Source organism: Protopterus annectens, chromosome 7.part0 (assembly GCF_019279795.1).
Source record: "Protopterus annectens isolate FY-2018-M chromosome 7.part0, PAN1.0, whole genome shotgun sequence".
NCBI classification, from domain to species: domain Eukaryota; kingdom Metazoa; phylum Chordata; order Ceratodontiformes; family Protopteridae; genus Protopterus; species Protopterus annectens.
Genome location: NC_056739.1, coordinates 1,211,438,507 through 1,211,726,864, shown reverse-complemented (window position 1 = coordinate 1,211,726,864; position 288,358 = coordinate 1,211,438,507).

Here is a 288,358-nt window from a genome sequence, read left to right as displayed (position 1 = left end):
GCCCACCCTCCCGGATGATCGGGTTGTCGTTCACTATATTTACTATGTGGAGATTTCGCGTCTTACTTATCTGTAAACCTGCATCCCTGGGTTCCATATTAACCTGTTGTACTTTATATCTGTGTACATATATTTCTACGTGTGTACTGATATCTATTTCCGTATCTGTGTATGCACATAAGTACATATGTGGTCGACTTGCGGCGACAGTGGCAGCATACGGCTATGCCGTCTGCTGTAGGACCGGCGTGCAGTTGAGGTGTTGGCGTTCCATGCTCTGCTGGCTATTGGGTGTGCAGTGTTTGGGTGGTGCCTTTGTTGGAGTCACACATAGGTCCGCCCATACGGTACACATTACGGACGGACATGTTTGTGTGGCGTCCATTTCATTGTGTGTGCAGGTAAGGAGGTGTCAGTCCATGGGGCCTACGCTGTCAAAGTATGTGCTATGCCCCTCTTTGCCAGGGCGTAGGCATATTGGGCACGCCACGCCTACCTACTGGGGCTGGCACAGTGTGTTCATGGCGCTGAACGCCCTGTGCCTGTGCTTGCCTTGGCAGTTGTGGCGGGCTTGGTGGCCCTTGACCATTATGTCCCTGCAGCAGCTGTTTCCGCAGAATCATATTGTGTAGCATACAACATACTATGAATATGTGGGCACATGTGCCTGGAGAGTACTGCAAGGCTCCACCGGATGTATCCAAGCACCGGAACCGTGATTTCAACATCCCAAACACACGCTCTATGATTATTCTGGTTTGTGCGTGTGCCTCATTATGGCATTCTTGCATGTGTGTGTGTGCATTTCTGATGGGTGTCATCATCCACGGCTCCAGTGCATAGCCAGCATCCCTCACAAGGTGACCTTGTGTGATGTCCCCCCTGGCGAATACCTGATACAGCTGTGAGGCATGCCAGATATGGGAGTCGTGGTAGCTTCCAGGGCTGCCAGCACACACATCCATGATAATGCCCTGCGCATTGCACATGACCTGGCAATTGATGGAGGGGTATCCCTTGCGGTTTATGTAACGTCTACCCTGCTCCCCGGCGGTGACTTGATTTCTATGTGCGTACAGTCTATCGCACCCAGTACCTCCGGTATTGTGCCACACGGTGGAAGTGGCGATATTGCTAGACAACTCCTCCTGAGATCTGGGGAAGTTTATATACTCATGGGCATGTAACATGGCATCCAGGAACTGGTGTAGTACCCTGGATGCTGATGCCTGTGAGATACCCATTATATCCCCGGTTGGCCTTTGAAAGGTACCTGTAGCCAGTATTCGCAAGCTCACACATACCTTTGTGTCCACTGGGATGGGCTCCCCTCTGTTGTCTCTTGTTCTCAGGCGCGGCACAGCTCCACTATTTGCTGTAACGTGTCCCTGTCCACCCTGTAGCGCTCTACTATCTCCAGGTCTTGCAGCCCCTGGTAGGTCACCCTTGGTCTGAACACTCTCCTTCTCCTATGAGGCCTACGGTATTTGTCGGCACCCTCCTCCACAACTCCGTCTGTCTCTGACACATACCTATGCATCACGGCCACGGCGGCACCCAACATATACATATTAAAAGTTCCCCGTGTGTTTACACCCTACGGTGCAGCGTTTGGGAAATCTCGCTGTGTGTTGTGTGCATTCACACTTTATACTGTTGTGCTGTATACCCGGTGATGTCATTGGGTGTGTCTGTGCAGCCGTATCTGTGGATTATCTTCGGAGTTTTACCGTTGCAACTGCAACGGTATTGCCTGTAGTGTTACATTACAGTTGCCTGCATTGGTTTAGCTTTGCATCTTACATTCCTGTTTCTGCACGTTGCACCTACTATTGCCTGCAGTGCATCCTGCAGGCACATGGCATATGATGCATTTTGTCTGCCGCCGCCGTTATGCTACCTCTGTACTTGGCTGTGCTATTTCGGTTCTTTGCTCTTTGCATTTCTACTACAGCCACTACTATCTTTGCATTCCTATGCCTCCCCTTTCCCGTTTTGCAGGAGTCTGCATGCAGAGTTGTCAGCTGCCGCTGTTTGCCCTTCCTGGATTGATTGGTGTTGATTGCTCATTACGGCTCCAATTACACTGCTTCCGCATTTCCTCATATTCTCCGCGTTACCTTCCTATATCCGTGGTTGTTGACGGGGAGGCCATCACATGACTGGGTTGGGGAACGTAGTCATCCTCGTGCACATGCATCTATGCGGGCATTATGTACTCTCAGCGCATCTATTTCCTCACACGCCAATCCTGCTGCTGTGATGTGCATTGTACACCCCATGTTTACTGGCCTCCAATGTGCTTCCTCCTACAGTGGCACACCCCTCTGCGATTGACATGTATCCCGTGTAGGCCACTCCTCGGTGTACTACCGCTGCATCGTTTGCTCCATCCTTACACCGGCGCCGGTTTTGCGATTCACTATTATCTGCCTCATTTGCATGGCATTGACTGCTAATACATGGTTATGGCGCCGAACACTGCCGCCACTCCTTGACAACCCTTGCGCTGGGGTTGAGGCTTTCCATACATACTATGGTGTGTGGTGGCTGTGCATCTGATGTGTATTATACTGCTCTTTTAGGACATTCTCATATTATTTCATTGTTTTGCACCTTCTGTGCACATATCCGGGGGTTCTGCTGTGGTTTCTGCGTACATAACATTTATGTCATTGTTTACAGTTTGTGCATGTTTTCTTTGGACATTCTCGGTGCCTTTCGCCATTGGCATATTGCACCTGTATGATACCTGACGTTGACAGCCTTCCGTTACTCCTTGGTCATGTTTGGCTAAATGTAAACCGTTTTTTTTTGGTTTACATTGCCGTGCCCTTACGCTACGCCTGCCCAACTTCGTGAATCGCTATTTGCCTTCATTTGCATGGTGCAATACCGCACACAGTGTGATTAGCATACCTACGCCGGGCGGCGAGAACCGCGACGCCGAGTGCACGTGGGATTGATTCATACCTGAATCGCTCGGTGGCCATATTTGGCTTTATAACGCCGACGCTATGCGGGCGCCTGGCGCAAGGTTCATGAATCCCGGGGACAGTTTATTTTCAGAAATATATACAAATATGTTACAGTTTCTCTTATCAAACCTATAGGTGCAGCTTATATACAGAGTATCTGCAAAGATGTTACAGTTTCTCTTTTCAAACCTTTTAGTGTAAGAGGTTAGTCGCTGTGAATAAAAAATTGCAGGGATATGGAAGTAGATGAGGCTTTAGTCAGGGTTAGAACAAGGACATAACCAGTGAGTTTTAAAATACTGGGTTAGATTTTTTTTAACTGATTAAGGGAGGGGTTCAGAGTACGATCAGATGGGAGCGGATTCCAGGTTGTGCCTACTGAATTTGCAAACAAAGATTCTCCAGATAGGTTGTTAGCTTTAACAGATTGAACCAAAGGTTTTGCATCATATCATATCATAGATTAGTACTAGGCTAATTGCCCTCGCAAGCCATTTTAAGCCTAGACAATTATCCCTTGTAAGACTCAAATCCTGCACCTTGTGTTTGTAAGGCAAACACCTTACCCATTAGGCCACTCTCCTAACCCTAGTGGAATGAAGTGGCCTAGCATTTTTGTAGGGATGGATAATGTTTTTAAGGGAGGGCATTTTTTCTGGATGGTTAATAACCTTGAATGCTACAATAAGTTGATTATATTGAATTAGCCTGGGGAGTTCTAGCCATCCTAAGAGGTTTAGGTTTTGACAATGGTGTGTCCTGTAAGGAGTTTCTGTGACAATCCTGGCAATTTAATTGTAGCAGCTAGAGAGTTTGCTGAGATCAGTTTTGTTCAAGTTAGTGAGTATTGGTGAAGCATAGAGTAGAGTTGAAAGCAGATGGGCATGGGCAATGGCAGTCTTAGATAGAGGGGAGAGAAAAGGTTTGTTTTTGTATAGGGAGTCAAGCTTTTATTAACAGTTTTAATAGTTTGATTTACGTGCATATCATATTTGAGGTTGTTGTCTATTATAACAACCAGGAGTTTGGTATACATATCTGGTGAGATTATGATCCCATTGTTAGGTGTTATAGTAAACAAAGGTTGAGAGGATTTGTGACTAGGGGAGAAGAGCAATAGCTTGGTTTTATTACGGTTTAATATCAGCTGTTGATTAGAGATCCAGTTTTCCATGGTATTAAAGGTTTTCTGGGTTAAACTAAGGAGATCTGTATGGGTAGAGGCTGAGCAAATCAGGGTGAAGTCATTAGCATATTGTATACAGGTTGCATCTGGGATTACAGTGTGGAAGTCATTGATAAAGAGTGAGAAAAGAAGGGGACCTAATATGGCGCCTTGAGGGGCACTAAGGGTAACAGGGAGAAGGGTGGAGAGTTTGTCCTGCCATAGGACAGCCTGCTGTCTTCCACTAAGATAAGATTGAAACCATTGTATGGCATAGTTGTTTAGGGATATTTTATTTAGGGTAAGTAAGAGTAGCTGGTGGTTAACCATGTTGAAGGCCTTGGAAAGATCAAGAAACATGGCAGAAGATAGTTTGTTGTTGTCACGGTTGGAATTTATGACATTAGAAAAGGAGAGGAGGGCTGAGGTGGTACTGTGCTGTGATCTAAATCCATGCTGGGAGTTGGCCAGAAGATTATGTTGAATAATGTAGTGTAAGAGTTGTTTATGGATACACTTTTCCATAATTTTAGCCAGAGGGGAAAGGATAGCTATTGGTCTATAGTTTGACAGCTCAATGGAGCTGCCTCCGTTGTGGAGTGGTATGATGTGATATTTTCCAGATAGAGAGGATAGAGGCTTCACTTATGCTTCTGTTTATCAAAATAGAGACAGGGTATACTATAACATCAACAGCTTGTTGCAGATAGTCTGCAGGAAGGAGGTCAGCTGAAGGGGTGGTTGGTTTGAGTTTTTTAATTAGGGCTCTAATGAGTGAAGTCAGAACTTTTTGGAAGCTAAAGAAGAGAATGTCACTGGGTTTAGGGGTTTCAGTGTTAGGACAATTGGGTTTAAGTTTGCTAGCAAGGGCCTGGTGGTTTCTGTAAAGAAACTGTTGAAGGTTTTGGCAATGGACTCTGGCGATTTTTGGGTTGGGGCTGAGAGGGTTGGAGTTGTGGATTGCACTGGGTGGAGGAGTTTGTTAAAATAATGGATTTTTTGTATCATTCCTATATTGTTGAAATTTGAGTTGATCTTTGGATGATATTTAGTTTGGTTTCTTTAGTGAGCCAGGGGGCAACTTTTGTTTTAATTCTAATAGAGCGTGCAGGTGCATGGTTGTTAAGGATGGGCAGGAATTTATTATTAAAGTGTGTTACTGCCTCATCTAGTGGTAGTTGTTTTAGAATTGACCAATTGCATAATTTATGTTCTTCTAAGAATTTATTAAGGTTGAAGTTTTTGTTATTTCTTATTGTTTTATAGCTGGGTAGATGTGGACATTTAACTTTATACCTAATAGTATACATTAAGAAATGATCACTTAGATCTTCAGATAGAGTACCTGATTTGTACATGTGATGGGGGCTATTAATTAATATCCAGTCTAGGATACTTTCTTTATTGTTAGGCTTGCTGATCCTAGTAGGGGAGGTTATAGTTTGTGTAAAACCATGTAGGTTTACGTGGGTGATAGGAGTCTCTTCAGTGCAGGTGTTCCAATCTATATTGAGGTCCCCTAGAACAATGATCTCTTGGGGGTAGGCATTGGATAGCCAATAGAGGATGCCTTCTAGGGTCCCTGAGTTATTATCTGGGGGAATATAGACAAATACTATGTTTATACATTTGTTGTTATTTATTTGTAGTTTGGAAATCATTATTTCTGCTTGTTAAATATAGGTGGTTGAAGGTTGTCTAGAGTAACATTTAGGGTGGTTTTATAGAGAAAGTACGGTTGTGTACACTTACCATTAATGCAGATGTTTGAGTGTATTCACTGTTGCAGTCATCACATTTGGGTTATCCCTGCCAGGGTAGCCCTTGGATGGCCCAAATACCAGAGGCTTAGTATTTCTGCGTCGGTTGCTGTCGCTTGAGGATTGATGTCAGGTTGTCAGCAGTATAAAGTAAGGCAGCCAATGCCATTACATCAGTTTTTCTTGCCCTAACCTGTCAGGACCCCCCAAAGTAGGAGGTCAGGTTCTGGTGGAAGAACCCCACCAGTGGAAAATAAATACCAAAAAGTCCCTTGTAAGAAAAGAAAGAGAGTAAAGGGGGATGGAGGGAGGGAAACCAGGAGTGCAACAGTGAATACACTCGAACATCTACATTTATGGTAAGTGTACACAACTGTACTATGTTCTTCGTGTTTCACTGTTGCAGTCATCACATTTTGGTAGATTCCCAAAGCTGAGGAAATGGGTGGAGGCAGTCAAGGAAACTAGGGGCTGGATAGGATGCCTTGCAAGACTGCAGAGGCAAAACCTGCCCCGGATTTGGAGAAGAGCAGCAGGTGGTAATGCTTGGTAAAAGTGTGAACAGATGTCCATGTGGCAGCCTCAAGGATGTCACTGGTGGGGACTCCTCTTAGGAAAGTTGCAGAGGTGGAGGCTGCTCTGGTGGAGTGTATCCTGACCCCCTTGGGGGGAGGCTTTCTATGTTGTTTGTAGCAGAAATCAATGGAGTGTGATATCCATTTGGAAATAGTTTGCTTGGAGATGGCTTTGCCTTCTGCCCCTGTAGCAAAGCTAACCAGCAATTGATCAGATTTTCTGAAGGATTTAGTCCTGTCCAGGTAGAATCTAAGCTGTCTGTGCATATCTAGAGAGTGAAGAATCCTTTCCCCCTTGTTCTGAGGATTAGGAAAGAAAGTGGGCAGATGAATGGATTGACTGAGAGCCACACTGGACACCACCTTGGCCATGAAGGATGGGTTAGTTCTGAGGGATACCCTGTCTGCATGGAAGATGATGAAGGGTTTCACAGCCATGAGTGCTTGTAGCTCAGATACTCTTCTGGCTGAAGTGATGGCCAGAAGGAAAGCTGTCTTCCAGGAGAGAAATTTTAGCTCTGCAGAAGAAGCTGGTTCAAAAGGACAGGGTGAGCTTTTCCAAGACAAAGTTAAGATCCCAAGCTGGTGTTGGTGCCCTTCTGGGGGGCCTCAAGTTGCTAGCCCCTCTGAGGAACTTTCTGATCAAAGAGTGTGAGAAAAGGGGCTGCTCAGTGGGAAAATTAGCAGAAATAGCAGAGGCATGAATTTTTATAGAGGAGAAAGAGAGACCACTGTGTAGTAGGTCAGCTAAGTGTTCCAGGATGAGAGGGATTGAGGGCTGTGCCATATTGGCTCCCTTAGCCTGGATCCAGGAGCAGAACTTTCTCCATTTATCTGCATAAGATTTTCTTGTGCTAGGACGTCTTGCCTCATGGATAACATCCAGAACCTGTTTACTTAGAGTGGCAGATTGGTTCAGGGTTAGGGAATAAGCCAAGCTGCCAGATTGAGTGTCTGCAATTTGGGATGCATGAATTCCCCCTCCCTCTAGGTCAAGAGGTTGGGAATTTGAGGAAGATGCCATGGAGGCAGTGAGGACAGAGTGCGCAGCAAGGGGTACCAGTGTTGTCAGGGCCAGTCTGGAGCTATAAGAATGGTCCTTGGTTTTTCCTCCCTTATTTTGAGCAGTACCCTGCGGATGAGAGGTAGGGGAGGAAAGGTATAAACTGATAGATTGACCCAGGGGAAGGACAGGGCATCCACTTTCCAAGCCATGCAGTGATGCTTCCTGGTGCAGAATGTTTTGAGCTGATGGTTGGTGTGGGTGGCAAAGAGGTTGACCTTCGGGGTTCCCCTTTTCTGAATTAATAGGGTGAATGTACTTCTGTTGAGTTGCCACTCATGTGGGTCCAGAAGGTTTCTGCTTAATTGGTCTGCCAGTGAGTTGAGAAGGCCTGGAAGGTATTGTGCTAACAGGTGTAGTTGCACGGACGAGGCTGTGAGCCAAAGGGTCATGGCCAGCCTGCATAGAGGATAGGAGTGAGTCCCTCCCTGCTTGTTGATGTATCACATCACAGTGGTGTTGTCTGTTTTGATCATTAGAACCCCTGGTGAGAGCAGGGGCTTGAAAGCTATCAAGGTGTGCTGTACAGCCATCATCTCTTTTTGACTGATGGGAAGAGGGATTTACTGAGGGCTCCATTGGCCCTGTATGCACCTGCTGTCCAGGTGGGTGTGCACCCCAAGCATAGTCTGAAGCATCTGTGGTGAGGGACTGGGTGGTGGGGGGTGGGGAGAAGGGCAGTCCCTTGTTGTAGGAGCATGCTGTTGCCCACTTTCTGAGGCAAGGATTTATAGGTAGAAGAGTTTCCAAGTATTGAGAGTGTTGACACCAAAGGCTCTTTAGGTACCACTGAAGTTTCCTCATATGCAGTCTGGCATATGGAATGAGCAGTATGCAAGATTCCATGAACCCCAGAGCTTGCAGGATCTTCCTTGCAGATAGCTGAGGCCTGTTGGCAAGTTGAGAGAAGTAGGTCATCAAGACAAATTGTTTCTCTGGTGTAAGGAATGCCATCTGGGATGCTGTGTCCAGACTTGCTCCCAGAAAGATTATCCTTTGGGTGGGCACCTGTTTGGATTTTTTTTTTTTGTTGATTGTGTATCCTAGGGAGATTAGTGGTGTCTGTACAAAGGCCAGGTGCTTGAGCAGCTTTTCCTGGCTGTCTGCCTGAATAAGGCAGTTGTCTACATATGGGTATATTTGAATATTTGTTTGTCTGCAAAAGGCAATGGCCAGAGCCAGGCATTTTGTAAAAACTCTAGGAGCAGTAGATAAGCCAAAGGAAAGCACAGAGAACTGAAAGTGCTGAGATCCTGCCCCCTGAAGCGGAGATATTTCCTACATGATTCCCTGGTAGAAATGTGGAGGTAGGCCTCTTTTAGATCCAGGGTTGCTAGCCAAGCATCCTTGGAAAGCATGGGTAACAGCTGCTGGAGGGCGAGCATTTTGAATTTTGGGATCACTAGGAAGGTGTTTAGAATAGATAGATTGAGTGTGGGGCACCAAGTGCCCTCTTTTCTGGGCACCAGAAAAAGCCTGGAGTAGAAGCCTTGGCCTATCTGTTCTGCAGAAAGGTGCTCTACTGCCCTCATAGAGAGAAGGGAAAGGATTTGCTTTTGAGCCTCTGCCCACTGATTTGGTGGTAGATCTGGGAACCCTTTTGGGCTTGGAAGGGTATGGAAGGAAAATTTGTATCCCTGAGACACAATGTTCAGTACCCATTAGTCCTTGGTTATGGTGGCCCAGGTGCTTGAGTGAAAAGAGAGTTTTCCTCCTGGGTGTAAGTGAAGGTGGGCAGAGGGGGGAGGAGGAGGAGGGGAGTCATAAGGGGGTGGCTTAGATCTCCCTGCTTTTGAAGTGGAGGTAATCCATTGCTTAGATCTCTGCATTCCCTGTGGCTGCTGTCTAGGGGGGGTCTGTTTCCATGCATGGGGCCTAGGCTGGGCTGGCTTACTCAGAGCAGGAAAGGACCAGTGCTTGGAGGGACAATGCCTGCTGAACCTATGGGGTTGGACTTGTAAGAAATCTTTAACTGTTTGCATAGATTTTGCTTTTTCTTCCATCTTTTTTAAGACCACTTCTGCCTTAGTGCCAAATAAGTTATCTTTGTGCAAGGGGGCATCCAACAATTTAGATTTGACATGGTCTGGCAGGGGTTGTTCCTTAAGCCATGCATCTCTTCTAATGACAGATCCAGTGACTGATGCCCTGCAAGAAGTTTCTAGGGCATCAAAACCACAGTGCAAAGTGTGTTTGGTTACTTGGCTTGCAGAATGCATTAAGTCTTGTAAAGCTTTAGATTCTGCCCAAGCAGGTAAGGAAGACATTTTTTGTTTAAGGAGTTCCAAGGTATGTTGCCAAAATTTCAGCATATGAAACTGACAATTTAGTGCCCTGATAGCAAGACTAGCTGAGGTGTATACTTTTTTACCCCATCTGTCCAATGCTCAGGAATCCCTGTCTGAGGGTGTGGGATTCTTAGCAGAGGTTGCTTTAATCCCTTTTAGCACATGAGAAATTACCTCAGGGTCAGCTGTTGGATTTTTAAACAGATATTTGTGTGAGTCAGGTACTCTATAGTACCTGTCTGGTTTTCTAGGAGCAGGAGGTAGGGCATCAGGAGTCAAGCTGGATTCAAGGAAAACATCATCCACAACATCCAGGACTGGGGGGATGGCCAAGAGTCTGTGTTGTGGAAGATCTAAGAATTCCCTGAGTCTTTTTTTAGACTGAGGGTAGTCCAGACTCTCCCATTGGAAATGATCCCTTAAAGTATGCAGGGTTTCCCCAAAAAAGGAAAAATCATCTGGGGGAGAGGCTGAAGGAATGGAGTCTTCTGCATCAGAATCTTCATTAGTGGAGAGAGGTTGCATGTCTTCATAGTCAGATGCATCACATTCATCTGACTCTTGTTCAGACAAAACTACAGTGGACAGATCTCTTTTCCTTTTGAAGGGGGTAGCTTGTCTTCCCCTGATCAGCATTATAAGGTCTTCCACCATTTTAAGCATTTGAGACTGAGGCAAAGTAGCAGGTGCCTGAGAGTGGGTCATCAATTTCTTGCATGTGGTTCGGACTCTGGGCCTAAGAAACTCAGTCATTTTTGAAAGAACGGTAGTCGTGAAAGAAGACTTTGGTTTGTGTCAAGATTCGGTAGTGCGAAGGCCTTCCTCAGAAGACGGTGCCTGCTCAGCGACTCCGGACTCATCCAAGGTAGAGACGACCGCAGGATCCTTAGTCTAAGAAGAGTTTTGAGGGATTGTGAATCAACAGAAGCAGGCATCAGGGGCTGCGAAAGTGCCTCACTGAGTACTGGTGGACTGATGACAAGCTTAATTGAAGCATTGTCGGAAGGTTTGGACCTTTGTGGTCTGTCTCTGTCTTTATCTTTATGTGTTTTTGCAAGACAATTGTTAACTTTTTCTAACATTAGTTAGTGCAAGAAAAAAGAATCCCCAACGGGGTACTTAACTTTAGAAGACTTTAACTTCAATTCGGAGATGAAAACTCAGGTAGTGGCTGACCGGCATTCATGCAAAATGTTTCTCTTCAGGCTCCATGGCAGGAAAGACTGATGTAATGATGTTGGCTGCCTTACTTTATACTACGGATGACCTGACGTCAGTTCTCAAGCGACAGCAATCGATGCAGAAATACTGAGCCTCTGGTATTCGGGCCAGTCGAGGGCTACCCTGGCAGGGATAACCCAAATGTGATGACTGCAACAGTGAAACACAAAGAACATCAGCAACCCCTCCCCTTTCCTGGTAGTAAGATCTAGCCTGAGTATATTATACCCTTGAGGTAGAACTTCATTATCTGGCGTAGTTGGTTTTAACCATGTTTCGGTAAGAAAAAATATGTCGGGGGAGTAGGTTGTCAGGAGGGCATGGAGGCTGTGGACCTTATTGTTGATACTTCTAATGTTTAAGTGGCAGGTCAGTAGTGAGTTGGGGTGTCTATTTAGGCTTTCTCTTATGTTTGGGCTGTTATGATTAGAGTTAGTGTTATCTGGGGATGGTGGCCCAGGGTTGGGGTGAATATCCCCATCAATAGTAAGAGTGTGGGGCAAACTAGCTATGACCTTTAGAAATGTATTTATCAGTTTTTGGTAGTATTTAGTTTTGGTGTTAACATATTTGGGTATAATATGGTGGGTGTTAGCAGGGGTAAAGGAGTTGACCTCGATAGACATGAATGAGTGAGCAGAATGGTTTGAGAGGATTGGGGTGGTAGCCAGGGTTTTGTGATGGTTGAATCCTATATAGGATTGGTTTTCATAGATGGTGAGAGAATAAAGGGTGATTAGTAAAGGTAGGGTGTAGAGTAGAGGTGGTATTTTAAAAGACTTGGTAAGTATTAGAGACATAATGGGGGGAATATACTCCTGGTAGGTAGGCAACCTAGGTATAATAGCAGGTGAGAGATAGTGGAAGGGGTGGGTTATAAATGAATTCCTGTTAATGGTTGGCGAAGGAGGAGGAGGGGGTGTGGCTGAGGGTTATAAATTCAGAGGTACTGGGAGTGGGTGGAAATAGGGGGCAGGGAGGGGCATGAAGCAAGCTTGGAGGGTGAGTGGAGCGGGGGTTAACCCCACCAGAGGAGTCCTCAGAGCCTGTAATTAAAGTAAGAGGCTTTTTTCTTGCTTTTGTACTTGCTTAATCTGTGCTCTGTTTTTAAACACAGACAGCACCTTTAACAGTACAATTTGGTGGAACGTTTTAGCATTAGGAGCCTTATTTAAGGGCTGGGAAGTTTGGTGCTGTTGACCCAGTACTGCTGAATTAAACATATTTATGTATGGGTGTATGACATTTGCATAAATGCTTAGTTCATCAAACAGACTGAGCTGTAGCACTAGTGATCAAATATTTATGTAATTTAATTACACAGTGCAGACATTCACTTGTTCAATATTGCACTACAGCAGGAATGGGGACTTTACCATTTTTGTCACTGTTGGGTGAGGTCAGCATTGGTATATATAAGTATCAGGGAGTTTTGGGAATGCAGGGTCAAGGATTGTATCCCTTGGGGGAAAAAACACTCTTATTCACATATTTTGATTTGCAACTTTACTTGTCAATAGTTTGTGTTTTGACTGCTTTTTACATAAACTTTTGTTCAAACCATCTCTGTTCATCCATTAATGGCAAGTTCAGTACAGGGGATTATGATCAGGTCTCCATTCATAGTCACCTTATGTATCCGAGAGGTAAATCTTGGCATGTATGTCAAGAACACGTAAAGCTGTTTACGATCAGAGACCAATCATGATTCTTTGTAGTGTGTGGAGCTTTAGTTACCCAATGTACTTTCAGTTATAGGAAAAATGTGTAGGAATACAAAATGTTTTCCTGGCTTTCAAAGGCACTTAGCCTTGTTAGAGAGCAGGCACAAACAAAGTATATCTCTGTCGAAATAATGACTTTAAAAGCTGTTAGATACTGCTTTCTGCTACACTTTTTGTTTAAAGTGGGGTAGAACATAGCACCTAACCACTTTCAAATGATGTTTTACCTGTTACTGCTATTTTTGTTACTGCATGGCACTATCAGCTGTCAGTTCCTGGAGTGAGACCCAATCTTTACAGTGCTTAGGTGTCCTTAACAAGCATTTGTTAAGCACTCTAAATCCTGTTAAGATCAAGTCTCATGCAAGTGACTTTTTTAACATGTTCTTGACTTTTCCTGACTATTTCAGTGATTAATTGTGGTTCTCCATGCAATATATATATATATATATATATATATATATATATATATATATATATATATATATATATATGGTTCCCATTCAGAAGCCTGAAACATCATAAGCCTGAAAATCAAAATCCTGAAACCAAAAGCCTGAAAATTCAGAATCCTGAAAACTCAAAATCCTGAAAGCCCAAAATCCTGAAAGACCAAAATCCTGAAACTCAAAATCCTGAAAACACAAATAATGCTAATATGTCACTATAAAGACACTAATATCTACCAACTGACCCTGACCCTAACCCTAACCCTAAGGTCCGTCACTATCGACACTCACCTGACCGCTTCTAAACCTAACTCACTTAAACCCCTAACCCCAATATTTGTCACTATTGCATACATGCCTAACCTGCCTAACCCTAACTCACTTAAACCACCCCTAACCCTAAAATAAAACCAACCGCACACTTACCTGACCCCAACGCATGACCTAACACCACAGGGCTAACAGTAGCAAAGCCACAATGACATCAGTATGTCTATTTTGTGTTTTCAGGATTTTGAGTTTCAGGATTTTGGTCTTTCAGGATTTTGGGCTTTCAGGATTTTGAGTTTTCAGGATTCTGAATTTTCAGGCTTTTGGTTTCAGGATTTTGATTTTCAGGCTTATGATGTTTCAGGCTTCTGAATGGGAACCATATATATATATATATATATATATATATATATATATATATATAAAATGTATTTATTTATTTATATTGTTAGATGTAAGTACATTAGTCATAACAGATGATGGATTTGTCATTATTCTTATCAAATATAACAAATTCAGAACTAGTCTACTCAGCTAAAGTAAAAAAATTGCCACAAGGAATCACTCAGCTGGATTCTTGTCTAAATTTAAATTAAAAACTCAGTAAAGATTAATATAGGAATAACCCATCTGTTACCTAACTAATCTTTCCATAATGGAAGAGTTCCTAGAAAGTACCTTTATCAAACAAATTAGGACTTTTAGGGGACTTTGGTGTAGATGTATTATGTCCAATGAAATATATAAGTTTCTATGCGTGTTACACAACATGGTCTCTCACAATTTATATGCTTGCCAACCAAATATAATCCAGGATCTAATAAGCACACTTTTATCAACCTACTAATAACAAATATTCCTCACAAGATACATAGAATAAATCTTCTACTAAAATCCCTCAGTGAACACTACCAATCACATGAGTCTTATCCTTCAAATCTCCTATCCACAGACTTCCAAAAAGCAAAAAAAGGAACTCCTATCTGAGCTACATTCTATAGGAAAATTTTATTTCTATCAAGAAAGTGACACTAATAAAACACTAGACCTATTTATGTAAACCTCACATCTCATACTCAACAAAATCTATCCCAACAAGAACAAAATTGTCAGTGAAAATAAGTGCCTCTGGATAACTATCATCCATTAGGCACACCTTTAAATCATTGATAAAATGGAACGTATCAGCCCAGGAGGTAGATTATCACAACTTCTTAACATAATGGAAAAAAAAAAAAAAGGTTAACTAATCGAAAATATTCTTCCTTTGAAATAGACAACTACTTATATCCTCTAAGACTCAGATCTTCTGTTTAAACCATAAAATAAATATATAATATTAATTCCAACATTCCTACAAAAAAGACACAAAATGGATAGAATAGTGTCACAACAATTAAAAAAAATTCATCCCAGATTCCACAATCAGGGCATACAGTAATCCCCCTCATTAACTCCTAAACCCTACTGATTACTCCATCCCAATATTTTATTTCAAACATATTTCTGAAAAATCAGTAAGAAATCTGCTATTAAGCTGGAAAATAAGCATGTGCCAAATCCTCTTTTTCTGCAGTATTACTTCCTGTAACTTGCGGCTAAGGTGACTGCTAAACCTCTTAACCACTTTTTTTCATCTGGCCCTTGCTATAAGAATTGTGATCACACAATTCAAACACTTGCAAGTAATAAAGACACATACCAGCTGGCCTTCAGAACTATAGATATATCTCAGTTCTCTGCTCTATAACAAAAAATTCTTTGAAAACACACCTTATGAAATAAATGCAAGACCACATCAAAAAGTGTAAACAACTCACAGACTCAGCATAGGTTTCAGGAAGGTCATAATACATTTACTGCACTATACACAGCAACTAATAACATTTACACATGTATGGGCAAAAGTCACCTATGTGCAGGTATGTTTACTGGGCTTTTAAAGAAGTTAACTTACTCTCACCATTTTACAAATGCTCCACATATTAAGCTTCAGCACAGAAGTTATTTCTTGCTTATCAAACTATCTTTCAAAATTCATCTTCAATATTCTAAACTGTATTCCATTCTCTACTGCTGGAACCTCTATAGCAGAGTTCCCCCAATGGTATGAACCTGGTCTAAAATAGTTCTCATTTTTTATTAATGATATTGCTACTTTAATCCCCTCCAAATATCTTGTTCTATACACTAGTTACAGTCTTCTCTATCATTCATCCATTACCTTAAAAAAAGTCAAAACAACTCTACAAAACAACTTCACATCCATCTGTGAATATTGTATACACAATAAACTTCAAATGAGTCCTGCAAAATCTGCAGTAACACTATTTAGAACCCATCAAAGCTGAAAGATAACCCCACAATAAACACACTGGACTCTAATATGAACAAAATGCCCATGAAGACCTTCTACTAATATCTTGACCTACATCTTCACCACTGATCAAACTTCACAAAAAACACTGAGTACATTATTGAGAAGGTCCTAAATCAACTAAAAACATACTGTTTGGTTTCAAAATCTCACATCTGACTCCAGGTCAGTAATAGCTAAAGGTGCACTTATTCTTCGACTAGAATGTGGCCTGCCTCATATGGCCCCAAATGCAGCCAACAATAAAACTTTTAAAGGTCAGTCACTACACAACCCTAAAAAGGCCAACTGGCTTCTAATAACAACAAGGGGTACCTTCCTTCAGTCATGCTTTGCTTTTAAATGGATCAAATGCATGTATCTCTCTCTCTCTCTCTCTCTCTCTCTCCAAAAAACTAATAGTAAACATGTCCCCATATGAGTGACAGCTGGGATATCTCTACATCTTACGTAGAAAATATTTAAAAAATCTGTTAGTGAAAAGGGCTTCCATAAGCTGATCCCAGTAAACTGGAACAATCTCCTAAGAGAACTTAAAAGTGAGATTGGCTACACACAAGTCAGGAAAGAAATCTAAAGAAAAAAGTACCTACAGGACAGTGATCAGTGTCACTGTCCTATAAACACCAGGTAATGGGTCCAACCATCCAAGCAAACTATTTAAAACTTAAATTTACAAATGAAAGCCAAAATACTCTGAGATCTAATCAAGAACTGTATATAATATAAACATTGTAGGTCAAACTAGCTTTCACCTACACTTACGTAAACTTCTGCCAGTTCTTACTTTTCTTCTTCTCCCAAATGCCTTCTCCTTAGAGAACTAACTTTCTGCTCCGTACTCATACCTGTGATACTTCACACCTTCTTCACCAATGTCTACTTGGGAACCATCCTTCACACTTAAAGGAACACCTTACGTCATATTAAACAAGCTTAGTGCTATCGTGGTAATGTTTGCTGTGTATTTCCTTTAGTTATACTGTCTTAGTACAAGTCAAGTTTATGTTAATCATTCTTGCATACTAGAAAGATATTATTTTTCATGTTTATATAATATTATTGTGTGATGCATATATGCCTGGGTTATAACTGAAATGGTCCACCCAACAAGTTAACAAATTCAAAATAAATAAATAAAAGAATTTACTAGTACCAAAACCTTATAGGATATTAATAATGAAGCTAGCCCATAGTCATATGTTTGGAAGTCACCTGAAGAGGACAAAAAAGGCAAGTGTATTATCCAGATTTTATTGGCCAGGCATAATGAAACAGATAGAAAAAAACTTCTCTTCTTTCCGGAATACCATAAAACTGCATCAATCCATTTATTTTTCAAAATATATTTTCAAAGATGTTTTGTGATAGGGTAGAGAATGGAGACAGGTCTATAGTTCTGAGGGACAGTTGGCAGGTAAGTCTTTACTAGTGGGACTATTAGCGAGTCATTAGATTGTTTGAAAACATTTCTATGGGCATTGTTGGGACCACAGGTAAAATCTAGCAATATCAGGACATATGAGTCATAACAGACATGTTTCCAGAAGCAGTGCCATTAGGTAATGCTAACGCTAAGGCTATTGCCAGAAATGGTACTGTTACTCTTCAGAGTGGATATCCTTAAAAAGGGATTTACTGACCAAGGTACTCCCTTTATGTCAAGAGTTCTATATTGGTTATGTCAGAGTACTGAAGTCAAACAGCTGAAGGGCAGTGACCTGCCATAAACAGACTGACACACTAGTAGAGAGATTTGATAAAACACTGAAATTCACGCTAAAGAAAGTTATAGCTGCAGATGAGAAAAACGTAGACCAGTTTTTTCCCTTCCTACTGATAGCAATTAGAGAAATGCCAAAAGCTTCAAATGAGTTTACTCCATTTGATTTTTTTTTTGTAAATCAGGCATCCAATAGTCTCCTTGACATTGCTAAGGACACTTGGGAAGAATAAATGGCATGATCTAAAAGTGTGACAGAATACTGTGTAAGACTGCAGGCTAGATTAAGGACAGTAATTCCCATAATAAGGCAACACATTCAGAAAACCCAGGAAATGCTGCAGCATGTTTACAATTTTAATGCTAACCAGCCAGAATTGAACACAGGAGATCAAGACCTCATGCTAGTGCTTTCCTTGGGAAATCCATTTCTAGCCTAGTTGCAAGGGACAGTTTATTCTCCCAGCCACTCAGTGTCATTCTGTCTCGCCATTACAGTGCCCAACATCCATTACTGAGTCTAGCTGCTTCTCCTTTTCCAGAACTTCTTTGAGTGAGCTTCGGCTAGCATGGATGTTAAGGGCATCCTGGGAAGATGATGCCAACAGCTACTTCAGTTTTCGGTGGGGGGGTATGACCTAGCATTATTTACCTGCCCACCACCTTTGCATTTATCAACATATCTGAGGGATATTCCACTCTGTGGACCATGCCTCCCCCTCTGGGAGCATTTCCATTGAATGCCATCCCTTCTGGATAGGCACCCCCATACCTGTCTGCCAGCACCTCAGACACCTGAGCTGCTAATTAAACCTGAGTCACTTGGGCCATAGTTAGGGCTTTATCTTTCTATGATACAGCATTGGCCAATGGCAGGGAACATTACAGCTGGTGGAAAAAATGAACACAGTCAGCTATAAGATTACTTATCCAGGAATGAGAAAGGCAGAGCAAATCCATCACATCTTGCAAACTAAAGGTTGTACAGGAGAGACCAGATAATGTCTACCTGAAGTGCAGTCAGAAGAATCATTGGCAAAAGTAAAATTTAGGAAACTAAGGGAATTTGCATTAAGCAATAAAGGAGTGTTTCTTGGAAATGCCTGGGAGAACTAAAGTAATAGGACATAATATGTATAAATACCTGGAGGGAAGGTTAGACCAAGACCTAAAAGCTAGAATCACACAAACAGTTAGAGATGAGATTCAATTTATACTCAGACTAGGTGTGAGAAAAGAGTCACAGAGTGAGTGTAGCAGCCTGGTAGTGCTAATTCCCAGGGCCAGTGTTAACATTTTGGGGACCCTCAGCGACCACAGGCTTTGCTGGTGCCTAAAGCTGGTTATGCTAATTCCTAAACCTGGTGAAAGTATTTGGGTCTGTGATGACATTAGAAAACTAAGATCTCAAAGTTTAATAGCTATCTCATGTCAAAAGTCAAAGAATTAACAGAGAATCTAGGAAAGGACAGATTTTTGTTAACACTAGACCTGACAAACTGATACTGACAGATAGATAGCACTTCCAAAAAAAATCAGGTTTTGTAATTCCTGAAAGTTTAATCTAGTACACAGTATTAATATTTAAATGTTTAGCATTATCACAGGGTCTATATTACCAACTTGAACAAAGTGAAACGTGAATACCATTTCATTGACACATATGTGTCGAACTCACAGGTAAGTGAATGGCCACATCACTGATTGTTTTCCTAGGGAAATAAAACCAGTTGGCCGTCATTGTGAATTTGCCATTTTCCCCACTGTGGTGTGATCTCAGGGTTAGTATATTTAGTTAAGGGGGTGTGGGGGGGGTAAAGCCCTCCAGTTTATAATGTTTGTACTGGTCTGTCATGTGCAGTTGGCCTACTGATTTTTTTCCCTAGGAAAAAAATCGGTTTTGTGGCCGTTCGCTTACCTGTGTGTTCGACACATACGTGTCGCTGAAATGGTATTCGTGTTTCAGTTGATTCAAGTTGGTAATACAGACTCTTATCACATTCCATGGGCATGCGTTTAAGAACAGCTTGCTGGCTATCATTAACAATGTGCCTGTCAGTAAATGAACAGAGTTTTGCTATGTGCCCTTTTCTAGAACATTTAAAACTAAAAATGGTATTTTTCCTTCATTGCAAACAAAGAAACATGCTCCGGCAAAGGCTTATTATTAGCTCTTAGTGCATGGAAGTCTGACTTAGCATTTGTAATTTCAGTTAACAAGACATTCTATTAAAATAAGTAGCTGTTCGGAAAACATAGGGTCATTATGAAATACCCAATGTCTTAAACTGTTAGGGAGTGTCCTTTAGAATTGCCAACTTTTCAAGTCAAAAAACTCCAGACATGTACGTGAAAGCAAAATACATGTAATTTTAGTACCAAACATGCAAAATTTTGCTTAATAATGTTTAGACTGAACAGAGACGATAATGCGATTATTATAGTAAAGTAATTTTTACAGTATCTATGTTACTGCATTGTACAGTATTTTGCCAAATATAAGGTTTGAACTAATTTTCTCACGTATAATAATTTAACAAATTCTTTAGCTATGTCTATAACCTCAAAGGCAATACACAATTGTGTGCAGAGCTCATTGTAAATGGAGCCACCTATACTGAGCCAGAAGATACAACAAACCTACTGGCCGATAAATTCAACTCCATCTTTACCCCTCTCTCCCCCCCTCAACCTTCCCTCAGGAAATACCATCAAATATAGCTCCCCCTGCTATCATTAAGAAACAGATCCTTAATGCTCTCTCTGAGGCCAAGAACACTGCATCAATGGGCCCAGACAATATCCCAGGATGCCTTCTAAATAGCATGAAATATGACCTATCAGTGCCTCTGGAATTCCTATTTAAATATAGCCTCCAAACATGCTTCATGTCGCATGAATGGAGAACAGCAACAGTCATCCCTCTCCACAAAGATAGGCCATCGACAGACCCTGGTAACTACAGAACCATAAGTTTCACTAGTCTTATATGAAAAGCCATGGAAAGAATTATCATGGAAATGATCAATAATGATATAGTAAACCTCCAGACACTGGACCCAACCCAGTCTGGTTTTGTCAAGTGCAGATCATGCCTACTCAAACTGGTGGACTTCTTTGAGAAGATTACCAAAGCAATGGATGAGGGAAAAATGGTTCACACTGCCCACCTCGACCTGGCCCAGGGATTTGACACAATACCTCACTAGGGTATCGTTGACAAACTCATGAGGTTAGGTACAAACTCGCATATCACCCAGTGAATAGCCAACTGGGTCACAGACAGGACCCAGGAACTTAGAATTGGGGAGCAACCTCTTCAAAGAGGCCATTCACAAGTGGAGTCCCTCAGGGATCAGTCCTTGGACCGCTCTTTTTTGATATTTACTTTTCTGAAGGCAAGGCCAATGTCAGTGGTCTCTGGCTGACTAAATTTGCAGATGACTACAAATTAGGAGCTGTCATTGAATCCACACTGACATAAATGCTCTCCAGGAGGGGCTGAAACAGACAAACAACTGGTGTCAGCACCATGGACTAAAACTAAATGCCAGGAAATGCATAATAGTATCCTTCAGGAAGTCATCCACCCCTGGTAACTGGTAACTATCCTATTAACAACATACCCCTTAGAGATGAGCCAGTAGTCAGGAACTTAGGGACACACATAAATAGTAATCTAGCCTTTGAGCATCATGTGTCTACAGTAGTAAGGAAATCCTTCTATGTTGCACAGCTTATAAACAAAGGTATGGCATCTAAGTCCAAGGAAGTAATTGTTCCACTGTATTCGGCATTCATCATTGAGTACAGTACCCCTTTGGTATGTACCTAACCAGGCATATCCAACAATTGGAATGTCCACAGAGATTCCTCACCAAAAGAATACAGGGCTTAAGTAAAATGTCCTATTTAGACTGCCTCAAGGCCCTATCCCTGTATTCTGTCTCTTACAGGCTTTTGAGGGGAGATCTATGCCTGACATGCAGGGCATTGTCAGACCCCATTCTGACAGACTTCCTGCATATCCACAAAACAAAGAGCACCAGAATTACCCATTCTAAAGACTTAAACCTTGCTGTGATATAAATAGAAAATACTGGAGAGACAGGTATGTATCCCAGAGATTACCCGGTCTCTGGAACAGGCTCCCCATTCATGTGAAGCAGAGTTCCTCCCTAACCCAATTCAAATGCAACCTGGACAATTGGATGGGGAACAGGAAATTCATCCCTGGTTTGGCACCTATGTCTCTAATGGACACAGGCAACCTGTAAATGGTTCACCTCCCAGGCCCTAGCTTGTAAATGTTTCATTTCCCAAGCCCCTGCTTACACTTATCAAGGGTATCAGAACTTGTCAGAGATTTGAGATGCATCGCTAGGCTTAAAAAGGCCCTTGTGGTCATTAGCCTAGTAAACACCTATGAAGGCTAGTAAATACCTTTTCCATACAGTGAATTCAAAGCTATTAATAACGAATAAATTACTGGATTGCTAGGTAGTCCATTAAGAGTATCATATCACTTCTTTAATCCCTTCATATTCGGCTTTCTGAATGTGCACATACAAACAGCAAAAAAAAAAAAAAAAAAAAAAAAAAAAAAAAAAAAAAAAAAAAACTACTGTTTTAGGCAACCAAACTGAAAGTTCTAATAATATACACGTAACAGTGTGAGGAATAAAAGTAGGATATAGAAAACAATATTATTATAGAAAATAACACAGTAAAAGGTGACACTCTTATGAACAAGTGTGAAGTGTCCAAGAGGGAGCAAACATTCCTTCTTAGGTTCATAGGTTCACAGGTTCATAGGTTCATACTAGGCTATCTGCCCTGGGGCAATTATAAGCCTAGCCTGATTCTGTATGGCTTATGCCACCCCTTGATTTGAGTATACTGTGCCCTTTTTAAGGTTTAGTTTACTGTGCCTCTGTCTAATAGTGACACGGGAGTAATCCCTGGGACAAACCTACGATCCCCCATCCACTTATCGAGATTCTTCTTGAAGAGATTCAGTGAGGTGCTCTGCCTCACATGAACTTGGATTCTATTCCAGAGCGAAGGGAGCCTCTGGGTTATGAACCTGTCCCTCCAGCAAGTTCTATTTATTTCTGTGCTGAGGTTCAAGTCCCTCGAGTGTGTGGCTCTAAGGGATTTAGATTTACTGAGGTGGAGCATGTCCATTAATTCTGGATTTGACATAGCTTTGTATGTCAGGCATAGATCGCCTCGAAGTAGGCAGTATGCAACTGAGTAGAGCTGGAGTTTTTAACCGAGCAGCATATGGCATCTGTTTGAGACCCTTGATCCTCTTGGTGAGATACTTTTGGGGTCTTTCTAATTGCTGCAGGTGTCGGGTAAGGTACATCCCAAAAGGGGCATTGTATTCTATGATGGGCCTGATGAGGGATGAATAAAGGGGCACGATTACCTCTCTTGATCTAGATGTGAAACCCTTCGTGATGAGGTGGGCTATGTAGAAGGTCTTTCTAACCACTTTGGCAATGTGGTTTTCAAAGGAGAGATTGCTATCAACTTGGGTCCCCAGGTCCCTAATAACTTTCTCTGTACTTAATGGGTTTCCGCCTATGTGGTAATTTGTGGGCACATTGTTTTTGCCAAAGAGTATGACTATACATTTTTTGGCATTTAGCTTTAAACCATGGCGCTGGCACCAGTTATCTGTCTCTGTGAGACCTTTTTGAAGGATGTTTGTGTCAGCTGGAGAGTTGATTATGGCGCCCAATTTGCAGTCGTCTGCGAACCTGGTGAGCCATAGTCCTCCCACGTTTGCCTGTACCTCGGAAAAGTATATACTGAACAAGAGTGGTCCCAGGACAGAACCCTGTGGGACACCACTTGTGACCAGTTTTGAGTCTGACATGGCTCCAGCAACTCTCACTCTGTGGGTTCTGTCTTTGAGCCAGTTTGCGACCCATCTTGTGACATAGGGGTTTATATTTAAGCTGGATAGCTTATCTATGATGCCCGAGTGAGGTATTGTGTCAAATGCCTTTGCAAGGTCCAGATAGGCTGTGTGGACTACCTTCCCTTCATCTATGGCTTTGGTGATTGTTTCAAAGAAGTCAACCAGGTTCAAAAGGCAAGATCTGCCCTTGACAAAGCCGAACTGGGTAGGATCTAGTGTCTGTAGTTCCCCAATGTCTTTGTTTATGAGCTCCATGATGATCCTCTCCATAGCCTTGCAGACTAAGCTAGTCAGGCTTATGGGGCGATAGTTTCCAGGGTCCATAGAGGCTCCACCTTTGTGGAGTGGGACCACTGTTGCTGTATGCCATTCTGTGGGCACATATCCTGTAGTGAGTCTGAGATTGTATAGCTGTTTTATTTGAGGGATTAGTTCCTCTTGTAGTTCATGTAGGATGCAACCTGGGACGCCATCTGGTCCCATGGAAGCAGTGTTTTTTGCTTTGGAGAGGGCAGCCTTCACCTGAGCATCTGAGGTGTTTGGGAGGCAGCCCTCTGCCGGGATAGATACTTGCTCTTTGGGGTGGAGAAGTTTGCACTGAACCTGTCTGCCAGGATATTGGCAATGTCTGTGGGTTCAGTGTATTTTTAGTCGTTTAGAATCAACTCAGAACAAGTCTGGGAGTTGCATCCCAGGTTCCTAACATAACTGAAAAAAGCCTTATGATTGTCTTTGGTGACCTGTGCAATTTTTCTCTCAAAGCTGGCCTTGGAGGATTTTATAAGGGATCGTAATTTTTGCTAGTACTGATCAGAGATGCCTTCCCTATTAGGGATTTTGCTCTATCATGTAGTAGCTTCCGCCTTCTGTTGTACAGTTTATTTATGGCAGGGGTCCACCAGACTGGACGCCTGCCTTTGGATGATTGGGTCTTGGTTTTGTTTGGGATAGCATGATCCATGCATTCCTGGAGATGTCCGTAGAATGCATTTATATAGGATTCTGCAGTTTGGGCTGTAGTTTCCACTGGCCCTGGGGCCTTGAAGGATTCCACTTCGGTTTTGAGAAGTGAGAAGTTCGCTTTTGAGAAGTTTTTCACTGTGGTTTTCTGGGCTGGGGGTGGGGTCGGGATGTGGACATCCAGTGAAATTAATTTATGGTCTGATCTTACCAATGAGGGATATACTTCTGGTGTGGATCATAGAGTCCCCATGTTGGTAATGATCAGGTCTAGTATGTTGTTCCCTCTTGTGGGAGTGGTGACTAGTTGTTCCATAGCATTTGAGTTTATAATTTCCAGGAATCTTTGGGCTAAGGTGCTGGGGCTTGAGTAGTGCTCCCAGTCAATGAAGATGTTAAAAGTATTTGAGTTTGGGTAGTTGAAGTCGCCCAATATAATGGTGTTCGGAGAGATCTTCATGTTCTCCAATGTTTTCAGGAAAGCCGAATGGGATTCCTGACTTTGAGAGGGTGGTCTGTAGGATGCTATAAACTGAAATGCAGTCTTGTCCACTGTTAGTTGCACATGGATGGTCTCCGATACTTTGTGCAATGCCACTAACCTGGAGGTGTGGATATCCTTGATAAATATGGAAACTCCCCCTCCTTTTGTGGTTCGGTCCGGGTTTTGGGGCCGAAAAGCATGATATGAGGTATAGTCTGGTAGTGCTGGGGTGCTCTCTGGAGCCTTGAACCAGGTTTCTGTCACTGCACAGATATCGATGTTCTCCATACTGAGGAGAGCTTCGAGTGCGTGCATCTTGAGGTTAAGACTTCTGGCGTTTAGCAGCATTACCCTTAGTTTCTTGTTCCTTGTGCTGTCTATGGGAGTGGGTTTGACTTTTGAGCCTTGCCTAAAAAAGGCACTATGGGGGTGGCAAGAGCCTTTGCCAATATCCGAAAGCCCAGTGGTGACATAAAGCGTGAGAAAGCCAGGATGAAACAGTCCCTTACAGCTGAGAAACAATGTAAGTAGGATGTTGCCCAATTAGAAGAGTTACCAATACTGATGTTCGAAAGAAAAGGATAACAGGTTGATGTACGCACGTGATGGACTTTCAGAGTTATGCAACTGTGTTCTTCTCCTCTGGCCACACAATCATATCTTCACTTGTATGTCTTTGATTTCATCTCTTAATTATCTCACTCTCTGTCACAGCAGAATGGCGCCCTACCTCAAATCAAATGACTTGTGCCCACCAACTCACAACACCGTTGAATGACTACAACAGTGAAGCCCATCCAAATCCTGAAAAGCCTGATACCACCCAGTTCATAACTCCACATCCAACATACAGCTAAATCCCACACAAATTTCCCCTGGTGTCATAAACACACAGGCAGAAACTAAGTTACCTATACAAGGGACTTTGCAGCATGTTGCCAGAGAGAAAGATTATTGCTACTTGAGTCATATTTTGTTTTGCCTGACAATAGGCTGTCCGGAAAAGGCAGTCTCTAGTGCCCTTATAAATATTTCTTCAATATTTCTAGAATTTTACTAACATTATTTTCATGTGTTTCTGGCCACAGTTTTAAAATATGTATTAAATCAATCAGTTATGACCTTTCTAGCTTGTACTTCTTGCAATACATTTTATGTAAAAAGAATAAAGAGAAAGTTACAGCAAATAATTCTGTATCAGATATATGATATTATAATTATAATGTTTGTATATTCACATCACTATGTGTGCAAATTTCAAGAAATGTTTTGTATATTATAAAAGCTGGTGTGTTTGAAAAAAGGCAAGATGTGGGACTACTATTAAATAGGAAAGAACTACATTGTAGTTTGGTGCAGATATTCCTCCAGGCTTCAATGAACTTCTGTGCATAACATTAAAGTTAAAAAATAAAAGGTTTTTAATTGATAAATACACCTGTTTATTGCTTAGAACATGCAGAAGAATTAGAATTTTAGAGAATACTTTTAACATCTTGAGAGTAGTTGCACTTCTTTTAGTGACGACATGGTCACTCTGAAAATCCTTGCTGCTTTGATTGCACTCTACTATTTTTATTAGTATTGATTTTACTCAGTATAATTGGATACCCTTGTAAGATCCTTAGAGTAGTTGACTGCTGGCAGCGTGGTTACCTTATAGACTGGACAGAAGAGGTACAGCTAGTGAAATTGTACCAGCCTTTCCCAGGAGTGACTGTGTGTGTGTGTGCGTGTGTGCACGAGTGTGTGTGCGTGTGTGTGTGCGCGTGTGTGTGTGTGTGTGTGTGTGTGTGTGTGTGTGTGTGTGTGTGTGTGTGTGTGTGTGTGTGTGTGTGTGTGAAAATCAAATACCCAGGTGTGGGTGTGTCAGCTGCTCCAAAGTGAGTCTTATTTGGGATCTGGAGAGACAGGGAGTCCAGTCCCAGGTCTGGAGGGTGTTTCCTGTGTGATCATGGGGGAAACTGTGCTTTATGCAGACAGCTGCATCTGAAAATACTGTACAAATCCATTTCTGTTTTTAGTGCCCATGTCTCATCAGTGTCAGTGGTGAGGATTGAGGCTTCTTGATTACTGGCCCAGGGTAGAGATGCCGTCAGATATTACACAGCCTATATTGTTAATGAGAAGCAGTAGATACTAAGACCCTAGTATATATGCATTAGTAATAGATGAAGCACTGTGTACTACTTCATGACAGACTGACCCTGAAGAAACTCCAGAGTTTGTTGACCTTACAGTAAGCCAGATAAACATTATTAAAGCACAATGGGAAGGAATTCATTTGAGCAGAACAAGAGAAAATATAGTTAGACCTGTAGGAGAAGAAGTTAAACAAAATGTTTCCACTTCTCCCCCATACTTAGAAATACAAAATGACTTACTGTACAGAGCAAACTATGACAGAAAGGAATTAGTATATCAAATATTACCTTTTAGAAACCTAGTGATGAGGTTAACCTATAGTCACAAATTAGCAGGGAACCTTCAAATGGACAAGACTAAAGCATCTATTCTAGCAAGGTTTTGTTATTTCAGTGCCTCACCTACCAGAAGGCAGCAGCTCATCGAGGCTTTAAACATCTTTTTGTTCCAAAGCCAATCATAGACGCACCATCAAAATGCATTATTTTGGACATTGTTGAGCAACTGGTGAAATCCAGCAATGGGTTATAATACATTATGGTTATTTTTGACTCTACAACTATGTAGAGTTAATCCTAAATCCACAGCAAGGGAATTGTCTTATTGTTTTCCAGAGAAGGGATACCTCCGGAAATTCTCACCAACCAGAAGACTCCATTTATGTCCAAAAAATGCACCAACTTTGCCAGTGATTAAGGCCAAGAAAGCAAACTCCTCAGTGTACCATTCCCAGGCAGATTCACTAGTGAAGCATTTTAACTGAACATTAAAGTCCATACTGAGAAAAGCTATTGAGGAAGATTGTAAAAACCGAGATCAGCTAATACCATAGTTCCTGTTTGCCATTAGAGAAGTACTACAGGTCTCCACGGTATTAGATCCTTTTGAGTTTTCATATGTCAGGCATTCTGGAAGAAGAGAAACATAGTTAAAAGTATCAGAAATCATTATATTAACTTACAAAAAAGGCTGAAAGTGGTAATATAGAGGAGCTTATGGAAAGAGCCCAGGCTACACTACATGAGTTGTAATAAGGAAATACAGCAACCAGGGAATTCAAAGCCGGAGATCAGATGTTTTGGTCTCACCATCACAGAAAAAAGAAGTCTAACTGGCAAGGTCCATTTGAAATAGTGGGAAAAAAATCAGATTACTTTAACTACTTGCTTAAAGACACTGTAAAGAGAAGACCACAACATTTGAAATATCTTACTAAGTTCTATAAACTTGAGAATAAGTGAAGACCTCTGTAGTTAATCATAGGAAATGATTGCTCTGTTGAAGAAAACTGACCTCTATACCTGCAGTTCAGGTAGATGGCACATCATAAACTAAGCCACAGAATACAAAAGATATAGATGAGTTTCTGTTAAGAAACAATGAAGTATTTTCAGAACTACCAGGCAGAACAGTTCAGATTTAACACCATACTGATATCATTCAAGGAGAAAAGATTAACTTAAAACCTTGCTGAGAACCACAGCTACATAGACTATGTAGGAGGAAGTACAAAAATTCTTAGGATAGGGAGAGACAGAGGAGTCAGAAATTGATTGGAACAGCCCCATAATATTACTCCCAAAGTCTGATAAACCAATCAGGTTTTATAATGATTTTCGGAAGTTGAACAGCATTTCACATTTGACAAGTACCAAATGCCGAGGGTTGATGAACTAACAGAAATGTTGGGGAGGGCAAGATTTGCGGCTACATTACACCTAACAAAGGGAAGCTGGTAGATCCTTCCAACAGCTTAAGCCAGAAAGACATCCTTTTCAATATCAGACAGCATATTCTGCCTTTTTGAGCTACATAATGTCTAAGTAACCTTTCAGAGATTACTAGACAGAGTCCTAAAGCCCCATATCAAATATGCTGCCACTCACCTTGATGACTGGAACTCTCATCTAGCTAAGGTATGAGCAGTATTATTGGATTCCCTGAGATACACCAGGTTAACGATTTTTGTTTTATCACCTTTACTTTATTATCACTTATGAGACAGGGAAACATATATTTATAGAAATGAAAACAAAAACCATGTTAGCATGTTCACAGTCACAAACATTATGCATCAGATATATACCCTGTTACCCTGTACAATTATCATCAGTCCAGCATTTCGTAAATTCTTCAATTTCTGTCATCTTTTAAACTTCACTCCTCCTCCAGCAAAACAAACAAAAAAAAAACTACTGCATTAAGCCGATTTAGTGATCAGCTTATTACCAAAGTTCTTCCATTGAAGACCAAAAAAATGCCATTCCTTCTACTGGCACACCATCCAGGTGGTCAGATTCATGACATCTCCCCCATCCCAGCCATTCAGGTCCCTGTGCAAACCTCTTTCTCCAGCACAGATTATTACAAAAAATCTTTTAATCTGTAACAAACTGCTTGCTACAAATGTAGCAAACACTTGCCACAGTTCACATCCTGCCTGCATGGAGTGCTAAGACACTCATGTATTAGGAAAAAAGTCTTCATACAGTTGATACAGTTTATACCTTGAATGCATGGAGCACTACAGTGCTCATGTTTTAGTTAAAATATATATATTTTTTGTTTTAAACTGTATTAAACTGCTTGCTACAAAAGTAGCAAACACTTGCTACAGTTTGGATCACACAGAGAGTGCTGCAGTGCTTAGGTTTGTCCATAAATGCAATACAGGCATTTAAAAGTGATTAATGTCTGATTGTGCCCACCCAGCACTTTGCACCAGGGGCCACTGCCCCTCATGCACTGACCTAGCAACACTTCTGCCTCCAAGAACAAGTTATGTATCACTGATGCAAAATATGTTGGATATGTAATAGGTAGCATAATTGTTAGGCCCAATGAAGTAAAGTGGGCACTAAAGGCAGACAATGTTTTAAGTAGGTAAAGTAAATATTGTGTTCAGAGCCTATTTTAGTATCTCTGTACTTTAATGACCCTTTTATAGTTGATAATGATGCATCAGAGATAGGCCTAAGGACAGTACTATCACATGCCTTTGCTGGGAAGGAGCATGGTATATGTTTTCTGAGCTATAGGGTAAGTAGGGCAGAAACCAAGTATACCACTATTAACAGGGAATTCTTGGCAAATGAGTGGGTGCTCTATCACTAAAATATTACCTCCTTGGTCAGGAGTTCACATTAGTGACAGACCATGCCCACCTGATGTGGACAAATCTGCAGCAAGATGGAAACATAAAGCTCTGGAGGTGGACACACTTCTTATAACTATTTAAACTCACAATACAGCATAGGTCATGCTTGATCCACCATGATGCAGGCAGTTTATCTAGGGCTTACAGTCCATACAGTTGGACAGAAATAGAGGATTTCAAACAGGAGGAGAGTCAATTTAAATGATGTTGTGGTTTTCATTGAGTGGCATACCTTCTTCTTCTTCTTTTGGCTTTTCCCTGTTAGGGGTCGCCACAGCAGAACTCCAGTCTGCTAATGATTGGCAGCAGATTTTTACAGTGTCATGTTGCCAGCCCCATGCCCAACCTTCAATGAAGGCACGTCCATTCAAGCATGTCTTTCGAACACCACTCGACCACGGGGAGGACATGCAAACTTCACACAAAAGGCGCTCCAGCCGAGAATCAAACAGGAGTACCTCTTGCTATGAGGCAACAATGCTACCGCTGCTACCAACATGAGTGAAACGTATATAATAGAATGTAAATAATGTCAGAAATATTGTCTATAAATTGTTGTGGCATTCTTTTACAAATACACCTGTCACTTTAAATAAAGATATGCCTTTGAGAAAGGCAAGAAAGTTGCTGCATTAGTAAGAGTAGGTTCTTAGAGGATGTTCTAGCAGTGGTGTCAATCAGTGGTGTATAAAAAGGATGACTGAAGTCAACAAGTTCTGAGTTGTTGGCCCATCCTGTAGGGGGATTTTATGCTCAGAGCAGTAGCTGTGGATGAAGCACTGCAGAGTAAACAAAGACCTACAGTAAGATATCAGATGGAACCTTAACATACTTCCTTTGTTCCTTCAGAAAACTATATAATAGCAAGCTGTTAAAATGTTCAGAGGCTTGTTAAGGGAGACTGCATCCCTGATGTATGTGTCTGTGCTTAAAAGGCACTTTATGTTGTTTAATCATTCAGTGTGATTATTTGGGAAGAAGTTAAATTTTTTTTGTTGGTATGCAATGAAACCACATTACTTTATAGACTGCTGGCCTCTGCTGCATTTTATATTCCACAATCTGTATTCATCTGTCTATATAGATAAACAAAAATGGATTTTACATAATGGATAGTTCTAAATTTAAAACGTGTTGCAACTGTCTGATTCACATATAAGTATACAATACTGGACTCACTCTTGAAGGTTATATATTTTAAAACTGAAAATGCATCAAAACATGTACATACAGTGGTACTACCTATTAAAAAGTTCATTATCAGCAAAAATAGACCATAATAAAAGTGAATAGAGGCCAGGAAATGTGCTAGGGAAGTGAATGAGAAAATTGTCAGCAACAAAGCATTTTTCTGTTATGTAAAAATGTGTAGAAACAGGCAACCTGATGTCCAAATAGTCAATACTAACCACAGGAAACAAAGTCCAAGTTTCTTCTTTAACGTAAAAGTATTTTATTTTTCAAAAAGACAACGTTTTCGCCGTGACCCCTGTCACAGCTTCCTCAGAAGAAGACAAGTAAAACAGCTAAACTGGTCTGTTCAAATACTCAGTTAACAGGAAGTGACAAATAATTGCACTTCCTGCACTAATTTGACTCAATAAAAATAATGAATAAAATCATGAATAATCATAAAACTCCATTGAATTATCTATAAATATTGTATGATAAAAGACAACATAAAAATGTTCTTACTAGTGCATTTACATTAACATTGTAAAAATTATGCATTAAACACACAAAATAATGTACATATAGGCATTACCTAAAGTAGCTCCTTAGTTTAAGAACACATGAAATGTTACAGTTCTCATTGAGGCCATCTAGCCTAAATGCATCTAAATTCAACTGCCATAAAAGTTCGACACACTCAAGAACTATCTGAAAGGGGCCTCCCCTATCGGTTAAAGGTACTTGATCAATACCCATAAAACAAAAAGAGTGGTCAGGGTTACTGCTAACATGTTTTGCTAAGGCATTCTCTAAAAGAGGTTTTTTTATGGCATAAAGGTGCTGGTATATTCTCTCTTTTAGTTTACGATTGGTTTTTCCTATGTAATGATTGATTCTATGATTGACAAGTTAGGTCAGCGCCCCTATGTAATTTACAGGAGAAGTAATAATTTGAAAGAACTTTTACAGCATACTTCTAACACTTATGGTCACATAAGACCTAGAGGTTCATTTAAATGTGGATGCTGCAACATGTGTAAAGTGATGAGAACTGGAAATTCCTTTATAGTTAGGAATAAAAAATACAACATTAAGCAGAGGATTACTTGTGATTCAAAGTCAGTGGTGTACATTGCTTTGTGTAATTCCTGCCCTTCCTTTTACATAGGAAAAACCAATCGTAAACTAAAAGAGAGAATATACCAGCACCTTTATGCCATAAAAACCTCTTTTAGAGAATGCCTTAGCAAAACATGTTAGCAGTAACCCTGACCACTCTTTTTGTTTTATGGGTATTGATCAAGTACCTTTAACCGATAGGGAGGCCCTTTCAGATAGTTCTTGAGTGTGTCGAACTTTTATGGCAGTTGAATTTAGATGCATTTAGGCTAGATGGCCTCAATGAGAACTGTAACATTTCATGTGTTCTTAAACTAAGGAGCTACTTTAGGTAATGCCTATATGTACATTATTTTGTGTGTTTAATGCATAATTTTTACAATGTTAATGTAAATGCACTAGTAAGAACATTTTTATGTTGTCTTTTATCATACAATATTTATAGATAATTCAATGGAGTTTTATGATTATTCATGATTTTATTCATTATTTTTATTGAGTCAAATTAGTGCAGGAAGTGCAATTATTTGTCACTTCCTGTTAACTGAGTATTTGAACAGACCAGTTTAGCTGTTTTACTTGTCTTCTTCTGAGGAAGCTGTGACAGGGTCACGCAAAACGTTGTCTTTTTGAAAAATAAAATACTTTTACGTTAAAGAAGAAACTTGGACTTTGTTTCCTGTGGTTAGTATTGACTATTTGGACATCAGGTTGCCTGTTTCTACACATTTTTACAAGTTTGTTTGCTCATTTTTGACTGATTTTTCTGTTATGTACTATAAGTAAGAACTATATTACAACAGAAAATTATATATATATATATATATATATATATATATATATATATATATATATATATATTTCCAAATAATAATAAAAATATTCAAAAAGATAAACCCCAGGATTCAATAAAATCCATGTAGGCACCGTGTAGAGCCTAGACGGAATGTATTTGTGTACACAGCCACAGTTCCCACTTGGCAGTGTGCCATACATATTAATCATGGCATGCTGCCAAGGGAGATCACAGTAACACAGATACTGAATCCATGCAAGCAACAGTGTAGAGGCTGTCCCATACTTGTGGACTGTCCAGAAAATGTCTGAACAGGTAGTAAGCACAGGACAGTTTTTTATGTGATGTTTGTGCAGTGCTTAGCGATGTCGAGCTGTGCTTATACATATATAGCAGACATCTGGTATATATATAAAAATAGAAACCGGATGTAATCAATTGTATTTTTTTTTTTGCCTCTCCCTGTTTGCATGGTACAGCATGGTGCTCAGCGATGCTGAGCTGCACTTATACATCTATAGCAGACTTCTGGTATATAGCTAAAAATAGAAACCAGGTGTATTTAATTGTTGTAGTTGTATTGTGCTTAGCAACACGCAAGCCAGTGCAATTTCGCTGCACAATGGTAACAGGCATCTTAGTAGTATATGTGAAGATATACTGCTTCCCTGTACTATACAAGTGGCTAGATAGGTTGAGTCATGACTGTAGTGTCATAGGTCCTGGTTTGCATCATGAGCAGTCATACATTTTACATATATTGTGAAAATGTGTCAGGTGACTGAAACATCTGTTTAATTTAAAATTAAAAATTGTTACATTTAGAAAAGCTGCATGATGCTAAGGACTGCTGAAACACAGTCAACATCTATATCATTTGCACTTTGCTAAACTATGCTTAAACATGGTCTATGTGATTTTGCATGATGCTCAGCTCCACTGAAATGATTTGTGTGAGTTTGAGCAATGCTAAGCATCAAGGTGATTTTTTTCAAACTTACAGTATTACATGTAATGATGGGAATGCAGGCTATATAAAGGCCAATAGGCGGGAATTTCACACCAGTCATTGGAGTCTTCACTTGGCTGTAGATATGCCAGGCAGTGTTGGAGAGGGAGCAAGCTTTCCAGTGCAGAGGTGGGGTGTGCAGGAGTCCAAAGTTTTTATTGGACCCCTGGTTAAGAACTATGAACCCCAGGTGCTACAGGTTGATTACCAGTGCTCAGATTGTAAGTCTGAGGCCTGGGATCGGTTGGCTAGGGAACTTACCAATGCTATTGGTAACCACCACACTGTTGAGCAGTGTCATCACCACTATGACCATCTGAAGTGTAGGAAGAGGGGAATCTTGGATACCTGGGTCCAAGAAGCTCAGGCTGGGCAGACCCCACAGATATGTAAGTATGTTTGGCAGTACTTAGAAATATGCAAGTTGAATCTGTGCAAAACTGGTATGTATAATGGTTTGCTTCTCTTACAACAGCTTCAGAAGAGAGGGCTCGCAATGTCCAGTCCTATGCAGGCTGCCTGGCCAGGATGAGGCAACAGTGTGGTAAGTAGGGAAACATGAAAGTAATAACTTACTGCATAATGTAATCTTATAATAAATTATTTACAGAGTTTGCAGTCTTAACAGTCAGGAATGACATCCTGGGACATGTAACATGTTTAGTAATGTGTCACTGCCTACCTGAAATGGTAAAGCAAGTGAAATCAAGTAAACATGCAGAACTGTGTAGTATAGTTACCAATATTAAGAGTCACTGTTCTGGTCTGCTCATTGTCTGAAATATGCTGTAGGTTGCGCTCAGTGGACAAGGTATACAGGTTATTTATTAGACTTCTTACACAGCTATCCATGATCTACATGCCAGACTTGAAGCAACATTAATCAATAAATTCTAAAGGGTGATAGTGCCCTGATATGTAATGTTTTCAAATAAAAAGTGTTCAATATTCCTGTATTCACTGCATGTGTGTTCTAATCTGACACCAGTCAACTGTTAAATGTCAATGAATAAAGAATGCAGCAAAAACTGTCTTAAATAATTGTAGTGCATTACCCAGAGTAAGGTTCAAGACTGTGTTCCACTCACTTTATCTGAAATAATGCTGTATATTCCACTCAGTGAATGAACATGGTATATGGGTAAGATAACTGAAGCCCTGGACTGCTAAGTGTCTAAATGGCATTATCATTATCAATATAGTTTAAATCAGGAGTGTGCTTTGATAAGTAATCTTTACTAATAATTGTTCATTATTCCTGTATTCACTGCATGTGTGTTCTAATCAGGCACCAGTCAACTGTTACATATTAACTAAGAAATAATGCATCATCTAATTGCAGATATGCATGTAGTGAAGTACCCAGAGTAAGTGTCAAGCCTCAGTTCAGATAATTTACCCCCAAATATAGGTTCATAGGTTCATAGGTTCATACTAGGCTATCTGCCCGAGGGCATTTATAAGCCTAGCCCATTGTTTTGTGGCTTACGCCACCCCTTTAGTATGGGGAACTATACCCATTATTTTGCTGTGCCTCTGTCAAGCAGTGACACTGAGGTAATTCCTGGGGTATATCTGCGATCTCCCATCCATTGGTCAAGATTTCTCTTGAACAAGGCCAGCGAGGTGCTCTGCCTCACATGTACCGGGATTTTGTTCCACAGCATAGGGAGTCTTTGGGTGATGAATCTATCTCTCCAGCACGTCCTATTAATAGCCGTGTCGAGGTTTAAGTCTCCCGCCCTTGTGGCTCTGATGGATCTAGATTTTTTGAGGTGAAGCATATTCATCAAATCTGGGTTTGACATGGCCTTGTATGTTAGGCAAAGGTCACCTCTGAGCAAGCGGTGGCGACTGAATAGAGCTGGAGTTCTTTCAGTCGGGCAGCATAGGACAGATTTTTGAGACCCTTTATCCTTTTGGTGAGGAACTTTGTGGCCTCTCCAGCTGCTGCAAGTGTCGGGTCAGATACATTCGAATGGGGCATTGTACTCAATCATTGGTCTGATGAGTGATGAGTAAAGGGAGACTATGACCTCCCTTGATCTAGATGAGAATCCCTTCATGATAAGGTGGGCAATGTAGAAGGACTTCCTAACTACTTTAGCTACATGGGTGTCGAATGACAGACTACTATCAACCTGGGTCCCCAGGTCCCTGATAACTTCTTCTGTGCTCAGTGGATTGCCACCTATTTGGTAGCTAGGGGTAACCTTGTTTTTCCCGAAGGGTATGACTATGCATTTTTGGCATTTAACTTTAGGCCGTGGCTCTGGCACCAGTTATCCATTTCTGTGAGACCCTTCTGAAGGATATCTGTGTCAGATGTGTTTTCTACTATGGCACCCAGTTTGCAGTCATCTGCAAACTTTGTCAGCCATAACCCTCCTGTGTTTGCTTGTACTTCGGAAAAGTAGATGCCAAACAAGAGTGGGCCCAGGACTGAGCCCTGTGGGACACCACTTGTGACAGGCTTTGAGTCTGACATGGCGCCAGCAACTCTGACCCTGTGGGTTCTGTCACTCAGCCAGTTTGCAACCCATCTTGTGATGTATGGGTTAACATTTAAGCTGATGAGTTTTTCAATGATACCCGAGTGGGGTATTGTATCGAAGGCCTTAGCCAGATCGAGATAGGCTGTATGGACTGCCTTTCCCTCATCAATGGCTTTGGTGACTGTTTCGAAAAAGTCAACCAAGTTTAAAAGGCATGATCTGCCTTTGACAAAGCCAAACTGGGTTGGATCCAAAGTCTGCAAATTCCCTATGTCTTTATTTATGAGGTCCATTATGATCCTCTCCATGGCTTTGCAGATAAGGCTTGTCAAGCTAATGGGCCGGTAATTTCCAGGGACTGTGGAGGCACCGCCTTTGTGAAGTGGGACCACAGTTGCAGTGCGCCACTCCTGGGTACGTATCCAGAGGTAAGACTTTGATTAAACAGCTGTCCTAGCTGTGGGTTTAATTCCTCATTGAGTTCGTGGAGCACACAGCCGGGGACACCATCGGGTCCCATGGATGCTGTGTTTTTGCTTTGGAGAGAGCAGTTCTCACTTGGGCTGGAGATGTTTGGGGGCTGCACTCATTTGGTATAGATATCTCTCCTTTTGGGGGGGAGGGGAGAAGTTTGCACAGAACCTGTCAGCCAGTATGTTGGCAATGTCTGTAGGATCAGTAATCTTCACATCATTTTGAACTAGTTCTGAGCATATCTGGGAGTTTCCTCCTAGGTTTCTAACATAGCTAAAGAAGGCCTTATGATTGTCTTTTGAGTCTTTAGCTATTTTTCTCTCGAAATTTGCTTTGGATGATTTTATGAGAGCTCTTAGTTTTTTACTTATAGTGATCAAGGGTGTCTTACCTTTTAAGGATTTTGCTCTATCTTGTAGTAGCTTCCTCCTTTTGTTGTAGAGTTTGTTTATGGCTGGGGTCCACCAGACTGGACGCTTGCCTTTGGTACAAAGAGTCTTTGTTTTGCTTGGGATTGCCTTATCCATGCAGTCCTGCAGGTGCTAGTAGAAGGCGTTTGTAAGTGATTCAGTGGCTTGAGTATTGTTTTCCGCCGGCTTGGGGGCCTGAAAGGAGACCACACTAGTCTTTAGAAGTGTGAAGTCGGCTTTTGAGAAGTTCTTTACTGTGGTCTTTTTTTTTCAGGTGGGGGTGGGATGAGGACCTCCAGCGAGATTAGTTTGTGATCTGATCTCACCAGTGAGGGGTATACTTCCGGTGTTGAACATTGTGCTCCCATGTTCGTGATGATGAGATCAAGTATGTTATCTCCTCTTGTGGGGATGGTGACTAGTTGTTCCATGGCATTTGAGTTTATGAATTCCAGGAACTTTTGGGCTAGGGTGTTTGGGCTTGAGTAGTGTTCCCAGTCTATATTAGGGTAATTGAAGTCACCTAGTATGATGGTGTTTGGTGATACATTTATCCCTCTAGTGTTTTCAGGAAGGCCATGTGAGTTTCCTGAGTTTGTGAGGGTGGCCTGTAACATGCTACAATTTGCAGAGCAGTCTTGCCTATGGTTAATTGCACCTGGATGGTCTCCGATGCATCGTGCGTTGCCACCAGTCTTGAGGTGTGGGTGTCCTTGATGAATATGGATACCCTCCTTTCTTGGTATTGTCCGGATTTTGGGGCCGGAACGCATGATATGAGGTAAAACCTGATAGCGCTGGGGTGCTCTCAGGAGCCTTGAACCAGGTTTCTGTCACAGCACAGACATCGATGTTCTCCATACTGAGAAGGGCCTCGAGTGCGTGCATTTTGAGATTTAGACTTCTGGCATTGAGCAGCATTACCCTTAGTTTTTTCCTTTTTGTGTTTTAGGGTGGTAGGTTTAGAATTTGAGCCTTGCCTAAAAAGGCACTATGGGGTGGCAAGAGCCTTTGCCAATATCCGAATCCCAGGGTGACAGGTGCAAGCCGCCTTGCGAAGCAGCGTGGCTTGTCCAGCATGTCATCCCAGGCAGACAGATACTGGATCCCCTTTGAATGACACCAGTGTTTAAGCCAATTGTTAAAGCTGATCATCTTATCTCTGTATTGTGGCATCATTCTTGGTGAAGGTAGGATACTGCTCAAGGTCAGGGTCATACCTGCCTGGGCTACATAATCAGAGAGCTCCTCAATGTCTCTTTTCATGTAGTCCAAGGAGGTACGTCTCAGGTCGTTTACACCAGCGTGGACAATGACTGAGTCATATTTGTACCTGCTGTTGAGAGACCTGAGTGCTTGCTATGTGGCGGATTCTAGCCCGACAGGCAGCTTACTGTGACCTTCTCCTTACTCAGTCTGGTGAGCGGGACATCAGTGTGTCTGACTATGGAGTCACCAATGACTAGTGTGTCTGGCATTGTGTTTGGCCTTAAGGGCTGTGACTGTTTGACACTCTGACTGTGAGGTCTATGTGTTGCGGGTGTTGTGTTCTGAGGTGGTGGTTGTTTGGGTGTCTGCTTTGGTGGCCTCTGCTGTTTTGGTAGATTTTTGAACAGAGCCTCGAGTATGTCTTTGTGTGTTTATGTGTATGATTTGAGGTTGTAATGGTACTATGTGAGACTGGGTCTATAGTGTGTGTGGTAACCTTCTCCTCCTGACTGGTCTTGCCAGTCCTATGTTGAGAGAGCTCAGCCTCCAGTTTGGCCGTATAGTTGCATCTCTCGCATGTATTTGTGTTTTGTGGGAGGAGGAAAGGGTTGTTCAGGTACATGAGGCAATTGAAACATTGCCTCAATATTCCCAGGTTCACCAGCTGAGCAGGAGAGGACACTAGCAACTGATCCCTCGACATGCTAGAAGGGTAGACGAAAAACTTTAAAAAGATTCCGGGGGACGTGGGTGACCGAGAAATGGGGGTTGCCTTTTGGGGTACTATCTATGACAAGAGTGCCGTATCAAGGTAATAAGTACTGTAGGAGCAAGTGCTAGGTTTAATAGATAGAGAATAGTCTACTTGGAGTCAAGTAGAGTTGATCTTTTAGTTATAGGATACGCTGATTTGATCAGTAGTATAGTTCGAGGAAGGTAGTTTTAAGGAAAATTTGAAGAGTGGACTTTAGGTAGCCGAATAGTTTAAACCTGCTTAACCGGCACTGCCCTAGTGTGCAACAGTGGCTGCTCTCTAAATCGCTTAAATCAAGGCTTAACGCGCTTAGCACGCTTTATACCAGGGGCTGGAAAAGCTAGAAACTGGCCCAAAACGACCAATAAACTACTAGTTACTGGCTGAAACCTCACAAAACTGGACAAAGGCAGCTCAATGCTTCCCACTCCCACTGGTAAGCAAGGTAGCTTCCCTTCCCCAAATAAGGCAAGGAAACAGTACACAGGAACTACAACCAAAGCCCAGGAATCAGCAACTCTGAAACTGGACAAAACTAGTAAAGCAGGAAAGCAAGGTAGCTTCCCTTGCCCCAAATAAGGCAAGGAAACCGTACTCAGGAACTACTACCATAGCCCAGCAATCAGCATCTCTGAAAGTGCACTAAACTTGGAAAGCATGAAAACAAGAGATTTTTTTTCTTTTTTTCTTTTTTTTCACAAAACAGGCAGAAACAGGTACAGCAAACACTTATAAATGCTATGAATCAGCTACTACAGCTTACACAGAAGAATTTGCTACAAATACAGTCAAATAGTAACAAACAAGGATTCCAAGTGCAATATTAAGTTAAATGCACTAAAACAGCTTCAATGTAACAGAAAGGCAGGCGAAATACAGTTGCTAGGTATTCAGATGTGGAAAGCAACAAAAAATATACTTAGTATCAAGAAAAGTCGCTTATTCAGCTCTCTGCAGCCTGGATTACTCTGCTGGCCCACGTGGAGTCTGTGCTGAGTAGGTACAAGCTGAAAGTTTTATACCAGGGGCTGGAAAAGCTAGAAACTGGCCCAAAACGACCAATAAACTACTAGTTACTGGCTGAAACCTCACAAAACTGGACAAAAGGCAGCTCAATGCTTCCCACTCCCACTGGTAAGCAAGGTAGCTTCCCTCCCCCCAAATAAGGCAAGGAAACAGTACACAGGAACTACAACCAAAGCCCAGGAATCAGCAACTCTGAAACTGGACTAAACTAGTAAAGCAGGAAAGCAAGGTAGCTTCCCTTCCCCCAAATAAGGCAAGGAAACAGTACACAGGAACTACAACCAAAGCCCAGGAATCAGCAACTCTGAAACTGGACTAAACTAGTAAAGCAGGAAAAACAAGAGATTTTTTTCTTTTTTTTCTTTTTTTTCACAAAACAGGCAGAAACAGGTACAGCAAACACTTATAAATGCTATGAATCAGCTACTACAGCTTACACAGAAGAATTTGCTACAAATACAGTCAAATAGTAACAAACAAGGATTCCAAGTGCAATATTAAGTTAAATGCAGTAAAAACAGCTTCAATGTAACAGAAAGGCAGGCGAAATACAGTTGCTAGGTATTCAGATGTGGAAAGCAACAAAAAATATACTTAGTATCAAGAAAAGTCGCTTATTCAGCTCTCTGCAGCCTGGATTACTCTGCTGGCGCACGTGGAGTCTGTGCTGAGTAGGTACAAGCTGAAAGTTTTATACCAGGGGGCTGCAAGAAGCTAGAAACTCGCCGAAAACGACCAATAAACTACTAGTTACTGGCTGAAACCTGACAATACTGCACAAAAGGCAGCTCAATGCTTCCCACTCCCACTGGTAAGCAAGGTAGCTTCCTTCCCCAAATAAGGCAAGGAAACAGTACACAGGAACTACAACCAAAGCCCAGGAATCAGCAACTCTGAAACTGGACTAAACTAGTAAAGCAGGAAAAACAAGAGATATTTTTTCTTTTTTTTTCTTTTTTCACAAAACAGGCAGAAACAGGTACAGCAAACACTTATAAATGCTATGAATCAGCTACTACAGCTTACACAGAAGAATTTGCTACAAATACAGTCAAATAGTAACAAACAAGGATTCCAAGTGCAATATTAAGTTAAATGCAGTAAAACAGCTTCAATGTAACAGAAAGGCAGGCGAAATACAGTTGCTAGGTATTCAGATGTGGAAAGCAACAAAAATATACTTAGTATCAAGAAAAGTCGCTTATTCAGCTCTCTGCAGCCTGGATTACTCTGCTGGCCCACGTGGAGTCTGTGCTGAGTAGGTACAAGCTGAAAGTTTTATACCAGGGGCTGGAAAAGCTAGAAACTGGCCCAAAACGACCAATAAACTACTAGTTACTGGCTGAAACCTCACAAAACTGGACAAAAGGCAGCTCAATGCTTCCCACTCCCACTGGTAAGCAAGGTAGCTTCCCTTCCCCAAATAAGGCAAGGAAACAGTACACAGGAACTACAACCAAAGCCCAGGAATCAGCAACTCTGAAACTGGACTAAACTAGTAAAGCAGGAAAGCAAGGTAGCTTCCTTCCCCAAATAAGGCAAGGAAACAGTACACAGGAACTACAACCAAAGCCCAGGAATCAGCAACTCTGAAACTGGACTAAACTAGTAAAGCAGGAAAAACAAGAGATATTTTTCTTTTTTTTTCTTTTTTTCACAAAACAGGCAGAAACAGGTACAGCAAACACTTATAAATGCTATGAATCAGCTACTACAGCTTACACAGAAGAATTTGCTACAAATACAGTCAAATAGTAACAAACAAGGATTCCAAGTGCAATATTAAGTTAAATGCAGTAAAAACAGCTTCAATGTAACAGAAAGGCAGGCGAAATACAGTTGCTAGGTATTCAGATGTGGAAAGCAACAAAAAATATACTTAGTATCAAGAAAAGTCGCTTATTCAGCTCTCTGCAGCCTGGATTACTTTGCTGGCCCACGTGGAGAGTAAATGAACAGGGTATATAGTTAGGTCAACAGATGACCTATACAGCCATACATGTGTGTAACTGCCAGATTTCATGTGACAGTAATCATTACAGTGCAAAAGGAGATGGTCCTTTGATTACTGTTTTCAACTAAAGTACTCATTATTCATGTATTCACTGCATTTGGTTTCCAATGTGATACCACATACAACTATGCATATGTGTAAATGTAATATTTCACAGAAAATGTTGTGATAAAAGTCTTAAAGGAGATGGTGTTTTGAGAATTCATTATATTGAAATAAAGTGCATACAATTCCTGCAGTCACTGCTTGTGGGTTCTACTCCAATGGCAGCCAGCTGTGAAATAACCAGCTGTCTAGTGCACTTAGTGTACGCAAACATACCTCTCAACTGTCACACTTTTGAAGAATGTAATGACTAGTGCCCCATACGAAAGGCCCTTGATTAGCAGATATGTAATATTACTTGAAATGCAATTTATTTACAAATTCATTTTCAGAGCACCTTGGTAGTAATGTATGAGCACACTATGTAAACAAGTTTCCTGTAATTGTGCCTGTGTACCAACATTCGTTAGTGCTTGCCCCATACTATCCCATGCTAACAGGTTGAGAGCTTTGTACGTGCAACATCATCTATACAAGAGTTGCAGTCACTTTACTCACAACTGAAATTGCACATCTGTAGAAGTATGTATTAGTAGTCTGTGTAGTAATATTACCTGCAAAGTTACTAATGGTATTTTTTCTCTCTCCCCACCCCTTATCTTCTTTAATGTATTAATATTATTTATTATTATGATTTGATACTAATATATTATTTGTAAGTGTTATGTTGGCCTTATGTATTATTTCATACTGGTTTGCTGTTAAAGTACTTTCCTTTATGTTCTTTATTGTTCTGTTCCTCATTATATTCCTTTATATGTGTTTTGATTAATCAGTATTATCTTGCATTATGTTAATACTAACATTTATTTTGGTTATGTTTATTGTTACCTTATGTTTGTATTTAATTTACTACAGTGCACCAAGGGAGGACAGTTCCTGGCGATCCACCTACATTGACTCTCCTGGCCATGGTATTGGGGCCCAGCATGTCTGGGCTGCAGCCTTGTGGTGCCTACTCTGCTGCCCCTGTACTACCTGTGGCATTGTTTACTTCTACCCCACAGACTGGGGGTGGGCCCCCCTCTGGAAGTGGAAGTGGAGGGGGTGATTTTTGTCACACATGAGAAACTATCAGGCATGGTGCGTAGGTTGTTGCGCCAAACTCGCGGTGCACACCTATGCCAGATGGAGAGCATGCAGTCCATCCTGGTGGGGCAGCCTCACCCAGGACACCAGCATTCACCACTGCTTCCACAGAAGCAGTGAAGGAGCAGAATTGATAGTCCCATGGGCGAGGACTTGAGTCGCACTGCTGCAGTGTGTCACGTTCGTGGGACTGGGATTCCACAACACCCTCCCCATCCAAGCTGTTCACCACCATCTTGTGTCACACACCAACCCTGTCTGCTGTTTTGTCTGTCTTGTCTGTCTGCAAAAGCTTCCACACCTTCCCAACTTACCTCCCCCATATGTACCTGTGTCCATTCCCCAACATTCCACTCTCAGCTTAAAAAAATGGACACCTGTCCCAAAAAAATCATCCCATACATAGCTCTCCATTTCACACACATGTCCACCGGACACACTTAATTTAGTTCAATTGGTTTGACAATGCACTTATTTGTCATCATCCCTCTCTAGAGGTGAAAGTCCAAATTCAACTACAAAATTTGTGAAAGTGAGCAGTTGTTGTTCAAGAAATAGATAGCTATGGTTCTTTCCTACACCCATCCTGCACATCCCTACCTGCCTTTCACTATGTTTTCCCCCTGCTTGTACCCCATTTCACCACTGTCTTCTCTCCACATTTTTCTTTTCTTTAAAGATTTTTTGCATGACATGGTGTGGTGCTCCTCGGCACTTAGCTATGCTAAATAGTACTACATTGATACAGTATAAGCTTTTGAAACAATATTAGTCATGTTCAAAAAGTATACCTATACCCTATTTCGAACTCAGGACCACCGCACCTGCAGAACACATGATGCAACCTGCCAAGACACACAGCAGCTAATTAACACAGATGTTTAATCAAAACACAGCAATTTTCATGTTCCCATCATTAAGAGTGTCTAAGTGAGGCTGTGCACCACCCCACACCACTCAAATCAGATAAGAGAGTAATAAAAAAATAGTACATTGGCACTCTATTAGAGAAATACATCACTATAAAGCCATACACATAAGATTAGACGTGAGGTATCTAATAGCAGGTAACCCTGCAATTATATGTACATTTAAGAATACACTTGCTAAAACATTAATGGAAAATAGGATTTTAACTGGGACTCTAGTATACAAATACAGCACTCTAAAGCCATACACATAATAATAGTTGTAAGTGATGTATGTAACAGCAGATAAATGTGGAATGATATCTACAACATGTAAAAATATACCGGCTATAACTTTGACTCTGTGGCTTAATCTGTAAAATGCATTGAAAACATTACTTTTTGGTACACATGGTCCTGGGTTCAGCTACAGCTGTGTCTAGCAATGAAAATACATGTATGTGGACATCAACATTATAAATTATGATATATATGTCTGTTGTATCACTTATTTATCCACCCAAAGCAGTACAGTTGGAATATCTGCATCTAAATAATAGAGGTTTAAGGCCTACAGTTAGGACCACTCTTAACAAAAGTGTGTATACAACACTAGAAAGTGGAGAGAATGTCAGGTCATGCATTATCCTGAATTCCCAGAGGATGTCGAAGTGTGTACTGAAATTGTGGCCCAGTATATCAGACTGCAGTCCACAATGATTTGCTAGTGATATCACAAACAACCACAGCTGCACAAGTTACATATATGGAGGTTGTGCTAGACACAAGGGTTGCCAGCACACACTTATTAGTGGACTGCCATGACATAACACATGACTTGGCAGTTTTCCAACTGCATGACATAATGGTTAATGTACCCCCTACCTTTTTCTAGGACACACCAAGCATTTTGCCTTTTTATTGTGTTACTGATACCATTGGCTGACATACTTACCTTAAACACATACCTTAATTTCCAGTTAGATGGGTACCCTCAGTCTGACTCTGCCTATACAACAAGGCTGCCACAGATCCCACACTTACTGTTAAAGCTTATTGTCCTGCAAAGTTTTCCCCCTCTTTGCCTATGCCTATTGCATGCAGCAGCTTCAGTTTCAGTCTGTAGCACACGTTTGTATGTAAAAAGTAGCTGCTACAGACATTCTCTCTCTCTGCAACGACATAGTATCTCTACCTCAGTAATTTCCACCCCATCATATGAGAAAGGGGTTGTAATCTACATTGAGGCCTTATATCTTCTTCAGTGGTTGCATGGGATTGGCTGATTATAATGCAAATCAGCTTTGTTGGTTGCAATTAGCATTTCAGAAGCACAGATTGGTTCAGATGCAATCACTTGCTAATGAGAACCATGTTAAAAAGGCAAACCACTAGCTAGGGGAACCATTGGGTACGAGAGTTACTTCACAGGGTGAAATCCTCAGCAAAACATTTATATATCTGTACCTTTCAACGTAGGAGTATTGTACTCCATCAGGTATGTAACCATTTTGTTTCCAACATGATGCATATGTTTCAATATACTTAGGAAGAATTGGGATTACATCATTAAGCTTTTCTTAGAACTGTACTGATGATGTGTCATTGATCTCCAGATGTGTTACACCTACAGAGGAACTAGAGTACAGCAGTGGTAGGATGTTTTTTGTTAATTAGGTACACCAGTCTCCTGGAAATTTCCCTTGATAGCAGTTGTAATACTACACTGCTATTTGTTTGGCACTGTTGCTTTTATGTATTATAAGAGGGGTTTACCCCTAGGGGCCACACTACAATGGACTCCTGTGTTGGGTGTGTGATGATACATCAGTATCTGTCATGGCACAAACAGGAATAGCTGCCTATTGGTGCTATCCTAGTTGTATCCACACCCTTACTATGTTTGCACAGTGTTGACTATGACATGTGTAATCAAGCAATGAATACTGGTAGCCATCCATTATTGCTATTTGTGTACATACTGTACTCCCACATATGTGATCCAGACATGTGTTCCCATTTTGTTCTCTTTTTAGGAAATATGTATCCCTGACACTCAAGCCCTTTTACGGACGCTGAAAATGATATCATCCTGGAGGCCTTGCATCAACACCATCAACTCCTACTGTCCAGGGGGAGGTCAAACAGAGAAGAGCGGGCAGCACCGTGGGATGACTTGGTCCACAATGTGAATGCTATCGGTCACCAGAGCGGGACATATTAGCAGGTGCAACACCTTGCCACCGATATGATCAAAACTGCATGCAGAAGAGCAGCAGACATGGCCAGGGATTGTGGTGTCACTGGTGGAGGGACTGCAGCAGTACAACCACTGTCAGCCACTGAGGAATTCCTGGCAAACCTAGGAACACAGGAGGATCTCCCAGGCATCCATCACATGGTATATCATGGATGTGGTTGCCACTGTTTCCACGCAAGAGGAGCATCCAGCTATACTTAGTTGGATCAGCATTGGAATACTGTACCATTCAGTGTCTTAGGGTGTACATAGTTTTATGTGGGTGTCAGGTGTTTTTTTGGGGGGGGGTGGAAATTAGCTGCAGTTTGAATCTCATGCTCAGATTGTGACCAACATACCAATTAACATAGTAGCTACTGTAAATGTGAGATATTTGGATGTATTACCTTGTTATAGTGCAACATGTGGTGCTGTTTACATTACCTCTCCCTCACATTTTCACAAGACCATCAGGGATCAGACAAGGTCATGCTCCTGCTCCTGGTAAGCACAACACTGGTTTGTTAGAGATGTAGATTTAGTGCAATGTATTTGCTAAGGTGTCATCCCAGGCCTGCTGGCTGGATTGATGTATTGCCTGCATGATTACCAACTGCACAGATATTTTCCAACTGTACACAGTTTAGCGTCATACCTATGCCTTGCATTTGTGACCACACTGATAGATTTGACAGTATTGTCAGGACATTACAGGTTGCCATATGTGTCAACTGTGCAGGGTTTTGCCAAATGTCAACACTGTATATCATTGCTGCTCATGAGATTATTGTGTGAAGAGCTTTTATTTACAAGTGACTACAGATGTTTGTTATAAAATAATGTCCTCATATCCTACTATATGAGGTTGGGAGTTAAGTAAGTCTGTAATAGTGACAGCACTGTATACAGCTTAACATATATTGCAAAACAGTACTGTAGTAGTGCAGGTAGAATATACTGCTTTTCCCTTTTTATCACAGGTGACCAGGGGGTTGGTCTCTGTCCCCTTCACAACCTGATGTCAATGTCTGTTTAAACTCTGATGATGGTAGCCAAAGTGAGGCACAGATGGGGGTCGCAGGGGCTCAATCTGTCAAAGAAGTTTACATCCCTCTTCTGCCCTCATTATCACTGTACACAGTCAGTATGCCTACACATACCTAATCCCCTGAGGCCACAGATACTGGACAGTTAGAAGGTGGAGACATTGAACAGGAAAGTGTGGCTCCTATGGCTGCAGTGAGTGTCAGTACTGGCCATAGCCAAGGAAATGGTGATGTTTCACATAGGCAGATTGAATGGGATGCTTGTAGGTGGCCTGCTGTACTTTCACCGCCCATTGCAGGTTTCTCGTCACTTGTCACTCAGCATATGTTTAGGGCCATCATGAGGGCACAGGCACTTTCCGAAAGGAGCTACAGATGAATGCTCATGGTTATGGATGCAGCATAGTCTAACATCTGTGACTGCCTCCACCGCATTGCTGATACCCTGGATCGGTTGACTGACACAGTGGAAAGAAGTTGGTCTGAGATAGATCCCAGACTATCTGTCTTGGAACACACATTGTCTGTGATGGAATGTCTGCTTGGAGTTGAGCTTTGGACTTATGGACATAGGTCAGCAACTACATCTTATGAGAGGCCACATGGCCGTGCACAATCACACTCCTGTAGTGGCAGTACATCCAGCACTCCAGAGGGGAGTGTGCTATCCACACCAAGACATGGCAGGCCATGAGCTCATTCTCCTAGGTGTTTCCATGGAGGACATGGTCCCAGCAGACAGCAGTCACACTCAGATAGTAGCCTCGCTTCTGAATTTGGGCATGGAAGTGCCAATGCAACAACTGGCAGAGCCAGTTCCCATGTTCAGGGGTAGAGACAGTGAACTGTCAGCTCTACCATGCATGGTTCAAAGCTGTCCAACATACAGACATATAGGGATAGCACTGAGCCTAACTGTATTCATGCAGACACACAGACCACTGTCACAATCAGGTCACCAACAGACACACATGGCACATTTTCATAATCCATCTTGCCTGCTTCCCTTCCTGACTCACACACACACTTGCCAACCAATTGGGTCAGCCTAGGCCTCCTGCAAACCCACACAACACACTGTTAGAATGATGATACCAGTGCCACATTCCTGTCATCCTTGTCATCAATGCAGGGAAATGAAGCTATGTGTCTAATGCACAAGGTGACTATCTAAATTACTATGTATTTGTTTCAACCATTGTTTCCTTTGATGTGCCACTTGTACTGGTCACTGACAGATATTGTATGCTGCCATTTGTAATGAGTAAACCACATTATTTTGTGTACATTACATTGGATGATGTAATGGCTGTATACTTACACAATGAAAGGTGTCTCGTGGAACTGTTTATGTTTCAGTTTCAGGATTGTGTAGGACACACCTGTGGGTACACAGCTACAGTATACCTATAACCATCAGAGCACAGGATGGAATGTCAGCACAGATGAAAAATGTGTTCAGAAAGGTAAAGCAGTATAGGTGCATGGCTCCATAGGTTCATATGTGTATAACAGGTAACAAGAACAATGGCTTTTTTTAGCCTACTCATGCAACCCTAATCTCTGACAAGGTCAATACCCTTGATAAGTCTAAGCAGGGATTTAGGAGCTGACACATCTACAGTCTGTGGCATGGGAGATGAACCATCTACAGTTTCCCTGTGTCCATTACATACATTTGTCGTAAAACAGTTATTGTTGTGTTGTTATACATCACATTCTGTAACTTGCACATGATGTGCATTACAGCAGAAGTGTGCTTCACATGGATGGGGAGCCTGTTACATATGGGGTACAGTGTCTGGGTTATATACCTCTGTCTCCAGCATGCCCTATTTATAACACAGCCAAGGTGTAGGTGTATAGAAAAGGTAACTCATGTGCTAGTCCTTTCTTGGATATGCAGAAGGTACACAGTGGGTGTGACATCTCCCTGAATGCCAGATGTACAACTTTCCTACAAAGCATGTAGGAGACAGAATACACAGTTATGGCCTTGACACAGTCTGCATAGGACATGTTATGTACACTATGTATTGGTTTGCTCTAGAACCTCTGTGGCTGTTACAGCTGTCGGATATGCTTGTGTAGTTACATACCAAAGGTGGTATTGCACTCAATGATAGGTGTGATGAATGCCAAATTCAGTGTAACAGTGACATTCTGGGATGTACATGCCATACCTTTCTCTATAGGTTGTGCAACATTGGATGAATCCCCACATTGTACTGATCAGTGAAAGTCAAAGGCTAGATCACTCTCTGTATCCATAAGTCCCTGACTAATGGGTCAGCTGTTGGAGGTATGCGCACAACACAATATTTTCCAGGGGTGGATGACTTCCAACAGAATAGTATTGTGCATTCCTTGGCATTTAGTATTTATCAATGGCTCTGACCACTACTGAATGTGTGTGTTAGCTCATCCTGGATAACTGTTGGTTCTGCGTGAGATTCAGTGACAGCTCCTAATTTGCAATCATCTGCAAATGTAGTCACTCTGAGGTCACTGACAGTGGCTGTGTCTACAGAAAAGGGAATGGACAGAAGGGGTAGTCCCATGAATGATTTGTGAGGGAAGTCCACTGGTTACTGTCCTTATTGTAGTGCTGGACTACCCAATGCTATCTTCCTGAATAATGACTGTCAGACACTTGACTATTCACCAGCTGACATACTAGTTTGTAAATAACCTCTTCATTTTTTCAACAATGCCTAATGGCCTAATATTGTCAAATGCCTTTTCAGGCCATGGTAGGTGGAGTGTGTAATTTTCCCCTCATCCATTGCATAGTTTGACACTCAATGAGGTCCACCAGTTAGGGTAGGCATGATCTGCCCTTGACCAAAACAAACTGGGTTTGGCCCACTGTCTGTAGGTGTACTACATTGTTACTGATCATTTTCATGATAGGTCTTTTCATGTCTTTAAATATCAGACTACTGAGACATCTGGGGACAGTGCTTGCACTGCATGGTACTTGTCCTGTGTGCAACTAAGTATTGCAGTTAATTCCATCATGGTTTCCAAGAAAATAGTCATCTAAGGTGTCTGTGTCTGTACAGAGCATAGGCAAACAATGGAGGGGAAAGTAATATGTACACCCTGTAAAGGTAAGGAGGGAGTTTCTACACAGTTATTCTGCAGTTGGACACTACTCAAGCAGTGTCTACTGAAATGACACAATTATCTTGTGAAGAATGCTGAAAAGAGGGGAGTCCCCTGAATTGCAGGTGCCTGGCTACTCCTACTGCTGCTCTCACCAGAACCACTCTCTCCTGGGATACCAAGCTCCTATACTTTTTCTCTTACCAGTAAAAAACATTAGTCCCAAGCTGAAGATGAGAAGCAGGCCACAGCCTGTTTGTCCATCCACATAGTTGTCCCACATCATGCAAGACTCTGTAGACTTGACATACCCTTTTCCAGGTAGATGTCTTGAATAGCAACCAGAGCAGTCATTTGAGTTTTGCATGCATTATGCCTTGTGTTCTGGGGTTGTTAGGATTTCACTAGGGTACTGACCAGATGGTGATTAGGAGCACAGCAGCAACGTCACAATATATCGTTCAATATCTGGTGACATAGACGTCCAAGGTTGCTCGAACAAGCACCACAGCAGCAGTGATCCCTGTTAGGTGACAGTTTCACAGCAATTCATGCAGCCTGACTTTCAACAGCCTAATGGTGGACATTTGCTTGGCATGGATCTGAGGTCTACTTTGGAGGAGTGGCCACCTTTGGCCAAAGTGTCTACCTCTCACATGTCCTAGGTATGTCATACTGTACATTTATGTAACCAGAACACGTCTGTGTTCCCACATCATGTCACATAACATCCAGTTTGCTGTCTGGTTACTTGACAGGCATTGAAGACTTGCAAGGCCAAAGTAATGACTGCACACTTGAACAAATTCTCCTTGCATGCATGTACAGCCACATCTTCACTGCAATGAGTACCTACATATATTGTGTTTGAGGCTGTCAACCCCAAGGGTGTAGCAGCATGACACTAACTTTGCTGGAGTTGTACATTGTCACATTTGTAGGTATGCTATTGTGACCATGTCTAATAATGGGATTATGGTTAATCCAAGGGCCACATGCCTTGCAAAGGATTTACTCACTCAACCATGTTATGGGACACTGCCAGGTGCTATTTTAATTTAGGAGAACTACATAAAGGTGAAAACATGTTACATTTCAGCATCTGTCAGGCCACTGCCTATCGATGGCCTGCTGTGACATACACACAAGCAAGACTTTATTGCTAATGGCATTATCAATGACTGCTGACTAGATGTGGAATGTGTCCCCACCCCTCTACTCCTATACCACACAAACACAACATCTGAGAGATGTGACTACATTACAAACCTTGATTCCATGCTGTCTCACACATCAGTCAGTACATATGACAATGAGCAGTTTGCTAACATGCACACCTCACCTCCTACTCCACCCATGCCCTTATCACACACACACCTGCATGTGTGGAGCTCCTTACCAGATACAGACACAAACAACAGACACCTCAGAAACCCAAATGCAAGCTCACTACACATAATCATACCTCAGCAGAATACAGTGCACATAATAGCACATGCACCACTGTGTCACCGGTCAAACACCTGAGGCAAAACATAATATCAAACCTATTACTCATGGGTGATTACATCATGAGACACACTGATGTCCCTCTCACCAGACTACATATGGGAAAGGTCACAGTTAGCTGTCTGTTAGGTGCCAGGATACGCCATAACACACATGCATGCATGTCTGTTAACATCAGGTAATATTATGACAACATCATAGTTCCTGTTCATGTGTACAACTTGAGACATACCTCACTGGACTGTATGCAGACACATGACTGAGCTTACAGACTGTGTCTCTGGCAGGTATGCTCATAGCCCTCAGCTGCATTCGACCTTCACCTAGGATGATGGCTCAATACACATGGAAAATGATTGAAGTCAATAACTGGCTTACCCTGTGGTGTCATTTTAAGAGGTCCACTACATGTCAGCCTGTGATGACTTGCGCAACAGACCTCGATGCTTTGCCAGAGATGGTCATCTGTCACCCATGGGATTTTGTGTACTGGCCAAGAATGCTGACACCCCCATAGTGCATCTTATCAGTGGTGTCTCAAGGGAAAACTTTCAAATGAGAAAACACCATCTTCAAACAACATCATGGTTATGCTGCTGCATGCTAGGAATGCCAACACTAAACTCCAATCACTGGAAGGTGTTCCCACCTTGGAGGATGCAGACATTTTTGCGGTGACATTCACCGGGTTCAAGGCTATGGACAGCCCCACAGACATACCAGGCTACACATCCTTCCACATGTTCAGATCTCAAACTGAAAGTGTGCACAGTAATGCAGATGGTGTATACATATTCATTAAAGATAGATACACATCCAGATTGCTTAAACAGTGTGATTCCCTGGAAATACTGCATCTGCTATTCACTGCTGGAAGGGCAGCCATTACCAACTAAAGGAGCAACTTCATGAATCAGGACACCCATTGTGCTTACTTAAATCTACTTGTGTCTATCAAGATACATCACAACACCATGTTTTGGAGGGTCTATATTATATCATTGAATATTTAGGTTGTCGAACATCTAAATGTTGACCCCTAAACCTCAAAAGCTACAAACTGCAAATGACCAATTACGCAAATTTTTTTACAGGGAAAAAATTTGCTTGGCCTTCATCAGGAGTTTGCCCTTTTCCCCGATGTAGACCAATCTCGGAGTTGGTATATTTAGTTAGGGGGTATGGGGGGGGTGAAGCTCCCCACTTGATTAAGGCTTGAAAGTATGCTTTTCACCATCCAAGCAAATTTTTGCATTTATATCACGCTATCGAAAGATGAAAATAGCGAACGCTATTTCATCGAACATAAAATATCTAAACCACATAATATCGAACATTCAGAACAGCAAATTTTTTCCTTGGGAAAAAATTTGCTATTCCAAAACACATACACACAACACAAGCACACTTAAAATACATCACTCCACACACATACACTTATAATTCTACAACTAACCCTACATTAAACTGTACATACACTACTATCTATCCACTTACCTTAACCCAAACCCTAACTCTAAGGTCCATCACTATCGCACACTCACCTAACCTATGCCCTAATCCTAAATCACTTAACCCACCCCTAACCCTAATTCACCTAACCCGCACCCTAACCAAAACTCACCTAACCCGCGCCCTAACCCTAACTCACCTGACCCATGCCCTAACCCTAACGACCACACAATTGTGCACTTACCTGAACCCAACCCGTAACTTTCCACTACAGTGCTGAAAATAGCGAAGCCACAGAACCGGCCAATGAATTTGGTGTTCTGCAGCTTCGCTATTTTTAGGGTTCGCTCAAAACGGGTCGATATTAGAACATTCGAAGTTTTAAAACTTCAAAGTTCTGATATGGACCCCAAGTTTTTACTCTGTAAAAAAATGTGCGTAATTGGCCAGTTGCGGTTTGTAGCTTTCAACATTTAGGGGTCAATGTTTAGGTGTTCAACAATGTAAACATTCGATGATATAATATAGACCCTTAACTACAATGCCCTGAACCAATGGTGTGACATCCCCACAAGGGGAGCTGAAGTACTGCATCAGGTCCTTATGAATATGGGTGACCACTGTGGCACCTCCACTGTGAGGTTCTTCCTGGTGAGATCTGACCACAAATCAGTCTCTTTAAACATAAGAATCATACCTGAACCTCCCTTGCAGCAAATACAGTAATAAACTTCAACAAAGAAAATTAGAACCTCCTATGGGATGATATAAAAAGCTTGACTGCACCTCCCCCTTCAGATGGGACAGGCAACTTTGCCGAGCTCTACACCAATGCTTTATGCAAGCACCTGTACAACTGCATAGACTTGGCTGTACCTGACAGGAGGAAAACAAGCTCCTCATGGCACAGCAAACCTGTCTGGTTGACAACTGCCATTAGCATGCTAGACAATAAGAGGTGGACATTGCTGTGTGGCAGTAGGAGTGAGGGAGAGCCCTAAAATGGAAGCACACCATCCTAAGCTAAAACAGATGAATAGTGTTGCTGTGACATCCTGCAAACAAAAGTATGTGACAAAATTATCCTCCTCCACAAAGGTTGACCACAAGGCATTGTGTAGTTACATGTGTAACCTAAGAGGAAAGGCGCAGATTGTAGGTGAACTAGTACTTAATGATACCACATATAATGAGCCTGTAGTCATAGCTAACCAGTTGTCTGACAGGTTTTTGTGATAACTTCACTCCCCTTTCCCCATCACATGTGCCACATGACATCCCTACAACCTGTCCCATACCTTCTATATCTACAAAGCAGGTTGTAAATGGCCTCTCTAAGGAGGAAACACAGCACCTATTGGACCTGCTAACATCCCAGGCTGTGTCCTACATGGGATCCCACAAGGATTACTACCACCATTGGGAACTCCTTACAATCATAGTGTAACTACTGGCTGCATCCCAGCTGACTGGAAAATGGCAACTAGTATCCCCTTGCACAGATGTGGTTCATCCACCATGGGAAATATAGACCTATTAGCCTGAGTAGCCATATCTGTAAGCCCATGGGGCAAATCATCATGGACTTAATCAGCAAACATATATGTAATCTACACACAGTTAATCCCACACAGTTTGGATGTCTGAAAGGAAGATCATTCCTGTTAAACCTGGTGAACACATATGAGGTGGTCACCAAGGAGCTGGATGAGGGGATATCTGTGCATACAACCCCCTGGACTTAACCAAAACATGTGACACTATCTCCCAGTCAGGCATCATTGACAAAATCACCCAAGTAGGCATCAACAGTATTATCATTAGAGGGGGCACTAAGTGGCTCACTGATAGAACTTATACTCAAAATAGGGGAATCCACCTCCAATAGCTGATTTAACTAGTGGTGTTCCAGAGGGCTCAGTCCTGGTTCCTCTACTGCTTGGATATATAACCAATATATAACTGCTTATATAACTGCTTGGGCATATAACCAAAGTACAAGCACATAATGAATGCCTGTGGCTGATAAGGTTTGCTGATGCATGCAAACTGGAAGAGGGCATACAATCTCCCAGTTATGTCAATCTCCTACAACATGCTCCTCATGAACAAATGCTTGTTGACATACTCATGGTCATAAACTCCATGCAAATATGCATGCAGTATCATTTCCATCAGTAACACCAGTGTTTCTGGTAAGTAGCACATCTGTAGCAGCACCTGATGTACATACTCAGAGGTGATAGACCTGGGCACACAGGCCTGGCCACACAGGTTTACACCTATTTTACCATAGATCACCATGTCTACACAGGGGTAAGAAGGGAATTATTTCATGCTCCTGTCATAACTGAGGGCACTGTCACCCAAAAATCATGTAGTTACAGCCTCTGTGTACTCTTCCCTCTGCATGCCAATATATGAGTGCAATGGCCATTTTGTCATGTACCTTTCCAAGCACCAGTGGCTATTGCACACAACACAAAGGCTCATCACAAGGGAACTTCAAATCTCCAGTATCTGTCCTATGGGGATCATCTGTAATAACTGTCATTGTAGCCTGTGTCATACAGACTACTCAGAAGTGATTTCTGCCTTGCATACAGGGCAATGTCTGACCATGCTTTATTGGAAATGCTGCATATCTGTAGGTGGAATTGCTACATGAAGTACTCGCTGTAAGGACATAACCTGGTATGTGACATTACATCTACATGTTGGTGGGGGAGATATGTCTGCCAGACTTTAACAAACCTTTGCAGCAGACTCCAATGTAATGGCAAACAGCACATCTCATTGGCCCTCTTTAGATGTAATCTGTATGATTAGCTGGATGACCATCATTTCACCACATGGCTTCTGCCTGTGTCCCTCATGGACAGGGGCAATATGTGCTGATCATGTAAATAAGGGTAAGAACTTGTCTATGATTGAAAGGGCCCTGGGGCCAATAGGCTAGTAAAGTCCAATGATCCTATGATCCTGTATGCTGATGTAAAAATGCTCTAACATCCACACACACACAAACCTGGCTACAGTAAGAACAGTACCACTACCAATTAATGTTTACTGAACACTGTACAGCACACACACACACACACACACACACACACACACACACACACACACACACACACACACACACACACACACACCAGGTTGGCTGCAATGACATTAGAACCCCTCCCACTCTAATGGTACACACTACAGATCAGAGTACTAAATGCACACAACACAGGTCAAGTCTGTTAGTAATATCTCTTTGGGTAATGTTTTGCTAAATGACATCATCAGGTCTTATGGTCAGGAGTTTGGAGGCCCACGTCATCTGCTACAACCAAAATACTGCAAAACCCTACCCTTCTTCTAAGTCAGTGTGGTGATCATATTTATTTTGTAGGGAAATGTGCACAGACACACACACACACACACACACACACACACACACACACACACACACACACACACACACACACACACACACACACACACACCAAGTGGCCTGGAGTGAGATTAGAACCCCTACTTACTTAGTCGTGCACACTTCAGATCACAGTACTTATCCCACATGCACGGCTGAAGTACTGATCGCACATGCCATAGCTGAAGTCTGACATTAGACTGCCAGTTGGTAGTCTTAAGGTACATAACATCAGCAGGCCTTGTGGAAAACAGGAGTTTGGAGGCTGGCATCAACTGCAAGGGCCAAAAAGTGCAGAACCACTGCAGTTCAGTAGTCAATGTGAGATTCTCAGTAGTTCTGCAGGGAAATGTACACACATATACAGAAACACACCAAGTGGCTTCGAGTGAGATTAGAACCTCTACCTATCTAGTCTTACATACTACAGATTACAGTATTTATCGCATGCACCACGGCTGGTTTGTTTACACATGACTGCAAGCAAATTACTTGTGGAGTACATAAACTAGGCTTGTGTTGAAAAGCATGTGTGGCCTGCAGAGTGACATTGCTTCTTCCTGTTATCTGTATCTAGTAGCCTAGCAGTCAGATAACTGTTTTTTATCCTAGCTATGTGGCTACAGTGACCACTTTGGCCATATGTGGCTGTTTGCATTTGGATGAGCAAGCATGTGGGCAAAAACAATGTGCCCTGTCAATGCGTGCGTAGATATTATAAATTACACCACCTGTTCACCTGTTGGTGTATGTGTGGTGACATCCAGCAGGCACAGAAAGCTGTAAGTAAGGGCATTATCTACTGGTGAGCCCTTACTTGTGGTCCTTTGAGTAACAGTATATATGTGTCATAGAGCAGCTTTAATCACCATTATCAGGGTATGTAGGACAATACACACACACACACACACACACACACACACACACACACACATACACACACATATAAACATATATATTTATGTATACAACAGAGACGTATATATAAAAGGTGTTTTTGTGTGTGTGTGTGTGTGTGTGTGTGTATGCTATATATATATATATATATATATATATGTGTGTGTGTGTGTGTGTGTGTGTGTGTGTTATGTAGATACATGGGGAGAGACACAGATGTATGTGTATATACATATAGAGATAGATATATATCTATGGTTCATAGGCTCATAGGAAGGTACTAGGCTATCTACCCGAGGGCATTTATAAGCCTAGTCAGAGTGTGTCGGCTTTCACCACCCCATTGATTAATTAACTGAGCCTCTGTCAAGCAAAGCCAATGAAGTAATCCCAGGGGTGTATTTTCTGTTACCCATCCACTCGTCAAGGTTTCTCTTGAAGAGTGTTAGTGAGGGGCTCTGCCTAAAGTAGTTAGGAATTTTGTTCCAAAGCATGGGGAGTCTCTGTGACAGGAATCTATCCCTCCAGCATGTTCTATTTATTGTTGTGTCGAGGTTTAGCTCACTAGAGCGCATGGCTCGCAGTAACTTGGATTTCTTTAGGTGGAGCATGCCCATTAATTTTGAGTTGGACATGGCTTTGTAAGTCAGGCAGAGATCACCTCTGAGTAAACGATATGCCACTGAGTACAGCCGGAGTTTTTTCAGTTGGTCTGCATGGGACATATGGTTGAGGCCAGTAATCCTCTCGGTGAGATACTTTTGTGGTCTTTCCAGCTGTTGGAAGTGACTTGTGAGGTACATCCCAAATGGGGCATTGTACTTTATGATGGGTCTGATGAGTAACGAGTAGAGGGGCACTATAACCTCTTTATTTCTAGATGTGAACCCGTTAGTAATTAGATGGGCCACATAGAAGGATTTCCTAACTACTTTGGCAATATGATTGTCAAAGGAGAGATTACTACCTGGGTCCTCAGATCTCTTATTACCTCTGCTGTATTAAGGGGGCTGTCACCTATGTGGTAATTTGTGGGTATTTTGTTTTTCCCAAATGGGATGACTATGCATTTTTTGGCATTTAGCTTGAGGCCATGACTTTGACACCAGGCGTCCATCTCAGTAAGGCCTTTTTGGAGGATGTCCATGTCAGATGGAGAGTAAATTATGGATCCCAGTTTGCAGACATCGGCGAACTTGGTTAGCCATAGTCCTTGTGTGTTTGCCTGAGAAATATATGCTGAACAGTAGGGGTCCCAGGACTGAGCCTTGTGGGACGCCACTTTTGACTGGTTTAGAGTTGGACCTGGAACCTGCTATTCTTACCACGTGAGTTCTGTCTGTAAGCCAGTTGGCAACCCATCTTGTGACGTAGGGATTTATGTTCAGGCTGGTGAGTTTTTCTGTAATACCCGAGTGGGGAATGGTGTCAAAAGCCTTGGCGAGGTCAAGGTAGGCTGTGTGAACCACCTTTCCCTCGTCTATGGCCTTGGTGACTGTCTCAAAGAAGTCAACCAGGTTTAGTAGGCATGATCTGACCTTAACAAAGCTGAACTGGGTCAGGTTAAGTGTTTGGAGGTTCCCAATGTCTTTGTTAATGAGTTCCATGATGATGCGCTCCATAGCCTTGCAGACCAGGCTAGTCAGGCTTATGGGATGATAGTTACCAGGGTCAGTTGTGGCCCCTCCTTTGTGGAGAGGAATAACCATTGCTGTGTGCCATTCTATGGGCACATAGCCTGTGGAGAGGCTGAGGTTGAACAGCATGTTTAGGTGGGGGGTTAGTTTGTTCTGTAGTTCATGCAAGACGCATCCTGGGACACCATCTGGCCCCACTGATGCTGTGTTTTTGGCTTTTGAAAGGGCTGTTTTCACCTGTGCGTCTGTGATTTCCAGGACGCTACACTTTTCTGGTATTGTTGTGGGCCATTTTGGAGGTGAGAGGGGGTTGAAGTTTGCACTGAATCTATCTGCCAAGATGTTGGCAATATCAGTAGGTTCAGTATATTTTGTGCTATTTTGCACTAGCTCAGAGCATATCTGCAGTTGCCACTTAGTGGTGAGTGAGAGATTGTGACAGACAGATATGTATACATATATTTATGTATCTACAGACATGTCTATATATAAAAAGTCATTTTGAGTGAGGAGCAACAGAATTGCATTCAGGTTAACTACGTGTATGAGCATGCCAGTGGGATTTTCGCTAGTTATAACATGACTTCAAAGCACATTTACCTGTACTCCAGTCAGGGATTTTGTGTGTTACACAAAATGACATTTGTCCCTGTTTCTGCACTGCTGCACTTTACTCACATTGGCTACGACTTTCTAAAGTTGTCTGATGTAATTAATATGTGACAAAGGTTAATAATATTACCCAACACATAAACTGACAAGCTGTGAAATGCAATGTTCTAATACCTCACACCCAAAAGAAGTGGATACTTCCAGATTAGAACCTTGAATACCATCACACTAGTTAATTGCCATAGTTCTTCGAGGCACAGAAGCTGCTTGACAGACAGGGGTCATTCATCACGCAATCAACTGCATAAATATTATTCCTGCATTAAGTAAGATATACAATGTATGATCCATTGCTATGTTACTGTCCTGAGACTGCCTGGAATGCTGATATACCTTTGATGAGTTACTGTTACAGCATTTACAAAGGAACACAGCTGTGTTGGAGGTTGGGGAACAACACCACATGTTCTGCTGAGATACACAATAATCTGACTATCATGTAACCCCACTGTTTAACATCTCCCTTGACTGATGTACCAGTAATCTGTTTTAATAGGACTGCATGACTATTCCATACATGAGGCCTAGTGAATAGTAATGGAAACATGATGGTGGAATGGGTATCTGTAGTCCCATATCAATGTTAGTTCTGTCCAAGTAGCCCCACTGTATTTACTTGCATAATGTACCAGATCCATACATACAATGCCATATCATAATAATCCTTATGAGTACTGTGTAGGTTATGGACTTACCTTGCAAATGCAGCAGGTGGCACAACTGTAGTTCAGGGCTGACTCTGTCAGATTCAAGCAGTACACAGCCAATACATGGCTAGGTACAGGATGCGTGGGTTGCCTGCCATCTATTTTAATTTCTGTATGTGAGTAGGAGTATGGTGTCAGTCCCTAGGTTGTCAGTGAATGTCCTATGCATTGTCTCTTAGTCATAGTTTTAGGTGACTCTATAGTCAGGCACACTGATGTCCCACTCACCAGGCTAAACAAGGAGAAGGTTACTGTCAGCTGCCTGTCGGGTGCCAGGATCCACCACATAACCCACACACTGAAGTCACTCTACAAGTACAAATATGACTCTGTCATTGTCCATGTTGGTGTGAACGACCTGAGATGTACCTCCCTGGACTACATGAAAAGAGATATGGAAGAGCTCTCCGATCTTGTAGCCCAGGCATGTATGACCCTAGCCCTGAGTAGCATCCTGCCATCGCCCAGAATGATACCGCAGTACAAGGACAAAATTATTGACTTCAATAATTGGCTAATCTTCTGGTGTCATTCTAAGGGGATCCAGTATCTGGCTGCCTGGGACAACATGGTTGACAGACAATGATGCTTTGCCAGAGATGGCCTGCCCCTGTTGCCCCTGGGATTCTGGATATTGGTTAAGGGTCTTCCCACCCCTCTAGTGCCTTTTTTAGGCAAGGTTCAAATGATGAATTCACCACCATAACAGGAACAGGCAAGCAAAAACTGAGGGTAATGCTACTCAATGCTGGAAGTCTAAATCTCAAAATGCACTCACTCGAGGCACTCCTTAAAATGGAGAACATTGATATCTGTGCAGTGACTGAGACCTGGTTCAAGGCTTTAGAGACCACCCCTGCATTACCAGGCTATAACTCATGCCACACTTTTCAACCATCTAACCTGGACCAGAACACCAAAGGCATCTGTGTGTCCATATTCATTAAGGATATCCACACCTCCAGGCTAGCTGTGCAGCATAATGCATCTGAGGTTATCCAAGTGCAACTAACTCTGGGCAAAACTGCAATCCAAACAGTAGCTTGCTACAGATCCCCCACCATGCCCCAGGATTCCCACTCCTCATTTCTTGATATACTGGAAAATATTAGGGTTCAACCAAACACCCTAATAATGGGTGATTTCAACTACCCCACCATTAACTGGGAAAACTACTCATGTACCAACTCCTTCGCTCAACACTTTCTGGAATTCATAAATTCCAATGCCCTGGATCAACTTGTCCACACCCCACCAGGGGCAACAATATCCTAGACTTAGTCATTGCCAACATGAGTGACTGGTGTTCCACACCTGAAGTCAATTCCTCGTTGATCAGATCTGACCATAAGCTAATCACCCTAGATATCCACATCCCACCCCCACCCGCCATTAAGGAAACCATAGTAAAAAATTTCTCCAAAGCTAACTTCATGCTTCTTAAGATAGAAGTGGCGAACTTCATGACACCCATGCAGATGGACAATACAGTTATGACTGCTGAATCCTACACAAATGCACTCTATAAGCACTTACACAAGTGCATGGATTGTGCTATCCCAAATAGAACCAAGATGCTATCCTCCAAAAAAAAGAAGCCAGTCTGGTGGTCCCCTGCCATAACAAACTCTACAACAGAAGGAAGAAACTGTTGCAAAAGAGAGCAAAATCCCATGAGTGGAGGAGATCCCTGGTCAGCCTCAGTAAGAAGCTGAGATCCCTTATAAGATCCTCCAAAGCTAGGTATGAAAACAAAATCACCATTGATTCTAAGGGCAACCACAAAGCATTATATAGCTATGTCAGGAATCTCAAAGGCAACACCCAGATCTGCTCTGAGTTACAGCACAATGGCACGAAAATTACAGAACCAACTGATATTGCCAACATCCTGGCAGATAGGTTCAGTGCTAACTTTACCCCCTCTCACCCCCTAAAGGGCCCATATCTATACAGGAAAAATGAAGAGTCCCTGTAATTACACCTATGCAGGTAAAAGCTGCACTCTCTAAAACCAAAAACACAACATCCATGGGACAGGACAACATCCCAGGCTGCATATTACATGAACTTCAAAATGATCTGGCTCCCCACCTAAGCACCATGTTCAATCATAGTCTCACATCAGGCTTTGTGCCAACTGAATGGTGCACAGCAACAGTTATCCCACTTCACAAAGGGGGAGCCACCACTGATCCTAGGAACTATCGCCCTATTAGCCCAATGAGCCTGGTCTGCAAGGCCATAGAACATATCATCATGGAACTTATAAACAAAGACATTGGTAACCTCCAAACTCTGGACGTCACCCAGTTCAGGTTTGTGAAAGGCAGATCATGCCTTCTAAACCTGATAGACTTCTTTGAGGCAGTCACCAAAGTCGTAGACGAGGGTAAGGTAGTTCACACAGCCTATCTGGACCTCGCCAAGGCTTTCAACACCATTCCCCATTCTGGAATTATAGCTAAACTCACTAAACTAGGTATAAATCCCTACTTCACAAGATGGGTTGCCAACTGGCTCACTAACAGAACCCATACTGAAAAAGTTGCAGACTCCAAATCTGACTTCAAACCAGTGACAAGTGGAGTACCACAGGGTTCAGTCCTGGGACCTCTCCTGTTTGGTATCTACTTCTCTGTAGTACAGCTAACACAGAAGGCCTCTGGCTAACAAAGTTCACAGATGACTGCAAACTAGGAGCCATAGTCAAGTCCATAAAATGATGTGGACATCCTACAGAAGGGCCTCACTGAGACAGATGCCTGGTGTCAGAGGCATGGCCTCAAGCTCAATGCCAAAAAGTGCATTGTCATCACCTTTGTTAAAAACTCTGTACCCATGAACTACCACATAAACGGCAGTCTACTTAATGCTGAATGTGTGATAAAAGGCCTTGTGACCCATGTGGACAGTAGTCTCTTCTTTGATAATCACACTGCCACAGTAGTCAGTAAATCCTTCTATGTGGCACACCTCATCACAAAAGGGTTCTCATCCAGGAAAAAAAAGGTCATTGTTCCCCTCTACTTGGCACTCATTAAACCCATTATAGAGTACAACACCCCTTTTGGAATGTACCTCACAAGATATCTGCAGCAGCTGGAAAGGCCACAGAAGTACCTCACAAAGAGGATTATTGGCCTCAAACAGATGCCCTACACTGACAGTCTCAAAAAACTCCAGTTTTACTCTGTAGCATATCACCTACTCTGAGGAGATCTCTGCCTAGCATATAAAGCTATGTTAAACCCAGAGCTGTTGGACATGCTACACCTAAAGAAATCCCAATCTCTCCAAGCTACATGCTCTAGGGACCTAAACCTTGTCACCACAATAAACAGAACATGCTGGAGGGATATATTCCTGTCCCAGAGACATCCTATACTCTGGAACAAGCTACCCATCTATGTCAAGCAAAGTTTCTCATTAGCACTCTTCAAGAAAAATCTTGATGAGTGGATGGGAAATAGGAAATACACTCCGGGGATCACTTCTGTGGCTCTGCTCGACAGGGGCACAGGAACTTAACTTTCTTGGGTGGCGTAAGCTAGGGAACCTTATTTGCTAGGCTTACTTAGGCCCTTGGGCCTATAGCCTAGTACCTTCCTATGAATCTATGAACCTAAGCCAAGGCATACTGAGCATGCCTACATCTGCCTTTAGGGACATCAGCAGGGTTTCCTCCTCTGAGTCCTCCTGTGACTGTGGCTGTGGTGACTTAGGCACTGGTAGGAGGCTGTGTATCTCTTCCCTTTGCTCGTCCTGCTGCAGCTGTTTCCACAGGGTCAGATTGTGTAGCATAGCACATACTGTGAATATATGTGCACATGTGGCTGGATAATACTGCAGGTCTCCACCAGATATATCTAGGCATAGGACCTCTGACTTCAGAAGCCCAAACACACTCTCTAGGATGTTCCTAGTTTGTGCATGTGCCTCATTATGGTGTTCTTCTGTGGGTGTGTGTGCATTTCTGATGGCTGTCATCATCCATGGTTCCAGGGTGTAGCCAGCATCCGCCAATAAATGGCCATGTGGGATGTCCCCCCAGCAAACATCTAATACAGCTGTGAAGTGTGCCAGATATGGGAGTTGTGATAACTGCCAGGGCTGCCAGCACACACATTCAGGATAATCCCCTGAGCATTGCACACAACTTGGCAGTTGGAGTGATACCCCTTGCGGTTAAAGTAGATTTTACCCTGCTCGCCAGGTGGTGCCTTGATGTGTACATGACTGCAATCTATGGCACCCAGTACCTCAGGGTACTATGCTACATGGTAGAACTTTTGCATATTGCTGGCCTTCACCTCAGGGGAGAGAGGAAAAGATATATGCTCACTTGCATGCGGTAGCATAGCATCCAGGAACTGGTGTAGTATCCTGAATTCAGATGCCTGTGACACCCCCATCATTTCCCCAGTTGGTCTTTGAAAAGTACCTGTAGCTAGTATCCTAAGGGCTACACATACTTTTGTTTCCACTGGGATGGGCTCCCCTCTGTTGGCTCTAGCTCGGAGTTGAAGATGGCAGAGCTCTGTGAGTTATTGTAATATGTCCCTATCTACCCTGTAGAAGTCTACAATCTCCAGTTTATATCGTTCCTGGAAGGTTACCCTGGGCCTGAATACTCTTCTCCTTCTCAGCCTAGACTTATTGTCAGCAGCACCAGCAGCATTGACTTCAGCATCTAGCACATACATATATAGCAGACTTGCAGCAGCCCCTAGCCTTATGTCAGTTAAAATTCCCAAGTTTGTACTCCGATGTTCCATAGCATTTAGGGAAAATCAGACTGTAGGGTGTATGCATACTTTATACAAGTCTGCTGTAGAACCAGCATGTGTGATTGGCTAATTATTATGTATTTCACCTGCCTAAAATGTAATTAACTTAATTTAATTGCCCTACTTTAGTACGCCGTGCAGCATAGCTTATACACAATAATAAATATTCACTGGCTATATCTCCCTTCCATTCATTGCTGCCTACATCATCACTGTCACGTGGGTAGTGTGCCACATGATCACAATGAGCTATGCAGCATTCCATGCAGCATAGCTTAGACAAAAGTCAAAATCAATGTTTTGTTTGTCTTTTCGGCTTTTCCCGGTTTGGGGTCGCCACAGCGGAGCTCCAGTCCGCTAATTATTGGCAGTCAATTTTTATGGTGCCGAGTTGCCAGCCTGACGCCCAACCTTCAGCGAAGGCACACCCATTCACGCATGTTTTTCGAATTCCACTCGACCACAGGGAGGACATGTACACTCCACACAGAAGGCACTCCAGCTGAGAATCGAACAGGAGAACCTCTTGCTGTGAGGCAACAATGCTACCGCTGCACCACTGTGGCTTCCTGAATATATACGGTTTTAATTATTTGCTGCCTACATCATCACTGTCGCCTGAGTGGTCTTTCCGTTTGAACATACTCAGCTATGTGGCACACAACGCAAACATGTGCACTGGGAATTAAAAAATGCTAAAAGTAATGGGACACACCCCCTGCTGGCATCCACATCCAGTGAAAGTATCAACATGGTGTGGGAGCCTAGAAGTGAATATGCGGACAAGCTTAATCCTTTTTGCTATTCAAGACATCCACCTCATTTGCATACATATCTGTGATGACAAACTACATGGTTCATAGCCATATGAACTGGGCAATAGCACCAATGCACTATTGTATGAACCCAATGCAATGTCCTATAAAACATTTCTGACATACATTATAAAATGCATTTTTTTTCCTCTTTTTTTTCTATTAAGCATGTTTGTGCACTGCAGAGCATGGTGCAAACATGCCCAGGTTATTAAAATCAAATTATGATTAATTTAACTTATTCCCTACTTCTTTCTGACATCCACAGTATTACTTTTGTATATATCTGTATGTGGTATAACATTTTCAGGGGAAGTATGTCTATATTTCTGGTGTTTTACATCCCCTTTTGTCTGTGTAGACTCCTGTACATGGAAAAATTCCACATACACTATGGACACTGACACGGAGTCTACACAGATGCCTTTCTGCTTGTTGGATTGCTCAACCTGCCTCATTTGCATAAGATTTGCTTACTTATCAGGTAATTTGCTTTCCTTGGAATTTTCCCTGTTTGCGCATGCGTGCATGCCACTAAGCGGCGCTTACTGAATCTAAAATTTTTCGCGTTTGTGTATGCATCGCGCCTTGATGCGTACACAAAAAAAAAATTTGTGTAGGCTTTACGCAGGATTTTTTTGAACTATAGTCCTAATGAACAGAAACATGATGGCAAGTAGGTAATCACATCTGTATATAATAACGTAAACTATTAATGAAATAAAATGGGCCATTTTACCTTGCCTGGACATGAGGAAATAGCAGAAATGCATGTAATAATTGAAACTTGGAAGCAGAAGACCATGGAAAATCATTTGAACTTTACAAAACATTTTATTTTAATAATGGAGGATATTACCTGCTCTCAAATACAGTTGTAGGAATATAATCAATGAAATGAAAGTGTTATTAAAAGATGTGACTACTAAAAAAAGTGTATTTTTTCCAGACCAGATCACAACACACCACATTTACCAAAAAAAATATATATGTTCTTATTTTAGATGATTTTGGAAGTTGGTTGTATGCGATAATACACTGATAAAAGGATATATCCTTTTTTGTATGCACACACAAAGTAGAATTATATGGGTTTACTGGATATGGCAGCGGATGATTCTGAATAGAACTGTTGCTCTTTCACATAAAGATAAGCCAAATGAGGCAATTCAGTTATCTTAATAAGGATGGCACCTGTCACAGTTCACAATTTTTTTGCTCAAGAATCAGGAACAAAGCCAAACATGGTTGGAGGTGGTAAAGGCCCAAAATATGGGAAAAAATTCCAATAATACTCTAATTTACTTAAAAACATAATAGAACATGCTTTGCATCAACATGTACTTTATGTAAAATAATTAGCATGAAAATCAAATTTCTGGCAGCACTGACTGTCTGTAATCCTCAGTGATTTACCAAGAAATAACTTTATCCGGGAAAGGATAAAAATATGAGGCAAAATCAAAGATGTTCTACAAAATCCTGGACTGCTGAGAGTTTGTTCCCTGGCTGCCTTTTGTTAGAGATGTTCCCAGATATGCCCCACAGGAGGAGGCCCTACAGCAGACTGAGAAGAACATGTTAGAAGAGCTGCATGTCTCAGCTCGTCTGGCATTTCTTGGGACCTCCAAGATGAACTGAAATTTGTGGATGGGGAAAATAAAGTTTAAGCTTCCATTTTATTGATTTGCTGCCAGTGATACCCATACTAGGAAAAGTTGAAAGAAATCAAAGTGAAAGTGATGAAACCGAGCTTCCGGTTTTTAAGGATTACCATACTTCAGCATTTATCTGTCAAGAATCATTAATCATTCTCACCAGTATGCCTTAGATATATCTCAAACTAAAAAGTTACTGCTTACATAAATATGAGATATAGAGGCAAAGATTATGAACCAAGTATTCACATGCTAAATCAATCTGAATCTGAGAATAAAAGATTGTTAGTCTCATTGTTTTTTCTCAGTACCAGTTGCTTCAGCTGGCTTTCTTAATGAAATTATCTGTACACTTATGACCAGTAGGTAGAAAATCATCTGAATGGTGCCAGTTTTTGTCCTGCTAGCAACAAAACCGCTTAAAGCATATAATGCTCTTATTACTTAAGCAACGATCGTAAAGCAGATCTGCATCAGAAGAAGTCTAGCTGTGAAGTGAATAATTTATTTGTTTGTACATCGGTTTATATTCTATGCTTTTCTTCAAAAAATGAGTATTAAGTTTGTGGCTTGTAGGGCTGTTCCAAACTACATACTGTGATATGTTTACTCTAACAGTGACTACTTAATGTTGTATGTGTTTATTCCACATATAGCTGTGCAGAAACTTCCAGCATAAGGCTTTTTCATTAGTAAAGAATCTGTTTTCACCAAACAAATAAAACTCCTATTAATATTATATATTCTAGACAGAAACCTACTCAAAAGTTCATAGCCAAATACTGTGAAGCAGAGAATGTTTCCTTGTTTCTTTAGCACCCTTTCATTTCAGACTGAGTTGTTTGTGTCATAGATATGAATATATTTGGCAGTATTTAGCTCAGAATGAATCACTAACCCTTTCAAAGTCAAAGCATCATGTCACTGAGGAGATCATATACAGATACTATTCAGATCTTTCTTTTGATGTCTCTTGCAGACATCTGTCTTAGACACATATGTCTTAGATGTAAGTGGTGTAAAGTGTAACAATAGTGGCATAATCAGAGAGTGCACTTTGGCACTTGATATTATGCAATGTCAGATACAGTCAAAACATTTAGTGAGACAAATTATTTTTCATTTCAGATTCATTTTTTTTAATAAATAATCAAAACTATATGTTCAGGATCCTATTATGGGAGTAGATATTATGGGTCTATATTACATTACCGAAATGCAATTCCGGCGAACACTTATCCATCGACCCCTAATCAGTGAAACAATTCACTGAATGTAATAAGGGCAAAGACACAGTTGGCCAACAACAGATCTTTGCCCTTTTCTCCACTGTAGTGCGATCTTAGAGTTGGTATATATAGTTGGGGGGGGGGGGGTGGAGGGAGAAGCCTACAACTTAGGTGGGTCCGATTTCACATAGATGTTGGTAAGTTGTGCTGCAGGCAAGTATTTCCTTGCCCTTATTAACTTCAGTGAATTGTTTCACTGAATAGGTGCCAATGGACAGGTGTTTGCCGGAACTGCATTTTGGCTATGTAATATAGGCCTGATATTACATGTGGATTTACTTCTACTTTAAATTTTGGATTTTCTTCATTAGTATCATTGTGGAAATCCCACACCTCCGGGCCTTGGATCGATGTGTGATGCAGCAGTGTAGTAGTAATGAAAACTGCCTCTGCATTATATTCCTGTCCCCTGTCAGATCTCCTTAAGGAGAGAACCGTGGAATAATGAAGGTGTGGTGATAAGTAATGAAGGTTGGAGTGCGGTCCCCAATCTATTTCCAAAGAGCATTGTAAAACATTTTTGTTCCAGCGTACCAAGCACATACTGGTTACTTTGTGATCTAGCCATTCATTATGAAACAGAATTAACCAGTAGAAACACTGTTATAATGCTTATGAGCCCGGTATATATAAAGATGGTGACAGCTTTGACTAAGTATGTAAGCCCCCCCCCCCCCCCATTCTGTAGTGTTAGCTGTGACAGATACATTCCGAGACTGTTCCTCTGGATCAGTGACAGTAGTGCTTTTAGGCAGACACAACTGCTGACACTTGTCAGTATGTATAGAATGCTGGGTAACTTACCTACATGCAATTGATAAACAGCAGCACTGATCCAGCCATGCTCCAAGCTGTCAATGGACTTACATCTGGTGGATGTGGGAGAGTGACCAGTCAAGCACTGATATGCCTACCTCTTACAGAATAGGAAAAATTAAGTGGAAGTTTCCTTGAGGTTAATACATAATAGAAGCTCTGCACTTTGCTGTAATAGCAATCCACATAAAATGTTGATTTGTGTGATTATGTTAGCATCTCACTCTTTCGCTTTACCTACTTGAGATTGAGAGAACCTATTAAGGTACAAAGAAATGAAGCTTACAAACATTTTACAGTGGATTAGATAATAAACAAGGAGTGACTTACTTCAATAGACCAATAGCTGGAAACAGAGTCTGTTGGCAGAAAAGGCCTGCATAACTCACTTACTTTATATTTATTGGGTAAGCTACAGGTCCTAGCTATTCCCCTCTCCATCCTCATAAGGATGGTGATATGCCTGAATGATTAATTCCTGAACTCAGTTATTTTCTAACACTTCTTCAGGAAGGAAGTTCCAAAACATCCACCACCCTTTCTGTGATATAAATATTTATCATGTCTTTGTCATGTCATTCCTAAGCCACACACCTCATATTCTAAAAGTCTGGTCTACTTGTCATATACATAAACATATATATACATATACCTATGTGTGTGTGTGTGTGTGTGTGTGTGTGTGTGTGTGTGTGTGTGTGTGTGTGTGTGTGTGTGTGTGTGTGTGTGTGTGTGTGTGTGTTGCCAAGCTCTGTAACACAGAAAGAAGGATTCCTGATACTGCCCCAACAATCCAAGTGAGTCTAGTGAGCCCATGTTCTGGAGCAACTGGCCATAAGCAAGGGGAGTGAGTTACATTAGCTTGTCCATCCAAGAAGTGGAAGACAGCTAGACTGAATATATGGGTGTCAAAGAGATTGGCTGGAATATGATGGAAGACTGACCTATTAGAAAGTTACTAGCTAGGCAATATGTACAACTGTAACCAGGATCTGGCGTCCAAGTACTACAGATTTTGCCTTATCAGGGGGCTTGCCATATGGAGGAGTTAGGGTATAAGAGAATACTTCAGCCAGGTGTATATGATGCTCATCTAGTCCATGACTCTTACACGTGTGCCTCCTTTGGTAGTTAGGAAGGGAAAAAGAAGGGGTCTACTGGGGGTCACAGATAACTAGATGGTGAAGGCTTGTGGAGAACCAAAATGATACAAAAAATATATTTCTCTCTTGTTGTCCCTTGGCCACCTTTTCTGAAGGCTATGTATTAAGCCCTTTCAGTCTTTTTCTTTCTGTGCATGTCCTCTGATGCAAAACTGCATCACTTTTACTGACCTCATCTTAACACTTCCTATGTTTGTATTAGCATGCTGATGAAATGCCCACAGCTGTGCACTGTACTCCAGATGAGGTCTTGACAGCTGTCTAGTAAAACTCTATTACAGTGCATTCCACCACCCTTCTTTATTGCCTTTGTGTGTTGTTTGCTGATTTTAGTTCATGTGATATGATAATCCATGCTCATTTCTTTCTGCTACTACACAGTCCATCTGTGTACTTTTGCATCATGCTTTGGTGCCCTAGATGCATTACTTTACATTTTAAATTGAATGTAAGCTTTCATGTTTTAGATCATTCACCTAATCTGTTCTTCCAAGCCTCCTTTCATCCTTACTGTACTTTATTTTGCACTGACCTTGTTACATAACAGAGTGAGATCAGCAGTTAAGACATTTTTTTTCCATCCAGGTTTTCTACAAGGTGACATGCAAACACTTAAAAGAACTAATCATTTAATAGCTCACTGGTTACTGTCTTTTCATCTGGTGGAATTAATTTTCAATAATCCTCTTTATCCTGCAGCCTAGCCAATATATTTACCTGTACTACAGTCCTATACTCCAAGCCTAACCTGATAACTAACCTTTTCAATAGTACCATGTAAAGTATCTTGCTTAAACTGAAGTAGGTTACATTCATCACCCCTTTCTGATTTGATGCTCTGGTTACCTTGCTAAAGAAGTCTATTACTTTTAGTTTCATCACTTTAAGGAAGACACCATGGAGTCTACAGATAACAGCTTCATAATCTATTCACATATATTATCTATGTCATATGCAAAATATCATGCTGATGACATTCTGCTAAAGTCTGATGGTGGCCTCCTTACAGGTGCCCTATTTATATACTTGACAAAGGCATTTGATCTCACTGACCACTGTCTTCTCCAAAACAAACCTATTTTGAACACCTCCCCTGGTTTAAAAACTTCCTCACTGACAGACACTTCAGAGTTAAACAGGATCCTCCCAATCACAATCTGTACCTACTACCAAATGTATACCAGAAGGATCCATTCTTGCTGCCCCTTCTCTTCTCAATATTCATTAACAAATTTCCTTGTGAACTCCCCCATCTCCCACTTATCCTCTATGCTGATGACAGTCATTTATTAATCAGGTCACTCTCACATCAACACCAACATTCAATGCCAACTGCAGTCAAACTCACATGAGCTCCACCAATGGTTTAAAAACAATAAACTACTTCTCAACCCTACCAAGACCAAAACTGTGCATTTTGGAACTCCACAGAAAAGTCACTAAACACCTGGCTCTTTAACTATCCTTGACCTACACAACCATGCCATAAAGACAATCTCCATCTTCAAACATATTGGGCTATGACTTCATCAATCACTAAACTTCCATTTCTACATAGACAAAGTAACAGCCAAAATAAAATCCCTCCTGTTCTCAGTGAAAAATAGCTCCCTTTTTCTATTCCAACCAGCTAGGAAAGCCATTGGCAAAGGAGTTCTCCTTTCTCAACTTGAATACATGATCCTAATTTTTGCTCCTGCTTACAAGAAAAACATTGCCACATTCCAGACTATCTCTTAATAGCAGTTGGTGATTCATTGCAAACTCGCCTTTCTGTGAGCTTTAGGGTATTACCCTAGAAAAAACAAATGGCTAAAGATCAAATCTACTTCTAGGATCCAAACTCTATAAACTGCTCAAGCTACACACATTTGTCCACTTTGCACCTAGAGTTTGCAAAAAAAAAACTCGTCATACAGCCTGAGAAACTACTCACAAGTAACAGCAGTTCTCATTATCCCTAGAACCAAACTCCTCAGCACTGCACATACTTTCTCCTCTCAGACACCTACTTTTTGGCAATGTCTCCTGGTCCACATTAAGGCAACTCAGAAAGCTCTTCTTCGCCCAAGTCAAATGCTCCTGCTTCAACACATGCCATATCACTTAACCTATTTCCTTCCCAAATCTCTCCTCCTCTCTCAAGATTCCAGGAATATTAACCCACTTTAGATACTAATGTCTATAATGTACAATACACTGCACTGTACTGGAATGTATATACACATTTTTTCCATGTAATTAGTCCGATCTATTCTGTTATTGCTTATATTTCTATACTTTTTCTTTATGAAATGTGTTGCATTTCACCTGGGTTGAGCCTGAAATTAGTGAATATTGATCAGTGCACTACCCAAGTATGTCTGTATATATATTTATATATATATATATATATATATATATATATATATATATATATATATGTGTGTGTGTGTTGTGTGTGTGTGTGTGTGTGTGTGTATATATATATATATATATATATATATATATATATATATGTGTGTGTGTGTGTGTGTGTGTGTGTGTGTGTGTGTGTGTGTGTGTGAGAGTGTGTGTATATATATATATATATATATATATATATATATATATATATATCAAAATAATACTATGTAGTTTACTTCAACACTTTGAACTATACTGTCTCTCAACATTGAGTAACAACTTAATTTCAGCTCTCCCAGTGTGAAAAGAGAAACTCAGACGAGAGGGCCAGTAAACTCATATTTTTGGGTACATTTCAGTAACTGGCTAGTAAGTACACTGCCTGGATGCCAGCCAAAAAGAAATTCAGAGAACCTGAAAGAAAATTAATCACAAAAGGTAAGGAGAAAACACTGACTGGGAAGAATTCTGCAGCTGTTCAGCAAAAAGGAGCGCAAGCTCCAGCTCTGGTGCAAGACATGACTTCCAGTATCCTAGAGGAAAAAATAAGTCAAATGTATGCAGAGCTGATTAAAGTAAACAAAACACTGATGGAATATATCAACTCAAATAACAAAAGGCTGGGAAAAAAAATGGATGAAGCCTTAAATGGATATTCAGACGAGGCAATAAACTGCAAAAAATCAGAGGTTGAAATGAAGAAAAGGCTAGCTGAATATGCAACTGCTCAAAAAGAGATGTTTCAAACAAGAACAGAATTAGAGGACAGAGAACGCAGAGAAAACCTGAGATTTTCTGTTGTACCAGAGAAGCTAGGAGGAAAAGATTGTATTCATTTTATGAAACCACAAATAAGCAACCAGATTGGTATTCCACAGCAGGAGTTGTTAATTGAAAGGGCACATCATACGTATGCTCCAAACCTGTCCATGAAATAGTAACCTACACCTTTAATAATAATACGCAATCCTGCTAGTGTTAGGAGTTGATTCTGACCAAACTGTGGCAGAAGGACAAAGTACTAAAAGTGGGAAACAGTAGAGTGTTTGTAGAAAATGATTACTTACTGTATACCAGGCAGAAGAGGAGTAAACATATTCCACTAATCAGGCAATGTCAAGAAGCAGTCAGAAGATTCAAGCTGCTGTACCCAGCTATTTTCAGAATATTTTTTCCTGGTGGGACAAAATCATTTTTTGTTGCAGAGCATGCTAAGGAGCAAATACATAAGTTTTTCCAACAAAAAGTGAGCTGTGAAACAGAAGAAGATTTTGCTTCTTGTTCTTCTGTTATTAAAGACCAAACAGAGACTGTGCCAGTGAAACCTTTTCCAATATTTTAAAGGAAAATGCTTGCGAGAAAAAAGCACAACACTGACTAGAAGAATAAGGAATACATTGGAAATGAAGCAGAGACTGGATTTGTGAGATGGAAATCAACAGGAATAAAACCAGCAACTTGGAAACTGACAAATAAATGTGGAATTACAAAGCATTAACTATATTTGTGAAACATGACATAAGAAAACCTGGAACTACTGGATTTTTTTGACTTTGTTAAACTTGTAGGCGACTTAAAGCATATGCCCTACTTCAAGTCATTAATGTTTGGAAGAACATCTAGGAGGGGAAAGATGACAGAAAAAATTCATTGTAAGTAAAAATGTTGTTCTTAACAGTAAATAGTATTTTTATAATGCATGATATAATCTGCATGCTATAAAGTTTTCTCAGTTATTTTTGAGTGTACTGAGGACACTAAAATAAATAAGTGCCCCAGTTATTTTTTTTTTCTTCTTTCTTTCTCCTTGTTCTTTTTTAAGAAATGTAGGCACTGCAATGTAAAAAAAGAAGAAAAGTCTGGTCAAAAGAGCATGAGGCAAAAAAAAAAATTGATGTACTTTTTCTCACTCTTGCTTAGAGGAATGACTGGATTAAGGTATTTGACTTGATCTTATAACAAGTCTTAAGAAAAAGCAAATAGATAAAAGAGAACATTGAATATAATAAAAAGTTTTTGTCAAGCAAATAAATAAGTGCTTGTAGAAGCAACTCTTTATCTGATTCTCATGTCTCCATGCAGATAATCTGATAAAGAGCAATACAAACAGAATACTTCATTTTTCAATGGCTGGTAGATAATGTTTACTGAAAGCATTCAAATGTTTCCCAATCTGGGAGAGTAATAGAAATAAGACAAAAAACAGACAGCACATAGTAGAAGCACAAGCTGCACTATACATCTTAGCATGGATAACCTTCCTTTTAGGTTAATCCAAGTTTGTAAGTGTGGCTGTCAGTCTGGGACAACTGTTCCTATTAGGAGGGTAAAACTTTAATATTTAAAGATGTACATAGTTTTATGTGTTAGTATTAAGTTAATAGGTTGTAGGGGTGTATTGGGGATGTGTTTGTTTTTTGTTTGAGGACTTTCAACAAAACAAAAAGTTTTGTAAGATGTAACATAGGCTTAAGTGAATATGACCAGAAATAAGTGTATAAAAGATTAACCTTTTTTTGAGCAATGACAAACTGACAAACCAACTAACATAGCAAAATCATCTCTACTGAACCTCAGTGTATTACTGCTCAATGCTAGGAGCCTAAATAGTAAACTACACTCCCTTAAAACCCTCCTCACGCTCAAAAATATAGATATCTATGCAGTTAGTAAGACATATTTTAAAATGCAGAGTTCCCCAGCAGTGTAAGATTTCAGTATCTTCCACACTTTTAGACCAGTAGCTGCACAGACAAGATATCTAGGTCCAGAGAGGTAATTTCAGTGTGCTTGACCTTCATCAGACCCATCATAAAATATAACACCCCTTTCAGTATGCACCTGACCAGACACATGCAGCAATTAGAACATCCACAAAGGTTCCTTACAAAAATAATACAGGATGTGACATCCCACTACTGGACCAGTAATCAAGGAGCCTCAATCCTCATCACTGGCAACAGTAGAGAACCAACACTGGGAGGATTACATGTATAGTATTTCCAGATGCAACTTTCTGCATCAATTGCAATTCCCCTTAAGAGCATACAGAGACCACAGTCAGTCCAGGGCTGGTTTCTGCCTCTTTCTCCAGATCCCCAGTAAGACTCCCCACTGGCACAGCTATAGAATTAAGACCTCAGCTGAGTGGCCAAGCCAAGACCTCCAGCACCCTCTCTGTCCAACCAGTGCTTCATGACCCTCCCCAAGTAGCTTACACACACACTCTTTGAAGTTTGATTTATACACACACACACACACACACGCACACACACTCACACACACACACACACACACACACACACACACACACACACACACACACACACACACACACACACACACACACACACTCTCACACACCTAGGAAAGGCTGGCACAGATTTACTAGGTATGCCTCCTTTTGCCCAGACTATAAGATAGTTATCACTGCCACCATTCAGCTCCTTATCAGAAACTTTAAGGCCCTTAACAAAGGGTGTCCAGGCTTACTGTGTAATGTTGCTATCAATACAAATGGTAGTTTTACCAAGAGCAAGGCTATTAGGAGTGGCCCACAGTGTCACCAAATAAATATGCAAGTATTCTCAGAACTTAAATATCTCTGCACAGGTCAGCCACAATGAAATATTTAAATATATTTAATAATAAATAATAAAAGAACAAGACAATACTAAATATATTTTGACAGTGACGCCACAGTTCAAAATCACAGGAAATATTTCAAACAACATTGAAGGACAGTCTCAAATTAATAAAGAAAAATATCTAAGCTAAGCTTTGCTATATTCCTGACTATATCTAAGAGAATTACTATACTCTAGTTAACTTACTTACAGTGCAAGGCAGACATGGCGAGTAGATCTTGATGTTGTCATGTCAAAGACAGAATACAGAATGTCGTCTCTCTCTAAGAGACTTCTTAAATTAATATCTCAAATATTACTGCTGGGATAGCTTGCAGAATCACATCATTTCTTGTCATCTGACTCTATCCCAGATGAAACCCCACTGGTAGAAGCTAGCAATATTTAGCATCTACCTGTGAAAATACATAGACCGCCGATATTTGGCAACTGCTGGAAGTCATAAAACAATAAAACACTTCCAAGACAATACAGAAAGTTTCTCAGCACAGACATTGTGTCTGTAGCTGCCATAAAGTAATTTAATTTCAGTTATTTTTCTGCAGCTTTGCTGGCTTGAAGTTAACTTCCTATGTTCCAGCTTCCACTGTTAATATATATACATTTAGACAGTCGCAACAGTGCATGTACATTTCTGTTCTCTTCGAGCAAGACATGCAGTAGTTACATTTTAAGTACAAACACTTTATAAAACATCTTTTCAACACACATCTTTAGAAACCTAGTTTAATATACGCATAACATACAGTTCTAATACAGTTGTAACACAAGCATATTATATTAATCATGTTGATATTCACAAATGACATATAATTATTTACAAAATTCCAGATAGCTGTGCTGGCAGTATCTCCCTTTATCACACTTTTATATAAATCATTTTGATATTCACAAATGACATAATTATTTACAAAATTCCAGCTAACTGTGCTGGCAGTACCTCCTTTCATCACACAGGGAATAAACACAATGCCCTACATTCATTCCCTCAAGGCCCTGTCTCTTTACTTGGTGTCATATGGGCTTCTCACAGGTGATCTTTGCTTGTTGTACAAGGCATCCCTGGACTCTGTCTTCATGAACCTTTCGCACATCTGTAAAACAAACAGCATCAGAACTACTAGATCAAAGGACCTAAATTTTGCTTGCAACATAAATCGGACATGCTGGAGAGATAGACATTTCTCAGAGAAATTCCATACTTTGGAGCAGGCTCCACAACCATATGAAGCAGAGTTCCTCCCTAACCCCATTTAAGTGCAACTTGGATCAATGGTTGGGTGTTCAGAAGTCATCCTCGGTCTGGTGCCTATGTCTGTGATGAACAGAGGTAGTCAGTAAATTCCCCCCTATATAAATCAAATTTGTGGGTCACATTTGGGTTGCACATCTAGGCTTATAAGGGCCCTAGTAGTCATTAGTCTAGCATACACCTATGAACATATGAATCTAAATGAATCATTCACGATAATGGCTTTCAAACCTGATAGTTTATTATTCAGGCTTCTAGTATTTGTCAGCAGACATTTCAAAACACTATTCTTAAATCTAGAATTTAGCTCTGAGCCTACCCTAAAAAAGATTTAATCAACTTAGAAGGTTCCCTACCACACCATTAACCTAATGTCCAAAATGCATTTTGTCCTTGCAAAAATAAAATTTTTACTATCCAGGAGTTCTCATAATAGTGCAACCTTCACAAACTTTTATTAAAGAATCCTTTCCAGCAAAATTAGTGAATGACTTAATCTGGACCTTCATCAAACTCATTACATGGGAGGCAGAAACAATATCACAAAACACCAGAAGAAAACCATTCATCTTACTCAAACTAGTAGTATCCCTCACAGTTAAAAAAAATCATTATTATTCCTGGACCCATCACTGCAATCTGCTAGCACAATGATGATACTGCACCTCAAACTCCCATTACATATATTCTTAATACTGTTTCTAATATCACTTATCTTGCAACCTCTCAAACATGAAACAATAACCATGTTTTTCTGAACTCTACAAAGAATATCCTTCAAACCTCTTAGCATTGAACCACCAACTATTAATATCAGATTGCAAACTTTAGCTGCAGTAGTAGAAGAGATGGTCAGCGAAGGGTGTATAAGCTTTTGTCTAGCACTGTTTTTATCTCTACAACTAATAACATTTCCTTCAAAGCTCTTGTGTGCTTTTTCTTAGCAATATGTAAATTCTCTCTTTCAATGTGTACTTCTTCAGTTTTACTCCAAAGCTGTTTATTACTCGAAAATGCATAATTTGTTTTAGAAGTGGTAGCTAAGCCTGATGATGTATTCAAGTCAAGAAGCAGGTTTATTATTGGAACCAATTGGTTTCCTTAGTTATGGTGTTAGAGGCTGTTATTACAAATTCCTGTGTTTGAGAAACATATTTGGGGTGACTTCTTTATCTCAGAAGGAAACCTTTCATCAATTGTTTGAATACCAATAGTATGTTATACTAAGTGCAACAAAGACGCTGAAATTTGCACACCAAGCTATACCAAATTTGATGCTTCACTTGATATTCATAGGTTCATAGGTATGTACTAGGCTAACAGTCACTGGGGTCTTTTTAGGCCTAGCCATGCATCCCAAATCTCTGACAAGTTCTGGTACCCTTGATAAGTATAAGCAAGGGATTGGGAGATGAAGCATTTACAGGTTGCCTGTGTCCATTAGAGACACAGGTGTCAAACCAGGGATGAATTTCACATTCCCCATCAGGCTATCCAAGTTACACTTGAATTTGGTTAGAGAGGATTTCTGCTTCACATGGATGGGGAGCCTGCTCCAGAGAAGGGGTAGGATTCAACAATGCCTTGTATGCCAGGCATAGCTCTCCCCTCAACAGCCTTTAGCAGACAGAATACAGTGATAGGACTTTGAGATAGTCTGCATAGGACATGTTACCTGTGCTCTGTATTGTTTTAGTGAGGAACCTCTTTGGTGCTCCCACTGTTGGATGTGCCTGGTAGGTACATACCAAAGTGAACAGTGTATTTAATGACAGGTCTGATGAATGCTGAATACAGTGGGTGGACCTAGAAGCCATACCCTTTGTTTATAAGTTGCACATCATAGAATGATTTCCTCACTATTGCAGATATTTGATGGTCAAAAGCTAGACAATTGTCTACATGTGTCCCCAAGTCCCTGACTACTGAGTTGAATCTATGGGGTGGGGTGTCAATATGATAGTTACTAGGGGAGGAAGACTTCCAAAAGGATACCCTTATACATTTCTTGGCATTTAGTTTTAGTCCATGGCTCTGACGCAAGTTATTTGTCTGTGTCATGCCTTTCTGGAGAACATTAGTATTATTAGGGGATTCTATGACTCTTCCTAATTTACAGTTGTCTGCTAATTTGGTCAGCCAGAGGCCCTTGATGTTGACCTTGGCTTTAAAGAAATAGATGCTAAAAAGTAGGGGTCCTAGAACCGATCCCCGAGGGTCTCCACTGGTGACTGGCCTCTTTGTAGAGATGGACTCCTGCGTTCTTACTTCCTTGGTCTTGTATGTGAACCACTTGGCAAACCACTGGATGACATAAGGGTTTATATCTAACTGCTTGAGTTTGTCAACAATACATTAATGGGGTATTATATCAAATTCCTTGGCCAGGTCAATGTACGCAGTGTGAACCATTTTGCCCTCATCCATTGCTTTTGTAACCTTCTCAAAGATGTCCACTTTGGTTGAGTAGGTATGACTTGCGCTTCACATAACCAAACTGGGTTGGGTCTAGTGCATACCTTAGATTTCCACAGAATGTCCAGATTTGTGGATCATATTTTTGGTCTGTTCCTCATAAAAATTTGTGCTTTTCCGACAAATCACTAGGATGATCTGAGGATTGAAGTCACTAAATAATGGCATACATTTGAGTTTCAGACTCTAAATCCTTCAGAAAATGTATGCTAGAACAAAACCCGTTACTCAAGCAACTTTATTAGTTTATAAGAGCAATATTTAACATATGTTCCTATTTTGGGGGCATGCCACCCCCCCTCCCATTTTCTCAGATTTTGTCCAGATTTCTTGCACTAAGAGGTTGAGAGATATGGTCCAGAGTCTAGAGGTTTTCTATGTCATTATTGATAATTTCTGTGATAATTCTTAACATGGCTTTGCATATGAAACTAGCGAGACTTATGGGTTTGTAGTTTTCAGGGTCTGTAGATGGCCCGGCTTTGTGCAGAGAAACGACGGTTAGTGTTTTCCATTTGTGAAGCATGAAGCCTGCTTTGAGGCTACAGTTAAATAGCAATTCTAGAGTGCCTGATAAGTTATGTTTCATGCCATTTAGAAGGCATCCCGAGCTATTGGCTGGGCCCTTTGATATAGTGAGAGCTATGAGGACCTGTTCCCTAGTGATAGTAGGGAGAGTTATACTTGATGATATTTCCTGAGGATAGACTGAAGGGAGAGGGGTTAATGTTAGAGGTGAATTTGTCTGCCAATAGATTTGCTATATATTCTGGCTCAGTAAAGGTGGTTCCATTAACAAAGTGTTCTGCACACAATTGTGTATTGTCTTTGAGGTTGCAGACATAGCTAAAGAATGTCTTTTGGTTGTCCTTGACCTTGGAAGCCAAATTTGGCTTTGGTAGACTTTATTTGTCCTCTGGCATTTTATTTATTTATTTATTTTACATTTGTTGACCAGGATAGTCTGACTGGATGCATGTCCATTTTCAGTGGAGGCCCGGGGAGAAAAGCTCCAAGGGTAAGAAGATACAGCATTACATAATACCAGCATTACATATTACAAACAGACTATTTACAGTGATTACATAAGTAAGCAAGTTAAACAAGTTCCACAGGTTAGAGTTAATCCCAAGCGTACGTCAGGATTAAATTAATTTACACAGTAAACTGGTTAACAGATTTTTACACATTCTAGAGAGAGTTAGCCAGGCTTGATACATTGACATAGCCAGTTAAGTGCTAAATGTTGTTTGAGTCTAGTTTAAAATTGACCTAAGGAAGAAAGTAAGGTAATATCAGCTGGAAGAGAGTTCCAGGGTCTACTTACAGAGTTTGCAAAGAGAGAGTCACCGGCTGTGTTATTAATTTGCTAGTCTGAATTAGTAGTTTGTTAGAGGATCGAAGCAGTTTAGGATTGTTATAGGGGGTGATAATATTTTTAAGTGCAGGAGTATTGTCCGGATTATAGAGGATTTTATAGGCCATAATCAGTTGGTTATACTGGATTAGGCTGGGTAGTTCAAGCCACCCAAGCTGATTTAGATTGATGCAATGATGTGTCCTAAAAGGCAGCCCAGTGGCAAACCTGGCAATGTGGTTGGAGCAAATTGAGAGTTTGTTAAGGACAGTCTTGTTTAAATTTGAGAGTAGAGGGGATGCATACAGAAGGGTTGAAAGAAGGTGAGAGAGAGCTATGGCAATTTTAGCTGGAGGGGTTAGGAAGGCTTTTATTCTGTTAAGTGACCCTAGTTATTTATTGATGGTTTTGCTAGTTTGGTTAACATGTAGGTCAAATTTTAGATTATTATCTATGATGACACCTAACAGTTTTGTAGAGGGGTCAGGGGAGATTATTGTGCCATCATTTGAATTTATGGTAAAGGTGAAAGCGGTAGACCTACGTGTTGGTGAAAATAACAGCATTTTAGTTTTTTTGGGATTTAGGATCAGACGATGTTCAGAAAGCCAGTTTTCTATTGTATTAAAGGTGGTCTGGGTAGCTGACCATAACTCTATTGAAGATGTGGCCGAGCAAATCAGAGTAGAGTCATCAGCATATTGAATACAGCTGACTTTTGGGATGACAGTATAAAAGTCATTAATGAAGATGGAGAACAGCAAGAGCCCTAGTATAGAGCCTTGTGGTACTCCAAGGGTTAGGTAGAAGATTAGAGAGTTTGTTCTGCCACAGGACAGCCTGCTGTCGACCATTCAGGTAGGACTGAAACCACTGAAGGGCTCTAGTATCTAGACAGAATGTTTGCAGTGTGTGGATTAAAAGTTGGTGATCAACCATATCGAATGCCTTGGAAAGATCCAAGAAGAGAGCTGAGGATATGTAATTATTGTTGTGATTATGGTTAATGGTGTTGGTAAAGGCTAGGAAGGTTGAAATAGTGTTGTGATGAGGATGGAAGCCATTCTGAGTGTCTGCCATAAGGTGATTCTGGATTAGTTGGTGCATGAGTTGTCTATGAATACATTTTTCCATAATCTTTGCAAGTGGAGAGAGTATAGCTATTGGCCTATAACTGGAGAATTCAGTAGAGCTGCCTCCTTTGTGAAGTGGGATTACATAGGATATTTTCCAGATGGTGGGAATTTTAGCTTCTACTATGGTTCAATTGATTAGTATTGAGACGGGGTAAGCAATAGCATCAGCTGATTTTTGTAGGTACTCGGCAGGGAGTTGATCAGCAGAAAGTGTAGTGGGTTTTAATTTTTTAATCAAGGTACGGATAAGTGAAGTGGCGACTGGTTGGAAGCTGAACGCGAGTAGGTTTCTAGGGGTGGTACTTGCAGGACCAGGGGAGCTAGGAGGTAGTTGGCTAGCTAGAGCTTTAATTGTCTCAGTAAAGAATCGGTTAAAACTGTCAGAAACATCTTCAGGGGTTTTATCAATAGTAGCAGCAGGGACTGGGGTTGAAGTTTGTCCAGGATGTAGTAGATTATTTAAACCTAACCAAAACTTCTGAGGGTTATTTTGATTTACTGCCTGTAAATTACAGTAGTATTGTTTTTTGTCTTGTAAAATGGATTTTTTTAGTTTCATTTCTAGATTGCCTGTATTTAATGTGATCTTGGGGGTCTTTAGAAGAATGCCATAAAGCCCATGCTTTGTTTCTAAGGGTAATTTTGAGTTTAGACTCTTTAGAAAGCCATGGCAAAGTTTTTGCCTTTGTTCTCTTTGAACGAACAGGTGCATGCAAATCAAGGATCTCAAGGAATTTATTAGTTTGATAAGATCACTTTTATCCTGCTGGGTGCTACACCTCTTGATTTGTTCCATGATTTTCATCCTTCAGTTACGCAGGCTAATGATGTTGTGATTCCAACAGGATGGCTTGTTTTTTGAGTTAGTTCTGTCTTATTCCTGTTCGATACAGCTGCCCCTCTGCAGCCATTAACATGCTTGCATAGGGTTTTTTTTGAAAAGTTACACATAGGCAACAGTGTTCTCAGGGTTTAAGGGGGCTTGAAAAGTTGCCAGTTTATCATGTAATAGTAGGAAATTGGTCTTAGAGTAGTTCTTGAGTAGTTTATGAACATTCCAGGGTTAGCTGGGGTCCCAGGTTTAATCTTTACTTCAAATGAGATTGTTTTGTGGTCTGGCATTACCAGGGAAGACGTTACAGTGGGGGGGGGGGGTGGGTGCACCACTCTCCTATATTAGTGATAGAATCTGTTTCAGAAGATATCGCTATATGTATAATTAACTTGGATAGCAGTATTCTTACTCACCTTAATGGTAGGATACAAATTACCCTCTATAACTCCATCTAACACCTGACAAGAGGACCTATGTGATTGTACATTTAAAAAGTTTTTACAATTCGCATTTTCAGGGTAAAAAAAAGTACAGTACCTATATCATACATGGTGCATAAGCAATATTCAATTAAATAACCTCTCGAAACAAAATCATTAAAACAGACATCATCCATATGTTCTGTTTCTAAATAACAAAAAAGAAATATAATAATGCAACACATAGAACTAATACAGATAAAAGCAAAAAAGATGCTGCTTTTAATAATAGTTAAACCCTATAAACCCTTTTTGTGACTGCTAGCTGGTTCACTGAAAAAAGCAGTATAATACCTGGTGTCAAAATTATCTGGATACATTCTATAAAGATTTCTTTCAGAAGTGATCCAATAGCCTTTGCCTTCTGTCCACCATGGTGATGAAAAATAATTTGCCTTATTCTAGTCTTTGTGTACCTTACCACATTCCTGTGACACTGAATTTTGACTCGTAAAATGGAGTGAGCCTACACCCCTCACCATTATTACAGATCTGCCACTGACTTAGTAGCATCATCAGTTCTCCTCTTACTTTAATCCACAAAAAAAGTACCTCAAGTTTGGAACCACACGAGGTGCTTTTTTCGTGAATTCTAGTTATCGTTGGTGCCTTTCTTCACTTCTTTCGAGTTCACCTCTTACTTTACTTTATTTCTATTTGTTGCCACAGATTGTTTCTTTTTCATATATGCTGTGTAATTCTCCACCTGCCAACAGTGGAGCCTCCACTATCAGATTTGAGCTCATTCATTCTCACTTACTGGGTATTAGAGGTATGGAAGTGACAGCTGAAAGGGGTCATCATCCAAGGGGCCATGGAGGTGGTTTGTGCTATCATCAGTACATCAGCAATAATAGCATTTCTGCAGAAACCTTAACCATGTCCCTGGCAGTGGATTTAGGAACCCATGTCATCATGGAGTGTCCTACTCCCTTACAGAGCATGTATGTGCTTATACACACTTAGATGCCCACACACACACACACACACACACACACACACACACACACACACACACACACACACACACACATCAATGAGGCTTCCCATCACCAGCGTTGGACTGTCAAGTCCACATCCTTGGCCCTAGCTATTTCAGTGCTGTGAATACCTCTGGTTGCATAGTAGTAATTAGCTGACTGAGGTCCTATGCAATCATCTGGTTGTATGGTGGTGCTTAGTAACAGAAAGCTTGCTCATCCTTCCCAAAATGAGCAAACTGACATCAACCACACACACACACACAAACGCACAGAAACACACACCATACACATACTGTCTGGTTCTTCCAGTGCCCAAGCTGATATTGAAATCAAGTCATTCGGGATACAGACAGGGATTTATCCCTCTTCGCCATGGTGCTGGGGCATGACTTTGATTTATTCAACAGAGACTTGGGAGGAAAGTTCCTGTTTATAAAAACATTACAACAAAATGTCAGACATACATTTTAGGGTCAGAGTATGCTTATAGGTTCATAGGTTCATAGGTTCATACTAGGCTATCTGCCCAAGGGCATTTATAAGCCTAGCCCATAGTTATGTGGCTTTGCCACCCTTTTAGTTTGAATAAAAACTATGCCTATCATTTTTCTGTGCCTCTGTCAAGCAGTGACACTGAAGTAATCCCTGGGGTATATCTGCGATCTCCCATCCATTGGTCAAGATTCCTCTTGAACAAGGCCAGTGAGGTGCTCTGCCTCACATGTACCGGGATTTTGTTCCACAGCATAGGGAGTCTCTGGGTGATGAATCTGTCCCTCCAGCACGTTCTATTTATAACCGTGTCAAGGTTTAAGTCTCCCGCCCTTGTGGTTCTGAGGGATCTAGATTTTTTGAGGTGAAGCATATTCATCAAATCTGGGTTTGACATGGCCTTATATGTCAGTCACAGGTCACCTCTGAGCAAGCGGTATGAGACTGAATAGAGCTGGAGTTCTTTCAGTCGGGCAGCATAAGACATATTTTGAGACCCTTTATCCTTTTGGTGAGGAACTTTTGGGGCCTTTCAAGCTGCAGCAGGTGTCTGGTCAGATACATTCGAACGGGCATTGTACTCAATCATAGGTCTAATGAGTGATGAGTACAGGGGGACGATGACCTCCCTTGATCTAGATGTGAATCCCTTCATGATCAGGTGGGCGATATAGAAGGTTTTCCTAACTACTTTAGCAACATGAGTGTCACACGAAGGCTACTGTCAACTTGGGTCCCCAGATCCCTGATGACTTTTCTGTGCTCAGTGGATTGCCACCTATATGGTAGCTAGGGGTAACCTTGTTTTTCCCAAAGGGTATGACTATGCATTTTTTGGCGTTTAACTTCAGGCCATGGCTCTGGCACCAGTTATCCGTTTCTGTGAGGCCCTTCTGGACGATATCTGTGTCAGATGTGTTTTCGACTATGGTGCCCAGTTTGCAGTCATCTGCAAACTTTGTCAGCCATAACCCTCCTGTGTTTGCTTGTACTTCAGAAAAGTAGATGCCGAACAAGAGTGGACCCAGGACTGAGCCCTGTGGGACACCACTTGTGACAGGCTTTGAGTCTGACATGGCTCCAGCAACTCTTACCCTGTGGGTTCTGTCACTTAGCCAGTTTGCAACCCATCTTGTGATGTATGGGTTTACATTCAAGCTGATGAGTTTTTCGATGATACCTGAGTGGGGTATTGTGTCGAAGGCCTTTGCCAGGTCGAGGTAGGCTGTATGGACTGCCTTTCCCTCATCAATGGCCTTGGTGACTGTCTCGAAAAAGTCAACCAAGTTTAAGAGGCAGGATCTGCCTTTGACAAAGCCAAACTGGGTTGGATCCAAAGTCTGCAAGTTCCCTATGTCTTTATTTATGAGTTCCATTATGATCCTCTCCATGGCTTTGCAGATAAGGCTTGTCAAGCTAATGGGGCGGTAATTTCCAGGGTCTGTGGAGGCACCGCCCTTATGAAGTGGGACCACAGTCGCCGTGCGCCACTCCTTGGGTACGTATCCTGAGGTGAGGCTAAGATTAAACAGCTGTCCTAACTGTGGGTTTAATTCCTCGTTGAGTTCATGAAGCACACATCCGGGGACACCATCCGGTCCCATGGATGCTGTGTTTTTTGCCTTAGTGAAGGCAGTTCCCACCTGGGCGTTGGAGATGTTTGGGGGGGCTACAATCCTCTGGAATAGATATCTCTCCTTTTGGGGGGGAGAAGTTTGCACTGAACCTGTCAGCCAGTATGTTAGCAATGTGTGTAGGTTCAGTAATTTTCACATCATTTTGAACTAATTCTGAGCATATCTGGGAGTTTCCTCCTAGGTTTCTAACATAGCTAAAGAAGGCCTTATGATTGTCTTTAGAGTCCTTGGCGATTTTTCTCTCAAAATTTGCCTTGGATGATTTTATGAGAGCTCTTAGTTTTTTACTTATAATGATCAAAGGTGTCTTACCTTTCAAGGATTTTGCTCTATCTTGTAGTAGCTTCCTCCTTTTGTTGTAGAGCTTGTTTATGGCTGGGGTCCACCAGACTGGATGCTTGCCTTTGGTACAGAGAGTCTTAGTTTTGTTTGGGATTGCCTGATCCATGCAGTCCTGTAGGTGCTAGTAGAAGGCATTTGTAAGTGATTTAGCGGTTTGAGTAATGTTTACCACTGGCTCAGGGGCCTTAAAGGAGACCACACTAGTTTTTAGAAGTGTGAAATCGGCTTTTGAGAAGTTTTTCACTGTGGTCTTTTTTGTTTCAGGTGGGGGCGGGATGAGGACCTCCAGCGAGATTAGTTTATGATCTGATCTCACCAGTGAGGGGTATACTTCCGGTGTTGAACATTTTGATCCCATGTTCGTGATGATGAGATCAAGTATGTTTTCTCCTCTTGTGGGGATGGTGACTAGTTGTTCCATGGCATTTGAGTTTATGAACTCCAGGAATCTTTGGGTTAGAGTGTTCGGGCTTGAGTAGTGTTCCCAGTCTATATTAGGGTAGTTGAAGTCACCTAGTATGATGGTGTTTGGAGATACATTTATCCTCCAATGTTTTCAGGAAGGCCATGTGAGGTTCCTGAGTTTGAGAGGGTGGCCTGTAACATGCTACAAATTGCAGAGCAGTCTTGCCTATGGTTAATTGCACCTGGATGGTCTCCGATGCATCGTGCGTTGCCACCAACTTTGAGGTGTGGGTGTCCTTTATGAATATGGACACCCCTTTCTTGGTGTTGTCTGGATTTTGGGGCCGGAACGCATGATATGAGGTGAAACCTGTTAGTGCTGGGGTGCTCTCAGGAGCCTTGAACCAGGTTTCTGTCACAGCACAGACATCGATGTTCTCCATATTGAGAAGGGCCTCGAGTGCGTGCATCTTGAGATTGAGACTTCTGGCATTGAGCAGCATTACCCTTAGTTTTTTCCTTTTTGGTGTTCTAGGGTGGTAGGTTTAGAATTTGAGCCTTCCCTAAAAAAGGCACTATGGGGGTGGCAAGAGCCTTTGCCAATATCCGGAAGCCCAGGGGTGACAGGTGCAAGCCGTCCCTTGAGCAGCGTGGCTTGTCCAGCATGTCATCCCAGGCAGACAGACATTGGATCCCCTTTGAATGACACCAGAATTTAAGCCAATTATTAAAGCTGATCATCTTATCACTGTATTGTGGCATCATTCTAGGTGAAGGTAGGATACTGCTCAAGGTCAGGGTCATACCTGCCTGGGCTACATAATCAGAGAGCTCCTCGATGTCCCTTTTCATGTAGTCCAAGGAGGTACGTCTCAGGTCGTTGACACCAGCGTGGACAATGACTGAGTCATACTTGTACCTGCTGTTGAGAGACCTGAGTGCTTGCGTTATGTGGCAGATTCTAGCGCCCGACAGGCAGCTTACTGTGACCTTCTCCTTACTCAGTCTGGTGAGTGGGACGTCAGTGTGTCTGACTATGGAATCACCAATGACAAGTGTGTCTGGCATTTTGTTTGGCCTTAAGGGCTGTGACTGTTTGACACTCTGACTGTGTGGTCTATGTGTTGCATGTGTTGGGTCGTGAGGTGGTAGTTGTTTGGGTGTCTGCTTTGGTGGCCTCTGCTGTTTTGGTAAATTTTTGATCAGAGCCTCCGAGTATGTCTTTGTGTGAGTATGTGTATGATTTGAAGTTGTGATGGTACCATGTGTGACTGGGTATGTATTGTGTGTGGTTACCTTCTCCTCCTGTCTGGTCTTGCCAGTCCTATGTTGAGAGAGCTCAGCCTCCAGTTTGGCCGTATAGTTGCATCTCTCGCATGTATTTGTGTTTTGTGGGAGAAGGAGAGGATTGTCTGTGTACATGAGGCAATTGTAACATTGCCTCAATATTCCCAGGTTCACCAGTTGAGCTGGAGAGGACACTAGCAACTGATCCCTCGACATACTAGAAGTAGTAGATAAAGAGTCTTTCAAAGGACTCCGGGGGAAGTGGGTTTTAGGCTGGTGGGGTACTATCTATAATAAGAGTGCTTTATCAAGGTGCAAGTACTGTAGGAGTAAGTGCTAGGCTTTACAGATAGAGAATAGTCTACTTGGGAATCAAGTAGAGATGAACTTTTCAGTTATAGGATATGCTGGTTAGATCAGCAGTGCAGCTCGAGGAAGGTAGTTCTAAGGGAAAATTTGAAGAGTGGAATTTAGATGTCCCGAATAGTTTAACCTAGTTTAACCGCCGCTGCTCTTGTGTGCAACAGTGGCAACTCAGCTAGCTGCGTTTAGCGTGTTTTATAGCAGGGGGCTGAAGGGAGCTAGGAATTGGCCCAAAACGACCAATGGACTACTAGTTTCTGGCTGAAACTTCACCAAATCGGACAAAAAGGCCGCTCAGTGCTTCCCACTCCCACTGGTAAGCAAAGAAACTTCCCTCTTCCTAATAAGGCAATGGATCAGTAACAGGAACTAAAAGGCTAAAAACTTGTAAGGCTAAAAACATTTCAAGCATGTAAACAGCTCCTGATCAGGACAATGTGCTGACAAACAACAGACAAAGTAATGTTACTCAAACATTCACACCATAGCATGTGCTGAAAAGTAGCACAAAGTCCCACACTTATCTAACATATAACTGTTTAGGTAATACAGGTACAGAGCATGCTAATTAAAATTGTGTACTCAAGTCTTGGCATTAGGATATTGTCCAATAGCAAGACAAACTACCAAGTTAATGAGATTGACTGTTGAAAAAATGCATTTTAATTGGCTCATGACTTTCACCACTATCTGTTATGTTTGTGCTGTAAAAGAAAAAAATCTAAACACACTGTTACTTCTTGTATTCAGTGTATTCAAGTTTGACCCCTAATGGATCCTGAATTCCATTGCTATTTTAATTAGAATGCCTTTATGTGATTTCAGAAAAAACAATACTGCAGATTTGCTCAAGTTAATAACTAATTTACAGTAAGAACAACTGTTCTGAAGTTCCACATGCAATTTTGTAGCAGAGGAAGCTTAATGACCATAATACCATATTATGTGTACACAATTTGAGACTATTTTTTGGTATGCCAAAAGGCTGATTTTTAATAAATAGTGAAAATTGGAGCGATCCAAGCAAAGCTGTAGATAAGGTGGGGCAAATGGGGTGGCTGTGAATGGCACTGTGGAGGTGGTGTCATTCGGTCCCTGCACATCAGTAGTGCAGTCACACGAGTGCTGCTACTTTAAAAGACTTAAAGACAGCCTTAAAGGTGTGCACTTGTATTAATAACTGAAGTAAGGTGCTAGCATAACATTTTTTGTGCTCCTCAGTAGCACCTGCTGGATGAATTGCCTGAGGTACTTGTTGCCTCAGCTACAGCTTCAAATCCAAAGAATAGAAGAATAAGTCTTGTGGAACTCCTGCCCTAAAGATTAAAAGACCCTGTCTTGAGACACATTAGAGCCTGAATACATCATGGAAGACCTACCAGTAAAACAGAATGAAAATCATTGTGTATCATTAAGGCTACAAGCAGACAACCTTCCTAACTACAGGCTATAGCCTACAGTTTCAAAGCCAGGTTAAGGAAGATGGCTTTAGCAATCAGGCCTTCCTCCATATTGCCATATGTCTGATTGGAAGTATAGTACAAGGCTGCTACTGAGCTAAAGACAGTCCTAAACCCACTCTGTTATAGGGGAAAGGGTGCAATACAGATCTATATATTCAAAAGCTGTATATAATCTACCTTTTCAATAGTTTCCCTATAGAGAACAAACAGACTCTAAAATTAGTCACACCTGCTGTTTTCTGAAGTATAATCGTTTTTGCCTAGTTAAATCTGTGAGGGACAATGTTTGTTCTAAAGGTTGAAATGTAAGTAGCTTGGCAGAAAAGCACATTCTACCCTCAAGAATGAGTTCTGGTCTGAAATGTATCCGCAGCAGCTCATTTTGTACCTTCGTTGAAGGTTGTGCGTCAGGGCCGGCAACTCGGCACGTAAAAATCAACTGCCAATCATGAGCAGACCAGAGTTCCGCTGTGGCAACCCCTAACCGGTAAAAGCCGAAAGACACAACATGATGGCTATTATATGGTAATAAAACATTCTGGATGCCAATGATAAACATTTGTCAGGGCAATAAAGTAGGCTATGTGTTTTGAGTAGGTGCTTTTTTAAGAAATGGTTGTCTTAAGTTTAGCCACTGAGTTTTTCTTAAGAGAGTGGCAGTGCTGTGTCCAAATAGTATACTCAATGGCAATTCTAGCTAATCTGTCATAAGTGTGCCGCAGTCGTGTAAGTAGAGTTTACGCTAGGAAATGAAGATGATGCAGACAGTAAGCTAGAGAAACATGAAGATCTAGCTGTGCTTAAACAAGTAAAATTAGTCCTAGATAGTTTAGCTCAGTATAGTTGTCCTAATATTTTAGTTTGTTTTAAGATCCACTGACTGAATGGGGAATGCACATTTTAAAATGGTGTCTGGAGTAACTCCTGTTAGTTGTCTTTACATGATTTGTTCTCTTTAGGATGGTCATTTCAGTAAAATCTGAGGGTGTTCAAACAGCATGACTTTTGTTTTCTTTATATTCACTTGGAGATCAAAGTTTTTAAGGCAGTATGATTGAGCTGGAAGCTATTTTGTAGATGATGATGGACTTGCTCAAAATGTGTGCTAGAAAAGAACTGTGAAGTTGTTACTATGTCATATTAGGCTTAAACTGCTGCAGCCCAAATACAAGTTAAGAATGAAGATAATGAATACAAATGCCAGTTTTTAATCCTTTAGGCACTCCATATTGATTTGGCAGAGAAGATAAAATCATCACTTCGGAGAGTGAGACAACTGAGATAGGTAGCTCTTTAATGAGGTGAAGGATTTATAATGATGTCTGCATTTGGAGAGGTATAGAAATATTGATTTTTAGTTTACTGTGTCAAATCCTTTCAAATGAGCTAAGAGGAGGGTGCCTACAGATTCACAATCATTAACTTTTCTTCTGAATTACTCAGTAAAAAGGAAAAGGGCTGACCCTGTACTATGTGTAATTTGGAAGTCTTGCTTGGAAAATGAAAGAATATTGTGTTTGCCTAAGTACTGGGTGAGTTGAAGATGGACTGACTTTTTGGAGGATTTTTAGGGAGTGTTAAAAGAATAGAAATAGCACAGAAAGTGTCATAAGATCATGAGACGAGTCCAGTATGAACAGGAATTAGTATGGCTCGTTTCATCATTAGTGGGACTTAAGAGGTAGCTACGAGTCAACTTGGTAAGCTACAAGTCACAGAAAATCAATAGGAAGGTTGCTAAGAGAAGATGAAGAAAGTCTGATTTTGTTGTAGATTACAGATGTAGCCAATTGACAGTGGTTAAAGTACTAGGGTGCTGACCATGAGTGGGCTGGCAAGGATGAAGCTTTGCACTGATGTGGATGTGCTCAAGAATCAGGATATATTGATAAAGAACTGACTTCATTTTGTTGCAGTATTTAGTGAAAGTTCTAGAGATAAGGGCATTGACGACTAGCACTACCTGGTGATGACTAGCACTACCTGGTGACCACTAGCAGTACTTGCTGACAGACTGCAGAAATTATTTTGGGTTACCCTTATATGAAAAAACTTTTGTTGAAAATAATCCTGTACTGTCAATTAATACCAACATAATTTATGTATTTATTTATTTAAGTTTGATGACTGGGGAAGTCCACTGGGCCATAAAGAGCCTGTTTTTCAATGGAGGCCTGGGGAGAAAAGCTCCAAGACATTACATTTTACATGTTACAATAGAAAAACAATAGTTCAAACAGAAAGGTTAAACATTAAGTTATAAGACCTTAGCAGATTAACATTTAAACATATAGTTACTAGCCCTCAGTAGGTAAGGTGAACCTTGTGCATGGAGGAAGTATATTTATTTGGAAAGTATAGTACATCAGATAGAAGAGAGAAGATCTGTCCCTGGTAGGGGAGAGATTGTCTTTGGTTGAGATATAAGCAATAGTAGATGGTAAATGGAGAAGATTACGCAGCAAGGTAGAAAACAGAGGGGGTTTGAAAGGGGTTATGTTGGAGTGTGACATGGGCATTCCCATTTGGAAGAAAGATGAGAGAATAGCTGAGATTTGAAATTGGTATGGTTAGGTAGGTTGCATAGGTGGGAGGGGGAGAGAGTTCCACTGTTTAGCTAAAGAGTAGGACAGTAGTAGTTGGCCAGGAGGGTGTGATGATTTGTGGACCTGAAGGAGATTTTGTTTTTTGGATCTGAGTGAGCGGTTGGGAATATAGGGTTTTAAGGACGTAGCAAGAGATGAGCAGTTGGTAGGATTAAAGATAAGCTTGTGGGCAATGGTGAGTTGTTAGTAACTGAGGTAGTTGTGTAGTTCAAGCCATTTGAGAGTGTGGAGGGAGTGGCAGTGGTGGGATGAGTTTTTCGAGTTGTTTGCAAATTTGCATATTTTGTGGTAGCAAGATTTGGGTTTTGATAGTAAGCCAAGATGGAGACTGGTGAACAGGGGGGCACCGTACATAACAGAGGGGAGAAGGAAGGTAGATGCAAGGGTTTGTCTGGTTGAGGGGGTGAGGAAGTGGTTGTGCCTGTAGAGGAGACCTAGTTTTTGGTGGGTTTTCTTGACTGAGGAGTGGATGTGAAATAATGTTATTTTAGCATTATCTGTATTTAATCTGTTTTCAGAAGCATTTAACTTTTTTCATGATCTGATGACAAAAAGGCATGCTTTTTCAAAATCTGATCATATAAGACCATGTTGGCTTTTATCTGTTTGTTTAAACCAAACAGATGTGTAGCCTTAGTTCTTTTAAGGCTACACATCTGTTTTGCATTCTCAGATGTGTAGACTTTGTTCTTTTAAAGCTTATTGGGAAAATGCTGTTAAGAATAAAAACAATGGTATGATATAAGTGATCAACAACAAAGATAAACTGAAAGTGATATAGTTAGGATCAGTTTAATTGGTTTAAGATGGATGGAAATGTAAACAGAAATAAATGTTTTGTACTTGTACTAAAGGATTAGCTGGTATGTGGTCACTGTGGGTGAGTTAAGATTAATCCTGAGTTTTACATGTTACTAGGGGAAGAGGACATTCCCAGCCAACTTCACTACCTTGTGGACATTTAGCTTTTTTAAGTTTATTCAAGTCCATTTCCACTGTTAAAGAAATGTGAACAACTCCTTATCTGATGGCCTGCTATTAGATGATTCTGGTATATGCCCTTTCTCTTCAGTTGCAGAAATGAGTCAATGTACTCATTTAACAATTTAACATTTACTATAGTGTTTTTTTCCTTAAACCACCCATTTTATCAAAGGCAGCATAGTGAAGTGCTTGGAAAATCCATCAAGAACATTCCACATCAAGCTCTGGAGTTGTTGAAAGAAGGAATATTAAGTGCAGATGGATAAGGTACGTGTGGGTTTGGGTTTGTGATTTTAATCCCCAAACTTTTACATATACAAAGGTTTTGGCATTATGGGGTGGGAGTGCTGTGCAAGAAATTGTAGGTTCAGGCCTAAAATAAGGGTTAAAGAAGAGGATAGATAGATTTAGTGGTGTATGTATGTGCTGTTGTATGTTGTGCATGTCTGAGTGTCTTGTGTAGTATTACAGAAAGGGTTTTTAGAAGGCAAGGTGTAGCAGTAGGATTTACTAATGCATGTGAACTTAAACCCTGCCCTTCCACCAACCCAGCTCTACAGCTTACCTTAGAAAAACCCTTTCCGTAATGCTATTGTCATACAAAGTATTCCTGAATTTAGTGGCTGAGTTTTGGCTAAAGAAATCCATTTAATTTCCCTTTGCAATTATTTATTTTTTATGTTTTGGGTTTTTTGGTAAGTAGATTTTTGAAAATGTTTTGATGCTTATACATTTTACATAAAGCAACACATACTCATATATATATTAGATATACATATACACACACACATATACACACATATACATATTATATATATATATATATATATATATATATATATATATATATATATATATATATATATATGATTAGATTATGTATGATCAAACTTACTTAACACTGAAAATAAAATACTGACACAAATAAAATTGAACATACGTAAAATCAAAATCCCTAAAAATTAAACCAACATAACATTGCAAAAGGAAAACAATTTCCTTTTGCAATATTTACAATAAAATCCTAATAATAGCATTTAATTTGTCTGAAGAGTGTTAGCATAAAAGTTTTTTAAGGTAAGGGGTAGCATGCATTGTTAAAGTTGGTGAGGGGGCAACATCATAACACTGCCATTGCATAAGACAGGCTCACACACAAACAGGCACAACACATACTCTCCAAACACTAAACCTGTCCTCATACATAACCCATACCCTAGCCCTAACCCAAGTACACTTGTGCACATACACACACACACACACACACACAGAAACATATACTCTCCAAACACTAAACCTATCCTCATAACTAACCCTTTACCCTAGCTCTAACCCAAGCACACTCACACACATCCACATGCCCCCCACACACACACACACATACACACTCGTGTGCGTGCACTAAAGCTTTACTTAGCTTAACCTTACTCTAACCCTAAACCAAGAATGCACACAAACAACACACCTTACTTAACCCTTACCCTAATCCCCAAACACACACAAAAAACACTCCAACCCCTATCCAAACCCCACTTACCTTCTTGATAAAACAAAAGTCTGGAATTCTGAATGTTTGACAAATGCAACATTTGCTCATTTCCACCACCTCTTGCAGTTATTGAACAAATGTATGTTCAATAAACCATAGCAGAACCAATGACAGATAGATATAGATACATAGGTATTAATATAGAGACAGATGTCTATATCTATATCTGTAGACAGATGTAGCTATAGATATAGCTATACAGATATATGATTTATGCTTCATCGGTGGTTCATGTTATTGTGGACAAAATTTGTGGTTAAAATCATCACTGGTACAGTTAATCAAATTGTGCTGTACTTGGTATAAGTCATCTACAGAATAACTAAATTATTTCACTTGCTCCATGTTTGTCTGACAATGGAGTTAGTATATATGAGTTACAGGGTTGTGGGGGATGAACCCAGTAGGAAGTATGGAGGGCAAAGTTCCCTAAATAAAAAAGTTAAACTTGAAATGTCTGAACAGGGTAGGGGGTTATGTGGTGCTTAGGGATGGTTTAATGTGCTTTTTTGTATTTATGGGAATGTGTTTTAATCTACTTGATCGTAAATGTAAAAGCATTGTTTATGTGTGTGATTAATGTATTTCACTGCTTCTGTTTTGTGACAATTGTATTGTAGATGAAATTGGTCAGTATATTGTGTATAGATCAATTTCATCTATGATCTTTCATAATAATATGTGTATGAGAGTGTGCATATATACACACACACACACACACACACACACACACACACACAGCAATATATATATATATATATATATATATATATATATATATATATATATATATATATAGAGAGAGAGAGAGAGAGAGAGGGGGGAGTGTGTATTTTTGTGTTTTTATTTATTTATCGTGTATATAAACAAAAACACACAAATATGCATAAAGCACAACACAGTAGATAATTAGTATGAACAATGGCTTTAGAATTGGTGGTTTGGTGACTGAAACATGAAGAGGCCACGAATTTGCAGATAGGTTCATCATAAGTTTCCATTAAACATGTATATAAATTGGCAATATTTTATACAAATGCCGCGGTGGTACGGCGGTAGCGTTGTTACCTCACAGCATGAGGTTCTCCCATTCGATTCTTGGCTGGGCTTGGGAGTGCCTTCTGTGTGGAGTCTGCATGTCCTCTCCGTGGTTGAGTAGCATTTGAAATACATGCGTGCGTAACTGGGCGTGCCTTCGTTGAAGGTTGGGCGTTGAGCTGGCACCTCAGCGTTTCGTAAAAATCTACTGGCAATCATTAGTGGACCAGAGTTCCGCTGTGGCGACTCCTTACCGGGAAAAGCCGAAAGACAAACAGCAACATTCTTTGGACCTAGAGCTCAGAATAGTTGCACAGTACTTAGGCATTGTACATAATGTGCTTTTCAATCCTTCAGAGGGAATAATATAAACTGAACAACTGCAGCAGCGATGCTTTTGTGTGTAAAGAAATTCAAGTTTTATGGAGCCAGAAATATACCTCTCAACCTTTCAGAGGAAGAAATCTGGACAAAGCCAAAAACAATGGGTGGACAAAGGCTCAAAAATAGGGACATATTTTAAATATTACTCCTATAACCTTAGAGAGTTGCTAGTTTTGCATTATTATGCATTTTCTGAAGGATATAAAGTCTGCAATTTGAATAACTGCCATTATATAATATTGTTTAGTAACTTCATTCCTGAATGATTTGCCAGAAAACCACATATTTTATGAGGAACTGACCAAAAATATGAGGCAAAGATCTGGACATTCTGTGGAAATCTGGACAGTTGAGAGAAATGGCCAGAAATAGTTTTTTGTGACAATAATTTCCACAGTTCTGAGATATACTTGTAAAAAAACACGTGATTGTTTAGGTAAACTTCTTCTGAATCTCTACAGTGAAACAAGAATAGTTTCTTAAATCTGACAAATGGTTAAGACATTTATATTATAGAAGCTGTTGTGTTTTTATAACAATATCTAACTCCATTTTTCAAAATATGAACATCAGAATTAATTTGCTGAAATGTCTGCAGTCACATTTATCTCTGAAGGAATTGTCAAGAACAATGGAAAAGAATCTGCAGGGAGTTAATGAAACATGAGGATTTCAAGTTACATGGTATTTGTGTCTGGCAGGCATCCTGGACCTTTTGTTATGCATTCTTACTATGTTGTTTAAAGGAGACCTTCTGGGTATGTCCCTTAACTGCTTACTGTATGTCAGAGAGGGCCTTGCAAAACTGTGCTGCTATATTACATGGGTGATAAGTGGGCAAGTACCCTGCAAATTTCAAACAATGAACTTTTAAGTTAATCAGCATCACATTCTGTGGTATGACAAGCTATCATCTATAGGAGGGGATAACATGTCAATTTAAAGCTTTGAACACTAACAGAAGCTTCCAATGCACTGAAATAAAGAGTTACTTGTCTGTTGTATGGTTGCAATATGGAACGCGTAGTTGAAATTTCATCAGATTTCTTGTTAATTGATAGATAATGACAACAGTGACTTAATAGGTAACACGTACAAGTTCATGCCAGAAATATCACAAGACTATGAGTTCTAGCCCCAAACCAGGTAGCTGTCTCTCTAGCTCAGTATTAACACTGCAATAAAGCATGAGGACTGTAGGGTGTTGCAGTCTTGACATGCTCTCATTCTGACAGGACTTGATGTTAACTGCAGGCTCATGTAAAGAAGAAAGTGGCATTTAGATAAATACAGGATAACAAGGAACCTAAACAGCTAAATCCAGTATAGTCTGTTAAGTGTTGGCAGAAAGGGAAGTACACCAGAACGAAGAGGCAGAAGGAAGGGCATACTAACGAAAGGCCAACAGCATCTGCAATGTGCATTCGAGTGTCTCTGAGTAAGAAGAGATAAATAAATGCTTAGAACAGAAGTAAGAAGGAAAGGAATATGCCTAATTACAGAGTATCTCTCCAACTGAGAAGCAGTCTATATCATGTAGAATGGAGCATCGACTGAGCAAGTTAGACTCAGGGACTAATGCAGGATGTGCTTAGTCTCAAAGTAAACACACACCATCTAATTAGCTATTACCAAAGTGTAATCATTATAGGCAGTAGAACACCAGGCAAGTAAACAATCAGTCAGGGAGATAGGCAACTAAAAGGAAATTGACAAGAAGGGGGTGGCAGCAGTGCTTTCTTCTTTACGAATTAGGTGGATAAGATAAAAAGGGAGGTGGCCACAGGGTCACAGAATATTGTGGTCTGGCTTAATCATGACTTTATGTATAGTTGTTGGATTCAGGTCACCAAACCATGGAGAAATTGTGCTCTGTTTCAAATTTCAAAACCTGTACCAGCAAAATCTCGACTTTAAATTGTACTCTACAGTCTAACAAATTGTGTGCATGTATATATATATATATATATATATATATATATATATATATATATATATATATATATGTAAATAGGGAACAAACTCCAAACTCAGCTTCTGAAACAAAACCTTGTATTTTTCCCTATGTTATGTAAAATATTGCCTTTCTCCTCCATGCATTATATTTTATGTGCCTTGATGTGATTAGCTAATTTAGGCCCAGAAATGAACATAGCCTACGACCTAGATTTAGCTAAATAAATATATATCATATTTTCCATTATGCAGAATAAAGTATTGCACTTTCCCATTACACCTTATATTGCATATGCCTCAGTAGTATGATCAACCAACGTGGTCCCCAAAGTAAACGTAGCATAAAACCCTGCATTATCTGCAGAAATAAATGCATGGCATTATCCCTTCTGCAGAACAAAACATCACATTTCCCTTTAGCCAGGGTAAACATACCACTGCACTCAAGATGGACTGCTGAAATGTAATATTTCATGTTCAGTTCTGCCAGATATTATAATCACACTCTTCCCTTTAGACTTAAAAACAGAGTCAGACCACAGAACAGCTACAGTGAGTTTAATAATAATTATAGACACAACAACAAAATAATATAATAATAGTAATAATAATAATAATAATAAAATAATAATAATAGTGATAGAATAAGGTTTCAGTAAAATTGTTGTCGTAGCTAGAGCAAATTATCAAAACTACACAAAATCATCAGTCTTCATGATGTGGGACGGTGGCACATAAAATGTCGGAGCCATAGTAGACACTAAAGTTTATACTTCGCAATCCCAGGTTGTTGTAAAAAGTCATTATTGTTTTAATACAAACAACTCTTTCATCCAGAAATAATTTAATAAACCTATCCATATACAGGGACAGGTTTCCAAAATAAAGCCTTACCTTGACACATTTAGTGGTGGATTCAGGTTTTTGTTTCTTTTCAAAAATACACATACAATAGGAGCAACTGAAAACTCCACTGTTAAATAAGAAAACAGTAGTTCAGGAAAAAAAAAAAGGAATTCATAAAGAACCCCATCGTTCACATTTAGGGCTGAGCTAAAAAGGCCCTGTTTCCATATTGAAGTACATTATCTGCAAAGAGGAAAGATTTCATTATCAGCTAATTTGCATGTCTATGAATTACCATTAATGACCACGAGTGCAGCTCAGCACTTCCTGTGGTGGTTAATAATGGAAGTGGCTGCATCATAGTACTGGCACCCGTCCTCATTCACTGTACTACACACAATCTGTATCCCATACCTGTGCCTGTGTTCTCAGACTGTTCCCGATGTCTTTCCTACCCTTATAACTCATGAACTATTTCAGACAGTAATGGCAGACAATAGAGTTTCACACTTTATATTTTTCAGTACCTCCAGGTAGTGTAAAAGCTGTTAGGCTAGCAACTTTCTAAGATTGTAAAAGACTTGCTTTCAATGCATTCCTAGTACTGTCCTGTCTCACACTACAATGTTGAGAGGTATGCCTACTGTTCACTAAGCCCCCATATATCCCAAACTCTTTCAGACACTGTATAACACCAGATATTCTCTCTCTCTCTCTCTCTCTCTCTCTCTCTCTCTCTCTCTATATATATATATATATATATATATTAATATAAATATAAATAAGTGTGTGTGTGTGTGTGTGTGTGTGTGTGTGTGTGTGTGTGTGTGTGTGTGTGTGTGTGTGTGTGTGTGTGTGTGTGTGTGTGTGTGTGTGAGTGTGTGTGTGTAAAAACCCTTGCTGTGCTAAATTTTCAGTTAGTGTAGCAGGTTAGTCCTGAGGTTTACTATGGCAGTGGTGTAGGGTTTGACTCCGTTTTAGTGTCTTTAAGGCAAGGCATGTAATATTATCCCTGGTGTCTAGTTGTTCCCTGTATCTGTTTTATTTTTTTTTAATTAAGTGTCTTTAAGGCATGGAATGTACAGTATCCCAAGTGTCAGGTGTTTCCCCTCCCAATATTGGTTATGGGTGTCCAGGTTTTATTTTTACTACAAAGGAGACCATTTTGTGGTCTGACCTTACCAGGGAAGGGATTACAGTAGGGGGTGTGCAGCAGTCTCCCATATTAGTGAGGACCAGATCCAGTATGGTTGCACCCCTGGTTGATCTGGTGCAGGTAGTTTGTGTTTACAAAATCCAGGAGTCTCTGTGCATGTATGTTAGTTGTTATATAGGATTCCCAGTTAATAGTGGGGTAAATAATGTCACCCATGGATATGATATTGGGTTGGATGGTTAGTGTTTTTAATAAATTTAAATACATAGTATGGGTTTTCTGGGTCATAGAGGGGGACCTATAGCTTGCAAGGAAGTGGTGTTGGATTTTAGCTATGGCGATTTGGACATGGAGCAGCTCAAGTGCATTGTCCTGTTTGACCAGGCTTGAAGTATACTTATTTTTGATGTAAATAGAGACACCTCCACCTTTAGTCCCTGCCTATGAAGTAGCTGGCCTAAACGTGTGGAAAGCATTATAACCTTGCACTGTTGGTGTGCCCTCCGCATCTATAAACCATGTCTCAGTGTCAGCACAGACGTCAGCATTCTCTAGGGTAAACAGAGCTTCTAGGGAGTGGAGTTTTTTGTTTAGACTCCTGGTATTGAGCAGTAATACCTTTAGATTTTCTTTGTTTTGATTTGCTATGTCAGAAGTCCTTTCAGTTTGGTGTTTCCTAAAAAAGGCACTATGGGGGGAAGACAATGTTTTAGCTAATATTCAGAAGCCTAGAGGGGACAGGTGCAGACCATCCCTGGAAAAGCAGCGTAGTCTGTTGACCATCTCCTTCCATGCTGACAAATATTGCACCCCCTTAGAATGACAACAGAAACTAATCTAATTATTAAAGTCAATCATCATTTGTTCATATTGTAGAATCATCCTTGGAGAAGTTAAAATGCTGCTCAATGCTAGGCTCATACCAGCCTGAGACACACATTCCGAGAGCTCCATGATGTTTCTCTTCATATACTCTAGGGAGGTATGTCTCAGGTAATTTACTCCCACATGGACTATGATTGAGTCATATTGGTAATTGCGGTCCAATGACCTGAGTGTGTGTGTAATGTGGTGGATCCTAGCTACTGATAAGCAACTGACAGTAACTTTCTCCTTACTCAGCCTGGTAAGAGGGACATCAGTGTGTCTCACAATGAAGTCTCCAATGGCTACAGTGTTGGACTATGTGGTGGCTTGCCTTATAGGCTTAGAGGCAGAGGGTCCATGAGATGTAGCTCTATGTGCTGATGTGGGTGTTGTTTTGAAAGATCTTATTTGGGGCTGCTGAGGGTATTTGTTATGTGTACTTCATCTAGGAGGTCTTTGTGGTTTAGGAAGTCTCCATTTAAGTGCCTCAGCATATGTTGGTCGATATGTTTGCTTTGAATTGTATGTGATGGGTGCAGTGTGTGTACTACTGACAACCTTATTGACATTAGGAGTACTTTCATGTGAGACCTTTGCCTCCAGTGACATTGTGTAAATACATCTCTCACATACCATATCAGTTTGTTTGAGAGTTAGCTGGTTGTCAGGAAACATGAGGTAATTTCTCCATTGCCTCAGGATGCCCATATCCACAAGCTGGTAATGGAGACAATAGGAAAGTTCATATCCATGGCAACAGACCCTTTTTTATTGATTAGATAGTTGGAGTGAGAATATTAGTCACTGTCAGGAGTATCCAGTTTGCAACTATGTGGACAGTAATTGTCTCTGCAAACTAGTTGTCCTGTGTGCAACTTGGTATTGGAGAAATTTCAGTTGTGCTTTTACAGGAAAACTGTCACTCAGGGTGTCTGAGTGTGCACAGAGCACTGCCAAACACTTGAGGGGAAAACAAACGTAGACCCTGAAAATTTAAGGATGAAATATTTGGGCGGATATTCTGAAGTTAGAAACAAATCAAGCAATACTTACTAAAAGCAAAGAATTAGCTTGTCAAGAATGATGAAAAGAGGGGAGTCGCATGAATGGCTACTGCCTGGCTACTACTAATGCTGGTCTCAGCACAGCTTCACTCTGCTGGGATACAATACTCCTTTGCTTCTTCTTTCACCAGAAGCAAAATGTTAGCACCAATCTCAAGAAGAGAAGCAGGCCACAGCCTCTTTGGTGGTCCACAGTCTTATCCCAGAAGATGCAATGGTCTGCAGGCTTTTGTAGCCTTTTTCTGGTAGATGCCTTGAATAGCAACCAGACCAGTCAGGAATGTTAAGCACAGACCCTCACTCTCCAACCAGAAATGGTCAGGAATCAATACACTCTGCTACTTCTCTCACCAGGACCAGAATATAAGCACAGATTCCAAGCTGTCATCTATAAAGCAGTTATTCGGCTTTCTGTTGATCAGCAGTCTCCAGGAAATAATGTCCCTGTACTCCTTCTCTCACCAGGAGAAAACAGAAGCACTAAACCCAAAATGACTGCTGAGAGGCAGAATGTGGGCTTTCCAATAACTGGTGGTCTTGCAATACATGTTTAAAGGTAAGATTAAAAAAATGGTTTATCCTAAACACTGCAGTGTGCACTAAGCAATTACATATGAAAGTGGGTAACTTATGTTTTAGCTGTCTAAGTGGAAAGCAACTATTTTTAAAAGCTCAAGATATATTGAAACTGGGTGGCTACTTTTGTATTCAGGTACTATGGAATACAGTGGGATGGCCAATAAATTTAAATAGTTGAAGGGAGGTGATTTCACAAAATAATTATGTGCTTACTCACACCAGCTAGTGAAAGGAGAGAGGGAAGGAGATATATGATCAAATTAACATAAGGGGTAGGAAACTAGAAAGATAGTGCTGTTTACGAACACAACAGTAACAGGATGGGAGGGTGGGAAAAAATTCTGTCTGACTCACAAGAGACACAGCTGTGGTCTCTTTTCAAGTTTTAATATGCAGTTAAAAGCAGAATACAAGTATTATATACAATATAAAATCAATAGCACATCACTAAGAGTAGACTCAGAGGTGAGAGATCTAGGTGCACAGACAGCAGTCCGAACTTTGATCACCATGTGTCCACAGTGGTGAGGAAGTCCCTTTATGTGGCACAACTTATAAGTAAACGTATGGCATCCAGATCCAAGGAAATTATAGTCCTGCAGTACTCAGCCCTCATTAGACCAATAATCGAGTGCAATGCGCCATTTGGCATGTACTTAACTAGGCACTTACAGCATCTGGGGCACCCTCAGGTGTTCCTCACAAGGAAAAGACAGGGTGTAAACAACATGAATTTTGCAGACCGACTAAAAGCCCTATCCCTTTACTCTGTCTCCTACCAACTATTAAGGAGTGACCTATGCCTGACCTACAAGGCACTCTGAAATCCAACCCTAATGGAGCTTCTTACACATCCACAAGTCAAACAGCATTAGAGTCATCCAATCTAGGGATCTAAACTTAGAAAGTGAATCAAACAAAACATGCTGGAGAGACAGATATGTGTCTCAGATATTGTCCTTTCTTTGGAACAGGTTTCCTTTTCACATTATAAAGAGCCCTTCCCTGGCCCTCTTCAAATGCAGTTTGGATCAATGGATGAGGAATCACATATTCACACCTTGGGTAGTGCCTATGTCTCTCATGGACAGGGGAAATCTGTAAGATACTCAATGCATAGGTACAAATCCATGCTATTCTCTTGTCTCTATTTGCCATATATTGGTTAAAATCAGGTTATATTGGCTAGGCTTGTAAGGGTCCTTAAGTCGTTAGCATAGTACTCTCCTATGAACAAAGCCAAACTGGGATGTGTCTAGCATCTGTAGGTTGCCAATGTCATTGTTGATCATTTCCGTGATAATTCATTACATGGCTTTGCATATTAGACTTTTTAGACTGATGGGTCTGTAGTTCCGGGATCAGTTAATGGTCCATGCTTATGAAGAGGGATAACCATTGTGGGTCTCCTTTCACCTGGCAAGTAACCTGTTTTGAGACTGCCATTGAAGAATGTCTCAAGTGGTCCTGCTAAGTCATGTTTTAGGCTATTTAGGAGGCAACTGGGGATAGTATTCTGGCCCATTTTAGCAGTGTTTTTGGCCTTAGTAGGCACATCCAGGACCCGCTTCCTCTTTACAGTTGGGGGAATATGCTAGAAGAGATTTCACAGGGGGTAGTGGGAGAGGTGAAGTTAGATCTAAATTTATCAGCCAGGAGTTTTGCTATGTCACCCTGGTCAGTGAAGGCTGTGTCATTTACCACTAACATATCGCTTAAAAGTATGAATAAGAAATTGGAAGTATGCAATCAACAGGTTCCTCAAGTACAACAATTGGAAATAACATAAAAAGTCAGGCCTGCATGACAATTTTATGTAGCTCTCTGTGAAACTTTCCCGTTTGTGATTTTTTTAAATTTATATTTAGAAACAGTTTGCAGGTTGCATGCCTTTAAATACTAGCTTATATAGGAAGAAAATCTTGTCATGGAAATATCCTGCAAATTAGTTTGCTGAGATTTTATTCAGAACTCCAATAAAGTAGGTAGAGTTGTAAACAATAATGGATTATATTTGTTTGCAAAGTCCAACCCAAAATGTAAGAATCATTGCCAGGACAGAATGCATGCTAATAACTACATTAGCATCAAAATTACAGAATATGTGTAAAACGAGTTTCCCCATTTTAGGAACTTGAATTTGAATAAGGTTGCAATGCAAAAACTTGAGTATAGTCCAAGAAACACAAAACTACAATAAACGTAGTTGTTGCAATAGGAAGGTAAAATAACTTTACAAGGAAAACACTTGTCACTGTGTGGCAGAAGGCTAAAAAAACACGAACAGAAGATCTTACATTCAGGACTTGACATCAAACATATTTCATTCAGTGGAAGATAACATTGCCCTTCTCAATGAGAGACAGAAAAGCCTCGTAATTTTATTTTCTTGATGTGTGAGTTGATTTATCCAGTCCCGCAAGAGTTTGTGTTATGTAGTATTTTACACATGTGAATTTAGTTTTCCACTGGATAGATTTAATTTTCTCTTTTGGTAAATAGGAAGCTAAATGAAATAAAAGCTATAAAGAACAATCAGACAGACTTTGTTCTGCCTTTAGGTGTAGGGCTGTAGGCTAGTCTCAGTTTTTGGTCTATTAAAATTCCCCCATTTTTTGCTCAGTATCTTTTCCCATGTTACAATAAGGGCATTATGAAAATACTCAGTTCTGTTGAAATAGTGGGTAGGATACACATGACTATGATATCCATAGAGGGCAAGATGTGGGGCTCATGTTATTTTGGACACTTCAGAAATTCTGAAGAATGTCAAAAACTTGTTATAGTGTAAAGGCTGGGAGATTTTTTGTTGTACTGTATGTTTTTGTTTGAGCTTTCTTTTTTGTTTGTGAACATCATTTTTGTATTGCATCTGTATAGTGTGTTCTCGGTTTGACATGATTTTAATAAGTTAAATGTTCATCTCATATTTCTACTAGTGTAGCATTTCCTGTAGGAAGGATTCCAGGTTAGCAAATGAGTGGATCAGCAGCGGACAGATCTGCCATCACCATGACTGAAAGTGCTGTGGCTGAGCTGGGATTGGATTGTACTAATGTAAGCTATGGGGGGATAAGGAAAGCAGCAGTGATTTAGGATAACACAAACAGACCCATAACTGTAAGTCATGAAATTGCAGAAAAAAAAATCAGTGAAACTTAAGGATAACAGAATAATAGAATATATCAACAAACTCTGTTCTTTTTTAATATAGTTTTGTCATGTGCATGTTCCTCACACCCCCAATGTGGAAACTGCATCCTCATTACCCAACTGCTTATATATACTAACTCTGAGATCATCATGACTCAGCGAAAAGGGAATAGTCATGAAACTTTGTGATCTCGGAATTTCAGTTTCAGTATTCCAAGACTCACCCTTACTCATCTCAGAATTTAAATGTGTTACTCTTGAATGAAGAATCTATCTGTGGAGAAAATATTATAATTACATGTAATTTCCAATTTACAAGTTATTGCGTCTGAAGAACTGTGGTTGATTGGTATGGAGGAGTTGGGGAAATAGGAAGGAGGCTTAGAGGGTGGCTCTGTCAAGAGCTGAGAAGGAACTAAGGCAAACTATACAACAGGATGATGTTGGACACATGCAATAAAGGGTACTGTATAGACATATGGAGTTATGTGACTGCATGACGAAAGAACAGAGACTGTAAAATACTCTATTAAACAAAGAAAAAATATTAACCACTTGATTTTTCAAGAGGCTTATAACACACAATAAAAAGCGGACTTTATAAGGCTTGAGTTATTGATACCATAAGGTTTAATAACTGCAAGCAATAATTAATATGAGAAATGAAAGACATTATATATTGTAGCCTTTGAGACTAAGGCAGATTATGTCAAGGTGAAAAATGTGGCCCCATAAAATAAACTTTGTTACAGTGATCAGTCTGCAAATAGGAAGAGACCGGAACTGACACACTCTAGGACTGAGACTGTGAGGAAGAATGAAGTAATGATAAAACTGATCTTTTTTGAAAACAAGGAAAGAATATGTAAAATTACAGACACATGTAGTTTAGATTGGAAGGTGGGAATGTGGGTACAATTAAAAGTTTATGACAGTAAAATATATCATACTGACAGTTTTGCGAACTTGAATGGAAAAAAAGGATTAGTGAAATATGGAAATAACCTTATTATTAGATGGGCATGTTGCAACATAATTTGATAAATGAAAATGTAAAAATTGTTCTTAATGGGGGACATTTTATTTTGGAATGTATTCTGAAGATGTTTAAAATAGGGCTGCTTTGGGGCAGAGTGAACTACTGTGATGAAGTGTTAGAAAGAAACAGAAGTAAAACAGGACAAGATAATATAGAGGAAGGTAAAGAAGAAATGGAGGAAAGAGGGGAACAAAGAAGAAATAAGGAAAACCTGGAATAAATAGATGACATAATGTATGGAGATGTAAAACAAGAGAAGAATTGTCGAGTAAGAGTGAAAAATAATTTATTTTATTTATTTATTTTATTTTACATTTGTTAACCGGGTTAGTCTGGCTGAGCTTTTGTCTCATTTTCAGCAGAGACCCGGGGAGAAAAGCTCCTCAGGACTAGAAAACAATTTATTAAATTTTAGTAACATAGTAGTAACAATCAGCTATAGGATCTTACAAGCAGAGACCTGGAGAGAAAAAAAAGCTCCTCAGGCAATTCAATTATACAGAGTATTAACAATTGGCAGACAAGTATGTGAGTTGTTACAAACAAGGTTTTAAACAATTAGCAGAAGAAAATGTGACTAGTTACAATATTATTTAAGCTGCTTAGAGCAAAATGAGTTAATAGTTAGGCAGATGCTTATTTAAAGTGGGTAGGATCTAGTTGTATAGGAGGTAGGAAACAAGAAAGGAAAGTAAGAATGTCTAGTAGGAGATGTAGGGGAGGTAGAGTATAGGAGACAGACTAGACAGGCAGGTTGTTTTGAGATTGTAAGAATTAAGAGTGGTTGGATATAGAGGAAGGGAAGAGGTAGGAAGAGGCAGGGGAATAGTGTTAGAGATACATTGAGTGAAGTGGTGAAATAGGTGAAAGGATGGTGGTTTCAGGGTGGTTGGCTATGATGGCAAGACCACTTTGTTTTTAGGTATTTTCTTGTGGCTAATTTGAAACTTTTGCTATGCTTGAGGGATTTTATTTCCAAGGGGAGTTGGTTCCAGGATGTAGCTGGGTTATAGTTATAGAGAAGGCAGCCTATTTTGGTTTTGGGTTTGTATATGTCTAATAATTCTTGATTTGAGCTGCGTAGCGTCCTAGCAGGGGAATATTTGGATATGATAGTGGAGAGGCTGGGGCAGAAGGAGGGTAGATAGAGGATAGAGTGGATGATTTGTAGTTGGTATAGTTGGAGCAGCTGAGGGAATTCTAGCCAGTCTAGTTGCTGTAGTGCTAAGCAGTGGTGTGACTTGTAGGTTTGGTTAGCTGCAAATCTGGCGATCTTATAGATAGTTTCAAGCTTGGAAATAAGTGTAGAATTTAGGTTTTTGAATTTGTGGCAGCTGTACAGGAGTGTTGGGAGTAATAAAGCCTGGAAGAGAGTTATTCAGGCAGTGTTAGTTAAGTATTTCTTGCTATGGAAAAGGTGTCCAAGTTTCTGATGAGTTCTTTTTACCGAGTTAGTAATATGGAGATAAAACTTAAGCTGATCATCTATTGTAACACCTAGCAATTTAGTACTAGATTCAGCTGAGATGACAGCATTGTTGCAGGATAAGATGGTAAATGTACTTTTGAGTGTGGTGATGTTTTTAGGGAGGAAGAGTAGGAGCTTAGTTTTTTTTTTGGATTAAGTATTAGTTTGTTATCACTAAGCCAAGTCTCAATGGTGTGGAAGGATGCCTGGGTAGTTGAGTGGAGATCAGTTGGGTTGTCAGCAATGGTTGTAACAGTTGAGTCATCAGCATATTGCACAAGAGATGACTGGGGACAAGAGGAGTAGAGCAAGTTGGTGAAAATATTAAAGAGTAGTGGTCCAAGTATGGAGCCTTGGGAGACTCCCATTTGTACAGTGAGAGGGGAGGATAGTGCAGAGAGCCATTTAACTGATTGCTGGTGGGTAGAGAGATAGCTGGAGAACCAGGAGATAGTAGTGGGACAGAAATGTAAGTTAGCGAGTTTATCTAGAAGGAGTGGGTGAGAGACAGTGTCAAAGGCTTTAAAAAGGTAAAGGAAAAAGCATGAAACAAGTTTACTGTTATCACGAGCTAGGGAGACTATGTTGATGAATGATATGAGTACAGTAGTTGTACTATGCATGGGATGGAAACCATGCTATGTGGGTGTGAGAAGGTTTTCCTGGGAAGGTAATGCATTATATATATATATATATATATATATATATATATATATATATATATATATATATATATATATATATATATATATATATATATATATATATATATATATATATATATATATATATATATATATATATATATATATATATATATATATACTATGTTGATGAATGATATGAGTGCAGTAGTTGTACTATGCTTGGGATGGAAACCATGCTATGTGGGTGTGAGAAGGTTTATATATATATATATATATATATATATATATATATATATATATATATATATAGTGGAGAGAGTATGGCAATCGGTCTGAAGTTGGATAGGTCTGAGGAGTTGCCCCCTTTGTGAATGGGTATAGTAAAGAAATTCTTCCATACAGTGGGGACATATGATTCAGAAATGGATCGGTTGATTAAGATAGATACAGGATAGGCAGGAGGTTCAGAGGCAATCCGCAGGAAGTAAGAGGGTAGCTTGTCAACAGATGGGGAGCAAGGTTTAGGTTTAGAGAGTAATGACTTTACATAGTTGATACTGCTTTTGGAGAGAAGGAGTTAGGAGGGTTTGGAAGAGGTATAGAGTTTGTGGGGGTGCTAGTGTTGTTTCTCGGGGGGGGGGGAGAATTTATTATGGAGGTTATTGAGTTTATAAAATAATTGTTAAATTTGTTGACTATGTCTTCAGATGTTGCACTGGGACATCGGTTAGGAGAGGAAGGGTTTCCTGGATGAAGAGTCTGTTTGATAGAGCTCCAGAATTTCTTTGGTTCTGATTTAAGAGTAGAGGGAGGATTGGCATAGAAGTTTATTTTCTCATAATGGATGTTTTTTTTTTTTTTATTTTATTTCTGAGTTCTTTATATTTCTGAAGAAATATAAAGAACTCAGAACTAAATATAATCTTAGTTTCGTGAAAAGAAATCTGGTAGTTTAGCTACTGGTGAAAATAGTGAAAGCACAGAAGATAGCGGCGAAAAAAAATGCAATGACAACACAAAAGGGTATGTAAGAGAAAAGGGACGGAATGGAAAGGTAAAGGATGAAGTGTATGTTTATAACAGCCTGAAGGAATGGGAAGGAGGCAAGATATTATTTACTGGGCACATGAGTTAGAAAATGTGTGCCAGCTGGTGATGTCAACCTTGGCTCTAGGTGATGATCACTATTGATGGGACACCCTGACCACATGTCCAAAATGGGAAAGGGGGGATTGATGGCCATATACAACTGTTACAAATTGTTTTGGATAAGAATTTTTTTTTATAATAAATATTTTTTGCAGCTATGGAGGATACTTTTGACTGCATGTATTCATGATAAACACAATCTTTTTAATTCTGATTTAGTCATGAGAAGAAGGTTTCTTTCTGACAGCTAGGTGCTGTGGAAAGGTGATATCCAGGACTTACAACATTTTGTTTGATAAATTAATTCTAATGATTTGGGTCTTACTGTTACTTATAATTTGTTTACTGCAAGTTTTATGGATGTTACAGTAATATATATATATATATATATATATATATATATATATATATATATAAACACCATTTTCAAAAATGTTATATTGCATGCTAATAGTTATCCATTATGAGGAATAATATACCTTTTTCACAACATCTTAGAACTAAGTGAAGATTTGGGGATTCTGCTGTGTATCTATGCAGTTTAGTGATACTGAAACCTTTTTAAAGGACAAAATACAAACAAGAATTAATAGAATTAATAGAAGCTGTTAAAAATAAAATACTGACTCAATCTAGTGCTGAATTACTTAAATATAGCGAGGATTGTGGGAAAAATCAATCTTTACATCAGCCACTAAGATTCACCACAACTTTTGGTAACAATATATATAAGATTCATGATCTTAATAATAAATCACGGCCTTTTTGAAAACCTGATAATCTTTTTTAATCTGTAGTCCTTAATACATGCAAATTCTCCTGTAGAAAAGCAATACCTATGGGATCTCAATTTGTTACTTTTAAAAAATCCACACAACAGTTCAAAACTAGGGGGTGTTTTCCTTGTGGGCGCTGCATATATTGTCCATCAGTGGTCAAAACCAAAGTCTTTACATCTAGGAACATATATAAAAAAAATTAAATTTGACACCTGACTGCATGTAACACACACTGGGTGATTTATTTAAGAATTTGTCTTTGGGGTCTTTTTATGTAGGGTAGATATTCTGTACTTTCAAACAGAGGATAGTGGTTCATTTTAGTGACCTTAGATGTCACAGAGATCCCAGAACCTTGGTCCAACATAAACAGATACATGAGGGAACTATATTTAGTTACTGGTATTGATACACCTTTATTACTTGAGCAAAGAAGAGAGAGAAGCAAAATGCAGGCTTAGATAATGAGGAAGTAGAAGTAATGGCCAAGTTAGGAAAACTATGGGAATGGGGGGGGGGGCAAATTTGTTAAAATGATAGTTTATGAAGCAGTAATGAGGAGATGGAGTTGGAATGAGTTAGTGAGACAGAAATGAGACTAAAGAAAATAGAAATAGAAGAAATTAAGAAACTGCTAAAAAAATATTAAGGTGGATACCACACCTGGAAGAGACGAGTTAGAATATGGGTTTTACAAGAATATGGATGTGATTCCATTAAGTGTTATAAAACAGCTGCATAATGGGGGGTTTAAAGTACAGATGGAAATTGATTATATGAGGGAAAATAATATTCTTTACAATAAAGGGTGATAAGAAAAGGTCACCAAAGTAACAGATGAAGGTAAAATGGTACACATTGCATACCTCAACCTGGCCAAAGTTTTTGACATAAATTCCCACTCAGGCATAGTAGAAAAGCTAAACAAACTGGGAATAAACACCTATGTCACCAGATGGATTGGCAGCTGGCTCATTTATAGGATGCAGATAATCAAAATAAAGGAAGTTACCTCCACAATCAGACCAGTCACCAGTGGAGTATTCCAGGACTCTGTACTGGGAGCTCTCCTGTTTGGCATTTACTTTTATGTAGTAAAAGTCAATAGCAAAGTGTTCTGGTTGACTAAGTTTTCATATAACTGCAAGCTAGGAGCAGTCATTGAATCCCCCAGTGACTTCGCCATCTTGTAAGAAGGTTTGTCCCAAATAAATAACTGGTGCCAAAATCATTGTCTGAAACTAAATGCCAAAAAATGCATTACTGTTTCCTTTGGGAAGTCGTCTACCCCAGGGAGCTACAGCATTGTCAATACATCCCTAAAAGGTGACCCAGTTGTTCAGGATTTGTGAACTTATGTGGACAGTGACCTAACTATTGACCAACATGTGTCTATTGTTATAAAAAAAGTGCTTCTATGTTGTAGAGCTTACAAACAAAGGGATTATGTCTAGATCAAGGGATGTCATTGTTCCCATTTACTTTGCCCTCATTTCACTAATCTTTGGATATAATGTCCCATTTGGCATGTATCTGTCCAAACACATGGAACAACTGGAGCACCCACAGAGATACCTTACTAAAAGGATGCATAGCCTAAACAACATGTCCTACATGGACTGACTCAAAGCCCTGTCACTATACTTAGTATCCTACAGACTGATAAGAGGTGACCTGTGTTTGGCATAAAGGCATCCTTTGACACATTACTGATGGATTTTCTGCACATCAGCAAGTCAAATGGCATCACAACTGCTCAGTCTAGGGATCTAAACCACTTCCACAACATCAACAGAATGGTTTGGAGGGACATATAGCTTTTGCAGAGGATACTGCTTCTATGAAACAGACTCCCCATCCACACAAAACAAACTTAATCCCAGTTCATTTTCAACTGTAACTTAGATCTATGGATGGGAAACAGAAAATTTACCCCAGGAATGCCCCCTGTACTACTAAAGGATAGATGCAGCTCCTAAATGCTTTATCCCATGCATGGGTCCCCTCAAATTATCTATGGTATAATCCCAGTCATTCTTTTTAGGTGTAATATATAATTATTGACCATAGGATTGGTAAGGACAATCTATGACCAAATGAGATAGATTTTTTGAGCACAAAAAGGGAAATTGGCTAGGTTTAAAATGGCCCACTAGGCCAGCTGGCAGCCTACTACGAACCTGTAAGAAAGGTTTTAAAATTGAAATCTTTAGCATTGTTAAAAAACCATTATAAAATACAGGCAAGAATAATGCATGGAAGATCCATAGCATAGTATTTGAGAAAACAAGAAAGGAAGTAGATAGTTTTGGGAAAAAGAAGGGTATGAGAGATGGAAAAATGTATATTGTTGGGATAGGGAGACAGTGGAGGAAGTGAAAAGAAGGGGCAGAAAATGCTTATTAGTTTGTATTTTGAAAAGTCATATAAGAATATCAAGCAAAGTGAAAAGTTAATGGTATTAAATGAGGAAGAAATACATTAGAAGGAATGAGAGTAGATGAAACACATATATAAATATATGTGGACCTTTTTCAGACTCAGGTCAGGAAATCTGTTTGGTTACATGACTTGCTCCTTCCTTAGAATCATACAGTTAGGCAAATGGATGCCGAGGGAATAAAACCCTGGACAATAGAAAACAGCTCATTTACATCTCCTACCTTAATTCACTGCACAGTTACTATACCCACTAACAGTAAGGTATGAGAGTGAGATGGAGATGCAGGTAGACTAGACATGCATAAATGATATGAGAGATATGGAAAAAAATAAGAACTGAATTAAAGTGTTCAGAGTAAGTTTTTGAGAATAAGACAGCAATATAGAAGAAAAGAGAGGGATATTTAGATAAATGAGGAAAGCCATGAAGGTATAAAAGTGCTATCAGTGTTTTATTATTATTATTATTTATTTTTATTTTGACTTCATGGGATTCCAGAGGACCAGAGTAGACTCCCATTAAAAGAGGGCACTGTATTTGGAAGAAACAGAGGGATAATTAAGAATGGTACAGCTAGCAGCAAATTTCACATCTTTATATATTTGTTTAGAAATTTAATGGAAAAGCAATAGAGTGATAGTGCAATTGGAGACGGAAGAGGATAAGGGATGGGCAAAAAGCTGAAGGAAGGAAGGTGAAAAGGTACAGAGATGAAAGATTAAATAATGAAATTAAAGAAATAGCTAAAATAATAACATAGAAAATACAGTATGTGGCATTGGAAAAAACAGAAGTCTGCAGTACAATGAAGCAGTAAATATAACATTACTGACAATGGGTGGAAGGTATCATAACGAGAAGAAATAAGAATAACAAATATGCAAAAAAAGAAGAAAATTACAAGAGACAGTGAGTAAGATGTGGGATATTTGGTAAGAGTTGCACATCTAAAGTTACCACTGAAAAGCCAGATAATGTATAATGTAGTTGGAGGTAAACTTTGTGATTATGAGTGTGACAAAGGGAGATACTGCCAGCATAGCTAGCTGGACTTTTTAAATAATTATATGTCACTGCTGAATATTGAAATGATTTGTGTAAGATGCTTGTGTTACAACTGTATTAGAACTGCATGTTATATCAAACTTGTTTGTACAGACGTGTGTTGAAAAGATATTTCGTAAAGTACTAAGATTAAAGATGTATCCACAGTGTGTTCTGTTGGAAGAGAACAGAAATGTACATACACTATTGTAACTGTTTAAATGAAGATATTTTAACAGTGGAAACTGGAACACAGGAGGTTAATTTCAGTCTAATAAATTTCAGAAAAATAGCTGAAATTAAATTACTTTATGGCAGCAATGAGACAATATCGAAAATAAGGGAATTTTCTGTATTGTCCTGGAAGTGTTCTATCAAAGATCTGAGGGAAAAGCCCTTGTCTATGTATTTTTACAGGTAGATGCTAAATGCTATCACCTGCCATCAATGGTTCTTTTTTGGGCCTGAGAACTAGGAGTCAGATGACAAGAAATGATGTCATTCTGCAAGTTAGCTCAGCCGTAATATCTGAGATATTAATTTGAGAACTCTCTGGTGAGACATAGCATTCTGTATTCTGTCTTTGACTTGGTAAAACAACTAGAGAAGATCCATTCACCAAATCTGCCTTGCTCTGTAAGTAAGTTAACTAAAACATAGTAACTCTCTTAGATATAGTCAGGAATATAGCAAAACTTAGCTTAGATTTTTTTCTTTATTTATTTGAGACTGTCCTGCAATGCTGTTTTAAATATTTCCTGTGATTCTGAAATCTGGTGTCACTGTAAATATATATTTAGCATTGTGTTGTTCTTTTGTTATTTATTATTAAATAGATTTAAACTTTTCATTGTGGCTGATCTGTGTAGAGATATTTAAGTTCTGAGAGTACATGCATATTTATTTGGTGACTCTGTGGACCACTCCTGTTAGCCTTGTTCTTGGTCAAATTACCATTTGTATTGATAATAGCATTTCATAACAAGATTGGACACCCTTTGTTAAGGGCCTTAAAGTAGCTGATAATGAGCTGACTGATGGCAGTGATAACTACCTTATAGTCTGGACAAAAGGGGGCATAGCTACTAAACCTGTGCCAGCCTTTCCCAGGGGTGTGTGTGTGTGTGTGTGTGTGTGTGTGTGTGTGTGTGTGTGTGTGTGTGTGTGTGTGTGTGTGTGTGTGTATAAATCAAACCTCAAAGAGTGTGTGTGGTTTGTGTGCCAGCTACTTGGGCAGGGGCACGAAGCACTGGTTGGACAGAGAGGGTGCAGGAGGTCTTGGCTTGGCTACTCAGCTGAGATCTCAGCTCTATAGCTGTGCCACTGGGGAGTCTTACTAGGGATCTGAAGAAAGAGGGAGAAGCCAGCCCCATGGTCTGTGTGTGCTCTTCAGGTAAATTGCACTTGAAGCAGACAGCTGCATCTGGAAATATGGTGTGTGTATACTTGTCATACTCCCAGTGTGCATCCTCCACTGTTGCCAGTGGTGAGGCTTGAGGTTCCTTGATTACTATTCCAATGGTGGGGCATCACATTTATTGGTGGCAGTGGTGAGATATCCACATATTGGGATTCAGTGGTTTGGATACTGAACTCCTGTAGCCTGCAAACAGTGGTCACTAAAGAAGATGTTTGTACTCTCAAGCAGCCACACAGTGAACATTCAGAGTTTCATATCACAATAGTTTTATTTATTTCTTGTTAGCTTAGTTAGGGAGAACAGGCAAGGATGTCAGCAGAGAAGTATGAAAAGCTGACAAGGAGCCAGTTGGCTGAGATGTGCCAAGGCAAAGGACTGGGTCATGCCAACCTGACTAAAGGAGAAATGATTGCAGCCTTAGTCACAGCTACATCACAGACCAGCAACTAAGAGGACAAGCAGATTGGCCTTGGGGATGTACAACTCTCGGAAAATGGACAGTTCAGCTTTGTCTCAGAGGATTTCAGAATGTGTCTGGAGTTAAAGAGACTTAAACTGGAGGCCAAACAGTTAGAACTAGAATCAGCAGTGAGACTGTGGCATTTGGAGGCTGAAGAAAAGGAGAAACAGATGGCATTAGAATCAGCAGAGAGACTGAGACATCTGAAAGCTGAAGAAAATGAGAGACAGAGGCCACAAGAAAAGGAGAAGCTGACTCTTTGCCAGGATCATGAAGGTAATGGGAAAGGGAGTAACCAAACCCCAGAAGCAACACAGGTCAGTAAATTTCCTCCACAATTTACAGAGGGTGATCATTTTTATAGTTTTATTCATATGTTTGAAAGGGTATGGTGTCACTCGTTTAGTCAGAATGCAATAGCCTAGTCTTTGTGGGTTCTGTTCAAACAGCTTTATTATATACAAACACATCAGGATTGAGGCTTTATGACTTTAACTTAGATAAACTTATATACAAATTAGCTATTACATTCATACATGCTCACTCTCTGGCTGCACTCTCAAAATGGCACTGAAGCTAGCTTGTACTTGCTATTTTTATGCACATTCAGTCCTTGAAACACTTCTTAAAGATACAGCACACGCACTCTGTTCTGCATCCTTCCTGTTTATGAAATAGGTCATGCAATATTGACATCAGTTGACATGCAATCAATACAAATAATTCATTGCTATGCAATTATACAGAGCTAGATACACATATACAATTATGTCAAGGTTGCTGTGTATTTCACACCAGGTATGGAAATACATACCAAATTATGTGACGTAGAATTTAGAATTAGATTAAACAACTGGGACTGTCTCTACTGAATGTTCAACCTTAGGGACATCAGGAACATCATCAGGAATGGAAGTAGAAGTTAAGACATGTTCTGCAACAGGAACATCGTCTGGATTTGTCTGAGATCTAGAGTCTATATCACAGGAACAATGCTGCAATATCAATTCTGGTACAGGAAGAAGATGTCTGCAATTTCTCCTGTACTCCACACCCTCAGATTCTACAAAGTAGGATCTTGTCCCGGTACATATACATGTTACTTGACCAGTCCGGTTGAAACCTTTCACCATTTGTATCCTCACTGTCTCTCCTTCTTTCAATGGACGAAGGAATCTGTTTTGACTTCTGGAAAGAACAATGTCTGAATAATTGGGCTCTAATGGTTTTGTTGTTCTTAGCTTTAGGCCTCAACAAACTGGAACTAATAGGCAGTGTTTTTCTGGTTTGCCTAGATAGAAGTGTCTGAGCAGGCAAACCAAGTATGTTGTCTGGGGTATGTTTCTGAGATTAAGTAAATTCAAAAAGACATTGGTATTGTCACGCTTTGACCTTTCAAGTAATTGCTTTGCACTCTGTACTGCACGTTCAGCTAGTCCATTCGACTGTGAATATTATGGACTACTAGTAACATGTACAAAGTCCCATTCTCTTGTAAATTTCTGAAACAACTGACTAGTAAATTGAGTATCATTGTCAGGAACAACTTTGTATGGACTACCATGGACTGAGAAATGATGTTTCAACTTAGTGATAACAACAGTGGATGCTAGATTATGTAGTAAATCAATCTTGAACCAGTTTGAATAAGAGTCTTCTAAGTAATGCTGATTGTTCCACTCAAATATAAAAGTGGTTACTGTTGATCAAGGTAGTTCAGGAACCTGATTTAGCTGAAGTGGTTCTCTTTGCAAATGCGGTTTAGTACTAATTTGCATACTGACCAAGAAGAAAGTACTTTATCAATGTCTTTTACTAGAGATGGCCAAAATACTAGTTCTCTCAGCCTTCTTTTGGTAGATTCGGAACCTGGGTGACTACGATGCCAAATCTGGATATATTCATCTTGTAAGGAAGCAGGAACAACAATTTTAGCACCTTTGAAAATAATACCATCTTCCCTCGACATCTTAACTTTGTAAGGAAAATACATTTGCACTTCACGTGGTACACTAGATTGCTTTGACGGCCATCCAACATTAATGTAGTGGTTGAGCTTTTGCAAAATTGGATCAGTCTTTGTATAATATGTCAGCTCATCAAGTCTCACGGTAGTAAAGTTACGCATGTCCATTACATCAAAGTCAAGATTCTCTGCGTCAAGCTGTTTCGCTGTATTTCTGGGCGATTTGGATAAGATATCAGACAGATAAAGAAGTTTGCCATTTGTATAGATGATTTTGAAGTCGTACTTTTGCAATTTGAGCATCATTCTTTGTAATCTCATTGGAGCTGAATGCAAAGTCTTCTTTAGAATAGTAACTAGAGGTTGGTGATCAGTTTCAATCTGAATAGCTCGACCATAGATATAATCATGAAACTTTGAACATGCAAATACGTTTGCCAAAAGTTCTTTCTCAATTTGAGCATACTGCATTTCAGTTTGGGTAAGGGTTTTAGATGCATAGGCTACTGGTCTACCTTCTTGAAGAATAAATGTGCCAAGACCAAATTTTGAAGCATCACAGGAAAGAGTGACTGATTTATTGGCATCATAGTATCTTAATGTAGGTGCGGTGGCAATTTTCTGCTTAAGGTCTTTAAATGATTTTTGATGCTGTTCCAACCAAGACCATGTAACATTTCTGTGCATCAGCTCTCTTAAAGGTGCTGTCAACTCATTGAAGTCTGGTATAAAATTGCCTAAATAGTTGACCATGCCAAGAAAATATTGTAGAGCTTGAACATTATCTGGTGCTGACATCTCAAGAACAGCTGCTTGCTTGTATGAATCTGGTCTCAAGTCAGTGCTGGTAAATAAATGACCTACATATGTAACTTCTGGTAGTCTGAATTTGCACTTTAGAGGATTGAGCTTTAAGTTCACTTCAGGTGCTCTGTCCAGAACTTTCTTAAGGTTTCTGTCATGCTCTACTTCACCATTGTCTCCAACCAAAAAAATCATCTTCTATTATGGCACAAGGATAACCTGAAAAAAATTACTCCATTGCATGTTGGAAGACTTCACTTGCAAAATTTATTCCAAATGGCATGCTTGGGAATCTATATCTGCCAACTGGGGTGTGAAGGCTGCCAGCCCAGCTAGATAGAATTTTGTAAATAATTCTATGTCATTTGTGAATAGTAATATGATTTGTATGCTTGCCTTAGAATTGTAAAAAAAACTACTGGGCTTCGAGACTGTAACCACAGTGCACTCTTCTGAAAAAGAGCAGAAATGTGTATAAACTACATGCCTATGCACATGTATGTGTTGATGGTAAAGGCTGGAATATACAAAGTTAACTTGCAAATGCTAAGAAAATAAGTGGAACTTGTTTATGACTCTGTTATCTCTGTTTCAGCTCAAAGCAGACACAATTTTTAGAGTTATAGGCTTTCCTATTGTCTGGACACAGAGGTAATTACAGGTTTTCAAGGTCATTTTTTTATTTATTTTATTTTATTTTACATTTGTTGACCGGGCTAGTCCAACTGGATACATGTCCATTTTCTGTAGAGGCCTGGGGAGATAAGCTCCAAAATTAAGGTAATAAAACAGTACAGCAAAACTAAAAATTATTTGAAATACATTGTTGATATCCGCGGTAGTGGTGCTGCGGTAGCATTGTCACCTCACAGCAAGACATTGTCCTGTTTGATTCTCAGCTAGAGCGTCTTCTGTGTGGAGGCATGTGTGAATGGGCATGCCTTCGTTGAAGGTTGTGTGTCAGGGCTGGTAACTCGGCATGTAAAAATCCACTACCAAACATTAGCGGACCGGAGTTCCGCTGTGGCGACCCCTAACTGGGATAAGCCGAAAGACACAACAACATGGAGATTTACATCAAAAGGCTAACTTTAAAGCAATTGACTACAGAGTTTAACAAAACAATACAGTACTATTTACATGGTAAAGGGTTAGACATTCATTATAAAGTAGGTTAGGAAAGAAGTAAGGATTGAAATAAAAGTTTTACAGTTGATTAATAAAGTATAACTCTAAGATAATAAAAAAGTTTGCATATATACACCTAAACAAATAATACTCTCAAAGTAAAAAGGCAGTTACTCTATATACAAGGTGGAGCAGTTGTGCTCACAGCTGGATGAGTGTTACAAAGTACATACTCGGTAGTTCCCTGAGAAAAACTAGACTTAAAACTGGAAAAAAGGGGAGGATTACTAATCCTACTTTAAGGGTAATGGGAGAGAGGTAAACAGTAACAATGTACTGGATGAGTGTTAGTCTGGGTTAGTACATGGGCATAGCCATTGTGTCTTTAGTAGAATTATTAGTTGCATTTTGAAGAATGGTAATGATGATGATGCAAGTTTGCTGGGAAGCCTATTGTTTTACGACTTCCAGTTCAGGCAAGCTTCTAAGAGGTAAGTGTCAGATTCTAAGAGATATGTATTTTTCATAGAGACATGTTGAATTCTATTGGTATCTGTTTAGCATGGGAACTAGAAGCAGGTGTCAAATAGTGATGTCATCTAGCTAACCCAGCAGTAATGTGTATTATTAATTTAAGAACTATCTCAGACAGAAAGTCAGTGCATTTAGTATTTTGTTCTTGACCTGTAAACATCTCTTCAGCACTTCTCATCTTTATCTGCCTGGCTCTGTAAATAAGACATTTAGGGTATAGTATTCCTTACAGATAGATAGGAATATAGCAAGAGTAGTCTAGATGTTTTCTGTATTTATGCGTGACTATTCTGCAGTGTTGTTTTAAAATATTTCCTGTGATTCTGAACTCTACTGTCACTGTGTTGAGTTAACAAGTATTGTCTTGTGCTTTTATTATTAAATATATTTAAACCTTTTAATTATGGCTGGTTTTGTATAGAGCTATTTAAGCTCTTAGAGTACTTGCATATGTATTTGGTGATACTGTACAGGCCACTCTAGACTAACCTCAAACGTTCTGGTCACACTTCCCATTTGGATAACAGTAACATTGCACAGTAGAATTGGTCACCCTTTTGGAAGGGCCTTAAGTAGCTAATAAGTAAGTAGTAGTTAGTGGCAGTGATTACTACATTTTAGTCTGGCCAGAAGGGAGCATAGCTAGTAAACCTGTGCCAGTATTCCCTAGGAGTGTCTGTGTGTTTGTATATAAATCAAATCTCAAAGTGTGTGTGTGTCAGCTACTTGGGCAGGGGCACAAAGCACTGGTGAGACAGAGAGGGTGCTGGAGGTTTTGGCTTGACCACTCAGCTAAGATCTTAACCCTATAGTTGTGCCAGTGGGGAGGCTTACTGGGGATCTGGAGAGAGAGGGAGAAACCAGCCCCAGACTGACTGTGATCTCTGTGTGCTCTTAAGGGAAATTGTACTTTACTATGTGTGTACTTGTCATCCTCCCACTATGTAAGTCCCTCACTGGTGTTAGTGGTGAGGATTGAGGCTCCTTGATTACTGGGCCAATGCACTGGCATCACACGGGGTACTGAAAGTAGTAAGTAATGAGGATTTGCAATCAAGCATCACTTGCCAAAATGAACTTTTTGCATCCAAGACAGAAAAAACTGTGGCATTCGGTACTAGGGCTTCAACTTCTTTGACTGTACGCATTGGATAATGCAGTCTCTTTATTAATGCTTTGTTCAAATCTCTTGGTTCAATACATATACTGATTTCATAGAGGCTTTTTTTGAGGGTTGCTACCATAGATAACACCCATTCAGTTGGTTCTGTAACTGGGCAAATTACACCTCGCTGTACCATTTAATTCATTTGAGCTTTGACTTCATCCTGCATAGCTATCAGAATTTTTCTTGCTGGTCTGACTACTGGACTGACCACTGGGTTTAAATTCATAGAATACACAACTGGAAGTTTGCCCAACTTGCCATCAAAAACATGAAAACAGTGCTGAGCCTTCGGTTTGAGTTTCTTCACCTCCATAAGCAACAAGTTTCACAGTACTAGTCACATTGAGTTGTTCATTAGTTCTCACCTTAGCAAATGTGCCTGCTGACATAACATGACACTTTGAACTAGTGTCTACTTTGAGCTCAGTGGATCTACCATTTATCTGGACAGTAAAAAACTCTTCATTCTTTGCCAATAAATTCATTGCATCAACCTTTTCACCGATTACTGATACAACTTCTACATAGAAAGTAGAATTGCAGCTCTCTATATGATCAACTTGCTTTTTTGAGTGACCCTTCTTTAGAACTGTGTGAAGTTTACTGGAGTTGCAAAACTTTTGAAAATGATTCCATTTTTCCACTTGTGGAATTGCTGACTAAATGCTAAGCATTTCTTTCTTTTAGACTCATGACTGGCACCACAACTGTGGCAGTTAACAATAAAGCTGGATTTGGGTTTTGCTGATTCACGCTTGCACTGAATTGAGCATTCTCCTTTCTTAGAACTTGCTGGTAAACTACATAGCTTCCCAGGAGAACCGACAGGGGCTGTCGCTGCCATGTATGTGCTTAGGCCTGCTTCTTCTTGCCATGTGTTGCATGCTGTCTACATTTGCTCTGGAGCCCTCTGAAACCTTGCTCTTATCACTTGCAAGCATACTTGCATGTCTTTCTGTAACTTCATGGATTTGACAAATCTCAATAGCTTTACTCAGCATTAAATCACTGTCATGAAGCAAAATCTTTCACACAGCAGTAATATTAATACAACACACAAGCCTGTCCTTTATTAACTCATCTTTTAAGTCACCAAACTGACACATTTTAGCTTTGTTCCTCAGGTCAGTAATATAAGCTGCAAAAGTTTCCCCTGGTTTCTGATCTCTTATGCAAAACAAATGCCTCTCTAATGTAATATTTGTTTGGAGGTTACACATTTCTCTGAATTTGCACTTCAAACACTCGGGTCTTCCCTTGATTCAGCCTTTACAACAATATGGCGATTTTCACCTTCTCCCTCATATACTGCTGGTGTATGCACAAATGAACACTCTCTTTCAATGGCCTCTGTCTCAGCTAGGTTTAGTAAAATGAATGCCCTGGTGCATGCATCTTTGCCAGAATAAGCTGCTGGTATAAAAATATTGTACTCTTGCTCAAATATTTTCCAATTCTCTGCAATATTCTGATCAAATACAAATGGTGAGGGCTTTCAAAATCCATTTGCCATTATTAACACATAACAGTGAAGGGTTTTGCAAATATGCATGAACACAAACACATATACATATGCCAGAAATTTATGCCAGTATTCGTAACTTTGCCCAATAACACAACAATCCTTTGAATAACTGAACTGTGCGAAATAAGTCTCTTGAGCACTGTAGTACTCTTGAAATCACTGTACTGCAAAAGTAATTTATCATCATTTTAAGAAACATTTCAAAATAAATGCAATGTGTGAATGAACTGGGCAGAAGAAGCTCAGAGTAAGAAACATTTTGAAGTAACTGCACTCTGCGAAAAAATAGTATATGGCACACTGAAACTTCCCCAAAATGGTGGCACTTTGCTAGATAATTCTTTACAGTGCAAGAAACACTCTGCAATGGTGGCACTTTATGAACAGACACACCCAGCACAAGAAACTTTTCAAAATGGCTGTACTTTAACTGTACTTCATGAAACAGTTGCACTTTGCACACAAATGAACTCTTTGAAATACATGCACAGTAGTAAGCACACACTGTAAGCGCTTTTACACACCTTGAGATACTTCGAATAACTCTAGTTATGCCTTAAATACTATACGAAGTAGTAGTTATGGCAAAATATTGTACTTTGTCAAAAAACATGCAATTGCCTTGCTTTATTTATACTCAATGTGCCCTTTTTGCCCTTATTATATCAATTTTGCTCATTTAATCTCTTTTCATACCCCTTGTACTTTTCTTGTGCTCATTTTACTTTAAACATGTCCATTTTGCTTGAAACATGCTTGTTTTGCCTTAAACATGCTCGTTTTGTAATTCCAAGGTAATTCCAAACCCCTTCTGTGCTTTTCTGATAATCATTTTATCAAATATCTTAATTTTAAACACCACTTTTGAAGGACTGGTAGACCTTTGGGTGAGGGAACAAGTCCTTAGCACTTTGCCTGAGGACATTAGAATCTGGTTAGCACATAGGGAATGTAATACTGCAGATGAGCTGGTGAAAAAGGGAGACCTATACCTAGCAAGCAAGAGTTAGATCACAAGAAATTATGTCATTCGGCAAGTTAGCCCAGTAGTAATATTTGAGATATTAATTTGAGAACTCTCTGAGTGAGACATAGCATTCTGTATTCTGTCTTTGACCTGGCAACATCAACTAGAGAAGATCCATTCACCACATCTGCCTTGCTCTGTAAGTAAATTAACTAAGGCACAGTAACTCTCTTAGATATAGCCAGGAATATAGGAAAGCTTAGCTTAGATATTTTTCTTTATTTATTTGAGACTGTCCTGCAATGTTGTTTTAAATATTGTTTTAAATATTTCCTTTTCTTTCTTAAAATCTGTCTCAGGTTTCAACCTTCTGTTACCTAAGAAGTTCAGTTGTGAATTAAAAAAAAAAAATGTTATCTGCTTTTACTGTATTTGTGTTTCTTCCTACTTTGTTTTGTTTTTGCGTCATCTTAAAAGTACTCAATTGTATTTATTAATGCTTGGTGTAACTCATTCTAAGCCTTTTAGTTTAAGCACTTGGGCTTCAGACCAGTTGTTTTACATTAAGAAGGTTTGTGGTCTGCACTGTAGTGGCAGAACAGGTAGCTTACATCCTTCTAAGTTGGGAACTGCTGATTGAGGGCTCAGTGTCTGTTATTCTAAAAGTGTATTAATTCTGGTTTAAGCACTTGGGCTTCAGGCCAGTTATTTTACATTAAGAGGGTTCGTGGTCTGCACTCTTGTGGGAGGAGAGGCTGGACTCTGCCCTTCTGAGCTGGGAATTTCTGGTTAAAGGCTTATAGTGCCTGCATATTTGAACTGCTTCTTACTGAAATTGGTACACCTTGTTTGCTGTAGCATAGACTAGATCCAGGCCTGCTGAATCTAGCTTTGTTTGTATAACTTGAGCATTAATCCAGGCATTCTTTAAAGTATTCAATTGTATTTATTACTGCTTGGTAGTAACTTGATTAAAGTGTAACTATCATTCTAAGTCTTTTGGATTAAGCACTTGGGCTTCAGACCAGTTGTTTTACATTAGGAAGTTTTGTGGCCTGCACTGTGGTGGCAGAACAGGTAGCTTACATCATTCTAAGTTGGGAACTGCTGATTGAGGGCTCAGTGTCTGTTATTCTAAAAGTGTATTAGTTCTGGTTTAAGCACTTGGGCTTCAGGGCAGTTATTTTACATTAAGAAGGTTCGTGGTCTGCACTCTTGTGGGAGGAGTGGCTGGACTCTGCCCTTGTGAGCTGGGAATTTCTGGTTAAAGGCTTATAGTTCCTGCATATTTGAACTGTTTCTTACTGAAATTAGTACACCTTGTTTGCTGCAGCATAGACTAGATCCAGGCCTGCTGAATCTAGTTTTGTTTGTATGCTTGTTGTTTGTTTGCTTGTTATTTCCCTGAAATGCTAATTCCACCTAAAACGCGGCTTTTCAGCACTTCTGTGGATCCCTAGTGATATCTGCATTGCTTACTGTACTTATTTCCTTGTTTCACTTGAAAGAAAGTTATTGTTTGTCATTTTTGCATTTAAGTTACCTGTAACACATTGCATTTAAGTTACCTGGCACTTGCTCACTAAAGCAATTATATAAGTCAGCACTAAAAAATTAAAAGCACTACACCCACACAAACTCCCCTTGAGTACCTTGTTCCCCATTGGCACTTTTTTTCAATTATAAAGGAATTCGCAATACTATTCTAGCATGTCCAAAGGTCAGTTGTCAATCTCCTCTCCGGTCCAGCTGGTGAATCTGGGAATCTTGAGACAATGTTACAACTGCCTCATGTACACAGACAACCCTCTCCTCCTCCCAACAAATTCCAACACATGTGAGAGATGCAACCATATGACAAACTGGAGGCTAAGCTCTCTCAACTCAGTTCTGGCGTAACCAGTCAAGAGGAGAAGGAAACCACACTCACTACAATTCCAGTCTCACATAGACCTACCACGACAGCAAACCAAACACATAAACACACAAAAACATACTCGGAGGCTCTAAATAAAAATCTTTCTAAGCAGCAGAGACCTCCAAAGCAGACACCCAAGCAACCACTACCCCAAAACTAAACACGTGCAACACATAGCTCACAAAGCCAGTGTGCTGAACAGTCACAGACCTTAAGGCTAAAGAACACACCTGATACACTTGTAATAGGTGACTCTATCGTCAGGCACACTGACGTCCCGCTCACCAGGATGAACAAGGAGAAGGTCATGGTGAGCTGCCTGTCGAGCGCTAGGATCCGCCACATAACACAAGCACTCAGGTCACTCCAAGGCAAGTACAAATATGACTCAGTCATTGTCCATGCTGGTGTGAATGACGTGAGATGTACCTCCCTGGACTACATGAAAAGAGACATAGAGGAGCTTTCTGAGCATGTAGCTCAGGCCGGTATGACCCTGACCTTGAGTAGCATCTTACCCTCACCAAGAATGATGCCACAATATGAAGACAAGATGATCAATTTCAACAATTGGCTTAAGTATTGGTGTCATTCAAAGGGGATCCAATGCCTGTCAGCCTGGGATGACATGCTCGACAAGCCACGATGCTTCGCTAGGGACAGCTTGTACCTGTCACCCCTGGGCTTTCGGATATTGGCAAAGGCTCTTGCTACCCCCATAGTGCCTTTTTTAGGCAAGGCTCAAAAGACGAACCCACCTCCACCTCCATAGGTATCACAAGGGATAAGAAACTAAGAGTAATGCTACTCAACGCCAGAAGTCTAAACCTCAAGATGCATGCACTCAAAACTCTCCTTAGCATGGAGAACATCGATATCTGTGCAGTAACAGAAACCTGGTTCAAGGCTCCCGAGAGCACCCCAGCACTACCAGGTTATACCTCATACCATGCTTTTTGGCCCAAAAACTTGGACCGAACCACAAAAGGAGGGGGAGTATCAATATTCGTCAAAGATACCCACACCTCCAGGTTGGTGGCACAGCACGAAGCATCAGAGACTATCCATGTGCAACTAACAGTGGGTAAAACTGCCTTCCAGTTTATAGCCTGCTACAGACCACCCTCCCAAACCCAGGAACCCCACTCAGCCTTCTTGAGAATACTGGAAAATATGAAGGTCTCTCCAAACACCATTATATTGGGCGACTTCAACTACCCAAACATAGACTGGGAGCATTACTCTAGCTCCAACACCCTAGCCCAAAGGTTCCTAGAATTTATAAACTCAAATGCTATGGAACAACTTGTTACCACTCCCACAAGAGGGGAAAACATACTGGACCTGATCATCACCAACATGGGGACTCTATGCTCCAGACCAAAAGTGTATCCCTCACTGGTAAGATCAGACCATAAACTAATCTCACTGGATATTCACATCCCGACCCCACCCCCTGCCCAGAAAACCACAGTGAAAAACTTCTCTAAAGCAAATTTCATACTCCTCAAAACCGAGGTGGAATCCTTCAAAGCCCCCGGGCCTGTGGAAAATACGGCCAAGACCGCAGAATCGTTTATAAACGCATTCTATGAACACCTTCAGGAATGCATGGATCATGCAATCCCAAATAAAACCAAGACGCAATCCTCCAAAGGCAGACATCCTGTCTGGTGGACCCCAGCCATAAACAAACTATACAACAGAAGGAGGAAGCTACTAGCAAAATCCCAACAAGGGAAGGCATCTCTGATCAGTATTAGTAAAAAACTACGGGCACTCATAAAATCGTCTAAAGCCAGCTTCGAGAGAAAAATTGCACAGGACACTAAAGATAATCACAAGGCTTACTTTAGTTTTGTTAGGAACCTGGGTGGGAATTCCCAGATATGCTCAGAATTAGTCTAAAATGACTAAAAATACACCGAACCCACAGACATTGCCAACATCCTAGCTGACAGGTTCAGCGCAAATTTCTCCCCACCAAAAGGGCAAATATCTATTCCAGCAGAGTGCTGCCCCCCTGACATCTCAGATGCTCAGGTAAGAGCCGCCCTCTCCAAAGCAAAAAACACAGCATCAATGGGACCAGACGGTGTCCCGGGCTGCGTCCTACATGAACTCCAAGAAGAGCTAAACCCAAACATAAAACTACTGTTCAGTCTCAGCCTTACTACAGGATATGTACCCAAAGAGTGGCATACAGCAACAGTGGTCCCTCTCCACAAAGGTGGTGCCTCAACGGATCCTAGAAATTATCGCCCCATAAGCCTGACTAGCTTGGTCTGCAAAGCTATGGAAAGGATCATCATGGACCTCATAAATAAAGATATTGGGGACCTACAGGCACTGGATCCTACCCAGTTCAACTTTGTTAAGGGCAGATCCTGCCTCTTAAACCTGGTTGATTTCTTTGAAACAGTCACCAAGGCCATTGACGAGGGGAAGGTGGTCCACACAGCCTACCTGGACCTCGCAAAAGCCTTCGATACAATACCCCACTCAGGCATTATAGATAAGCTCACCAGCTTAAATATAAACCCCTATGTCACTAGATGGGTGGCAAACTGGCTCAAGGACAGAACCCACGTGGTTAGAATTGCTGGAGCCATGCCAGACTCCAAACCAGTTACAAGTGGCATCCCACAAGGCTCAGTCCTGGGACCTCTCTTGTTCGGTATATATTTCTCAGAGGTACAGGCCAACACAGAAGGACTATGGCTGACCAAGTTCGCAGATGACTGCAAACTGGGCACCATAATCAACTCTCCAGCCGACACAAGCATCCTCCAAAAGGGCCTCATAGAAACAGACAGCTGGTGCCAGAGCCATGGCCTCAAGCTAAACGCCAAAAAGTGTATAGTCATCCCCTTTGGCAAAAACAAAGTGCCCACAAATTACCACATAGGTGGTAATCCATTAAGTACAGAAGAAGTAATTAGGGACCTGGGGACCCAAGTTGATAGCAATCTCTCATTTGACAACCACTTGGCCAAAGTGGTTAGAAAAACATTTTATATAGCCCACCTAATCATGAAGGGATTCACATCTAGATCAGGGGAGGTCATCGTGCCTCTTTACTCATCCCTCATCAGGCACATAATTGAGTACAATGCCCCTTTTGGGATGTACCTTACCAGACACCTGCAGCAACTGGAAAGACCCCAAAAGTACCTCACCAAGAGGATCAAAGGGCTCAAACAGATGCCATATGCTGCCCGGTTAAAGAAACTCCAGCTCTACTCAGTGGCATACCGCCTGCTCAGAGGCGATCTGTGCCTGACGTATAAAGCCATGTCCAACCCGGAATTAATGGACATGCTGCACCTCAGAAAATCCAAATCCCATCGACCTACACGCTCGAGAGACTTGAACCTCAGCACTGAAATAAATAGGACATGCTGGAGGGACAGATTCATAACCCAGAGGCTCCCTACACTCTGGAATAAAATCCCAGTCCAGGTTAAGCAGAGTCCCTCATTGACTCTCTTCAAGAGGAATCTTGATGAGTGGATGGGAGATCGTAGGTTTACCCTGGGTATCACTTCTGTGTCACTGTTAGACAGAGGCACAGTATACTAACCTCGAAAAAGGGCATAGCAAAATTAATTTAAAATGGGTGGCGAAAGCCAAACACACTCTGGCAAGGCTTATAAATGCCCTAGGGCAGATAGCCTAGTATGAACCTATGAACCTATGAACCTGTGATTTTGAACTCTGATGTCATTGTAAATATATATTTAGTATTGTCTTGTTCTTTATTTATTATTAAATACATTTAAACCTTTCATTGTGGCTGATCTGGGTAGATATATTTAAGTTCTGAGAGTACTTGCATATTTATTTGGTGACACTGTGGGCCACTCCTAATAGCCTTGCTCTTTGTCAAACAAGAATTTGTATTGATAGTAACATTACAAAGTAAAATTGGACACCCTTTGTTAAGGGCCCTAAAGTAGCTGATAAGGAGTTGGCTGGTGGCAGTAATAACTACCTTACAGTGTGGGCAAAAGGAGGCATAGCTAGTAAACCTGCGCCAGCCTTTTCCATGTGTGTGTGTGTGTGTGTGTGTGTGTGTGTGTGTGTGTGTGTGTGTGTGTGTGTGTGTGTGTGTAAATCAAACCTCAAAGAGTGTGTGTGTCAGCTATTTAGGCAGGGACATGAAGCAATGGTTGGACAGAGAGGGTGCTGGAGGCCTTAGCTTGGCCCCACAGCTGAGATCTTAACCCTATAGCTGTGCCAGTGGGGAGTCTTATTTGGGATGTGGAGAAAGAGTAAAAACCACCCTTGGACTGACTGTGATCTCTGTGTGCTCTTAAGGGAAATTGTACTTTACTGTGTGTGTACTTGTCATCCTCCAAATGTGTATGTCCCCTAGCTGTTGCCATTGGTGAGGTATGAGGCTCCTTCATTACTGGGCCAGTGCAGGGGCATCACACTCCTAACCTCTCAACAGCCAGCCACATCCCATTTCTGCACCCCTCACCTGTAAATTTAGGAGCAAATAAAAATCCTGTTCTACTTTTTAAACTGTAGCAAGCCACTTCCTACATTTGCATCAAGCAGCTTGCTACACTAGTGGCAGGAGTGTGCAGTTAGAACTTGTCTGATCAAAGACTGCTGGAATGGGGCTCAGCTTTTAGCTTTTTATTGGTTAATTGGTTAATTTGTTTAAATCAGTTTGCTCATTTGCTACTGTTATATTAAAAAAATACGCTTTATTCATCGCCACTTAGCTAGAGTTAAACTATTCCTTGCGCCATAAAGTCTATTCTTCAAATTTTCCCTTAGAACTAACCAGTTTTTTAGTTTTAGCACTCAGATCTGTATCTTTGAGCTCATCACTTGTTCAGAACTCATTGTAAGCACTAAATAAGCTACAAATTACTACAGCACTCAACTTTCCTCACCTGTCTAGAGGAAAACAGTTTTTAGTACTTAATAGATAAGCACCTATCCAGGCATGTCTAAGGGTCAGCTCCCGGTGTTTTCTCCTGTCTACCTGATGAATCTGGGCATTTGGGCCAATGCAGCAATTGCCTCATGTACACAGACAACCATCTCCTCCTACCACCCAACACTACAACCTTTGAGAGATGCACTTATATAGCCAAACTGGAAGCAAAGCTCTCTTCACCCAAGACTGGACTAGACAGTCAAGAGGAGAAGGTAAACACTTGCACCACACCACACTCATCACATAGTCCCTCAAAACCTACACCACCAAAACACACACGTATCAACACAAAACACACACCTACATTTGAGGAGGCTCTCAATAAAAATCTTCTCAAGCAACAGAGACCTCCAAAGCAGAAATGCAAGCAACCTCCACCCCCCCAACACAATCCAAATGACACATAGCCCACAAACTCAGTGTGCCACTCAACCACAGCCCATAAGGCAAAACAATGTACCCAACACTCTAGTCATAAGTGAATCTATAGTCAGGCATACTGATGTTCCACTCACCAGGCTAAACAAGGAGAAAGTTACTGTCAGCTGCCTGTCGGGTGCCAGGATCTGCCACATAACGCACGTACTCAGGTCACTCCACAACAAGTACAAATATGACTCTGTTATTGTCCATGTTGGAGTGAATGACCTGAGACTTACCTCCCTGGACTACATGAAAAGAGACATGGAGGAGCTCTCCGATCTTCTAGCCCAGACAGGTATGACCCTAGCCCTGAGTAGCATCTTGCCATCACCCAGAATGATACCAAAGTACAAGGACAAAATGATTGACTTCAACAATTAGCTAAGCTTCTGGTGTCATTCTAAGGGATCCAGTATCTGTCTGCCTGGGATGACATGATTGATAGACCACGATGCTTTGCCAGAGATGGCCTGCTCCTGTCACCCTTGGGATTCCGGATACTGGCTAAGGCTCTTGCCACTCCTATAGTGCCTTTTTTAGGCAAGGTTCAAATGACAAATTCACCATCGTAACAGGTACAAGCAAGCAAAATCTGAGGGTAATGCTAGAAGTTTAAACCTCAAAATACATTCACTCGAGGCACTCCTTAAAATGGAGAACATCAACATCTGTGCAGTGACAGAGACCTGGTTCAAGGCTCCAGAGAGCACCCCTGCATTACCAGGCTATAATTAATACCACACCTTTTGGCCAGCTAACCTGGACCGAAGCACTAAAAGTGGAGGCGTGTCCATATTCATTAAGGATATCCACACCTCCTGGCTAGTTGCTCAGCATAATGTAGCCGAGATTATCCAAGTGCAACAAACTCTGGGCAAGACCACAATCCAAATTGTAACTTGCTACAGATCCCTCACCATGCCCCAGGATTCCCACTCCTCATTTCGTGATACACTGGAAAATATTAGGGTACAACCCAACACCCTAATTATGGGTGATTTCAACTACCCCACCATAAACTGGGAAAATAGCTCATGTACTAACTCTTTTGCTCAACGTTTTCTGGAATTCATAAATTTCAATGCCTTGGATCAACGTATCCATACCCCCACCAGGGGCAGCAATATCCTAGACCTGGTCATTACCAACATGGGTGACCGGTGTTCCACACCAGAGGTCAATTCCTTGTTGGTCAGATCCGACCACAAGCTAATCAGCTTAGACATCCACATCCCGCCCCCACCTCCTATTAGGGAAACCACCATAAAAAATTTTTCCAAAGCCACCTTCACGCTTCTTAAGACAAAAGTGGCAAACTTCATGACACCCATGCAGATGGACAATAGAGGTACGACTGCTGAATCCTACACAAATGCACTTTATAAGCACTTACATGACTGCATAGATTGTGCTATCCCTAACAGAACCAAGATGCTATCCTCCCAAAAAAGGAAGCCAATCTGGTGGTCCCCTGCCATAAACAAACTCTACAACAGAAGAAAGAAACTGTGGCCAAAAAGAGTAAAATCACATGATTGGGGAAACTCCCTGGTCAGCCTCAGTAAGAAGCTGAGATCCCTCATAAAATCCTGCAAAGCTAGTTATGAAAACAAAATCGCCAGTGATTCTAAAGACAGCCACAAAACATTCTATAGCTATGTCAAGAATCTCTGTGGCAACACTCAGATCTGCACTCAGTTACAGCACAATGACACTAAATATACAGAACCAACTGATATTGCCAACATCCTGGCAGATAGGTTCAGTGTTAACTTTACCCCCCTCTCACCCCCTAAAGGACCCATCTCTATACTGGAAGAATGCAAAGTTCCTGTAATCATGGCTGCACAGGTAAAAAACACAATCTCCAAAGCCAAGAACACAGCATCCATGGGACTTGACAGCATCCCAGGCTTCGTTCTACATGAACTACAGAATAAACTGTCACCCCACCTAAGCACCATGTTCAATTATAGCCTCACCTCAGGCGTTGTGCCCACTGAATGATGCACAGTGACAGTTATCCCACTCCACAAAGGGGGAGCCACCACAGACCCTGGGAACTACCACCCCATTAGCCTAATGAGTCTGGTCTGCAAGGCCATGGAATGTATCATCATGGAACTTATAAACAAAGACATTGGTAATCTCCAAACTCCGGACCCCACCCAGTTTGGGTTTGTAAAAGGCAGATCATGTCTCCTAAACCTGATAGACTTCTTTGAAGTAGTCACCAAAGCCATACAGAAGGGTAAGGTGGTTCACACAGCCTATCTAGATCTCGCCAAGGCTTTTGACACCATCCCCCACTCTGGAATTATAGATAAACTCAGTAAACTAGGTATAAATCCCTATGTCACAAGATGGGTTGCCAACTGGCTCACTGACAGAACCCACACTGTGAAAGGAGCAGACTTCAAATCTGACTTCAGACCAGTGGCAAATACAGGCTAACACAGAAGGTCTTTGGCTAATGAAGTTCGCAGATGACTCCATACTAGGAGCCATAATTGAAACTCCTAATGATGATGTGGACATCCTACAAAAGGACCTCACTGAGGCAGATGTCTGGTGTCAAAGCCATGGCCTCAAACTGAATGCCAAAAAGTGCATTGTCATCCCCTTTGGTAAAAACTCTGTACCCCTGAGCTACCACATAGGTGGTAGTCTACTTAGCACCAAAAGTGTGATAAGAGACCTTGGGACACAGGTGGACAGTAGTCTTTCCTTTGATAATCACCTTGCCATAGTAGTCAGGAAATCCTTCTACATGGCACACCTAATCAAAAAAGGTTTCCCATCCAGAAAAAAAGAAGTCATTGTTCCCCTCTACTCGTCATTAGACCCATTATAGAGTACAGATCCCCTTTTGGTATGTACCTCACAAGACATCTACAACAACTGGAAAGGCCACAGAAATACCTTACAAAGAGGATTACTGACCTCAAACAGATCCCTTATGCAGACCGTCTCAAAAAAACTCCAGCTTTACTCCGTCGTATATCACCTACTCAGAAGCAATCTCTGCCTAACATACAAAGCTATGTCAAACCCAGAGCTGTTGGACATGCTCCACTTAAAGAAATCCCAATCTCTCCGAGCTACATGCTCTAGGGACCTAAACCTTGTCACCACAATAAACAGGACATGCTGAAGGGATAGATTCCTGTTCCAGAGACTTTCCATACTCTGGAACAAACTACCTATCTATATCAAACAAAGTTCCTCATTAGCACTCTTCAAGGAAAAATCATGATGATTGGATGGGAAATAGGAAATTCACCCCAGGGATCACCTCTGTGGCTCTGCTCGACAGGGGCACAAGAAAATAATTTTCTTGGGTGGCGAAAGCCAGGGTACCTTTTTGGCTAGACTTGTATAGGCCCTAGGGCCGATAGCCTAGTACCTACCTATGAACCTATGAACCCACAGCTTATACCACACAAAAGGTAATAAAACATTTTAGTTCTGCAGTCCTGAAAATTAATTTCTGTCCCAGCATTCAGAAATGCTGGTATAGAAATTAATACTGGTACTGCATGCTCAATCAGTCAGCATCTCCCAGTCACGTCTCCTATCACTTTGCATCTGGAATAGGCACTACCTTCTGCTCATCCTTGCTATACCTCTGGGTCAATGACATAATTATCCATAAGTTATATAATACCATTCTTTGGTCCTCCCATTCCAACATTGCTATCCCTATCAAAAATCTGTGTCAAAGAAAATGTGTTTAGTGTCTTGCAAAACAAAACAAAAAAACAGCCATCCGAGAGGTCTGACCGTCCCATAAAGGGCAAGAACAGTATTCTACACAGGTTATTATATATATATATTTTTTGTGTACTTCAGGTCCATACTAGATCTCAAAGGCTTAATCCAAAACATCCCCAAAGAAAGTTTCATATGGCATCAGTGCAAAGCATTTTACCCTTTTACAAAGAGACGTCATGTGCCCTTTTGACCTTTGTGACACCTATATACACATCAACATCATTGAGGAGTTCAGGAGGTACCTGTGCATCAGGGTTGCAGACAGTCATTATTAATGCAGAAGCTTGCCTTTTGATCTCTAGGGTGTTCAACAAATGCATGTTGGTAGTAGCAGCAGGCTATCAGAAATTAAAGGTAATCAAGATCTTCCCATATCTGGATGACTGACACCTTGCTACCCCATCATCAGACAAGCTGGTTCAAAACAGTTATTCTCTGTGCAGGTTGTTTTCTTCTTTCAGAATCACAGTCAACCTTGCAAAATCAAAGCTATAATCTACTCAACATATTAATTTTATTACTGTGTAAACCATAGAATGCAAGTAATTTCTACTTGCAAAGTTATCCAGGCACTCCAGAGATTTACTGTGTGCGACATTGGCTACAGCAGACTACTACTTCAGAGACTTGGTGCACATGGTAGATTCATGGTACCATATGCAGACTGCTTATGAGAGTTCTCAAATAGATAATGTGTGTATAGTGGAACAAACATGGCCAAACGATTTCCCAAGTAATCAAAATTTCCAAAGCATGTATGCCCATCTGAAATGGTGACTGTAATCAGACAACCTTACCACTGGCAAACATTTCCAGTTAATTGCCTCTACATGTTGGCTCACTAAGGATGTTTCTGCTCTAGGATAGGCGGGTCAGAGTGCATTACAATGGGCAGATGTTCCAGGATACATGGATCCCAGTAGAACCAAAAATCTGCAGCATTCTGCTGAAAAATGAAAACAAAATGAATTCACTTTGAGGGCCTTCCAAGACAGCTTTCTTCAGGGAAACTTTGCTACTCATATGGACATCCTGGCAACAGTCTGATGCATCAACAGGCAGGGAGGAACACATTCCAATCCACTATGTAGGGAAGCCATAAGAACTCTGACAATGGGAGGTAATCATAATCCACTTTTGCTGGCAGTACATATCCCAGGAGAGACCAGCTCTTTGGCAGACAGACTCACCAGGTACCTGTTATATTTTGAACATGAAAAGTGCAAATATTTTAAATGAATTAACAGCTTTAATAAGCAATCTCAACTCTAAGAGAAATCAGCAGCAACAAAAACAGTGTGTATGGTTGAGAGGCAAGAGCATTTTATTTTTAGATACATAGCAAAGCAAGCAGTGAGGTGGCAGGGCTCAGAGCCAGCTCAAACTGAATAGAATTTACATGTTACTCGCAAAACTCTGAACCACAATTTACTAACTAAAACTTATTCATTATATTTCCAAGATGCTACGCTATCAACATGTTGAGAGGTTTTAACAATGTCAAATAAAAGGATAGGGAGACCAGGATTATAATCTCTTGACCTAAATTTCATTGCATTAAAATTCACTCAAATTTCAAATGGTCAAAACACACCAATCGAAGCACAAAAAAAAATTTTGTTGGTGGGAAGTCCCCCACAGCCCTCATGTGTGCAGCTTCATCCCCAATCCCCCTTTACAGACATGTACAACTCTGTGTTTGCAGAGAAAATAGAATAATCCACACAAACTGAATCAGTGCTGGTGCACAGATAGAAACTGCACTGGTAGTAATTTCCCATGGGAAACAGCAACCAAGGAGATAAACACACGTGGGACTGACTTGAACAAGTTTAAATCTTGTCCACTCAACCATATTAGGGCAACTTGTAATTATCCCAAAGTGACTGCTTGTTATAAATTTATAAGGTGTTGCTAAGTTGAAAAGAATTTCAGGGTGCCTCTTCAGTGCACAGACTCCAGAGATGCAGAGGTTCTCTGCTATCTAGAAACCACTTAGAGCACTGTATCTGCTTTTGGTAGTCATATGAGAAAAAATAATTCATCAGAGGCAGATAATCAAGTAAATGTGTGCTCAGGAAGTATGACTATGGAGCAGGCAGATGGACGGTTGAATTTCTGAATGTGTTTATCTTCAAGAAAACAGAAATATGGAAACATGGAGGTATGCTGTGTGTGTACAAAGAAGGTGAGAGGGGTTAATCCGGTGGGACTGGTCGCAAAGAAGAGAAACAGCAGTTGGTGTGGAGATATAGCTTGATGTTAACAGGGAAGTGTTCTGATATGAGATGAGGAACAACATCTTCTTAAATACAATGGGAGGCAAGTGAAATGCTCTGCCTCTGAACTAAGAGTTCATTCCTTCAGTTGAGAGTTTTAAGAGGCTGTTGACCAGATAGAGACAATGGAAGGTAGAGCACTCTGCAAAGAAAGGAGGTGTTCTGTGGAGCATTCATTTAATTATGACTCAAACACAACATTTGCTTCCTGGAAGAAATCAACATCTCCAATTACATATACTATGTTATTGCAGCAATGCAGAAAATGATTTGCACTTCAAATTAGACTCAGAAGTTCTGCCAGCAATGCCATTTCTAACAAACAGTTAAAGCTATGATACTCAGCTTTGCTTTACATCAGCAGTGTAGCATACCATGCTAAAACAAAAAATAAATTACATTATCATCATTTTTTTATTAACCAAGAAAAAAACACCACTACTTTGCTTCTACTAATCTCACTTTCCACCTTAGTTAGCATGTTGACACCCAGAAACTGTGAACACCAAATTATGTCTGAGTCACAGCAAGAGGTTTTGAACTTATTTAGTATGCATCTCTCACACATTTACAAAAAAAGGCTCTGGAAAAGAACTAATGCATTTTTCAAGCAAAAGCAGACATCAGCCTCTGTTTTGCTCATTTACGTATTTATGAGATTCCCTCATTTATTCATGCAGAAGACTATGTGAGAAATTGCTTATGGCACCCAACCAATCAAATAATGCGTGAGTGTCAGGATGGAATTCCTTTACAGAGTTTGCATGTGCATATATTTTAATATAATGATTAATGTTTAATTTTAACATCAGACCTATTTAGACTAACCAAATCATCCAAATTGTTTTTGCTGGAAATAAAAAAGCAAGCAGAAAAAGTAGTAGATGCCACATTGACAAGTTTTGCACCTCTCATTTTTCCTGTTTAGATTGCCTCATTTCTTTGACAACAGGGGAATTGCAATACTTAGCTAACATAGGCATGTACTCCTGTCACAATTCAGTGATACGTCATTCTTGTTTGTGCCTTTTTTCATATATACACAAAACAGTGTAGTAATCCAGTGTTACAAAAATCATAATGTTTTAATAAACATTAAAAATGTTAAGGTTATAGTGGTAATATATTTGCTTAATGCAAAGATAGTAGGTTATATAATAAAGTGGAATACATTTGGGGTGCACATAACTGCAGAATAGGATGGCTGCAACCTCAAAGAGCCCCATTGATCAAGGTAGTTTTTTGGATGTAAAGTAACTGCAAATTTAGCCCAGGTTAGGCACCTTTTCCCTCATGGATATGGGCAACATGCAAATGTTCCTCTTGTCTTTGGTTTGTGCATACTTAAAATATAAGGTCTAAAACTTCATGGGAATGTATACCTAGATTTCTAAAGATCCTTATGGATTAGTACCCTAGTAAGTATCTAAGAACCTAAGGAATAGATTCATATGCCCTGCAAGAGTGATAAAACTGAATAAAATAAGCTACAGGGATTTCCATAATGCCTTCCTTTGGGAATTTAACAGGTAAAAAATCCACCACATGGTGTTATGATCACGATAGCAAACTTAAAACAAAGTGCTATACAAGTAATTTGGGATGTAGCTGAATTGTGGGTTGATGTGGAATAATTAAAACCAGAGCAAGTAACAATGATGAAAAAAATCAAAGAAAACAGGAGCAAGATTAACTGCCTGTGCGAGAAGACTTGAATGTTAAAGGTAAAATTAAATGACTTTGAGAATCATTAAAACATTCAAGGTAAGGGAAACGAAAAACGAAAAACGTATGATGCAGGAAGCCAAGCTTTCAAAGCTCAGCTTGAAGGTGAATTAAGTAAAGTCTTCAGGATGCCTGGCAGGGAATATATTTATGTCAATCTGGTGCGTCATGTTGCAAAGGTGGGCTCACAAGGTAAACGGTCTAGACAAGTCCTTGCAAAGTTTCACTGGTATAAAAGTAAGAAGTATCTGAAAGAAAACAATAGCAAAGGGGGCTACTCCTGTAAAGACACAGAGGTGGTCAAAGATTGCACCTTGCAATTGTTTCAGAGGCACCAGGCACACCTCAATATAAAGTTACAATAATGGCAACCAAGAGCTGTTGTCTAGCCAGATTACACAAACAGAAAGAAAAATGACATGGAAAGAATGAAGGTGGACGGTGCACTCTGAGGAAACAGAAAACTCCTGCACTAGGAGTCACTGGTGAGACATCATAAGCCTAAAGGCTGATCTGGACAGGAAGAAATAATGTAAGTGACTATGAGTAGCAGGATGGGAAAATTTGACATACTTTACTAGACGCCAGCCCCTACCACTTGAAATGAAGGCGATGGAAGGAGTGCAGAGTAATGGAAAATAAAGATCTCGTGACTAAGAAAATGTTTGCTGCCAGTGGAGCCATATGGCTTTGTGGAAGGCACTGTGTAGTGGGTAGGAGACAGAAGACCTCAAGAGAGTCACAGCGAGGGAAATGGAAGATGAGGAACGATAGTGAGAAAAAGGCCTGGCAAAAAAAGTTGAAGGAAGTTATTCCAAAATGTGATGAAGACAGCATTGGATGAAGGTGGAGGTTCTTTCCACAGATTAATTTGTACTTTCCTTTTTCTTAGGATCCCAGTTTTAGTTCTTTTATTTCCTTTACATATTCAGTACTTCAGTTTCAGTTGGTTTAGATTTTGTTTGCCATTTTCTAGTAATTATTTTTTGACAGCGAGTAGCATTAGTCTTAATAAGGCCTCACTATATCTAGGCTATTCAGAGCCTATAAGCCAGCTTAAAAGAATCATTGATATTTTGGCCACATTTGATAAATTCAATTGTCACATCATTGCTGACTATAGATCTCCTTCTGTGTCAACTGCAGACCACATTAAGTACCTTGACAAGTTGGATTTTATACAGGTTAAAACTAAAACACCTACTTCTAGGCAACACCAATTATCCAACCATCAGTTATATACACCAGTGGTTCCTAGATTTCATTAATACCAACACATTAGTTCAAATTGTGCAGGCCCCCATGTGATGAAGAAATATACTTGAACCTGTACTTATGATTGTTGCCTTTGCTAGCAGAATTACTAATACTTTACCTTCTTTGATCAAATCTGATCACCAGACTGTCACATGTTCCCCTCAAGATTAATGCCAAATTGGACACAAATTCACCTATATTGAGGGACTACGCCAAAGTCAATAGTATATCCCTATTCGAGAACTTTAAGAAAAATATTCAAAATTGTTTAGTACCCTTCTGAGCTAGTTTCTAAAGCTAACAAATTTACTGATACTTTTAAAGCCATCTTGACCAGTGTATATATATATAAGTCAGTAATAAGTCAGTGAGTATGATGGAAAAGGGGTAAAAACCTATGGTGGAGCTCCTAGATAAACATACTTTATAACAGGAGGTACACATAAAAATGGTCCTCCATTGGTCATAAGGAGAAATATAACAATTTCTGCAGGGATTTTAAAAGCATCAACAGGAAGATTAAAGCTGAATATGAGTTGAAGGAAACTAAATTTGTGTAAGGATGATCACAAGGCTTAAGAGTATTAGTAGTAATGGGTAATACTGCTCTAAACTCAAAGTGAATAGTGCTTCCAGTTCTGATAACAAAATCATAGCAAATGATCTGGCCAACATATTTAGCTCATAATTTTACATTGTCTTACACCCCAATGCCCCTTCATAGGTGGTAAGTACTAGGCTAGCTGTCTTTGTGGGCCATTTTAAGCCTAGCCAATTTCCCACAAAGGTAAGAATCAAACCCTGTACCATGTGTCTGTGAGGTAAACATCTTATCCATTATGTTAATCCTGATCATTTAATTATGGTAACACTGCTCCTGTCATTATGACTATGGACCAAAGCAATTACCAAAACTAAAAGTAGTAGCTCCATGGGCCAGGACAATATGTCAGTCTGCCTTGTTGTTAGCGCAAATTACATTTTTGTTGAACCTCACCTTAAACTTTTTAATCTCAGCCTCTTCTTATGAGATGTGCCTAACACTTGAGAGCACTAACCACTTGAAATGTCAGGATCCGCTAGAGTGAGTCCTGAAATGTGACTGAATGGCTGAAAGAATAGACTTAGCATAGTCCAAGATGTCATTTCTCAGAATATTCAATTTTCTCTGAGGTATGGCGAGCTCAGAGTTGGTATATATAAGTTTGTGGGGATGGGGGGGGCGGGGCTTGTCCCCCCCCCCTACAAAAATAGGTTTTAAGGAGAAGAGTGATTTTTGAGATGCCAACATTTCAATAGGGAGCCCTTGAGTGCAGTGTTGTGGTGCCTGTACATAAAGGCAATGTTGTAACTTGCCCTGTGAATTTATTGCCCTATTAGCCTCATCAGTGTTATATGTAAAATCATTGAACAGATCTTAATCAGTCTCATTTATAGCAAAATAGATAGCTTAAAAATACTAATTGCATCACTGCCCGGGTTGTAGCTGAAGAGTGATTAATGTGCACAAGTGAGCTTTTCCCTAAATCTTTACTGCAAAAATCTTTCTTCCTTCATCTTGTAGGTGACTGTCTCTAGTCTGCTTCTGGCTGTACATGTTTGCATGGACCTGCTCTAACTTCCGCCAACTTGCTCAGACCTGCACAGACTTGTTATAAGTTGCAATAGTTTGTGTGTTAGTTTTTCCCACATATACTGTGTTACCATATATTGTTCTTCCTTCCATTCTCTCAATTTCCTATAAAACAAAATAGCACTGGGTAGCATAGAGAGACAACACACTACCTCCCCTTCTATCATTAACCTTCTAGCATTTGATATCCTAAGGCAGTATAAGAACTGCATGATGGTCACTAAAAGTGAACTCTTGCTTAACAAATTCTGTCTCTGAGAGGTGCTAACTTGGGGCCAGCCATCTTGAAATTTCACGCATACAGTGAGCATCACACTGTTTTATCCACACTCACATGAACACAACATCCTTATACTGACAACACTAAACTGTCATATTTGACATTGTAAAATATTACTACCAAAGCCTCTGAGAACTCTTAAATTAAGAGTAGGCAGCAGTGAACCCCCTCAATATATCATCTACATACACCCCTTCTTTGACATGTCCCCAGTAGCGCAATACCCTACTGTATATAACAACAGAACAACTTCTGGAAACATCATAGTAATTAGTGGCTCCATTATTAGGCACACTAATACTATTCTCACTAGGCTATACAAGGACAGGGTTACAGTTAGCCATCTCTCAGATTTCTGACATATTAAGGGTGCTTAGAACACTTTAAGTATGACTATAATATGATTGTAGTCATGTTGGAGTGAACAAAAACCAAGAAAGACATGCAAAAGGACTTGCCAGAACTTGCTACACATGCAGCAATCAAGAATAAGACTTTGGTTTTGAGTGGTATATTCCCCTCACCAAGAATAATGCCTCAATTCAAGAAAAATATAATTGTATTCAACAACTGACTAACTATCTGGTTTTATTCCAAGGGGGTCAAGTATGCATTTCTCTGGAGTGAGATAATCAACAATCCCACTTGTTTTGTAAAGGATGGTCAGCACCTTTTGTTCAAGGGTTTCCACATAAAGTCCAAAGCCTTTGAGGTACCCATCATGCCTTGTTTAACCAGAGTTCATCTAATGAACACGCCAACGAAACTAACAAATCAAATCATAAACTGGAAAACATCATGGTAGCCCTTTTTTGTGACAGGAGTCTTAACAACAAGCTGCTCAATTTGGAGGCTCTTCTGCATCTGGAATGAGTCCATGTGTGTAGTCACTGTGACACAGTTCAAATGTAATGACAGCACTCCATCTGTGCTGGGCATCTATGCCTATCATGTCTTCAAGCCCATAACATGGTGGAGGTGTTTCAGTGCCCATTAAGGACTTTATCGCTTCCAGTGCAATAAGTCATGACACCCCTACAATGAGCTCATCGAACTCCATCTTGTTATTGATCTCCTTCTTTGGTATCACAGAATCATGAAAACTTCCTGGCATTCCTTGAAAATTTCACTGGCAACAGTTCCAAAATGTATTCAAAAAACTTAGAAAACTTTAGCGCCTCGGCCAATATAGCCTTCAAGAAGTCAAAAAACATAAAATGATACTCCCCTTAAATAGACGTCTGAGGGTATTATTTATGCCCTTCATTGTCCCTGTAATCTGGTATATATTGGTGAAAGCAAAAGAATGTTCAGGACTCGGTTACAGGAACATGCTAGAGACATAAAAAAAACAAAAAGCAGAAAGCCCTGTGGCTACTCATTTTATGGACTGTCACAATAGTAACTGTAATTTATTACAAGCAACTGTTTTGGAAAAAGTATTTATTAAATTGGATGATGCTGCTATGTTAAAAGAAAAACTGTTTAAAGAATCTGTTTTTATTCTTAAATATAACACTCTTGTACCTCATGGACTTAATTGTGAAGTTAATTGGAGATATCTGATATAACGGAGGCTTGATTGTTTGATTTATTTATTTATTAATTGTTTTATTGTTTTATTCCTGTCTATTTAAGGGGAGCATATTTTTATGTTTTTTGACTTCTTAAAGGCTATATTGGCTGAGGCGCTAAAGTTTTCTACGTTTTTTGAATACATTTTGGAACTGTTGCCAGTGGTATTGACCTATTTTTTGACTTGCTTGTGGTTTGGGATTCCTTGAAAATTTCCCTGTAAGAGGTGGTTATTTAATCTTCTATGACTTCAACTCCGTAGACTGGAATAATTGCACTTATGAAGTCAGGTCTGTACAACATGTCTTAGATTCAGTTAACATGAATTCCTGGGATCAAATTATCTGAAATCCCACCAGGGGCAATAATATTATAAACTGAGCTTTCATAAACGTTGCCCCAGCATGTTCCCTGCCCCTGGTGGGTCCCTCATTAGTTAAGTCAACTGGTTATGTTTACCGTCAGTAGTAACCAGCACCACTCTTTTTAGAGACATCAAAAATGTAAACCTTTTTTGCAATTGTACAATGAAATCTCAAAATTTTCCCACGTTAACCCCACAGTGTATATGGGGTATTCAGCCAGCTATGACAAGGGTCTTTATACTCATTTTAGATAAGTGAAATGACAAAGTAGGCCCCAAGGACACAAATACAGCTGCAAATTCAACAAGAAACCACCTTGGTGGTTAGCAGTTATTAAAAAATTGTACAACAGAAGGAATAAACTACTTAGATTACATTTTATGTCATATACCTGCCATCATAAAGAGAACATAAAATGTCTCACCAAGAAACTAAAGGCAGCTATGAAGACCTCCAACAGATCCCATGAACTTAGACATGCTTCTGAGGTCAAAACCTAATTATGACATTATTCAGCTACATTGCAAAAGTTAAGAATAACTCACATCACTGCTACAAATTCATCAGTAATAATTCCTTCCTTTTCAGTCCTGAAGACTTTGACAATTTCTAGCAAATATGTTTGCTGTCAGTTTCAACCATGTATTTATCACCCCCATTGCAAACATCTGTGAGTCACTTTCTCCCTACCATCTCAAAGGATCATATTCTTAAAGCACTGTGAGAGACCAATAACACATCTTCAGTGGGTCCTAATAATATACAGGATTGTCTAATAAATAGCATCAAGCAGCATCTTCCTGATCTCCTCCTTAAGTTGTTCAACCTAAGCATTGCCACAGGATATGTTCTTGAGTCATGACGCATTGTGGTGGTGATGCATCTCCATAAGGGTTGCCCCACCACTGATCCAGGTAAGTACAGACCCATTCGCCTTACTAGTCTTGTCTGTAAAGTCATGGAACACATCATCAATGACCTCATAAACCAGGACATTATAAATTTGATTAGGTTCAAACCACAACAATCTGGATTTGATAAGGGCAAGTGATACCTGATAAATTTTGTGAGCTTCTTTGAAATGATTCACAGAGGCAGTGGGCAGTGGTCATACTCTTCACATTGTCTTCTTGGATCTGGCAAAGGGATTTGACACCATACCACATGATGAGATTGTTAATAAGCCAATGGCTTTAGACAATGATCCCTATGTAGTAAGATGGACTGCAAACTGGCTCAAGGACAGAACATATGCTGTCAGGGTCAAGGAGTCCACCTCAGTTAGGGGCAAAAGCAACCAGTGATGTTCCTCAGGGTTCCATACTAGGTGCCCTCCTTTTAGGCATCCATTTCTCTGGCTGACTATGTTTGTTAATGATTGGAAGCTGGTGTATTTGTTAAATCAACCAATGATGCTAATACTCTTCAAACCAAACTAACAAGCATTAACTCTCAGTGTACCGAAAAAGGACTCAAACCAAATACTAAGAAATGCAGTATTATCTCTTTCAGAAAACAACACATTCCTACTGCCTACTATACCAATGACACCCGACTCTCCAGTGAGTCTCTAATCAAGGACTTGGGCAACTGAGTCAATGGCTCCCTCTACTTTGATCACCATGTTGAACTGTAGTGAAAAAATCCATCTATATATCACAATTAATCACAAAGGACATCTCATCTAAAACTGTGGAAGTTGTTGTTCCCCTGTATTCTGCCCTGATTAGATCCATTATAAAATATAATCCACTGTCTGACATGCTTCAAACTAGACACATCATAAAAACTTGAAACTAACACAGAGTTCCAAACAAAAAAGATGCTAAGCTTTATGAGTCTTAGTTATGGATTGCTGATATTCATTCTGATTGTACACACAGTGTGACAGTTAAAGGTACCTTGTCATGTAATAGATTATTCACTAGTGGAATCCCTCACTGCTTTGTACTGGATCCACTTGTCTTTGGTATCTATTTCTATGATGAGAAGAGATATCTAAGATTTGTGGTTGATCAAGCTTGTTGATGTCTGCAGACTGAGTATTATTACTGATTCTCTCACAGACGCCTGTATTCTCCAAGAAGGGCTAGATAACATCAGCAACTGCTGTTCTGACCAAGGCCTTACACATAATGCAAAAAAGTAGTGTAGTCACATTTGGGAAAGACACTTTCCCCACTCCCACTGATTATCACATAAATGGAACCATGCCTAAAGTGAATATGCTCAATTAAGATCTAAGTATTTTCATCGACAATGAACCGTCCTTGATCATCAAGCTTTAGTTACAGTAAGAAAATATTTTTTCATTGCTTAGTTAATTATCAAAGTCATATAGTCAGTAATCTGAAGAGCCCTTCCTTGTTAAGCTGAGAACTGAATATAATGCTCTGGGTGGTTTGCATCACACCAAACATGTATCTGAGCTAAAAAAAAACTGTTTTCTGACCAACAGAATTAATTGGCTAGGCTACCTTAGCTATCCAGATAGACTAAAAAAAAGGTTTATTTTTTTCTGACTTCTGTGTGGAGATCTTTGTCTTGCCTTTCAGGCTATGAAAGACACTGATTTACTAGATATTCTCCACCTCAGAAACTAGTAACATTAGATACACTTGCTCCAAAACTCTCAGCAATATCAACGGGGTATGTATGAAGAGAAAAAGAGGAGTGGATGACAAGGAAAGTGAAATGGTGAAGATATAAAGCTCAAGGGAGTTGAAGAAAAGTTGTGAAGAAACCTGGTTCTACAATACACAGGTTGAGTGCTACAAGGAAGAAGATGGTAGAAGAAACAAGTGATGTCAGCTGGAGATAAATGGACAAAAGGGGAAGAGAGATTAAAAACTCAGAAAATGAAGGATGAATATGCTTTGGAAATGGGGGGGTGGGTGGCTTAAGTATCTCCAAGTGAAGGGATGGTTGAGTTTTTTTTTTTTTTTTTTTTTAGAATGGGATGAAGGGGTGGAGAAAGTTCTGTGAGTGAGGTTGAGCAAATTGAATAGGGTATGGATATGAAAGCTATATGCAGAGCTGACTACTACGAAGGGGAAGAAGAATCAGTAATGCTGGAAAGGTGGAAAAAAAGGAGGGAGGAGCTTTAAGCCAGATGTAATCCCAGGCTAAATGAAGCAGTTAAAATGTAATGTATTTGTTCTTTTTCATTTCTCTTGTTCATCTGCAGAGTGTTCTTTTCATGGTAAGAGCAATGTGTGACATTTGTCTTTCTCAGTATAAAAGGACAAGGAATGTCTTTAGTATGTTTAATCTCCAAATTTGCTGTCTCCTCTTGGTAATGTGACAAACAAACACAAAAGACTAGGAACTGTCTTGCTGCTGGAATGTAATTGCTATAATGGCCTGTGGATTTAATGACTTTCATATCATTAAAATTACAGGGTGGATTCAAAGGGAAATGAATTCACTTTGAAGTATACTGGCATGTCTCTTGTACTTTGACATGTAAAAACTAGTTTTATTACTTATTCTCTGCATCAGGAAGGTGATGCCATGTGATAACCACTGGAGGATGGGGAAACATATTGTGTATAACCATGTATGCCATGCTATGCAACAAACGGTGACATATTTTGTTGTCTTGTTTGTGGTGGAACTATCTGTCAGTATTAATTATTAATTTGCAATAGTTAGGGATAGTATTTCTGTAGTAAGTGCTAGATAGGGAACTTGGGTATCTGTTGCTTTTGTTTTTCTGTATGTATCATATACATATTTTATTGTCTTTTGTTTTATTTCTCTTTTTTAATTTCTCCATATCTTTTGGGTTTCTAGTACCATGATGGGAATGGACCCCATTCCTAAGTCAAAGTACAATTAAAGTTCATTAAATTAGTATTGTTTCAATCTTTGATATCAGCCAAAAGTGCTCTTTGCAACACTCACAATGTGCCCAGTAATGACTCCTTCTGCAATCCGTACAGGGTTACATGTATTGGTAACATATCTAGATATGATTGTATATTCTTTTTTGTTAGATGCACTGCTTCTACTACTATTGGAACTATCTGGGTATCTTTCTTCCACATTTCTCTTGTTTCTGCCTGCAGATCCTGATATTATATAACTTTGTGTCTCTCCGTACGCAAGACACTGTAGTCACTGGGTGTGGTGATTTTAATGATCAATGCTAATTTTGTCTTCTTTTCATGGACCACTATATCCGGTTTTGTAGGATCTATATTTTTAACTGTTGGTTATGGGAGATCCCATGTGATGTAAAATTCATTATTTTCTATGATGCTTTGTGGCTCATATTTCTCTGTGTGTGCAAACTTATGAATATGAGCTCTTCTGACAACTATGCTAAATGACACCTGTCCCAGCTGATAATGTAAAGTGAGAGGAATTCAACAAGATAATATGTTCAAAGATGAGATGGTGACAGCTTTATGCACAATATAGCATGAAGAAAGTGTGCAGGAGACTGATAAAGGACAGTCAGTTCCACACCAAGAAGTCCAACTGGAATGAAAGAGAATGGCAGTTGAAATTAAGTGCATGAAACTCGAGGCAGCTGAGCAAATGCAGCAACTGGAAGCAGAGGACAATAAAAAGTGATGCCAGTATGAAAAGGAGATGATCATCCTACCCCAGAGGCACATGAGTCATGGGAAGGGGAATCACACCCTAGTCAGTACAAAACATTTTCCTCAATACAAAGAGAAGGATGACTTGAATAGTTTTATAAGGACTTTTGAAGGGGTGTGTAATCATCAACAAGTTGACCAGGGAGTAGTGGATGAGGTCTTTAAATCCTTTCATACCTCTCAACTGTACAGATTTTCGCAGAATGTCCAGATTTTGCCCTCATATTTTTTGGTCTGCTTTTCATAAAATTGTGGTTTTCAAGTAAATTAATGGTAAATCTTTAAAGACTGAAGTTAGAAAATAATGACATACATTTGAGTTTCAGACTTTATATATTTCAGAAAATTCATGCTAATGCAAAACCTGTTATTCTAGCAACGTTCTAAGTTTGTAAAAGCAATATTTAAAAATTGTCCCTATTTTGGGGCCTTTGTCCCACTTTTATTTATGGCTTTGTCCAGATTTCTTGCTCAAAGAGTTTGTAGGACTCCCTTGCACATGGGTAAAGCAATGCATGCAGTTTCTAAACTCAGTCATGTTGGGTGCTTAAACTGCCACAGTGAAACAATAGTTCCCTGCTTGTTTTAAATTATCACCAGAGTTGTACAGAAAGCAATTTAGAGAATAAAGGATGAAGACAGATGAAAATGCAGCTGAATATATTAAATAAATTAGCACTTATTTTCAAAGATGAGTAAGGGAATGCAAGGGTACCACATTTGAAATGCTTGCAGATCTTTAAGTTAAGGAACAAGCCCTCAGCATTACGCCTGAGGATTTGGTTGGCAACCCAGGAACGTAACACTGATGAGGAGATGGTCAGGAAAGGAAACCTTTATGTAGCTAGCTGGTTGGCTCTTCATAGCAGGGGAAGAGCAGTACTGCACATGGGAATAGGGAAATCCATGTGGACAAAGTTTCCCAATAGGTTATAAAGGACAATGGGGAAGCCAGTGGTGTAGATTTTTCAAATACAACCAAATGGGACATGTGCAGTCTTATTCTCCAGTAAGGCAGGGAGAGCACAAAGGTCACAGGAAGCATCCAGAAAAACTAGCATTGTGACAGTTGTGGGTTGCTTAACAACAGCAGCTGTATCTAATTACCATAAAAGTCTATATCATATCCTAGAAGAAGGGAAGGAGTCCAAAGAAATAAGGGACACAGCCTCAGCAATAAACATAGTAACTTGTGGTGGTCAGAAAGGAGTACTTCTTTACATGGCAATTCACTCCAGTTGGGGTCTTATGTGGGAGAGCTTTTCAAATACCTTGCAAGAGTCTATCTGGACTGGGAGGAGGTCAAGGTAGCAAGCAGGTGGTTATGAGCAAGGGCATTCCTGATGGTGTCCTTCAGAAAGTGACTCTGACAGCAAATTACATTGTGTGCATGCAGTTACACACAGCCAGACGTGTAGGCAAATTGAAGGGGAAGGCAATAGAGGGAGATGCAGCCAAAATCTACACCTTCAGCTAGGACTGGTAATGTGATTATCTTAGAGGTGGTTAGTAGCAGTGTGATATTTGTCTTTATGAATACAAAAGAAGGAGGACTGTCTTTGGTGTCTGCTTGATCTCTGGACTTGCTGTTAATGTAACAAATAAAGATGAAAGACTAGGAACTGTCTTGCAGCTGGGTTGCAATTGCTATAATGGCCTAAGGACTTAATGGCTTGAATGTCAATAAGACACCAGGGTGGATTCAAAGGGAAGGAAACAGACCTGGATGTGCAGTGACAAGGCTATCGTGCTGTGACAAGTGAAAACGTGTTTTACTTCTTATTTTCTTCCCGTGTCAGGATGCAGATGTCATGTGATAATCACTGGGAATGGGAAAAAGGCATTAAATAGTGTTTGTTCTCATTTAATTTCTCCAAATCTTTGGGGTTTCTAATACCATGTCAGGAATGGACCACACTCCTAAGGCAAAGTATAATTAAGGTTTATGAAATTAGTATTGTTTCAGTCTTTGATGTTAGCCAAAAGTGCTCTTCTCAGCACCCACAATGGGTCCAGAACTGACTCCTGCAATTCATACAGCGTTCTATGTATCAGTAACTTATCTAAGTATGACTATAAATTCTTTTTTATGAGACCCATTGTCCCTACTACTATTTGAACTGTCTGGGTATCCTTCTGCCACGTTGCCCTTATTTCTGCCTGCAAATCCTGCTATTTTATAACTTTGCGCCTATCTGTACGTAAGACACTGTAATCACTGGTTCTAGCAATTTCAGTGATCAATCAATTTTGTTGTCTTTTCATGGGCTACTATATTTGGTTTTCCTTGCATCTATTTTTGAACTGTTGGTAATGTGTGATCCCATGTGATATAAACTTCATCATTCTCTATAATGCTTTTTGGCTCATGTTTCCAATGCTTCTCAACTTTATCAATATTGCAATGTTTGCACAATCATCAATGCAACAGTGTTCTCACATTAGTATGCCTTTTAGTATGTAGGCCTTCTGCCATTAGTGTATCACACCCAGCGACAAGATGTGTGGCTGCTTCTAGTTCTGTTTTACAGAACCTGTTTTTATCTGTTTCTTTAAGATATTCAATGGACTTTATAAACCAATGTGTACATAGTCCACTATCCTGGGATGCCAATATTAACCTTTCATCTTTTGATTTAAATTCACCTCTCCTTAACCATTCCTGCATCAGATCCTGAGACATGAGGTTGCTCCAGGAGTTTTCTGTACTTGCAAGTATATTTCTGTCCTTTACACATTTCTTGCCTTCTCATCTGATCCTTCTCCTTGTATTCTTTCTTTTGTTTTTGGCACATTCAGTTGCTGCCTGATTTTTCAATACTTTTTGTTTGATTTCCATTCCTGCTTGATACTGATATGCTTCTGCTAAACTAAGTAGGGAAGACATCTTAGACTTGTTCTCTTCATATTTTAAATGTTTCACTATGTTTGGATCTGGTAAGGTCAGCAGATATGCATGCAGTCCTACAATTGCATATCTATGCATGTAATCAGTTTCGAGGGGGCCCATACCTCCTTCAGAGTGAGGAATGTATAATCTTGGTATACTTTAATTTTTATGTATCATTTGATAAGCATGAAGCATTTTTCTTGTTTTTGTTTTTCCTGTCCAACTGAACCAATAACTTTTGGGGCCAGTTAATCACTCCAAAACTGTAAGTTAGAACAGGAAGAACACATTGGTTTATATCTTGGACTTCGTTCCTAGATGTCAGGGCTGTTTTCAGTATTCATTTTAATCTTCTAAGATATTCTTTACTGAGTTTTGTTTATATTTATTAATGTTTTATTGTTGATCCTTCATCATTTCCCAAATATTTATACACTCCCTCCTGCTTCCTTTATTTCACATTCCTGTTTCAGACTGATATTTTCTTGGTGCTGCAGTTTTCCTGCTTTAAATGTTGCTTTTGCACATTAATCAAGAGCAAATTATATTTTTATATAATCTGAGAAAGTTTTTACCACTTCCAGTTGTGCTTTCAGGTCCTCCTCTGATAAACTATACAGTTTAAATCATTCACAAAAAATAAGAAGTCTTTACACTTTGTTGTTTTCTCAGGGCAAAACTGTACCATAATCTGTTAAGTAGACAGCTTAATGGGTTAAGGGCAAGACAAAAGAGCAGCAGTGACAAAATGTCACCCTGAAATATCCCTGTTTGAATTTTTATCCCTGGGATAATAAATTGTTCTTTATCATGGCTTAGCTGCAAAGTTGTTTGCTACTGTTTTATGGTCATTGTAATGTATTTGATCAATGTAGGGTGCATCTTCAAATATATTTTTTGTAATCTATCCATGCCATATTTAGATTCTTCCCCTTTTTACAATTCTCTATATTGTCTTTACGTAACAACAAATGATCCTTTGCTCCACATGACTCTTTTGTTACGCTTTTGCACTATTGCCATGACTGAGTTTGAATCTAAATGATTATAACCACTGTTGACATCAGTTCCAGTATATAGTTTATATGTCATCAGAAGGCAAGTTATTGGTCTACAGTTTTTAAGATAGCTTGCAGGTTCACTCTTAAGGAAGAGTATTGTTTTTTCTGTTGTTAATCAGGTTGGTGTCTGTTTGCGGTGCATATATATAGTTCTTACTCAGGGATAAATCTTTGTGCAAAGTTGTTAATACTTCTAGCCAGAAGTTAAGTATCTCATCTGGGCCTGAGTTTTCCAGTTAGGAGTGTTTCCTAATTTTGTTAGAATTTCTCTGGCTGTTACTTCATCCCATTTCATATCTTGTACATTTGAACTTCTTACTGTTTCTTTTACGTCTATCCATTCAGCACCATTGTTATGTTCTACACGGTCTTCACAGATATTTCTCTAAAATGAATCTATTTCTTCTTTTATTTGATGGTGTTTCTACTCCTTTTGCTCTGTTTTCCAATTCTCTATAAAACATGTTTGGGTCATCAATGAGTTGCTTACTTTGTACTTTTCCTTTATATTTATCTGCATATTTTCTCAGATTTTCTGTCTGTGCTGATATCATTAATTTTCAATAGTGTACAACAGATCCTGGTGTGTTCTAATACTGTGCATTGCTTTTATCATGTTTATCTTTCTAAGTATTTTTGTTTCTCTGTTCCCTCTTCTAAACTCTTCTAACAGTGACACTTCTTGTCTTAATTGCTTTACAGTTTTCTTTATTCAATAATTCCACAATGGCATTTGATTTCTTTCCTTCCTTTCCCTTATTTCCCTGAATTTTTGTGATAACAATTTATCTGTTATTAATTTAGTTGCATAGTAATATATCCTATTTACTTCTGTTACATCACATGAATTTCAGTTAATAGTCTTGATTACAGTGTTCATGTATTTTATCTCACTTCTAATGTTTTGGGTCTTATTGACTTTCTGTAACCTATTTCTTACATCAATCTTAATATGTCTATCCATCTCTATTAAATCAAGGATCTCTGCCCTCCTACCTTCTATGTACTAACTGTGGCAAGTCAGCTGTAAACTCTCCTGACCTGGTTATAGGCTTTCGGGCAAACATAGTTAAATTGCTGCTTACCCACGATACAGACAACTGATAGGTTTTGGACATCCTTCTTCTACTCCTTGGGTCAACCCGTTCTGTTCGCCCTTCAGGCTCACTCCACTCCCCTACCCTGCCCCCATTTCCCACCCGTCCCCACTACATCTACATTTATCCTAACCCCTCCCCACCCACTCTTTTCTCAACACCCAATCCTGTAAAACCCCTCCTCTTACTCCTCCTTTTATCCAACTCCCTCTAACTTTACCACCACTCACCCACCTACACTTTCCAAATAGCTTCCCCAAACCCCCTGATTATCCATCACCAGTCTAGCTCCTAAATACCACTATGATCTCCTCACATTTCCCAACCCTCCTCACCACCCTGACTCTCCTCACTCTACTTTTACCCTTATATTGTGCCACATCCCTTACCATCCTTTACCCCCTCTTCACTTCTCCCCCTTTCCCTACTCTCCTTAACATCCTATTTACTACAACACCACTTCTACAAGTTTCCACTCCATCTCCCCATCCCTAATACACTCTTAACTTCCTCCTTCTCCATAAAATAAAAATAATGCCTACCTCAACCAAAATCCAAATGATCAAATGCTTTGTATACCTCCCTCAATCTTAAAAAACTAAACACAGATCCACTGGGCCACTTAAACCTCAGCATTCACCTCCCATCAGCTTCATCAGCCTAGCCGGTGATGTTCACCCCAATCCCGGACCTAACTCCTCCACAAGCTACAATTCCCCACTCTCCAGCCAACCTTCCTCCCACAAAATTCTCCACCTCATTACTCTTAATGTCCAGAGCCTCTGCAACAAAGCTTCCAACTTCCAAGCCTGGCTGTCTCACAACTCACCTGACATTGTTGCCATCTTTGAGACTTGGCTCAAACCCCTCATCACTGACTCTGAAATCCTACCTCCTGGATTCCAAGCCCTCGGATGCGATCGTACAAATAAAAAAGGTGGTGGCATTGCTCTTATCTACTCAAATTTACTCACCTTAATCCCATACCTTAACCCTATTCCCCAATTTGCTAACACTGAACTAGTAGTAAGCTTACTAAAAGCTAATAACCAAAAGAATCTCTGTATCATTGCCCTATATATCCCACCAGGAAATAATATCCCAACCATTGAAGAAATCCTCTCATGGGCCTCAACTAATATAAATAATGAAACTTACATTCTAGATTATGTAAATAACTGGGAAAACATTAACAGCTCCACACCCACTCAGTCTATTAACCTCTTCAATTTTACCCAAATAATCCACTCTGTAACCAGACCCAGTAAAACTAAATCCTCTGGTTCTACCCTTGATTGGATCCTAGTCTCCCACCCCAATAAAATTATTGACTCCTGTACCATTACTGACTCCATCAGTGACCACCTGCCTGCCTTTGGCCTACGTTCAACCTCCTCCTCCCTGCACCAACACCAGTACATACACACACAAAACCTCAGTAACTTCAACCCACTGTATTCATAAACTCCCTTAAACAAATGAACTGGAATATTCTAAAAACCCTTCCTCTGGACTCCGCTGTCAACGATTTTAATTCCACCTTTCTAAATACCCTTAATGGTCTAGCTTCAATAAGAACTAAAAGAATAAAAATCAATACTGCCCCATGGCTATCCAAAAATACCAAACAGCGTATGCACCAAAGGGACAAATCCTGGAAACTATACCAAAAGAACAAACTCCCTGAAACCCTTCTACAATATACACAACTATGTAACCTTGTAAAAAAAACAAATCATTAGAGATAAAAAATCTTACTACATCAGACTCCAGTCCAATCACACAACCAATACAAAGAAATTCTGGAACTCAATATCTGCTCTTCTCAGCCCTGGCATCAGAAACACCCCATGCCCAGACCCCAGCATATCTGATCAAGAACTAGCTTCATTATTTAACTTTTTCTTTATTAACTCCATATCTGAACTCACTAAAACTTTTCCAAGCCATAATCTCCCCTCTCAATCTATTTCCTTCACTGCCTCCCCTTCCACCTCTCCTACTGTCCCCAGCTCTCCCCTTATCTTCAACCTTAAAACCATCTCAACCAACTACATAAAAAGACTACTCTTCAAAATAAAACCTTGCTCTAACACCCCTGACAACTTACCCTCTCAGTTTCTTAAGCTAACCGCTGATGGCATTGCTTATCCCATTAGCATTCTAATCAACAGAGCCATTCAGGAAACCTACGTCCCCAAAAAAAGCTTACATCCTTCCTCTCCACAAAGGAGGCAAAAACACCAACATATCTAATTTCTGTCCCATAGCTATCCTCTCCCCAATCTCAAAAATCCTGGAAAAATGCATCCACCTTCAACTCATGCCCTACCTAACCCAACACCATCTCCTTACCCCAATCCAACATGGCTTTCGGCCAGGACATAGTACCACAACAGCTCTCCTTTCTTTCCTTGACACTGTCAATCATGCCCGAGACACTGGAAAGGTTGTATCCACTATGTTTCTTGACCTTTCCAAAGCTTTTAACACTATTTCCTACACCCACCTTCTGAGCCATCTTTCTAATCTCAACATTTCTCAAAATACCCTATCCTGGTTCTCCAGCTACTTGTCTGACAGATCACAGGCTGTGAAATGGAACAAAGGCACTTCTTTTCTCCACACCCCTACAGGTGTACCCCAGGGATCCATACTGGGTCCTCTACTGTTCAATATCTTCATCAACACCTTTCACTCTGCCATCCCTAATGCTTCAGTAATTCAGTATGCAGATGACTCAACTTTAGTTTGCTCTGCTACTAATCTCCCTGATCCTCTATCAATAACTCAGGCTGCCTTCTCAACCACTGAAGCCTGGATGATCCAAAACCATCTTTCTCTGAATGCCAACAAATCCAAATTATTAATATTTCCACCATCAAAATCCTTCACTTCAGACAAAACCTCTTTCCAAGTACTAAGCCAAAACAACACTCCTATAGAAATCATACCCATGTTAAATTACTAGGAGTTATAATAGATGAGCAACTAAAATTTGACCTCCATGTCCTTCAAAATATAAAGAAAACCCATCAAAAGCATGGCATGCTATACAGAAATAACCGCTTTCTTTCACCTCACTCTAGACACACTCTTGCCTCAAATTACCTCCTTCCCTCCCTTATGTATGGTGCTCCCCTGCTAACAAACCTGTCATCCTCTCCCACTTCCAAGTTAGAAACCTACTATAACAAAATATCCAAATTTGCCACTAACTCTAAGTATGCCTCCCATCATTGTGAAGCCCTCCACTCACTACAGTGGCTAGAACTTCCTAACTACCTAGACTACCTTCAATTGATCACAGTCCATAGACTCCTCTTCAACCTTACTAAATGCCCCGCTCTTTCCAACATACTTCCCCTCTATCTACCCAACAGACATCTCAGATCTGAAAATCAAAACCTAATCACTGTTCACAAACCTAACCACTAACCTGGACAGCTACTCCTCTCTTTTTCCTTAGCCAAAAAATGGAACTCACTTACCCCTACCCTAAGGACTATGCAGAATCTAGAAAACTTTGAGTCTCCTCCATTCATACCTTATCTCTAAATGGAAACGTACCTGCATCCTTCCAACCTAACCCACCACCCTTATGCTGCTTCCTCATTGCTATCTCAATAATATTCTCTACATCTAAACCTTCTTTGTAACTACACCTTCACAGATTTTCACCTAGAAATTTTAACTATCACTTTTACTGGCACTACTCTAAATGTAACCATTTATTGACTTCAATGTCTTTGTATGTTCTATATGCTACTAATATGTCACTGTGATATTATTAGCTATTACACTAGGTTATTTTGATAATCTCTGCTCATCACTATTATGTATACATTCTATTGTATTTGCATTGTGGAGCTTTTCTCCTCGGGCCTCCACTGAAAATGGGCTATCTTAGCCCAGTGGACTTCCCCAGTCATCAAACTGGAAATAAATAATAAATAAATAAATAAATAAATAATTTTCCTCTAAAATGAGGGCACATTTTTTGTTCTCCATTTCCTGTGAGCGTTCTACAGAAAGTTCGAGGGCATCCTCTTGTGCTATAGTCCCTTCAGTTTTATCCTGTTTCAACCATTGCTCTTTCATATGGGAACTCACTGACCTATCACTCCACGACATTGACTGCATCAGAGTTCCAACTGTTTCCTGCTCCTTCCCCCGTTGTGCAACTCCAACTGAACTTTTACACTGATTTCCTACTGAAGGCTCCAAAGTATCGTCATGTAGCAAGTGATCAGATGCTTCCCTTTCCACCTGTTTCTCCTTAGTTTGAGGATTCATTGCTCTATCATGCTGTGATGTTATCACAGTTGGATTCTCTACACTAAGTTTTTCACTTCACAGGTAATCCATAACTACAGTTTATATTTCTTTAACTGCTCCACTACTAATCTTCTTTTCTACTTTCCTCCTTTGTTTTCTTGTTTGTTTGTATTGTGAAAGTTTCCATATCTGGATGTCTTTGCCTGTATTTATCTTTAAATATCTTTGGTGCTGCTTTTTTTGTATTCATTAGTTTTGTTTTCTCCTTTGCATAAATATTGCGCCATAATAAATTGCTTTTCTTTCCCCATGTCCATATTTCAGATGTCTCCTTTTCCTCCTGTTTCTCCTTACTTTGGAGACTAATTGACCCACTATGCTGTGACATGACCTGTGTTAGACTTTCTACACTAAATCCCTCACTTCGGAGGTATTCCATAACTTCAGCTTCTACATGTTTAGTTTCTGCTTTGCTAATCTTCTGTCCTATGTTCCCTCTTTGTGATCTTTTTTTTTTCTTTTTTGCAAAATTTTACATTTTGGGGCGTCTTTACCTGTGTTTGTCTTCAAATATCCTTGTTCTGCTTTTTTGTATTGATCTCCTTAGCATAAATATTACACCATATCAGATCTATCTTAATTTCCCATGTCCATATTTCTTTTTTATACCTTTCAAACATCTCTAGGTTTTGTTCTTTATAAATTTGCACTTCCTCAGTCGCTTCTTTTTCCAAACAGCCCAAGGTTTCTTGGTCTACGTAAAGTTTTAAATGGATCTGTTGTATTAATGAACACAAATTTGCATGTGAAGATTTTAACAGTTTTTCTTGTGGAAATGTTTTTCTTTCCTCTAATTTCTCTCTTAATCTTTTTTTAATATCTTTTATCAGGAAATTCTGGGCTTATTGCATAATAGAAACAATACATAATTTCTTTCTTATCCTCAACAGTCCACTGTATCATTTGTATGGCTTTTTTTTTGGCCTGTCAGTTTTTGTGGTTTGTGTGGACTACTACTTCCTTCTACAATGTGGGGGGGGGGGGGGCTCCAGCCCTTGAGGCTGGTTTAATGCCATTGTAGGAATGTTTCTGTGTCTTAAGGATTCTACACTGTCACTTTTCCCACCCTGGCACCAGTGCACATACCAGGATTGGACACCTTTTCATCCTGTGTACTCAGCTATCTTTTTTATTTTTAACCTACTTCTGTCCATGATATATGCTATATAAAATGTAGTCTATGTATTAGAGTCATCCTGGTGAGATTTTGTAAAAACAGGGTCCATCTAGTGAAGGTACTCATCAAAACTTGAGAATGAATTCAGAATTACTCTCCATTTTTTGATGTTTATATCATCTGTCAATTCAGACCCTCTACAGATGTAGCTGTGTATACTATGCTATGTAAAAGATGATAAGTATTGTTGTTTTCTGGTTTGTGACATAACCATTTGTGAGTACTAATTATTAGTTTATAATAGTTAGGACTAATATTTCTGTATGAAGCTCTAGCCATGGAATATAGTAGGTATCCGGTGCTTAGGTTTTTCTGCATGTATCCTGTGGTTTTTCCTTCATTTTATTTTATTTTATTTATTTGTGTGTGCCAACCTAACTGTATTTTACTCTGTACTTGCATTATTTTATTTATCATTTAAGTAACATTCAATTATCAGTATTAAATTTCTTGTTACTGGCATTTGTTTATTTATTTATTAAAAGAATATTTATATACAGTTATTTATCTGAGAAGAGGCTAAACATTATTCACAATGTTGGTCAACAAGCTGTAAGGCACACATCTCCCATTGGACTGCTAAGCCTACTGCCAGAGAATAAAAGATTAATTGGTGTATCTCACATTTGGCTTCATTTAAGAGCAGCAGGTATCTGGAAGTCTGTCACTTTTCCAGGGTGGAGGTAGTACCATTGTGCCAGTAGGAAGGCTGTGGGGAATTAGAGTATTCTGCCAGTCTTCACTTGGAGTTTTGTGTGTGTTTCTGTATATATGAAAATACTACTTTGTGTGAAAGGCAATCCTTATGGATAAAGGGGCACTGGAAGACATTGGTTCACAGAGAGAGTGGTGAAGCAGGGACTTTGGAGAATTTGACCAAATCCTCAGCTCTGTGTGGCCTGTATGCATTTTAGTCTGGATGTGGTTTGGAAGCCCATACCCAGGACAGCAGTTCATATTCCCTTTATGCTCTGGGGCCAGGTTATAGTTTGCAAATTAATTACTGAGATAGATTTGTATGCACCTTCTTGCTATTACTTCACCCTTGATTGACAAGAGTGGAATTCAAACCCTATCAGTACCAGCCGTCTTAATACCACAGTTGATGGCATCCTGCCATCTGGAGGTTATATCAAGGGTAGTTGTGTCCATTGCACCATCATATTTGGTGGCGGTGGTGACAGAGATGGGATGAGCAAGTCTGGGACATGAACAGGACTTAGGATGGTTGGTCCTGTCCCTGTCTAATATGAATTTAGTACATAGGTGGAATGTGATTTTGTGTGGGTTAAAGAGAGACTGAGAATGTTTTATACAGCAGCAAAACTATTGGAGGCATGAGAAGGTGGGTGATATTCATAAGTGGTGAATGTGTGGGATGCTTAAAAGGTTTTTAGGTAAGGCACAGACAAGTCAGGAAAAGGTATGTGAGAGGCCATTGTCAAGTTGTTGGCGTAAGTTGCTGTTTAGGGTGGACAGGGATTCTGAAGGGTGGGGAGTGCTACAAAGAGTAGGGGCAATGTTGGTGTATGTGGGTGGGTGAAACCTAGCACAGGTAGGGTGTGGAATACAGAAGAGGTATGTGTGGCAGTGAATTTAAGAATGGAGAACAGGGCAAGTCTCTAAACTGACAGATGGAGAAAGTAAGAGACGGTGATCCAAAGAGAAGACTTTTAGGGCCTGGGACTGTTAGTAGTGAACTGTGAGAAGGATAGGAATACACAAAAATAAGGGAGAGGGGATTAGTACCAGTTATAGTTAAAAGGAAAGGGAGGAGAGACACACCACGCATAAGCTGTATACAGTAGAGCTAGAGGAAGGTGCTGAGCACATTTAGAGCAGCTTTAGTAGGCATTTATATCTGATTCTTAAAGCTGTTTAAAATGTGTTTGTTTGTACTGTGTTTCTTTATTGAAATCAAGTCAAGTCAAGTAAAACTTTATTGTCATTCAGACCATGCAGCAACACTTCACAGCTGAACAAAATTACGTTTCTCTTAGCTCGAGTCCAAAACAAAACATAAACACAGGAGCAATTACATCATCATCAACAACAGCCAAGTCCAAGCCATCAGAAGGCACTAAGATGCAATAACCATGTTCATAATCCATCACAGTGGCGAACTGCATTGACCACAGTAGTCTATACCATTCACACTGCTGGTAGATTTCCACAACTCCAGCAATTCCCCAAGTACTAGGCCATTCACTCTGACCCAACAGAACCAGCCACCTCCATACACGCATCAAAAACCTTCCATCCATGCCATCCTCACCACTGTAGGCTTTCATCCTCCAACACCAGCAATGTCCTAATTTCCAGACTAGTCCTCTCCAACCCACCACAGCTTGGAAATATACAGTCATCTGCACACAGCCCAACCACCACTCCTTGAAGGCCTGAACGTCCGTGGTCATCCCACAATCCTGAAAAACAGTCCAACGGTCGTCCAAGGCAAACTCCCACACCAATCAAAAAAGCACCATGTTGCCAAATGATCGCACACCTAACCCACTCAAAACTGGATTTCTAAATGGACAACTAACGACAATCACACACAAAACTCAAAATCGGACATCGGGAGCCAGAGTAGCCTCAGCCATATGGGCGCAACCATCTTAGATTCAAATTCAAATCATTCAAAATTCAATCATTTTGATTGTTAGTTAAATGAATGTATAAGTTTTGGATGTGTTTAATAAGTGTTTCAAATAAACTAAAGATCATGCAGTAAAAGGACCAGTAGCACCTTGTATATTTGTATAATGTTACTTTTATTAATATATGCTCATTCATTATCTATGTTTTCTCTAGAGCCCAAGCAGAAGATGCAAACTGACTTTTGCACTTTTTTTCTTTTATAAAGCATTTGACATTTCTATTTCAAAATACATAGAACCCTGTTGTTTGTATTTCATTTCACATTTTTGTGTAAGATTCATTATATAATCACATTACATACACTGGTAAAGTTCACAGAACATGTTGCTGCTCACAAACTCTACACTGATGCTTTCTGTACCCAAAGTAATTATCCAAACCTAATTTGCAGAATTTAATATCCCCCAACTTTTTATCTCCTCTGACAGGTCATTTCATCTCTTAACTATTCTTTCTAAAAAACATTCCCCAGGATTCACGAAGCCTCCGTGTAAGAGTTATAACTCTTACACGGAGGCTGCAGTTAAACGGAGTGATGTCAGCATGCTCTGCATATTCATGAGAGCATGCTGAATCACACCTAAGTCTAACACGGTCCGTGTAAGACAGTAGGGGGCGTGTCCGTAGGCTGAGCCCTGCAAGCGGACACGCCCCCAGAAGTGAAAAAGTGCCCAAAGTAGACACCCACAACAGAGTCCACGGAAATGTGAATAAACACAACACAACACATGCCCCTACAGACCATAAACATATATAAAAGAAATATAAATGAACATGTCATATTTTTTTTAAATTGTAAAGATGTTTAACCGTGAGTGCGCTCGTTTGCGTGCCGAGAGCGCAGCTACAGTTAGCAGTCAATGGGAAAGCATATAAGAACTAAATATGCAAAATAAGCCACGAAGCAATAGCGTAGCGGTAGAGAGGCCGGCTGCAGAGCAGGCATTCATGGTTCGAGCCCCCACAACACAAATTTTTTTTTTTGCAAAATAAGCAGGAAACAAGTCCCTGACACATATGTACACATAAAACCAGAATATATGTAAAATACAATGAAATATCCCATTTATATTGAATAAATGTGAGCTAAAAAATGAATATAAACTGCCAAATGTGCCCATAGCTGAGCTACAGTACAACAGAGTGAGTGTATGTGCCCGTAGATAAGCATTGGTCCAACTGGTGCAAACTGAGTGCCCGTAGCTGAGCAGTGGTTTACCATGCTAAATATATGTGCTCCTAACTGAGCTGAGCGGAATATGCGTGCCGATAGCCAAATGAGGCTTAAACCAGCGTACCCGTTTGCGCTGAGCACCGCGCAAACGAGCTAACCGACGGGCAACGGTGAGCAAGCCGTATCCAAAATGCCTTTACACAGACACACCCCTCAACATGTCTAGACAGTCATGAAAAAAGCAGTGGCCAGGTTCGAACCCAGGATACTATACACCATAGTCAAGGTACAGAACCACTAAGCCATGACAGCAGTACCTAGAAATGCAATAATAGCTCATATATAGGAATGAATACAAACTACAGCATGACAATGCAGGTTTACTGAAGTTGATACAATTCCAAACTGGCCAATCACAGATATGTGCGGGAAAAACGGACTATATAAGCCCCATAGGCGGGAATACACAGCATAAATGATTGTAGAACAGACCTGCAGGCAGAATGTCAGGTGTAGGTGAGGGTACATGGCCTGGCTCCTAGTCCACAACCATGAGGCCCAACTCATGCAGGGCCAGGTCCTCTGGGGAGCGTACAGGGCTGAGGCGTGGGACCAGTTGGCTCATGAACTCACCAGTGCCACAGGAATTCCAAGGACAGGTGAGCAGGTCCGTCACCACCATGCGGACCTGAAGAGACGCAAGCAGGACCAACTGAACCTTTGTTTCCAGGAGGCCCGGCAATCACCCAACGCCCCACCACTGAGTAAGTAACAATTAATTATGTATGTAGAAAGTTAAACTAACTGTAATTATGGAGATGTGTATTCCAATATTACTTCATTTATATTACAGCTGCAGGTGTCCGTTCTGCGAACCGCAGAGCCTATGCCGATAGGCTGGTGCGGTTGCGCCACCAGGCAGGTCAGTAATCCACTACTAGTAACTGTAAAGATATATAAATGTATGACAGTCAGCAAAAGAGTGCAGTGTAGCCAGGAAGGAATTAAATCTGCAAGTAACAGTGTGAAAGTGTATGCAAGTATTGCCTGATTACAACAGTTCCCAGCCTGTAAGTGTAAACTAAACATGACACTGTCCAACATATATTTTCGAGTAAAACTGCCCTGCCTGTAAGAAAATAGTACACAACCTGCAGCAGCATGTAAAGTATAGCTGCAGAAGAGGATGAAATCACATGTGTGAAATATATCCCTGTGGAAATACTGAAACATGACAGAAGTGAGACTGCTAGAAAGAACTGTAATAACTGTTGTTAAAACATGTCAATAAAGCCTAGCAGTACCAGTCTGAATAGTAACATGAAAGCAAGTGAGAGAGTGTGAGAAAGTGTCAGGAATACAGCAATACAGTAGTTATAACCCCTGAATAAACCATACTGCAGTTAGGACAGAATTAAATGCATGTGAGACTCAGAACCAAACAGCACAATCTGTTCAAAGTGTTGCTGCATGTGGAATGTGTACACCAACATCTGGATATGTTTCTCCCAGTCTGAAATACGCAGATAGGATGATTGTCTGATATACCAAACATCCACACTTGTCCACAAGTATATCAAGCACAGGTAACAGGATGATGTATCTGAACAAAGCTCGATATGAATGTGTATGAACAGCAATAAAATGTAGATTGATGTTGCAGTAACAGTTCCATCTGCAAGGTTAAGTAGTTAACATATAGGACACTGTAGTTAGAACAGTAGTGTGTATATAACTGTAGCTATTAGAAATGTACAGCATATGCATTTGTATTCGAAGGTGTTAATATTACTTTATTTACCCCACCCTCTAACCACCTATAACCCATTCCACATGAAAATGGTATGTGCAATCACAATTACCACCCTGGACGTCTGTCCTGTTGGGTCATATATATTTGCATGTCTGTTGATGCATCCGCCCTGTTCATACATCCACACCTGATGGCCTGTTGCCATCAATCAACCCTGCATGTTGTTGGACTGTGTATTACTGTTCAAATTATGCATGTGTTATGCACGCTTTTCAATGGTGTGAATATCTGGGTGTTTGGTTAATGGGAATACTAATGCATGCTGTTACAACTAATTGTGAATGGTATTAAATGTCACTAACCCAAACTGTCATGACATAATGCAAAACATAGAACGACAGGGAAGGCGGGTTCCAGCGGACCCACCTCTCCCACCTCAGCTGGCGAGTGCACCTGGCACTAGTGCCGAGTCCAGACCCTCCTCCGGTGGCCCTGTGCCACCTGCGGGTGGAAGCGCTGCAGGATGGGGCTTGCCCCTCTGCAAGTGTGGCCGGAGGAGATCCACCACTCACCCTCTGTAGCGCCTGGACTGTGGTGCGTAGGGAGATTCGGGACTCTGTCCTCGAGCCCCTACGCCAGCTCGAGGCACAGGTGGCGCAACTAACGGGCATGCCCGTTGCCCCGCCTACACAGCCCCCAGCACAGCCCCGTCCTGGGCAGTGAAGGAACAGTGGCAACTGCCTATGGGTGGGGATATCAGTTCCACTGTTGCCATCTGTGGGCTCATGGGCTCTGGATATCCAAACCTCCGTCCCCGTCAATTGTGTAACCCCCCCACTCGTGTCATACACCGCCCCTGTATGCGTCTTGTTTGTCTTGTCTGTTAACCTACCCAACCTACCTCCCCAGCTGTACCGACTACCTTCACCTGACATACCACTCTCACCTGAAAAAAAAAAAAAGGGCACTCTGTACCCACAAAAAAATTATGCCCATACATAGCTGCCCATTCCGCACACATGTCTACTGGACATGGAACCTATCAAATCCAATTGGCTGTACAACAAGTATTATTGTTGTCCTGACACCTCTCTCAGGGGTGGAAGGTTTCAAATGTCACACCAAATTACATACATATGCACAGCTGTTGCTGCTGAAGAAATGGGCAGCTATGGGCCTTACCTACATCCCTCCTGCACATCCCAAGCTTGTTTCCCTACTGTCTTACCCTCTTTGTGACCCCTTTTTCACCACTTTCCTGTCCCCCCATTTTCTTTTCTTTCAAGGAAAATAGCGCGGGTGTGCACAAGAGTAAGCACGTTTAAGTGGTTGTAAGCGGGTGTGCGCTTGTGTGTGCGGAGCTAACCGCCAGTGCGCATGTGTGAGCTCCGCGCAAACCAGTGCTAACCCGGTTACAACTGCTTAAAAGTGCCTTAGGCACTTTGATTGACAGGTCTTGTACTCAGTTCAAATGAAAAATAAAATCCCACTGTGAGTTCCGAACCCAGGACCTTGGCAACTATAGTCTGCATGACTTACCACTAAGCCATGACTCTTATACAGAAATACTGTGCTAAAGTAAATATATCATTTAACAGTAGGAATGAATGTAAAGGGAATATAGATGTGTAGTACACAAAGCATGACATTTAGAATCACAAACAAAACTGGTGGATTTCCATAATAGTAGTGTGTGAACAGAAACAGCCATGCTAGTAGGTAATAATGTCACCATAGCACCTTGCAAGACACACACATACTCACAGCAGGATAAGCACTGCCCATACCCCACAACCTCTTACAGGAACACATCCGGACCAAGTAATAAAATATGTGGAGCAAAGGCCCAAAACCAGGGACACATTACAAATAAAGTTACAACAAACGCAGACAGTTCAGAAAGTAACAGGGTCTACACCTTGTGGGATGTTTGGAAGGGTATGCAGTCTGGAACTTGAATGTTTGTCACCATATTCTGACTTCAGCCCAGACTGACTTGCCAGATAAAGGTGTGCATGAGATATTGACCAAATTATGAGGCAGAAATGTGGACAGCCTGCAAATATCTGTACACATGACGGGTCCAACACCACCATATTTGAATAGTTAAGAACCTAGACATAGCAACAGTGAATGTCTTACAGGGATGCCCCACAGACCCCATGTGAAATGTACAAACAGTAGGCAGAAAGGTGTAACACATGCAATGGTAACTATGGAGTCCGGAAAGTATTCACCACTCGCATGGCAGAAAAAGTGTAGTAATACATATGCTCATGCTAACCCACAGTCACAACTGCAGCATACCAGACATTTTAATGGGTGTACCCCACTGATATGTACCATTCCATGAGGCACATAACTGATAAACCTGAAGGTCTCTGGGGCCTGCTTAGCAGCATACTCAAATACCCTAATAGATGTCAAGGCCCACACCATGGCCAGACCACACTGCATGCTGTAACACCCTAGCAGATATAGCAAGCATTCCAAGGTGTGAATGTACATGGGAAATAGGAAAGCTACAGCAGCACACTACAGTCAAGACACCTAGCAGGCATAGAAGTAGTGACTGTAAAGGGCAACTATTGAAGACTTAGCAACAGAGTGCAAGCAAATGTGAAAGGAAAGCACACACACACACACATTAACAATAGTAGTAGTTGTAGTTGTCAGTGTACATACACAGTTAGTACAGGAAACTGGAGAAATGAATGGAGGAATGTTAATCCACAACACACCTGGAAATATGAGAGAGATACCAACCTTTACACTCACAGAACATTGTCCACAGCATAACAGCATGGTCCCTGCCCTTAACATCTGAAAGGGCTACGCCTATCTCACACACCTTTTTATAGCACTGTTCTGAAATCACAGTGAGAACTACAATCAGTACACAACTGGCTGCATGCAATTAGCAAATGCTGGCTAACAATTGGTGCAGAGGCCATCACATGGGCATATGCAGATACCTACAAAAGTATGCTGTACTCCATGTCCACGCATGCAATACTTTCATTGCACCCTGAGAAGGACGTGAGAGACAGACAGAGAGAGAGAGAGAGAGAGACAGAGAAAACTGCAATTAAGCAGACAGAAACGAATTGTTCAGCAACAGCTACCTGAAAGCTGACAACTGGGAAGTGGAGCAGCAGGACAGAGAACCAGACAGCAGCAGAAGCAGCTGTGACAAACACAGGTAATGTAAAGTAATACTATAAAGGTCTACATACTGTGAACCCTCCATATGTGTCATTGGTCTGTATCCATATGTATATGGAGATGTGTAAAGGGCAGGAGACATACAGCAACTATCAGTGAAGGCTGTACATACATTTGTATGTGAGAGCATGTATGTGCACATATCAATGTTGTTTGATTGTAGGTTGTAGTGCCATGTACAAATTAGGTTACACAGCTATGTATGTTTAGCAGTATGTTAGTGTGTGTATACAGTATAGTAGACAAATATGTTGATATACCTGCCTAACATATGGTTATGTATGTATGTCAACATATGTATGTGTATATATATATATATATATATGTATATATATATATATATATATATATATATATATATATATATATATATGATATGCATATATGTATACATACATAGAGAGAGAGATGTAGGAATACATAGGCAGATGTCGATAGAATATTGTACCAACATATCTATGTAATGCACACATGCAGATATAGATATATGTAGATACATATACATAGACAGACTGATCTGACTACCTACAGGTATGATTGTATATGATGACCTGCAACACAGCCTGTTCCACCCCCTCTGTCACTCACACCCCTTCTGTGCCCCCCCTACACATCTATGGCAATATATGTCCCCAATATATATGTGTATATGTATACAGACATATATATATATATATATATATATATATATATATATATATATATATATACATATAGATATATCTATATACATATATATATATATATAGAGAGAGAGAGAGATGTATATAAAGTCTGAGTGAGGCACATGTGTACAGATGTATTGCAACAGGTGCCTGGTGACAAAGGCATGGAGTGAACACCAGTGTCAAATCCGGAGTATCATACCACATTCCAGATCACCCACACCAGTAACCACCAGATATGTGATTGGCCGCCCACCACTGCATGTGTCAGGGGTGAGCAGGGTCAGAAATGTGTAGAATAGTGGCCCCAATGATAGTCACAGTGGCACACTATCCCTGGAATACCTGCACATGGTATGTGTCCGCAGACATGGTGAGTCAGGTATGGACATGTAGGTCGGTGTACCCCCCACACCACATAATGGATGCCATGGTATGGACCTCACATTACAGCAACAGATATGGAGAAGGACACAGTGACATGTACAACACTGTGACAATGCACTCAAACACATTACCAATGCACAGTGACTGACAACACCACAGAGTACACATATGCTACCCACATAGAGGTTACCACTCCCAGATTTACATATGGAGGTCACACCCATGACAGATGTCCAACAACCATAGTAACATCTCCCACCATCCACAACCTACATGTCTGCTGTGTGTCGTCCGTGCCACTGCAATAGTGTGCACATGTGGAGGTAAGAGTTCCTACTCACAGATAAGACACACCCTGCAATAAACCACACAGTGTTAAGAAGCAAGACTCCCCATGAGTACATGTCACACATACCCCTGCTGAATGTTAGTCAGATAGGTAATATGCCATATGAGTCACCCTGTGTAACTGTGTGACAGCAGCAGTTACCATCACACCACATGTGTCACAATGGTCAGGGTAGCAGAACAGTACGCTGCTGTAGACACAGGGGCAATAGCATATTGTATAGTATTGTATTGTAATGTAATGTATTGTGTTGTATTGTATTGGTATGGTGAGGTGCCTCCTTCATGGAGTGAAACCACTGCTGCTGTGCACCAGTGTACAGGTACATATCCTGTAGTCAGGCTAGTGTTACATAGCACTCCTATATGTGTGTTTAGCTCCTGTCAGAGGTTATGTAGCATGCAACTGGGGATACCATCAGGTTCCATCCATGTTGTGTATTCTGCTGTCCTGCGGGTGTCTCTCACCTGGACATCTGTGATGACGGGGAGGTTACAGTCAGCTGGGATAACTATGCCTTATTACAGGGGAGAGGCCGGGGTGACACCTGCACTGAACCTGTCTGCCACAACGTTGTCGATATCTGTGGTGTCAGTGAAATATGTGTTGTGTACTACCTATGGGCATAGAGGATGGCTCCTGACCAGGTTGCTAACATAACTGAGGAAGGCCTCCTGGTCATCTGTAGTGTCACTCTTGAATTCCCTCTCAACGTTGCCCATCTAGTCAGTATGATGGGAAATAGTTCCTTACCAGTGCTGCTCAGACATGCCCTCCCTTCAGTGAATGATGCTCTGTCTTGCAGTAGCTTCCATCTTCTGTAATACAATCTGTCTATGGCTGGGGTCCACCAGACAGGATGCTGCCCCTTTGTGGAGAGTGTCTTGGTCAGATATGGGATTGCATGATCCATGCATTCTTGGAGATGTCTGTAGAAAGCAATTGTGTAGGGGTCACCATTGTGGGTTGTATCTGCCACTGGCCCAGTGGGCTGTAAGGATACCATATCACTGTTACAAAGTGTAAAGTTTGTATCTGTAATGTTATGCACTATAGTCATCTGTGCTGGTGGTGGAGGTGGGATATGTATATCCAGGGCAATCAGTGTGTGGTCAGCCCACAGTAGTTGCCGATGTAGGCCATACAGTACCTAGATACAAACCCCCAGAGTGAGGAGGTGCTTCTGACCTGAATAGGTGTTCTGACTGCTGGTGTTTGGTAGTATGTCATATGGCGTCTGCCAGGTACTGTTGCACAGTTGCCGGCCGAGCACTGATACCTGGCCATCTACATGTGTATCCACCAATAGACAGACAGATGCTACATATGTGAGATATGTTGTATCATAACAGTTGAGTAGCATGTGTAGTATGTGTGCCAAAGTCTGCTGACATATATTGCTGATACCAGGTTATTTTCTTTCTCAGGTACATGGCCCACCAGGAACCCCACCTACTCCACAGCTGAGGATGAGGAGATACACCAGAGCCTGGTGCGGGACTATGCAATACTCTTTTCCCGCACCAGCCAGAATCAGCAGGAGAGGGCTGCACTGTGGCAAGACCTTGTCTGTCGGGTAAATGATATAGGCACGCATAATAGGACATATGAGCAGGTACGACATCACTGCAGTGATTTAATCAGACATGTCCGTCAGCGTCGCCAGATATCCACAGGCAACAGGTCGCCACAGGTGGTGGGGTGGCTACACATCCCCGACACACCAGACTGGAGGGACTACTCCTGAGTGTAGTGGCTCCAGTCCACCAGCAACAACAACAGCAGCAGACATGCATCATGATGGAGGCTGGAGCCACACAGCAGCAAGACGGTGAACGAGCAGGTAATATGTCATATGTATAGTTGACTGTTGTGTACACTGGTAGTTAATGCATGTGTGAGGTGTGTCCTTGGTTTGTAGCTGTCACCATAGTATTTAATGTGCAAGTGTGATATCCTCAATATTAGCTGCCGACCTGTGAAAGGCAACTGTTGTACTCCTGACCTGTATCATACTCAGTAACAATGGCACAGTTGTGCCCACTGACATTAGTTTCTTCATGTCTGCAGGACCCTCTGGTATAACTGCAATGCAGCCTATCCATGCTGGTGAGTGTGTATTAACAATTCCTGTAATAGTGTTGATAGTAATAGTACTATTTGGCTCACTTAGTAGTGCTCTTTGTATGCATGTAGGTGTGTCTGTGTCTGTGTGTGTTGATATCACGCATACTGAGTACTGTACAATTGTGTGAAACTCTGTGCATGTGTGCATGTGTGCATGTGTGCATGTGTGCACCTGTGCAAGTGTGCATGTGTGCATGTGTGCATGTGTGCACCTGTGCATGTGTGCATGTGTGCACCTGTGCACGTGTGCATGTGTGCATGTGTGCATGTGTGCACCTGTGCATGTGTGCACGCATGCACATGTGCATGTGTGCATGTGTGCATGTGTGCACCTGTGCACGTGCACGCGGTGCATGTGTGCATGTGCATGTGTGTGCATGTACCTGTGCATGTGTGCATGTGTGCACGTGTGCAAGTGTGCACATGAGCATGTGTGAATGTGTGCATGTGTGAACCTGTGCACGCGGTGCATGTGTGCATGTGTGCACCTGTGCATGTGTGCATGTGTGCATGTGTGCATGTGTGCATGTGTGTGCACCTGTGCACGTGTGCATGTGTGCATGTGTGCATGTGTGCATGTGTGCATGCATGTGCATGTGTGCATGTGTGCATGTGTGCACCTGTGCATGTGCATGTGCACGTGCACCTGTGTGCATGTGTGAATGTGTGCACCTGTGCATGTGTGCATGTGTGCATGTGTGCACCTGTGCATGTGTGCATGTGTGTGTGCACCTGTGCATGTGTGCATGTGCATGTGCATGTGTGCACCTGTGCATGTGCATGTGTGCACGTGTGCATGTGTGCACCTGTGCATGTGTGCATGTGTGCATGTGAGCACCTGTGCATGTGTGCATGTGTGCACGTGTGCATGTGTGCATCTGTGCATGTGTGCATGTGTGCATGTGTGCATGTGTGCATGTGCATGTGCACGTGCATGTGTGCATGTGTGCATGTGTGCACGTGTGCACCTGTGCATGTGTGCATCGCTGGTAATGTGTAGACATTGTAAACTGTGTTTCCTGTTTCCTTCCCACAGGTTCTGTTGCTGCTCTGGTGTCATGTAGCAGGGAACCTGAGTCAGGTGCCGTGGGTACTGATAATGATGACATTGGTGTAATGGCACAGGAAGGTATGCCAGGGTCCGCCATTGGTCAGCCAATTGACAGTACACAGCTGTCGACCCCATCAATGCGCACAGTTATCCTGCCAATGCACCCCTTGTCACCACTGTCCCTAGGTGATGGACAGCATACAGTGGGCATTGACCAGGGTAATGTGGTATCTGTGGCACATGCTTCCCCACACAGCAGCCATGGGCATGGCCCAGAGATGGTACCACACAGACAGATGTCCAGGGGTTCACGTGGGAGCATCCATGGGCGTACAGCCCCTGTTAGACGTGCCCACAGAGGTCTTACAACCTCGGCTATGTTTCGGACTGTCATGCAGGCACAGTCACGTATGGAACGATACACCAGACAGGGTCTGAGGGAGCTGGAAGCATGTCGCACAGCCATGACTGACAGTATGCGTGACATTGCGGCTGCCATCCGTGATTTCACCAATGTCGTAGACAGACGTTGTGGGGACATATTAGACCGGTTCCACAACTACATGTCCATGAGCCAGGGTGATGGTGGGCGGTTGAGGCGTCGACGTGGCCGTATGCCAGCAACAGCAGCAGCTGGCAGTCGGCGCGGACGACAACAGGGACGCGGCCGCCCCCATAGTGCCAGCAGCAGCCCCAGCAATGCTGGGTCTGTGCTGTCATCAGTCCGCCCCAGGAGACCACGTGCACGTGGCTCTGGCCAGGCCCGACAGGGATCTGTGTCCAGTCAACGAACACCTGCTTCTGATGACAGTACCCAGTCTGGGTTGGTACCGGATACGGTCCGTAGCACCCCTGCAAGGCACAGGTACCGTGTCCGTGGCCAGAGACACTGATCTGTATGACCTGGCAGGTACAGTCTGTGGCTGTCCACAAACACCAGTATATGGCAGCCATGAGGTGGAACTGTGTGCATCCATACACACATGCAAATTGACAACACCTAGGGCTACCGCACACGCACACACTGCATCAACATTGCCCCACCTTCTACTGCTGTCCCTCACCAACACACATACACATACATGTCAATTGGTGGTATGGGTGGCTGACTCAGGCATACCAAGTTCACACCCTGTGCATATGATGAAACTGTGCCACCTCCTGCAATCTGTAACAACTGTGCAGGTACAGGTTAACATGTTGCTGATGCACAGGGTGACCAGATAGATGTGTAGTAATAGTATCATGTTGTTAACAGTACTGTGTGCTGAATTAATTGTGGGTATATCACAGCATGCCTGATGCAGTAGTTGTGTGATTGTCATGTCCTGTTGTCTACACCCATGGTAAGTACCATAGTGCATTATCTGCACATGTTGGCATACTGGTGGTAATGATGTCAACAGAAGGCTACATACATAGGTAGCACAGGGGATAGGGTAATAAATGTAGTAATACACAATGATGGACATGTAAATTGCAAGTGGCATGTTGCCCACACTAGACTCTGCAATGCAGATGTTTGAGGATGTTGATATGTGTGCAGAACTACACAACTGGTACAGGACACACAGGAGCACACTAGCACTGCATGCACACATCTCATACCATGCTAGACAGCCCCAACACACATAACTAACTGTCACAGGAGGGAGAGTCCCCATATATGTCAGGGATACTGTGGTGGCAGGCCAGGAGCATACATCCTACTAAGTATGGAACCACTGAGAGAAGGCTCGGTGTCTGTTATTTGACATGTGTATTACTGCAGGTATGGGCACATGGGTTTCTATCCAGTTATTGTACATCCTGACAGTACATGCATGTTCCGTACACTTGTGTGCACTGAGACTGGACCCTAGCCATCTGACCAGTGTATTTCCATGTACATGTGCATAGTGCCTGCATATTTGCAGTGTTACCTTATGGAACTGGTACAGCTTGTTTGTTGTAAAATGGACTACATGGAGCCCTGTTCACTGTATCTTTGTTTGCATGCATGTTTGCTTGCAATTACCCTGGAATACCGATCACACCTGCAATGCATAGTTATAGAGCTTCTGTGGACTCCTAGTGCCATCTGCATAGCCTACTATATGTATGGCCATGTCCCACTTGACAGGTTGCCACTGTTTGACCTGTTCACATGTACATTGCCTGTGACACAGTGCATATGACCTGCCTGGCATGTGTCCACGTGAGCAGTCATATATGCTACTGCTAAGTAATCACAGGCACTACACCTTCACACATTCATCTTCTGTTGAACTACCTGCTTTGCTAGGGACAGCCTGCACCTGTCACCCCTGGCCTATCCGATATTGGCAAAGGCTCTTGCTACCCCCATAGTGCCTATGTTAGGCAGGGCTCAAATGACAAACCCACCTTCATAGGTATCACAAGGGATATGACACTAAGAGCAATGCTACCCAACGCCAGATGTCTAAACCTCCAGATGCATGCACCCAAAACACTCCTTGGCATGGGAAACATCGATATCTGTGCAGTAACAGATGCCTGGTTCAGGGCTACTGAGAGCACACCAGCACTACCGGGTGTAACCCGGTTGATTTCTTTGCTACAGTCACCAAGGCCATTGCCGAGGGGAAGGTGGTTCACACAGCCTACCTGGACCTTGCAAACGCCTTCAACAATACCCCACTTGGGCATTCTAGGAAGCTCACCAGCTTAAATATAAGCCCCTATGTCACTAGATGGATTGCACAGTGGCTCAAGAACAGAACCCACATGGTTAGCATTGCTGGAGCCATGCCAGACCCCATAACAGTTACAGGTTGTGTCCCAGAAGGCTCAGTCCTGGGACCCTCTTGTTTGGTACATATTTATTGGAGGTACAGGCCAACACGGATGAACTGTGGCTGTCCAAATATGCAGATGACTGCAAACTGGACACCATAATCGACTCCCCAGCTGACACAAGCATCTTCCAAAGGGGCATCATAGCAACAGACAACTTGTGCCAGAGCCATGGCCGTCTGCTGAACAGTGTGTAGAAGGGGAATGTGCATCCTGTAGTCTGTTCACCTAGTTGCCAAAACGGACATTGTCCTCACACACACTAACCCCCCTCAGCCAAGAGCACACACTTACCAATTGCAGGATTCAAACCCCTATCTGACTGTTATGACACGTGAGACGGACGCATTAGCAGAGCACGCTATTTGCATTACTGGGGGTTTTCTCTTCCCCTGCTATACTTATAGAGTGCTGACATCATCAGTGTTTAGAAAAGGGAATGGGCATCCTGTAGTCTGTTCACCTAGTTGACAAAAGGGACATTTCCCTCACACACTAACCCCCCTCAGACAAGCACACACACTTGCCATTCACAGGATTCAAACCCCTACCTAACTATGTTATGACACTTGAGACGGACACATTAGCAGAGTGCGCTATTCGGATTACTGGGAGGTTTCTTTTCTCCTGCTGTACTTATAGGGTGCTGACATCATCGGTGTTTAGAAAAGGGAATGGGCATCCTGTAGTCTGTTCGGATTACTAGGAGGTTTCTTTTCTCCTGCTGTACTTATAGGGTGCTGACATCATCGGTGTTTAGAAAAGGGAATGGGCATCCTGTAGTCTGTTCACCTAGTTGCCAAAAGGGACATTTTCCTCACACACTAACCACCCTCAGACAAACACACACACTTGCCATTCACAGGATTCAAACCCCTACCTAACTATGTTATGACACTTGAGACAGACGCATTAGCAGAGCGCGCTATTCGGATTACTGGGAGGTTTTCTTTCTCCTGCTGTACTTATAGGGTGCTGACATCATCAGTGTTTAGAAAAGGGAATGGGCATCCTGTAGTCTGTTCACCTAGTTGCCAAAAGGGACACTTTTCTCACACACTAACCCCCCTCAGACAAACACACACACTTGCCATTCACAAGATTCAAACCCCTACCTAACTATGTTATGACACTTGAGACAGACGCATTAGCAGAGCACACTATTCGGATTACTGGGAGGTTTCCTTTCTCCTGCTGTACTTATAGGGTGCTGACATCATCGGTGTTTAGAAAAGGGAATGGGCATCCTGTAGTCTGTTCACCTAGTTGCCAAGAGGGACATTTCCCTCACACACTAACACCCCTCAGACAAACACACACACTTGCCATTCACAGGATTCAAACCCCTATCTAACTATGTTATGACACTTGAGACGGACGCATTAGCAGAGCACGCTATTTGCATTACTGGGAGGTTGCTTTTCTCCTGCTATACTTATAGGGTGCTGACATCATCGGTGTTTAGAAAGGGAATGTGCATCCTGTAGTGTCTTATCCTATTTGCCAAAAGGGACATTTCCATCACACACACTAACCCCCCTCAGACAAACACACACACTTGCCATTCACAGGATTCAAACCCCTACCTAACTATGTTATGACACTTGAGACAGACGCATTAGCAGAGCGCGCTATTCGCTTTACTGGGAGGTTTCCTTTCTCCTGCTGTACTTATAGGGTGCTGACATCATCGGTGTTTAGAAAAGGGAATGGGCATCCTGTAGTCTGTTCACCTAGTTGCCAAAAGGGACATTTCCCTCACACACTAACCCCCCTCAGACAAGCACACACATTTGCCATTCAGAGGATTCAAACCCCTACCTAACTATGTTATGACACTTGAGACAGACGCATTAGCGGAGCGCGCTATTCGCATTACTGGGAGGTTTCTTTTCTCCTGCTGTACTTATAGGGTGCTGACATCATCGGTGTTTAGAAAGGGAATGTGCATCCTGTAGTGTCTTTTCCTATTTGCCAAAAGGGACATTTCCCTCACACAGACTTACACACACACCAACCCCACACACACACACACACACACACACACACACACACACACACACACACACACACACACACACACACTGAGCACTTGAAACCCCTACCTAACTATGTAATGACACTTAAGACGGACGCATTAGCAGAGCACGCTATTCGGATTACTGGGAAGTTTTATTTCTCCTGTTGTACTTATAGGGTGCTGACATCATCTGTGTTTGGAAAGGGGAATGTGCATCCTGTGGGGAGGCAGACACCAAGCACACTATGGCTAAGCTGTCATTCCCTAGGGCAAACAGCCTAGTGTTGACCTCTACACCATTATGTTTAATTGTCAAATGCACATTATTTGTTGCTGATAGACTGTTTGCATATCTTTATTGCCATAGCATTCTCTGTTGGTATGAACAACTTCTGCATCTGTGGAAAATGTTTGCATATGGGAGTGATCCACTATATCACGTATGTCTCTGTAGTCATTTAACTGTGTGCACTGGGCAGACTGCTGTAATGTGGTTGGTTCCTGGCATAACACATAACAATACCAGATATGTGTGTCCAACTGCTAAACCAAGATTTGGACTAAGTGTGTGAGCATGCCCAGTTCAGCCTTCCCATGGCATGTTGTCAAAGTGTGTGAGCATGCCCAGTGTGAGCATTCCATATGTTGGACTCTGCAGCCCACCACATTTGTGGATGTGTGTGAACTTCACAAACTATCACCCGTTTATGGTTGTGGGTTGTGTGTCATGTTGTGTAGTTACTGTACAACTGCTTTGTGTGTGAACACAACAGGATTATACTGTGCCTGCAGTGTTTGCATGGGATACTTTGCATACAGCTGTCAACATCCTTTCACACTGACCTAACACTGTAGTACTGTATAGTGTACTGGTAGTACTTTGACTGTGGTGGACAGTATCCTGGGCTTTACTGCTATCACTGCTTTACATTTCGATAGTGGGCACAACAGCCTGGTTGGGGCCAGTTGTGTACATCTGACCATGTTGCATTCTGTTCAGATATGAACTACTTACACCAGGCTTGTCCAACATTGTTAGTGTATTCCACAACATAGGTGTACAATTGCAAACACTAGCGATGTGCCCTAGTCCATGTCTAATGCAAGTTGGAGAGTGTGTTTGTCCTTCAACACACATTGTAAGAGGAGTTTGCCATGACATATGTCATGGTTAGTATACTGTGCCTCTGTCTACCTGTGACATGACAGTGATACCCAGGATAAACCTACCATCTCCCGTCCACCCAGCAGGATTCCTATTGAGGAAGATTGATAAGTGACTCTATGGGTAGCCTGTGCTGAGGGTTCACTCATGGGTGGGAGTGGCTTCTGTGTTATGGATCACACAGTACAGCTTGTCCTATGTAAGTCAGTGCTGGGGTTCAGGTCTGTCATGTGCATAGCTCACTGCCATTCAGATTGTACTAGGTGCAGCATGTTTATTGATGCCAGCAACACAGGCAACACATGGCATCTGTGCAGGCTGTTTGATACTCCTGATGAGGTACTGTTGGGGACTTTACAGTTGATGGAGGTGTCTGCTGAGGTACATCCCACAGGGCTATTGTAGTCGATTGTACCACTGATGCAGGATGACTGCAGAGCCACAATGACCTCCCTTATGTAGATCTGACAGCCTTCATGATTAGGTGGGTATATGGTATGTTTCTGTAAACACTACAGCACATGTTTGTCCACTGCAGGATATCTATCACCCTGTGTCCCCAGGTCTCTCATTACATGTTAACTACATAATGGGTTAACACCTATGTGGTAATTGGTGGGCACTTACTGTATATCCACGGGGTTGACTATACACGTTTCTGCACTTAGCTTGCTGACATAGCTATGGCACCAGTTGTCTGTTTCTATGTGGCCCTTTTGTGGGATGCATGTGTCAGCTGGTGGATCATATGTGGTGAGCAGTTTGTAGTCCTCTGCAAACATGTTAGGACACAGTCCTTCCATGTTTGCCTGTACCTATGGGACATATATACCAGACGAGGGAGATACCAGGACAAAGCCTTGTGGGATGCCAGTTATATCTGGTTTGTAGTCTGACATGGCTGAAGCATGTCTGACCATGTCTGTTCTGTCCTTGGTCTGGTTTGCAACCCCTCTACTGACATGTGGGTTTATATTTACGCTGATGAGCCTATCTATACTGAACATGTAGGGTATTGTATAGAAGCCTTTGCAAGGTCCAGATACACTGTGTGGAGCACATTGCCCTCATCAATGACCTTAATGACTGTTTCAATTGAGTCAAACATGGTTAGGGGCAGGATCTGCACTTGAGAAGGCCACACTGGGTTGGGTCCGGTGTCAGTAGGTCCCCAACATCCTTATGTCTGTGGTACATGCTGATCCTTTCCATAGCTGTGCAATCTGGGCTTCTCAGGATTCTGGGGTAGTACTGTTCAGTATCCATTCAGGCAACACCTTTGTTGAGAAGGACCACTGTTGTTGTACACTGCTCTTTGGGTACATATTCTGTGGTAAGGCTGACATTGAGCAGTAGTGTGGTTTGGCATTCCATTCATCTTAGACTCCATGTTGCACTAAGCCCAGGACACCATCTCATACCATTGCTGCTGTGTGTTTTGCTTTGGAGATGTTGTCTGTTACCTCAGCATCTGCAATGTCAGGGGGCCAGCAGTCTGCTGGGATAGATATTCTGCATTTGGGGGGGGGGGGTTTGCACTGCACCTGTCAGGATGTATGTTGGCAATATGTGTGTGTGTTTGTGGTATTTGTGTGATTCAGGGCATATCTGTGAATTCCCAACATGGCTCCTACCATCAGTTGTGTAAGCCTTGGGATTATCCTTAGTGTCCTGTACAATTTGTATCTACATAGGTTCATAGGTTCATACTAGGCTATCCACCCTGGGCATTTGTTAGCCTAGCCAGAGTGTGTGTGGCTTTTGAGACCCCTTGCTATGTGGATATTATGGCCATTTATGATTTGCTTTGCTGTGCCTCTGTCTGGACATGACACAGTGAAGACCCCCACTGTAACTCTACAATCATCCATCCACTTGGCAAGATTCCTGTTGAAGAGTGTCAGTGAGGGGCTCTGCCTAACATGGAGTGGGATTCTGGTCCAGGGTGTGGGGAGCCTCTGGATTATGTATCTGTCCCACCGCACATCCTATTTCATTATTTGTTGAGGTTGACATCTCTCACTCTCGCAGCTCCAATGGATATGTGTTGTCTGGGGTGGAGCATGTCCATTACTCCTGTGTTGGGCATGGCCTCCTACAACAGGCATGAAATGCCTCTGTGTGGGCAGTCTGTGACTGGAGTCAGCTGGGGTGTCTACAGCCAGGCAGCATATGACATATATGTGTGACACATTATCCTCTTGGTGAGGTACCTTTGAGGTCTTTCTAACTGCTGCAGGTGTCAGGTAAGGTAGATCCCATATGAGGCATTGTACTGGATTATGGGTGTGATTGGGGTAAAGTATAGGGGCACAGTGACCTCTGTTGCCGTAGATGTAACTCCTTTCCTGATACGGTGTCACATGTAGACAGTCTTCCTAGCCACATTGGCAATGTGGGTGTCACATAACAGGTTACTCTTCACTTGTGTCCCTAGGTCCCTGGTTATTCCTTCCATACATAATGGTTTACCACCTATGTGGTAATTCGTGGTACCTTGTTTGGTATTTGGTGGGACATTCATACTGTCCTGTGTCTTCAGGACGGTTGGGGGGGGGGTTATTGTGTGTGAGAGTGCGGTCTGTAGCATGCTACAGACTGCACAGCAGTCTTGCCTACAGTTAGTTGCACATGGGTGAACTCCACTGCCTTGTGCATTGTCAGTTACCTGGACGTATGGGTGTCTGTGCTGCCTATGGATACTCACCTCCTTGTATGTAGTGTTCCAGGTTTTGGGGCCATGACACATGGTACATGGTATAACCTGGTAGTGCTGGTGTGCTGTCAGGAGCCTTGCAGCAGGTTTCTGTCACTGCACAGACATCGATGTTCTCTATTCTGGGGATGGCCTCGGGAGCATGCATATTGGGGTGTACACATCTGGCATTGGTCAGCATTTCCCTTATGTTTCTTCCCACTTATGTTTTCTCGGGTGGTGGGTCAGTCTTTTCAGCCTTGCCTACAAAAGGCTGTATGGAGGTGGCAAAGGCCTTATCCAATATTCAGATGCCCAGGGGTAACAGGTGCAGGCCATCCCATGGGCAGCTGCATGGCTTGTCAAGCATGACATCCCAAGCAGACAGACATTGGATCCCCTTGGAATGACACCAGTAAGTGTGCTACTTGCTATGACTGATCATTCCGTGTTTGTACTGTGGCATTATTCTTGGTAAGGGTAGGTTGCTGCGAACGGTGGGTGTCATACCGGCCTGGACTACATAATCGGATAGCTCATCTGTGTCTCTTTACATGTAGTCTAGGGCAGTACATCTCAGGTCATTCACACCAGCATGGACTATGACTGCATCATATTTCTATTTGCTTTGGAGTGACCTACATATTTCTGTTATGTGGCATATTGTGGCAGCCTACAGGCAGCTTACTGTACCCTCTCGCTTGTTCAGTCTGGTGTGCGGGACAGCAGTGTGTCTGACTATGGAGTCACCTATTACAACTGTATCAGGCATGTTGTTTCTCCTTCTGGCCTGTGACTGTTTGGCACACCAGCTTTGTGTGCTATGTGTTGCATGTGCTATGTTTGGAGGCTGTTTCATTGGGTGTCTGCTTTAGTGGCCTCTGTTGGTGTGCTGTGTTTGTGATTTCTGCCTCCGGGAATGTATTTCTGTGTTTATGTGTTTGGTTTGCAGTTGTGATAGGTCTATGTGGGTATGTGTTTGTGGTGTGTGTGGTTACCTTCTCCTACTGACTTGTTTTGGGTGTACTGGGTTGGGGGAGCTCTGCCTCCGGTTTGGATGGATGGTTGCATCTCTCACATATATTTGTATTTCTTGGGTGGAGTTGGGGGTTGTCTGTGTACTTGGGGCAGGTGTAACATTGCCTCAGGATTCACAGATTCCACTTGTTGTGGCTGGCCTTAGTGGATTGCATGTGTGGACAGATTATATTGCCATACTACTGATCAGTAATTACTTCATTGTTCATGTTTGCTCTATCATGTAGTAGCTTCCTCATTCTCTTGCATGTTTTGGTTATGGCTGGTGTCCACCATGCCAGATTTAGGCACTGTGTCTTGTTTTAATTTGGGACTGCATAATCCAAGCATTCCTGGCAGTGTTCATGGAATGGCTGTATTACAGGTTCTGAGGTGTGGCCCATATTTTGCACCTGCACGGACCTTTAATGGATTCCACATCAGTTTGGAGGTGTGCAAATATTGCTTAGCACATGTTTTCCACTGTGGTTTTCCGGCCAGGGACTGTGGTCAGGATTTGTATATCCAGTGTGATTACTATATGGTCTGGTTTTACCAGTGAGCAATACACTTCTCATCTTGACATCCCGTACTCCATGTTGCTGATTATCACATCCAGTATGCTTACCCCTCTTGTGGGGGTGGTACGTTGTTCCTGGGCCTTTGGTTTGTGGATTCGATGAACTTTTGTCCTACACTGTTGCAGCTGGTATAATGCTCCCAGTCTATGTGTCTGGGTATTTGCAGTCGCCCAATATAATGTGGTTTGGAGGACTTGATATATTCATGTATTCCAGCATGGGCCGGATGCAGTTCCTGGTGTTGGGCCAGTAGTCTGTAGCAGGCTATACACTGGGGGGCAGTTTTAGCCACTGTTACTTGAGCATGGCTAGTCCATGCTGCTTTTGTGGTGGTACCAACATGGGGTGTGGTTATCCTTGACAATTCTTGCTAGTCACCCTCCTTTTGTAGCTTGTTCCAAGTTTTGAGGATGTACAGCACAGTATGAGGTGTAACCTGGTAGTGTTAGGGTGCTGTTGTGAGCCTTGCCTCAGATTTCTGTTACAGCACAGTTATCAACATTCTCCATACTGGGTGGGCTTAGACTGCATGCATCTTGCTGTTTGAACTTATCCCTTATCTTATTCTTATCCCTTCTGGTACCTATGGAGATAGGTTTGTGTTTTGAGCCTTACCTATTCGGGGCACACTGTGCATGACAACAGCCTTTGCCAGTATCCATACGGCCTGCACTGATAGGTGCACGCCAGTCCTAGCAGGTGGTGCATCATGTCATGCTCAGCATGTCATCCCAGACTGGCACACATTGGGTCCCCTTTGCCTAACTGCAATACTTCAGCAATTGTTGCACTTCATCATCTCGTTGTCATGTTGTGGCATGCTGCTTGTTGAGGGTAGGATGTTAGTCGGGGTCCTCAGGTGTGCATATGGTACTTGGTGTTACATTACTTAACACATAGCATTCATGCCTCAGGTGGTGCTGCAGGGCTGCCTCTGTCGGATGCACATATTACACTTCCCTGTACATGTTTGTGAGCAGGTTGTGTCACGTTAGGCATCCCTGTTACTATATGAGTGAGTCAGAGAGGGGTATCATTCCCAAGGTTCCTACTGAGCCAATGTATGTGCTATGCGTTGCCTCTTTGCCAAGGCCAGGGCATACTGGGCACGCCTCCTTCTGCCTACTGGGGCAGGCTCAGGTTGTTCCTCCTCCGAGTCACGCTGTGCCTGTGGTGGCCTTGGTGATGGTGGGGGGCTGTTTGGCCCAGCCCTATGCTGGTCCTGCTGCAGCTGTTTTCGCAAGATCATATTATGTAGCATAGCACATACCATGACAATTTGGGTACATGTAGTTGGTGTGTACTGCAAGGCTCCACCAGATGTGTCCAGACACCGGAACCGTGACTTGAGCAGCCCAAACACACGCTCTATTACATTACGTGTTTGTGCGTGTGCCTCATTATGGCGTTCCTGTTCAGGTGTGTGTGCGTTTCTGATGGGTGTCATCAGCCACGGCTCCAGTGCATATCCTGCATCCCCAGTAGGTGTCCGTGGGATGTCCCCATCGGCAAATGTCTGGTACAGCTGCGTCAAATGCCAGATGTGGGAATCGTGGTAGCTCCCAGGACAGCCAGCACACACATTCATTATTATGCCCTGGGCATCACACACGACCTGGCAGTTGATGGAGGGAAGCCCTTGCGGTTGATGTATGCCCTACCCGCTCACCGGCAGGTGCTTTGATGTGTATGCGTGCAGTCTATTGCACCCACTACCTCAGGGTATTCCGCTATTTGCTGGAAGAGACGATGTTGCTGGCCAATACCTCACGGGCATTGGGGAAGTATACATGATCACCGACATGTGCTGACATGGCATCCAGGAACTGGTGCAGTACCCTGGAAGCTGATGCCTGTGATATCCCCATCATATCGCCAGTTGGTCTCTGGAAGGTACCTGTTGCTAGTATTCTTAGGCCAACACATACCTTGGTTTCCACTGGGATGGGTTCCCCTCTGTTGGTTCTGTGTGTGAGGAGTGGCCTGCACAGCTCCACTATTTGCTGCAGGAGGTCTCTGTCCACTCTATAGCGCTCTACTATCTCCAGCTCATGTAACCCGTGGTAGGTGACCCTGGGCCTGTACACTCTTTTCCGTCTCCTCACTGCGGGTTGTCTGGCACCATCTGCATTGTCACCACCCTCAGCAAGTCGCCTATGTCTCATTATGACAGCTATGGCAGCCCCTAACATTTCTGCTCTGAGTTCAGCTTTTTCAGTTTTCACTTCTGATAACTTAACTCCTGTCTTGCAGTGTCTCTTGAGAGAAACATTCTGCACTGCTGTTTGCAGAGTTTTAAGTGCTGGGCTGGCCTAGTATTCTGCCTGTGTAATTGCCTGCATCTAATTGTTTTCACCTGCTAGCTCCAGCAGTATTCCCTGCTAACTTCCTAGTACATCTGTTGCTTCCTTTTTCCTTTCTGTTTCCTCAGGGTGGAGCCGTGTGCAAACCAGCAGAAACACGCTCACAGTGGCTTACACGCCGCACATACTTACACAGTTTTGGATCTGCTTATTCGATTAAAACGCGTGCACGCCAGCATAACGGTGTTAAACATCTCCCAACACGCTCCCACATGCTCAGTCTGCCTTACACACGCACACTGTCTTACACGCGCACACTGCCTTACTGCGCTTTGTGGCGCACACGCAGTGCATACGTCCAGCAAGAAACTTTGGTGTAGGCAACAGTGTACACCTTCCATTTCTTGACTTTCTCATGTTTACTTAGTGGCACACCTCTTTCCTTGATATCTGTCTGACATCTGTCATGTAACTCTACCCTCCAATGAACTCCATCCCTTTCTACCATTCCCCCGTGATGTCACCTATCTCCTACTCTGTTCCTCCCCCGTATGTAACTCTTACACTACTCAGAATGTGCTCATTTGCTATGTGACAGTGGAATTCAGTATCCTTACACTCATTTGCATCAGATTGCCTACTAATGCTTAGTTACATCTCTTAGACTCAGCTTCCCCCCTTAGCAACCACTACACGGTGGCCATGTTGGTTTTCCTCTGCTGGTCCCTCCATTGACATTCCATGTATTGCATAAAACCTACATTTGTAGGTTTAAAACCTTCGTTTTATGTTTTATGCAGCGCAGCCCGTTTTGTGAGGGCTGCGCTGGTTTACACATCGGCAATTGCCGAAAAGAAAATTATATTTTTATATATTTGCATGGGTTACCTTGCCAATGGCCACATATTTGGCCATTGGCATGCTGCCTATAACATATGCACCCTTTATTTGGAGCTGACATGGCTCCATTGCCATGTTTGCAGAAACGTACTCAGTTGTCAACTGAGTACATTTCTGCAGCTAAAACGGCTCTTACACGGGCTGTTCTTGGCTTCCTGGATCGCTAATCAGCCTCATTTGCATGCTATTCGGCTGCAAGTGAGGTGATTAGCTTATCCACGCCCACTCCGTGTAAGAGCCGTTTTAGCTTGACTCTTACACGGACTTTGGGCTGTTCCTGGATCGCGAAGGCTGCATGGAGTCTTACACTACTCTTAGACTCCGTGCAAGCCTTCGTGAATCCGGTCCATTGTTTTTCAACTTACTGCTACTGTCTGAATGTTGTACCTTTACATAGTCCCCTCTTAATTGTACATGCCCCTATAACTATTCAGCCCCAAGCATTAAAAAACAACTCATCCTTCAAGGCTTTATACCTGGTAAGTAGATCTCTCCTCATGAAATCATCTGTAGCTTAATGCTCACTGATCCAATCTCTTCAAACTACAGCCTAACCTATGTACTGGATGTGTGCAAGAACACATATGTAGCAAGGGTATTTAATTTGAAAAAGATCAACTAAAAGCAAGTTACACTATCTCATTTTTCACATCATGTATCTCTATAAATACATTTACATTGCACATGTGGGTCACATTGTGGCGGAAAAGGGTACAAGAAGGTCCAGTTCACTATTCTGCATTTTGGTGGTGTAGAAACCTAAAGCCCTGACTATGGCCCAGGTGACCTAACTTCAGTTAGTGTTTCAGGTGCTTAATAATGCAGACAGGGGGAACATGGGCAGGGCCATACTGTGGGATGGCAGGGAGGAACTAGACATATGCTGGACACACTCTTCAGAAGAACAGTGATCAGTGTGGTGCATGTCTTGGGACAGATATCAGTTCATCAAGCCACTGCTTGGTCATAACCTTTATTAGCAGGTGTTCGGAAGCAAACACACACATACGAGAAATCAGAGTGACTCCCCAGAGTGATTTGGGTAGCTCATCTCTCCATCCAAGGCAGGCATTAGGACCAAAAATGCCCTTGATGCCAATGAAGGCATAAGTAACACTCATGGCTGCTGGTATGATGACTTCTCCAGGTGGTTTTCACCATTTATAGTACTAGGTGGGTTTAGAATAATAGTGGTTGGCTTGATGGTCCTCAGGCATGGGACAAAAAGATAAAGAATATAAAAGCAGGAATAGTTCACTTACCTGGTTAAAAATAAACTTTCCTGTCTCTGCCTGCATTCATTAACCATTACAGCATGATTCAATGACAGGCAGATTCTGTCAAACAAAGCTTTTGTAAATATATAATGCTATGTAAAGGACAAAGACTAAAGCTGGGATTTATAATATGCTTATCAATGCATATAATTTTATTTGGCAACTGAGTAAGGACCAAAATATATGGGAATGTTCAACTTATACCAGATGTTTTGCTCTGGTTAACAGCTTTGCTGGGAGTTTTTCAATGTACAGGCTAGGGCTCTGGGAATTAAACTTGGAATTACAGATGGTTAATTACATTTACCAAATGGCTGGACTTAAAGCCTGGCTGAACTATACTGAACTGTATGATATACTATAAATGTAAGCAAAATCATTTCATTTTTGCTCCTCCTGACTGCAGTATCCTCATCATGTCAGCTACCTAGCAAGACTCACTGACTAACAGGGACAGAAAACGGATTTTACACAAGGACACAGAAAGAGATGTGGGGCTTTTCTCTCAGGAAAGAGTGGCATTACTTATAATGTTCCACTGGGTTTGATTCTTCTAATAGTACTTTTCTACATTTTTGTGGAAGAAGTGGGCTTAGATAAGAAGCTAAATTATGTTATCTACCAATGACAAATGTCTGGTAGTAAAACAAGAGACCAGAAGAAAAAGCTGCTTCAGAAATACAGGAACAAAATTCAAATGCACAATGTAGAAGTATATTTCAGTGGAATCTTGCAATTAGGGGCTACCTTTTTTTTTTTCAAACAGAGTAGATATGAACATGGGGGTTGTGGCAGATAGCAAGTTGGAGTACTTTAAACAGAGTATGACATCTGCAGAGCCTTAGGGTGAATTGCTAAGGACATTATATTCAGGACAAGGACAGATCTGGTGATCCTACAGGGAACTTTAGTCAGGACTTAGCTGGAGTACACAAGTTAAAACTGAAGATCGCACCTCTGAAAGAGAAAGACAGCTTTAGAACAGGTGCAAAGTAAGGAACCTAGAATGGTGACTGGTATAATGCATAAAACATGTGAACAAATACCGTAAGAGATTAAGTTGTACATATTGGTGGATAATATGCATGATAAATAAGATAGCATTACCAATGACCTCACCATCTGTTATCATATCTTACGTTATCATAAATTAAAGGTGCATTTCCTTGTTAATGTGTTATGACGTCATCTTTTAACTTGCTGCAGGTTCTGAGCTTTGGGTAAAGATTTTGAGGAGAGGGAAATGTGAATTTCATGCTTTTTTTACCCATTTTTCATTTTCTCTAATTTTCTGCAACTTGTTCCGGCAGTGTATAAACAGATCAGGGGAAGGGAGCAGAACCCTTACATTACATGTGCGGGAGAAGTAGCTCCCCAGCAAAAACAATTGTTTATACTGCTTTGTTGTATTTGAGTTTAAATATTGTTACAGAATCTTGTATCTCAAGAAGTGGAGACACAATGTGTTAATAACCAGGGATTTACTAGTCTTGTAAAGATCTTGGCTCTACCCACTCCATTCGCCCTGCGGGCTCACTCTGCTCCCCTACCCTGCCCCCAATTTTCACCCGCCCCCAGTACCTCTACCTTTATAGCTATTAGGTTACACCCTCCACCCTCACTTACTTAACTCACCACTTAACACCCACTAATTAATCACTCCTACCACACCTACTCTTTACTCCTGCTTAATCTTACTACTTCACATAAACCTACAGTTCTTAAACAACTACCCTAATACCTCCCTAACTTACATGCACTCCAGCAGTATTACTCTTTATAAACATCATGAACACTAAACCATTAACCTTTACAACTCTACTACTAATACTAATTTGCCTTTCCTATACACACTATCTTACCAGTCTTTTTTATGCCAATCATACACCCCTATCCCACTCTACTATCTCTTCACCCTTACAACTTGCTCACTCCTCATTCTTCATATCCCCTAACCTCTACTCCCACAACAATTCCTTGCTCTTCAACTGCAAACTCCTATCTCACCCCAGGACCACTATTCAAATACATACCACTCCCATCTCAACATACTCCTCTAACTTCAAACCCAATACCAAGCAACTTAAACACCTATTTTACCTCATACACCACATTATCTCCATACTTACCTCTGGAGACATACACCCAAATCCTGGCCCTTCTACCACTCCCATCTCTCCCTCCCCATCACTTCTAACCCACTCAATTGGAAGGCCCCTCCACTTCACTACACTCAATGCCCAAAGCATATGTAATAAAATCCAACAACTTCATGCCTGGCTCCATCACAACAAACCCAATTTTCTTTCCATCACTGAAACATGGCTAAAGCCACACATTAAAGACTCAGAACTTACTCAGAACTTACTCCACCTAATTATCAGATATGACAGAACTACTAAGAAAGGCGGAAGTGTAAGTCTCCTCTTCCCCTCAACCCTCTCAGTCACCCCTTACTCTAAACCTGCCCCCAAATTTGGAAAAGCTGAGTTACTTTTAGCCCTTCTTCAAGTAAACAAACATAAATCCATCTGCATAGCCACTCTATACATCCCAGGGGATAATGTCCCTGTCCTAGAAGACATAGAAGACATTCTCTGCTGGCTCTCATCTAATATCACAAATTAAACTATTCAGGAATGTTAACATTAATTGGGATAATATACAATCCCCAACCAACTCCCTCAATATCAATCTTTATAACTTCACGCAACTTATTAACTCCCCAACCAGACCCTCTAAAGACCCCATCTCTGGTAGCACCTTAAATTGGATACTAGTTTCCCATCCACACTACTTCTCCAAGAGTGGCACCCTTCCAGATCCACTTGGAGGCCATCTTCCCACTTTTGCCCTTCGCCTTCCCTCCTTCCTTCAACTATCCCACTCCTACATCACCACCCACCTCATAAAAAACTTTAACCACAATGCTTTCTCTGACACTCTAAAAAGAGCTAACTGGAACCCATTAATGAGTTTACCCCTGGATAACGCAGTTACTTATGTTAACACAACCTTCTTAAGCTTGCTTGACTCCTTTTCTCCCTTAAGAATTAAACGCATAAAAAGTAAATCCATCCCTTGGCTAACTAGGAACACTCTAATTGCTATGCAAAACCACGATAAAGCCTGGAACCACTATCATAAAACAGAAACTTCCATTTCCCTTAATGAATACAAAACACTTTGCAACAAAGCAAAAAACCTCATTAACGCTGATCGTAAAGCCTATTTCTCCACTCTCCAAACCGAACACAACAATAACCCCAAGAAATTCTGGGATGGCATCTCTTCCCTTCTAAGCCCAGGTAAAAAAGAAAACCCTTGCCCTGACCCAAATGCCTCAGACTTAGATCTAGCTACCCAATTTAACTTGTTCTTTATTGACTCCATCTCTAAATTAACATCATCCTTTACCATGAAACTACCAGCCCCCCAGCAACTTCCTCAGAACCCCTTCTCTCATAACTCCAATACCCCCAACCTCCTCACTTCACCACAAACCCTATTCCCATCTCTACTATAAAAAAAACTTCTTCAAAAATTAAAACCATGCTCTAATGCTCCTGATGAAATACCCTCCTACTTCCTAAAGACAGCTGCAGAAGCCATAGCCTACCCTATCAACATCCTAATAAATCAATCTATTTCTGAATACCATGTTCCCCAGATCTGGAAAAAAGCCTATATTATTCCACTCCACAAGGATGGCAATAATAATGACATCTCCAACTTCCGTCCCATCGCTATCCTATCCCCCATCTCTAAAATTCTCGAAAAATGTTTCCACCTACAACTCCTACCCTATCTCATCAATAATAACCTTCTTACTTCCACTCAGCACTGATTCCGCCCTGGCCATAGTACCACCACAGCTCTCCTCTCCTTCCTTGAAACTGTAAACAAGGCCTGTGACTCTGGTCTCATTGTTTCCACCCTCCTCATACACCTCTCTACAACTTTCAACACCATTTCTCATAACCTTCTTCTTACTAAGCTCTTTAAACTAAACTTATCCCACTCCTCTATTAACTGGTTCACCAGCTACTTATCAAATAGGCAACAAGCAGTTAAGTGGAAAAAAAGCAATTTCCCCTTTCCAATTCACACCCACTGGTGTACCCCAGGGCTCAATTCTAGGACCCCTTCTATTTAACATCTTCATCAATGACTTCCACCAGGCCATCCCTAACTCTAAACTTATTCAATACGCAGATGATGCAACAATCTGCTCTTCTTCCTCCACTTCTACACTAATGAAACTTACCCAAAAAGCATTCTCTGCTACAGAGCAATGAATGCTTCAGAACCATTTAGCACTAAATGCTAATAAGACTAAGCTAATGTTATTTCCCCCTCCAAAAGCATTATCCAAGATAAACACTCTTTCCTTATTACCAGCAAAGATAACACTTCTCTTGAAACTGTCTCCACTGCCAAACTCTTAGGTATCCTAATTGATGACCAACTAAAGTTTGGCAACCATTTGCAGGCAAATATTAAAAAAACACACAAAAAACTAGGCATGTTTTATCGTCATTTTCAATTTATCTCTCCCCCTACCAGGCTCACTCTTGCTAACACTTACCTAATCCCATCCCTACTATATGGAGCCTCTATCCTTACCAACCTGCAATCCTCCCTCAAATCTAAACTCTCCTCCTGTTACTATAAGATCGCAATATTCATAACTGGCCACAGATCCAACACCCATCACTGTACCTCCCTACACCAATTGAATTGGCTTGAACTCCCCAATTATCTTATCTATACACAACTCATCCAAGCACATAAACTTATATTTAGCCCTTCTCTATGCCCCTCCCTCATCTCAGCCTTTAAAATGCATCTTCCTAGCAGATGCCTACGATCCAACCAACAAAATCTAATAGAACAGCATAAACCCTCCCGCCCACCTGGCAAACATCTTTCCTTCTGCCTCGCACGTCACTGGAACTCCCTCCCACCTCTCATCATACCACTAACAGTCACTCTGTCTTTAAATCTCTTCTCCACTCTCACCTAATATCACTATGGGAATGCTCTTGCTCTCATCCTACATAATATCCATATCTGTAATTCTTTCCTATTCCAAACACTTCTGCTAACACCTCCTTAGCAACTGTCACTTTTTATTCCTCCTTAATACATTTATATGGGGTCCTATACACTACCTTTATTAGCTGGAGCTAACTTGATTATTGTTAAAATTGTGATACTTTATCTACTCTGATATTTGATTATTGTTAAAACTGTGATACTTTATCTACTCTGACATTTTATTTTCTAAATTCTCTTTAATCTCTGTATCAGGATCTTGTAGATTTACAGTTATGTCTTTTTTAGTAGCTCTGTGTAACTTAGAATTATTTTATTGTATTTTGTAGTACTGTTATTTTTAACTAGTTGTATCTTTAGAGGTTTTCTCCACAGGACTCCATTGAAAACGGGCTCCTCATGGCCCAATGGACCAACCTGGTAAACAAACTGCAAATAAATAAAATAAATAAATATAGCAGAAATATTCAAACTCTGCAAGGACCTGGCTGGAAGACCCAGAACTGCATTGTTTAGGTTGCTGGAAGAATTAACCAAACTTCGTAATAAGAAGAATCTAATGGAGTGTTACTAAATACAGATGTGACTACTGAATGACTGCTTTACACAGTGTAGTTGACACAATGGGGTATAAGTAAAAATGAACAGGATAAGTTAGTCAGGCAATCCAAATAGTGAATTTGGGGGTCTCATCTTGAACCTTACTATATCACAAGGGAAGGAAATCTAAACTAAGCTATACTCATATTCCAGCATTCTGAGCAGAAATAAAAGACCTGAAAAGCAATTCTGCTAAATGTATGGCTACATGTATATGTAACAATCCCTGGCATTCATGAAGCCTGCGCCAGGTGCAGGCGTAGCATCGGCGTTCTAACACCAAATATGGCCGCCGAGTGATTCAGGTATGAGCTGTTTCCATGTGCACTACCTGCGTATGCTATGCCTGCACAACTCCTGAGCCATGTATGCTAATTACCCCATGTGCAACAGTGTAGCATGCAAATGAAGGTATGTAGCGATTCAGGAAGTGGTGCAGGCATAGTGTAAGCATGCAGAAATGTAAACCGTAGAAAACGGTTTACATTTTTGCAAACATAAAATCGGAGCCATGACAGCCGACCAAACACATGTATTATAATGTTAATATATGCCAATGGCTAAATATATAGCCATTGGCATAAAAAAATGTACAAAATATAAAATTAACATTTAATATATATAGTCGCACTATCGCGACGTGGAAGCGCAGGGCAGCAGTGTGCAAAGGGGATCACAAGGAATATATAAAAATATAGAATAAAACCGCAATGAAACACATATCATGATTTCCCCATAATAGTCAATGGCAGGCATGCTACACCATACTCATGGCGCAAGGGTTGCTAAGGGGCAGTGACAGTGTTATGCGCAGTAGCTAGGAATTAGTAGGCAATGCCATGCAAATGAGAGGAGTAATAGTGAATCGCAGATTCCCCGCTGGTGTAAGGATGCACCTCACAGCATAGCATTATAACACCGAGGTGAGCCCTTGAGATAAAGATGACATCAAGAGAGGGGTGTGTCACCATTGCTGTAAGCACATTGGAGCATTGCTAAACTGGTCTGCCCCTAGCTAGGCAAAGCTGCAGGATAGGGGTGTGTCGAATTGCCCATAGCTATGCTTAGCTGAGAGTACACAAGGTAACCGAGTATGCATGTGAACGGAGATGAAAACGCACGTAAACCCGGTAAATGGGTATGCGCGTCGTGCACTGCAGCTGAAACAGGAAGGATATAGGAAAGAAATAAGGAAATGCTGCAGCAGTGAAATTGGAGTACAAATGACTAATTAACACCTAGGAGCCTACAGTGGGCCATTGACAACAGCTAACAAGGCTGCAAGCAGCTACCTGCAGAACAGGGAAGGGGAGGGGCTGTACTGCAAAGAAAACAGCAAAGTGTCAAAGCAGAACAAAGGCGATATGCAGTATATCAGCTACAAGGCACATTTTGCCATGACTGGGTAGGGAAAGTACAAAACAAGAAAGACGGCAGGTGGATGCATGCCTGATAATGGGAGGGATCCAGGTCTAAAAGTGAATTAAAGGGCAACAGATTAATCAAGGCAGGCAAGTAGATCTCCACAGTAAAGGCCCCACACTTGCAGTACTCATTGCAAAACCCATAATTAAGACATGCAGCAGCTGGAATAGTTCATACACACCCACTTACATCAGCAGCATCCATAGCACAATACTATAAAGTGTGAAAGCACCTCACACACATTTGTGTATTCCCATACACTCTGCACCAGTGGTGTATACAGATGGGGAACTTTTATTATGTACATGTTAGGGGCTGCCATAGCTTTGATCCACCAGCATGTGTTGGAGACTGAAGGTGGTGTGGAGGATGATGCACATGACCACCGCAGGCACCAGAGGAGGAGGAGAGTGTTCAGACCCAGGGTAACCTACCAGGGGCTACATGATCTGGAGATAGTAGAGCATTACAGGGTGGACAGGGACACCCTACAGCAACTTGTGGAGCTGTGCCGGCCATGCCTCAGAGCCAGAACAAACAGAGGGAACCCATCCCAGTGGATATGAAGGTATGTGTAAGCCTGAGAATACTAGCTACAGGTACCTTTCAAAGACCAACTGGGGATATCATGGGTATCTCACAGGCATCAGCATCCAGGGTACTACACCAGTTCCTGGATGCCATGTTACCACATGCCAATGAGCACATATACTTCCCCCAAATGCAGGAGGAGTTGGCCAGCAATATGCGTCTCTTCCACCATGTGGCAGAATACCTGGAGGTACTGGGTGCAATAGACTGCATGCACATACACATCAAGTCACCACCCGGTGAGCAGGGTAGGCACTACATAAACCACAAGGGATACCCCTCCATCAACTGCCAGGTCATGTGCAATGCCCAGGGCATTATCATGGATGTGTGTGCTGGCAGCCCTGGAAGCTATCACGACTCCCACATCTGGCATGCCTCACAGCTGTATCGGTTATTTGCCAGGGGGGACATCCCAAATGGCCACCTGGTGGGGGATGCTGGCTATGCACTGGAACCGTGGATGATGACTCCCATCAGAAATGCACACACACCCATGCAGGAATGCCATAATGAGGCACATGCACAAACCAGAATCATCATAGAGCATGTGTTTGGGATGCTGAAATCATGGTTCCATTGCTTGGACATATCTGGTGGAGCCTTGCAGTACTCTCCAGGCACATGTGCCCACATCTTCATAGTGTGTGCCATGCTACACAATATGGTCCTGCAGAAACAGCTGCAGCAGGGACAGAATGGTGAAGGCCCTCACAGCCCACCACCATTGCCAAGGGCCCCACAGGCACAGAGGTACTCAGACCATGAACACCCTGAGCCAGCCCCAGTAGGCAGATGGAGGCATGCCCAGTATGCCCATGCCTTGGCAAAGAGGGAATGTATAGCACACACACTGACAGTGTAGGCACCTAGGGACTGACACCTTTCTCCACCTGCACACACAGTAAAATGGATGGCACACACACAAGACTACCTGTAAATTGTCATGTATAGGCAGTCTACTGTGTGCATCCAACATAGGCAGCCCTCAACTATTGCACACACAACAGCCATTGGCACAAGGTAAGTCAACACCTGAACAGTAAATTAAGCTATCAGCATATGCAGATACTGTATGTATAGATTCATAGGTAGGTACTTGGCCAACTGCCAGAGGCCATTCATAAGGCCAGCCAAAATGTGTCAGCTTTTGCCACCCCATTGATTCATTAACCATCCCTCTGTGGAGCAGAGCCAATGGTGGGATCCCTGGGGTGCATCTACTGTTCCCCATCCACCCTTCAAGGTTTCTCTTGCAGAGTGTTAGTGAGGGGCTCTGTATAATGTAGTTAGGGATGTTGTTCCAAAGTATGGGGAGTGTCTGTGACAGGAAGCTGTCCCTCCAGCATCTTCCAGTTATTGTTGTGGCAAGGTCAGCTCACTACAGTGTGTGGCTCACTGTGACATGGATTCCCATAGGTGGAGCATATCCATCAAGCCTGAGTTTGACATGGCTGTGTTGGTCAGTGGAGATCATCTCTGGGTAAACGAGATGCCACTGAGTAAAGCAGGAGTTTATTCAGTCTGGCTGCATAGGCCATATGTTGGAGGCCAGTATTCCCCTTGGTGAGGTACATTCGTGGACCCCCCAGCTGTTGGACGTGTCCTCTGAGGTACATCCCACATGGGTTATTATACCCTATGATGGGACTGATGAGTGATGAGTAAAGGGGCACTATAACCCCAGTATGTCTAGATGGGAATCCTTTAGTAGTCAGATGGCCTACATAGAAGGATGTCCTAACTACTGTGGAGATATGATTGTCACAGGGGAGATCACTATCTACCTTAGTCCCCAGATACCCCATTACCTCATCTGTATTAAAGTGGCTGCCACTCATGTGTTAATATGTGGGTGCCAATTCCACAATGGAATGACCATGCAGTTAGTGGCACTTGGCTGGAGGCCATGTCATTGGCACCCTGTGATGTTCTCTGTGAGGCCCCTTGAGGGATGTCCGTGTCAGCTGGACTATCAATCATGGCTCCCAGTTTGCAGTCATTGCCAAACATGGTCTGCCGTAGTCCACCTGTGTTTGCCTGTACATCTGAGATGTATATGCCAAACAGTAGGGCTCCCAGGACTGAGTCCTGTGGGACACCAGTCATGACTGTTCAAGAGTTGGACCTGGAGACCGCTAGTCATACCATGTGGGTTCTGTGTGTAAGCCTGTTGGCAACCCAACCTGTGATGTATGGGTGAATGTACAGGCTGGTGTGTTTATCAATAATACCTGAGTGGGGCATGGTGTCAAAAGCCTTGGTGAGGTCCAGGTAGTATGTGTGAACCACCTCCCTGTCATCTAACGTCTTGGTGACTGTATGTAAGACATCAAACAGGTTCAGTAGGCATGAACTGCACTCAACCAAGCTGACCTGGGTTGGGTCACATGTTCGAAGGTTACCAATGTCATTGTTAATGAGTGCCATGAGGATGCAAACCATACCATTGCAGACCAGGCTAGTCAGGCTTATGGGGTGGTAGTTACCATGGTCAGTTGTGATTTCACCATGATGGAGTGGAATAACCATTGCCATGCACCATTGTATGGGCATGTAGCCTGTGGAGAGGCTGAGGTAGGAATGCTTAATTAGGTGGGGGCAGGTTGTCTTGTACAGTTTGCAAGATGCAGTCTGGGTCAACATCTGCCTCCATTGATGCTGTGTTCTGCTGTTAGAGAGGGCCATTTCCACCTGTGTGTCTCTGATGGTTGGGATACTGTACCTTTTGGGTAGTGTTGTGGGCTCTTTAGGGGTGAAGTATGCACCGAATGTATCTGCAAGGATGTTGGTGATATCAGTAGGGTCAGCATATTTTGTGCTATATTTCACTGGCACAGTGCAAATCTGTGTGTCACCATGTAGATCCTTGACATAGCCAAAGAAGGCTTTGTGGTTATCTTTCGAATCCTTGCGTATTCTCCTGCTGATGTTAGCCTTGGATGATGTCATGAGGGACCTACGTATCATACTAATAGTGGTCACGGATGTCTGCCCTTCATGGGATTTGCTGTGTGTCTGGAACACTGTCCTACATCTGTAGTATAGCCTGTTTATTGCAGAGGTCCACCAGACTGGTGTCCTTGTCTAGGAGGAGTGAGTCTTGGTTTACCAGTGATGGCACGATCCATACATCCATGTAGGTGCTTATAGACTGCATTTGTAAATCTGTCTGTATCTTGAGCAGTGTTTCCCCTTAGCATGGGGGCTGTGAAACCCCCCACCCCTGTCACTAGTAGTGTAAATTTAGCTGTAGGAAAGGTATACACTGTGGTATCCGTGGGTGGGGGAGATGCTAGGGTGTGGAAACAGTGAATAGTTCATGGTCAGATCTAACCAGTGACTGGTTAACCTCCACTGTGGTGCACCTGTTGCCCATGTTGGTGATGACCACATCTAGTAGTTTCCACCCCATGTTAGGGAGGTTACCACCTGATACAGGGCATATGAGGTGATACATTCCAGGAAGCGCTGGTCCTGGAAGTGAGTACCAGAGTACGTTTCCCAGTTAATGGTATGGTAGTTGACATCGACCAATGCCAGGGTGTGTGTTAGGACTGTCATGTTCTCCACTGTCTCCAGGTAGGTGGAGTGGAGGTCCTGGGTCATGGAGGGTGATCCGTAGCAGGCCACATTCCACATTGCAGTTGTGGCTGATGTTAGCTGCACATGGATGATCACAGAGGTATCATGCTGCCCCACTAACCTGGAGGTGTAGGTATCCCTGATGAATATGGATACAGCCCTCCATGTCTGTCAGTCCATGTTCTGTGGCTGAAATGTGTGGTATGGGTTGTAGTCTGGTAGTGCTGGTGTGCTCTCAGGAGCCTTAAGACAGATTTCAGTTAATGCACAGATGTTGATGTTGTCCATCCTGAGGAGTGCTGTGAGTGCATGCATGTTGTGATCACAACCCCTGGTGTTGAGTAGCATAAACCTCATTGAATCTGCTATTGTGCTGTTTATGGAGCTGGTATTCACCTTTGAGACTCTCCTAAATAAGGCACCATGGGGGCGCCAATAGCCTTGGCCAGTATTCCAAAGTGTAAGGCTGACACATAGGCCGGTATGGTATCATTGCATGCATGTTCCCCATCTGTGCTTGTTTTTCATCTCCCTGTAGGTAACCTAGTGGTAAGCAATAGAAAGCCTTAAACTTATACAAGTCTTCTAGCTTCCAAGATAGGCTTTTGGAGTGACTAAGTATCAGTGTTCTGTATGTTCTTGCTGTACTCAACTGTTTCCTGACTACATGGTGAGTTCACACTGTATATTGTGATCTGAAGGTCTGTTTATTCACATATTATGGCTGTGATGGCCTGCACATTAGAGGTTCACAGATAGCCTACTATCTATCTGCCCAAGGGCAATTAGAAGCATAGCAACAGTGTGTTGGCCTTCCCGCACCATTGATGAAGTAACTGAGCCTCTGTCAAGCATAGCCAATGAAGCAATTCCAGGCAGAGTTGCTGGAAGCTGTTGAAGACTGGGGTTGTGGAGGGTGATAGGGGCACTTAGTGATCTAAAGAGGGCATGTTAATGTGGCAATTCAACACCATTCAATTCCCCCAACAGGTCTTGCAGCTATCAAACTGGACAGGCTCCCCACCCCTGGCTGTATGGTTCTGGGACACATGATCCCAGGGGTGTATAGTCTGTTACCCATTCACACAACAAGGTTTCCCTTGAAGTGTGTCAGTGAGGGCTATGCCTAATGTAGTTAGGAATGTAATGTATTGTCTCACAGTACATTTGTTATATGTTGTTATTTCAAGAGTACGTGAAGCTCAGTGAGTTTGGGGGCTCCGCCCTTTGCTTAGCCTAGCTTACACATAGAAATCATCTAAATAGGAAATAGGTGGAAGCAACGTTAATGTCAACAGTGTAATGGTTACAGCATCTGCATAGTATCTGTGCATTCGAGGTTACAATCCCGATAAAGGCAGGGATGTTTATCATGTGCAAAAGTATACCTTAACCACAGCTTGCATATATAGGTAGTAATCGTCTGTATAATAAACATTCGAATCACCCATATAAACCCATGTGTGCAGGAGAGTACAGTCAACAGAGAATGTAATGTCATGTCAGCACATAGTGAGATGTTACGTCACTGACAGGTATATATCCGGAGTAGTTAGCGGATGTGGCTGTGTTTGCATGCACAGGTTATACGTTACAAAGTTTGTTTAACTGTGTTTAACTGCTGCTATAATGTCACACAAACACTTTTAAACATGCTTACAACTGCTTAAATGAGCCTTATTCTGCAGTAAAAAACATTTGTAAAGCATCGCAGGTGTCGAACCCTGGACCATGCACACTATAGTCATGGGACGTACCACTAAGCCATCCGAGGTGTACACATGTTTCATGGTCTTGAGACTACACCTTATACCATATGCATTTCACTGTAATGATCACAAATGGGACAGTGACTTTGTGTACATATGTACAGTACATTGTAATGTACTGTAGTTTGTGAACCAACACATTCCAGTCTACAGATGTATTACTGTTACAAACTAATATATATATATATATATATATATATATATATATATATATATATATATATATATATATATATATATATATATATATATATATATATATATATATATATATATATATTATACAGTTACATCAATAGCCATATATATAAGCATCTATGAACACACTTCATGACACAGAAGCACTCCAAAGGAATTGGAGTGTACACAAAACACATGCAGCTCTGGTATTATAACAATTAATATTAACCTAATTCACCATAGAAGGGGTGGTTGTTGTGTATGTGAAGATTGGGGTGGGGAGGAATGATGGGTAATGCAATCATGCATCAAGGAGGGCCTGGGTCGGATGTCCAATAAGTGAACTGGAGGGGCATACATGGAGTATGGGGACAATATAAAAAGGACACAAAGCAAGAACCTTACTCATTCATAATACACCCTGTCATGTCACATTGCAACACCTACTTTCACAAACATATGAACATTAACATGTATCAGACATATGTACACCAACTGACTGTCACATTTGTTTTCAGTAGTGAGGAATGTCTGTAGTACAATGTATATTCTAAACACCATAACATTTGTGCATATCTCAGATGCCTTAGTGGTAAAGTCAGTGACTGTGGTGTTCATGGTCCCGGGTTCAAGACCTGCAAGGGCTGTTAGGTTATTTTGAGGGCCAGAATAAGGGCTTTTGGATGCAGGTGGATTAAAGCACTCTTAAGCAGTTGTAAGCGGGTTTCCATGTGTTTGCATGATGGTAAGCGGCGCTGAAACACGGTAAATGGAGAAGCGCTTCACACGTTTGACCTTTGCTTAACGTCATGCAGACCATGGGCAAACCTGCTCACAACCACGTAAATGTGCATTATTCACACTTTCCCTACCAGTGCCTACTCTGAGAGGTAAAATAATAACACCTTCCAGGAGTAGAACCCGCAACCATGTACTCCATCCTCAGAGTAACCTAACACTAAGCTACCTGGGATGTACCTATCCCAGTTGTGTATGCAGACAGGTTAAAACACAAAAGGGAGGAATGTGTTGAAATAGGACAACCCGCCATGTACCCAATTAAAGGTGTATGCTCATATATATATATATATATATATATATATATATAGAGAGAGAGAGAGAGATACATAGAGACATGTCGATATATACAGGTCTACATATATATGTAGATATATAGATAGGTTAAAACATCTACACATCTATGGAGGTACAGATAAACATATGCAATAATGTATATATCTATATACATATATATATATATATATATATATATATATATATATATATATATATATATATATATATATATATATATATATATATATATATATATATATATATATATATATATATATATATAGTTATATATATATACACACACATACATACATGTCTGTAGACAGCATCCAAAGTGGTCATATCTGAGTATAACATGGACCATAGCAATCACACATTCCACCCCCAAACAATATGAACATAACATATGAAGAGTATATGCCAATACACTATTACAAATATGTTCTATGGACACAGTCACCAACACAACTGCAATGACTGCAAATATCCATGACAGAATTACACAGACAGCTTTCATTTTGCAAATCTTTATTACATTCCGATGTATTGCCAAAAGGATTCAAGGACTAACAGTACCTGCATGCTATACAGGAAGCATTTAATAGTGCCTTAATGAATCAGCCTGCAATTACCATAGTATTAGTCCACTAAGGGATAGGTGTTCACATAGGAAAGAACACCCACACACATATAGACGTTGTATAAAAGGGGTTCCTACACACCTGCATGTGCTATGTACACCCACCAACATCTACCCCACAACCAAAATAATTACATCAATACATACTGTCATACCATAACCAATTATGCAACTACTGTACAACATCTGCTGAAACCTTAACATACCTGGACACAGACACACTAACATGGCCCTATGTGAAATAGTTGCCATTATACAATTGAACAGCTGCTGATGTAACAGGGTTTGTATGAACTAATCCCGTTTCAGAGGGTTGAAAGGTTCGTACACCAGGAAGTTTTACCGAGTACTGATTATTAGCACAGTATGATACACAGTAACACCAAACTAAATATGTCTGGTAAGCACACTGTAAACCCCTAACATTATATGCATAGCTATGCAGCCTTGAGCTGGTCAAACAACCTGGCCAGACTGAAACATATGCAGAAGTATTAGGTACAGACAAACCCTGCACAAGTAGCAATGTTCAGAAATATAACAGCAGTACTCACATTTAGACCAACTCCTCTAGGCATTACACACAATATATTACTGTTCATCTCCATACAGCTGTTGCAATAGATTCCAAACAAAACTTCCACGCTGTCTTCCTCACAAGTAAGGCAAAGGGACAATGCCCAAGTGGAGTACTCAATTATACTCCACTGTAGCCATGGTATTGGCTAAGGCAGTAGCAGCAGCTGATGTGCATGTAATTAGCTACTTAGGAACACCAATTGGCCATCGGGATAGCACATGTTACTGATCTGTAACTATAAAAGGTTGCCTTGTCACACATTCAAACCATCTGTATCTACCTGTAGGACAGTACAAAACACTGAAAGATGAACTGAAAATGAGTATTACACTAGTTAATAACACCTCCGATTACTAAGATGGTATGTATAACATGTAGTATGTCTGTGTATGTAGTATCTGTACTGTAAGAATTACAGTGTAATCAATGCATATAGTGGAAATAGCTATCTTGTAGTGATGTATTGTTGAGCAGTAGTAATGCTTGTAGTATTCTATGTGTGTACTGCTGTAGGTCACACGGCACACTCCACATACACCACAAGGGATGATATGGGCTTGGAACCCACCAATTCGCTTCCAGCCACTGTCAGTGTCAGGATTGGTCCAACAAGTATGTGCTATAACAGGGGATAGTATATGTCGATATATTGTAACAGTCGACATATGTATGGGTGTATAAGTAAGATGAACATGTTAAAGGTGGGCTTACCATGCAAATATGGTGTGCATTGTGGGATATTGTGCCAATAACTGTGTAATGTACAGTATTCTAGGCAGATCTGTATTCTATTCTACATAGCAGTTCTGTTATGTTATGCAAACAGTAGTTATGTCTATTGGCAATTACAATACTCAATGACAGGATACATAGCATTAGTATTCATCTGACAGGTTAGCAGCATGATAGCAAAGATAATTGGAAGAGCCAGGTAACTATCCATGCACATAACACATGTAATATCCACCTCTCTACTATCGTTTGCAAGCAATAACAGCTGTGCATGTGTACATGTTATGCAAATGTGTAGTGACCCTTGTTACAGGGCTGGGCCAAATGGCTATGTGCACACCTACATAGAGTGGATATTGAGAGTACAGACACACTGGTTGAACTACCAGGTTTGTGTAGCCCAACCTCTCATTGCCAACCTAACAGCCGCCTGCACATACTGTATGTAAGGTAGTGCACAGCACTGGTAATGAAACAGGTTGCATATCATCTTTAACTCCAGTGTAACATCTGCAGTAGGAGTGTAAGATGTAGGAGACAGCTGCCCATGTGTAATAGCTGCATCATAGGTGATGGCTCACACTATCTGATTATATCCTGATCATGTTGATAGTGGCATCAGAGCCTATTGATACATGACTCTGTTTGGAGAGTGGGTGTCTGTGCCCAACAGAGCTCATGGTCCTGGTGGATATGTGAGTATATACCCAGAGAAGGAAACAGACCTGTAGACACTTGCATCATCTGTAATCAACTAACAGGATGTGATGTGCTCCTCAGAGGAGGATTGCTGCTAAAGGTAGCTACAATGTTTCCGTAATAGCCAGTGTTGTCACGTCCATAACACAAATATTTACATGTGAGCATCACTGTCTAAAACATCTTCATAGGCAATACGTAAACTAAATACAGTACTTGGTACTTGTAGTACTGACTGCTCATACAGGCATGTCCACTAGTCAGCTACTGGTGTTTCCTAATGTCAGCTTTGTGTATGTGGCCATCCTGGGGAATGTAATCTCTATGCCATGTACACTGCCAGACCCACCTAACACCATGCCCCACACATTGTCTGGGATGCAGCTACAGGGGTAAGCTGGAAGGCAGCCCAGTCTACAGCCATGACTGGACTGGACAGTCATGAGGTGTAGGTTAACACATGCAGCTCATCAACACAACCAACACATACCCTTACCAGAACACAGTAAGGACACCCACACACACTACCAGAAATCACACACATTCACAGATGCATCTAAGTATCTGGCCAAACAAGTGACCCCCAAGCAGGAAGAGACAGACACCGAAATACACAAACTGTATGACATAGTTTGCATAATTGTGCCACACCTCTGAACACATGACTGGAAACATGCCCAACAGTACTCATTTGTGAATGCAAACTCTAGCACTATGTTACACACCGACCTATACGAGGGCATACATACTGTCAGCTGCCTGTCTGCCATGATTAGCCACATACTCATACACTCAGACCACCTTTTGAACTATACACATGGCTCTGGCATATTCCATGTTGTTGTGCAGGACCTGTGATGCAGTAGCCTGGACTGCATGGAAACACATGTAGGAACTGTCAGGTCTTGTAGCCCATGCAGGTATGTCCCAAGGCCTGGGTAGCATTCTGCCATTGGCCAGAATGATACTGCAGTACAGGGACAAAAGGATTGTATTCCACAATTGTCTAGTGTAGTGGTGCATGTCACAGGGTATCCAGTATCTGTCATCCTGGGATAACATGGTTGACAGACCATGATGCTTTGCCAGACAGGGCCTGCACCTGTCACCCCTGGGAATCTGGATACTGCCTAGGGCTCATGCTTCCCCTATAGTGCCTTCATCATGCATGGTTCAGGTGAGGGTCCACTGCTGTTACAGGGACAGCCAAGCAATAAACTGCGGGTCTCGCTACACAATGATACATGTCAGAAACACTATACGGACACACATATGTCAATCCCTAACATGGAGAACATATCTGTGCAGTGGCTGAGACATGTTTCAATGCTCCAGAGAGCACACCTGCATGACCATGTTATAACACATACCTCACCTCTTGCCCATTATCCTTTATTGGAACACATGGGCCACAGGTGTGTCCATATTCCTGAAGGATATGTACACCCCACGCTAATTGCACTTGCATAACATCAGATGCATTATGCTGAGCAACTACCTTTGTGCCACAGTGGAATTCAAAATGCACCTTGAGACAGATCACCCACCAGGCCGTGGACTTCCCAACTGTCATAATGTGCTGTAATGGGGAAGATTAGGTCTGAGACAGAACCATAATAATGGCTACTCTCAACTATTCCATTATGAACTGGGAAGACTCCTCATGTACCAACACCTGCGCTCAATGCATGTTGGATTCCATCGACCCCACTGACCTGGATCACAGTAGTCACACAAACAGGGCTAACAGTATGCTACACATAGTTAGTCTCCAATGCCAATGTTATGTTTCCTAAGAGCAGAGTGGTGAGTGCCATGGCACCCATGCAGATGGACAATGCATGTGCAAATGCTGAATCCTACACAAATGAACCTTAAGCAGTCACATATGTGCAGTGATTGTGCCATTGAAACAGAACCAGGAGTCAACCCAACACAAACAAGTAGGCAAACTGGTGGTACCATGCTTTAAACTGTACCACAGAAGGTAGTAACTGTTGCAAGAGTGAACACACATGAGTGTAGGTGATCCCTGGTCAGCCTCAGTAAGATGCAGATACACCATATAAAACCATGCAAAGCTACTGTGAAACTAATCAGCCACATATTATGAGGCCAAGCACAGAGCATTCTATAGCTGTGTCATTAATCGTAATGGCAATGACAAGACCTGCCGTGCTGCACAGCACTATGGCATGGGAAGTACTGCACCTACAGAAATAGCACCTGTTCATCCAGATAGGGTCTCGGAGAACCTAAACCCACTCCCACCTCCCCCCCACCCCAACAGGTACACTTAGTAATATATCCATGTACACTACAGGGCCCCTGTACTAACGACTATGCAGGTACAAGCTGCACTCTCTAATGCCATACATACAGCTTTCATGGGACCTGTCAACATCCCAGGGTGTATCCTACACAAATGTAAGAACATTCAGCTATCCACATACACATCATGTTCAATCATAGCTCCATGTCAGGCTGTGTACACACCGAATGGTGCACAGCAACAGTTATCACACCCCACAAAGGGGGAGACACCATTGATAATGGGACATAGTGCACAACTACCCTGCTGAGTCTGGTCTGTATGGCCATGAACCATGGTCAATGTAATTGATGTACTCGGTACAGATGTAGATGACAGTAGGGTTGATTCACACTGCATATCATGACCTTGCCAGGTCGTAGGACACCATCACCCATACTGTGTTCCAGCTACACTCAGTAAACTAGGTGTATATTCCTATGTCACAGGAGTGGTTGGCAACTGGACTGCTGGCAGAACCCACACTACAGAAGGTGTCTGATGAATACATGCACATCAAACCAGTGCCAGCCACAGTAATACAGGGGTCATTCCTGGTACTCCCCTCTTTGTTATCTATACCACATAGACTAACACAGAAGGCATCAGCCTATTGATGTTTGCAAATGACTATGAACTAGGAGCAATAGTTGACTCATTGTGTGCTGCGTTCAACATACAGAAGGGCCTTAGTGTGTCAGATGTGTGGTGTGTGATGTATGGCCACAATCTGACAGCTAAGTATTGCATTGTCATCCCCTATGTTACAAACCCTGTACCCATTAACTACCACCTAGGCAGCGGTCAACATAATGGCAACTGTGTGTATGGGATGCAGCTGGACAGTACTTCCCTTTGATAGTTACATCACCACAAAAGACAGGTAGTCATATGTGGCACCCCTAATCATGACAGGGTGCCATCCAGGAATATAGAGATAACTGCTCAGCCATACTCAACACCCATGTGACCCATAATAGATCACATATTTCCTTTAAGGGTTATTGCCCATGTGTAGATGGCCTACACTGCCCTTCACAATCCCTAGCTGCACTATGTAGCATGCAGCCTACCCTGAATAAAGCCATGTCCAACCCAGAGGTGTTGGACATGCTACACTTAACACATCCTGATCCCAAATAAACACATACATCATGGACATCCACCTTTCTAGTACAAGGATCACAACATGCCTGACAGATCCCTGTCCCATACACTTAACATACTCTTGCCATACTATGCATCCCTGTCCAGCAAAGCTGCACATCGCCCTCTCTGTGACATGGTGTGATGACCGCATGCCAAATATATCAGTAACCATGTGTATCAGTTCTGTGGCACTGCTTGAACTGGCCACTGAAACTTACCTGTCTGTTGCCTACAGCTAGGTAACCTGTCTGCCTAGGCTCATAAATGGCCCAGGGCATATAGCCTACTAGATCACTATGACCATACATGCTATAGTTGATATCCAACCCTGCAAATACCATCAGGCTAGCTATTGTCCCATGTGTTACACATGTGCAACACAGGCAATACATGGCAGGATGCTACACAGCTGTACAGTGCCATGTAGATGTATATGGCAAAACACATACATGCTTGCAAGTCTGCAGGGTCACAGGTCATGTCCCTAATGGCTATGTATGACTATATATGTGGCATATACACAGCATTAAGGTCGATTGCATTAATGTGAACACATCCAGGCATGTGCTGATAGGTAAAGACACCACTACAGGCAAACAGACATGCCCACATCAAGACAACATCCACATGGTGTATGAGCAATGTCATCACATGACACACACATATATGGCGATAACATCACATCACCAGTAGGTGTCAAATGTGTGTGACTTATACATGTCAGTGGTGTTAGTGTCATGTAGATTTACAAAGATGTATTTGTAATCTTAATAAATGTGATACACATGTATGTTCAGCTGTACTGCTGTACTTCTCTGTGAGTTACTGTGACCTGTCTCCATCGTTATGTCTTCCAGGTATGCCATGTAGCAGACTGCCACCATACAGCTGCTTGGAGGATGAGGTCCTCATCCCATACCTCCTCGACAACTACACAATGCTCTTCAGCCATGTGCCACAGGATGCACAGCAGTGGGATGCCCTGTGGGAGGAACTCTGCAGGAGGGTAAATGATGTTGGTGGTCACAATCGCACCTATCAGCAGGTGCACCGACACTGCACTGACCTGATAAGATGGGTGAAACAGCATGCTAATGCAATCGCCAGGGAACAAGGTGCAACAGGTGGGGGGCCACTCACCCAGCCCCCACTCACATGTACCGAGGAGCTACTGGCCAACCTGGGGACACCTGCAGACCTCCATCCACAAGCTTTAGCTGGTATTGTGGAGGTGGGTGTCTCTCAACCACCGAGCCTGGAGTTGCCTGGTAAGTCACTACTGCACATAAAACACAACTATATATCACATAGTTACATGTGTTACTGTACAATATGTAATGTAACATCATATGCAAGGCATGTATGCACACATGCCACATACTATAGTCTGCTACTCTATGTATGCACAGATGTGCATACTCCATAGTATAGTGTATTGTACTGGCTTATGTGCTAACATGGACATTGCACCCTGTAGCTACCACACAGGTGTGGATAATGATCTTACTGCTGTGACACTCCTGTTTAGGTACCTCTGGCATTTTGCAGTGACAGCAGCCTGTGTCAGGTGAGATTGTTATTATTTACCAGGCTTGATAATGCATGGAACATATTAATTGCATGCTATCTGCCATAACACATGTACACATAATGTATGGTGGTCCTGGTAATGGACACTGGTCAGACCTGCAATGCATCACACTGTTTACCTATGTGAAACAATTGAAGACTATATGAAACACCTACACTAAACCTTCCAAACTGTCATTGCCAGATGTGTGGACAACAGTGAATACAATGGTGGAGGTGTGTTCCACTGTAGGGACAGGTACTACATATCAGCATTACACATGTTGGGAATATGAACAGTACTGTACAGAGAGCATATGTGTGCACACACACTAAATGTGTTGGAGCTGGAGTATGCCCGCCCACAGGATACACCCTTGTGGAGTATACCCTTGCTATGAATGTCACACAATGTCATGTGCTATCAGACATGTCCATGACATGTAGTGGGCTGACTGCAACACTGCTCAACTATCCTGCAAAACATGTCTCACATCCCATACATACCACCCTTTGTCTGCATAACCCTGTCCTCAGTGGAGCATATGACATCTATGGGTGTATGTCATATGGGATAACACTGACATGTGAAATAAGATGGCCATCACAACCATTGGACTGAACATGTGTACACATGGCCATGGAGGATGGCCAGAGACATGAAGCAACACACACAGTAGAAGTGATGTACATGTGTGTACACCCTGTTGTACATTGGCTCGACACAATACAACTATGGCCTTTGTGTAATGGTGATATTGCAGATGTGAAACACTAAACATCATACAGGCCTGTGCACAGCTTGTGTAGGCATAACATGAAACCACCACATAACATGTCTTGAACATCTGAAGTGTGTCACGACATGGAAGCATTCACCTATACAGTATCCAAATACATACATGTGTTGCACAACATACACATACATCCACATCAAGCCACAGATACAGTACATTCACCTTGCTGGTGTCAGACATCACTGTCATGCCTGCTCCTCATGTGTGTGAGGTACACAGATGGCATGTGGGACATAGAGTACTTGTAAGTTAGCCATGTGTGGGCATAGTTGCCAGGTATCAGTAATATGGTTGCAGATGTGCAGGGGTGTCATCCGTATACCCTTCTGTGACCTGTGTCACACATTCCACATTAGGGTTTATTGTGTATACACCTCGGTGACGTGGGTCACATTCCACATTAGATATGTATTGTATGTGAACATAGTCATGGCTATGAACTGTGTCAGTAGCTCACACTGTATAGCAATTGTGAAGCCACATGATGCCCTGCAATGGCTATGCACATCAGCTCAATGTGCAGTATGTCCCTGCATATTTGTAGGGTGGACAGACAACATTGCATCAGCTGAAGGCCCATGTTAGTATAACACGTCCCTGCATTGGGACACCATTACCGTACTGTAGATTGGAAAGGACACCATTGTGTTACACATGTATGCATGTCATTCAACACGTCAGCAGAAGACATGTCATACTACATGTGATTGGCAAGGTCATATGCCACACAGCAGGCTGGTGTACTGTAAACCTGTGCTGGTCTGTGGCACCATTGCAAAGTAGGGACAGCCATGTCAAACATGTGTGTACAGCCACATGCACAATGTCTACACTCAGCTCAGGGGTAGGCAGAATAATGTTGAACAGACATGCACTGCTTTGGGGAGATATGCAAGCTAGGGCTCAGGCAAACATAGTATGCAGTCGACATACCCTACTGCTCATGTCCTCACACATAGGGTGGTGGCCAACACAAAGCATCAGTGGCAGATGTACAAAGGTCAGCGATGGTCTGTTAACATGTGGTGTATGTTGCACACACCATGGCAGTGCAGTGCAATGGTGCAAAGTGCATGCATTGTGTTGCAGGTATGGGGCATAGGCTACTAACACAAATGGTGCAATACAGGTATGTATGCTAACCACCACTATAATTATGTAAGGTGCATGCCATCTGCTATACCACATGCATGCTGTTGTGTGCAACTCAGGGATGTATGATAACTACCACTATAATTGCCTAAGCTGAAACTATAATTGTCTAAGCTGAATGCCATCTGCCATATCACCTGCATGTAGCGTGTGTGTCTGTGTGTGTCTGTGTGTCTCTGTCTGTCTGTGTGTCTCTGTCTGTCTGTGTGTGTCTCTGTCTGTGTGTCTGTGTGTGTCTGTCTGTCTGTGTGTCTCTGTCTGTCTGTGTGTGTCTGTGTGTGTCTCTGTCTGTGTGTCTGTGTGTGTCTCTGTGTGTCTGTGTGTGTCTCTGTGTGTGTCTGGTATAACTTGTAATGTACAGTTCTTGTCTTCCCCTCACAGGTGTTGATGTAGGTGCATTGCCCTCCTGCGGTCCACCTGATGTTAGTGTCCCCACAGACTCTAGCAGTGATGATGATAGTATGATTGAGGCACAGGCAGGGTTGTCAGGGGCTGAATCTGTGCCATTGGTTGCCATTCCACCTGTCTCCCCCTCATCCTCACACACAGTTCCCCTGCCTGCACATACCCCATCACCACTGGCCATAGAGGAAGGACAGTTGGTGGGTGGTAGCATGGAACAGGGAAGTGTGGTGACTATGGAAGGTGTGCCTGCACACCATGATCCCAGTCAACAGACTGGTGATGTCCCACACAGGCATGTGCCCAGCGCTGCTCATAGGAGGACCACTGGCCAACATGCCCCTGCGAGACCAAGCACATCAGCTGGAGTCACCAGATGCATGTTTTGGGCTGTAATGGAGGCACAGGCATGTGCTGAATGGCACAACAGAGATGGTCTGAGGCTTCAGAGGGCTGCTGTCCATTCATTAACTGACAACATCCAGGCACTTGCAAATGCTCACCATCATCTTGCAGATGTTTTGGATAGATGATTGGGTGACATGGTGGGAGTCCTTGACCATGGCATGTCAATCCTCGAGCGTGGAATGTCTGTGCTGGAACATCTGGTGGGAGTGAGGCATCGGGCACGTGGACGTAGGCCAGCTACATCACCTGTTGAAGGTCTACGTGAACATGCTACTGCACATGCCCGCTCCCATAGTGGCGGTAGCAGCAGCAGTGCTGCTGGTGCTGTGCAGTCCACACCAGGACACAGCAGGCCATGTGCACATGGTCCTGGATGGTCCCAACAGGGACATGATTCCAGTGGACATGTGTCATCAGATGGTACCCAATCTGGACCTCTGCCTGGTAGTGCCCGTGCAACCCCTGGCAGGCGCAGGTCACGTGGCCATGGCTGGACACCGTGAACTGTGAAACCTGCCTTGTACAGTCTGCAGCTGTCAATATTACCCCTGTGTAGGCCAGCCACATGCCAGACCTGTGTGCATGCATACACACACACTGGAAACAAATGTAGGGCACCTCAACACACACACGCATAACATCCACACATGCCCAATGATATCACAGGCCCTAACACACATGCATGATGTCATCCAATGGCACAGCCTAGGCCTCTGGCAAACATTATCACCCTGTGCATATGATGATGCCTGTGCCGCATCCCTGTCATCCACACCATCGGTGCAGGGACATGTTCATATGGTCTGATGCACAGGGTGAACATACTAGGTAGACAATTGTAGATTAATATTGTTGAGTAGTGTTGACAGGCAGCAGACATACCATGTATTGCAGTTTTAGAATGCATTTTGTACGTTTGACAGTATGTATCATGTGTAACAACACTAACAGCATGTTGATCTTGATGTTCTGCCTTCCTCTTTCAGGTGTAGTTGCATGTGCCGGGGGATGTTGGTGTTTGCAGGAGTCCCATATGTACATGTTGACTACCCACAGGTCAGTATGACAATACCTGCATGCACTTTGTAGCTTCCACATCACAGTTATATTCTCCCATGTTTCAATTATGTTTACTGTTCTAATGATCCAAGAGCATGATAGCTGTGTAGTAAGCTACTGTGTTCAGAGCCATCACATCCATAGTGGGTGACATCACAGGTATAGTTACCTGGAGCGGAGTGGGTAAAAGAGTGGTATGCTGGATGACAAGGGTAAAGGCCAGTGGAAATAGTGGCTTCTCATTGGGAAGCAGTAATACCCACTGCCATGACAGCATGCAAACACAGACACACCCACACACTCAGGGATTCCAGACACAGTAACACACACTCTGACACACACACACACAGTTGCCAGTGTTTGGATGAGAACCCCTGCCTATGTGCATATCATCATTATAGTACTACGCAATTACAAGATGCCACAGAGATTACACATGTACAGGTAGTTGGAATGGCCTAAGATCGAGGACATCGACAGGGATACTACAGTGCAGTGAGTGTATGTGGGGAGGGGGTCCATCAGTAGGCTATGTAACAACAGGTCACACCCCAGGGTGTACATGTTAACAGGTGGTTAGTATGCCCATCTACGATTGATGATATCAACAGGGATGCTAGACTGCTTTGAGTGGATGGGGGGAGGGGGCATTAACATTTCACTATGGTAAAATACAGCCTCACTCCAGGAACCGGACAGCCATACACACACACACACACACACACACACACACACACACACACACACACACACACACACACACACACACACACACACACACACACTGGCATTCACAAAGATATACACCTATGTCACACACATACAGACACTTTACATGTGTGAGGTTTAACCACCTGCCTATGCCTTTCTTTCTACACTTCACTCTGTACTGGTGTCAACAACAGTGTTCAGGAGAGTGATAACATGTGGGATGTATTCCCAACCATACGTGACATATATGGACACACACCCACACGTGCCAGTACTGTGAATCAAACACCTGCCTATCTCATGATAGGTACTACAGCAGTACAGCACTATCACATCTGGTACAATGCTTACTGACTCTTTCCTTTGACAACTGTGCTGATATATGCACAATATATGCACAGGGGAGGTATTACTGTTACAGGTGTCATGGGGTTTGCCTTCAGTGTCACCCTTACAGCATTCTACATTGTCTGTCTTCCACTTCAATTAACAAAACCTGACCTTAGCAGGTACACAGGTTATTGTAGGACTGGTTGTAACACACCAGTGAGCTGTCCTCAGTAATCATTCATCTGCAAAGAAGCCCCACCACTTAGTAGTCATGTCCAAACATCTGTCCATACCTCATGTACGGCTTACTGTACTTAGAGCATATCACCATATACAGTTGGCAATGTTGAGGCTGTATTGCAACAGCATGATGTACTAAGACAACAGTCACCTTCAGACATCAGACACTGCACACACATGGAATCTACACAAACAGCAATACATGTACACATATGCGGTCTACATCAGTACGTGCACTAGCAGGTCAAGAGGATACATTCCACACCTTCCCCATGCCATGTGTGAAACATAGCCGAGCATTACACCATAATGGATGTTGTATTCATGTACTGGTAGGACACCACCACTTTCACTGAGTAGCCAAGTGTACATATATTACAACAGCACATATCAGCATGACACACACAGCATTATTCCATGTCATGCTCCTACAAACTGTTACTTGACAGTGCCATGGTGAAGCCAGGGCACTGTAATGGTCAACAGTGAGCACATCATATTTGCCACACACACCTCATGTGTACTGGAAGAGTGCCAGCAATGTGCTCTGTTAGAGCTAGGCAGTACACTCATTCAAGCATGTGCGAGGTCTGTGGCTTGTAAACATCTCACCCCAGCATGTACTGGCTATTGTGGTACTAAGGCTAATGTCCAGACAGCACACAGCATGCATGGCTTGCAATTGTTGACATGGGGTATATGTAGGAGCTGTGGCCACACATGGCTGTACATGTCATGAACATATCACCTGTGACTACTCAGGAACATACAGTGCAGAGCTGGATTTCCTGAGTCTGTCAATACAGGCCTTGTGTAGGTCCTATGGTCCTGTTATTTGGGTATGTTTGTAGGCATTGCATTAGGTGGACATGTCTAAAGACATACATGCCACATGGGGTGTTGTATGATATGATAGGTGTCATGGGTGACCAGTAGAGAGGGGATATTACCTCTGTCAACATAGATATCGAACCTTATGTACTGTTAGCATGCTATCTGCCATGTGCATGTGTGTAATGACTGTAGCCACCTGTATGTAGAAAGGTAAATGAAAGCTATGGTAATGTAATTTATGTTGTATGAGTGTGGGATGTACATATCCAGGGCAGGTACGGTTAGGTCATATCCAACCATGAGGGTGTTGTTTACTGGTGTACAGCAACAGTCGACCGTGTTAATGCTGACAACATCCGAGGGACCCTGGTATGTGTACAACTGAGCTGGTTACAAACAGTGGTATTATTGCATTGCATAACACATTATGCAGCTGTGTCTGTACATGGGTACTTTGCACAGTTGATGTAGGCCTAGGTACAGTCCACCAATCGAGGGTTATCTGGTGGTCTACCATACTATGTCATACCACATATGGATGTGTGTTGGTAGTCTGGGAACAAGGTGGTGGATGTATATGAGGATACAACCTAGAATGCAGCATTTGCCACTGTCACCTGTACCTGACTCATCTGTGATGCGTTATGTCAGAGTAGTGGTCTTTACATGTGAGTAGCCTTTATGAATATGTGTACACCACCACCTGGTATGGTCCATACCACTGTTATGGCCCACATGTCTGGATCTGAGTTATATGGTGGTAGTGCAATTGTGCACTACAGAGCCTTCAGCCAGGTGTTCCTCACTGCACAGATGTCAGTATTCCCCATTGTAGGTTCTACATTGAGCAAATGGATTACTAAAGCCACACATCTAGCATGGGTTAGCATAAGCATCCAATGCAATTGTCATGTAGGTGTCAGGGTGTTACTTCTGTGTGTAGGACATTTGCCTTGGAATGTGGCTATATGGGTAAATGTGACCTAGGTATTATCCACACACACATGTAACATGGATGCATTTGCTCTGTGTTGAAGGCTCGTCATTCGGTCATGACAGCCCAGAATGACAGACACTGGACAACCTCATAATAACAGCAGGACATTGGCTCATTGTTTTGGTCTAGCAGTTGCCACCCATACCATGACATCACTGTGCATGGCATTAATGTGCTTGGTAGCAAATGCCCCATGTAAGGTGACGGACAGTGGCAGAACTTGTGTATATGACCAATGTGAGATATACTTAGGGTAGCAGTCCTGCTAATAATGACAACTACTAACACAGCCAGGAGAGGTCATCTTGACACCTGCACCTCAGTACCATTACACAAGGTGGCTCACACATTATGCTTGCACATGCCACTGTTCCACGTATAATGCCACTGTCCACAACCTGCTATCAATGTATGCCTTTCAGGGCAGCAAGGTGTGTGACACATGCTGTAGGTAGCATCCGCCTGTGCGACCCAGGTAACCTATTGTCTGTCACGTCCACACATGCATGAATGTGTATACATAACATATATATGTCAGTACTTCATGTACATGTATGCATGTGTATCACACAGCACAGACACAGATATATCATTTACAGGCCACATACAGGTATCAGGTAGTAAACCAGTATGATGTGCATATATACTGACAGGTAAGATGTACCTAACTGTAAACCTGTGTGTTTACAATAGGAGTCCATTACAATGTGTTCTGTACATGTAAGTGTTTGAGCATGCACACTGTGGCCTTCAGTGGTTAGAATCAGAGTGCATCCCAAACAGCCCTGTGCTACTAAGTGTATGAGTGTACCCACTGCCACCTTGTGTAATTTGAGTCAGTGCATCCAACAAGCCCTTTGTTACTAAGTGTATGAGCATGCCCAGTATAACCTTGTGTAGTTGTAGTCATAGTGCATCCCAAATGGCCCTGTGCTACTAAGTGTATGAGCATGCCCACTGTAACCCTGTATAGTGATAGTAGTTGTCCATTCTGCAGATGGCCATACTCCAGTTCAGGTTCCTGTTGTGCTACAACTATACCTCTCAGGCCTACCTGTGGATGGTGTGTCTTGTTTGTGCATACAGGTTGTAATGGACACCTACTTTAAACACACAGGTCTACAGCTATGTACTTCATGACTGTCAGTCTCCCTGTTGTTGTCCTCAATTGTAGAAGGGCAGTCTGACTGCCTTGGGATGTGTAATCTCTGTGGTGCATCTCGTAACTGCGTAGTACTGTAATAGTGATCCTTAGATAGGCAGGAGTTCTGATCCCACCACTGGCAACTGTGTGTGTTTGTGTGTGTGACAGCAAATGCCTGAGTGTGTGTGTCAGCAAATGGCTGAGTGTGTTTGTGTGTGTGTGTCTCAGCAAATGCCTGAGTGTGTGTGTCAGCATAGGCTGAGTGTGGTTGTGTGTGTGTATTTGTGTCTGCATCCTGTCATGGCAGTGGGTTTTGCTGCATTCCAAAGAGATACCTCCTTTTGCACTGGCCTTTATCCTTGTCAACTGCTATACCTCTCTCTTCCCCCCTCCCCACTGCAAGTAATCGGTCCTGTGATGTCACCAAGCTCAGACGTGGAATCAGTAAGTGTAATTGTATGTGTTCTGTGGCACATACCCCAACTGCATACCACTGTACTAGTTACCTTTACATAGGCAAGACGTGTATGCACAATACTGGCAAGTGTGTGCGTGTTTGTGTGTGTGACTACCCTGTAGCCAGGCATACACATGTGTAATGTCTTTTAGCACACCATGGTAGCCATCTGTGGTGACCGGTGTCTACAAAGTATTACATAGTTAGGAATGGTAAAGAATACACAGTCAAGCATGACTACAGTTGGGTATGTTATTTTCCTGTGCCACTGTCGAGCAGTGACACAGAAGTGGTCACTGGGGTGTAGGTCCATACCCATCATTCCCCCACCCTAACTCCACAATCCCTGGGGTAGATTACATTAGCCATCATTCCCCACCCCAAACTCCACATACACAACAACCATCCCTTCTCTGGTGAACTGCTTATGATTTAAATGTTATAACACAAGAGATGCCTCTGTTTTGTGTACACGTCAGTTCCTTTGGAACCCTTCTGTGTCACAAAGGGCATTCAGATGTGTGTATATATATATATATATATATATATATATATATATATATATATATATATATATATATATATATATATATATGTGTGTGTGTATATATATATATATATATATATATATATATATATATATATATATATATATATATATATATATATATTTATATATATATATATATATATATATATATATATATATATATATATATATATATATATATATATATATATATATATATATATATATATATATATATATATATATATATATATATATATATATGTAGTTATGACAGTTGTACAGATGTAGACTTGTCTTTGTTGTTTCACAGAGTACAGTACATTCAAGGGTACTGTACATATGTACACAAAGGGACTGTCCCATTTGTTTTCAGTACTGTGGAATACCTGTAGTAGGATGTGCATTATAGACTCCATGCAACATGTGTACAACCCAGATGGCTTAGTGGTACGTCCAGTGACCTCAGTGTGCATGGTCCAGGGTTCAAGACCTGCAAGCCTTGTTGATACTGTCAATTAGGACTGCATAAGACACTTTTAAGCAGGTGTAAATGTGTTTTTGTGACAGTAAGCAGTGGGTACATGCAGGTAACAGACATGTACAACCTGCAGTACACTTGGAATGCCCTTCTTTGGCAATCCTGCTGATGTCACCCACCTACGAATACACCTCTGGGACTGCTGTAACCCAGTATTCTCCATAGCGCGTGCTGTAACTGCATATTGCTGTAGTGTGATAAACTAGTTAGGTAGGGGTTCTATTCCAAGAGAGACCAACTGTGTGTGTGTCTCTGTCTGCCTGAGACAGGAACAATGCTTTTTAGAGTATGCACACTCTTTACAATTCACATGACCACCTTTGGCAATCCTGCTGATGTCACCCACCTAGGAATACACCTCTAGGACTGCTGTAACCCAGTATTCTCCATAGCGCATGCTGTAACTGTGTATTGCTGTAGTGTGATAAACTAGTTAGGTAGGGGTTCTATTCCAAGAGAGACCAACTGTGTGTGTGTGTGTGTCTGCCTGAGACAGGAACAATGCTTTTTAGAGTATGCACACTCTTTACAATTCACATGACCACCTTTGGCAATCCTGCTGATGTCACCCACCTAGACATACACCTCTGGGACTGCTGTAACCCAGTAATCTCTGTAGCATGCTGTAACTGCATAATGCTGTAGTGTGATACACTAGTTAGGTAGGGGTTCTATTCCAGGACATGGCAGGTGTGTGTGTGTGTGTGTTTGACTGTCAGAGCCTGTGTGGAGGTGGCTGTGAGTGTCTAACCACTGGACATGTTGGGGAGTGGATTTTGTAGTTTTCCTATATGGTGTCCATCTTATATGTCACAATGTCCACCTCACGAGGAGTACAGATGTCAGTCAGCCAAGGGACTGTGTTGGCAAGCCATACCCCTACATCTGGCAAAAGGCCTGGTGAACAAAGTATGCAACCCTACTATTACCCAGAATACGTCCTGAACCCATGTGTCATACACAAACACACTTGCCTAGAATATCCCGCTATGTTGCTAGTACCCTGCACATTGATGACAGATAGTAGGCATGGTGTGATTGCAGTGGGCTGCAGAGGGCATGGCACCCTGTACAGCAGTACAATAGGCACATAATTGTGGACAATGTGCCTTCACTATGTTCCCCACTGGATGCCTGCAACATATGTGGTGCCATCAAATGTGATCCACAGAGGCCATACAATGCCTTACACATGTGCCCTGTATGGACCGATGCCACTGACACCAGGGAATACCTGTATCATGCTATCAATGCAGGTGCAGGGTCAACCTGCTGACTATAAGCAGGTTCTGCCACACCAGGCCAGTATTGGCATATCGTAGGATAACAGTCTGTGTACACAACATGTGCCAGCCAAACCAGGTACACCTGTACATGTCACTGTACATTATTGTGGGACATGCACATCCCAGGCAATGTCCATGTCAAGGACTATCAAACACAGACATGGCATGCATTGCAAAGCTATGGCCATACACAATGGTAACCAGGATGTCAGGACAGTTCATACAATACCCATCTGTGTGGGACATTGCAGACACTACACCCCTGTACCACACTGCACACCATTGTCGGGTGGCATGATGCCAAGGATTACCCCTCACCCAGCCTTGTACAGCCATCTTGCACAGCCAACCACTACACACCCATGAAGCAATGCACACATGCATGTCAGTACTGGCACCTTGTGTCTGCATGTGGGGTATGATGCTCCCAACCACAGTCACTCCCAGTATAACTCCCATTGGCATACCGACAGATGTCAAACACGTTCACATGCCCTAGCCCATAGAACCTCCGGATATCCCCTGTGGTGCATGTAGTACCTGTGCATTACTGCAGTGTGGCAAACTAAGTGGTTTGGGAGTGTATTTGTGGGCCTGGCAAAGAGTGTCAATGTGAGTCCATTAGAGAGTGTGGTTGTGTTGACAATGACATCCGTTCATGTGGACAGCCATGTGTGCTACACCTAATGTATGTCTACTATATCTCTGTTGCAGATGTCGCACACCAACACACATATATGTTCTTACAGCACACCAACATGTCAGCTTTGTGGCACATGGAGTAACTGCATGCACTTGTAATAGTAATGACTAGTCAGTCAGGGTTTGAACCCCTGTACTGGTAGGTGTGTGACAGATGATGCTTAGGTTTTAGTCTCCAAGCCCTTCTCTGATGTACTTTGCCTCTGTCTGTCCCTCCCACACACTCTCTGGTGGATGTGGAGGTGTACACCTGCTCAGCAGCAGCTTGTGTATTGTAAGTGATGGTCATGTTCAGGTGATGGCCTCTGCACCTATTGCAGTCCTCCTCTAGCTGATTGCATGTGGAACAGCTGTGATGATGTTCCCATAGCCATTCGCATGAAAAACACAGTACAATATCTAGGAACATCATGTTGGTGTTTGCCCATGACAGTCGCTGTGAGTGGTACCTGGATCTGGTGTTTGGTAAACGGCATCACAGATGATATCTGGATGTTCCTCAAACAACATACACAGTGGGAAATAGCCTAAAGACAGGAGGGTGATGTGCCAGACATGACTACAGCATGTAAGTGTAGCTATGCTTCATTGAGACAACTGCCTGTTTAACAAGTTGTGTGTGGTAATGGCTATTCTGCATGTTTTAAAACTGACAAGACAGTGCTCTGTTTGTGAGGGACCCCCATCTGTAGGGCCATCTGTGGACTGGTCAGTGTGTGGAACCATTTGTTTCCTGTGTTACTCACTGAACACACATCTGTGAACAGCAGGAGCATAGTGTGAGGATTGCAGCCAGTACATGGTGATAGTGATGAGTTACTGCCATCGCATCCCTGACTGGACATATGTCACATGAAACAGTGGTATGACAGACACTGTCTGGGGTTCTCAGTGACATGCCAATAATGGGCCACTGTTCATAGCTGCAGTCACAAGTCTTCTACACTTTGTACAGATGTCATGCAGTATATATGCATGTGTTGTGCTCTCTCTGCAAATGTATACCATCTGTTGTGTTGGGTTGATGGTCATATCTATGCATGCTGTTGTAAGTAATCCTGAATGCTGTTGACTATTACTAAGCCATATCTGTGTTTAAACTGCAACACCATAGGCTGTATGGGTTTGGAGGTCCCGGCAGAACCTCCTGTCCCACTTCAGCTGGCCATGGCACTGGGCACCAGCACATCTGGGGCCCAGCCTTGGACCTCCACCTCTGTTGGCTCTGCACCACCTTCTGGTGGTACCGCCACTGAGGATGGGGCTTGTCCCCTGGGAGCAGGTCCAGACAGGAACATGTCCGCTGTCGTACAGTCCCGGATGTGGTGTGTAGGGGGCTCAATAAGGGGTTTTGAGGCCAGATACGCCAGCTCAAGGGCAGAGTGTCACATTTACAGGGTGAGGCTGCCCCTCCTAGACAGCCCCCAGCACTGCCACCTTTGCAGCTGTTTTGGTGCAGTGGTGGCTGCCCATGGCTGGGGACCTCCATCCCACTGTTTCCATCTGGGGGCTCATGGGCTTGTGAATGCCAAACGCCCCTCCCTGTCTGAGGTGTATCCCCCACATGTGTCATATACTGACCCTGTATGCTGTCTTGTCTGTCATCCTACCCTACCTATCCTCCACGAGCATACCTACTCTCCTTCCCCACATCCCACTCTCACCCTACGGAAACAAAAGGCCAATCGGTTCCTAGAACAACATTTGCCCCATACATAGCTGTCCATTTCACACACGTGTCCACTGGACACATGTAACCCTTTTAATATGCATCACAACATACTCCAGTTGTCCTCACCCCTGTCTCTCAGGTGCACGATCCTAGTATGCACATGACTCCTAAATGTTCCAGGTACATGTGATGTGGATGACCCCATTGTACACACAACACTACCAGTCCCTCTATGGTTACCCCATTTACCTTTATCATGATGATGATGTCGCACACAGCACCTTGCAAGAGTACTGTTCTCACATAATGATTGGACAGGAACTGTTGTGTTAATGTAAATAACATGCACAGAGTGATGTATATGGCCAATGTACAAATGTTTGCATGTATGACTGACACATGTCTGTCTGAGGGAGTCTTGATATTACATAGGACAACACCACTACATAATACAGGCATTGCTGGTGTTTCCCTTTTCATTCCTTTGTAATGCTTTGTTGTCACATGGGATGTTCCTGATATATCTATATATATGTATGTATCTATATGCTGGACATAAACACTCACACATACATCTACATGATGGAATACATTTCCTATACTGTTGAATGACTGCGCTGGATGATATGTTTGTGATAAGGTCCGATGTCTGTATATCTGCCATGGCTTAGTGGTAAATCACAATAGCTGTGTGTGCAGGGTCCTGGTTTCGAGCCTTGCAGAGGCCATTTATTTTGTTGCTGGGCAGAACAAGGCCATTGGATACGGTGTGATTAAGGCACATTAAAGCAGTTGTGAGTGGGTGTGCATGGGTTTGCATGGTGCTAAGCAATGCTAACCTCTGGTTACAGTTTCTTACACTCAGTTAGCCTCTACATTGCTTTACCAGTGTAATACTCACATACTGGCGGCCAAACAGGCTTACACCCGCTTGCTCCCGCACTTGCAAATGCACTGCATTTGGTGTTTGCATCTGACACTCACACCCCTGGGTGGGAGTGAGGACTATGATATTACCTTGTGATGCCTATTACATTGGATTACATGCCTACAGTATCGGGAATGGCTGCCCATTAGGCGACAGCATGCCGTTCGACTGTATGGAATCCACGGCCTGTCCAGAGTTTGATTCATATTATTGGTGTGTTCCTCTTACAATCTGCACCCATCTGGCTAATACATGGGAACTGACACTCTTCAATACAAACAAGTAATTGGGTTTTGGAACCCACATCCTTCAGCCGAGTCATGCTACTGCATACCTAATATTCTATCATCTTTCTAAGGTTGTCAGTGGAATATGTGCTTTCTGTCCCTATCAGACCTCTCATACGATTGGGGAAATATACAAACTGAATCAGGGACATGGCATAACAACATCAGGGACACATTTAAATTATTGGTGCTATTAACCTGACACATTGACAGACTCAGAGCATATGAATTCATACACATTTTCTGAGGTAAATGATGTTTATAACTCTTAATTGTTGTCATTATTCATTACGTGTAATTCACCACCTTTCCTCCAAATGTCACTAGTTTTAGGAGGGATTAAGTGGGACAGAGTTAGAAACTGAGTCAAAATCTGGGACGTCCCTGGAAATCGGGGACAGTTCAGAGGTATGGTCCCTATTTGTTCCCCAATGGTTTATGTCCTGTCCAGTGGATGTGCTCTTAGGGGTTGAGAGGTATGGGCATCAGCTATGCCCATTTTGGAATATTACTTACATCCCCGGGGCGGTCCTAATATGACTTTGCCAGCCAACACCTGCATGCCTAGGCCCATAATTGCATACCCATAGTTCCCCACCTGCCACTCCTCTACAGCACTCATCCTTACTGTGGGTGCAGGTGGGGTATAAACACACCACTACACACTGCCCACTCTCCCGTGTCGGGACACATGTCGTACATTGTGTCGACCCATGGGTTATCAGGCTTGCACAACCTACTGGTCCATGTACATCTACAGGCTGGTTTGATAAGTCATTACTGGGACTGCCTCCGATCATTAATTTTTGGTGTCCCACAAGGGACATCGATGTCTATGTTTCAAGATTAGACCTGGCAGGTCTCTCCCACTGGTAGTATCCTGCCAGTGGTCTGGGAAGCAGTGGTGTGTTTACCTTTATTGTGTGTCTGTATGTCTCACCGGCCTAGCTGGGGGGGGGGTTGATGCTATGTGTTACACGTTTGTTTATTGGACCCCTCACCCCATATGCATGGCCTGTGAACATATGTTACTCGTAACTGCTGTATCATATCCTAGCTATATACATGTGTATATTTACAGTCACATATATATATATATATTTACATTACTATATACAGATATATCTGTATATGTATGCATACATGTATATTTATATTTTGCTGTCTATATATATATATATATATATATATATATATATATATATATATATATATATATATATATATATATCACAACATATGGGTCTATGGGTGTCTGCATATGTATATATTTATATGTGGGTATGTATCTGTATTCTGTCTCTGTATGTATACATTTGTACTATGGAGAGGGAGAGGCTTATCTCTATGTCGCTATGGGTAGATATACACACACATACCTCTACATATATATGTCTACATCTGGTTATTCCGTTCCTTGCCATATAGATTACACTTTGCTGCAGTGGGACTCGTAGTGTGTGTGGCTACTCATTGGCGATGCCTCTGCCCAATGAACACATTCACTTACATCCCTAGGGCTGTCCATATAGGCCCACATCAGCCAACACCTGCACACCTAGACCCATAAGTAGCTACCCATAGTTCCCCCACCCGCACCTCCTCAACAGCACCCATCCTTACTCTGGGTCCTGGTCTGTTCTGGACACACCACTACACGCTGCCCACTCTCCACTTCACGGGACCCATTTCATACAATTGTCTCGGCCCATGGGTCATCAGGGTTTCCCACCCTTGTATTCCGAGTATGTATACACCCCAGCCAGAATGGCCGGTCTATCACCTTCTTTTGGTCTTGGCAATTTTTGGGGTGTCCCACAAGGGACGCTCCAGTCTGTGTTCCAAGATTAGAATTCACGGGTGCACTGTGTACCCCCGGTTGTATCCTGCCTGTGGTCTGGGGAGCAGTGGACTCTTTACATTGTTTGTGTGTATGTTTCCTGTGTCCGGCTGGGGGGGTGGAAGGTCATGCTACGTGTTTCATGTTTCTTGCTTGGGCTCCTCACTTCCATTGGCATAGCCTGTGAACATATGTCATTCTTGTGTGCTGTTTCCTATCATAGCTGTATATCTGTGTATATCTACACACACACACACACACACACACACACACACACACACACACACACACACACATATATATATATATATATATATATATATATATATATATATATATATATATATATATATATATCTATATATATATATATATATATATATATATATATATATATATATATATATATATATATATATATATATATGTGTGTGTGTGTGTGTGTGTGTGTGTGTGTCTGTAAAGCAATACATACCCCGCGCAAATGCACTTACACATGCTTACTGGTGTTTATATATGCTTGACCTGCTTACTAGTGCCTTATTCATTATGACACTGACACTTCACTCCAGTTAACTTTTAATTGATATTTTGCAGGTTATACAGTGGACAGATGTCGCAATATGTTCATGTACAGATTACCGATGGTAAATGGTATGTGATACAGTGGGATTCGGTACGGGAATGTCTGTTCGTTAGGGGGTTGCTCTAACCAATACACTATTGCTGTGCTGCTTCATTTGCATATATACCCATATACCCATGGCTCCTGGTTCCCCAAACACACACCCAATGCCTCCCTAACACTGCTGTCATCCATTCTCCAGTCGGATTCGTGGTGTATCCACACCACTACACATTGGCCACTCCCTACTCCTATAGACCCATCCCATCGGTTGACTCACTCCACGTATCCTCAGAACTCCCAAACATTTAGTCCACAAACATTGGTGACATGAGCGACCAAAAGAATACTATTCACAATTTTTGGGTTGTCCCACATGGGACACGCATGTGTTTATGTCAAGATTAGACTCTATACTTCATTACATCCTTACTCCCGTTAACATGACACTACAATAAATTAATATGTATGACTATGTGGTAATGCACACGTTACACATGAGAGCCTAATTATGTACGTGTTTGGTGTATTTCTTTTACAAATAGACCGGTTTAGTAATTGGCGTTGCCATAGCAGGCAGATCACAGGAATGATTCCATGTGTGGGGAAGTCCTCACATTTGATTATTTTCAGCACAGCACTGACTTCGGACATTGTACACACTTCTGCATTTTAGCAGTTTTGTCCCATCCCTCTTCTGCACAACCTATTATTCTATCTACTGTCGAGGTTTGTAAGGGCACATTCATGTTATTTATGTCTGCAAATGGAATGAATGTGTTACAGAGAATGTACTTCTACATATTGATGTCTGCATGTGTGTATGCATATATACCTATAATGAACTCGCTGACCTCCACGGGGCGGTCCAATTAGAACCAGCCCATCCAACCCTGGCACGCCTGGCTCCATAATTTCATACCCATAGTTCCTCCACCCCACCCATGTTCAAAATACATGCATACCATCCATTGTCCACTTGTTATCGCAGCCATGACACACCTCCACACATTGCCCTCTCCAGAGCATTAGGGGCCCTACACGTATGTTGTCCCAACCCATGTATTCTCAGGCTCTCCCACCATTTAGTCCTTGAACATACCTGCCCTTGCTTGTGTAATGGTCGGAAGGCCAAATGGTCTATCTATTTTTGGGTAGTCCCACCAGGGACTACCCTCTGTGTGTAAAGTAGACTTAGCAAATCAACAATGTTACTCCCACTGGTAATATCCTGCCTGTGGTGTGAGTAGCAGTGCTTTGCTCACTCCTGCCCAGCTGGATATGACATACGCTGACAGCGCTATATAATACTGGGGTTGCTGTTGATTCCCTTCTCATTCCTTTTGTATGCTTTATTATTGTTACGTCGTTCTTTCTTCATAGATATATATATATATATATATATATATATATATATATATATATATATATATATATATATATATATATATATATATATATATATATATATATATATATATATATTATATATCTGTATATACTTATATACATTTCCTATGCTGGGCACTGCTTAGACCCACGCAAGTGCACTCAGACTTGCTTACTGGTACTTATATGTGTTTACTGCTGCTTATTTGTGCTTACACCTGCTTACTAGTACCTTATTCATTATGACAGTGCCACTTTGCTTGAATTATATTTAAGTTAAATATCTCATGCGATACTCTTATGTCGGTTTTATGGCAAAACGACATTCATTCCACATGGAAAATGATATGTGCTATTGTTGGGCTCGAACCGTGACTGCCTGTTTGATAGGCGGATGCTCTAAACACTACACTATTGACACTTACATTGATTCCGCATGTTTTTCTCTATTTGAATGAATATGATGTGTAAGCTACGCTCGGCGGAGGGCAGCGACGTGCAGACATGCTGCGCTTTGCTTACACCTTCGCTATTGCTGCAATTCGAATGTATAATAGGGACATGGGGACAGGGAATCTAATTGTGACAGTTCTAGGGACAGGGCTCTACATTCCACTACGTGCTTGTGTGTTTACTACTTCGATTTTATTTCACTGTTTGTGGACACTCTTGTATGCTTAGCATACATTTCGGTATCCACGGACACTGACTTACTGACTTACTATTAGGGGTGGGCTCTACTAGTAGGCATAGTAGGTTTTGCAAGTGTCAGGGCATGTTTACACCTCCGTAGAGCACTTGTACATGCCCCCTGCACTTGCACACATTTCCTATACACGTCAAGGGTGCGGCGGCACACCCTCATACATATTCATATGGCGCTTCTGCACAATCTGTAGTGAGGACGCTCGGCACAAGGCTAAAACCGTCCTTGCACCGAGCTTCTTGAATCCCAGGGAATGTCCAATAACAACACAGACGTGGAAACCAATACATTTTAATTTACATGGTGCTACTGTTCTTCTACATTTCCCTGTAAGAAATAACAGTATTCTCTAATTTTATTGTTTCTGCAATGTCACATAAAGTTTGCTTTCCAGAAGTAACTTCTATACTGTCAGAGTGCAACAGAATCCATACTATTTCACTTTAGTGTTCCTGAAGGGTAATTTAAGAGTGAAAGCTGCTATAAAGCACATCACTGAATGTGTGCAGTCTTGAATCCATACTTCACATATTTTTTACAACATGATACTTAATCCCCAGGATTCACGAAGCCTCCGTGTAAGAGTTATAACTCTTACACGGAGGCTGCAGTTAAACGGAGTGATGTCAGCATGCTCTGCATATTCATGAGAGCATGCTGAATCACACCTAAGTCGAACACGGCCGTGTAAGACAGTAGGGGGCGTGTCCGTAGGCTGAGCCCTGCAAGCGGACACGCCCCCAGAAGTCTAAAAGTGCCCAAAGTACACACCCACAACAGAGTCCACGGAAATGTGAATAAACACAACACAACACATGCCCCTACAGACTATTAAACATAAAAGAAATATAAATGTACATGTCATATTTTTTTTAAATTGTAAAGATGTTTAACCGTGAGTGCGCTCGTGCTGGCGTGCCCGTAAGCGCAGCTACAGTTAGCAGTCAGTGGGAAAGCATATAAGAACTACATATGCAAAATAAGCCAGGAAGCAATAGCGAAGCGGTAGAGATGCTGGCTGCAGAGCAGGCATTCATGGTTCGAGCCCCCACAACACAAATCTTCTTTTTTCTCAAAATAAGCAGGAAACAAGTCCCTGACACATATATGTACACATAAAACCAGAATATATGTAAAATGCAATGTAATAGCCTATTTATATTGAATAAATGTGAGCTAAGAAATGAATATAAACTGCCAGATATGCTCATAGCTGAGCTACAGTTCAACAGAGTGAGGTTATGTGCCCGTAGATAAGCATAGGTTTAACTGGTGCAAAATGAGTGCCTGTAGCCGAGCAGTGGTTTACCACGCTAAATATATGTGCCCCTAATTGCGCTAAGCGGCATATGCGTGCCAATAGCCAAATCAGTGTTAAACCGGCGTATCCCGTTTGCGCGGAGCTGCGCACCGCGCAAACGAGCTAACCGACGGGCAACGGTGAGCAAGCTGTATCCAAAATGCCTTTACACAGACACACCCCTCAACATGTCTAGACAGTCCTGAAAAATAAAAAGCAGTGGCCAGGTTCGAACCCAGGATACTATACACCATAGTCAAGGTACAGAACCACTAAGCCATGACAGCAGTACCTAGAAATGCAATATTAGCTCATATATAGGAATGAATACAAACTACAGCATGACAATGCAGGTTTACTGAAGTTGATACAATTCCAAACTGGCCAATCACAGATATGTGGGAAAACGGACTATATAAGCCCCATAGGCGGAATACACAGCATAAACGATTGTAGAACAGACCTGCAGTTAGAATGTCAGGTGTAGGTGAGGGTAGTCGCTTCCGAGCAGAGGTGGGGTGTTGAGGAGTCCAGGTACATGGCCTGGCTCCTAGTCCACAACCATGAGGCCCAACTCATGCAGGGCCAGGTCCTTTGGGGAGCCGCATAAGGCTGAGGCGTGGGACCAGTTGGCTCATGAACTCACCAGTGCCACAGGAATTCCTAGGACAGGTGAGCAGGTCCGTCACCACCATGCGGACCTGAAGAGACGTAAGCAGGACCAACTGAACCGTTGTATCCAGGAGGCCCGCAATCACCCAACGCCCACCACTGAGTAAGTATAAATTAATTATGTTTGTAGAAAGTTAAACTACCTGAAATCATAGAGATGTGTATTCCAATATTACTTCATTTATATTACAGCTGCAGGTGTCCGTTCTGCGAACCGCAGAGCCTATGCTGATAGGCTGGTGCGGTTGCGCCACCAGGCAGGTCAGTAATCCACTACTAGTAACTGTAAAGATATATAAATGTATGACAGTTAGCATAAGAGTGCAGTGTAGCCAGGAAGGAATTAAATCTGCAACTCACAGAGTGTGAAAGTGTATGCAAGTATTGCCTGATTACAACAGTTCCCAGCCTGTAAGTTGAAACTAATCATGAGACTGTCCAACACATATTTTAAATAAAACTGCCCTGCCTGTAAGAAAATAGTACACAACCTGCAGCAGCAGGTAAAGTATAGCTGCAGAAGAGGATGAATTCACATGTGTGAAATATATTCCTGTGGAAATACTGAAACATGGCAGAAGTGAGAGTGCTGGAAAGAACTGTAATAATTTCTGTTAAAACATGTCAATAAAGCCTAGAAGTACCAGTCTGAATAGTAACATGAAAGCAAGTGAGAGAGTGTGAGAAAGTGTCAGGAATACAGCACTACAGTAGTAATAACCCCTGAATAAACTATACTGCAGTCAGGACATAATTAAATGCATATGAGACCCAGAACCAAACAGAAACATCTGTTCAAAGTGTTGCTGCATGTGGAATGTGTACACCAAAATCTGGATATGCTGCTCCCAGTCTGAAATATGCAGATAAGATGACTGTCTGATATACCAAACATCCACACCTGTCTACAGTTATAGAAAGCACAGATAACAGGATGATGTATCTGCACAAACTTCGATATGAATCATGTATGAACAGCAATAAAATGTAGAGTTATGTTGCAGTAACAGTCCCATCTGCAAGGTTAAGTAGTTAACATATAGGACACTGTAGTTAGAACAGTAGTGTGTATATAACTGTAGCTATTAGAAATGTACAGCATATGTGGTTGTATTCAAGGTGTTAATAATATGTCTGATTTACCCCACCCTCTAACCATCTACAATCCATTCCACGGGAAAATGGTATGTGCAATCACAATTACCACCCCTGGACATCTGTCCTGTTGGGTCATATATATTTGCATGTCTGTTGATGCATCCGCCTGCTCATACATCCACACCTGATGGCCTGTTGCCATCAATCAACCCTGCATGTTGTTGGACTGTGTATTACTGTTCAAATTATGCATGTGCTATGCACGCTGTTCAATGGTGTGAATAACTGGGTGTTTGGTTAATGGGAATACTAATGCATGCTGTTACAACTAACTGTGAATGGTATTTATATGTCACTAACCCAAACTGTCATGACATAATGCAAAACATAGAACGACAGGGAAGGCGGGTTCCGCGAACCCACCTCTCCCACCTCAGCTGGCGAGTGCACCTGGCACTAGTGCCCAGTCCGGACCCTCCTCCGGTGGCCCTGTGCCACCTGCGGGTGGAAGCGCTGCAGGGACGGGCTCGCCCCCTCTGCAAGTGTGGCCGGAGGAGATCCACCACTCACCCTCCGTAGCGTCCGGACTGTGGTGCGAGGGAGATTCGGGACTCTGTCCTTGAGCCCCTACGCCAGCTCGAGGCACGGGTGGCGAACTAACGGGCTTGCCTGTTTCCCGCCTACACAGCCCCCAGCACAGCCCGTCCTGGGCAGTGAAGGAACAGTGGCAACTGCCTATGGGTGGGGATATCAGTTCCACTGTTGCCATCTGTGGGCTCATGGGCTCTGGACATCCCAACCTCCATCCCGTCAATTGTGTAACCCCCACACGTGTCATACACCGCCCTGTATGCGCCTTGTTTGTCTTGTCTGTTAACCTACCCAACCTACCTCCCCAGCTGTACCGACTACCTTCACCTGACATACCACTCTCACCTGAAAAAAAAAAAAAAAGGGCACTCTGTACCCACAAAAAATTACGCCCCATACATAGCTGCCCATTCCGCACACATGTCTACTGGACATGGAACCCATCAATTCCAATTGGCTGTACAACAGGTATTATTGTTGTCCTAACACCTCTCTCAGGGGTGGAAGGTTTCAAATGTCACACCAAATTACATACATATGCACAGCTGTTGCTGATGAAGAAATGGGCAGCTATGGGCCTTACCTACATCCCTCCTGCACATCCCAAGCTTGTTTCCCTACTGTCTTACCCTCTTTGTGACCCCTTTTTCACCACTTTCCTGTCTCCCCGTTTTCTTTTCTTTCAAAGAAAATAGCGCGGGTGTGCGCAAGAGTAAGCACGTTTAAGCGGTTGTAACCGGGTGTGCGCTTGTGTGCGCGGAGCTAACCGCCAGTGCGCATGCGTGAGCTCCGCGCAAACCAGCGCTAACCCGGTTACAACTGCTTAAAAGTGCCTTAGTCACTTTGATTGACAGGTCCCGTACTCAGTTCAAAAGAAAAATAAAATCCCACTGTGAGTCCCAAACCCAGGACCTTGGCAACTATAGTCTGCATGACTTACCACTAAGCCATGACTCTTATACAGAAACACTGTGCTAAAGTAAATATATCATTTAACAGTAGGAATGAATGTAAAGGGAATATTGATGTGTAGTACACAAAGCATGACATTTAGAATCACAAACAAAACTGGTGGATTTCCATAATAGTAGTGTGTGAACAGAAACAGCCATGCTATTTGGAAGCTAGTAGGTAATAATGTCACCATAGCACCTTGCAAGACACACACATACTCACAGCAGGATAAGCACTGCCCATACCCCACAACCTCTTACAGGAACACATCCGGACCAAGTAATAAAATATGTGGAGCAAAGGCCCAAAACCAGGGACACATTACAAATAAAGTTACAACAAATGCAGACAGTTCAGAAAGTAACAGGGTCTACACCTTGTGGGATGTTTGGAAGGGTATGCAGTCTGGAACTTGAATGTTTGTCACCATATTCTGACTTGAGCCCAGACTGACTTGCCAGATAAAGGTGTGCATGAGATAATGACCAAATTATGAGGCAGAAATGTGGACAGCCTGCAAGTATCTGTACACATGACGGGTCCAACACCACCATATTTGAATAGTTAAGAACCTAGACATAGCAACAGTGAATGTCTTACAGGGATGCCCCACAGACCCCATGTGAAATGTACAAACAGTAGGCAGAAAGGTGTAACACATGCAATGGTAACTATGGAGTCCGGAAAGTATTCACCACTCGCATGGCAGACAAAGTGTAGTAATACCTATGCTCATGCTAACCCACAGTCACAACTGCAGCATACCAGACATATTAATGGGTGCACCCCACTGATATGTACCATTCCATGAGGCACATAACTGATGAACCTGAAAGCCTCTGGGGCCTGCTCAGCAGCATACCCACATATGCTAATAGATGTCAAGGCCCACACCATGGCCAGACCACACTGCATGCTGTAACACCCTAGCAGATATAGCAAGCATTCCAGGGTGTGAATGTACATGGGAAATAGGAAAGCTACAGCAGCACACTACAGTCAAGACACCTAGCAGGCACACCAGTACTGACAGTAAAGGGCAACTATTGAAGACGTAGCAACAGAGTGCAAGCAAAGGTGAAAGGAAAGCACACACACACACACACACACATCAACAATAGTAGTAGTTGTTAGTGTACATACACAGTCAGTACAGGAAACTGGAGAAATGAATGGAGGAATGTTAACCCACAACCCACCGAGTAAAATTAGAGATACCAACCTTTACACTCACAGAATGTTGTCCACAGCATAACAGCATGGTCCTGCCATTAACATCTGAAAGGGCTACGCCTATTTCACACACCCTTTTATAGCACAGTTCTGAAATCACAGTGAGAACTGCAATCAGTACACAACAGGCTGCATGCAATTAGCAAATGCTGGCTAACAATTGGTGCAGAGGCCATCACATGGGCATATGCAGATACCTACAAAAGTATGCTGTATTCCATGTCCACGCATGCAATAATTACATTGCACCCGGAGAGAGAAAGAGAGACAGAGAGACAGAGAGACAGAGAGAGTGAGAGAGAGAGAGAGAGAGAACCACACCCAGAACTAGACTGCAACTAAGCAGACAGACAGGAATCCCCAGCAACAGCTACCTGGAAGCTGCAACTGTGAAGTGGAGCAGCAGGACAGAGAGCCAGACAGTAGCAGACGCAGCTGTGACAAACACAGGTACTGTAAAGTAATACTATCAAGGTGTACATACTGTGAACCCTCCATATGTGTTATTGGGCTGTATCCATATGTATATGAAGATGTGTAATGGGCAGGAGATATACAGCACCTATCAGTGAAGGCTGTACATACAGTTGTATGTGTGAGCATCTATGTGCACATATATATGTCGCTTGATCGTAGGTTGTACTGCCATGTACTAATTAGATTACACAGCTATGTATGTTTAGCAGTATGTTAGTGTGTGTATACAGTAAGGTAGACATATATGCTGACATACCTGTCCAACATATGGCTATGTAGTTATGTCAACATATGTATGTGTATATATCTTATATGTATATATATACATATGATATGCATATATGTATACATACATAGAGAGAGAGAGATGTAGGACTACATAGACAGATGCTGATAGAATATTGTAGCGACATATCTATGTAATGCACACATGCAGAGATAGATATATGTAGATACATATACATAGACAGACTGATCTGACCACCTACAGGTATGATTGTATATGATGACCTGCAACACAGCCTGCCCCCTGTCGCCCACACCCTCTGCGCCCCCACATCTACAGCAGAATATGTACATCAATATATATATATGTGCAAATGTATACAGACATATGTACATATATATATAAATAGACATATAGACATATCTTAATACATATATATATGTATACAGAGAGAGTGAGAGAGATGTATACAGAGCTGGAGTGAGGCACATGTGTACAGATGTATTGCAACAGGTGCCTGGTGACAAAGGCACGGAGTGAACACCAGTGTCACATCCGAGTATCATACCACAGTCCAGATCACCTACACAGGTAACCACCATATAAATGAGTGTCCGCCCACCACTGCATGTGTCAGGGGTGGTCAGGGTCAGACATGTGTACAATAGTGGCCCCAATGATAGTCACAGTGGCACACTATCCCTGGAATAGCTGCACATCGTATGTGTCCGCACATGGTCAGTCAGGCATGGACATGTAGGTCGGTGTACCCCCCACAGCACGTAATGGATGCCATGGTATGGACCTCACACGACAGCAACAGATATGGAGAAGGACACAGTGACATGTACAACACGGTGACAATGCACCCAAACACAGTACCATTGCACAGTGACTGTCAACACCACAGAGTACACATATGCTGCCCACGACAGGTTACCACCCCAGATGCACATATGGAGGTCACACCCATGACAGATGTCCAACAGGCATTGTACCACCGCCCACCATCCACAACCTACCTGTCTGCTGTGTGTCTTCTGTGCCACTGCAATAGTGTGCACATGTGTAGGTACGGGTTCAAACTCACAGACAGGACACACCCTGCAACAAACCACACAGTGTTAAGATGCGAGACTCCCCATGTGTACATGTCACACATACCCCTGCTGCATGTTACTCAGATAGGTAATATGCCATATGTGTCACCCTGTGTAACTGTGTGACGGCAGCAGGTACCATCACACCACATGTGTCACAATGGTCAGGTTAGCAGAACAGTACGCTGCTGTAGACACGGGGGCATTAGCATATTGTATAGTATTGTATTACAATGTCATGTATTGTGTTGTATTGTATTGGTATGGTGAGGTGCCTCCTGCATGGAGTGGAACCACTGGTGCTGTGCCCCAGTGTACAGGTACATACCCTGTAGTCAAGGTAGTGTAACATAGCACTTCTATATGTGTGTTTAGCGCCTGTCAGAGGTTATGTAGCATGCAACTGGGGATACCAGCAGGTCCCGTCCATGTCGTGTATTCTGCTGACCTGGACATCTGTGATGACCTTGAGGTTAGGGTCAGCAGGGATAACCATGCCTTAATACAGGGGAGGCGGGTGACACCTGCACTGACCCTGTCCGCCACAATGTCGTCTAGCTGTGGTGTCGGTGAAATATGTGTAGTGTACTACCCATGGGCATAGAGGATGGCTCCTGACCAGGTCGCTAACATAGGTCAGGTAGGCCTCCTGGTCATCTGCAGTATCACGCTTGACGCCCCACTCAACATTGCCCATGTAGTCAGTGTGATGGGAAATAGATCCTTACCAGTGCTGCTCAGACATACCCTCCCTTCAGAGACTGATGCTCTGTCTTGCAGTAGCTTACATCAACTGTAATACAATCAGTATATGGCTGGGGTTCGCCGGACAGGATGCTGTCCCTTTGTGGACAGTGTCCCGGCCATATATGGGAATGCATGAGCCATGCGGTCTTGGAGATGTCTGTAGAAAGCAATTGTGTAGGGTTCAGCATTGTGGGTTGTCTCTGCCACTGGCCCAGTGGGCTGTAAGGATACCATATCACTGTTACAAAGTGTATCGTCTGTATCTGTAATGTTGTGCACTGTAGCCATCTGTGCTGGTGGTGGAGGTGGGATATGTATATCCAGGGCAAGCAGGGTGTGGTCAGCCCACAGTAGTCGCCGATGTATGCCATACAGTACCTAGACACAAACCCCCAGAGTGAGGAGGTGCACCTCACCTGAATTGGTGTTCTGACTGCTGGTGTTCAGTAGTATGTCGTACGTAGCCTGGCAGGTACTGTACAACAGTTGCTGGCCGAGCACTGATACCTGGCCATCTACATGTGTATCCACCAATAGACAGACAGATGCTACATATGTGGGATATGTGGTATCATGACAGTCAAGTAGCATGTGTAGTATGTGTGCCAAGGTCTGCCAACATAGATTGCTGATACCATGTTATATTTTTCCCAGGTACATGGCCCACCCAAGACATCCAACCTACTCCGTGGCTGAGGATGAGGAGATACACCAGAGCCTGGTGCGGGACTATGCAACACTCTTTTCCGGCACCAGCCAGAATCAGCAGGTGAGGGCTGCACTGTGGCAGGACCTTGTCCGTCGGGTAAATGATATAGGCATGCATAATAGGACATATGAGCAGGTACGACATCACTGCAGTGATTTGATTAGACATGTCCGTCAGCGTCGCCAGATATCCACAGGCAACAGGTCGCCACAGGTGGTGGGTGGCTACACATCCCCACTCACCAGACTGGAGGGACTGCTCCTGAGTGTAGTGGCTCCAGTCCACCTGCAACAACAACAGCAGCATGCGCCATGATGGAGGCTGGAGTGCACAGCAGCAGGACAGTGAACGTGCAGGTAATATGTCATATGTGTAATTGACTGTTGTGTACACTGGTAGTTAATGCATGTGTGGTGTGTCCTTTGTTCGTAGCTGCCACCATAGTATATAATGTGCAAGCGTGATATCCGCAATATTAGCTGCAGACCTTTGAAAGGCGACTGTCGTACTCCTGACCTGTATCATACTCAGTAACATTGGCACAGTTGTGCCCACTAACATTAGTTTCCTCATGTCTGCAGGACCCTCCGGTATCACTGCATTACAGCCTATCCATGCTGGTGAGTGTCTATTTACATCACCTGTAAAGTTGTTGATAGTAATAGTACCTTTTGGCACACTTAGTGGTGCCCCTTGTATGCATGTAGGTGTGTCTGAGTCTGTGTGTCAATATCACGCATACTGAGTACTGTTCAATTGTGTGAAACTGTGTGCATGTGTGCATGTGTGCATGTGTGCATGTGTGCATGTGTGCACCTGTGCATGTGTGCACCTGTGCATGTGTGCATGTGTGCATGTGTGCATGTGTGCATGTGTGCACCTGTGCATGTGTGCATGTGTGCATGTGTGCACCTGTGCATGTGTGCACGTGTGCATGTGGGCATGTGTGCATGTGTGCACCTGTGCATGTGTGCATGTGTGCATGTGTGCATGTGTGCATGTGTGCACCTGTGCACGTGTGCATGTGTGCATGTGCGCATGTGTGCATGTGTGCACGTGTGCATGTGCATGTGTGCATGTGTGCACCTGTGCACGTGTGCACCTGTGCATGTGTGCATGTGTGCATGTGTGCATGTGTGCACCTGTGCATGTGTGCATGTGTGCATGGGTGCATGTGTGCATGTGTGCACCTGTGCACCTGTGCATGTGTGCATGTGTGCATGTGTGCATGTGTGCACCTGTGCATGTGTGCATGTGTGCATGTGTGCATGTGTGCATGTGTGCACCTGTGCATGTGTGCATGTGTGCATGTGTGCATGTGTGCACCTGTGCATGTGTGCACCTGTGCATGTGTGCATCGCTGGTAGTGTGTAGACATTGTAAACTGTGTTTCCTGTTTCCTTCCCACAGGTTCTGTTGCTGCTCTGGTGTTATCTAGCAGGAACCTGAGTCAGGTGCCGGGTACTGCTACTGATGACATTGGTGTAATGGCACAGGACGGTATGCCAGGGTCCGCCATTGGTCAGCCAATTGACAGTACACAGCTGTCGACCCCATCCATGCGCACAGTTATCCTGCCAATACACCACTTGTCACCACTGTCCCTAGGTGATGGACAGCATACAGTGGGCATTGACCAGGGTAATGTGGTATCTGCGGCACATGCTTCCCCACACAGCAGCCATGGGCATGGCCCAGAGATGGTACCACACAGACAGATGTCCAGGGTTCTCGTGGCAGCATCCATGGGCGTACTGCCCCTGGCAGGCGTGCCCACAGAGGTCTTACAACCTCAGCTATGTTTCGGACTGTCATGCAGGCACAGTCACGTATGGAACGGTACACCAGACAGGGTCTGAGGGAGCTGGCAGCATGTCGCACAGCCATGACCGACGGTATGCGTGACATTGCGGCCGCCATCCGTGATTTCACCGACGCCGTAGACAGACGTTGTGGGGACATATTACACCGGCTCCACAACTACATGTCCATGAGCCAGGGTGATGGTGGGCGGTTGCGTCGCCGACGTGGCGTATGCCAGCAACAGCAGCAGCTGGCAGTCGACGTGGTCGACAACAGGGCCGCGGCCGCCTCCGTAGTGCCAGCAGCAGCCCCAGCAATGCTGGGTCTGTGCTGTCATCAGACCGCCCCATGAGACCACGCACGCGTGGCTCTGGCCAGGCCCGACAGGGCTCTGTGTCCAGTCAACGAACACCTGCTTCTGATGACAGTACCCAGTCTGGGTTGGTACCGGATACGGTCCGTAGCACCCCTGCAAGGCACAGGTACCGTGTCCGTGGCCAGAGACACTGATCTGTATGACCTGGCAGGTACAGTCTGTGGCTGTCCACAAACACCAGTATATGGCAGCCATGAGGTGGAACTGTGTGCATCCATACACACATGCAAAATAACAACACCTAGGGCTACCGTGATACACGCACACACTGCATCAACACTGCCCCACCTTCTACTGCTGTCCCTCACCAACACACATACACATACATGTCAATTGGTGGTATGGGTGGCTGACCCAGGCATACCAAGTTCACACCCTGTGCATATGATGAAACTGTGCCACCTCCTGCATTCTGTAACAACTGTGCAGGTACAGGTTAACATGTTGCTGATGCACAGGGTGACCACATAGATGTGTAGTAATAGTATCATGTTGTTAACAGTACTGTGTGCTGAATTAATTGTGGGTATATCACAGCATGCCTGATGCAGTATTTGTGTGATTGTCATGTCCTGTTGTCTACACCCATGGTAAGTACCATAGTGTATCATCTGCACATGTTGGCATACTGGTGGTAATGATGTCAACAGCAGGCTACATACATAGGTAGCACAGGTGATGGGTAATGAATGTAGTAATACACAATGATGGACATGTAAATTGCAAGTGGCATGTTGCCCACACTAGACTCTGCAATGCAGATGTGTGAGGATGTTGATATGTGTGCAGAACTACACAACTGGTACAGGACACACAGGAGCACACTAGCACTGCATGCACACATCTCATACCATGCTAGACAGCACCAACACACATAACAAACTGTCACAGGAGGGAGAGTCCCCATATATGTCAGGGATACTGTGGTGGCAGGCCAGGGAGCATACATCCTACTAAGTATGGCACCACTGAGAGAAGGCTCGGTGTCTGTTATTTGACATGTGTATTACTGCAGGTATGGGCACATGGGTTTCTATCCAGTTATTGTACATCCTGACAGTACATGCATGTTCCGTACACTTGTGTGCACTGAGACTGGACCCTAGCCATCTGACCAGTGTAATTCCATGTACATGTGCATAGCGCCTGCATATTTGCAGTGTTACCTTATGGAACTGGTACAGCTTGTTTGTTGTACAATGGACTACATGGAGCCCTGTTCACTGTACCTTTGTTTGCATGCATGTTTGCTTGCAATTACCCTGGAATACCGATCACACCTGCAATGCATAGTTATAGAGCTTCTGTGGACTCCTAGTGCCATCTGCATAGCCTACTATATGTATGGCCATGTCCCACTTGACAGGTTGCCACTGTTTGACCTGTTCACATGTACATTGCCTGTGACACAGTGCATATGACCTGCCTGGCATGTGTCCACGTGAGCAGTCATATATGCTACTGCTAAGTAGTCACAGGCACTACACCTTCACACATCCATCTCCTGTTGAACTACCTGCTTTGCTAGGGACAGCCTGCACCTGTCACCCCTGGCCTATCAGATATTGGCAAAGCCTCTTGCTACCCCCATAGTGCCTATGTTAGGCAGGGCTCACATGACAAACCCACGTTCATAGGTATCACAAGGGATAAGACACTAAGAGCAATGCTACCCAACGCCAGATGTCTAAACCTCCAGATGCATGCACCCAAAACACTCCTTGGCATGGGAAACATCGATATCTGTGCAGTAACAGATGCCTGGTTCAGGGCTACTGAGAGCACACCAGCACTACCGGGTGTAACCCGGTTGATTTCTTTGCTACAGTCACCAAGGCCATTGCCGAGGGGGAGGTGGTTCACACAGCCTACCTGGACCTTGCAAACGCCTTCGCAACAATACCCCACTTGGGCATTCTAGGGAAGCTCACCAGCTTAAATATAAGACCCTATGTCACTAGATGGATTGCACAGTGGCTCAAGAACAGAACCCACATGGTTAGCATTGCTGGAGTCATACCAGACCCCATAACAGTTACAGGTTGTGTCCCAGAAGGCTCAGTCCTGGGACCCTCTTGTTTGGTACATATTTATTGGAGGTACAGGCCAACACGGATGAACTGTGGCTGTCCAAATATGCAGATGACTGCAAACTGGACACCATAATCGACTCCCCAGCTGACACAAGCATCTTCCAAAGGGGCATCATAGCAACAGACAACTTGTGCCAGAGCCATGGCTGTCTGCTGAACAGTGTGTAGAAGGGGAATGTGCATCCTGTAGTCTGTTCACCTAGTTGCCAAAAGGGACATTGTCCTCACACACACTAACCCCCCTCAGCCAAAAACACACACTTGCCAATTGCAGGATTCAAACCCCTATCTGACTGTTATGACACGTGAGACGGGCGCATTAGCAGAGCACGCTATTTGCATTACTGGGGGCTTTCTCTTCCCCTGCTATACTTATAGAGTGCTGACATCATCAGTGTTTAGAAAAGGGAATGGGCATCCTGTAGTGTCTTATCCTATTTGCCAAAAGGGACATTTCCCTCACACACTAACCCCTCTCAGACAAACACACACACTTGCCATTCACAAGATTCAAACCCCTACCTAACTATGTTATGACACTTGAGACGGACGCATTAGCAGAGCGCGCTGTTCGCATTACTGGGAGGTTTCCTTTCTCCTGCTGTACTTATAGGGTGCTGACATCATCGGTGTTTAGAAAAGGGGATGGGCATCCTGTAGTCTGTTCACCTAGTTTCCAAAAGGGACATTTCCCCCACACAGTAACCCCCTCAGATAAACACACACACTTGCCATTCACAGGAATCAAACCCCTACCCAGCTATGTTATGACACTTGAGACGGACGCATTAGCAGAGCGCGCTGTTCGGATTACTGGGAGGTTTCTTTTCTCCTGCTGTACTTATAGGGTGCTGACATCATCGGTGTCTAGAAAAGGGGATGGGCATCCTGTAGTCTGTTCACCTAGTTTCCAAAAGGGACATTTCCCCCACACACTAACCCCTCTTAGACAAACACACACACTTGCCATTCACAGGAATCAAACCCCTACCTAGCTATGTTATGACACTTGAGACAGACGCATTAGCAGAGCACGCTATTCGGATTACTGGGAGGTTTCCTTTCTCCTGCTCTACTTATAGGGTGCTGACATCATCGGTGTCTAGAAAAGGGGATGGGCATCCTGTAGTCTGTTCACCTAGTTGCCAAAAGGGACATTTCCCTCACACACTAACCCCTCTCAGACAAACACACACACTTGCCATTCACAGGATTCAAACCCCTACCAAACTATGTTATGACACTTGAGACGGACGCATTAGCAGAGCGCGCTATTCGGATTAGTAGGAGGTTTCCTTTCTCCTGCTGTACATATAGGGTGCTGACATCATCGGTGTTTAGAAAAGGGGATGGGCATCCTGTAGTCTGTTCACCTAGTTTCCAAAAGGGACATTTCCCTCACACACTAACCCCCCTCAGACAAACACACACACTTGCCATTTACAGGAATCAAACCCCTACCTAGCTATGTTATGACACTTGAGACGGACGCATTAGCAGAGCGCGCTATTCGCATTACTGGGAGGTTTCCTTTCTCCTGCTCTACTTATAGGGTGCTGACATCATCGGTGTTTAGAAAAGGGGATGGGCATCCTGTAGTCTGTTCACCTAGTTTCCAAAAGGGACATTTCCCTCTCACACTAACCCCCCTCAGACAAACACACACACTTACCATTCACAGGAATCAAACCCCTACCTAGCTATGTTATGACACTTGAGACAGATGCATTAGCAGAGCGCGCTATTCGCATTACTGGGAGGTTTCCTTTCTCCTGCTCAATTTATAGGGTGCTGACATCATCGGTGTTTAGAAAGGGAATGTGCATCCTGTAGTGTCTTTTCCTATTTGCCAAAAGGGACATTTCCCTCACACACACACCAACCTCACACACAGACACACGGAGCACTTGCAGGATTTGAACCCCTACCTAACTATGTAATGACACTGGAGACAGACGCATTAGCAGAGCGCGCTATTCGAATTACTGGGAAGTTTCATTTCTCCTGTTGTACTTATAGGGTGCTGACATCATCTGTGTTTGGAAAGGGGAATGTGCATCCTGTGGGGAGGCAAACACCAAGCACACTATGGCTAAGCTGTCATTCCCTAGGGCAAACAGCCTAGTGTTGACCTCTACACCATTATGTTTAATTGTCAAATGCACATTATTTGTTGCTGATAGACTGTTTGCATATCTTTATTGCCATAGCATTCCCTGTTGGTATGAACAACCTCTGCATCTGTGGAAACTGTTTGCATATGGGAGGGATCCACTATATCACGTATGTCTCTGTAGTCATTTAACTGTGTGCACTGGGCAGACTGCTGTAATGTGGTTGGTTCCTGGCATAACACATAACAATACCAGATATGTGTGTCCCACTGCTAAACCAAGATTTGGACTAAGTGTGTGAGCATGCCCAGTTCAGCCTTCCCATGGCATGTTGTCAAAGTGTGTGAGCATGCCCAGTGTGATTATTCCATATGTTGGACTCTGCAGACCACCACATTTGTGGATGTGTGTGATCTTCACAAACTAAGTGTGTGAGCATGCCCAGTTCAGCCTTCCCATGGCATGTTGTCAAAGTGTGTGAGCATGCCCAGTGTGATTATTCCATATGTTGGAATCTGCAGACCACCACATTTGTGGATGTGTGTGATCTTCACAAACTAAGTGTGTGAGCATGCCCAGTTCAGCCTTCCCATGGCATGTTGTCAAAGTGTGTGAGCATGCCCAGTGTGAGCATTCCATATGTTGGACTCTGCAGCCCACCACATTTGTGGATGTGTGTGAACTTCACAAACTATCACCCATTCATGGTTGTGGGTTGTGTGTCATGTTGTGTAGTTACTGTACAACTGCTTTGTGTGTGAACACAACAGGATTATACTGTGCCTGCAGTGTTTGCATGGGATACTTTGCATACAGTTGTCAACATCCTTTCACACTGACCTAACACTGTAGTACTGTATAGTGTACTGGCAGTACTTTGACTGTGGTGGACAGTAACCTGGGCTTTACTGCTATCACTGCTATACATTTCGATAGTGGGCACAACAGCCTGGTTGGGGCCAGTTGTGTACATCTGACCATGTTGCATTCTGTTCAGATATGAACTACTTACACCAGGCTTGTCCAACATTGTTAGTGTATTCCACAACATAGGTGTACAATTGCAAACACTAGCGATGTGCCCTAGTCCATGTCTAATGCAGGTTGGAGAGTGTGTTTGTCCTTCAACACACATTGTAAGGAGTTTGCCATGACATATGTCATGGTTAGTATACTGTGCCTCTGTCTACCTGTGACATGACAGTGATACCCAGGATAAACCTACCATCTCCGTCCACCCATCAGGATTCCTATTGAGGAAGATTGATAAGTGACTCTATGGGTAGCCTGTGCTGAGGGTTCACTCATGGGTGGGAGTGGCTTCTGTGTTATGGATCACACAGTACAGCTTGTCCTATGTAAGTCAGTGCTGGGGTTCAGGTCTGTCATGTGCATAGCTCACTGCCATTCAGATTGTACTATGTGCAGCATTTTTATTGATGCCAGCAACACAGGCAACACATGGCATCTGTGTAGGCTGATTGATACTCCTGATGAGGTACTGTTGGGGACTTTACAGTTGATGGAGGTGTCTGCTGAGGTACATCCCACAGGGGCTATTGTAGTTGATTGTACCACTGATGCAGGAGGACTGCAGAGCCACAATGACCTCCCCTTATGTAGATCTGACAGCCTTCATGATTAGGTGGGTATATGGTATGTTTCTGTAAACACTACAGCACATGTTTGTCCAATGCAGGATATCTATCACCCTGTGTCCCCAGGTCTCTCATTACATGTTAACTACATAATGGGTTGACACCTATGTGGTGATTGGTGGGCACTTACTGTATATCCACGGGGGTTGACTATACACGTTTCTGCACTTAGCTTGCTGACATAGCTATGGCACCAGTTGTCTGTTTCTATGTGGCCCTTTTGTGGGATGCATGTGTCAGCTGGTGGATCATATGTGGTGAGCGGTTTGTAGTCCTCTGCAAACATGTTAGGACACAGTCCTTCCATGTTTGCCTGTACCTATGGGACATATATACCAGACGAGGGAGATACCAGGACCAAGCCTTGTGGGATGCCAGTTATATCTGGTTTGTAGCCTGACATGGTTGAAGCATGTCTGACCATGTCTGTTCTGTCCTTGGTCTGGTTTGCAACCCCTCTACTGACATGTGGGTTTATATTTACGCTGGTGAGCCTATCTATACTGAACATGTAGGGTATTGTATAGAAGCCTTTGCAAGGTCCAGATACACTGTGTGGAGCACATTGCCCTCATCAATGACCTTAATGACTGTTTCAATTGAGTCCAACATGGTTAGGGGCAGGATCTGCACTTGAGGAGGCCACACTGGGTTGGGTCCGGTGTCAGTAGGTCCCCAACATCCATATGTCTGTGGTACATGCTGCTCCTTTCCATAGCTGTGCAATCTGGGCTTCTCAGGATTCTGGGGTAGTACTGTTCAGTATCCATTCAGGCAACACCTTTGTTGAGAAGGACCACTGTTGTTGTACACTGCTCTTTGGGTACATATTCTGTGGTACGGCTGACATTGAGCAGTAGTGTGGTTTGGCATTCCATTCATCTTAGACTCCATGTTGCACTAAGCCCAGGTCACCATCTCATACCATTGCTGCTGTGTGTTTTGCTTTGGAGATGTTGTCTGTTACCTCAGCATCTGCTATGTCAGGGGCCAGCAGTCTGCTGGGATAGATATTCTGCATCTCGTGGGGGTGGGGGTTTGCACTGCACCTGTCGGGATGTATGTTGGCAATATGTGTGTGTGTTTGTGGTATTTGTGTGATTCAGGGCATATCTGTGAATTCACAACATGGCTCCTACCATCAGTTGTGTAAGCCTTGGGATTATCCTTCGTGTCCTGTACAATTTGTATCTACATAGGTTCATAGGTTCATACTAGGCTATCCACCCTGGGCATTTGTTAGGCTAGCCAGAGTGTGTGTGGCTTTTGAGACCCCTTGCTATGTGGATATTATGGCCATGTATTATTTGCTTAGCTGTGCCTCTGTCTGGACATGACACAGTGAAGACTCCCACTGTAACTCTACAATCATCCATCCACTTGGCAAGATTCCTGTTGAACAGTGTCAGTGAGGGGCTCTGCCTAACATGGGGTGGGATTCTGGTCCAGGGTGTGTGGAGCCTCTGGATTATGTATCTGTCCCATCGGCACATCCTATTTCATTATTTGTTGAGGTTGACATCTCTCACTCTCGCAGCTCCAATGGATATGTGTTGTCTGGGGTGGAGCATGTCCATTACTCCTGTGTTGGGCATGGCCTCCTACAACAGGCATGCAATGCCTCTGTGTGGGCAGTCTGTGACTGGAGTCAGCTGGGGTGTCTACAGCCAGGCAGCATATGACATATATGTGTGACACTTTATCCTCTTGGTGAGGTACCTTTGCGGTCTTTCTAACTGCTGCAGGTGTCAGGTAAGGTAGATCCCATATGAGGCATTGTACTGGATTATGGGTGTGATTGGGATAAAGTATAGGGGCACAGTGACCTCTGTTGCCATAGATGTGACTCCTTTCCTGATACAGTGTCACATGTAGACAGTCTTCCTAGCCACATTGGCAATGTGGGTGTCACATAACAGGTTAATGTTCACTTGTGTCCCTTGGTCCCTGGTTACTCCTTCCATACATAATGGTTTACCACCTATGTGGTATTTCGTGGTACCTTGTTTGGTATTTGGTGGGACATTCATACTGTCCAGTGTCTTCAGGACGGTTGGCGGGGCGGTTATTGTGTGTGAGAGTGCGGTCTGTAGCATGCTACAGACTGCACAGCAGTCTTGCCTACAGTTAGTTGCACGTGGGTGAACTCCACTGCCTTGTGCATTGTCAGTTACCTGGACGTATGGGTGTCTGTGCTGCCTATGGTTACTCACCTCCTTTTATGTAGTGTTCCAGGTTTTGGGGCCATGACACATGGTACATGGTATAACCTGGTAGTGCTGGTGTGCTGTCAGGAGCCTTGCAGCAGGTTTCTGTCACTGCACAGACATCGATGTTCTCTATTCTGGGGATGGCCTCGCGAGCATGCATATTGGGGTGTACACATCTGGCATTGGTCAGCATTTCCCTTATGTTTCTTCCCACTTATGTTTTCTCGGGTGGTGGGTCAGTCTTTTCAGCCTTGCCTACAAAAGGCTGTGTGGAGGTGGCCAAGGCCTTATCCACTATTCAGACGCCCAGGCGTAACAGGTGCAGGCCATCCCAAGGGCAGCTGCATGGCTTGTCAAGCATGACATCCCAAGCAGACAGACATTCGATCCCCTTGGAATGACACCAGTAAGTGTGCTACTTGCTATGACTGATCATTCCATGTTTCTACTGTGGCATTATTCTTGGTAAGGGTAGGTTGCTGCAAACGGTGAGTGTCATACCAGCCTGGACTACATAATCGGATAGCTCATCTGTGTCTCTTTACATGTAGTCTAGGGCAGTACATCTCGGGTCATTCACACCAGCATGGACTATGACTGCATCATATTTCTATTTGCTTTGGAGTGACCTACATATTTCTGTTATGTGGCATATTGTGGCGGCCTACAGGCAGCTTACTGTACCCTTTCCTTTGTTCAGTCTGGTGCGTGGGACGCCAGTGTGTCTGACTATGGAGTCACCTATTACAACTGTATCAGGCATGTTGTTTCTCCTTCTGGCCTGTGACTGTTTGGCACACCAGCTTTGTGTGCTATGTGTTGCATGTGCTATGTTTGGAGGCTGTTTCATTGGGTGTCTGCTTTAGTGGCCTCTGTTGGTGTGCTGTGTGTGTGATTTCTGCCTCCGGGAATGTATTCCTGTGTTTATGTGTTTGGTTTGCAGTTGTGATAGGTCTATGTGGGTATGTGTTTGTGGTGTGTGTGGTTACCTTCTCCTACTGACTTGTTTTGGGTGTACTGAGTTGGGGAGCTCTGCCTCCGGTTTGGATGGATGGTTGCATCTCTCACATATATTTGTATTTCTTGGGTGGAGTTGGTGGTTGTCTGTGTACTTGGGGCAGGTGTAACATTGCCTCGGGATTCACAGATTCCACTTGTTGTGCCTGGCCTTACTGGATTGCATGTGTGGACAGATTATATTGCCATACTACTGATCAGTAATTACGTCATTGTTCATGCTTGCTCTATCATGTAGTAGCTTCCTCATTCTCTTGCATGTTTTGGTTATGGCTGGTGTCCACCATGCCAGATTTAGGCACTGTGTCTTGTTTTAATTTGGGACTGCATAATCCAAGCATTCCTGGCAGTGTTCATGGAATGGCTGTCTTACAGGTTCTGAGGCGTGGCCCATATTTTGCACCTGCATGGGACCTTTCATGGATTCCACATCAGTTTGGAGGTGTGCAAATAATGCTTAGCACATGTTTTCCACTGTGATTTCCCGGACAGGGACTGTGGTCAGGATTTGTATATCCAGTGTGATTACTATATGGTCTGGTGTTACCAGTGAGCAATACACTTCTCATCTTGACATCCCGCACTCCATGTTGCTGATTATCACATCCAGTATGCTTGCCCCTCTTGTGGGTGTGCTACGTTGTTCCTGGGCCTTTTGGTTTGTGGATTCAATGACCTTTTGTCCTACACTGTTGCAGCTGGTATAATGCTCCCAGTCTATGTGTCTGGGTATTTGCAGTCGCCCAATATAATGTGGTTTGGAGGACTTGATATATTCATGTATTCCAGCATGGGCCCGATGCAGTTCCTGGTGTTGGGCCAGTACTCTGTAGCAGGCTATACACTGGGGGGCAGTTTTAGCCACTGTTACTTGAGCATGGCTAGTCCATGCTGCTTTTGTGGTGGTACCAACATGGGGTGTGGTTATCCTTGACAATTCTTGCTGGTCACCCTCCTTTTGTAGCTTGTTCCAAGTGTTGAGGATGTACAGCACAGTATGAGGTGTAACCTGGTAGTGTTAGGGTGCTGTAGTGAGCCTTGCCTCAGTATTCTGTTACAGCACAGTTATCAACATTCTCCATACTGGGTGGGCTTAGTCTGCATGCATCTTGCTGTTTGACCTTATCCCTTATCTGATTCTTATCCCTTCTGGTACCTATGGAGATAGGTTTGTGTTTTGCGCCTTCCTATTCAGGGCACACTGTGCATGACAACAGCCTTTGCCAGTATCCATACGGCCTGCACTGATAGGTGCACGCCAGTCCTGGCAGGTGGTGCATCATGTCATGCTCAGCATGTCATCCCAGACTGGCACACAGTGGGTCCCCTTTGCCTAACTGCATTACTTCGGAAATTGTTGCACGTCATCATCTCGTTGTCCTGTTGTGGCATGCTGCTTGTTGAGGGTAGGATGTTAGACGGGGTCCTCAGGTGTGCATATGGTACTTGGTGTTACATTACTTGACACATAGCATTCATGCCTCAGGTGGTGCTGCAGGGCTGCCTCTGTCGGATGCACATATTACACTTCCCTGTACATGTTTGTGAGCAGGTTGTGTCACATTAGGCATCCCTGTTACTATATGGTGAGTCAGAGAGGGGTATCATTCCCAAGGTTCCTACTGAGCCAATGTATGTGCTATGCGTTGCCTCTTTGCCAAGGCCAGGGCATACTGGGCACGCCTCCTTCTGCCTACTGGGGCAGGCTCAGGTTGTTCCTCCTCCGAGTCACGCTGTGCCTGTGGTGGCCTTGGCGATGGTGGGGCTGTTTGGCCCAGCCCTATGCTGGTCCTGCTGCAGCTGTTTTCGCATGATCATATTATGTAGCATAGCACATACCATGACAATTTGGGTACATGTAGTTGGTGTGTACTGCAAGGCTCCACCAGATGTGTCCAGACACCGGAACCGTGACTTGAGCAGCCCAAACACACGCTCTATTACATTACGTTTTTGTGCGTGTGCCTCATTATGGCGTTCCTGTTCAGGTGTGTGTGCGTTTCTGATGGGTGTCATCAGCCACGGCTCCAGTGCATATCCTGCATCCCCACTAGGTGTCCGTGTGGGATGTCCCCATTGGCAAATGTCTGGTACAGCTGCGCCAAATGCCAGATGTGGGAATCGTGGTAGCTCCCAGGACAGCCGGCACACACATTCATTATTATGCCCTGGGCATCACACACGACCTGGCAGTTGATGGAGGGGAAGCCCTTGCGGTTTATGTAGGCCCTACCCGCTCTCCTGCTGGTGCTTTGATGCGTATGTGCGTGCAGTCTATGGCACCCAGTACCTCAGGGTATTCCGCTATTTGCTGGAAGAGACGATGTTGCTGGCCAATACCTCACGGGCATTGGGGAAGTATACATGATCACCGACATGTGCTGACATGGCATCCAGGAACTGGTGCAGTACCCTGGAAGCTGATGCCTGTGATATCCCCATCATATCGCCAGTTGGTCTCTGGAAGGTACCTGTTGCTAGTATTCTTAGGCCAACACATACCTTGGTTTCCACTGGGATGGGTTCCCTCTGTTGGTTCTGTGTGTGAGGCGTGGCCTGCACAGCTCCACTATTTGCTGCAGGAGGTCTCTGTCCACTCTATAGCGCCTACTATCTCCAGCTCATGTAACCCGTGGTAGGTGACCCTGGGCCTGTACACTCTTCTCCGTCTCCTCACTGCGGGTTGTCTGGCACCATCTGCATTGTCACCACCCTCAGCAAGTCGCCTATGTCTCATTATGACAGCTATGGCAGCCCCTAACATTTCTGCTCTGAGTTCAGCTTTTTCAGTTTTCACTTCTGATAACTTAACTCCTGTCTTGCAGTGTCTCTTGAGAGAAACATTCTGCACTGCTGTTTGCAGAGTTTTAAGTGCTTGGCTGGCCTAGTATTCTGCCTGTGTAATTGCCTGCATCTAATTGTTTTCACCTGCTAGCTCCAGCAGTATTCCCTGCTAACTTCCTAGTACATCTGTTGCTTCCTTTTTCCTCTCTGTTTCCTCAGGGTGGAGCCGTGTTCAAACCAGCAGAAACACGCCACAGTGGCTTACACGCGCGCACACATACTTACACAGTTCAGAATCTGCTTATTCAGGTTTAAACGCGTGCACGCCCGCGCATACAGTGTTAAACATCTCCCAACACGCTCCCACATGCTTCGTCTGCCTTACACGCGCAAGACACTGCCTTACACGCGCACACACTGCCTTTTACACCGCCTTACTCGCGCTTCATGGCGCGCACACGCATGCATACACGCCCAGCAAGAAACTTTGGTGTAGGCAACAGTGTACACCTTCCATTTCTTGGCTTTCTCATGTTTACTTGAGGCACACCTCCTTCCTTGATACCTCTCTGACATCTGTCATTTCACTCTACCTTCCAATGACTTCCATCCCTTTCTGCCATTCCCCCCTGTGATGTCACCTATCTCCTACTCTGTTCCTCCCCCTTCTGTAACTCTTACACTACTCAGACTGTGCTCATTTGCTATGTGTCAGTGGAATTCAGTATCCTTACCCTAATTTGCATCAGATTGCCTACTAATGCTTAGTTACATCTCTTAGACTTGGCTTCCCCCCTTGGCAACCACTACACGGTGGCCATGTTGGTTTTCCTATGCTGGTCCCTCCATTGCCATTCCATGTATTGCATAAAACCTACATTTGCAGGTTTAAAACCTTCGCTTTCATGTTTAGCAGCGCAGCCCGCTTGCGTGGGGCTGCGCTTGGTTTACATCGGCAATTGCAAAAAAAAAATTATATATTTCATATTTTGCATGGTTGCATTGCCAATGGCCACATATTTGGCCATTGGCATGCTGCCTATAACATATGCACCCTTTATTTGGAGCTAACATGGCTCCATTGCCAGTGTTGAGAAACGTACTCAGTTGTCCACTGAGTACATTTCTGCAGCTAACACGGCTCTTACACGGGCTGTTCTTGGCTTCCTGGATCGCTAATCAGCCTCATTTGCATGCTATTCGGCTGCAAGTGGGCTGATTAGCTTAGCCACGCCCACTCCGTGTAAGAGCCGTGTTAGACTGACTCTTACACGGACTTTGGGCTGTTCCTGGATCGCGAAGGCTACATGGAGTCTTACACTACTCTTAGACTCCGTGTTAGCCTTCGTGAATCCGGCCCAATATGTTTAGCTGTAACTTAACAACCACCTGATGTACCCAGTTTTGTTGACTTTCACAGAGTTTAATGCTATGCATGGCATACTGCTAACCAGAAAAGAGGTCTGTTTTGTAAGCTGAACTGTTCACTAATAATGTTGAACCTCAGGCGTTAACAGTGATGGTGGGCTAAGAGGAAAAGAGGATATTTATTATTTTTTTATTTATTTATTGACATTTGTCTACCGGGAAAGTGCACTGGGCCAAGCTAGTCCATTTTCAGTGGAGGCCCAGGGAGAAAAGCTCCAATGTAAAAAAATAATACATAAAATTACAAAAAACATTTATAAAATGAAATAGAATGAAATGTGACTGAATAAAACAATGTATAAACAGAAAAGTTAGACATAGTAATAGTACAGAGGCACAATAATAACTTAAAAATAGTACCACACATATTACAGTGGTTTCTGAATTAAACAGTTACATGCATAAGAAAAAAGTATATAAAAGTATATAATTTGAGGCAGTAATTAGATCAAGCAATAGAAAAATATGAATGTAAGTTAGTGAGAAAGGCATATAGGTATGAGTTTATAATGACATAGGAGTAAGGAAATAAATAAAGGAGAAACACAAGAGGGGGGTATGAGGGGGAAGAGTAAAAGTTAAAGGACAACAAAAAGATAGGAGAGAAGGAAGATTAGTAAAATAGGATAGTGGAAATGAGGAGAGAAAGGTGGGGAAGGAATAAGGAGTTAAGTGAATAAAAAGGAGGGGGTTAAGTAAAAATTTGTTAGGAATTAAAAATAAAAAGGAATTATGAGGAAACTCTGGATCTAGACAGATTCAGGGTTTAATTAGTAGATTAAGGAGGAGGAGGAGGAGTAGGCAGTGAGGGAGTTCAAGCTTGTAATTGTTTTAGGGCAATTCAGTGAATGGTGACTGTGGCAAATTTAGCAATTTTGTTATAGCATGTTTCAAATTTAGTCTTCAGGTAAGACTGTAGGTTAGTTAATAAAAGAGCACAATAAGTTAACAAAGGCAGAAGGTAAGACAGTGCTAATGCTTGTTTAGAAGGAAGGGAGGGGAACATGTTATGTCTGTAAAGCAAACCCAGTTTTTTGTGAGTCTTGCTTATATTGTTTTGAATATGAAGATCAAATTTAAGGTTTTCATCAATAATTACTCCTAATAATTTAGTGTGGGTTACTAATTCAAATTTAGTAGAGTTAAGAAAGAATGTTTCAAAGTCAGCTTTATTAATGGGTGAATTTCCATTGGGAGCAAAGATCATGTTTTTTTTTTTTTTTTTTTTTAAGGATTTAGAGAAATGTGATTTTTGTGAAGCCAGGTTTCTACAGTGTAAAATGCAGCTTGGGTAATTTGCTTTAGTACATTTGAGCTGTGAGTAGGGCAGACTATAGGGGAGTCATCTGTGTACTGGACTATGGAACCCTGCTGGATAGCTTGGTGAAGATTGTTAATAAAAATGTTAAACAGTAGAGGGCCTAAAATTGAGCCTTGGGGTACATCTGTAGGGTTGTGAATGTAGTGGGAAATGGAGTTCTGTCATTTAACAGCATGCTTTCTGTTAGAGGCTAACCTTTGAACCAGTTAAATGTCTGGGGAGATAAGCCAATACTGGAGAGCTGGGAGAGGAGGATAGAGTGAGAGATAGTATCAAATGCGTTTGATAAGTCCAGGAAAAGGGCTGATACAATGTTTCCTGAGTCTCGGGCTTTGTTAACTGTGTCTAAGAAGGATAATAGTGCAGTGGATGTGCTATGTCCTGTACGGAACCTGTGCTGAGTAGGGGAGAGAATTTTGTGTTTTAGAAAGTAAACTAAGAGTTGTTTATGAACACATTTTTCTAGAATTTTAGAGACAGGAGAAAGTATAGCAATGGGTCAGAAATTGCAGATATTGGCTGAGGAGCCACCTTTATTATGTGGTAATATTATGGCTTTTGTTCCAGAGGCTGGGGATGTAAGATTCTTGGATGTATCTATCTATTTATCCTAATGCTAATGGGATAGGCCAATGAGTCTGCAGCACGTTTAAGAAATTTGGTAGGAATTCTGTCGGCAGAGTTGGAGCAGGGCTTTAATTTTAGAAGAAGTTTTTTGATATGAGAGGTAGGGATAGGAGAGAGATTGAAATGTGGCTGAGAAGTCAGTTGTATGCTGTTTAGCAAGGGAGTGTAAGTGAATGGAGAGGGATGAAGAGTAGTATATGAATTGTTGGGACAGTTCTGAGGTAAAATTGCATGGAGGAGAAGAAGTGGTATTGTTTGGGAGAGGAAGGATAAAAGTAGAGGTAATACTGGCAAGGGTGTCAATAAAATAAGAGTTAAACATACTTGTGATTTGTTCAGGAGGCTTGTCAGGGGGTGGGCAGGGATTGGGTTTGGTACCAGGGTTCAGGAAATTATTGACAGAGGACCAGAAGGTTTTGGGGTTACCTTTTCTATTAATTTGCTGGTTCCAGAAGTAGTGCTGTTTGTCTTTAGAGAGAAGCTTCTTGGCTTGGTTACGGAGCTGTTTATAATGAATAAGGTTGCATGTATTCTAAGATTTAAGCCAAACTTCCCATGCTTTCTCCCTATTAGTTATGGTTTCTTTAGTAGCTTTTGTTAGCCAGGGAGCATTACTAGTTTTAGTTCTTTTGGTTCTTGAAGGGGCTAGGCTAGCTAATATGTTTTGAAAATAACTATTAAAGTGGATCAAAACATCATCCAGAAGGAGATTTTTAAGGTTACTCCAGCTAATTATTTTCAGGATGCTGTTAAATATGATGGGGATTAAATTTAGAAAGGTTTTGGAGTAGTTTAATATTATGTTTTTTTGGATGATTGAGCGGGCTCGAATAGTATAGGCAGGAAGATGGTCACTAATAGAGTTGGACATAGTGCCATGAATTTGGAAGGATCAGCGTCTAGAAGCCAGTCTAGGATGGATCCTTCATTGGTTATGTTGTTGTACCTAGTAGCAGTAGTGATACGTTGGGTGAAGTGAAATAGGTTTATGCTAGTGGATGATTGATTGGAAGAGATAGAGGACCAATCATTATTCATGTCCCCAAGGATAATTGTTTTTTTATATAATATAGGACAGCCATGATAGAATATTTATTTATTTATTATTTATTGACATTTGTTAACTGGGTTAGTCCAACTGGGCTTGGGACCAATTTTCAGTGGAGACCCGAGGAGAAAAGCTCCATGAAACACAACAATTTACAATAGAAGTTATACAATCACTAAGTAGGTCTTTTACAAACACAGTTTACACTAACAGATGATATTACTTAAAGAAAAGTTATACAGTGTTGAATATGAACAAAACTGATTTAACAATAGATATGTTAGACAAATCAAAAGAAGAAAGGCAGTATACCTGTATTATATTACAGGGTAGCAGTGTAATTACATATTTACATATTTACATTACTGGTTTGTTTCATCAGTGCAGGTATTAGAGATTTGGGGAGAAAAAAACTGGCATGATTTGGTCAAATCAGTTGAAAAAAAGGGAGGGTAATGACATAGGGGGTGAGGAAATCAGGTTGAGGCTTGGCATGGACAGATTTTAGAGTTTAGTAGGTCAGTCTTGAGTTTTTCTTTGAAATGGGATGGGTGAATGATGGAACAGATGTCCCTGGGAAGTTTGTTCCAGGCTTGGGCAATGGAGGATTTGTAGAGGTATTTGCCGATAGTTTTTTTGGGTTGGTAGGTCTGTAGTAGTAGTTGGTTAGAGGTATGAAGAGTATGAGGAGGAGAATAGATTGAGATGACAGAAGCGAGAGCAGGGCAGAATGAAGGTTTGTAGAGAAGGGAGTACAACATTTGAAGTTGAGATAGCTACAATAAGTGGGGGAATTCAAGCCAGTGTAGGGAGTTAAGGGATAAGCAGTGGTGTGGATTATATGGAGAGTTTGTGACAAATCTAGCTATCTTATAGTAAGTTTGTTGGAGTTTGTTTAAGGTAGTAGTTTGGATATGGGTAAATATAGGGGCAGCATAAAGGGAAGGAGAAAAGCGTGGACAAGGGACAGTCTAGCACTGGGTGTTAAGTATCTTTTGTTTCGATATAGAAGACCCAGTTTCTGGCGAGTCTTTTTTATACTGTGTAGTAAGTGTGTATTAAACTTCAGTTAGTCATCGATGATGACTCCTAGAAGTTTAGTTTGAGTTTCAGGTTTGATAGTAGTGTTATTTGAGGAAGTGGTAGTAAAGGTGGATTTGTGGTGAGAGAGAGAGTGGGGAAGAAAAAGTAACAGTTTAGTTTTTTTAGGGTTGAGGATCAGTAGATTAGTGGTTAGCCACTGTTCAGTAGAGAGGAAGGTCTGTTGGGTAAGAGTATGAAGTTTCAAGATGCTGTCAGAGATACAGATGAGGGTAGAATCGTCAGCATATTGGATGAGGGATGATTGTTTACAAGATGTGTGGAGGTCATTAGTAAAGATGTCAAAGAGGAGGGGTCCCAAGATGGAGCCCTGGGGAACTCCTGTTGGGGCAGGTATAAAACGAGAAGTGGAAGAGAGCCATCTTACTGATTGTTTCCTACAAGTTAAGTAGCTAGAGAACCAGGCGAGGGAGGAGGTAGATAGGTTAAGATTAGCAAGTTTAGATGGCTATGGGTCTGTAGTTACAAGGGTCAGTAGAACTGCCACCTTTGTGCAGAGGAATGGTGAAAATGGATTTCCAGAGAGTGGGAACAGTGGATTCTTATATAGATCTGTTGACTAACATGGACACTGGACAAGCTATGGTGTCTGCAGCTAGTTTGAGGAAGGTAGGTAGTAGATTATCTGTGGAGGAAGAGCAGGGTTCGAGTTTATAAAGAAGAGATCATATATAGGAGGTGGAGACAGGATGTAGAGAGAAAGGAGAATTGTCAAATAGGTAGGGTGGGGTTGACACGGGAGTAGTCTTACAATTTGATGAGATGAGTGACTGAATGGTGTTGATAAAGTGATTGTTAAGGAGGGTAGCTGTGTCTAGAGGGCTTGTGTTGGGGAAGGGCTGGGTGTTGAGGGATGGCCTGGGGACAGAATTCTGTTAATTGTAGTCCAGAATTTCTAAGGGTCTGATTTGTAAGTAAGTTGGCCAGAGTTGTAGAAGGACTTTTATCTGCAATGGCTTTCTGAGGTGCTTATAGTGGTGAGGGAGGGATAATTCTTGGTTTTGTTCCAGGCTTTCCAGGCCTTATCTCTGTTGAGCATGAGAGACTTAGTTTGTTTGGAGAGCCATGGGCATAATTGGATTTTATTTGAATCCTTCTAGAAGGAGCACGGAGTTAAGGGTATTCAGGAAGATGTTATTAAAACTGCTAACTGCATCATCTAGTGGGATATTTCTTAGGAAGGACCAGTCAATGGAAGATAGATTTGAGTTGAATTGCATTAGATTAAAATTGGTGAGTGTACGGCAGTCCCAATATAGAAGAGGTTTGGGGGGTTGGGTGGTGAATCTGAGGACAGAGGTGGGGAAGTGATCACTAAGTTGGTCTGGCAGAGTCGTAGGGTTGTGGTAAAGGTGGGGGGAGTTGGTAAGTATCCAGTCTATTATGGAGCTAGAAGATGATGTATTTCTATGGAGTCAGATGGGGGATGATATGAGTTGATGGAAGCCGTGTAAGTTAATACTATTTTGGGGAGAGTCAGTTTTCAGTTTGGACCAGTCTAAGTTGACATCTCCCAAGATGAGGGTCTCATAAGTTATGTTATGGGAAAACCAGGACAGTATGTTTTCAAGAGTGTTTAGATTGTTTCCAGGTGGGATATAGATGGAAGCAATAGCTATTTCCTTGTGAGGGTTGAGGTGGCAGTTGAGTATTATAAGTTCTGCTGGGTGGAAGTTGGGGACTGTTGTGGGGAGTGGTGATAGATTGAGGCTGTTGGAATGGAGGATGGCGACTCCACCACCTTTTTTTGGGTATCTATCTGAACGATATATGTTATAGCCTGGTGGGAGAATTTCATTATTGGAGATATGTGGTTTAAGCCAGATTTCAGATAGTGTGAGGATTTGAAGGGTTGTATGGGTTATCCAGGCATGGAAGTCAGTGATTTTATTGGATAGGCTTTGGATATTTAGGGAGTATATGGCAAGGTGTTTGGAGGGGGATGATCCAGTTGTAGTGGGCAGGGGAAGTTGAAAATTATTTGGTGAAGGAGGGGGGTTGGTGGATGAGGGATAAGGGTGGCTGGGAGGGGGGTGTTTGGGCCAGGGTTGAGGTGTATATCTCCTGATAAAAGTGTATTAGTAGTGGGTAGTGAGAGTAGAGGGAAGTGTGAATGTAGTTTGTAGAGTTTGGTTTTAGATTTAGAGTTAGGAAGGATTGTGTGCAAGTGGAGTAGTTTGTGTATACATGTGCTAGGGAGGTTAAATAAGGCAGGAGAAATGTAGCAGAAGGAGGATGTTGTGAAGTTTGCAGAGTTGTGGGTATTTGTTGAATGTAGTGTTAGATAGGGGTGATGGAAGTGATAAGAGGTTTGGGTTGAGAGCAAAAATAGGAATGGGATGGAAATAATAAGATGTTTCATTTTTATATTGTGGTGGGATAATATGATAGGGTTCTTGATTACAGAAGTAGTTTAGAGTAAGGAGTGATGTACCCTTTGGTTGTGTCAGGTTACAGGGGAAAGGAAGGGAGAGTGGGTACACAGTTTTCAGAGCTAAAACAGGAAGTTAACAGCTATTGCATGGTTAGGGGGAAAGGGAGGGACAGCATGGTATAAAGGAAATTGAAATGGGGTAGGTGGGAATGGGAGTAGGGTAAAGGAGTGAAGAGAGCCCGAGTGTAGCTAGGGTGAATGGAGCGGGGCCAATACCCAGGACCAGAAAGACCAAGAAAACAATCAGTAAGAGAGATATTGCTACTGGCTGGGAAGAGGAGGATGGAGGAGATACTGGAAAGCAAACAGTAGAGTTAGCAGAGGGAGAGATCAAGGCAGGAAGGCTTTAGGGAAACAAGAGAGAGCTCAAAGGTCTGTGACTAACATGTAGTGAAAAGTGCAAAGAGAGAAAGTCTCTAGCAGTGGAGTGGAAGAACCCAAACAGTGAGGCTTTGGAGGGAGGCATGGGTTATGCAGAGAGTAGAACGGCAGGAAGGCAAAGGCTATATGAGGGAGTCTAGTTTGGAGAAGAGAGAAAGTTAGAGGAATGTGCAAGGCAAGGATCAAGATCAAGGAGTAAAAAGGTGAGGAGGAGGAAGAGGAGAACAAGAGAGAATATAGGGAGGTTGGAGCTGCTAGCATCTTGTCAGGAACAAATAGGTAATGCAGTTTATTTGCATCAGTTCACTAGCTAGTACAGTTACAATTAGGCAAAGGTAATGGACTTTACAAATAGTTATGGATTCCTGTGAAATAAGTCATTCACTGGAACACATACTTAAGTGGTCCTTTTGGAGCTTATGGATAGCAGCAGGGTCGATGACCAAATAAAGGGAGGATGTCCATGAGATTAGTGTTTCTTTGCAGAGGCTAGGCAAATCATAGAGAGGGTTCTGCTAAGGGTTAAGTGGTCCTTTTGGAGCTTATGGATAGCAGCAGGGCTGACATCCAAATAAAGGGAGGATGTCTACAAGATTAGTGTTTATTTGCAGTGGCTAGGCGAACCATAGAGAGGGTTCTGCTAAGGATTAAGTGGTCCTTTTGGAGCTTATGGATAGCAGCAGGGTTGATGGTCAAATAAAGGGAGGATGTCCATGAGATTAGTGTTTCTTTGCAGTGGCTAGGCAAACCATAAAGAGAGTTCTGCTAAGGGTTATGGTCCTTTGGAGATTATGAATAGCAGCAGGGTCAATGGCCAAATAAAGGGAGGATGTCCACGAGATTAGTGTTTCTTTGCAGTGGCTAGATGAACCATAGAGAGGGTTCTGCTAAGGGTTAAGTGGTCCTTTTGAAGATTATGGATAGCAGCAGGGTCGACAGCCAAATAAAGGGAGGATGTCCACGAGATTAGAGTTTCTTTGCAGCGTTAGGCAAATATTGAAAGGGTTCTGCTAAGGGTTAAGTGGTCCTTTTGAAGATTATGGATAGCATCAGGGTTGACGGTCAAATAAAGGGAGGATGTCCATGAGATTAGTATTTCTTTGCAGTGGCTAGGCGAACCATAGAGAGGGTCCTGCTAAGGGTTAAGTGGTCCTTTTGGAGCTTATGGATAGCAGCAGGGTCGACAGCCAAATAAAGAGAGGATGTCCATGAGCTTAATGTTTCTTTGCAGTGGCTAGGCAAACCATAGAGAGGGTTCTACTAAGGGACAGTTATTAGTTGCCCGAGAGTGGAGACGCTCAGCAGCAGGAAAATGAAAGTGATCTCTAGCATTGGAATGTTATTTCCAGGTGGAATATATAAGACAATGTACAACTTTTTTTGAGTGGTTAATTTAAAGAAGGAGATCAATATCTCAGCATTTTGGAACTGAGGGATGTGGTCTTTGTATGGGGAAATATTGAGGGCATTAGGGTAAATAATGGCAACACCATGTCCTTTTTTCTGTGGTCTATCTGCCCTAATAATACTAAAGTTTGGAGGGGGAAGCTTAGAGTTTTGAATAGAGGGTTTTAACCAGGTTTCTGTGACTGCTAGCATGTCAGTTTTGCTTTCAGAGAGCCAGGCATGCAGCGTAGAGGTTTTATTACAGATACTTTTGAAATTAAGCGTAGTTATGTGTGGTGATTTAGAGCATTTGGAGAAATTAGAGTTTATGAGGTTGTAAGAGTTAGAGGGTCCTGGATTGAGGTGAATGTCACCAGATCAAGTAAGGATGGAAAGGATATGAAAAGAATGGAGAATGAGGTAATAAAGTCTAGAAATTACGTGAAGGGAGTGGAAGTGGGAGTTAGATACATAATGTAAGGTGTAGTTTGAATGGAGTAAGTATATCTTAGCACATAGAAAAGGATTTGTGTGATAAAGACTAGGGATAAATTGTAAGTAAGTATTAAATGGAGTACAAGTTAAAAAGTTTATTTTAGGAGGTAGAGAAAGAGGCCAGTCAGGAAAGTGCACTGGGCCAAGCTAGTCCATTTTCAGTGGAGGCCCAGGAGAAAAGCTCCAATGTAAAAAAATAATACATAAAATTACAAAAAACATTTATAAAATGAAATAGAATGAAATGTGACTGAATAAAACAATGTATAAACAGAAAAGTTAGACATAGTAATAGTACAGAGGCACAATAATAACTTAAAAATAGTACCACACATATTACAGTGGTTTCTGAATTAAACAGTTACATGCATAAGAAAAAAGTATATAAAAGTATATAATTTGAGGCAGTAATTAGATCAAGCAATAGAAAAATATGAATGTAAGTTAGTGAGAAAGGCATATAGGTATGAGTTTATAATGACATAGGAGTAAGGAAATAAATAAAGGAGAAACACAAGAGGGGGGTATGAGGGGGAAGAGTAAAAGTTAAAGGACAACAAAAGATAGGAGAGAAGGAAGATTAGTAAAATAGGATAGTGGAAATGAGGAGAGAAAGGTGGGAAGGAATAAGGAGTTAAGTGAATAAAAGGAGGGGTTAAGTAAAAATTTGTTAGGAATTAAAAATAAAAAGGAATTATGAGGAAACTCTGGATCTAGACAGATTCAGGGTTTAATTAGTAGATTAAGGAGGAGGAGGAGGAGTAGGCAGTGAGGAGTTCAAGCTTGTAATTGTTTTAGGGCAATTCAGTGAATGGTGACTGTGGCAAATTTAGCAATTTTGTTATAGCATGTTTCAAATTTAGTCTTCAGGTAAGACTGTAGGTTAGTTAATAAAAGAGCACAATAAGTTAACAAAGGCAGAAGGTAAGACAGTGCTAATGCTTGTTTAGAAGGAAGGGAGGGGAACATGTTATGTCTGTAAAGCAAACCCAGTTTTTTGTGAGTCTTGCTTATATTGTTTTGAATATGAAGATCAAATTTAAGGTTTTCATCAATAATTACTCCTAATAATTTAGTGTGGGTTACTAATTCAAATTTAGTAGAGTTAAGAAAGAATGTTTCAAAGTCAGCTTTATTAATGGGTGAATTTCCATTGGGAGCAAAGATCATGTTTTTTTTTTAAGGATTTAGAGAAATGTGATTTTTGTGAAGCCAGGTTTCTACAGTGTAAAATGCAGCTTGGGTAATTTGCTTTAGTACATTTGAGCTGTGAGTAGGGCAGACTATAGGGGAGTCATCTGTGTACTGGACTATGGAACCCTGCTGGATAGCTTGGTGAAGATTGTTAATAAAAATGTTAAACAGTAGAGGGCCTAAAATTGAGCCTTGGGGTACATCTGTAGGGTTGTGAATGTAGTGGGAAATGGAGTTCTGTCATTTAACAGCATGCTTTCTGTTAGAGGCTAACCTTTGAACCAGTTAAATGTCTGGGGAGATAAGCCAATACTGGAGAGCTGGGAGAGGAGGATAGAGTGAGAGATAGTATCAAATGCGTTTGATAAGTCCAGGAAAAGGGCTGATACAATGTTTCCTGAGTCTCGGGCTTTGTTAACTGTGTCTAAGAAGGATAATAGTGCAGTGGATGTGCTATGTCCTGTACGGAACCTGTGCTGAGTAGGGGAGAGAATTTTGTGTTTTAGAAAGTAAACTAAGAGTTGTTTATGAACACATTTTTCTAGAATTTTAGAGACAGGAGAAAGTATAGCAATGGGTCAGAAATTGCAGATATTGGCTGAGGAGCCACCTTTATTATGTGGTAATATTATGGCTTTTGTTCCAGAGGCTGGGGATGTAAGATTCTTGGATGTATCTATCTATTTATCCTAATGCTAATGGGATAGGCCAATGAGTCTGCAGCACGTTTAAGAAATTTGGTAGGAATTCTGTCGGCAGAGTTGGAGCAGGGCTTTAATTTTAGAAGAAGTTTTTTGATATGAGAGGTAGGGATAGGAGAGATTGAAATGTGGCTGAGAAGTCAGTTGTATGCTGTTTAGCAAGGGAGTGTAAGTGAATGGAGAGGGATGAAGAGTAGTATATGAATTGTTGGGACAGTTCTGAGGTAAAATTGCATGGAGGAGAAGAAGTGGTATTGTTTGGGAGAGGAAGGATAAAAGTAGAGGTAATACTGGCAAGGGTGTCAATAAAATAAGAGTTAAACATACTTGTGATTTGTTCAGGAGGCTTGTCAGGGGGTGGGCAGGGATTGGGTTTGGTACCAGGGTTCAGGAAATTATTGACAGAGGACCAGAAGGTTTTGGGGTTACCTTTTCTATTAATTTGCTGGTTCCAGAAGTAGTGCTGTTTGTCTTTAGAGAGAAGCTTCTTGGCTTGGTTACGGAGCTGTTTATAATGAATAAGGTTGCATGTATTCTAAGATTTAAGCCAAACTTCCCATGCTTTCTCCCTATTAGTTATGGTTTCTTTAGTAGCTTTTGTTAGCCAGGGAGCATTACTAGTTTTAGTTCTTTTGGTTCTTGAAGGGGCTAGGCTAGCTAATATGTTTTGAAAATAACTATTAAAGTGGATCAAAACATCATCCAGAAGGAGATTTTTAAGGTTACTCCAGCTAATTATTTTCAGGATGCTGTTAAATATGATGGGGATTAAATTTAGAAAGGTTTTGGAGTAGTTTAATATTATGTTTTTTTGGATGATTGAGCGGGCTCGAATAGTATAGGCAGGAAGATGGTCACTAATAGAGTTGGACATAGTGCCATGAATTTGGAAGGATCAGCGTCTAGAAGCCAGTCTAGGATGGATCCTTCATTGGTTATGTTGTTGTACCTAGTAGCAGTAGTGATACGTTGGGTGAAGTGAAATAGGTTTATGCTAGTGGATGATTGATTGGAAGAGATAGAGGACCAATCATTATTCATGTCCCCAAGGATAATTGTTTTTTTTTTTATATAATATAGGACAGCCATGATAGAATATTTATTTATTTATTATTTATTGACATTTGTTAACTGGGTTAGTCCAACTGGGCTTGGGACCAATTTTCAGTGGAGACCCGAGGAGAAAAGCTCCATGAAACACAACAATTTACAATAGAAGTTATACAATCACTAAGTAGGTCTTTTACAAACACAGTTTACACTAACAGATGATATTACTTAAAGAAAAGTTATACAGTGTTGAATATGAACAAAACTGATTTAACAATAGATATGTTAGACAAATCAAAAGAAGAAAGGCAGTATACCTGTATTATATTATAGGGTAGCAGTGTAATTACATATTTACATATTTACATTACTGGTTTGTTTCATCAGTGCAGGTATTAGAGATTTGGGGAGAAAAAAACTGGCATGATTTGGTCAAATCAGTTGAAAAAAAGGGAGGGTAATGACATAGGGGGTGAGGAAATCAGGTTGAGGCTTGGCATGGACAGATTTTAGAGTTTAGTAGGTCAGTCTTGAGTTTTTCTTTGAAATGGGATGGGTGAATGATGGAACAGATGTCCCTGGGAAGTTTGTTCCAGGCTTGGGCAATGGAGGATTTGTAGAGGTATTTGCCGATAGTTTTTTTGGGTTGGTAGGTCTGTAGTAGTAGTTGGTTAGAGGTATGAAGAGTATGAGGAGGAGAATAGATTGAGATGACAGAAGCGAGAGCAGGGCAGAATGAAGGTTTGTAGAGAAGGGAGTACAACATTTGAAGTTGAGATAGCTACAATAAGTGGGGGAATTCAAGCCAGTGTAGGGAGTTAAGGGATAAGCAGTGGTGTGGATTATATGGAGAGTTTGTGACAAATCTAGCTATCTTATAGTAAGTTTGTTGGAGTTTGTTTAAGGTAGTAGTTTGGATATGGGTAAATATAGGGGCAGCATAAAGGGAAGGAGAAAAGCGTGGACAAGGGACAGTCTAGCACTGGGTGTTAAGTATCTTTTGTTTCGATATAGAAGACCCAGTTTCTGGTGAGTCTTTTTTATACTGTGTAGTAAGTGTGTATTAAACTTCAGTTAGTCATCGATGATGACTCCTAGAAGTTTAGTTTGAGTTTCAGGTTTGATAGTAGTGTTATTTGAGGAAGTGGTAGTAAAGGTGGATTTGTGGTGAGAGAGAGTGGGGAAGAAAAGTAACAGTTTAGTTTTTGTGGGGTGGAGGAGCAGTAGATTAGTGGTTAGCCACTGTTCAGTAGAGAGGAAGGTCTGTTGGGTAAGAGTATGAAGTTTCAAGATGCTGTCAGAGATACAGATGAGGGTAGAATCGTCAGCATATTGGATGAGGATGATTGTTTACAAGATGTGTGGAGGTCATTAGTAAAGATGTCAAGAGGAGGGTCCCAAGATGGAGCCCTGGGGAACTCCTGTTGGGGCAGGTATAAAACGAGAAGTGGAAGAGAGCCATCTTACTGATTGTTTCCTACAAGTTAAGTAGCTAGAGAACCAGGCGAGGGAGGAGGTAGATAGGTTAAGATTAGCAAGTTTAGATGGCTATGGGTCTGTAGTTACAAGGGTCAGTAGAACTGCCACCTTTGTGCAGAGGAATGGTGAAAATGGATTTCCAGAGAGTGGGAACAGTGGATTCTTATATAGATCTGTTGACTAACATGGACACTGGACAAGCTATGGTGTCTGCAGCTAGTTTGAGGAAGGTAGGTAGTAGATTATCTGTGGAGGAAGAGCAGGGTTCGAGTTTATAAAGAAGAGATCATATATAGGAGGTGGAGACAGGATGTAGAGAGAAAGGAGAATTGTCAAATAGGTAGGGTGGGGTTGACACGGGAGTAGTCTTACAATTTGATGAGATGAGTGACTGAATGGTGTTGATAAAGTGATTGTTAAGGAGGGTAGCTGTGTCTAGAGGGCTTGTGTTGGGGAAGGGGCTGGGTGTTGAGGGATGGCCTGGGGACAGAATTCTGTTAATTGTAGTCCAGAATTTCTAAGGGTCTGATTTGTAAGTAAGTTGGCCAGAGTTGTAGAAGGACTTTTTATCTGCAATGGCTTTCTGAGGTGCTTATAGTGGTGAGGGAGGGATAATTCTTTGGTTTTGTTCCAGGCTTTCCAGGCCTTATCTCTGTTGAGCATGAGAGACTTAGTTTGTTTGGAGAGCCATGGGGCATAATTGGATTTTATTTGAATCCTTCTAGAAGGAGCACGGGAGTTAAGGGTATTCAGGAAGATGTTATTAAAACTGCTAACTGCATCATCTAGTGGGATATTTCTTAGGAAGGACCAGTCAATGGAAGATAGATTTGAGCTGAATTGCATTAGATTAAAATTGGTGAGTGTACGGCAGTCCCAATATAGAAGAGGTTTGGGGGGTTGGGTGGTGAATCTGAGGACAGAGGTGGGGAAGTGATCACTAAGTTGGTCTGGCAGAGTCGTAGGGTTGTGGTAAAGGTGGGGGGAGTTGGTAAGTATCCAGTCTATTATGGAGCTAGAAGATGATGTATTTCTATGGAGTCAGATGGGGGATGATATGAGTTGATGGAAGCCGTGTAAGTTAATACTATTTTGGGGAGAGTCAGTTTTCAGTTTGGACCAGTCTAAGTTGACATCTCCCAAGATGAGGGTCTCATAAGTTATGTTATGGGAAAACCAGGACAGTATGTTTTCAAGAGTGTTTAGATTGTTTCCAGGTGGGATATAGATGGAAGCAATAGCTATTTCCTTGTGAGGGTTGAGGTGGCAGTTGAGTATTATAAGTTCTGCTGGGTGGAAGTTGGGGACTGTTGTGGGGAGTGGTGATAGATTGAGGCTGTTGGAATGGAGGATGGCGACTCCACCACCTTTTTTTGGGTATCTATCTGAACGATATATGTTATAGCCTGGTGGGAGAATTTCATTATTGGAGATATGTGGTTTAAGCCAGGTTTCAGATAGTGTGAGGATGTGAGGGGTTGTATGGGTTATCCAGGCATGGAAGTCAGTAATTTTATTAGATAGGCTTTGAATATTTAGGGAGTATATGGCAAGGTGTTTGGAGGGGGATGATCCAGTTGTAGTGGGCAGGGGAAGTTGAAAATTATTTGGTGAAGGAGGGGTTGGTGGATGAGGGATAAGGGTGGCTGGGAGGGGGGTGTTTGGGCCAGGGTTGAGGTGTATATCTCCTGATAAAAGTGTATTAGTAGTGGGTAGTGAGAGTAGAGGGAAGTGTGAATGTAGTTTGTAGAGTTTGGTTTTAGATTTAGAGTTAGGAAGGATTGTGTGCAAGTGGAGTAGTTTGTGTATACATGTGCTAGGGAGGTTAAATAAGGCAGGAGAAATGTAGCAGAAGGAGGATGTTGTGAAGTTTGCAGAGTTGTGGGTATTTGTTGAATGTAGTGTTAGATAGGGGTGATGGAAGTGATAAGAGGTTTGGGTTGAGAGCAAAAATAGGAATGGGATGGAAATAATAAGATGTTTCATTTTTATATTGTGGTGGGATAATATGATAGGGTTCTTGATTACAGAAGTAGTTTAGAGTAAGGAGTGATGTACCCTTTGGTTGTGTCAGGTTACAGGGGAAAGGAAGGGAGAGTGGGTACACAGTTTTCAGAGCTAAAACAGGAAGTTAACAGCTATTGCATGGTTAGGGGGAAAGGGAGGGACAGCATGGTATAAAGGAAATTGAAATGGGGTAGGTGGGAATGGGAGTAGGGTAAAGGAGTGAAGAGAGCCCGAGTGTAGCAAGGGTGAATGGAGCGGGGCTAATACCCAGGACCAGAAAGACCAAGAAAACAATCAGTAAGAGAGATATTGCTACTGGCTGGGAAGAGGAGGATGGAGGAGATACTGGAAAGCAAACAGTAGAGTTAGCAGAGGGAGAGATCAAGGCAGGAAGGCTTTAGGGAAACAAGAGAGAGCTCAAAGGTCTGTGACTAACATGTAGTGAAAAAGTGCAAAGAGAGAAAGTCTCTAGCAGTGGAGTGGAAGAACCCAAACAGTGAGGCTTTGGAGGGAGGCATGGGTTATGCAGAGAGTAGAACGGCAGGAAGGCAAAGGCTATATGAGGGAGTCTAGTTTGGAGAAGAGAGAAAGTTAGAGGAATGTGCAAGGCAAGGGGCGATCAAGATCAAGGAGTAAAAGGTGAGGAGTGAGGAAGAGGAGAACAAGAGAGAATATAGGGAGGTTGGAGCTGCTAGCATCTTGTCAGGAACAAATAGGTAATGCAGTTTATTTGCATCAGTTCACTAGCTAGTACAGTTACAATTAGGCAAAGGTAATGGACTTTACAAATAGTTATGGATTCCTGTGAAATAAGTCATTCACTGGAACACATACTTAAGTGGTCCTTTTGGAGCTTATGGATAGCAGCAGGGTCGATGACCAAATAAAGGGAGGATGTCCATGAGATTAGTGTTTCTTTGCAGAGGCTAGGCAAATCATAGAGAGGGTTCTGCTAAGGGTTAAGTGGTCCTTTTGGAGCTTATGGATAGCAGCAGGGCTGACATCCAAATAAAGGGAGGATGTCTACAAGATTAGTGTTTATTTGCAGTGGCTAGGCGAACCATAGAGAGGGTTCTGCTAAGGATTAAGTGGTCCTTTTGGAGCTTATGGATAGCAGCAGGGTTGATGGTCAAATAAAGGGAGGATGTCCATGAGATTAGTGTTTCTTTGCAGTGGCTAGGCAAACCATAAAGAGAGTTCTGCTAAGGGTTAAGTGGTCCTTTTGGAGATTATGAATAGCAGCAGGGTCAATGGCCAAATAAAGGGAGGATGTCCACGAGATTAGTGTTTCTTTGCAGTGGCTAGATGAACCATAGAGAGGGTTCTGCTAAGGGTTAAGTGGTCCTTTTGAAGATTATGGATAGCAGCAGGGTCGACAGCCAAATAAAGGGAGGATGTCCACGAGATTAGAGTTTCTTTGCAGCGGTTAGGCAAATATTGAAAGGGTTCTGCTAAGGGTTAAGTGGTCCTTTTGAAGATTATGGATAGCATCAGGGTTGACGGTCAAATAAAGGGAGGATGTCCATGAGATTAGTATTTCTTTGCAGTGGCTAGGCGAACCATAGAGAGGGTCCTGCTAAGGGCTAAGTGGTCCTTTTGGAGCTTATGGATAGCAGCAGGGTCAACGGCCAAATAAAGGGAGGATGTCCATGAGATTAGTGTTTCTTTGCAGTGGCTAGGCAAACCATAGAGAGGGTTCTGCTAAGGGACAGTTATTAGTTGCTCGCCCGAGAGTGGAGACGTTCAGCAGCAGGAAAATGAAAGTGATCTTCTAGCATTGGAATGTTATTTCCAGGTGGAATATATAAGACAATGTACAACTTTTTTTGAGTGGTTAATTTAAAGAAGGAGATCAATATCTCAGCATTTTGGAACTGAGGGATGTGGTCTTTGTATGGGGAAATATTGAGGGCATTAGGGTAAATAATGGCAACACCATGTCCTTTTTTCTGTGGTCTATCTGCCCTAATAATACTAAAGTTTGGAGGGGGAAGCTTAGAGTTTTGAATAGAGGGTTTTAACCAGGTTTCTGTGACTGCTAGCATGTCAGTTTTGCTTTCAGAGAGCCAGGCATGCAGCGTAGAGGTTTTATTACAGATACTTTTGAAATTAAGCGTAGTTATGTGTGGTGATTTAGAGCATTTGGAGAAATTAGAGTTTATGAGGTTGTAAGAGTTAGAGGGTCCTGGATTGAGGTGAATGTCACCAGATCAAGTAAGGATGGAAAGGATATGAAAAGAATGGAGAATGAGGTAATAAAGTCTAGAAATTACGTAGTGAAGGGAGTGGAAGTGGGAGTTAGATACATAATGTAAGGTGTAGTTTGAATGGAGTAAGTATATCTTAGCACATAGAAAAGGATTTGTGTGATAAAGACTAGGGATAAATTGTAAGTAAGTATTAAATGGAGTACAAGTTAAAAAGTTTATTTTAGGAGGTAGAGAAAGAGGGTTTAGTGATGTGGCACTTATTATAGTTATGAGGAGTGGGGTAAAAGGGAACAGGGGTAATGTTTGATAATAAATGGGAGGCATTTGTGATACTATGGTGAAAACATAGGATGTGATGACATTGAGTTGAAAGGAAGTGGAGGAGAGAATAATGCGGGACAGTGACTGGCTGAATGTGGAGAGGGAGTGGTTAGAACAGTATAAATGTGATGAAAGAGGAGGTGGGTGGGTATGGGGGTAGGGCAGGGGAGCGGAGTGAGCCCAAGCACAGCAAGGGCAAACGGAGTAGGCAGGGCCTTGAATGCCTGGGATTCTTGTGAAAAAAAGTATCGGTAAGCTCAAGGTGTACTTGTTGGTTTATACAAGTAGAGGTAAAGGCAGTTGCAGGGAAGTCAAAATAGTAAGCCTTTGTGTGTCTTTGTTAAGGTATTCTAGTTATATATAAAGTGGAACTGAGCCAAAGTTCTTATCAAGATAAAGGAGAATGCCTTATAAATAGAGCGGAAATGATGAATCTATACACTGTAATAAGACTCTAGAAAAAAAAATGAGAGACAGGAATGGGGAAGTATAGCCAGCTCGCCTTGGTAAGGTGCGGCTAATATTGGGAATTTAATGTAAGTAAAATAAAACTCAAAAATTCAGTAAAGGAGAACCTACAAATTGCTTGAATTCTTTTTGTTGGCTGAAGGGCAGTTGGAGCGGCTTTTGAAGTTTGCATGAGGAACTGAAGGCTGAGTATATGGTTGCGTCATGTTGGGTATATAGTTAACACTCGTACTGCTCCTGTACATATATCAAATACAACAGTAAGAGCAGTATAGAAATGAATGTGATAGGTTAAAGAATACAAGGAGTGGACATCCATTATAAAAAGCAGTAGATAGAGAAGGGTTAGAAAAAGAGTAAAAGAATGAAAAGAAAAGGCCAGTAAAAAAGAAGGCAGCAAACAGCTGAATTACAAGCCTGTTAGTGTTTCAGAGTCTGAAGATATTAGGCAGGATAGTATGCTAAACATAAAACACAATAGCTACTCAGAAACAGATGCAATTCAAAATTCAAATCAGAAAAAATACAGTAGCTACATAATTCAAATGCAGTTCAGAATAAATTCCAATTGCCAATAGTATCAAACAGATCAAATATCACTTGTAAAATGCATAGTGAATAAGTGTTACTTTAAACATGATATAAACAGTTGCAACATTAGAGACTGGCTAGCAGTTTACCAGATTAAAGATCAGCAAAAATGCAGTCAGATATACGCAGAAATAAAAAATGCTATATACAAAGGTAACAGAGCAAGCAGTTGGCTTATTATAGGACTAATTAGATGAATCTGCCTTTACACAGGGAATCCCGCAACTACTAACTGTTATGCTTTTCTCAAAAAGAATACTCCATACCTGTACACAACTAACATCGCACTTTCTTGTAGAATGAGTGTGTGCAAGATTATCGTATTGCACTATCAACCAGAAACAGAAAAAAGCTAAATAGTACACTTACTTACAATGTATTACAATGTAATGCATTTCAAAAATTATAATGGGTTCCTGCCATTAGCATTTGCACATCACCAGACGTGGTTAGGCTGAGGAACAGAGCGAAAAAAGGAAAAAAGATGGCACGAGTCACAATGAAAATGGTATTATACTTTGCAAGGCATGATGGGAGATGTAATATTTGTCAAGGGAGAAGAGAAAGAAGGCAATAGAAGTGGTAAAGCAAAGGTAAAGGTACCTGTCACATGAGGCAGGACCTCAAATGCCTGAGATTCTTGTGCAAAAAAAGTATCAGTAAGCTCAAGGTGTACTTGTTGGTTTATACAGGTAGATGCAAAGATAGTTGCAGGGAAGTCAAAATAGTAAACCGCTGTGTGTCTTTGTTAAAGTAATCTAGTTATATATAAAGTGGAACTGAGCCAAAGTTGTTATCAAGATAAAGGGGAGCTGAAATGATGAATATATGCACTGTAATAAGACTCTAGAAAAAAATGAGAGAGAGAGACAGAGGAATGGGGAAGCAGAGCCAGCGAGCCTCGGTGATGTGCGGCTAATAATGGGAATTCAATATAAGTAAAACTAAACTCAAAAATTCAGTAAAGAAGAACCTACAAATTGCTTGAATTAATTTTGTTGACTGAAGGGAGGTTGGAGTGCCTTTTGAAAGGAGCTTCAGGAACTGAAGGCTGAGTATATAGTTGTGTCAGTTAGGCAGAAGTAGTTGTTGGGTGTATAGTTAGCAAGCGTATTGTTCAGTGAATTACAATTCACTTAACGCATATAATGCTTCACAAAACGTATAATGGGTTCCCACTGTTAGCATTTGCACATTACCAGATATGTCTAATGCACAGGTCCGTAGGCAGCCTGCAGTTTTGTGTCATACATAATCCTGTCACAAAACATAATATACAAAATTAACACTACAGAAGACAACTGACAGTTTTGATCAAACTCTGTGACTAGGAACGGTTTATGTGGAGGTGGATGAAAGAAGAGAGCATCCCAGTCAGTCCTTGTTCTATTTAAGAAGGCTGTACAAAGGCAGTAGTATGGCATTACATGGAAGATTGCATATCATTCCACAAGGAAAACTCATCTTTGGGAGAGAAATACTGCTGATCAGAAAAATGTGGTTAATATCCACAGAATTATATTTAGTAGAGTAAGTCCAGGAAAGCTAAAAATTATGAAAATGGCAGCATTTGGCAGGCACTGTATGTGGTCCTAAAGCTGTTGTCTGTCAATGGATATGGCAGAGGTTAAAACTTCCACCACAGCTTATTTTTGATGGGACTGTTTTTTTGTTTTTTTTTCTAATAAAATTTCTTGATTGAGTGAAAGGAGGCATTTAGGTGTACAATGTGAATGCAGACTTCAGAAAAAGGTAGAGGCCATTGTTATTTAAGAATACACAAAAATTCAAATTAGACATTAAATGTCACATGGAATATATCAATATGGGAATTCTTAGGATGATTCCACAGACACAGAGCTACAACATTCTCAGTTTTTAAGTCTTTATTGTTTGCTCTTAAAGCAATGACTTTATGTGTGAATGATAAGAATCTAATGTTTATGTTTTTTTACCTGAGTAAATGAACTGGTTTATAACAGGACCTTTTCAGCTGTGACTTGGGCCACAACTGCATAGCTTTCAAACTAACTCCAGAAAAAAGGGACAAATCCAGAAATAATAACATATTAGTACTGTTAACTTGAGAAGATGGCAAAATAACGGAATGTGAATTGATATGCATTTTCTAAGAAAAATAAGGCTATACCACTAATTATTGTCATTTTCTATTAAGTTTAATGTATCATCTTATCTCAAAAAATCATCAATTTTAGGAGGAATTAGTAGGGACAGAGCAAAATTGTAAGCCAATGTCAGAGATGTCCCTGAAAATCAGGTACAGTTGAGAGGTATAGCCCCAAGGGCAAGGAATACCTATAGACAATTTAAAGTAGTGAATCAGACTTGTTTTTGGGAGGTGGGAGGAATATGCAGTACACAGATGGAGAAAAACACTCCGAAATAGTGTGAGTTTTTCTACAGGTGAACACTACAATGTACTAGGCTTTAGCAGTAAGTGGTAAAGAGACTATTTCCTTTGGATTTGAATTTGTCTCCCTTGGCATCTCTGTATATGATGTTTGAATCTAAGAAAGTAACAGAAACTGTGTCTAATAGGTCTTAGTTGTCTGATAAAACAACATGTGACAGTCACTGTATATCAGCAATTAGACTATTTTGATTGCATGCCTGCACTTCAGAGCTATTAAACTCCTCCCTCTTGCTAAGGGGATTCACAACAGTCGGTGTTAACCAACTGCTACATAATACTCTAGGGAGGAACGCAAGAGAGCAGGCTAAGTACAGCACAATTTTCATTATTCTTAAATTTCATGTGAGTAATGATCCATAGTTGCATGGTAATGCAATAATACATTTCCATTAAAAGGTTCTGGGGACTTCTCATCAAGCATTATTTTAAGATTTACAAAATTGCTGAAACTGGATAATACCATTACATAAAAGAATGAATACTACTTAGCATCAGAAATGCATTTTGTACCATTATAGTATGCATGTCTCTACTGTAGCTACACAAAACCAATAACAGCAAGTTAAACACAACTGTTGGCAAGACACTACCGGTGTCGCTCATGGTTTATTTATTTATTTTTATTTAGCAGGTAAGCTGAACTGTTCTACAGGGAACCCTTTTCACTTGCAGCCTAGTTAAAATAAAACATAAAGTGTACAATTTACTTTGTGGAGAAACGATAAAAGACTGGGATTCATAAAACCACACAATGCTTTTACACAGCATTAAATTAAGGAGAATGATGTGCAACAAGTCAGATAAATAGATATAGATGCATAAAAATCACAAATTTTACATGGAACAAACCAAAAATATGAGGCAAAAATCTGGACATTCTGTGAAAATCTGGACAGTTGAGAGGTATGGGCAGTTCTCTGGCATGTTGGGTAAAAGACTGCATATGATATCAGAGTCCTAAACACAGTAGAATTATAATAGGTCTGGGGGAGTGCCACTACAGTCCTTAAGGGTCATGTGTGACCTCAGGACCATGGCTTCGGAGAATGCCTAAGGCAGTCCACATATACCAATGTGCACTATGCAATGGTAGGCAGCTGTAACCACTGGCAGATAGCCTCAATAAGGGCAGTGGATATCAGCACAGTGCCCACAGCAGAGACAAGTGTGAGTGTTCACTGTAAACTAGTGACCCTGTACATAAAAATGGGGAGGAAATGGGGTGCCAAGGGAAAAGGGGAAGAATAGCAGAAAGCAGATCGAAATACAGAAGGATAACTACAGGAAAATGATGGTGGGGGAAGGAACAGTATTTTCATGTTTAGGGTTAGAGACACATTTTTTATTTCAAAAGAAAAGGGTAGATAGGGAAGCTACCAAGGGATAGCTCTGTGTGTGATATAGGGAGAAGGGCATATGTCAAACAGAAACATAGGACAAACAAACAAAACAGAAAGGGAAGGCACATTCACAAAAGATGGGAAGGAGGGTGCATTGGCACATACACACTGAGGATGTACAAGCAGTGATGGGGAGAGTTAGACAATGAACCAGGAATGGAGATTGCTCTGAGGATCAGACACAGAGAGCATGAGTAACTTCAACACTCTCCTGAGAGGCCAACCGGCTAGGCACTCAGCACCAGATGCAGCAGTTTCTGGAAACCAAGGTGGTCTGGTCACAATTCCTCTTTTACAATTTGTACAGAAGGGCAGCAGAAGGGGGAAAGATTATCAGACATGCAGATGATAAAACCAGCAATGCAGTTGTGAAATGGACTGCCACTCAACATATACTCGACTGCCTGCAGATATGCTCTTGCCTTCTGCATTAGCCAAAAACACTAGGTAGATGCTCACCGCAAGCTGGAAAAAGAAGCACATACTGTTAAGTATACATATGCAACAGTAAAGAAGTAGAAGGCAATGGCACAGAGAAAATGTTTACAATACATTTCTGGCTCCTACTTACATGAAACAGTGGTAATAAAACATGTAAGTCTAAGGTAGATTGGTAGGTGACTTACTAACTTACTTCATTACAAGGCTATGATGAAACTTCCTGCTGGCTCTAGCTGTGGGTTTTTAGAAGAGTTGTCAAGAGTAAGACAGCAGTACATTCCTGACAACTGCAAGCCTGCCCTACGTACTTATGAGGTTGTTAATGTTATTACATGCACAGAACACAGAAGTAACTTTGTTTCCCAAATTCTGAATGTGAATGGAGAAGGCAAGAGATGGGTAAATCCAGATCTCAAGATCTTTTATTGACTGCACATCATGTACTGGACCACTATCAAGGTCATTAATGTTAAGGTTACTGTGTAGATAGATAGTTAATTAGTTAATTAACCAGGCATGTGAACTCATCCAAAGACCCTTTTCAGCTATGGCCTGGGCCGAAAAGCAAATATACAAAGCGCAATACATGTAACATTCATATAGAGAGCATATATGCATTATTTTATGGGGCAGATATAATATCAATAGAACACAGTTAGTAACAAGATACAATACAGTAATAGTCATTATGTACACAAGTTTTCAATTGCAAAACATTTAGCAATGCATAGAGTAGTGTTAACATTATTGCAGTGTAATTTATTTACATATACATACAACAGATACAAGTCCAAAACCATCTTGAAAGAGGTACCACTGTAAACTGTCTTGCCTTAAAGAAATGCAACAGGAAGTGGTTTTGGCTGGTAAGGTAAAATTGAGGGAGACTTGTAAATGGCTATACTATGAATGCTCAGCAGTACTTGTATTAAGCAGACATAGTAGTGAGATGGTTGGCAGTGGTTAAGATAAAGCAGTTGGTAAGCAGAAATCACAAATGAGCACTATTGTTTGTGGGCAAGGATTCTTTGCCATCAGGGAACTTAGAAGTAAATGCAACCTTAAGTGAAAAAAATAAAGAGATTATCAGGTGAAGAAGTACAGGTGGTTATAGTACCTTAGCCTACATGAAGTCTTAGTTACTACCTCATGAAACATGATCATTTGCACAGCCTGACTAAGTGAGACTAAAAGTTATTTTTAAACATTAGTAGTTCTTATTTTTTTTTTTTACATTCTCTGTTATTTAATTCCGGCAGCTATGGGCTATATTGGAAAAAGTTCTTTTAGAGATTACGAATATGAAGGAAGGCTTTACTACATGACTTTGACCTGTGCTAAGAAGAAAGTAGGTTTGTTGGCTTTCAAAAATTAAGGCGTTGACAACAGCTGCCATTAAGCAATTTACAGGACAGTGTATTTAATACTTGGTAGGATCATAGTCTGTACAGAGAGATAGCTGTAATTTGCTATGGTATTGCTATGTTCTATGACTGGCAAGGGGCACACATCTGGGAATTTCATTCTCAGTTGTTTGTAGTACTGCAGTGTTATGAAGAAAAGCCATCAAAGTAATGGGGAGCACACATTGTAATCCTAATATTAATACTTTGAGCACAATGGTTATTCTAACTTCTTGAGAGAATCATCATCATCTCCTTTCGGCTGTTCCCGTTAGGGGTCGCCACAGCGGATCATCTGTTTCCATTTCTTCCTGTCCTCTGCATCTTGCTCTGTCACACCAACTGTCCTCTCTCACCACATCCATAAACCTTATCTTAGGCCTTCCTCTTTTCCTCTTACCTGGCAGCTCCATCCTTAGCATCCTTTTCCCAATATACCCAGCATCCCTCCTCAGCACATGTCCAAACCAACGCAATCTCGCCTCTCTTGCTTTGTCTCCAAACATTCCAACCTGAGCTGACCCTCTAATATACTGATTCCTAACCCTGTCCATCCTAGTCACACCCAGTGCAAATCTTAACATCTTTAACTCTTCCACATCTTGCCTTTTTGTCAATGCCACCATCTCCAGCCCATATAACATAGCTGGTCTCACTACCCTCTTGTAGACCTTCCCTTTCACTCTTACTGGTACCCATCTGTCACAAATCACTCCTGACACTCTTCTCCACCCTACGTGTACTCTCTTCTTCACCTCTCTTCCACACTCACCATTACTCTGAACTGTTGATCCCAAGTATTTAAACTCATCCACCTTCACCAACTCTACTCCCTGCATCCTCACCATTCCTCTATCCTCCCTCTCATTCACACACACACACACATATTCTGTCAGTCCTGCTGACCTTCATTCCTCTCCTCTCTAGAACATATCTCCACCTCTCCAGGGTCTCCTCAACCTGGTCCCTACTCTCACTACAGATCACAATGTCATCCACAAACAGCATAGTCCATGGGCCTCCTGTCTGATCTCATCTGTCAACCTGTCCATCACCACTGCAAATAAGAAAGGGCTCAGAGCTGATCCTTGATGTAATCCCACCTCCTCCTTAAATGTATCTGTCACTCCCACTGCAGTCCTCACCACTGTCACACTACCCTCGTACATATCCTGTACCACTCTTACATACTTCTCTGCCACTCCCGACTTCCTCATACAATACCACAACTCCTCTCTAGGCACCCTGTCATATGCTATCTCTAAGTCCACAAAGACACAATGCAACTCCTTCTGACCTTCTCTGTATTTCTCCAACAACACTCTCAGTGCAAAAAGATGCATCTGTAGTGCTCTTTCCTGGCATGAAACCATACTGCTGATCACTAATCATCGCCTCCCTTCTTAACCTAGCTTCCACTACTCTTTCCCATAACTTCAAGCTGTGACTGATCAATTTTATCCCTCTGTAGTTACTGCAGCTCTGCACATCACCCTTATTCTTAAAGATAGGTACCAAAACACTTTTTCTTCACTCCTCAGGCATCCTCTGACTTTCCAAAATTTCATTAAACAATCTGGTTAAAAATTCCACTGCCATTTCTCCTAAGCACCTCCATGCTTCCACTGGTATGTCATCTGGGCCAACAGCCTTTCCATTCTTCATCCTTTTCATAGGTGTCCTTACTTCCTCCTTGCTAATCTGTATACATTTGAGATTTTATAACATACTTTGGGCTGCAGCAGAACCTTTTTATTGTTACTGCAATATGTGGTGTTAAAAGCAGGTTAAGATCCAAGGTAAGGCCCATATACTACTAATAACTGACAACAGGCAGTGGCGTACCACAGGGGTCTGTGATGACGACATTGTTATTATTTCTAAGATGTTGAGAATTCTCCAGATAACATAATACTGAGTGGTATTTATGATCAACCTATTAGTAGTAGGTCAGTTCCGCAATACAGAGAAATTGTTTATTATACAATGCCTACTCTAAAACGTGCACGCTGATTGGCCAGCCCAACCAGCGTGCCGTTAAATCCTCAATATACTAGCGGAAAAGGTCCGTCGCCGGACTTTTCGTTAGTATAAACTACTGTCTCGCTATGTTAAAAGAGTTTAACATAGCGACACAGATTAAAAAGCAATGGAGATCTCCGTTGCTTTTTTTAAAGCTGTCTCGCTATGTTAAACTCCTTTAACATAGCGACACAGTGAGTAAAAAGCAACGGAGATCTTGCGATCTCCGTTGCTTTAAACCTGTCTCGCTATGTTAAAAGAGTTTAACATGGCGAGACAGCTTTTAAAATAAGCAGCGGAGATCTCCGTTGCTTATTTTAAAGCTGTCTCGCTATGTTAAACCCATTTAACATAGCGAGACAATAAAAGCAATGGAGATCTTGCGTTCTCCGTTGCTTTTGCCCACACTCTGATGTACTGCGTAGGCATGCAGTACATCAGAACTGTGAACACCAGACAGCTGCGGAAGGGCAGCAAAGAGGCATTATACAATGCCATTATTTAAGAAAAGTAATTATTTCTTTTCTTAAATAATGTCATTATAATAATAACCACTTCTGGTGTGGGTAATGCTGGATTACCCACGGTTGTCTTTGTTTGGTTCCTCGGGCCGCCTCGGACCAAACCACGCCAACCGTGGGTAAATCCAGCATTACCCACACCCAGGTGTGGGTTATTGCTATAATAGTTCCTTGGATATATTATTGGCCTAGCAACCATTTGAACTGTTGGATCCTGCATAAGTAAGTCCATAAATACAAAGACTGAATGGACAAAAAATAGACTTGTATATACCCAAGTCTCAGATGTCCATTTCTCAGAATATTCCCTCTTCTCTGATGTAGGGCGATCTTGGAGTTCAGTGGGGGGGGGGGCTTACCCCCCTTGTAAAAAAGTAAGTTTAAAGGAGAAGAGTGATGTTCAAGACTCTCTTCTCCAGCACTTTCAGTCTTTTGTTCAGTCTTTTGGCACTCGGCATTACTAGCGTCAACATTTCAATAGGGACCCTATTGGTATTCTTACTTGATTTGGTGATCACAGTGTCGTCAACATGAAGAAGATAATTTAAATTTAGAAGATCCTGTCTCATTGATAAATAGAGAGACTAAAGTTGCCCCAATAAAACCCCTTTGATACAACTGAGGTTATTTCACAATCCATTTGTTTATAAGTTATGCAATATAGAAGGACTGACTTAAACAAACACATGTTGGTCAAAAGTTAGGTCACTGTCCACACAAATTCCCAAATCCCGAACAACTAGGTCAACTGTTAGGGGCATGTTGTAAATGTATTAGTTCCCTGGTGTAGATGACTTTCCAAAGGATGCAGTAATGTATTTTTTGGCATTTAGTCTCAGATCATGATTTTGACACCAGTTATTTATTTGAAACTAACCTTCCTGCAAGATGGCTAAGTCACTTGGGGATTCAGTGACTGTTCCTAGCTTTCAGTTATCTACAAGCTTAGGCAAAGCCCTGTGGTATTTCCTTTTACTTCAGAAAAGTAGATGGCAAACAGGAGAGGTCGCATCATGGAATCCTGGGGAACTCTGTTGGTGACTGTTCTGTTTGTGGAGGTAACTTTGATCACGTCAGGTTATTCTTTGTGTACCGTTTTGTTCAAAGAAGAAACTTTAGAGAGTAACCTGACCTTAGACTATAATGTGTTTGCAGTAGTAAGGGAAGCATTCTGTGTTGCTCAGCTTGCAAGCAGGAATATGACACCTAGGAATATGACACTTAGGCCCAAGGAACTTATTGTTCCACTATATTTGACCCTCATCAGACCGATCTTTGAGTACAACACTGAATTTCAACAAACTTTTTTCAAAATTTGTGCCAGATATCAAAACTTCCACAGCATACTACTCAGTTTTGGCACTTAGAAGCAAATTTTATTGCATAAAGACAACGGAGCATAAAACACTGAACTACCGCCTCAGCTTATGCCTTCTAGGGTCAAAATTTTGTAAAACACTCAAGCAAACAAATATATACCAAAGCCAATTAGTTAATTATTCAGTTACCATTCTGAAGTTCTTAAAGTGGCAAAGACACAAATAGCTACAAAATACACAGACACTACACAATGTAATGGGAGGCTGGCATAATGGTTAAGGTGGTTGCCTTACAAACACAAGGTACAGGGTTTGATTCTCACATGGGATAATTGGCTAGGCTTAAAACAGTCCATAAGGGCAGTTAGCCTAGTACTAATCTATGAACCTATGATAGCGGAGTGCATGTTTGTCCTATGTATTCTGAATGCTCTCCTTTTAAGGTATTTTTAAACCATTCATTATATAAACCTATAGATGATAATGTGGTAAGCCGAATTGTGTGATTAACTGTTTCAAATGCATGTTTCCTTATCTATATTATTATACATTTGGTTAGTAAATGGGTGAAGAGCTGTCAGGGTACTATATTTTGGTCTGAACCTGCACTGCCTGTCTGTCAGAATGTCATATTTGACAATGTAATCTAAGCTTTGGCTGTATAATAGTTTTTCTAGCATTTTAGTGAAAGATTTCCAAAAGAATTCTGAATTTGTCTTTAGTTGTGGATGAGTAAACTTTGAGAAGAGATATAGTTAAGGCATGTTTAAAGATATTTGGGATGATGCAGGTTGTGTGAGAGGGAATATAATTGAAGGAAACATAGGCACAAAGTATAGTACTTTCTAACCTCAATATGTTTGGGTATATTATGTAAAATATTGGATTATAGCTGTAGTTTAGGTTCTAAAGTAGTTTTTAATCTGTGCTTTAGTTGATTTTGTTGCATAGTTAAAGGCGTTTGCAGTGTTTGTTATTGCTGACAGGGTCAGTTTTCCATTGTTTTTAAACAGCACCATTTTTTTTTATATTTGCTATTGTAGCTTAGTTGTTAAACATGGGGCAGGATTCACGAAGGCTTGCACGGAGTGTAAGAGACGTGCAACACTCCATGCAAGCCTCGCGATCCAGGAACAGCCCTAAACTCCGTGTAAGAGACCAGCTAAAACGTCTCTTACACGGACTGGGCGTGGACATGCTAAATACCTCACTTGCATTTGAAAGGTATGCAAATGAGGTATATTAGCGATCCACGAAGCAGAAACCAGTCCGTGTAGGAGACGTTTTAGCTGCAGAAATGTACTCAGTTGACAACTGAGTACATTTCTGCAAATTCCACAACGGAGCGATGTCAGCTCCAAAAAAAGGTTGCATATGATTCAGGCAGCATGCCTATGGCCAAATATGTGGCCATAGGCAAGATAACCCGATGCAAAAATATTAAAAATATGATTTTTTTTTTCCTGCAATCGCCGATGTTTAAACCCAGCGCAGACCCGCGCAAACGGGCTGCGCTGTATAAAAACATAAAAAAGAAAGTTATAAACCCACAAATGTGGGTATCATGCAAGACATGGAATGACAATGCAGGGACCAGCAGACCAAAACCAACATGGCCACCGTGTAGTGGTTGCTAAGGGGGGAAGCTGAGTCTAAGACATGTAACTAAGCATTAGTAGGCAATCTCATGTAAATGAGGGTTAGGATACTGAATCCCACAGTCACATAGCAAATGAGCACGGTCTGAGTAGTGTAAGAGATACAAAAGGGGGAGGAATAGAGTAGGAGCTAGGTGACATCACTGGGGGGAATGGTAGAAAGAAACGCAGTTCATTGGAGGCCAGTGTAACATGACAGATGACAGGCACAGAACATGGAAAGAGGTGTGCCACTAGATAAGTCATGGAAAGACAAGAAATGGAAGGTGTACACTGTTACCTACACCAAAGTTTCTTGCTGGCCGTGCATGCGCGTGTGCGGAATGAACCGCGTAAGGCAGTGTCTTGTGCGTGCAAGGCAGTGTGAGCATGTGGGAGCGTGTTGGGAGATGTTTAACACTGTTTGCACGGGTGTGCGTGTAGGCAGTCTGAGGATGTAGGAGGCTGTTGGCAGGCGTGTAACGGTGTTTCTTGGCGTGTGTGCGTTTAAACCTGAATAAGTAGATCCTTAACCGTGTAAGCGTGCGTAGCGTAAGCCACTGTGAGCGTGTTTCAGATAGTATGCAACTTGCTCCCCCCTGAGGAAACAGAGAGGAAAAAGGAAGAAACAGAATTAATAGGAAGCTAGCAGGGATAACTGCTGAAGCTGGCAGGTGAAAATAATTAGAAGCAGGCAATTACACAGGCAGAATAGTAGCCCAGCCCAGCACTTAAAACTCTGCAAACAGTAGTGCAGGATGTTCTCATTAAGAGACACTGCAAGACAGGAGTAAGCTAATAAAAGTGAAAACTGAAAAAGCTGAACTCAGAGCAGAAATGCTAGGGGCTGCCATAGCTGTCATAATGAGACATAGGCGACTTGCTGAGGGTGGTGACAATGCAGATGGTGCCAGACAACCCACAGTGAGGAGACGGAGAAGAGTGTACAGGCCCAGGGTCACCTACCACGGGTTACATGAGCTGGAGATAGTAGAGCGCTATAGAGTGGACAGAGAGCTCCTGCAGCAGATTGTTGAGCTGTGCAGGCCACGCCTCACACACAGAACCAACAGAGGGGAACCCATCCCAGTGGAAACCAAGGTATGTGTTGGCCTAAGAATACTAGCAACAGGTACCTTCCAGAGACCAACTGGCGATATGATGGGGATATCACAGGCATCAGCCTCCAGGGTACTACACCAGTTCCTGGATGCCATGTCAGCACATGTCGGTGATCATGTATATTTCCCCAATGCCCGTGAGGTATTGGCCAGCAATATGCGTCTCTTCCAGCAAATAGTGGAATACCCTAAGGTACTGGGTGCTATAGACTGCACGCACATATGCATCAAAGCACCAGCAGGAGAGCGGGGTAGGGCCTACATAAACCGCAAGGGCTTCCCCTCCATCAACTGCCAGGTCGTGTGTGATGCCCAGGGCATAATAATGAATGTGTGTGCTGGCTGCCCTGGGAGTTATCACGATTCCCACATCTGGCATTTGACGCAGCTGTACCAGACATTTGCCAATGGGGACATCCCACACAGACACCTAGTGGGGGATGCAGGTTATGCACTGGAGCCGTGGCTGATGGCACCCATCAGAAACGCACACACACCTGAACAGGAATGCCATAATGAGGCACACGCACAAACACGTAATGTGATAGAGCGTGTGTTTGGGCTGCTCAAGTCACGGTTCCGGTGTCTGGACACATCTGGTGGAGCCTTGCAGTACACACCAACTACATGTACCCAAATTGTCATGGTATGTGCTATGCTACATAATATGATCCTGCAAAAACAGCTGCAGCAGGACCAGCATAGGGCCGGGCCAAACAGCCCCCCACCATTGCCAAGGCCATCACAGGCAGAGCGTGACTCGGAGGAGGAACAACCTGAGCCTGCCCCAGTAGGCA